Source organism: Euleptes europaea, chromosome 9 (assembly GCF_029931775.1).
Source record: "Euleptes europaea isolate rEulEur1 chromosome 9, rEulEur1.hap1, whole genome shotgun sequence".
NCBI lineage: Eukaryota > Metazoa > Chordata > Lepidosauria > Squamata > Sphaerodactylidae > Euleptes > Euleptes europaea.
The window spans coordinates 45,518,474-45,745,481 of record NC_079320.1 but is presented as its reverse complement, the minus strand read 5'-3'; the positions used below and the strand labels follow the sequence as shown (position 1 = coordinate 45,745,481).

Below are 227,008 nucleotides of genomic sequence, written 5' to 3'. Positions count from 1 at the left end.
CAAAGCTCAAGGTGGCTGATCAACGGCATGAACCTAAAACAGGCACAGACCAAAAATCAACAACAGCCTAAATTCTGACTGCCTTCCTGTCAAGAGTTCATGGCAGAATCATGAGCCTCCTTCAAAGGCCTGAGAAGACTGCTTTGCTGTGTTTCCTTAAAAACAGCCAAGATATTCTCCTTACCTCCTCTGAAAGGCTATTCTTCAAGGAGGGTGCCACCACCAAGAAGCCCATGATTTAGCAGTAGCTGATCTAACAATCTTGGGTGAGGGAACAACCAAAAGAGATTGAAATTAGCATACAGAGCCATACCAGGAGAGAGGGTCCTAATTGGGTCTCAGGAAATGAACAATTTAAAAGGTAAAACGCAGCACTGTAAAACTGAGCTCAGAAACATACATATAACTGATGAAATTGCTTATAATAGACGTGATATGATTCTGTCGATGAACCCCAACGAGTAAAAAAGCTGCTGTATTTCTACCAATTGAAGTTTCTGTGTTGTCTTTAAGGGCAGCTGCGTGGAAAGCACGTCACACTAGTCTAACTTTGAAGAAGTTACAGATGTGTTGCAAGATCAGCTGAGCCCAATGTGGGGAAGACAACTTCTGTACTTAATGCAGCGTGGAAAGCACAGTCTGTTCCAGAACATCAGCCTTACCAGCCACCATCGCTTCTGTCTTGTCTGCATCATGTTTTGCTTGTTCTCCTTCAGCCACTTGACTATGGCTTCCAGGCACTGCTCAAAAACAGAGATTGCCACTTCTGGCGATATAGTCAACCAAACCTAGAACTGAGTGGCAGAGACATAGCCAAGACACTTCGTGTGTGTAAACCGCCATCAAGTTGCAGCTGACTTATGGCAACCCAGTAATGTTTCCCTCCCTCCCTCCATGTTGGCCAATCTCATGGATTTTTATCCAGCCAAGTTAAGAGGGCCATAGTCATATATAAAAAGCCCACATGATTGGGTCTTCCTATATAGTTGCTTCATACACAGACTCTTGGAGCAGCACAGGATCAACCAGCTTCCACACAGCATGTCAAATTCTTACTTCCACAAGTTATAAAGTTGCTTGTCAAAAGTTCTAGTTCTTCTGGGGATGATATCTTTTAGCTTCATACCCCAAGGTAGGGCCTGTCCAATGAGATGTAATGTGAATAGAAATGAAGGTAAATTAGAAAGAAGAGAGGTTACAGCCTTTTCTCTTTGCAAAGGCAAGTTTTTAAGTACATCACAACTTCTCTCAAAGGATAGCAAAAACAATCGACAAAATCTACAATAAAACCTGTTGTGTGGGAGATTACATGGTCACAGTGAGTGATTAAACACTGTCACAATCACCAAATACCCTTCTCAACTCTTCTGCTGGTCCCCAAATCTGGGCCACTAACTGTGATCAGCAGTTAGCATGACCTAGTGATTGTAGCGATATTTGTCATGTTTCTGATCCCCCCAAATGAAGACAAAAGCATCCCCCCTCAATTTGTCCATGTGTGGATTCTGCCCCAGAAACTAGCTAAGATGGTAAAACAGCCTTTCTAGCCTATCATATGAGAAAGAACTGTCCTATTCCCCCATAACAGAAGCATCACTGGCCAGCACTACTGAAACAGAAGAATCAAATTGTACTGAAATGAAGGCATTAAAGAAAGCTTGCTTGGCTGGCTGACATGGCTCCTGGTGAGCCGCTGACCAAACCTAGGCCTGCCCTTGTGTTAGCAATGCATACAGTGGCTTTATCTTGAGGGAGAGCCCATCAGTGAGCCGTACATAGCAGGTCAACAGAGGTAAAAATAAATGCAATTATGTAACATCCACGGGGGTGCGTACATCTACGATCGTTCAACAGGGAATCTTTCCCAGCAGGCAATCACATTACCCAAATATTTAACCTAAGGTTGAGGAGAAAGAAACCTTTTGCCTATTCACCTCTGGCCCTGCACATTGTAGCCTCAGGAAAACTCCAAATTCTAGAAATGATAAATCCTTGGTGGTTCCTTCTAAGTAGCATATAACACCTGGCAGCCTTTACAGCAAGAGAACAATGGCGAGAATGCTGGCTATATCGGTATCTCAATTTATTTACTTCATTAATTTATTCACTTCCTGGATTTATGTGGATACCTGGTGGGGACCCAAAACAGTTTACACCACTTGTGTCTCCTCCATTTCCCAACTAACAAAGGGTTGGATCCAACCAGATTTGCCACTGGTGAAAAACAGAGGAGTGAAGTCTCCATGGGAAAAAGCCATGTGGGACAGGGACTGTACTAAGGAGGGGAATTGGCTGAGACTGGGGGAAAGGCTGGCTGGATCCAACCCAAATTTTATTTGAGCATAAGCTTTCGTGAGTCAGAGTTTACTTTTTCAGATGCACAAAGTGTACATAATAAAAGGGTCTAACTCACCAGGTACTACCAGATTCTTTAGCAAGATACACTTGGCCGCATAAGCAACGTGTTGCTTCTATGACAACTAAGAATTTATGCATTACCGGTAGCTTATTTTTCATAGAAGCTGATCATGCTTCTACAGTGTGTAAATTAGTAGGCTAGAAAAGTACCTGAAGGTAAGGCTGAGGCTAACATGCCAGTCAGTCAAGCCAAGTAGCCTTTCCATCCTGAAGGAAAGAACACCGGCCACTGTACAGACTCTAATGCATCTCCTTGTTCATCAAAACTATTGCAACAAAACAAGAATGCTTCAGATGGTCACATATTCCTGATTATAATCATATATATGCATGCCAATCGAAGTATTCTCATGTAGTTTCATAACCTGTGTAAGGTGCTGGTCAGGTATAATGCCTAAAGTTCGGGACCGCCTCTTAACCAGACAGTTCATTGGTGTAGCTGAAGAAATAGTAAATTTATTGTCCTTTAATGAAGAACGGTTCCTGTTTTTAGCCTTATATAACCTTGCTTTGAGAGTTTAATGAGAGTTATCAAGATGGATCCTAGTTCACCTGGTACTACTCATTGTTTTATTTAGAGGACAATTATGTGTTAGAGAGATTTATTGCTTTTCCTAACTTCACCTTCTCTATAAAAAGTGCCATGGAAGGGTCTAATCAGATTTTGTACTGGTGGATGTCGGTCAAGAAGACCTCATGTTAAGTAAGCATATTGTCTGTGCTGGGCTTCCCATTTTACATTCTGGGCTTCCCATTTTACATCTCTTTCAGCCCAATCCTGGGATGCAAAAAAAAAAAAAAAAGAAAAAGAAACCTTTTTAAAATGTTTAAAATTTAAACACAGGAAAATGCCCCATAGCGAGCAGTGAGGCTGCACCATTGAAAAAGGTGGCGCAGCCCCACTGCTGCTCAAGCAGGCATTCCCAGGACGAAAGGGCTGTGGAAGCTGCCTAAAGGCAGCTCCACTCCTGGGAATGCCCCCCACATTACCAATATGGTTGCGCTGGTGGCACGGGCTGGTGGCACCCAGGGGCCGGCGAGTTTGCCTCCGCGCCAGCGTAGGTACCACTTTCTTCCATAATAAGGCAGTATTTTTGCTGAGAATCCTTCCACTGGCCCAGCCATTGAGAGAAGTAACATTTATGTTTGGTTTGCTCAGTACATCTCTTTCTGTTTTGAAATCCTAGCATGGATAAAAGGGCAGATGCTTCTGCCAACTCTTGCCCAACTTTTTGCAGTACCTACTGGGAACAGACACAAAGGCAAATTATAGATAATGTAGCAATTAATATATTGGATTTGCATCATTGGCAAATAATTTGCACTGGATGAAAATAGACGAGTGGTTTATGGTGACTTAATGTGAATTATCTTTGAATATTATATTCACCCAGGGTGGCCTTGAGCAAACCAATATAATGGAAAGGTTGAGCAAGAGAACAAATGGGTGAACATTGCAGGGGACTGATTTGTTGTGAAGGTAACTAAAAACTGCAAAACATTTTGTACAATCAAATACGTAATGATAGTTAAAAGCAGGTAATGTTATAAAACAAGTCCTTGTACTGAGCAGTAGTAGTATTCAAAACAGCCCATGAGGGTTGTTATCCTTGGTTCAAATTAAACTCTGATAATCATCACTGTTAAATTTGCATAGAATTAGTTACACAAAAACATTTAAAACTTTAGAGCAGCTCTTTATGTGTTATCACTTTTATGTTTATCCCAGTAGTTAATCAAGCGCATACTGGAACCTCTTACTGGAAATTACTTAAAAATAATTGAGCATATTTTTAATTCATTTGGTAATAGAAGAAGCTACTTCTACAAACATTACAGACATTGTTCAGCATAGACAGTCCTCTATTTAAGCATGACAGATACTCAGCTACAGCGTGATTTTCAGTCTTCTGTGTAAATAACAGCATCCCAAGCTTTTGAGGCTTCATTTATTGCTTGTTTGAGCGTCGTCTGTGATCAAAGACGCATTGGAAACTAACGGAAAGTTGAAATGGTCCGAAACAATGATGCTTGATGCCTTAAAGTAATGATATCACCATATTTTTAGAGAGATTAAGTAAAACCATCACACGTACCTGATATTTAGATATGTAGTACGTACAGACGAAACAGCTATCAAGAATTGACGTGTAACAATGGATCAAGTTTTGGCCTCGGTTGCTTAACTGTTCCATTTTTCCCGAAAAGTTATGCAAATACAACTTTGCATTGTATTCTCTTTCCAAGCTCACCTTAATGATAAATTCCAGAAGGGCAGCTGTGTTATTCTGTTGTGACAGGTCCTGTGGCAGTTTTAAAGGTACAGTGTGCTTTATCAGATGCATAGAACAGCCTTGAAACATGCTAAGTTTCACTGGTGGAACATTCTCCTCCACTGCAAATAAAACTTAACAAGATTCTAGGCCACTTTGTGCCCCTGGTGAAGTAGTCTCCAAAGACTTGTATTACAATAATGTAGCCAGCCTAACCTGGCCTACTCAGTAAAAAGGTAAAGGTCCCCGGTGCAAGCTCCAAGTCTTTACTGACCCATGGGGTGACGTCACATCCTGACGTTTCCTAGGCAGACTTTGTTTATGGGGTGGTTTGCCAGTGCCTTCCCCAGCCATCTTCCCTTTACCCCCAGCAAGCTGGGTACTCATTTTACCGACCTCGGAAGGATGGAAGGCTGAGTCAACCTTGAGCCGGCTACCTGAAACCAACTTCCATCGGGATCGAACTCAGGTCGTGAGCAGAGCTTGGACTGCAGTACTGCGGCTTACCACACTGCGCCACGGGGCTCCTTGCCTACTAAGTAGTCCTATTTTATTCAATAGGGCTTACTCCCAGGAAAATGTTCTTAGGGCTGCACCCTACATTTGTTAAAATCCATCATCCTTGACAGCCAGCAAGGAAAAAGACAGCTCTTAGCTGGAAATGTTGGTGACGTTTTGCTGCAGCTGATCTCACCCTGTCACGGTCTCTGACATAATTATGGTATTTTGTGTACATGTGCAGAATTCCATGTAGAGCTTGAACACAACATATAAAACTGAACCACAAACTGTAGAGGTTTGTGTAATGAAAAGCCTGGCAACAGCTTGCAAAATGCAAATGTCCTTAGAACAGGCTGACTGAATTCTCTCAAGGTCTGAATTCTTTCAAGAGCTAACTAAATTACCCTGGTCCTGTCCTTGAAGGGAGAAGAACAGAGTCATCCCTCACTATCTGCCAGAAAGGTGTATCTAAAATTACCCTTTCTGAGTCAGCTGCCAGCTGTCAGCTGCTCATATATCAAGAGTAGAAAAGCCCTGCTATTCTTGAGAAGGTCTACTAAAAAACCTCAAGGCTATAAGTGCAGTAAGATTCTTGCTTTCTATAATCTTGCTGAGGGCTATGTTTCCTATTGACCAGGTGGTTAAATGTTACAATGTAAGCAATAATTGTGTTTTATGATTTATATAGTTATATATTATATTGTAGATTTCTAAATAGTCTCATTTAATGCTTATTGTACTGACGATGAGAATGGTATGAAAATTGAGTATATGGCGTGATCATGGAGCTCAGAAATGAATGTTTATACTTTAAGCAAAATAGATGGCGTGATCATGGAGCTCAGAAATGATTGTTTATACTTTAAGCAAAATAGACTGAAAGGAAAGGAAGCCCATATTTGGTCATGGGGAGAAGCTAATAACTTGAACAGCTGCAACTAAGACATTATTGCACTGCTCATGTTATCTGAAAGTAGGGAGAAAGATATCCCTCCTGATGGTAAAATGAACACTCTTAATGAGCCTGAAACAGTATAAATACAGCTACAGTAAGCCCAGAGAATCAGAACCTTCCAAAGGCTCTCAAGAAAAGGCTGACTGGTATGTATGGCTTAAATACATTACTCTAGACTTTATGAATTAGATACTTTTAACTGAATCAGAATAATTTAACTGTTATATTGTAGAAGTTGGATTTTGAAACTGAATAGTATGTAAGACTTGCTTGCTTTTACTTCATGCATTGTAAATACATACATTATACTTTGACAAGAGTTTTTATAGAAGTGTTAAAGACTTGATAATCTGCATTTACACATATTTTACTAGAAGTATATCAATAAAAAGACTTGCTTTTTAAAAGTAGGTAAAGTTGTTGAGTCCTGCTTACTCGATGACTGGCTGAATAAGATAACTTCACTTCTTAGTAAGTGATACAGGCTAAGAGCCTGTCATCTGAACAGCATGATCCGCTTCAACCCCTTCAACTTTTAATTGCAAAGCAACTTCCCCATTTAGGTAGCAATGCGCTGCAGTAAAAGAGACTTCAGTACATTTTCTAGCAAAGGATTCTGGGTTGTCATCACATATTTTGCACGAGTCTCCACACTACATCTAATACCTGACTTTTGCAGCCTTTTAGTTAGAAACATCCTGCTCTATCCAGTGACGGCCTATTCCACATCAGTGCACACAGGACTGCAGCACTAGCCCAATTGTCACTGTACTCAACATTTTTAAAAGTGTCTCTATTTTGGTGCATTCCCCTTTCATTTCAACTTTCTTGAGCTTACAGACACATCAGCGCACTCCCAGGCGCTCCTGGGACTGTTTGTTTGTACATCAGCATTTTTATTTCTGCAATTCAAAGTGAGCAGCCTGGACAGAAACTGACAATTTTTAAAAAAACTGGAGCTTTATGGACATTTTGTGAGCAGTCCTCAGGAGTTTAATTCAGAGTCAATATATAAACACATCACATTAAACTAATGTGCTAATCTGACCAATGAATGGGTCAAGAAATCATCCAAGCCTTTTAAATCCCATAATTAATCTTTTAGTAATTAAAAAAAAACCCAATCAAAACAACCAATCAAAACCAATCAAAACTGTTTATAACACACAAGAGAAAACAAATAACCACATACCATATTTGGAAAAGATTGGTCATTCCATTGTAAAAGGCTAAAAGACTCATTTTCTGTTTTTCAGAGGCATAGCTGTATTAGTCCATTGAAGAAAAACTAATAGCGTTTGTGATTTTTCAAAGACTAAACAATACCATGAGTTTATAAAATACGTAAACAATCATGCTAGATCACTACAAAATACGTAGATATGAATATAAATGGCAATAATGCCCCCTATATCCTTAGTAATGTTAACCACAATATGGAACATACAGGAATTCGTTCCTCAGTTCTTCAGATCAGATAAACATGATGTGTTGCCAAAACCTTCACAGTGAGGCAAGAAACTCAATATAAACTATCATCTATCATATCAAAGTCTTTTCCATGTCAGTTCTTGGACACACTACCCAGATGAAAATCTCATGGGACTGAAAATCTTAAATTGTTACTTACAGTCATAAACATCCTGGCCCTTGAGGAAAGATGCTTCTCAGCTAGGAGCTTCACAGCTAAAAGTTAAAAGATCACTCTGCTGAGCTGGAAACAGAATTACTATTTGGTTGGAATGGAATAATTGTGTTCCAGCAAAAGTAAATTCCCGTTGGTGGACACTGGAGCTGATCTCTCTTCATGATGACAGCATTTCAACAACAGGTCTTTTCCATCAATCTTTAAAAAAAAAACATACAAAAGCATCTAAAAGAGTTTGTAGACTCTGTACAATAATATTTTCATAGATGTAAATAATTAATTCAATAATGTATATTATTGGGCTTTGTGTGTGTGTATTATAGAGGAGTTTTTAAAAAGTTTTTTTTTTCATTTGTTACAGCTTGTTGGAAAATACAGTGTTGAAACATTGGCATTAAGGAGAGCCAGATACACTGTCCATGATTAATATGAATATGTAGCAATCCCTGATTACGTATATTTCTACCCTGCCTGTCCTCTGCTGTGCAAGTCTAGGCCATTGCACTATGACCATAGAATGACCATGATATTATTTTTGATATCACTGCTAGACTCTCATTCTAATTAGCAGTCAGTTGCTTAGTAATCAGAAAACCTTTGCTCACAAACTACCATGTGTAATGAATATAGCTGAAATGACTCAGGCCTGCTATGTATAGGCTATAACAAAGGCCCATCTCTCCAACTCAACTCCCAATTAAAGATTAAACTCTTTATTTCATTTAAAACATTTCTATGCTGACTTTCTAGCCAAATAGGGTCTGCAAGGCCCTATAAAACCTTGCGGGGCCTGATAGGCCAGAGATCAAGGGGTGGGCTGCAGCCCCCGGCATTACACTCTAAAACCTACCTTTGAGGTACCACTAGACCCGCAGTAGAGCAGTGCCACCCAGTCCAGCCCCAAGAGGCAGTCTGGAAGCTTACCATGGTTGAAAGCTGCCAAGAGGTCCAGGAGAATTAACAGGGTCTCACTCCCCCTGACCATCTCCTGGCTTATGTCATCCACCAGGGTGATGGAGGCCCCAGACTGGCATGGATCCAAACATTCTACTTCATTCAGGAATCCCTGAAGTTGCCCAGCAACCCCTTGTTCAATCAACTTGCTCAAGAATGGTACATTTGAGACTAGATGGTAGTTATTCAACTCTTCTGGGTCCAGAACAGGTTCCTTTAGAAGTGGACACACCCCTGCCCGCTTTAGAAGTGACCACCCCTCAGGCCCAATCCATTAGCCCCCCCCCCCCCGACAGCCAGGAGGGGCAAGGGTCATAAAAGTAGGTGGTAGGTCTCCAACTTCCAAGAATCCTGTTCATATCCTCAGACTGGACAAGCTGAAAGGTACCCTACCCAACTGGACAAATCAGTACCCTGGAACCATTCAATCCTGTCACTGCTAATGTAGAGTCCAAGTCAAAATGGATGCCAGAAATTTTGCCCACAAAGTGCTTAGCAAAATTATCACAGCAGGCTGCAGAGCAGTCTACCTCCTCCTGGAAGCTAGGACCATGACCACCTGTAAGAATTCCGCAGGGCTACACTGTGCAGATACAATGGTGGAGGGGAAATATTGTTTCTTCACCGCCATCACCCCCACAGAGTAAGCTTTAAAATGAGCTCTTGCTCATTGTCGGATTCATCCTGAGTCTTTTCCCACTATCGTTCTAGCCATAGCCCTTGTCTCTTCATCGTCCAAAGCCCCTCAGTAAACCAAGGGGCTGCCTGGGCTCTTAGACCTGAGAAAGGGAACTTTTAAAGTGGCCAAATTTGGGTGGCAAGCAATGAGGACCAGGCGTGCATGGGTTGAACTTAATGGTTGAGCGATTTTATATTTATATTTATACTAATTTTAAACATGTAATATTTTTAATTAAGCGCTTAACGGCTTTTATGAGTGAGAGATTGTAAGATGGTATAGGGGTTCACACTTGATGCACTTTTATATGTGTTATGTTATGTATGTATATCTGGTATGTTTTTATGCTGGTCTTGGACCGTATTAAACTCTCTTTGTACTTTGAGAAAGGGAACCTAGGTGCAATTGTGTCAATTGCCCAGGTCATTTCCGCATTACTGAGGTCAACCAGGGAATAAACTGAAACAATGACCATATCAGCGGAAAAATCCACTACTATTGTCTGAAAACCAGTGAGATACATCAGGCTATGAGGGCGGATCACCCTAATTGACCCCCCCCCACAGGAGGCTTGGTATCACTATAAGTCTAAACCTCAGCAAGCAATGATCTGTCCATGACAAGGGAACCATCTTCAATCATCCATAAATATGTAAAATAACTATAAATATTATAATAAATATGATAGGTATCCTCGGCATGGTATCCTCAGCCATTTCATAAATACTGAACCATCTTGCTAAACACACCCAGTTCAACCCTTAGTTAGCCTTGGCCTTAAACACACCCACTTAATTCCATAAGAACTGTATCCCATTTTACCCCACAAGAGAAACAAAAACTAAACAATCACTGAAACCTCATGGAACCAAAGAGCCTAACTAAATAAAATCAGATTTTTCTAGCAATATTTTGTCCAAACGTATAGGTTGGTCAGAGCCAGTTTTTCTGCTGGTGAAAAGGGGAGGGTAGGGGGGGTCACCTTTCACCATCAAAAAGGCTACTCTGTAGATCACGGGACTTGCATGGACAAAAGCCCTGCAGGATGGGGTAAGCAAAGGAATTGGTTTAGAGTGGCACGAATTTTGCAATGTTGGATTATAATAGCACATATATATTTGTTTTGTTGGTCTTGGTATTGTACGTGGCAGTTTTTATTATTTTATTAATACTATTTGAGCTGATCTTGTATTGAAAGAAACAAACTGGATGAGTGGGAAAGGGTTGAGTGAGACTGAGATCGAGTGGGGAAAACTGCACCTATGATTTCCCAAAATCATAATATTATACTCCCTACTCAATTTCACATCTAAAACTATCTTGGTCAGAAGCATAACCATGTGCACATTTTCACCCGGTGTTGTCATAAATTCTAGTCCATGAAAGCTTATACCACACTAAATTGTTTTAGTCTTTAATGCACCACGAGATTCTCTCTGGCTTTTATTTTCCATTATGTACATGAAACAGCAATAAATACTGAACATCTACATACTATGTATTTTGCATATGCATATGTGACGAAATTACTCATTAGACGAAATGCAGCTCTCCTCTTTTTAGTATAAACTGTAGTATAAACAAATAAGCACACACTCACATAACATCCTAACTTGTTTGGAATACAGAGTTGCACTTAAAAATCATTCGCTCCTCTTTTTGGTTTGCTAGAGCAAGGGAATTGGTTTTCACTGCATCCCAGTGGGATATCAGATTACATGTGGTGTCATACCTTGCTTATACACTTACCCACTGGTTTGTCAAAATGCATATTTTCCACTTAATTTTCACATCAGCAAATGCTTTTGAATGTTATTTTTTTCTCTTTTAAGACACAATTAACAAGAAATTACTTTGCTCCCATGCATGTATGTTAATATGGTTCAGTTTAATTGCAGCTATAGCTGTTATTGGTTGCATACACAGCAATTCATTCTTAATTATATGCATATATGACTTCACCCAGAGGCTAGAAGTTCTTATGAATGGATTGTTAAAGGCAGTAGGAAAGTTTTAGAGAAAACATAATACAGCTGCAAGCATTCCCCTGCTGCTGATCCGAGACATATGTTCTCAAGCTGCAAACAGACTCAAAATTCCTACTAACAAAGTTCAGTGCCTGCTCAAGTCATTGTGCACTGAGCAAACGGAACATTTGGGAGGAATTTAGAGCCCACAAATACCCATTCTCCATTGTGCTTCCAGTGGCCATCAGCGGGAGAACGAAACACAACAAACTCCTCTTAATCATTCTTGGACCCAGTTCCAGTTGAGATCTTTTTTCCAGCTTCCAACTGCCAGCTCCCCATATGAGCTCATCCATCACTTAAGGTCCAGCCATGGCCAACACTACAATGAGACAATGGGAAACAGTGGTCCTGGCCTGCAGAGGGTGGCCGCTTGTATACATGAAGCTACCTTATACTGAATCAGACCCTTGGTCCATCAAAGCCAGTATTGGTTCTTGTAGGTTATTCGGGCTGTGTAACCGTGGTCTTGGAATTTTCTTTCCTGACGTTTCGCCAGCAACTGTGGCAGGCATCTTCAGAGTAGTAACACTGAAGGACAGTGTCTCTCAGTGTCAAGGGTGTAGAAAGAGTAATATATAGTCAGAAAGGGGTTGGGTTTGAGCTGAGTATTGTCCTGCAAAAGTATTGTCCTGTAAGTATCAAGATAATGTGCTAATGAGGGTATGGTATGTTAATATGGAACCATTGTATCCTGAAGTGATCTGTTAATGTGTGTAATCCAAAACTAATCTGTATGGCTATTGTTGAATGTTGTCTTTGTCTGGAGGTGTTTCAGGGCAGGAAGCCAAGCCTTATTCATTCTTAAACTCTCCTCTTTTCTGTTAAAGTTGTGCTGATGTTTGTGAATTTCAATGGCTTCTCTGTGCAATCTGACAAAATAGTTGGTAGAATTGTCCAGTCTTTCAGTGTCTTGGAATAAGACCCTGTGTCCTGTTTGTGTCAGTCCATGTTCAGCCACTGCTGATTTCTCAGGTTGGCCAAGTCTGCAGTATCTTTCATGTTCTTTTATCCTTGTTTGTATGCTGCGTTTTGTGGTCCCGATGTAAACTTCTCCACAGCTGCAAGGTATACGATATACTCCTGCAGAGGTGAGGGGGTCTCTTTTGTCTTTTGCTGATCGTAGCATTTGTTGTATTTTCTTGGTGGGTTTAAACACTGTTTGTAGGTTTAAACCCACCAAGAAAATACAACAAATGCTACGATCAGCAAAAGACAAAAGAGACCCCCTCACCTCTGCAGGAGTATATCGTATACCTTGCAGCTGTGGAGAAGTTTACATCGGGACCACAAAACGCAGCATACAAACAAGGATAAAAGAACATGAAAGATACTGCAGACTTGGCCAACCTGAGAAATCAGCAGTGGCTGAACATGGACTGACACAAACAGGACACAGGGTCTTATTCCAAGACACTGAAAGACTGGACAATTCTACCAACTATTTTGTCAGATTGCACAGAGAAGCCATTGAAATTCACAAACATCAGCACAACTTTAACAGAAAAGAGGAGAGTTTAAGAATGAATAAGGCTTGGCTTCCTGCCCTGAAACACCTCCAGACAAAGACAACATTCAACAATAGCCATACAGATTAGTTTTGGATTACACACATTAACAGATCACTTCAGGATACAATGGTTCCATATTAACATACCATACCCTCATTAGCACATTATCTTGATACTTACAGGACAATACTTTTGCAGGACAATACTCAGCTCAAACCCAACCCCTTTCTGACTATATATTACTCTTTCTACACCCTTGACACTGAGAGACACTGTCCTTCAGTGTTACTACTCTGAAGATGCCTGCCACAGTTGCTGGCGAAACGTCAGGAAAGAAAATTCCAAGACCACGGTTACACAGCCCGAATAACCTACAAGAACCAATGAACTCTGACCGTGAAAGCCTTCGACAAAGCCAGTATTGTCTACTCAGACCGGCAACAGCTCTCCAGGGTCTCAGGTAGAGGTCTTTCACGTCACTTACTTGCCTAGTCCCTTTAACTGGAGATGCCGGGGACTGAACCTGGGACCTTCTGCATGCCAAGCAGATGCTCTACCACTGAACCACGGCCCCTCTCCAAGAAATAATGGAATGCTGGAACAAAGCGAGGTAGAAGAAAAAAAGAGAAGAGACCCCCCCAGCTGGTACCCCACTTGCTCCTCCACCACCAATTTGCAGACATCTCCATCATTTTCATGGTCTGTGCCACTACTGCATCGTCCCTACACTAAGAGGACTTCATCTCCTTCTATAATCTACGGCCGTTGCCAAGCAAAGATACCACTGCCATTCCTGACCCTCAGACCATAGTCCTTCTGGAGTCCTTTGCAACACCAGGAGTAAAGCTAGGATGTACCCTGACAACAAATCAGAACATAACAGACTATCACTCTCCTTTTCTGAACTAAATCAAAATAGAAAGGTGTTCATTTCTAATTTGATCTGATCTGAAGAATCCAGTTTGCAGATGTCCTGCCAGAAATTAAATTATGTAGAAAAAAATTATGTGCAAATCCAGTATTTATTAAATAACAATGTTGCATAGTCTCCATTGTAGGGGAATATATATTTCTAGAGAGCAAACAAGATTTGCAAGGTATAAGCTTTTGAGAATTATAGCTCCCTTCATCAGTATCTGACAAAAGGAGCTTCGACTCTCAAAAATTTACACTGGACTCAGACCCAGCTCTTACACTTGCAGACCAACACGGCTACCCTCTGAAACTATATATAATACAGAGCACATATAACTATATATACACATACCAAAGTAGCAGGGGAAACTACTTTTGTTAGACAGCTGTAGAAATGTTATGACTGAGTTATTGAAGTTGCCATGATATTGGTAACCTACTTTGGGTAAGGTCAGACTACACTTCAAGGAAGGTCTCGCGCAAGATGGGGCATGTTACATCCAGTCAACAAAGGCCACCAGGACTAGTCTTGTTTTAAACACCTTAAATAGGCCACACCCCAAATACCTACTTTAACATGTCTGTACATGCTGGAAGTACGAAGCTGCGTTTGCATATTGCAGTCTAAGGGGGAAGGCTAACAAAAGTTGCAAGGAGGTGTTTTTTTTGGGGGGGGGGGTGTTACTTCTCCTCTTCAGAGGAATTTGAAACCTATCAATAACATTAGGAGAACAGGAGAAAAGGTGTTTAGGGATAGGATGGATGAAGGCTGTTCTCCTTGCACTGATTGGGAACTACTCAGATTCTGGATTTTTTAGCCAAGGACACAAGTCTTCAGAAGATAGTTGAGAAGAACACTATACTAGCCCAAAGGAAAATAACGAAAGGGACTGGGGAAAAACATACATGATCTAAAGAGGTACTTTATGCATGGCAAAGATTTTTAAATATATTTATATATTGAATACATTGCAACCTACTTCTTCCAAGTTCTCTCAGTTTCAGCATGAGAGGGTGGATTGGGAAGCAACATTTCCTGCCCTCCAAGGAGGATCCTGTGCTCTTGGAGAAGGAACCACTAGCCTGAACAGCTCATGCTGGTCAGCTTTGGTGGCTTGGTGCCATGCTGTACCATTTCCATTGGCAGATAGATGAACGCTGATTGGCTGGGGCAGGAAGGAATAGAGCAAACAGGAGAGTTCTTTGCAGTCCGCTACACGGATAAAAATAAGGTCTGATACAGAAGTTTACTAAGCATGTTTTGCCTTTCTAGTTCAGATTAGGGATGGAAGTCGAACACTTTTGGCTATGACCTCCAAGAAGTAGCAGCTGTGTGTTTGGGCAAGAGAGGGAAGATCAGCTAATACTTCCTAAACAGAGACCAGGTTTCGACCACTGTGCATAAGCCTTTGAAGCTGGGCAACACTTCCCAATGTGGTATTCCCATTATGCTTAGATGCATTTTTCAGGGCACAGAGAACTGATTATTTTGCAGGAGTTAGTCTCCTGAGCAGACTCCCATCCTATGCCAATAAGTGATTATGGAGTGTAGGAAGGATGAAAGTCACAGGCCAGTCACACATAAACTGAAGGCCAGCGTGCGGAGCGCTGGAAGTGACAAGGTGAAAGTCAGCACAGCCCTGCTAGCTGGCCCAGACAAGATATGCACCTTAAAACAACCGTTGAGAAAGGGCAGAACAGTCAACTATTCTTTACCGTCTGGTGAGTTTTCATTTAACAAATAATAGCCTTTATTCACCCAGCACCACCAATGTTAAACAAGAAGCAGAAAAGCTAAACATCTGACATGGCAGCAAAAAGCCACAGAATACCACATCTGGCATTCATTCATATTAATTTCTCTCACTGAGAAATAGAAAACATGGATTTTATAAGTTCCTCTTAATGCCCATGTGTTTTTTTTTGCTAGCAAACTGTGGTAGTAAGGCACTCCATTCACAGGATATGGAATTAATATGGAGAGATATTTATGCTGGCAAAAAATTGGCGAGCATTTGCCATAACAACACTAATGGAACATTAGACAACAATGAGATCCCATGAAACCATTGGTGGATCATAATATATTAATCATATGGGTGTATTACTTTTTATACATTTGCTGAAAGGTTGCACTTGTCTATGGCCCTCTGGGGCATGGATACAACGTCAACATACAGCAAAAAGTATATATGATGTATATATAATCACATGTGGGGTTCACAGTTCTACCTTGATATCACTGCTGTGTAACAATTTTAACTGGTAAAATTGGAAGACATAATTCCAGTTGTTTAGTTCAGAGACTTCATGTAGTTTGTATGGGGACTGAAGAGCATCTTTTGTTATTTATAGGTAAAGGTCCCCTGTGCAAGCACCGGGTAATTCCTGACCCATGGGGTGATGCCACATCCTGACGTTTACTAGGTAGACTTTGTTTACGGGGTGGTTTGCCAGTGGCTTCCCCAGTCATCTTCCTTTTACCCCCAGCAAGCTGGGTACTCATTTTACCGACATCGGAAAGATGGAAGGCTGAGTTAACCTTGAGCTGGCTACCTGAAACCAACTTCCATTGGGATTGAACTCAGGTCGTGAGCAGAGCTTGGACTGCAGTACTGCAGCTTACCACCCTGCACCACAGGACTCTTCCTTTTGTTATTTACATACAGAATATTAAAGGGATCCAAGTTAAAGCTCTCACAATCAGCACTGAAAACAAACCAAGCCCCTTCCTGCGCTCTCAGAATCAGAAGACCTGACTTTTTGAGACATCATACTCAGTAAAACTATGTGTCAGTTGACTTATAAAATGCCAGTCTTGCTTATCTGGGACTGATATCCTTATCGTTATTTACATGTCAAGGTGTGTTAAGTACTGTTACAGATACTTGTAAAACTGATTACTTTCTTGCAGTCAGCTCTGGGAGCCATTTGACTTTTGTGAAACTTGTCCTGAAAACTTAAAATCTCTATCAGAAATGTGCAAATAATTCACAGTGCAGGGGAAAAAATGGAGTACGTGTGATGATCATCACATATAACAATCCAAAAGAATCCCCTAGTTTGTCAAAAGAAAGAATCAAGTGAGGAATACGACTTAGAAGGCGCAAGAATCAAGTTCTAGTTTCACAAATAATTCAAAAAGCTTGAATGGGAAATAGGGTTTAAAAATTGACAGGTTTAACTCTGCATTTAATTAACAAACCAGTTGCAATTCAGGTGAGTTAATATGTGACTTTTTTTTTTTTTGCATGGAGATTGTCAAACATGTACTCTATAGACTCTATAAGCAGCCCATCCTTCCTCTCTAGACATTTAAGTAGTCTAAGACCTTGTTTAAACATGCATTTGCCACCCGCAAAGCACTTTCTCATTTGTCCGCTCCTTGGTGCCGTAATCATGTTTAAAACACATTAACCTCATAATGCCAGTCCAAATGCATAAAACATCTGCACAGCAGCACTAATTGCTGGTATGCCAACATTGCAGACATACAGACTGCCAATCAGTATGTTTTAAATGAGCCACTCACCTTATGGCAAGAAGGTTATGACAGTCACTAGACTAGATTAAAAACGAGACTTGAGGGGAAAAATACGATTCAGGTCCATAAACTTGATTTAAGGCGTACAAATCCTTTCTACTACAAAAGGTACATTCAACTGATTAATGCTACTAAAACATTTCTTCACATGTAGGAAAGACACTATCTTTTTTTTCTTTTTTTGGCTTGGGAAATATCTGCATAGATACAGATCATAGTAACTCAAAAGCAAAATAAATTCAATACTATTGTTTTAATTCAGCTGTAGATAGCAAGATAACAGTCTATTCCACTTGCTTATTCGGTATTTCTGACAGCACTTTATAAGTCGATGGCAGCATTTCACTTAATGTGTCTTTTTTCAAAGGACACTATCAGTAATTTGGGATTGTACAAAGAGATTTTAAATTAGACCTTACAGGGGTTTTTTACAACTACATTTTTAGTTGAGCCATACAGGAAACACATGTGAACAGGATGTGACAATAGTACAACCAGGCCACAAGAAGTAAAAAAACACAACATTTTCTTCATTAGCCTTGTTACCAATCTATTGTGCAGTACTTTTTGTGACTAGTAGCCTGGTAGTGAACAGACATTCACGTCACTGTATTCTATGGAACTCATTTCCAACTAAGAGTGAAACCAGATGATGTCCATGAATAGATCTCCAGCGTGCTTCTTCAGCAGCTTCACAGTTCCAGGGAACTATCCGAGGCTAGAGAAAGTATATGGGAAGGACTAGATATCCCCTTTTCTGTGCTGATGCCCTGATCTGACACCCCGCCTCCAATTTTCCATTTAGCCATTAAACACACACTGGAGATCTATTCATTACCCTCGGTCTCTTAAATCATTTTGTTGGGCTTTGTAGAAGACATTGTTATCAACCAATTCTGGGAATTAATACATTTCTTTTTAACTTTCACGATCCAAAATGGATATAAAGTAATTTGTTGCCTTAAAGTTGAATTAAGAAAATATGGAAACTATAGTTGCTAACAAATCCCTATTCCGTTTAGCCATTAAACACACACTGGAGATCTATTCATTACCCTTGGTCTCTTAAATCATTTTGTTGGGCTTTGTAGAAGACATTGTTATCAACCAATTTTAGGAATTAATACATTTCTTTTTAACTTTCAGGATCCAAAATAGATATCAAGTAATTTGTTGCCTTAAAGTTGAATTAAGAAAATATGGAAACTATAGTTGCTAACAAACCCCTATAAGTAGAACAGGGAAAGAAGAGAAAAAATAAACAGCTTTCAAGAAAAACAGACTATTTTTGAAGTATAAGAATAGACAGATTTTTTAATATTGTTTACTTAGCATACTTTCTTTCATCACTTTAAGTGTTAATTTTTTAAAAAGCTACTTTAACTTATTCATAGATTACTTTATTAGTCTGCAGAGTGCTTTATAATCTTGTGTTCACCTTCATAACAAGCTTGTCATGCACAGGTATTGATGCTGAACACTAGTGTCTGCTCCAGAGTCATTCAGTGAAGCTGCTTCCTCATGGGGATTTTTTTTTCCTGCATAGAACATATGGAGCTCCTGAATTAAACGAGCATGTCCGAATAACATCATATTTACTATAAGCACAACTCATGGGCTGTCCTTTAAGCCTCCTTTGGTTCCCACTGCAGGGAGGCTATGTTCTCCACCCTCCCACCTTTGCTTTTAAATTACTTTTTTCTTTTCCCAGCTGAGCCATGATGCATCTTTATGACCCAGCTTATTTGACCCAGAGAACTTTCCCCCAGTCACTAAAACAGATGGTCATTTGTCCACTACTTAAGATATCTCTGTTAGAGAAAAAATCACATGGACAATAATCGCCCGGTCTCTGATTTGCCTTTCCTTGGCAAGACAATACAGCGAATGGTAGCAGAATATCTCTAAGTCTTCCTGGATGACTCCTTTGCTTTAGACCCCTGACTAGGCCAGGCTATGGGACAGAGATGGCATTGGTGGCTTTAGTCAGTTATCTTCATTTGAATGTGGACAAGGGCCATGCCTCTTTGTTGCTCAAAAGGTTGTTGTTAGAGACCAACTGTCACATGTGTGGGACTTGTCTTGTGTGGTTCCTCAGGGCTTAGTCTTATCCTCCATGCTATTCAATCTGTGTGAAGCCTTTAAGAGAAATCATTAATTTTGGAGTAGGCTGTCATCAAAATACTGATGACCCATTCTGGACCAGTCCTTCTGCTAAGGTTACATGGCTAAAGGTGAATAAGCTGAAATTGAACCCTGACACGATGGAGATAAGGATGTGGTTTTGGAGGATATTGTGCTCCCTGCCTTTGATGAGGCACAGCTGACATTCACCAATGCTATTAAGAGCCCAGGGGTTATACTGGATCCAGCACTACTACTGGAGTTAATGCAGCTGCAAAATAAAAAGGTCGGGAAGGCTCCCATACTCCTGTCATTCCACAAATGGGTAAAACAGTAACATTCAGTGTTTTAAAAGAGCAGGGCTCTGTTATAATGGAATAGGATGATAGTCTACGGCAATGATTATGGTAGGTATCACCCTGCCTTTACTGCACTGTCTCTTACCTTGTGATCCACTTTCTGTATTGTATATAGTATACTTTGCCTGATAATTTGTTGTTCACAGTGTTCTCTAATTCTGTAATCCTAGTCCTACCGTATATACTCGCGTAAAATGGGCTGAAAAAGCCGGCCTCGGCTTATACGCGGGTCAATACGGGGGGAAGGAGGGAGGAGGGAGGGGGGAAACTTACAATTTTTCCCGGGCGGGAGGGGCCTTGGGCAGCCTCCTGCAGCCGCAGGATGGCTGCCCAAGGCCCCCCGGCCCCCGCCGCCATTTTTTTCGGGCGGGAGGGGCCTTGGGCAGCCTCCTGCAGCCGCAGGATGGCTGCCCAAGGCCCCCCGGCCCCCGCCGCCATTTTTTTCGGGCGGGAGGGGCCTTGGGCAGCCATCCTGCAGCTGCAGGAGGCTGCCCAAGGCCCCCCCCGCCCCCGCCGCCATTTTTTTCGGGCGGGAGGGGCCTTGGGCAGCCTCTTGCAGCCGCAGGATGGCTGCCCAAGGCCCCCCCGCCGCCATTTTTCCTGGGCGGGAGGGGCCTTGGGCAGCCATCCTGCGGCTGCAGGAGGCTGCCCAAGGGCCCCCCCGCCCCCGCCGCCATTTTTTTCGGGCGGGAGGGGCCTTGGGCAGCCTCCTGCAGCCGCAGGATGGCTGCCCCGGCCCTTCCCGCCCCCCGCCATTTTTCCCGGGCGGGAGGGGCCTGGGGCAGCCTCCTGCAGCCGCAGGAAGGCTGCTCCGGGTCCCCCTGGGCCTCGCCGCCGCTTCCTCCTGCTGGGAGCGGCCTGGGGCAGCCTCCTGCAGTCGCAGGAAGGCTGCCCAGGCCCCCCCGGGCGGCGCCGCCGCCGGACCCTCGCCGCTGGAGAGCCCTGTCAGGTAAGCCTGCGGGGGGGGAGGGGTTATAAGCCGACCCTCGGCTTATACGCGGGTGCCTAATTTTTCCCCATTTTGGGGGAGAAATTAGGCACCTCGGCTTATATGCGGGTCGGCTTATACATGGGTATATACGGTAGTGCACTGTTCATTGGTTGTCTTAAACTGGTTATCTGATTGCACTGCTTCCTCCTGTAATCCATCTTCGGTCTCAGCGAGAATGGTGGACTAACATAGCCCTTTCCATGTCATCTGTACTTTTGTGCCTACATTGGAGTAAAAGGAAGAGAGGCAAGGTGGCTGTAGCTGCTGCATCACAGGAATGGAGAATGCGCACATAATTCCTGCCCATTCCCATGCTGTTTGTTGCTGCTACTACTGTGGCAGGGATGTTTTTGCACCCTGAATGTGGAAACAGTCTAGACTCATGGCAGAGACAAGACACTGTTTTTGAGATCAGTCTCAGTTTCTCAAAGACTGGAGGTTTTTAAGCAGAGGCTAGATGGCCATCTGTCAGCAATGCTGATTCTATGACCTTGGACAGATCATGAGAGGGAGGGCATCTTGGCCATCTTCTGGGCATGGAGTAGGAGTCACTGGAGGTGTGAAAGGGGGCGGTAGTTGTGAATTTCCTGCATTGTGCAGGGGGTTGGATTAGCTGCCCCTAGTGGTTCCTGCCAACTCTATGATATTGCATTTCAAAACTTGCTGAAGGTCTATCTATACCAACAACTCCCCCACACCCTATTTTAATATTTTACAAAACAGGCGTTAAAATGAATTGCACTTTAAAGTGCCATGTTCGTATCCAGCAGAGAATCTTTTCAGGCTTGCTGTATTCAAGGAGAGGCAGGAACTGCAGCAAAGAAATGAAAGCAGCTTATCTAAACTTGCTTGTGGCACAGCTATGCATATATGATGAGAGGAAGGCCACCCACCAGCAACCCACACCCATTTCTCACCCATCGCTGACCTCCACCTTCCTTCATTGCTGCTGTTGCATACCAAATCCAGAGGGTTTGGTATCTCTGGTCTGCAAGGCCTAGTTTTGGCAGATATGTGTTAATACTAGCAACCCACCACCCAGGCAGATTCTTAAGATATCTGTGCATGCACACCTGCATGCCTCTGTAAGGTGGGGTATTGGAGAACACACACAAGTTCCAACTAGATCCCTCACCCTACTCCTGCTCTTCACACATTTACAACTACAAAGCAAGCAAAGCAGCAACTACTGTGATGAAGGAGATGCAGGAAAAGAACTAGTATGAATGGATTCAGATGCTTTCCTCCCAGTTGAATCCTGTTCTTTTCCTGAGGGTTCTTGACACTCAGTACCAGATCTTTTTGAAAGGGAGGGTAAGGGGAAAACACAGAATGCTGTAGGAGGGATAGAGGAACTCCTTCCATTCACAGACCCAGCCTTTTGCTTCTACTGTACAGAGGTTTTATAGACAGACCCTTATACAGGGAAATAGTATTTTAAATCCATCATTGGGGAAAAGAAGCCCTTTCCACTGTATAATATTTGAACCAGTACAACACTGGTAACTTTTCATACAGAATCATAGCGTTAGAATCCAGAATCATAGCTTGAAAAATGTTATGTGAGCGTGTTATGTGAGCAATCAATCCAGTGATTTTGTGAAACAGTATTAGATAAAATAAGCCTAAGTGTCATTTATAGCCCAAACGTCTTCTGACGTTATGGCTCATCAGACATAATTTCTTCAAATATATTTGGGCAGAGTAAATATATATTGGGCAGAGTAAAGGCACCCCTTTTTTGTCTTGACCCCTCCCTTTTGTTATGTAGCCAGCAAAATGAACATCAAGGATCCCAGCATACCTTACAAGCTATGCTACACAAAAATTCCCTGTTACTAGTTATCAGTATGATAGTGATTGGGATGAAGGAAAGGAAAAGCCACACGGAAAACATACTTCCAGATTTTATTTACCAAAGTACAAACAACAGCCAAGTTTTTACAAAAGGGAAAAGAAATTGCACAATGAAAATAAAGCCACTTGAACAGTATTATTACAGCCTTTACTAACCACTTTTAGTCAATGTAGTCGAAGTCTTCTGGAATACCAAATGTTTTGTTAATTTTGCTCTCTTCAAATCCAAACTTCCTTTTGGCCCAAGATTTTACTGAAAAGATGTTATCTGTGGGCAAAGTGAAGCAACACATTAAAAGAAAAAGAGGATTCTGCTTTCAAGAAATAAGCATCCGGAAAGTATTAAGTGTTTTATTTCATTACTTAAACTATTAGAATTCGAAAACATTAAGAATATGGTATTAAGAGCTAGTTTACACATGACATCCACTTCTCAGTCTCTTTCCAGCTCTCCATGGTAAAATTCTGGTTACCACCCAACCCTCTTTGTTATGTGAAGAGCTTCCTCAATAATGCCAAATCCCTAATAGGAAGGCTGGAACTTGGACACTCTCCAAACAATGGGAAGGAGTCACAAGTTAACTTGTACCACACCTTACAGCAGTGATGCAAAAATCATAAGGCAAAGGTAAGGGCACAGATAAGACAGTGTGTAGACTAGCCTGTAATTCATTGTTAAACACACATTCCATTCTTGAAATGACATAACATGGAACCACTTAATGAGAAAGAATAGCTGCTCTACAAAGCTTAGTAAACATTACACCTATTTTCCATTCTTTCAGATTTTACTTGTACTTAAAATCAGGGCAAATTGTAGCTGATTCATACTTGAAAACAGCATGGCTCAAGGCAAGCACTCACATGAAGCAGTTGTGACGGTTAGCATGCCACACAAATTAACTAAACCTGGATGGCTGGTAGCACATGTGCCAGCTTAAAAATGCACGAGGTAGCTGCCTCATATGAACAGTTTGCCATGAGCTGGGAAATGGGAACTGCTGTACAATTTAAGGTTTTTAAAAGTTAGCCATCACATCCTCAAAGTTTGCTGGCTTAAATTCAAATGGTTTGCTAGTTCGTTCTTGACTTACAGACTGGAATTTAATATATGTAGCAGCTTATAGCAGGATAAAATAATTATCCTTCTGGTAATGGCTAAGGTTACTGCTTAGAGCAGATGGAATAAGTTTATAGTAATGAATCCATGTAAAATAAAATTTTATTTTATCTAATCTAGACGTTTGTTTTTGCCAATGGCATGTTTCATGAAGGACTAGGGTAGGCTACCTATTAATTACCAAACAACTTGCACTTTAGGCAAAAGTATAAAAATTTAAAAGGATTAGGAGTTGTTGCTTCTTCCTTTGAATTTATTTATGCTCAAGGAAGGGGCAAGAATGCTCTTCAGGAATGTAAACAGAGACACACCAGTCCATCTGTTGGCTGCTTCCTTAGCTACTTTATTTGCTTGTTCTGGAAAAAAAAAGAAAAGAAAAAAAGAAAATCAAAACAAGCAATAACTGGATCTTAATGCCAAAGGGGTTAGTAAAGAAACACGTTAGTTTAAAACTTCATTTTTTTGTGAACATACAGAGAATGATTCTTATTTTTCTATCAGCTTGGAGATGTTTACTACTTTCCAGCTAATGTTCAACCAATCCTCATATTTATTTTTATTTACTGTATTTACAATCTGCCTTTCTTGATGAGACTCAAAGCAGATTACAATGTAAATCGATAACAGTCCATTCAAAGAAACATCTAATAAGCACAATATAGGTCAATATAATCAATACAAGGAGATTGCGTATGAGCAAGGAACTAGGACTACCTAACTCTGCGTCAGCATAGCATATTAGGCATGATACAGTGTGGATATAACGGAGAAAAATGCTACTATGTGAGGAGAAAATAATGAAACAATAGGGTAATGCCTGCAGCAACTGTTCTATACACAGTTTTATATATAAGCAGCATTTTAAAGATGCATGCTAAAAAGAAAAAAGAAAAAGCGTTGCAATTGCAGACTCTTATGATATGCCGCAAACCTATCTCCAGTCTCCAGCCACAGCAAACAAAAAATGAGAATGAACAGAGATGGGCTTTCTGCAGCATTCATGCCCTAGCATAGTTCGATCGTGTCCCCCCGCCCCTCACCCCACTGCCATAGTACAGAAGACATACTTTGGGAGTTCATCATATACCCTGTAGAAGGGAAACATCATCATAAAGATCTGAATTAGCTTTGTGGTATATCCACAAAACAGTGCTATAAGAAAGGAATTCATACAGTTCTCAGCACATAATGACACATTTCTAAGAAAATGACAAGGTGAAAAAAGTTAAGAGCACTTTATACCTTGCATTAAAACATCCTGTACAAAAAATTGAGAGAACTCACTCATGGGGCACTTGACATTAGGTATACTAGAACTCCTGGGAGTTCGGATCTTTTCATAATCGCTACCTGCAAATATGTCACTGATTTATTGTTGATCAGATAAACTTATCAGTGAGCCATTAGCAGGAGTTTGTGGGGGGGGGAGGCACTATTCAACAGCACTTACAAACACTTCAATTTAAGGCACACATGTTGCCTGTTACAGCACACTGCACAGACAATTTTCTCTGCAACCATGTTTAAATCTATCTTCCAAAATGAATTAATTTTAAAGTAGAGTCTACCTTTTGTTGTTCTCATGAATTCTCTTAATGAATTCTGAATATAGCCAGCCAGCATGGTTTTACTGCTTACAACTTAGCTGGTTTGCAAAGGAGCTCACAGAGGTTACAGTTACTCATAAAACCAGGAAAGAGTTTAAAGCAAGGGACTGGGTTTAATATGGTGTCTGCAAATATTATGAGGCTGAGTCTTTCACCTGAGTAGGCCTGCTTAAAGGTGGACCTGGGAGGCCAAAACACCTTAGAGAGATCCCACCCCGCCACAATCTCATCTTCCTTGGTTGAAAGTAGGGAAGAAGACACCAACTCCAACCACTAGGCTTTGCCACCCTGTTAGCCAAATTTATTAATATTATGTGTCAAAAACTGAAAGAAGGCTAACAAAAGCTGCACACTGCAAATCTATGCATGCTTACTTGAGAACAATTCCTAAGAAAAACATGGGAATGAGTCAAATATGGTATCTGCAAGCAGAATGAGGATGCAATCCTTCTTCCTGGGAGTAAGTCTATTGAATAAAAGGGAAGTTGCAGCTTTGTAGACCTGCTTAGAAGTGGTCTGAAAGGCCAAAACAGCCCTGGAACAGGGATCATTCCAATTCCAGGAACTGTCGTTCTACTCGCAGGCTACAATCCCAGACTTTAGGGACTGAGAGAGGAGTCCTAGACTGTTTTACTCAGAAATAAGTCCCATTTTATTATATGAGGCTAACTCCTAAGGAAAGAGGAATGAAGCTCATTCTATTTTTAGGCACTGTGTTTGACCCATTCCCTTAGTTTCTTGTTCTGTTCCTTGTTTTATTTGCACTCTGCAACTGAGGGAGCAGGTCAATTGTTTTCAGCTGGCAGAAAATTCACAAGATTGGGCAGCTTGCCCCAACAATAAACTAATCCCAAGATCAGGTCACCTTCAGTTATGGTAAATTTGGCTAGCAAATTCATCTGTGATGAAGATCACGGCATCCCTAGTTATTTTCAATCCCTGTCAGTGACCTATCCAACTGACCAGTAACGTGTGAATCATTTCCATACTAATGTTAGCAACTCTACCTTCCAAGACACAAAGTTGCAAAACCTATTATAACTTGTGTTTTGTGAGTTCTAAGAGGAAACACCAAGCATAAGGGAAAGTTTTTTTTGAAGACGTATTTTTGTTTTGTCCAATACAAGCCAAAGATATTCCTTAACACATGGCTCTAACCCAGCCCTACAAATAGGGTGAAAAATGATGAACATTTTATGAAGCAAACAAATGTTTTTCAGCTCTCCTTTACTCCGCTGGAGCACATACAGAGTAAGAGATTCCCATGCTGAAACCCTGTCATATTTCTCACACACCCCTTTGTCTTGCCAGTGCTTGCCTAGCTTTATCCTTTGGCAGTGGTCAATGTACAGCGTAAAGTTGTCTATAGGGATGCTAAGAAGTTAAGGCAACATAAAATGTTTATTGTAATATCAGGTTTGTACTGTAGAGAAAGCTTACTTAACTTACCACATTAATTGCTGTCATACACTCACAAGGAGAATTAGTGTAAATTGCTCTTTACCAAATACTTTAGTGAGCAACATGAACAATGAAAATATGTAAAGTTATACTCCTGAGCAAAGTGCATTTTGTTTTGTTTATTGTAAAGACCTCAACAGAAGGGAAATGGGCTTTTGCACTGTTAAGTTCTATAGAATAAAAAGAAGAACTGTAGAAAATCTTTCTACAGATAAAAAAAAGCACCGCCAACACTTTGTAAGTTTCCAAGTGGGCATAAAATAAACTCACATTTTTAGCAGACCATGACACTGTCCCTTGAGTGCATCAATCTTTATCATATTGACTTGTATTTAGGATTATGAATTGGAGAAGATACTGTGTGGGTGGGCAAGCGACTCACAGTAAAATGTAATTGCCCATATGCATTCTGTGTATGCAAAGAGAACTGAAGCCATTTTACTGAAAAGTACCTGGGAAGATTCTGCACCCAAAATATCTGGGTAGAAAACCAATTTTTAAGCAAAGGTTTCAGAAGAAACTGTAGCAGAAGATCGTGCCTTATGAGAAGAGGCCACGGGTCCTGAACTGACATTTCCACTAACATGGGGAACCAGGGTCGTCTTGGCCAATGAAGAGCAATTAGGATGACTGAGGCCTTGAGAAGTCTGATTCTTCTGAGGACTCTTGGGAGAAGGGGGGGGAATGCGTAAAGCAGAAAGGGAGGCCACGGGGCTAGCAAGGCGTCCATCTGCTCCACACCGTGGTGGAAATATCATGTGAAGAACCGTGATGGTTGGTAGTTGGACGGAGATGCAAACAGGTCCACTTGTGGAGTGCCCATCTGGAGAGTGATGAGGTGAAAGACTTCTGGATGAAGTGCCCATTCGGACTCCAGGGATTGCCGGCTTAACCAGTCCGCCTTGGTGTTGAGGGAACTTTTAATGTGTTCTGCTGGGATGGATGCCAGATTTTTCTCCGCCCAAGTCAGGATGACCTTGGCTTCCCTGTGGAGGGTCGAGGACCGGGAGCCGCCCTGTTTGTTGAGATGGGCCTTCGCTGAAACATTGTCGGTCCTGATGAGGAGGTGAAGCCCTCAGAGTTGGTCCTGGAAATGAAGCAGGGCCCGATGGATGGCCCTGAGTTCCAGGACGTTGATGTTCATGTTCTTTTCTGCAGGAGTCCAAAGGCCCTGGGCCGGTTGGTCTAGAAAGGCCGCTCCCCAGCACTCTAGGCAGGCATGGTGAACATCTGGACAGGAGGTTGGTGAAATACTGCAGGCCTTTGGACAGATTGTTGGTTAAGGACCACCAACTCAGGCTGGAATGAGCAGCTTTGGATAGGATGAAGAATCTGTCTGTCTTCCTGGCGATGTCCGTCTGGAAGGGCCGGAGGAACCATTGCAAGGGTCTCGCATGGAGGCGACCCCACGGAACAGCCGGGATGGTTGAGACCATTAGACCCTGCAGCTTGGCGAGTGACATGAGGCATGTAGAAGAAGCCTGCCTGATGGTCGAGGCTATTGACGAGATCTTGCTCACCTGGCCTTCAGGAAGTATTAGGGAACTTGTGGACGTATCTATTATCACCCCCAGGAGGAGGAGGAGCTGGGATGGGACTAGTCGGCTCTTCTCTAGATTGATTAGAAAACCGTGACTCTTGAGGATGTTCAGGACTCTGTGGGTGTGATTGAGGCACAAATCTTTGGACTGGGCACATATTAAAATGTCGTCCAGGTAGGGATGACGTCTGATACCCTGCTGCCTGGCAAGGGCCACCAACGTCACCAGGACTTTCATGAAAACTCGAGGAGCGGAGGTTAATCCGAAGGGAAGGCCCCGAAACTGATAGTGCCAATGGATGCGTTCTCCATTGGCACTATCAGTTTCGGGGCCTTCCCTTCTTAGGCTTTTTTCCCTGAGGGAGGAGAGTGGAGACGGAGTCTGGCGATCTGGAGGTATTTTGTCAAATTCTATAAGGTAGCCTTGTGATAAGATCTGGTACACCCAGTGGTCTGTGTGGGAGGCCGACCACTAGTTGAGGAACTGAGCGAGCCTGCCCCCCACTGGCGGGGCTCTGGTGTCACTGCTTTGTCTGTCTGGAGGTCTTGTCCCCTTTGTCTGCTTGGAAGCTGGAGAAGCGAGAGGACTTAGAGAAGCTTCCCCCCCTCCGGAAGGAGGGGCAGTAGGAAGACCACTGGTTATGCCTGTTGTTAAAACGTGGTTGGGAACGAAAGGAATAGTTAGCTGAGGAACATTTATGGTCCTTGCGGATACTTTTGGGCAGGGCCTTCTTTTTGTTTCTGGTTTCTACTAGTATATTGTCTAGTTTCTCACCAAAAAGCTTTTTTCCCTGAAAGGGGAAACCCATTAGGACCAATTTAGACCTATGATCTGCCTGCCAGGGTCGCACCCAACGAACCCGTTTGGCTGAAACCTGAGTGGCCATGGCTCTGGCTGCAAATGACATGGTGTCTAGAGTGGAATCAGCTAAATATGAAACTGCTTTGAGGATCCAAGAAACCCCTTCCACAGCGTTCTTATTGTCCTCTGGAATTAGCTGTCCCAACTTTCTAGTCCAGACAATGGCTGCTCTAGAGACCAGAGAAGAAATGGAGGCATTTATTGCCCAGGCCGTGGCCTCGTGGGACTTTTTGCATGCAAGGCCGGCTTTCCTGTCGACAGGATCCTTTATCATGCCTGAGCCTTCCTCAGTAACTAAGTCTGAAGAATGGAGGTCCATCACAGGGGACTCCACAAGGGGAGTTTTAAGCAGATCTGCTGCATTGTTAGCTAAGCTATAAAACTTCCTAGCAATAGCAGGGAATTGTCTGGAAGTCATGGGTTTTTCCCATTCTGCTTTTATTAGGGTCAGGAAATACTCAGGGACTGGTACGGCCCTAGAGGGAGTATTGTGCTTATGGAAAAATTCCTTTGACTCGAATTGCTTTTCTTTAGATTGGGCATCTGGAGTCTAAGTAAGATCTAGAGCGGCTAAAGTTTTGTTAAATAATGCCTGAAAGTCTTCTGAATTAAAGAGCCTGAGTTGCTGCTCTTCAGGGACCACATCCTCTCCATCACTGGAGAATTCCCATTCTTCCCGTTCATCTGCTGAGGACGGGGGTGCGGGGACTGCACTGGGAGCCTCCTTGTGGAGGAGCCTTGCATGCAGCCTTACTGGGCCATGAGCCTGTACCTCCTGGATTGGTTGGCATAGCGCTAGTATCTTCCCCTGGGTCACTAATGGAAGGTTCAGAGAGGGAGCTGCGCGTGGAAACAGCGGGAACCGCCATCAAGCCCTCCACCAAAACATCCTTAAACATAGCTGCGAGTTCCGCTCTAGAGGAAAAACCTCCGAGATCCTGGGGCATGGGGGGGGGGTTGTACTACGGTTGCCGCTGGGGCCACTGGTACATTACCCTCCGTGGCGGCCCCTTGGCCGGTGGAATGGGACGGCCCCTCCTTCCGAGTAGAAGCCGCGGGCGCCTGAAGAGGCTCCAAGCTGCTGCTCTGCGGAGCGGTCGGCGGCTGCGCGGTGGTAGCAAGTTTGCAGGGAGTGGTAAGCGCACAATGCTTTTTGGCGCCTCTTCCGAGAGTAGAGCCAATTCTCTTCCTCTTAGAGGAACCGACTCCCGCCTTCTTGCTCTTCCCCTTAGAGCCAGCAGCGTGGCTGCCAGGGGGCTTTCCCTGGGCATGTGGCATAGCCACAAGGAGACCCAGGTCTAAATCCTGTGGGGCAATAAAGGCGTCCTGCTGTCCATCCGCCATTTTGTTTCGGCAGGAATCTGAGTCCCTAGATTGGATCTAAGACAAAAGATGAAAAGGTGGGGTAGAGACAGCAGGGATAAGATGGGAGAAGGATAAGGTAGGATTGAGAAAAGGGATAGAAGGAAAAGTCCTTTCCTAAAGTAGCAGAGAGCTGTAAATCACTGCCCTTCCGTTGCAAGGCAGGAAAAGAATGGAGAAAGAAGGGGCGTTGCCTCGGAAGACAGGAAGGGAAAGTGAAAATCTGTTCCTGACTCCCAGGCAAGAGGAGGTAAACACCCACAATGAAGATGTCTTCCACATCCCAGAGAGAGAATACCAGTATTGCTTTCACATGCAAATTCCAAAATAGTATTGTTAAAAATGATTTCGCAGAACAAAAAAAAATAGTCTAGTTTACAAAAACAGAGTTGAAAGGACATTATGTGAAGAACAGAAAGTAAAACACTAAAAAGCAGTCATTTTAAAACAAGGTGATTAAGAATATAAGAACATAAGAAATGCCACGCTGGATCAGACCAAGGCCCATCAAGTCCAGCAGTCTGTTCATACAGTGGCCAACCAGGTGCCTCTAGGAAGCCCACAGACTACTGCAGCAGCGCCATCCTGCCTGTGTTCCACAGCATCTTAATACATATATTTGATATAGCTACAAAGTACCTTTTAAAATTAATGACACTTAATTTTTACTGCCTATGAGATGTTTAGAGTGTACTTCACTTCCCTACTGAAAGGTGGCTTCTGACATGCAGAAAAATTTGTACCAATTTCTAGTACTACCAGTGCAACATCATTGGGAAACGTCTTACCTTTTGGAATCAATAAAACATTTACCAAACGAGAGAGTTTAACAGAATTATAAATATTATGTTTCAAACCTATGGGTTGGGAAAATAGGAATATAGTCTAGATTTTTAGAATCTGTCCACTGTCATAACTGCAAAAGAAGCAAGCTGGTATCTATAAGGGACCCCTCCTCTATTAGCAGTGCTAGTATCTCCAACTGCATTCTACAAACTTTGTAGGCTATTGTAATGTCTAATTTCTATAAAGCATCCAAAACAATAGTAAAAAAATATGAAATCGTAAGTATTACTCCAAGGCTTGCAGGCTGGGCAAGAAGTTTCAACTTGAACCAAAGAAGGACATACATGGTTTCTGACGCTGGTAGAAAGTCTGCCTCTAAGTTTTAAAAATTGTTTACTAGAACTATGATGGAGGCCAACATGGTCCCTATGCTTTTTTCAAGTCACAGGCATGGTCAGTCTGGTGTAGTTGCTTGTGGGAAGAGAAAATTGAAGGGGCCTTTGTAAAGTTCAGAAGGAGGAACTTCTGGTTTTAGGCAGTGCAGTAGCCATAAGAAATACTATAACAACATTTCACAGTACCGTATATACCCATGTATAAGCCGACCCGCGTATAAGCCGAGGTGCCTAATTTCTCCCCAAAAATGGGGAAAAATTAGGCACCCGCGTATAAGCCGAGGGTCGGCTTATAACCCCTCCCCCCCCCCGCAGGCTTACCTGACAGGGTTCTCCAGCGGCGAGGGTCCGGCGGCGGCGCGGCCCGGGGGGGCCTGGGCAGCCTTCCTGCGACTGCAGGAGGCTGCCCCAGGCCGCTCCCGGCGGGAGGAAGCGGCGGCGAGGCCCAGGGGGACCCGGAGCAGCCTTCCTGCGGCTGCAGGAGGCTGCCCAAGGCCCCTCCCGGCAGGGGAAAAATGGCGGCGGGGGCCGGGGGGGCCGGGGCAGACTTCCTGCGGCTGCAGGAGGCTTCCCATGGCCCCTCCCGGCCAGGAAAAATGGCGGCGGGGGCCGGGAAGGGCTGGGGCAGCCTTCCTGCGGCTGCAGGAGGCTTCCCATGGCCCCTCCCGGCCAGGAAAAATGGCAGCGGGGGCCTGGAAGGGCTGGGGCAGCCTTCCTGCGGCTGCAGGAGGCTTCCCATGGCCCCTCCCGGCCGGGAAAAATGGCGGCGGGGGGCGGGGAAGGCTTCCTGCGGCTGCAGGAGGCTGCCCAAGGCCCCTCCCGCCCGGGAAAAATGGCAGCGGGGGCCGGGAAGGGCCGGGGCAGCCTTCCTGCGGCTGCAGGAGGCTGCCCAAGGCCCCTCCCGCCCGGGAAAAATGGCGGCGGGGACCGGGGGGCCGGGGCAGCCTTCCCGCGGCTGCAGGAGGCTGCCCAAGGCCCCTCCCGCCCGGGAAAAATGGCGGCGGGGGCCGGGAAGGGCTGGGGCAGCCTTCCTGCGGCTGCAGGAGGCTTCCCATGGCCCCTCCCGGCCGGGAAAAATGGCGGCGGGGGCCGGGGAAGGCTTCCTGCGGCTGCAGGAGGCTGCCCAAGGCCCCTCCCGCCCGGGAAAAATGGCAGCGGGGGCCGGGAAGGGCCGGGGCAGCCTTCCTGCGGCTGCAGGAGGCTGCCCAAGGCCCCTCCCGCCCGGGAAAAATGGCGGCGGGGACCGGGGGGGCCGGGGCAGCCTTCCTGCGGCTGCAGGAGGCTTCCCATGGCCCCTCCCGGCCAGGAAAAATGGCAGCGGGGGCCGGGAAGGGCTGGGGCAGCCTTCCTGCGGCTGCAGGAGGCTTCCCATGGCCCCTCCCGGCCGGGAAAAATGGCGGCGGGGGCCGGGGAAGGCTTCCTGCGGCTGCAGGAGGCTGCCGAAGGCCCCTCCCGCCCGGGAAAAATGGCGGCGGGGACCGGGGGGGGCGGGGCATCCTTCCTGCGGCTGCAGGAGGCTGCCCAAGGCCCCTCCCGCCCGGGAAAAATGGCGGCGGGGGCCGGGGGGGCGGGGCAGCCTTCCTGCGGCTGCAGGAGGCTGCCCCAGGCCGCTCCCGGCGGCAGGAAGCGGCACGGGCCCGGCGGCGGCGGTAAGTTTCCCCCCTCCCTCCTCCCTCCCTCCGTATTGACCCGCGTATAAGCCGAGGCCGGCTTTTTCAGCCCATTTTTGGGGCTGAAAAACTCGGCTTATACGCGAGTATATACGGTAAGTTTTTTAAAAACATGTTATGAAGCAGAACTATTTCAATCCATTTGCTGGGCTGGTGCACACAAAAAATGGTTATGAAGAGAAAAGCTGAATAATATCATTGGTAACAAGAAAAGGCAGCATTTCCAACCCTAAGTAACTTCACTGTCCTGCACTGAAGATGTTACAGACAAGATTTTTGCATGCTCCCATTTGAATTTCCAGCATGAAACATTTGAACACTTCGGGCTGAATTCAGACTGAATTAGCACTGCAACACCAGTTGCCCTCCCCACTGCAGACCCTCCTCATGTTGTTCCTCAGGGTCTCCTATCTCCCGGGAGCAACACTTTGTGGAGGTCAGCGGGCTGCACTGGGAGTGGGGATGCAAGCAAAGGTTTGTTGGGCTGATGGAAAACAGTACCTGGATCCTACTCATTATCTTTAGCATTTTAATCTTTTAAGACGAGCTGTAATGAAATGATTACCGTATAAAATGAAGACTTCTGGAAAAAAACAGGAACCTTAAAACTCTTGACCTTGAGAAAAGCATCCAATATGCTAACCCAGAAAGAGCAGCTAAATTTACAAAACAAGAAGTAGCTTAGACCCATATGAACCATCAGGCTGCAGGCATCTAGCATACAGTTTGATGGAATTAGTTCAACTAATATTAGCAAGATGGCCCAGATGGGTACCTTTAAAACATTACATGGTAAATTCATTTTACCAACAAAAAACATGCCCCGTTATTGTGACTTTCCTCTAACCCTCCTTCCTATTCTCCTTAGTCAGGAAAACTTTCCACAGCAAAAGCTGGCCTCTAGATACCTTAATGCTTGTAAGCCACCCCACAGGAAAAGGATAACCAGTATTCCCCCCCACACACACACACACCATCCATTCTTATACCCTACATGAGTATGAGTTTACAGCGAAGCCTCTGTTTCATATAACAAATATATAGAATAGAATATATTATATTCTGATGTATTACAGCTACTACAGTACAGAATCTCCCAATCTACGGTACAAGCGCCTCCAGAGTATTTTCGTTATTTTGTTAAGGGTGTGTACACACACACACACACATGCAACAGTGAGAAGTGAGAGTACAGGTGGTGTGCACATACCATTGTGCCAAACACACATTATACATATATGCTAAACTCAGGCATAACAACAGACTTTGTATATTTGATCACCAAAAACCTTCATCCACTGACTACTGGAACTCCTAATCTGGGCTTCAAGGATTTTACCAACTTCTTTCTATTGTAACTTAATTGCTGCTGCTGTAGTGAACAACAATCTTTAAACATAAACAGCAATGAAAGAAGTCTGATAATCTTTGGATATTAAATCCTTTAACAATACCAAATGATGCACTTGTGGAATCTGGAGAGGCAGCACAGAATTAACCTAAATAAATAAGCTGTGCAGTGGATCGCAGAAAATACAATGCCTATATCAGCGCCCATTCAACTGTTGAGTTGCTCTAAATGGGATCAAGAAAGAAAGGTCACCCCCACACACACCAATCAGTTTTCTGATGTTCAGGAAGCAAAGCCAGCTGTGCTGTTTGCTTTGCTAATATGAGATCCTCAAGAGAAGCTGCTCTGCCCACGTTGTTCTATTGTCCATACAACAAATCTGAGAGGGGGATACACTGAAATGATTGGGAGCTGCTGTAAGAAAAGAAAATGTTTTTTTGGGGGGGAGAAACAAGCTACAAATTTACAATACATCTTCAACTGCTGACTGTGGAGCTGAGCAATAAGCAAAAGCTCTTTTATTAAACAAAAAAATCCAAAGAGGTCAATAGTGTGTGGGCACCGACGGGCAGGACAACTAAGCCGGGTGCACTGTTGTAGACAATGTATTTGTGTGGAGTTGACAGAAGTCTTTTGTTACTTTGTCCTGACAAACCCTATCAGACACTTTTAGGAGAGACAGTACTTATGTACTGATGAGATCTGACAGTCTGACCTTTCCATAAGGGACAGGGAAGCCTGTACTGATGGGACTTGACAGACTTTTCTAAAAAAAAATAAAGGCTCACAAAGACCTAATGTTTTAACAATGCTGCTCTATAGAGGAGGCATAGCTCTACAGTAGTCTTTTTTTAAAAAAGCTGCATCATTCTTGAGTGTAAAGGCATCTGAAGCATTGTTAATACATTTCCTTCATTTTGCGGAAAGCCTCCCAGTGGGGTCAAAGCAAAGCTTATGTAATTAATGCATACAACTAAATTGTTGCAAGGATTTAACAAGACAAAATAGTAACAGATGGTTACCAAAATCTCTCTTCTGTAAAGGCTTTTTGCACCCCCAAAAGGCAACACTTAGGAAGCAGCTCTCACGCAAAAGTATAGGCACACTCTCGATCAAGCCACACAATGCATTTTAAAACAGGTGCCACAGATACTTTGTGGATCTCCAGAGGTTAACAGCACAGGTACTCAGTGTACACTACACCATCCTGCTGACAATGGTGAGTGACGTGGCTATCATAAATACATAACTTCTGTGCGTGGAAATGTATTATTTTAGTAAGTGGCATTGGTGTATCTGCAACTTTGAGCAAGAGAGACAGGCCTATACTATGAAGGAAAAAAATGGACAGGGCATACAACAACACAGTGACACAAGGCTGCTACCACAATGAGGCTCTTAGAAGCATGCTGGAGAGCAAACTCACTCAGACTGACAGTGTAATTGGATGAACAACTAATTATAATGAATCTGTAGCATTCCTATTAAGTTGCGCAATTATGATTATTAGCCGTCAACAATAATCCATCCTTCTTCCCAGAAGCTAAATTTCACCTTCTCAACAACCCTTTGAAGGAGGCTAGCCTGAAAGATAATGAATGCCCAGGACAACCCAGTGACTTCCACAGATTGGGAGGGAGGGGGAAAGAGAGAAAGAACGAGAGAGAGAGAATGAGAATGAACAGATCTATATCTAAATCCAGAACTCTAACCACTTCATCATTCTGGCTCAAGAACATTTAGTATTTTAATGCACTTTTCCAAAGGCTCTTCAAAAATTAATGATAATCATTACACCGACAAAGTGGTTGGTCATTCTTCCATACATCAGACATTCTGCTATCCTTCACAAATAATTAAGCTGAAAAAAAACAGCGGCCTTAACTGTGCAATACCTTCCCTACAGCTCATTTTCAGTAGTTATGCATGGACCAAAGAATGCTCTGTAAACATGCAACACGTTAAAACAATTTTGGACAAACTTACTGATTTCTTCAACAACATCTGGATCACATTCTTTGTATTTTTCTATTTCTGACTTTAGTTGGTCTTTCTTCTGTCGAAGGGCAGCAAGTTCCTTTGTTAGCACAGCACGTTCTGCCTAGGATCATATTTTGAAGAATCCCCCCCAAATTAAACATTATTTAAATGGCAGCAAGTGCAATGCTATGTGACACAGTTGCAATATCCTTCTAAAAGAGCAGCACTACACCTGTAGTTAAAGATACTGATACCAGGCGACACAATGCACAGCAATCATAAATGGGGTCCTTGGGAGATGGTAAGCTCTCCTTCCCTGGAGGTTTTTAAGCAGAGGCTAGATGGCCATCTGTCAGCAATGCTGATTCTATGACCTTAAGCAGATCATGAGAGGGAGGACATCTTGGCCATCTTCTTGGCATGGAATTTTGGGTCACTGGTGTGTGTGGGAGAGGTAGTTGTGAATTTCCTGCATCGTGCAGGGGGTTGGGCTAGATGACCCTGGTGGTCCCTTCCAGCTCTATGATTCTATGGTCATAAGGCAGGGTACACAAGTAATTTGTTCCAGTATGATACTGATCCGAAATATTTGTACTGCACATTTACTAGAGACAGCAGATTATTATCTCTGCACGATTGGTGGCAATGTAGTGCTACAAAGTTAGTTCCCTCCCCCCACAACTTGATTTCAAGTGCAAAACAACAACAAAAACCCAAACTAGTTTCAACAGGCGTGGCTTCCCCCACCCTCCAGAATATGCCAATGCCAGCGAACGCCGTCTTATAAGGAATGGATTGCAGAACATATCACCTTGCCCATGCATCTTCAACCATTAAACACCCAGAAGTTTTCAGATTATGGCTCTTTGTGGAAATTATTAAGTACTTACAGTATCTTGGCGCCCAATTTTTGATTTCTCAATGTTTTCCTGTAAACTTTCCTTCTTCCGGTTATATTCTGCTAACTGAAGGAAGAGAAGAATACTTTGCCATCGCACTTGACTTCAACCTTATAACTCTAACCAAGATGTGATTGTTCCATAAACTTTCTCTATTCACAGCATTTTTTAAGTACAGAGGACTTCACAATCTCTGTAACTCCTTTGTACAAGCACCCTGAGTGAAATATCACTAACACAGAGTGGGTTAACTTGTTGTGCACATAACACAACAATCACAAATAGAAAAACTAAAAGGCTGCTTCACAGAAAGATGCATTTCTGCGAGCATAATTCATATTTTTCCATAATATTTAAATGGGAGAAACACACCCACCGGCCTCAGACACTTATCCATCAATTTTAATATGCAGATTGCCTCTTCAGATGTGGTCAATATACTATGGAAATATAGGCTTTGTTCTCACAGGCAGCCAAAAATCGGGCAAGCCTGTTTCTGGGCTGATTGCAGGTGCAAGGCTCATGTGAGCCCTGCAGAATCAGAGTAACAGTCCATCTCAGTCTACACACACGAACACACATGAAGCTGCCTTCTACTGATTCAGACCATTGGTCCATCAAGGGCCTACTCAGACCAACAACAGCTCCGCAGGGTCTCTGGCAGAGGTCTTTCACATCTCCTATCACCTGATTCTTCCAGCTAGAGAAGCTGAGGATTGAATCTGGGAGTGTCTGCATGCCAAACAGATGATCTACCGCTGAGCCATAGCCCCTCCCCTCTAGCATCCTGTTTCCCAACTGGATGCCCCAGAAGGCCCACAGCAAGATACAGAGGCCAAAACGAGGCCCTTGGGGAACAACTCTATCCATTGTACGTGTACTCTCCCCGTTACAGAGGCCCGTTAATTCATGAACACAGATGCCAGCCATACTAGCTGGAAAATCCCACAAAGACATTTAAAGGCATTTGGGTCCCAATTTTCTCCAGTAGTGGACCATTCTAGTTGATCCCCCAACCCTGCATATATTCCATGTGACCAATAGACTAAACTCTACCAGATAACAATCTCTCCATGGAGAAGTCACATTCAACTCTTCTACTTCCAGATCACCAATCTTATACCCTGCAGAAAAACTCAGGTCAATATTATGTCTAGCTATATGTTCAGGGTTCAGGGTTCCATGTTGTCATGGCAGCCATAACTTCCTAAGCTGCTCCAGACAGCGCAACCACAGCCTGGATGTTGAAGTCCCCAAGACTACCAGCCTGGGGACCTACAACACCAATGTTGATGCCAGCCCAGTCAGTTCAGGCAAGGCACTGTGGCGGCAGGACAGGCACCACAACCAAGAGCATCTTTGTCTCATGAGCCCGACTAATAAATAAGTGGCTGATGAACAGGATGACTGGTCAGGGAGATAGAATCTTTACGGCAAGATCATCTTTCACATCCATTGGTGATCATACGTGACTGCAGTAAAAGCATAACTTATTTGGATTTATATTACGAATTGATATGATTGCAATACTACAAATACTTAGCATTTGCGCTAAGAGAAATCGCCAAGCAGGTCAAGTAAAGAGTTTTCCCATTACCCTTGAAAACATCCCTGGATTATCTATTCTTATGATGCCACCTATTCTTAAACTTTAGGAAGACAATCAAATGTTTGTTTTGGCAGCCTTGCTTCTTGCCCCCCAATATATTCTCTTTAGTCTTCTTTCCCAATTCCCCAATTACTCTTAAAATATTTAGCTCTAAAATACACTTACTAATAAGGTGTAACAGTGCAACTTATGCATGTTTACTTAGAAGTCAGACCCCCCCTGGACAAAAACAACTCACTAAGAAAAAACAGGTTTGGTTGAACACACCTTATGTGTTCTTAAGTTGCCCACCTGAGTTACTAGCATCATACTATGCCTGTACAGCATAATCTATTGGGAGGGTAGTTGCACTGTATTTCTAAGGCCTTTGAAAAGTCTGCTTGCACAGTATTTTTCATATTCAGACTTCCAGTTCAAGAGTGAAAACAGTTCACAACATATCACTCAAGCTACACTGCTAAGGTTCTGTTGACTCACTGGAACGTACTTGCAACTCCCTTTCAAGCCACATGGCCTTTTATGGTAAAGCCACTCAAAAAGACAGGAATATCTTTTACAGAACTGCTTTCCTATCTTTCAGTCAAACAAAGAAGGTCTCTTTCTTAGATCCTAGCCTTAAAGATCCTAATATGCTTAAGTGTTTTAACCAAAAATAATACCTAACCTTATACAGCTTGAGCAACATAATAGAAAGGGTTACAGAACACACTGTAACGCTAAAAATTCATGCTTGGAACTACGCTCTAATGAAATTATTACTCTTGCTTTCAAGTAAGTGTGTTTATTATTGTGATGTTGGTTATGCAAAAGCAAACTTTTATCTAAGCACTGGCTAGAAAGCTACCCTAAAGCAGGGGTGGGGAACCTTTTTCCTGCCAAGGGCCATTTGCTCATTTATAACATCATTCGGGGGCAATAACCAGGTGTAGATCTCCTGGAGCGCACGCTGGGGGGGGGGAGGCTAGGATTGCCAGGTCTCCAGCCACCACCTGGAGGTTGGCAACCACAGGGGAGGCCATGCAGAGAAGGCCTGGAAGGCACCCCCGCTCCCCCCTCCCAGGCGGGAGGGTAGCCAGTGGTGGGCCCCCGAGCAAACGAGGCGCTGGGGGGAGGCAGCCCGCAGCCGATCCTCAGGGAAGGAAGGGAGGAAGGAAGGAAAACAGAAATGGAGGGGGAGAAAAGGACGGAAGGAGACAAAGAAAGAGACGAGGGAGAGAGGGGGAGAAAGGAGAAAGAGTGATAGAAAAAGAGGAAGAGAGAAAAGCCTCCCCCCCACACACACACCCGCCGGCCCCACGCAACCGGGCCCCAGGCTCCCCGTCTCCCCCAACACACACACGGCAACACACGCAGCAACACGCGACCAGGCCCCAGCCTCCACGCCCTACCACCCCGAGTCCACAAAAGGCCCTCCAAGCCCAATCAGCTCCCGCACACATGTTCCGCTGTCAGGAGCCACCGGCCTCTCCCCCCCCTCGCCGCTTGACAGGCGGCGAGAGGGGCTTACAGTGTGCTGCGGCGTTTCTGCATGCCGCGACTGTAGGGGGCAGCCTTGGGGGAAGCATCCCTCTCCCTCCCCCCTCCTCTTGCCGACCAACAGTCAATGAGAGGAGGTCCAAAGGGCGCCACCCCCAGGAACACCCTCGGGGTGCCGTGCTGTGCCTCTGCGGCTGGGCCCTGGAGCTCCCGAGGGCCACTGAAAATGTCCTCGGGGGCCACATACGGCCCCCGGGCCGGACGTTCCCCATCCCTGCCCTAAAGGAAGTAACTGAAAGCCTTTCCAATTATAACTCTCCTAGCATATTCAAAATATGGCATAGAGACATACAAAAATTCACATTAAACACATCATTAAATAGTACAGGCAAGCCCTATCAGGCAAATGCTACCTTTTTTTGACACTCACAGATTTGCCAAATTAACCCATGAGGGTAACGTGATTGAGAAATCCCTTTATGGATACATTTTATACACCGGTTATCAAGAAAGCCCTAAAAGGTAAACACACACAAAAAGCTTGTTCTAAAAAGTGGAAGGCTTCCTAATCAAGGGGAAAAGAAAGGGCCACAGGTTCTGGTAAAAAAATGTAAATTGCTAATAAAACAAGAAAACAGAGAAGAGTGGCCAAAAACATTGAGACAAACAATAAGCATTTCTTCAAATTATATCTATCAGGAGCAGCAAATCAGCTAGGGGGATGACTGAAATAAATAAATAAAAGGATTGCTTAAGGAAGATGGGAGACGGTAAAGAAATTCAATGAATTCACTGCATCTGTTTGCAGTGTGGAAAATGTTGGGCACATACCCATGCAGGAGCCACTGTTTTGGGGAAGGGTGTCTGAAGAGCTGAGTCAAATAGAGGTGATGAGAGATGAAGTTCTAGGGCTGCTAGGCACACTGAAAACTAATAAATCTGCAGGTCCAGATAGCATACACCTGATGGTTCTTAAAGAACTCAAATGTGAAACTGGTGATCTACTAACAAGGAAATTACAAGCCGGTTAGCCTAACATCTGTTCTGGGTAAATTAGTAGAAACGTAGTAAATGAGAATTAGTAAGCACATCGAGATGCACAATCTGCGGAGAGAAAAATGGGGGTGAGCGGTGAAGCAGCGAAGTTTGCAGACAATACCAAATTATTCAGGATTGTGAAAACCAAGGTGGATTGAAAAGAGCAATAGGAGGATCTCTAAATTGGATGAGTGGACAACGTGGCAAATGACATACATTGTTGGTAAGTATACGATGATGCATATTGTAACAAAACTAACTTTGAATATATGCTGATGGGGTCTGAACTGGTTGACACTGGCCATTTATGCTTGGTAATTAGCAGTGTGCTCCAGGCTAAAGTGCCCCGCATTTTTTTTTTTTAGTTTTTCACGCTGAACCATCATTCAGGAAGTGACTGCGAAGCCAGCGCATACCTGCTTCGCATTTCTTAAGAGCCCCTTTAACGTGACCTTTTGTATTTGCTCCGCCCCTGCATCGAAGCATTTACTGAAGGAATCATGAAAAATCACAAACACAGCTCAGCTATGCAAATGACCATTGCCGATGGCTATGCAAACGAAGGAACAGGCGAGTGGGGGGTGGAATTTCTCCTTTTGCGTCGGGACCGTGAACAGGCATTTTAAAGGTCGCATTTAAAAAAAAAGCTTTGAGCGAACATCAAAATTGACCCTGCATAAATGGCCACTGAGATCTTGAGATTGTAGTGGAAAGCTCAATGGAAATGTTGACACTGCAGCAACAGTGAAAAAGACAACTTCAAGCTAGTAACTTTTAAGACACTGATTGAAAATAGAACTGTCAATGTAACGCCCTTGCTTGGAATACTGTGTGCAGTTCTGGTCACCATATCTCAAAAAGGCTATTGCAGAGCTGGAAAAAGTGCAAAGGAAGGCAACTGAGATGATTATGGGGTTGGAGCAAGTTTCTTATGAGGAAAGACTGAACAGTGTGGAACTTTTCAGACTAGAAAAAAAAACCAGCTAAAGGGAGACATGTTTCTCTCTTAAGATGTAGCCTTCTTTATGGAAAAAGAGGCACAGGAAGTTTGTTGCACTCCTCCTAAAGGAGCAGGTTTGTGGCTGGGGGGGGGGGTGTTGGACCTGAGTCTCCTGCTGGGTACTCATGTGGCAGTGATGGCCTGGGGTGCCTTTCAGCTGGTGAGACTGCTGCAGCCACTTCTGGACAGAAAAGATTTTACCACTGCAGTGTAAGTCCTGGTAACGTCTAGATTAAATTACTGCAATGTGCTCTGCGTGGGGCTGCACTGGAAGACTGCTCAGAAGCTAGTGTTAGTATGGAATGCTATGGCTAGAGTGGGTCATAGGGACCATATCACTCCAGTGTTGTTCTATCTACACTGGCTTCCAATTTGCTTCCAGGCTCTGTTCAAGGAGCTGATATTGACCTTTAAAGCCCTGTATGGCCTGGGACCAACATACCTTAAGGATCATTTTCTCCCATATGAACGTACCATTCACTCTGGTCATCCTCTGAGGCCCTTCTTTGGTTGCCCCCACCATTTAAGGCTAAAGGGGTGGCATCCTGAGAAGGGATCTTCCCTGTTGTGGCACCAAAACTTTGGAACTCCCTCCCCAGACAGATTTGTCTATCACCCTCTATCAGTGGCTTTCGCCTGCAGGCAAAGACTTTTTTGTTTTGTCTGGCATACCCCCAAATAATGGTTATTGGCTCTTCTTCTAGTGTTGTTTGCGTATGTGCTTTTAATTGAATGTTATATTTTTAACTGTATTTCAATTGTTTAAATGCTTTAATATTTTTATGTTCCAGTATGATCGGGTAGAAAGGCGGCATAAAATATTTTTTTAAAAGGACGTTTGCAATAAAAGAAGCTAACAAAAGAGCCACCCAGCATATCTAGATGAAAGCATAAGAAGGGGAACATTACCACCCATTACTACTCTGTGTCTAATAACTGCATAATGTAACGATAGATAATAGGGTTACCTTGGAAATGGAATTGCTGGAACCACTAAAAAGAGTAATTTCAGAAAGAGGACCAAAATCAGCATACCCTTTACCAGAGGAGTACAGCTATAAGAAAAGACAATAGAGTAACAGAAACAGACATTTTACACCCACACTTTTAATTAAGGGGTTTTATCTCTTTTTAGCTGTTTATGGTCTCGAATCTGTTTTATGAATACTTTCTAAGGGTGCTCAATGGTTGTTTCGTGCATTTTTATGCCCCTGGCTTGCTTTTAAAAGTTTGTTTTTATAGTTATCCCATATAATGCCTGTATTATTTTATAGAATTACTTTTACTTGTGGGACACCTTGATGGGGGGGGGGGAATATGAATCCCCTAAATAAAATAACTTGCAAGAATGGGCTCATATTCTGTATGCTGCATCACAAACCAAGTGGTATATACGCTTTCAAGAACCTCCCATCAAATTTGTTTATTCACCACATTCTCAGTAACAAATCACACCTCAGAGAAGCTACAGGACACATTCATGGAGCCATCTTGTGTTGTTTTTCACAACCTTGTGAAACAAGTTGAACGTAGAAATAATTGCTCAAAGTCATCCCCATGAGCTTGGTGACTGAAGAAGTATCCGCATTCAGGTTTCCATGGCCCAAGCTCTGGCGTTCCATCAGTTACCCCACGCAACTTAACAGTACTTATTGAGGGGAAAATGAACACCCAGCCAAACCAAACATATCCAAGTCCACTCACTGGTTATCACATTATGATCTCCAATTCATGAAAGAGTTATGTGGCCATCACAATAGATAACTACCGTTAGAGCCCTCATGTGACTTGGGATGAGGTCTGATAGAATCTTGAGTATGACCAAAACCTAACCCATTGCCATATTTAGGTATGCAAAGGAATTTCTTTTCTCTGAGTCATGTTGACTTCCTGTTTAGGAAGGGGTTGCTTTCCTTCTTGGGCACGGGGCTTGGCTCGGCTGTGTAAGTTACATCGTGCTATTTCTTAAAGTGCACTTCGCAGAGTGTACGTAGAACCTCCAGTTGTGGCCCATTATAATCTGAATTTGAAAGTTAATCTGTGGGAATATGCTGGGTGTGGATCCCTTTCAACTCTGTGTTTTATAGGCAGGCAGTTAGAGAAGTTTGTCTAATCAAAACAAGGCGTGAAGTCACCACATTTATTTATGCTGCCCTACTTTGGCCTGTGGCCATCTACATCGCTTGAGAGGTCTGCTGTTGGGGGGGAAAAGTAATTAATCCCTGGATATGCCTGTGCTGGGAAGAACTGGGTTCAGAAACCTGATCTGCCATGGATTCAGTGGGAGATGATGAGCCAAGTCACTAGTATTCAGCCTCGGTTTTCCCAGCTATAATTGAAAGTATAAGACATTTTCTAGGCTGAAACAAAGAGGAAAAAAAGTCCTATGTTAATGTATACGTTTTTCAGTGAAAGGCTCAAAAAATAAACTCGGGTATCTTTTACTATCATATTCCACATCTCTGCTTGCATCTCCAGATCGACAGGATGGCATTTTTCTTGCTAGTTGGCACGTATGCAGCTTTAGTCACACTCTGCCACACCACAGAGGCTTGTTTTCTTGGTTGGGTGCAGATGAGTCAGACGCCACTGCTGGTCCAAAGCGTTCTGGGTGTTGCTCAGCAATTCCTCGAAGTGTAAGGTCTGAACAGTAGTTGCTCAACTAATGTATTTGAATACGAGACAGAGGTGTTTGAGCAAAAAGAATCCCTTGCCTACATAAGTGCAAATTTGACTGCACACAGGCAAATCTTATGCATTTTCTAATGACTACACTGAAATCTGTAAACATGCTAGCAGAATATGAAAAGTGCAAAAATAATTATTTCACTTTTAGAAGTAAATAGCTAATGTATTGCTTACAAGTGAGGGGAGGGGATTCACAGGTCTAACAGCTATCTTTATGTAAAGACACCATTTGTGGAAAGCCAGAACATCAGGAAGAAGGCTAGATGATAACCCTTCCTTACAGGCTAAGTTTCTATCTGCACGGAGGTATTCATTTATATGGGGAGCATTTAATTATGCCCATATCGGATGCCTGAAGGGCTTATTATGTGCTGTATCTGAACACGCGAATGAGCTCTAAGACTTTCCCCCCAGAACTAAGGGCTACAGCCCATAGGTTTCAATGAGTGACCTCAAACCATTCTTAGCCTAACCCTACCTCAGAGCTGTTTTCAAGATAAAATGGAGGAGAACAATGTATGCTGCCCTAACATCATTGCAGGAAAGGCAAGATAAAAATGCAATAAATAGATAATAAACAAACCAGGGTTTCAAATCAGGATTAAAGTACTAATTGTTTGCTTGTTCAGATGTTAATAGCAGGCGGCCAGGAAGAAACTGATCACTCACCTAAACAAGATATGCTCATAATCGTAGGTGACTGGAATGCAAAAGTAGAAAACAAAGCAGAATCAAATACTGTTGGAAGATTTGGGCTAGGAGCATGAACTGAAGCAGGAGAACAACTCATAGATATTCTGTGACGACAATTTGATTACTGCAAACACGTTTCAGGCATGCGAACAGACTACTGTATATGTGAATTTCACCGGATGGCCAATATGGAAATCAAATTGGAAGCAGAAGATGTAGAATCTCTACTCTTTCTGCTAAAACAAGACCAGGAGCTGACATTAGCAATCTGAGATATGCAGATGACACCGCACTACTGACAGAAGATAGTGAAGACGTGAAACAACTAGTGATGAAGGTTAAAGCAGAAAGTGCCAACAGAGGATTACATCTGAACATCAAGACGACAAAAGTAATTACTGCTGGGGAATTACACAACTTTAAGGATTACAATGAAGTGACTGAAATTGTTAAAGACTTTCTATTCCTTGGTTCAATTTTCAAACAAAAGGGAGACTGCAACCAAGAAATCAGAAGGAGATTGAAACTGGCAAGAGCAGCCATGAAGGGGCTAGAAAAAGCTAAGTGTATTAATGTGTCACTGGCAACCAAGATAATTCATTCGATAGCATTCCCCATTACTATGCATGGGTGTGAAAATAGGACAATGAAGAAAGCTGACAGGAATAAAGTTGATTCATTTGAAATGTGATGTTGGAGTAGTTTTACAGATACCGATTGAAATGTGATGTTGGAGTAGTTTTACAGATACCGATTGACAAAAAGATAAATCAGTGGGTTCTTGATCAAATCAAGCCTGAATTCTTCCTAGAAGTCAAAATGGCTAAACTGAGGCTATTGTACCTTGTTCACATTATGAAAAGACAGGAGTCACTGGAAAAGACAATAATGCTAGGAAACACTGAAGGCAACATTATCATTTGCTGAGAAATTAGAAGTAGCTAATTTTCCTAAAATATGCAAGGGGAGGAAAGGAAAGACCTCAAAAATGAGACTGAAGCTCTTTTATCTGTGTCCTGTGCAATACTTAGCACACCTAACGAAAGGATTAAATAGCAACAAAAACTGAACCTTCTATGTACTGTGAACTCAAACCACTGTGCTATCAGTTAAGACTTAAAGCAATTATTCAAATGGAAAAGGATACAATCACCTGACATCTCATCAGACCATTTTATTACCATGTAAAGCATGCTCTATTGAAAAGTACAATTAAATAACCTTCCTGAAGAATTAAACTGCGAGCCTACGGGCAGGGCATGTCCTCTTAACATTTTTTAGCATCATGCAGTTATAGGTGCTGTATGTACATTATTGTATCAACCCAAAGGGCAACTAGTATGTATATATGCACTTTATACCAAATAATGTCTTCTTATAAGAAGGATCACGATGGGTAGTGATCCTAGCAGTAGGTCATTAATTCATAGGGTCACCACAAGTCAGAAGCAACATTATCACTAGCAGTAGAAAAGAGTAGTTCAGTAGCACCTTAAATACTTCTTCAGATACAGCTAGAATATGAGTCCATCTATCCTTAAGCAGAGACGAGTTAATTAGACACACAATGGCAACATAAATGTAAAAAGCAAGTAAATGACATTAGCAGGGGTAACTGGGTTAGGTGTGATATACAGAGGGGTAGTAGGGGTGGAGAAATCAGTATTGGTAATGAGACAGGAATCCCAGATCTCTATTAAATCCCGGAGAATGCATAGTCTTGAGCTTCATTATTAGTTGTAATTCAGCAGTCTTTTTTTCTAATCTCCCTTTGAAATCCCTTTGTTAGAGAACTGCTACTCTTAAATCAGCAACTGAATGTCCTGGAAGGGTAAAATGTTTCCCCACTGGTTTCTGAATGTTGTGGTTTCTGATGTCAGACTTATGTCCATTCAATCTTTGTCCCAGGGACTGGCCTGTTTGTCCAATGTAGAGGGCGGAAGGGCATTATTGGCATAAATCATGTCAGAAGATGAACACAATACATTCAGCTGTTTTCCCCACAGCCACATGGTGACTTGCCTACCCAAGCATCACTATGCTACTGGGGGAGGAAGGGCCCTAGTTTCCTGAGCTGCAACAGCTCCAGAGGGAGCATTATTTGCCCCACTGAAGGGCTGCTTGTGCAGTGAATAGTGCCCCTCAGGACAATTTGGGCTCAGGAAAATAGCATGGGGGAATAAGCATAAGGCTGGAGATCCTCCTCCCCCAGCACTGTGGTCCTGATCCAATTCAGGCCCACGGGAACTTGTGTCAGTCCCTGGTAACTGCTGTGTGGCTGAGGGGAAAGGGGTCTGGGTCAGGGTTTCCCTAACCTTACTCATGGCCAAATGTATCATGTAGTTTGGCCCCTAGGATTCTGTTTTTGAAAGAAACCCAAGAAACTCTTTATACTTCCCTCTAAGCGGCCACTTTGTAAAAAATTAACTACCAAGCAAGTTAGCTTAAGGCTGCCAATGGTGTTCTTCTGTCTGACTGGCTGGAACAGTAGTTCTGACAGGAAAAATAAAGGTTTTACATCACTTCCTAGAGACAGAAATATTTTGCTTTTGAGAACTATTTCAGTGAATAATTGTGTTATAGGGCCAGCAGAGATGTAATGGGTTTTGCTTCTTAACCACTGTTGAAAAATCAGGAATGGGCCATAAGTGGAGGCTCTCCCATCTCACCACCACCTCTTCCAGGCAAAAACAGTTTACTGAATGGACAATGCTCAGAACTTTATTCTATTCCTACTGCTCTTAACCATAGTTAAGGAAAACAAGGATGAGTTCATAACCTAGAGTGTATACCCAATTCCATATTCAAGATTAGTACACCCTGTTCGAATACTTTAGAAAGGTAAAGGTCACCTGTGCAATCACTGGGTCATTCCTGACCCATGGGGTGACGTCACATCCCAACGTTTACTAGGCAGACTTTTGTTTTGCGGGGTGGTTTGCCAGTGCCTTCCCCAGTCATCTTCCCTTTACCCCCAGCAAACTGGGTACTCATTTCACCTACCTCGGAAGGATGGAAGGCTGAGACAACCTTGAACCGGCTACCTGAAACCGACTTCTGTCGGGATCGAACTCAGGTCGTGAGCAGAGCTTTTGACTGCAGTACTGCAGCTTAACTCTCTGCGCCACGGGGCTCCTTCGAATACTTTAAATACTATTAAATGAACAACTAGAAACTGATGTCTAGGACTGAAGCATTAAAACACACACATAAAGGACAGAGTCTGTCAAGTCACAGCTGACTTATGACAACCCCATAGGAGTTTCAAGGCAAGAGATGTTCGAGGTGGTTTGCCATTGCCTACCTCTGCGTCATGAGCCTGGTATTCGCTGGATGTCTCCCATCCAAATACATGCCAGGGCCGATCCTACTTGGGCACACAACAACTATAACTCTATTTAATTACATCTTTATCATTCAATGAAAGAACTGAGTTGGAAAGAAATGTCATTTGGGAGCTGGCTTTGCCTTTAAGTGGTTAAGAGCAGCGGACTCTAATCTGGAGAATAGGGTTTGATTTCCCCCCTCCTTCACACGAAGCCTGCTAGGCGACCTCGGGCCAGTCACAGTGCTCTCAGAACTCTCTCAGCCCGTGCAGAGGCAGGCAATGGCAAACCACTTCTGAACGTCTCTTGCCTTGGAAACCCTATGGGATCACCATAAGTCAGCTGTGACTTGACGGTGCATACACACACAGAGTATCAACTTTTGAATTACCTGTTTCTCCAGTTCTTCCAATTTATGCTTTCTTGCATGAAGAGCTTTGCTTGGAAAAGCCCAAAAGTAATTTGAAGTCCCAATCCTATCAGTGTCCACCATACCATCATCGACTAAACTCTGTAAGACATCCTTCACTGACATTGAAGCTGTCAAAGTCAGAAACATCACATTTTATTTACATGCCACCTCTTCAAATCCTGCTTGAGACAGCTTACAATTAACTGAAGAGAAAACAACAAATACTGTAGCATTCCAGTATAGATCTAGGGAACAATCACTTAGAATACTGCATACAGTTCTGGTTGCTACATATCAAATAAGGTATTGCAGAACTGGGAAAAGTACAGAAACTGGCAACCAAAATGATTTGGGGAATGCAGTACATTTCCTGTGGGAAAAGACTGAAGAGATTGGGGCTTTTCAGTTTAGAAAGTTGACTATGGGGCAACATGATAAAGCTTTATAGAACTATGCATGGGGAGGAGAAAATGGATGGACAGGACCCAAGAAAACCCAATGAAGTTGACGAGCTACAGATTCAAGACAGACAAAAAGATGTACTTCTTCATTCAATAGGAATTAAACTACAAAATGAACCATTAGTGGATGTTGTGATGGCCATGGGCACAGAAGCCTTTAAGAGGTAGTAAGACAGATTCGTGAAGGACCGGTCCATTAGTCATAGTGACTTAAGGGAACCTCCATATGCAGTAATCCTCTGAATATCCATGCTAGGAAGCAACACCAGAAGATCTTGGACTCTATGCCCCAGTTTGTTGGCCCTCCAGGGAACTGGCTTGCCACTGAGTGAAACAGGATGCTGGACTAGATGGACCAGTGGTCTGATCCAGCAAGGCTGTTCATAAGGGAATTGGCAAAAATAATTCACTCTTCTATCAGAAATGTGCAGTGGGATTCAACCCCTTATTTTTACATTATACCTATTTCATATGCATCCAGAATAGTAGAGTGACACAGTTAAGATGCATTTACCAGAATATCTGACTCCTGCCATTTTTACAGCTCACTGCTGAGGATAATTTTTTTTAAACCAAACATGAAGCACACAGATACTTCACAAAATGAGAATTTATCTCTGTTTATCAACCTGGCAAATACCACATTATATTATACAGCTAAAAGCTGGTCAAGATTTAGAACTCTGCAGAGGATAATAAATTCCAACATGGTGGGGCAATCCCTGAAGATGTGTTCTTCTGTTGTTCTCCTCCAAGACCGCCTGTCACATAGATAATGTAATAAAGGTAAGTAATAAAGACAAGTATATTAATCTACTGTAAAGGGACATTAGTGTCCAGATGATCTCTTTGGTACATAGTACCTAAATTATTATATGCAACAAACTTAACATTCTGAAGGTATGATATGGATTTTAGCTTCGTAAGCAGATATCTAATACAGAGGTGAACATATTGTCCAATTTTTTTCACTTGACTAGATGAAAAGGAAAACAGTTTTCCACTTCTTTAAAATGTTCAGAAACAAAAATCATATGTATTGCTACTGGCAATGTGGGCTTTGATTTGATAAAGCTTATGCCACAATAACATTTGTTGGTGTTTGAGGAGCCACATGACTTTGGGCGGGGGGAAACAAGTACTCACTTATTCCTTTTTCTTTGGGAGCAATTTTCTCAAGATCCTTTAACTGGAACACATCTTTCTGGCAAAAAAAAAAAAGAGAGAGAGAGAGAGAGACTTCATTATAAACATACAGTGACTTGAAAGGTAGAGAAATTAGCACAGCCTAGGATTCCTTCCTCTGCAAAGGGGACTTGTAGATTCAGGATGACAGCCATGAATCAAACAACACTTGGAATTCGCATGAGAAACCTCATCAGATCACCTTTCTGGTTTTCACAGGCACTGGCAAAATGACTTGCCTTTTGACCCATTTCACATCTGCACCTTTCTAGTTCCAACAGTTCTCCAGACCTGCTTCAGTAACTTGTGTCATCATGTAGCCAAGTTTTAAATTCTTCTTAGGCAAAAATCGATTGGAGGTCCTTAACTGCATGGACCTTTTAAAGGTATCCCCCCAAAACCCCTCTGTTTTGATTTTTCCTCTTCTTGTTTTCCTCTTCTTGTGAATGGTCCTGTCTTTCTAATATTTCTAGCCTGTTGGATTGGTAGCAAGCAGCCGAGTATTCGGTTTTGGTCTGCTTCAGAACTTTCTGCATCCACTTCAACTCCAGTGATTCACAGAGCACCCGTCATTCTTCTCCCCAGTTCAGCTTAACTAAAACACATCTAAATCTGGTTGCTCCTGTTTCAGAAATGATAAATTAAAAAATGAGGTTCTCCAAAACTCAGGGTGGAAGGTTCCATTTCTAAATACAAGCAGACCTCATTTTATTGTGCTTCGCTGTATTGAGACTGAAGCCTTGGCTACTTACCATAAGGGCTCATTCTCTTCTGAGGCAAAGGGCATCCTGAGCAATGGGTTGTTTTCCTCTCCATCCGGGTAGGCAGGACCTAAACTTAAAACTTTCTGTCTCCCTTGGCGGGAAAACAGCCTATAGGAAGCCAGTTGCCGGCTAGCCTAGCTATGTTGACAGGAACAAAGTACAAATTCGCAGAAAACTACGTAATGCTTACAGAAGAATCTAACGGCTTCTGCTCCTAACGAGAGCATAGTAATCGCATGAACGATCTAAAGCTATAAAACCTAATAACCAGGCGATTAAGCCTGCAGTAACAATTAATACCTTCACAGTTAAATAATGTTGTCATTTCTAAAAGAGCCTGGGTGGGCAGGATGCCCTTCGCCTCAGAGAATGAGCCCTTACGGTAAGTAGCCAAGGCTTCATTCTCCACTGAGGCAAGGGCTTCCTGAGCAATGGGACCTTACCGAGCTCCCCCTTGGGTGGGTATCGCTCTAATCGACAACGTTTTGCAATACCCTACGGCCGAAGGCCGCCTGGGCTGAAGAACAGGAGTTAATCCTGTAGTGCTTAACGAATGTTGAGATCGATGATCAGGTGGCGGCCCGACAAATTTCGTCAACAGGTGCCTGTTTGTCGAATGCAGCCGTGGTGGCCGCACTTCGAAGGGAGTGAGCCGTAATGCCGCCTGGCACCGCAATACCGCTCTTCTGGTATGCCTCTTTAATGCATTGCCTCAAAGTGTAGCCAATAGCTGCTGCTGACATTCTTTTCCCTCTGTTAGGGTTGGAAATCCCTATAAACATAAAGTCTGATTGTCTAATCTCGGCTGTCCTATCTATGAAAATGCGGATAGCCCTCCTTAATGCCACTGGGTTTCCCTAGGTCTTGATGGCTTAGGGCAGAAGGATGGAAGGTTAATCTCCTGTGTCCAGTGGAATCTAGAATTGACCTTAGGCAGGAACGTGGGATTGGGTGTTAGCACGACCTTATCTTTGTGAAACACACAAAGGCCTTTCCTAATAGATAGGGCTCTTAATTCTGAAACTCTCCTAGCGGAAGTGATTGCCGTTAAGAAGAGAACCTTCATGCGAAGGTATCTCATCGGCACTGATCTGAGTGGCTCGAAGGGAGGGGCGGTCAGGGCTTTGAGGACCAGATTTAGATTCCAAGAAGGGAACCTATGAATCACCGGTGGTTGAATCTGGGATACACCCTTTAGAAAGGCAGAGATATGTCTATGCTGAGCTATAGTGCAACCGTCGTAGAGTGGGAGAACGGTTGATAGCGCCGACGCCTGGCGTCTTAGCATAGATGCTGAAAGTCCTAGGCGTACAACCTCTTGTAGGAATTCTAAAATTTTTGGTAAGCCTGGCTGGAGCGGTTTAATCTTTTTTCTCCTAGCCCACCTGACGAAGGCCTTCCAGGGCGTGTTATGCATTCTTCGTGTGGAAGGTCTCCTAGCCTCTAGGATGGTACTAACCACATCTGAGGGCTGTCCGCTCAAGCGCCAGGCGGTCAAACAGAACCAATGCGGATCTGGGTGCACCAGAGGACCCTGGCGTAGCATGTTCCACACTAGTGGGATCTGCCAAGGTTCCTGACATGATAGACGTCTGAGGGTCATGAACCATGGTCTGCGAGGCCAGAACGGGGCTATCAGTATGACGTTGGCTCCCTGCTGATGTATTTTGCAGAGTACCTTTGGGAGAATTGGAATGGGGGGAAAGGCGTATAGCAGACCCCCTGGCCATGGGCTCGTGAGCGCGTCTGTTCTTTCCGCCCTTGGGTGGTAGTACCTTGAATAAAATCTTGGCACCTTGTGGTTGGAGTCTGAGGCGAACAAGTCTACGGAGGGGGTGCCAAATTTGTTGGTAATTAGATGAAATATTTCCTGATCTAATGCCCACTCTCCCTCGTCTACACCTTGGCGACTTAGCCAGTCTGCCTGCACATTGAGACATCCTTTGATGTGCTCCGCACGGATCGATGGCATGTTTGCTTGAGCCCATGTAAATATGGCTGACGCTTCCCTGTGAAGGGCCCTGGATCTGGAGCCCCCGTTTGTTTATATAAGCCTTTGTTGTTATGTTGTCTGTCCTTATTAGGACGTGGTGGTTCCTGAGTTGGTTGGCAAAACTCAGTAGGGCTAGCTTTATCGCTCTCCGCTCCAGTAGGTTGATGTGTAATGTGGATTCCTGGGACGACCAGCGTTGGCTGTCGCCCAGGGTGGCTGTTCGCCCAGGGTGGCTCCCCAGCCTGATAGGCTGGCGTCTGTAAATACCTGCAGAGGTACTTAGTGTATGTACTGGGTCTCCCTGCGCAAGGTCGATGTGTTGGACCACCAGTGCAGGCTGTGCCTGACTGCTGGAGAAATGGGAATCATTTTTACTTTCTTTTTGGTGATGTCGAGTTGGAATGATAGAAGTAACCTCTGTAGAGGTCGAGAGTGCAACTGCGCCCATGCGACAACAGCAATGCAAGACACCATTAGTCCCATGAGCTTTGCCAGAGACATGAGTCTGGTTGTCTTTTGTTTGGCTATGGTTGAAGCTAATAGGACTATTTTGCGAATCCTTTCTCTGGGCAGCGATATAGTATTGTGTTTTGAATTGATCTGGACTCCTAAGTGAGTCATGGTCTGTGAAGGCGTTAAGGAGCTCTTTTTGAAGTTTATCAGGAACCCGTGTTCCTGGAGTACCTGAATTACAAGACTCGTGTGTGATCGGGACTGGTCCAAATTTGGGGCACAGATCAGGTCGTCCAGGTACAGGTGCACCTGGATTCCCTGTTGCCTGAGGACTGCTATGATCGTGATCATGGTCTTTGTGAATACCCTCGGGGCGGATGTCAGCCCAAATGCGAGGGCCCTGAATTGATAATGGTGTTTTCCGTATGCGAATCTCAGGTATTGTCTGTGGGAGGAGTGGATGGGGATGTGTAGGTATGCTTCCGTTAAATCCACCGCCGTCATAAAGGTGCCAGGGAGGAGTGATTCCACTATTGACTTTACGGTTTCCATCTGGAAATGACGGCGCGCCATCCTCCTGTTGATGTATTTTAAGTTGAGGATGGCCCTCCAGTCTCCATTCTTTTTGGGGACAGTAAAGAAGATGGAATAAACTCCCTGGCATCTTTGTTGGACAGGGACCGGCTCGATGGCCCCTGATCTGTGAAAGGTGTTGAATAGCAGTGAGGGTTCTGAGGTGTTTTTATTTCCTGCATGAAATTGGAGACCGTAGGAAGCGGTCTGTAGGTTGGGACGTAAATTCCAGGTAACCCTGGTGTATTATTTTGGATACCCACTTGTCCGGGTTGGACAGAGTCCACCGCGAAGCGAACTGCTGCAACCTCCCGCCTACCTGGATCTGGTTGGCGTCACTGTGGGTTATTCTTGGAGAATCTGTCCACTCTGTCTGTTCTAGGTTGATTACCTGTACCCTATGGTCTCCGGAATCTCCCTCCTCTATGAAAGGACCGATGGTTGGTCCATGATCCCCAGGAACCTCTACGGTTATCTGACCTGAACCTGGGTGATATTTTTGAGGATCGAAAGGACTGGTATGAAGATGTCCAGTGATCCTTTTTAAGCTGCGTGGGCAAAACCTGCTTTTTATCTTTGGTTTCTACTAATATACTATCCAGTTTTTCGCCGAACAGCCTGCCCTCCTTAATGGGGTAGGCCATGAGAGTAGTTTTGGCTTTGAAGTCCGCAGGCCAAGCTCTCAGCCATAATGCTCTCCTAATGGAGGTGACCGATGACATGGATCGCGATACAAATGCCATAGTGTCCAGTGACGCGTCCGCCATAATCGTGGTAGCATTTAGTACCCTCTCCAGTCCCCCGATGACTCTGAGGTGATCCTCTGGAACTAGTTGCATAATCTTTTTAATCCAAAGGTATGATGCCCTAACGAATATTGAGGTTGTGGCGCTAGCTTGGATGGCCATTGCTGAGGCCTCGTGGGCCTTTCTAGCCAAATAGTCGGATTTTCTGTCCAGTTGATCCCGCAGGGATCCTACTCCGTCCTCTGGGACTAATCCCGGTGACTGGAGGTCCAGTACTGGGGCGTCCACTAGGGGGACCTTTAGCATGGCCATTGCGTGTGGTGCTAAGGAGTACAACTTCCTTATATTGGGTGGTACCTGTCGGTTGGCTGATGGGTTATCCCATTCCTCCCGGACTGCCCTGATGAAGAACTCAAGGAATGGTACCAGATTGGGTTGTGTCCAGGGTCTGGGAAAGCATTCCTTGACTCCCTGTTTCATCTTAGACTTAGGTTCCTCAGAGGAAGTACTGTCCTCATTTAAATCCAGAGCCAAAATGGCTTTAGCCAGTAGCCCCTGATAATCTTCGCCTGAAAATAGTCTAGTGTGATGATCAGCCGTTTGGGGGATTTCCTCTTCCTCAGAATCGAATTCCCCCTCCTCTTTCTCCTCCCCCTCGTATTCAGAAGAGGGCGATTGGGATTTCGAGGTTTCTGTGAGCACTTCCCTTTGATCCACCAGAGGCGCTTTCATGGCCGCCTTTGTGGGCTATGCAGCGTTCCTAACAATCCCAGATGTACCGGGTTCGACTACCTCCTCTACGGGGTTAGTCAGGTGGTGTGTTGGGGTTGAGAATGCCCCACCTAATCCCGGCCAGTTGGGGGGGCAAGCGGGTTTGAAACGCCTGGAAGGCTTGCCACTGCAGAGCACAATTAATTAGCTCATCGGCACTTTCCCACGACAGAAAATGGCCTCCCGTCGCTGTCTGAGGGGAAAATGGAGGGTTGCCAACTCCCGCCGGGGGAAATGGAGGGTTCCCAACTCCAGCCAGGAGAAACCCAGTCGTCGTCACATCACATTACCAGTTCCCGGGGGGAAAGGGATCGCCGCCGCTGCCGCCGAGGAACCCGTCTGGGTGCTGGCGGCTATAAACGGGGCGCTGGGAGAAGAGTCGGGCGTACTCTGCCCGGCTTTCTGTCTGGCGTTCGATCTGCCGCCTCTTCTTTTCCTTTTGCCGCCTTGGTGCGGCTGCGCGGTTTTGCGCACCTTTTTGGACTTCGGCTGCGCTGGGGCCGGATTGCTAATTGCAGCCTCCTCCGTTTGCGGCAGGATCCCTAATGGTCCGCACTCGCAGCCGTTGGGAGAGCCGGAAGGTTTCGGGGTGGATTGGACTAACCCTCTATGGTAGTCCTTCTCAGAGAGGAGATTGTCCTCTCGAGTAACAATGGCGTCGGCCATTTTGGATCCCCTGCCTGATCCTCTAAGGAGACGGGGAAGACGGGGGAAACACACACTAGGGAGGGGAGGTTCAGAAAGGTCTTGGCTTAGAACCGGTGGGGAAACGGACAAACTCACGCTTAAGGACTGACGAACAGACAAACAATATCTCTCCTATCTACTCCTATGTCTAGGAAAAGGCACGGAGCTGCGCGATGGTGCCTGCTCTACCCAGATAGGCAGGACGAAAACTGGCTTCCTGTAGGCTGATTTCCCGCCAAGGGAGACAGGATGTTTTAAGTTTAGGTCCTGCCTACTCGGATGGAGAGGAAAACAACCCATTGCTCAGGATGCCCTTGCCTCAGTGGAGAATCAGATACTGCGTTTTTAAGCAAGTCTATCAGCACCATTTTTCAAACAGCACGTGCTCACTTCATGTCTCTGTGTCACATTTTGGTAATTCTCACAATATTTCAAACCATTTTCATTATTATTACAGTACATTGATTTTTTTAAAGACGTAATGCTATTGCACACTTAATAGACTACAGTAAACTTAACTTTTATATGCACCGGGAAACCAAAAAAATTCACGTGCCTCGCCTTATTGCGATATTCACTTTATTGTGGTGGTCTGGAACCAAACCTGCAATATCTCCAAGGTATGCTTGTACAGGTTTGAACAGCCTGTATTACAAAATATCTAAAAAGTACCTGGTATGTCCAAACATCAGTAGGTATTTCTGAAAATGGGAAACCAGCTGTAATACTTTCTCATTTTAACTGTATTATTTACACTTAGACTTGAAGTACAGTGTTGCATTAAGGTAAAGCCTTTTTGACGGGTGCTTAGTAATCAAGAGAGGTGTTTACCAAAGTTGGGTGGAAAGCATAGCCAGGCTCAAACTATTCAATGCTATTTTACCACACCCTTTGCCAGTCAGCAAAGAAAACTTGCAACAGAACACATGGCTCTCACGTACAATTTTTTTAAAAGCTAAAACAGTTTGAAGTTCTTTGCTGGAAAATTGTTTTACAGTACCCTCTTGTTATACCAGAAAATTCAGAAGTATTTACACACTGGCTTCTGAAAACATGTTACTAAAATAAAAGACTAGTTTATAAGACCCTTGTATTCACAACAGTAGGGCTGGGCTGGCTCAGCCCGACAGACAGTCAAGTTCAAGAAGCATCAATCATACTAGCAGCAACATGCAAGTTGAGGGCACTTGTGCTGTTTCCTGGCATTGCCTTCTCCCTACCCAATCCCACAGCACATTCCAGGATATTCTCTGGCATCACAGGAGCTTGTGGGACACACATTCAGTTTCCAGCAAACCTGCTCTGAACCATGCCTATACAAGGAACTCACTTTATTTATTAAAATGTTTACATTATACTTTCCCCTTTGTGCCCCAAGAGGACCCAGTTAAAACAAGGATCCAAATAAACCCCATGCTTAAAACCCAACAAAATGCTGGTAGCTCCAATACCATTGAATACCCTTGCAAATGAAACAATCTTGCAACATTTCCTAAAAACCTGTGATGCCCCCCTCACCTCTTTAGGGCCTATTCTATAAAGAGATAGCTACTAGTAAAAAGGAATGGATTCTACAAGAGGGCAGCCTTATGTGGTGGGGAGAACAATCAAAGGAGGCAACCAAAGGAACATAACTGATACATAACTAATCAGAAGGCCCCAGGCTACAAACAATTTTTAGGTTGAATTGTTCAACCTAAAAAAAAATAATTCAAGCATGTTGAATTGTTTTCAGAAACAAATTGGAAGCCAGTGTAGTTGCTTTAAAATAGGTGAAGTATGTTCCTGTCGGCTAGCCATAACTATGTTATGGGCTGCAACATTCTGAACGAACTGAATTTCAGGGCTGTCTTCAAGGGCAGCCCCACATACACCATGTTACAGTACTCCAACCGCAAGGTTACAAAAGTGCAGATCAGCATGGCCAAGTCTAAAAAAGAAGAGATGGCAAACCAAATGCAGCAAATAGAAGGCACTCTCAGCCACCCCAGCAGCCTGCTTTCTAAACAGCAAGGCTGGCCCGACAAACACTCCTAAACTCTTAAACACTCCTAAACTCTTAACCTGATCTGTGAAAATTAACTACAATTTGACCAACACAAGCAGGTTCATTCCCTTAAAAATTCCAGCCCTCTCAAACAGTGTCATCTCTTTTTTGACTGGACTAAGGCAGAACAAATTTAAAATAGATCCCTTGACTATGACCTCGAGGAACTGATTCACAACTGCAATGGCTGTATTTATTTATTGACTTCTTTTATACTCGACCTTTCTTCTCAAAGGAGACTCAAAGAGACTTACATTATTCTCTCCTTCACTTTATCTTCAACAACCCTGTTATGTAGTTTACATTGAGAGTATATGAGTGGCCCAAGGTCAACCAGCAAGCTTCCATGGCTGAGTGGAGATTTGAACCTGTCTTGCAGATCCTAGTCCAACACTTCAAATTACTACACCACACCAAATCTCCATGCACAGGGAGGCTTAGATAAAGAGCTCAGCATTCTGGAGACATCCAATTGCTATAGCTTCAGACAAGCACAGGGGACATAACTGGCCTTTGAGGCAATCCAAAAGTCACGTCTCAGTTCACCGCCACTCTGGAGGAAACCGTATGTCCAATCAAACTGAAGAGAATGAAACCCTGAAAGGGCTACTCCTTTACTCTAAGAATGGCGTGATCTACTGTATCAAATGCTGCTGACAACTGTCCAGTTTAACTTGAAACAAAGGTCATTCAACATTTCAGCTGAAGCTAATTCCAAAGCCAGGCTTCAAAAAGTAGACTGAAATGGGTTAAAGGCAGATGCATCAACCCTGGATTTGCTTTATTATCATAGTTTATTGCCTTTCCCAGAAAAGACGAATTGGAAATAGGCCTGTAAGTGGCCACATCACCCTTGGCAATCAAAGAGCTTATTAAGCATTAAAAAATCTCATGGAAAACATGTTAATGGTGAAACTACTTATGGCAATTTGCAATAGCCAATGCTACTTACTGATTCAAAAAATATTTCCATCATCCGAGCTCTCTTCTCTTCAACACTCAGCCCCCTTTTCTTTGACTAAACAGAAAAAAGCAACAATCTTAATACTGTCACACTTTTTTTCCTTAAAAAAACAGAAAAAAGAAAAACTTACTAAAAAGATATACATGAAGACAAAAATGTAACAGTGGTGGCAGATCTACGTATTAATTAGTATAAACGGTTTCCAAATATCTAAAAATAAAGCCATGCACAATTGTCATCTATATGCCATGCATGCAAATTTTTATAGAGTTCTAAGGTCCTCAATCGATTGATTTACCCGAGATGGGCTTTTATCTTTCCAACGTTGTACTATGAGTCTTTTAGCTGTAATAACAGCAGGGAGTGTCCATTTTCATTGATCATACTGCTGTCAAACTCAACATATGGCTTTGTTACTTCTAGAGAGAGGCCCCTCATGGGACTTTCCACATAATCCATCCTTAGTGTTTAAATAAGCAAACAAACAAACACAAGTGCAGTAAGCAATGATCTCTATCCCATCCCTATAAAAGTGTCTATTAAACATGCTTTGGGATCTTTTGCTCACTCTTAGGCTACATCCAGATATTTTAAGTGAGGGTGCTTATTCTCTCTGTTAAGAAGAATGACAGGAGTTGATCAGCTGTGTCAGAAAGCATGGAAGAAGGCGGACTTAACACACCTGCAATGGGTGTAGTCCCAGGTTTTGCTAAGATAGGCTTGATGTAAATGATATACTTACTACATTCTTCTGTGGTGTGGTGTGATGTCTAGCAAGAGTACTTTCCATGAGCACTCATCACTGCAAATGTTAATCTGTATTGCATGGTGTAAAGAATTTTTTAAAACAAACTTTCCCAGAAGTTTCAGAGGACACAGGACAAAAGGATCACAGGAAACAATCATGGAATTGTTGCGGTAGATTTCTGAGATGGCAAACTACCAACTCAACACACCTATTGCATATTGTCTTCTACATAAATAATTCTATCAGGTGAAAATATGTCCCATGATGCCTACATCATCTAGACTAAACACAGTAAACATTTATAGTGGGGCAAAAATCCCAAAACTCAGTTCAACCTGGCTGCGGGACAGGAAAAAGAGGGTTATTTTGTTACTATAAATGGTCACTATCTTAGCAAAGCCTGGAATTCTGTACTCATTGCTGGTGTAAACCAGCTTAGCACAACTAGTTAATGGACTGTGTTTCTCCTGATTAATCTGAGCTGTGTATAACAACATTTAATCTTACACTGCTTGCATTTCAGAGACTCTTGGTTCTATTTTTTCCTACCTTCTACATAAAATGACAGCATAGCGTGAATTCCTAGCATTTGAAGAAATGGCTCCAATTTATGAAAGTTTATGATGAAATGTGTGTGTGTGTGTTTAAAGTTCCTCTACACTCCTGTTTATTTTTGCTGCAACAGATAAACATGGCTTCTCTTCTGGAATTATTACCTACATTACATGAAGAATATATTGCTATGACAGCCTTGGGGAATGTCTTATAAAGTACTTATTACCTATTCATCTGGAAGAGTCTCAAACCACAGTGAATGAAATATTGACTTATAGTCACTGCTTATATCCTCACATCAAACTTAGCAAAAAGGCACAGGGCAGTGTACAGGAGCTTTAAATAAACCCTAGCTTGCCCATCTCCCATAATGTGCTCCTGCATGGGGGCTGTGAAGCCACTTCCTCCCCTCTGCAGGCCACCCACAAACCCTGCCCCCTCCCCTCAGTCAAGGGGGTGGTTGGAACAGCATTTCCACACATCAGTCTCTTAAGCAAGAAAAATACATAAACATGCCATAACATCATTTAGACATAAACATGCCATAACATGAGTTTTTAACCTAGAGTTGTAAGGACACAATATTTTCTACCATATTTAGTGCTATTAAACTTTCCTGGCAATATTGACACACATATACCTTTTATGGTTTTACTTGTGGTTATCAGAATACCATAGGAAGTAAGAGGTGCAAAGCTTCAAAGAACTAAGCTGCATAGCAACTAGCTGAGCTGCTGAAGGACTGAGGAGTTTGTTGACCTCTTCAAACAGTGGTTTCCAACTACTCTATATACCTGTGGATTTTATGCAGTCTTTATCTGCAAATATACAAGACTGGGGAAGCAAATGGATGTCAGCAGTAGATAGACCAACCACTACACTCACACCAGAGCCCCTAAACTGCAGCTGTAGTCCAACTCTAATGAAACTGTCAGCTGTCTGTCCAAATTCAAAACTGCCTCCTTTTATACCATGCATACCTAGAAGAAGGGTTGGTTTTTATATGCCAACTTTCTGTACCACTTAAGGAAGAATCAAACCAGCTTACAATCACCTTTCCCTTCCCCTCCCTACAACAGACACCCTGTGAGGTAGGTGGGGCTGAGAGAATGTGTCTAGCCCAAGGTCACCCAGCTGGCTTCATGTGGAGGAGTGGGGAATCAAACCCGGTTCTCCAGATCAGACTCCACCGCTCCTAACCACTACACCACGCTGGTTATAGGTTATAAATGTGGTCTAAATTAATTTTGACGAGTTGGCAGATACACAGAATACAAGTCTAACAAGAGCTACTCACCAATCACCAGACGTCAGCACAAACATTAAGAGCTGACCATTTCCACCAGACACCCTTTGCAGGCCATGTAGCTGGCCACTGTTAAGATGCAGAGTTCTAGATTAAATGCACCTTCATCGGATTTAACAATGCAATTCTTTTGTCTTAGTTTAAGGGTCTATTTATTTATTTATTGAATTTATAACCCACCCTCTCCGGCCGAGGCCAGGCTCAGGGCAGGTAACATCAATCACAATATAACAATAAAATACAATTAAAACCATAAAAATCATTCCTAAAAGTAATTAACTAAAAGCACCATATAATATGGTGCCCACTATAGCAAGTGTGCCAACACTAAGGCAAAGTTCATCAAGCTAAGTTGGCAGACCCCCCCCCCCATAGTGTCAGTTGTCAAGGGGGGAGGTTAACAGTTATTCCAGCCTGAACCAATGAATGTTTAACTGAGAACTAAGCTCCACCATGCGCAAAGAGGTGGATTTTATATATCCAATGCAGATCATGAGGAAAGGCCAAAGAAAAGTGCAAAATCCTGTTTTTACCCTGTCCAGCCAGATGTCTCCAGAAAATCCACCACTATTATAATAATAGCACTCTCACACTGTTGACTCTCACAAACTGGTATACAGTTACACAATCTCAAAACATGGACGTTTTATTTAACCATCATGGATGCTGAATTAGAGGGTCTGATGTAGTATAGGTCCCCTGGACCAAAGAAGACATTGCCTTGCTGGGTCAGATGAAGTTCCATCCAGCAGTGACCAACTACAAGCAAAGAGATAAGTCATAGCGGCAACCTATCTCCTGTTTCTTGACTCCCGACTGTCGCGTAAGTCTGAGGTTATCTAGGGGATCCATAATATTGACACAGATATGAGCTACGCCTACTTAAGTTTCTTAACACTTTATTCAATAGCCTGGAACTACAGGTCAAGATATGTTACAGGACCTAAGCACCCAATAAGGGGTTTAAGGAAGAGACATGGTGGTAAGGCAAGCCAGTTCTGGGGTGGCCAGGGTGGTCTCTCCCTAGGGTGGTGGAGGATTTTATCAAGTGGCTCACGCCCAGGTATGTCCCGTTACTGCCATCCCCAGCTATTCCAGCGGGACTGCTGGAGTAGGAGCAACATCAGTCCACATTGGGGGTCGGCAGATGTTTGGGATCCTGCCCCAGATGCTGCGCCAATCCTTACAGCTGTTTATAGAGCGAAGTAAATAAGTTGTGGCCGGTTAACACCACAACCCTTCTTCTTCTTTCAAATAAATTGTACTGTTTTAATTGTGGTTATTTAATAGTAGCCAACCTTCACAGATAGCCCTACACCAGCAAGAACTTCCTGCAAATAGAGAGCATGAAGAACCCCTCTCCTGCTGCACTAGATTTTTTTTCTTACATGGTGCTCTTTTATGCACATCCAAAGCTGGCATCTATCCTCTTGAATCCTATGCCCATCCTGCTACATCATGCTTCTGTAGGGAAGTTAAAGGGCAGCTGAACCTCCATGCCCACAGGCCAGGTTTGTAGGGTTAATAATAGCTAGCGTTGGTCCCTGAGGAAGGCTGTGATAAGCCGAAACAGAAAGGATACCGGTCTTCTGTAGAAGTGAAAAGACAACTAACTTTACCTCTTGGACACAGGAGACAATCCTGATTCAGGACTTTACGGTGCACTTCAATTGAGTGCATACGGATTGTAATATATATGTTGACTACTTGCAGTTAAACTACAATACTACGTTGGCTAGAAGCTTTGTATAGTATGTCATTTTTCATGTATATAAATTGAGTTGAACGCAGTTCAATGGCCGTTTTATGTTTGCTAACCTCCAGGTGGTGGCTGGAGATCTCCCGCTATTACCACTGACCTCCAGCCCATAGAGATCAGTTCACCTGGAGGGAAACGGCCGCTCTGGCAACTGGACTCGATGGCAATGGAGTCCCTCCCCAAACCCCGCCCTCCTCAGGCTCCGCCCTCCAAACCTCCCGCCGGTGGCGAAGAGGGAGCTGGCAGCCCTACAGGCTTGCCAACCGTCCGGGAGAAAAGCCGCCCTGTCCCTTTCATTCGGGCTCGACGCACTTTTCATGGCGGTAAGCTGCCGTTCAAGGGACGCGGCCATTCCTCTCCAGGTGGCTGGCAGCCCTTCCCCCCAGGTGGCCTCTCCTCCTTGCCAGACCCTGCCTGAGCAGAAACGCCGCGCGGGAGGAAGGCCCCTCTCAGGCACCCCCCGCTTGCTTTCCCCGCCATCCTCTTTAACGAGGCGGGAACTGAGGGAAGAGGGCGGCAGGCGGGCGGGAGGGGGAGAGAGAAGCTCTAGAGACCCACACGAACGCTGCCCGCTTACCATCTCAACCGCCAACTGCCTCCAGGCGGGAATTTGAGCGGGAAACGCCGCGCGCGCAAAATCAAACTCGGCTCCGCTTCCCCTGCCAGCAGCGCCCCCTGGCCCCTTCGGAGGGAACCGCACGGCGACGCGCTTGGCCGAGCTCGTTGACTCCGCCCTTCTCCCTCTCTCTCTCCCTCCCACGCCCCGCCCCGCTACCATGGAGACAGGATTGTGCTAGACCGAACTTCTGGCGACCCCTTTTGGGGTTTTCATGGCAAGAGACTAACGGAGGTGGTTTGCCAGTGCCTTCCTCTGCACAGCAACCCTGGACTTCCTTGGTGGTCTCCCATCCCAATACTAACCAGGGCTGACCCTGCTTGGCTTCTGAGATCTGGCTAGCCTCCTAAGGTTTGGTAAACGTTGCCGCTCTGTGTGTTAAGTGCCGTCAAGTCGCTTCCGACTCATGGCGACCCTATGAATGAAAGTCCTCCAAAATGTCCTATCTTTGACAGCCTTGCTCAGATCTTGCAAATTGAAGGCTGTGGCTTCCTTTATTGAGTCAATCCATCTCTTGTTGGGTCTTCCTCTTTTCCTGCCGCTCTAGGGCTTGGCGTTTCCGTGGTGGGAATGGACACGGGGGTTTTTGCCTTGCATGGGCCGCTCCCTGCGTGCACATTCCCCCCCCCCCCGTCTAAATTCTTAGAACAGTGCACACGGGGGCTTGTTTTTGAGTTTGAGAGCATTCGGATGGGGAAAATGTGCATCTAGAGAGCGGCCAATCAGGCCAGTTGAGACCGGAAGTGCAATTGAGAACTACGACCGTGCGGTCGTAGTTCTCAATTGCACTTCCGGTCTCAACTGGCTTTTCTCGCTCGGCCCCTTTACGCACGGGAGGTTTTGCCTTGGCCGCTCTCTAGATGCACATTTTCGTCTGGCTTTGCACGTAACTTCCGCTTCTTTAAACATGCTCCGCAACCCGATTTTCCTGCAAAATCTACGAAGTTGTTTCCCCCTTCCCCCCCCCCATTCAACGTAATCTTTCCCCCGTGGCCCTAAATTCACGTTGAGTAAGCAGTGGTGGTGTTGAGTAAGAGTCGTATTCTAGCAATTAAATTGCTTGTCGGGATGTCACTTTTTCAGCATGACCGATTCTAGGAGAATAACCATGTTAGACTACTCATAATAACGATTCCTAACAACTGCAGGTGCTGTGAACGGTCACTCTGCTTACCTGGTACGCTTATGAGTTTTGCATGCAAATGTCTCAGATGGCACGTAATGGACACAAATCCTGCGAGCTCTTGCCTGAGCATATACGTTTTTGGGGACTGAAGTTTTACTTCGTGCTTCCAGTGAAGTGGATTCTAGCTCTGAAAGCTTGTGCTAGAATACATCTATTAAAAAGTTTTGTGACATAACTTAAAAACAACAACAGTGTGCACAGCGTATGAGCAAATGAAGTTTGGCTCAAACAGAAGAATCTAGGCAGTGTTCAAACTGCAGCCATGCGTAAGGGAAAAGACTGCAAGTCAATGCAAAGTTGCCAGCAAATTATAACATTAAACAGGATCCGTTGGCTAAAATTCACAGTCTGCCTTAAAAGGGGGGAGCTCTGGGTTTGGAAATACCTGGATATTTTGGGGGTGGAGTCTGAGGAGGGGGGTTGGAGAGGGGTGGGGGGCTGCCTCAGCTGATTTGCAGGCTGAATAAGAACTCTCAAGGGGCTGAATCCGGCCCTTGGGCCATATGTTTGACACCCCTGACATATACTCTTAAAACAGAGTTTGTTTAAATAGCAATGGACATACACTTTTATTAAATGAGGATGAGCAAAGATTGGGTCACAGGAACAGTATTCTTTGTCGTTCAGGCCCAAGCAAAGTGTTTCCCCCAAAAAAATATTCTCCTGCAGCTGTATCTTCTCATTTTTATTTTAAAGATATTTTACTTTTGTTTTCTGATTGAGAAATTATAATTGGTGCTCTAAATTCTGGCAAACTTGATTTGTATTGACTGGTTAGATTATGCAAATGTTATGCTAATTTGACTTTTTGGAAGGGCTTATGATTAATAGCAATAAAACTATTGGCTAGTTTGCTATTGGCTAGTGTAGACTTTTATGTTAAAACAGGCCCTTGACATTGAGTACTTTACACAAGCACTCTAACTGTGGGGTAGTATCCAAGTCCAGTGTCATTTGAGTAGAGAGCCAGCATGGTGTAGTGGTTAAGAGCGGTGGTCTCTGATCTGGAGAACCGGGTTTGTGTCCCAAATCCTACACATGAAGCCAGCTGGGTGACCTTGGGCTAGACACATTCTCTCAGCCCCACCTACCTCACAGGGTGTCTGTTGTAGGGAGGGGAAGGGGAAGGTGATTGTAAGCCGGTTTGATTCTTCCTTAAGTGGTACAGAAAGTTGGCATATAAAAACCAACTCTTCTTCTAGGTATGCATGGTATAAAAGGAGGCAGTTTTGAATTTGGACAGACAGCTGACAGTTTCATTAGAGTTGGACTACAGCTGCAGTTTAGGGGCTCTGGTGTGAGTGTAGTGGTTGGTCTATCTACTGCTGACATCCATTTGCTTCCCCAATCTTGTATATTTGCAGATAAAGACTGCATAAAATCCACATAGAAGCAGAATTTCCCAACTGAGAATTTCTCACACAATCTCTTTATTATTTAGTCATGTTTGCAGATGAAAATGCATTGCCAAAATGCTGAAAGGTAACTAGTCAGCAATTAGTGATTTAATATGCACCCCTACATGTCAGCGTGGTGTAGAGGTTAAGAGTGTTGCACTAGTATTTGAGAGACCTGGATTCGAATCTCCGCTTGTGCCATGGAAGCTCACTGGGTGACTTTGGGCCAGTCACATTCTCTCAGACTAACCTGCCTCACAGGGTTGTTGTACGGATAAAACGGAGGAGAACAATTGGGGGAGGGGCTGTGGCTCAGTGGTGGAGCATTTGCTTGGCATGCAGAAGGTCCCGGGTTCAATCCCTGGCATCTCCAGTTAAAGGGACTAGGCAAGTAGGTGATATGAAAGACCTCTGTCTGAGACCCTGGAGATCCATTGTCAGTCTGAGTAGACAATACTGACTTTGATGGACCAAAGGTCTGATCCAGTATAAGGCAGCTTCATGTGTTCAATGTAAGCTGCTTTGGGTCCCCATTAGGGAGAAAGATGGGGTGCAAATGAATTAATTAAATAAATAAATTTCTAAACTAAATCTGAGAAATTGATGATTTCTTAAAATGTTACTTCTACAGATTCTTTGCCTCACTAAGGTAAACAAAGGTACAAACTTTACAGCCTTCCACTACAGTAAATTCCAGAGGTTTCTGTACATAACATGTCAAGAAATAATGACCATGAGCTGGATCCAGCAATCTGCTTCCACAAGGAATGTGGATTTTAGTGTACAGACTGTGGATCTTCTCTACTTTCCCCAACCCCAAGTAGGTCAGTAGGCTACAGCGTGTGTGTGTGTGGGGGGGGGTTAAATTACTCCCTCCTTCCTCTTTTGTCTGATATTTGGGTTGAGAGGCAGCCTGAAGTTATGTAGAATGTTCTCTTTACCAAAATGTTACCATTCATTGTCTTGGATGGCAATGGAAGAAATGAAAGAAAACGTGACTTTTCATTCTGGAAGAATAGTCTAAGCCAGGTACAGGAGGAATCTGTAGTTATTGAACGACAGGAATAATACATTTTCTTCTCCATCAGTGAAGGGACTTGGAATGACTTTTAAAAAACTTTAAAAACTTTCTGTGCATGTTTGTTGAAAATTGTGAGTTGGATCCAGTCATATTTGTTGCTTACACCAGCGTGGTGTAGTGGTTAAGAGCGGTGGTTTGGAGCGGTGAAGTCTGATCTGGAGAACCAGCTTTGTTTCCCCACTCCTACACATGAAGGCAGCTGGGTGACCTTGGGCAAGTCACATTCTCTCAGCTTCACCTACCTCACAGGGTGTCTGTGGTGGGGAGGAGAAGGGAAGGTGATTGTCAGCCGGTTTGAGTCTCCCTTAAGTGGTAGAGAAAGTCAGCATCTCTTAATCTCACCCAGTTGCCTTCCTTATTACAGCCTCTGTTCCATGTAGATTTTGTCCATGCAGGACCTAGCATAGCCTTTCTAGTGGCAACGTATGACTTGCAGTATAATACTTTCTGGTTTCTGCCCCTGCTTTCTCCTCTGACCTCTGAATAACAAAGGAATATTTATGCAGACAATGTGACAAGCCAAAAATAAAATCTTCAATTCTGAAAATTAAGAGGAAACAACTTTTATTTTTTAATATTTCTGTGTTCTGTGCATGGTAAAAGATAACACATTTTATTTTGGAGTTTCCTGTCTTTCCAGCACAAAGTAAGTTTTAAGGCTTCCTTTGTCTGATAAAGCGTTAAAACTACCATGGCACACATGAAGCTAACCCTACACACAAACAATCTTCAATGAACAGCTTTCACCCTCAGCCTTAACTAGACAGAATTTATATTTCTTCTAATTGGAGATGTGTATGATGATGACGGGGAAAAAATAAATGACTAAGATACTTCAGTATCATTTTTAGAGAGTGCAAGACTTTATAGCATTCTTTACACAAAACATATGAAACTGGCATACAAAGATGGAATGTACAAAACAAAACAAAAATCATTCACTCCAAGAACTGGAAAGGTACAACATACTATTTCGATTTCTAGCACAGGGACTTTACAATACACGATGCACATTATGGAACATTCCCATGTCATAAAGCAAAGAAGCAAACCATCAGGGTTAAGGCCGTGTTGCTCACAAACATCCACTTAAATGTTGTACATTCATCAGAAACTATCACCATTTGGGATTCATTCTATACTACAGTACAAACGTTTTCCATACATACTTCAAGCACAGACCTTTTAAATCATTGCTCACGGTTCATCTTCATCAGCATTTTTGGTGAACATTATGACTTTCTACCTTGCTGCCATCCTTAAAACAAACATCATTTCCTCATATAACAAGCATAACTTAATGGGCACTTGTTTTCATTATGGCAACACTAGATCCTTAATTATCAAAGAAAAAAGTAACAGTAAAGTTGAAAGCTCTGCACTGTTTGCAAAGGTCAACAACATTAGACAATATTTTTTCTTTGTTACTTTGCTGAAACTTTACTCAGTGTAAAAACTTCACTAGTATTTAACAGTTTTCTTTACAGTTAAAAAAACCTTCAATATACAGTTTATAATTTATCCAAAAATGAACCAAGGAATGCCTGACAGTATTTTTGAGCTTATTTTTAGCAAGCGTTTCCTTTGAACAAATACATGCACACCTGCACTCACTTTGATGTGCTACTGTTCATTATTCATTGCCACAAGGAAAATGTCTCTACTGTAAACATAAATTAAAATTGCTTTAATCATGGTGAGCTACCTGTGACTGTTAATCCAAATTAAAATTGCAGTGCAGTTGTGTCCTAGGTTGCATCTGTGGGTTTGGCCATGCAGCAAGTTTGGATGTAACCTGCATGTACACAACCTTAGATATTGATTCAGTAAGGAAAAAAATATAATTGTGGTAATTACAGGTCTGAACTTTTATGCAATGGCTATAGTTTTTGGAAATTTGTAACTCAATTGTTTGTTAGATTTCAAATGCTCCTTGTTAAAAGCAAACTAACTTGATGAAAATCACCATCTTTGTCAGTATATGAAATGCAAACTGCTGCCTCGTTCTGCCTCAGTTTGCCTCAGAATCACGCATAGAAGAAAGAGGTTTAATTCTTTCACTCAGATTTAATAATTGAAACCAGTGCTGCTGTTAGCAGGGAATCTAGTTTTGATGATAGAAAATCCTTGCAAATTCAGGCTTAAACCCTCTGTTCGTTCTCTGCACGGCCCCAAGGCAAATGGAGGCTATATGAGTCTGCCAGTTGTATTTTATAAATGAATGCAGATATGTGATCTCCATGTTTTTGCCTGGCTACTGAGCTTTTACAGGTGTCTTCCAAATATCTGCCATTCATCAGGGCTCCAAACTAGCACCAGTTTACAGTAGCATACATCACTGTTATCAGTTTTACAAATCCTTAAAGATTCAATAAGGAAGAACCAGGATCTAAAGGTATTGGAGGGAAGGCCACATCACCCTTAATACGTTATCATTGTTGTAAAGGAAAGAAGCAATAATTCAAATCTGAGTCAAGGTAGTAAATGCAGCATTACTGTTACCTATTATTCAAGTTAAGGAACTGTTACTTTAAAAAAAATAAAGAATGCATGGACACGATTGCATGCATGAAATGGTTTCCAGATGTCAGTTCATAACAATTTAGGTTTTTATGTTTCCTTTACATAAATCTCTGGAAACTGCTCTTACACGTGTTCCACCGAACTGTGCCGGAGTGCATGAAAGCATAAATCTTTTCTCGTGGGCACTGCTCCTAATCCCTCCTTAGGTCACTCTCAATGCAATCCCAAACAAAGTTATACCCTCCAATTGAAGTCAGTAGGCTTGCAAAGGTATAGTTCAGTTTAGGATTGCACAGTGCATGAGATAGTTCAGTACCTATTTTTAATTCCTGCAAATATTTTCTTTGTCATAACTTTTTTTTTATTTTTTACAAAAGTTTAAAAGCATTACAAGCATAAACTGGATTGGTTAACAATGTGCACTGAATTCAGTCTGTAGTAATAATACACTTCACAGGGTGTGAGTTCCTTTACGTTATACAATTACTAGACATCTTGAAGTTTTTGCTGTTGTTTACTTCATTAATAAATACATCTAAAATCATAAATCGGTTATCCATTTTCTCAAAACATTTAAATATCTTTAAAGGTGGTTCGGTGGCCAAGATTAATGGTGCCTAGTGACTATTGCCTTGGCAGATACTTTTTTATTTATCTAAGAACCATAACATTAGATTCATTTTAAGAAGGTAACTTTACAGTATGGCTATTCTGTTAGACTATCAGAGAAACAATTAAAGCATGAAAAAATTAACTTTGCTGCCTTAATTAAATACAGTGTACCAATTTTGCAGCTAATGTGTTACGGGCCAGCTAGGCAATTATCTTAGTTTTTCCAGCATCATCTTATTGGAGTCATTAAAGAAGGTTTGAAGCAAAATATTGAGCTCTGCCCAAACTTAAGGTAGGGATGAAATGTTACAAAAACAAATTACCTTCCATTCTGCAGGATGGTAGATATTAAGATGCCAACCTGACTGAGCAAAGCGAAAACAAAGAAGAAATGCAAGGTTATTTTAGCTACAGGAACTATGATGACCAGTTGTCCTCTTGTACAAGGTTGGGGGCAGTACATGATCCCACTTTGCTAGCATGTGTATTTTTTCACTTTATGTTATGTGTATAAAATGTATGTATGCTTCTTAGTATTATTAGACATAACTTATAGGGGGGAAAGAACCTCTTGTCAGAATGTATATGGCTCCCAGAGTTTTAAATTACATGATTTGCTTTTCACCTATGTGTTTGGAGAACAGGGGGGGAGAGAGAATACAGAATATTTTCTTCCAGAAAGGATGGTGCTCAAATAATCTACATGCACTTCTTATTCTTGATGGAAGAAAATTATGAACTGTTTTGAACCATCATTTAATCCTATCTGACACTCACTAAGTGTTAAAGATTTGTCCCACAATTGATTTATTTTTTATACTTGACCTTATTTCCATTTTATTATTTCCATTATTTTAAAAAATGACCAACACCCTGCTTTGGTAACTCTTGGTTATCAACCCCCCCCCCCAAAAAAAACCCCTTTGTCTTCCTCCAAGTATCCTTTGGTTGTTCAAGATAGGTCCTCCAGTGGGGAACCTGCGTGGCTTGTTATCCTGTTTGGAAATGGGACTGCTTTTAAAAACCATGGTAAGGACATTCTACATTCTGCAATAACATATTACAGTGTCTTTCCATAGAAGCTCCAGGATTCTGGAAAATACAACACATTGAGCAGTAGGGAAGTTGATACACATGTACATTAATCCCACATTGGACAGGAAGGTTGCATTGATTCTTGTAGTGCTAAAAGTTAAACTGTGTTAGGTTGGATAGCTAGAACAGGAAGGTTTCCGAATGACTTGACCATATATCTTTATTACTAAAAGAAACTACTTACTACAGTTGCTATGATGTTACAAGTGTAATACCTACTATAACAACATGGTCTAAAAGACTCCCAGACTTCCTGCTGGGATAAATAATGCTTAACAGTAACAATTTTCAAATTTGGAAGCTTTAAACAAATGCTTCCCATTCACATGTTAAATAAACCCCTTTAAATCATTTCACTGTTCCCCCTCCCTTGCAGAAAAATTAGTCTGTTACATAAATGCCTGATCTACAAGCCACAGTTCACATGTTTATTATTCCACTGTCTTCATGAATTCAGGAAAAAAGAGAGGGTCTTATTTATTTATTAATCCTTAGGATGAGTTCAGTGCGGAACATATGAGGTGCAAGTCCTATGTAAACAAGGTAGGTTTGGAAATAAAACAGAAAAGTGAAAACTTCTGTATTAAAATTGAAATATTTAAAGAAGTAGACATCCTACACAAAAAGATCTACATTGGCCCTCAGAGACTAGTAACTTCTTAAGCATGATCCAACTGCTACTGTAAGTATCGATAGACTTTGAAGCAGTGATTGCCAGAGTCAGCAACTACAACATGCCCATCGGACGTTAGGGCCAAGCCTTGGGGACCATAAAGCGGATCAGCAGATGTATTTATATAGGATAAAAAGGATCCACTTCCATCAAACACCTGTGAAAATGTAAAGAGAGAATGAGTTCAGTTCAATGAAAGAAAAAAAGAGTTGGTTTTTATATCCCGATTTTCTCTGCCTTTAAGGAGTCTCAAACTGGCTTACAATCGCCTTCCCTTCCTCTCCCTACAACAGACACCTTGTGAAGTAGGTGGGGCTGAGAGTTCAGAGAGAACTGTGATTAGCCCAAGGCCACCCAACAGGCTTCATGTGTAAGAGTGGGGAAACAAACCCGCTTCTCCAGATTAGAGTCCGCCGCTCTTAACCACTCTACCATGTTGGCTCACATAACATGTACATGTACAATGTAGCCACAGCAAAGTGATTGGTGAAAGTGCATACCATCGTTGATTTGGCATGTGCCTATGAAGACTCAGAGAATGTGTGTATGTGTGCTAAGTGCCCTCAAGTCGCTTCCGACTCATGGCGACCCTATGAAAGTCCTCCAAAATGTTCTATCTTTGACAGCCTTGCTCAGATCTTGCAAATTGAGGGCTGTGGCTTCCTTTATTGAGTCAGTCCATCTCTTGTTGGGTCTTCCTCTTTTCCTGCTGCCCTCAACTTTTCCTAGCATGACTGTCTTTTCCAGTGACTCTTGTCGTCTCGTGATGTGACCAAAATACAATAGCCTCAGTTTAGTCATTTTAGCTTCTAGGGTCAGTTCAGGCTTGATTTGATCTAGAACCCACTGATTTGGTTTTTTTGGCCGTCCATGGTATCCGTAACACTCTCCTCCAACACCACATCTCAAAGGAGTCTACTTTCTTCCTGTCAGCTTTCTTCATTGTCCAGCTTTCACACCCATACATAGTAATAGGGAATATAATGGCATGAATTAACCTAATCTTGGTGGCCAGTGACACATCCTTACACTTCAGAATCTTTTCTAGCTCCTTCATGGCTGCCCTTCCCAGTCTCAACCGCCTTCTGATTTCTTGGCTGCAGTCTCCCTTTTGGTTGACGATGGAGCCAAGGAATAGAAATGGCACACCCCTTTCCTTTAAAACCAGCCATAGCTTTTCGTGATCCACACAGTCAAAAGCTTTGCTGTAATCTATGAAACACAAGCTGATTTTCTTTTGAAATTCTCTCGTATGCTCCATTAACCAGCGTATATTTGCAATATGATCTCTAGTGCCTCTTCCTTTTCTAAAACCAGCTTGAACATTAGGCATTTCTCATTCCATATATGGTAACAGCCTTTGCTGTAAGATTCTGAGCATCACTTTACTTGCGTGAGAAATTAACGTGATGGTCTGATAGTTGCTGCAATCTTTGATGTCTCCTTTCTTGGGAATTGGAATGTAAATAGATTGTTTCCATTCTGTGGGCCATTGTTTTGTTTTCCATATCTGTTGGCATATTCTTGTCAAGATTTTGATGGACTCCGTTTCTGTGGCTTGGAATAGCTCTATTGATATCCCATCTGCTCCTGGTGATTTGTTTCTCCCGATTGCTCTCAGTGCAGCTTTCACTTCACTTTCTAAAACTGTAGGTTCTTCTTCAAAAGATTCTTCTTGGAAAGAATCTGTTATCCTTTCATCTCTTCTGTATAGTTCTTCAGTGTATTGTTCCCACATTTTCTTTATTTTGTCCTGTTCAGTTAATGTATTTCCATGCTGATCATTCAGCATGCCTAACCGTGCTTTAAATTTCCCTTTGATTTCTTGGATCTTGTGGAACAGATTTCAGAGAATGTGCACATACTGAAATGGTAGGCAGGCTATCTTACATGATGCCCAGTGATAGGTTAACTTACCAGATCACACAGCTTTGTTATCACTCACAGATCACATGGAGACATTTTAGAGATGGTGTGAGAGTTAGCCCTGAAAACACGGCCCATGCAACACACATCACATTAAGCCAACTGGCTGGGGGGGAAAAGTTTTGTCTACCTGTATTCGACTGTTTCCCCAATCGGCTACAATTATATTTCCATTTGAATCTACAGCTACTCCTGTTGGTGCATTAAATTGCCCATTTCCTTCTCCATTAGATCCAAACTTCAACATGAATTCGCCTTCCTGGTTAAATACCTGTAGGAATTGTTTTTTAAAAAAATCAAGTCATATATTTTACTACATAGTGCTTGCATAATGTTACCAGCCTGAAAAAAGAAGCGCAATTACTCTCCTCACATTAATGAACACAATCATACATATAAAATTGCATATACTGTGTAAGATCATTGGTCTCTCAGTTTTGTCTACGGGGAACAGGGGCTGGAACTGGGCTAAGTGACCATGCATTTTAGCCCACAGGCAGCTAACTCCCATGTGGCTCAAAAAACCCAAAAAATGTAAGTTAAAGATTTCTGCAGATCTGGGAGAACCCCAAGGTTTGCAGAAAAATAGAAAGTAGTAGTAGTAGTGAAGTGCCTGGTTGTCTTATAGAGTCTAATAAAGACAACTAGGAGGAGGTTAAAAGCAAAACCGTCCTTTATTTAGCTAAACACAGACCTGGGGTGAACTAACCCACAAATAAGATGCAGAGTTACCAGAGAAACAAAGGAAGCTCAGAATTATTTATGCATTTGCATGGGACAGGCCCATGGCTGCTGACAAGCAAATTGATACACAAAAGCACCAATGCACATTAGGTGTCTACTCCACTCTAATTAGCATAGCCTATAGATATTGCCCGAAGGTGTCTCTAGGTCTTGTGATCTTGGAAGTAGAAAACACATTCCTAAGGATGAAGGTAATTTAGAGCTCTCTACTGGTGAAAGGCCGTACCAGGCACAGAAAGCATGATTTTTTGGTTCATGGCTCCCGGATGCCAACTTCCCAAAGCTTCCATGTGTGTGCATGTGAATACATAGTGTTCTAAACCAGCCCTTATATCTGGGCATTACGGTAGTAACCCTCCCCCAAAGTTCCTAACAGTAATGGAACTCTGAGCCTTATTGTTAATCTTGACCTGCCACTGACATCTATGTGCCCCTCCGCTAGGGTAGACTGAAATGGTATCTTTGGTAGTCACAAATCTGAAAATGTCTGAATTGCCTGACTCTGAATGTGGAGGTCTTCTCACATGGGCATGTTTCACGCCTAGGAAATACAACTGGCATAAATCTCCTGCCACAGAGGGCTACAAGCTCATTGGAAAACTCATAGAAGCAAGGGGCTTCCCACATGTAACATAAAGTATAAGGCGCGTGACTGTTAGACATGCCAGTTGTACGTGCTGTGTAAGAAATTTAGAGTGTTAATCAGGCCAACAAGTACTTTGTTATCACTACAACCATCAGATACAAGTTTCTCCAAGCATTAAATGCAAGCCTTGATAACTATAATCTCAAAATGGAACTGTAAAATGGCACAAAGGAATGTGTTATACACAACACAGTACTTTTTGAACCAACCAACTCAAGGAGTACAGCCCTAATTAAACAGAAAAATAAAATGACCCATCCAGTTATTTCCCTGCCTCCCAACTGAGTAATGTCTAATGCTGAAAATATAGTCAATTCTTTTATGAGAACATACAAACAACTTCTATCCATTTTAACAGGAATTTACTATGTCATACCTTGACAGAGTGATTGTGGAAATCTGTAATAATAATTTCATTATTGTGGTTGACAGCTGCAAAATGAGGGCCTGCAACAAACAAGAATTAATTAGTAACAAGCTGTCTAAGGGCAAAAAATGAATTAGATCATCACAATGATATGCTCGGTTCTAAAATACAAGAACCACTGGTTCTAAATTTGGAACAATTTAAAGTTGTTCAGGGGATCGTTCTTACAAAATAAATGAAGTTGTAGTTAATGCCTGCGGAATTTAAGGCAGTCTTCATTGTGCATATTATGCTAGGGTTTGTTCTGTAATTTGTTCCCTAATTTTATATTTCCAGATCTTACTTTGTTTTGTGGATATAATATAAAGGGTTAAATCCAACCACCTTTTCCACTGTTGAAAAAAGGAGGAGGGCCTTTGACCACTAAAAAGGCTATGCAGGGAATCATGGGGCCCAGTGGACAAAAGCCATGTGGGACAGGAGCTGTAGTAAGGAAGAGAATTAGGTGAGACTGGATGAAAAGGATCCAAAGTAAATAAATAAATCTTCACAATGTTTAATGATTCCTGCTGCACATTCAGTTGATCTCAATGCCTTTTGGTGTGTCTCTGTGTGTGTGATGGAGGATCTTTTGGTTAATTTACAAACTGGTGTTTTTCTGGATACCTGGGAAATGCAGTGGCGTAGCGTGGGGGGTGCAGGGGGGGCCGGCCGCACCGGGCGCAACATCTGGGGGGGCGCACTCGCAGCTCTCTGCCCCTGCCTGGCTCACTCACTCACTCTCTCTCACTGCAGTGAAGACGTCTTCCAACCATTCATAAGCCGCGGTATCCAAAAAACCCTTTCAAAGCGGTGTTTTTTGTATAACATTTTCAAACTCTCAGCAGGCCTCCAGGGGGCGGGAAAGCCGCGGCCCCGCTCCCCAACTCACGGCAGGGCCGCCTCAGGCATTAATCTCCCTCCCCCTCGCCGCTGAGGCAGGGCCGCACGGCGGAGCCCACAGCGTCGGCCTCACCCGGCCCAGCCCACCTTGGGGGTGGGACTCAGCAGCTCCTCCCTGCCGGGCCAGCGGAAGGGGGGGGGAGTTTCAGAGGAGGCTGGAGGGCGGCGGCCGTCTTGTTTGTGGCGAGCAGAGGCGGCGGGGAAGGAGGGGTGGGGGGCGAAGGCGAGACAAAGCTGAAGGGCGCGGGGCGGCGCTGGGCCCTGAGAGAGGCGCCGGTCCCGCGAGGGCCGTCCCACCGGCCCGGGAGCGCCGCCTGCAACAGGTTCCTGGGCACGCGAGGCCGCCGCACTCCTCCAGGCCTCGGCCGTTGGTCTCCGCCTCGGTCCCGGGTGGTGGGAGCCGGCGCCACCCGCCTCAATGCGGTTCGGGGCGAAGATGATGCCGGTAAGTGGCCTCTGGGTTGCCATAAGTCGGCTGCGACTTGACGGCACTTTACACACACACACACACATTGTTAGAGAAACCACTTGTGGATTAGAATTTGATGCTTAGTGAGAATTGCCTCCTGGACTTTTCTTTTTCAAACTCATCTTCCACTTATTACTAATTGGTGAATTTGAATTGTATACAGTTAATTTAGTTTTGCAGCATGGGCCAATTTACTATACATCTTTGCCTCCTGTGGCCAGGATGTGCACAGAGGTGTATAGCAAGCATCATATCAGTAAACAGTAAATATATGTTTTGGGCATATGAAAATGAATGGGGGGGGGGGTACATGAAGTCCCAAAAGGAAGCCAGTGGCTGCTTTCCACCTAAACAACACAGGAGGAGTATGGCCCAAAGACAAGCAGGCATAAGGTTTGTATTGCATCTTCCAAACACCTCTTAAACACAAATTATTAAGTACAGAGGTATTTGCAAGTCCCACAGCTGCTTGGTATACCGAAGGCCCCAGGTTCAGTCATTTTACTTTAATTACATCAGCACAAACAATACATGTGCTTAGGGGGTAAGGGTTTCTTTAACTAATCTAGTGGAAGAGACTCGAGTGCTAAAATCCACGGGTTAGGGGGCGCAAATTACTTGCCTTGCCCCGGGTGCTGACAACCCACGCTACGCCACTGGGGAAATGTCCTAATTATGTAGAGACCCCAGCCTTTTCTTTGGGTGGCCCGTTTTTGCTGCTTCTTAACAGGGACCAACCACTTTACTATTAGATATAACTACTAAGTAAAGGTGAAGTTCATCTCAAGGGTTTATATTCCATTTGGATCATTCCATTAACAGTAAATCAGGAAGGGCACCAAGTTCACAGGGGAAAGCTGCAGCGTATAAGCTTGCCAACTTACAAAGAGATATTAAATAACTCTAAAAGAATATAATCAGCAACAAACACAAAAGCAGCAAAATGAGTTTGGGCAACAGTACATTTAATCTAGAGAGCAATAAATTCAAAACTTGCTACTTGACTAGATTTAAACTAGTTAGACTGGCTCTTCTTGCTTAGATCTTCATTTTTAGTGCAACCACTGTAAAGTAATAAACCATTTAAAACTCATCTGACATGTAAATTAACAGCCTGTTCTTTCCCCACCTAATGGGATTTTGCAACTCTAATGACGAAAGGATTTATCCTTCTTATACTATCAACAAGGTCTTAAGAAATTACGGCTGCAATCCTAAGAAAACTTTCCTAGGAGTAAGGGCAATTGAATAAAATGCAGCCTATTTCTGAGTACACCTGCTTAAGGTTGCTCCCTATGGCACAGAGCAGGAGTGTATCTATAGCCACATTCATACAACATAATGAATCACAATTAAACTTCAGTTTGTCTTGTTCACTGTGCTCGTTTGCTCCCCTTGCCCTCCCCCTTCTCATACAAACCCCCAAAACAAACTCCAATTACCCATAATGCCTGGGTGAAGGCGCCTAGGTGAATGGGAATTTGTTTTCCCTCTCATAAGCCAGAAGTCTAATTGAATCCTGACTTTGGCAAAACTAGAGATTGTATCTATAATATCTGTCAGATACTCTCCGGCAAGAGGGTTGGGAGGGTGGAGGACTGAGCTATTACAGTCTCTGCCAAGAGGCAGGTCAGGATTCTCTGATCTATTTTACAGTTAGATGTGACATCAGGGAACTAAAGCTCCCAAGTGCTCTGAGGCCTGAGGACAGCATGGAAGGGAGCATCAGCCTTCCCCCTGTGCCATTTTCCTGAGCTGAAACATCCACGAGGCACTCAGTTTGCTGTAGCGTGTGGAGCCCCACAGCAGGGTAAATTGGACTCCCTTGGCTTGCCAAAAATGGCATGGATGGGGGAGGCCTGAAGCTCCTCCTCCTCCTCCAGCACTGCACTCCCAAGCCAAATTTGGTCCCAGCATGTTTCAGAACTTTAGTTCCCTGACCTCACATCTGTCTGTAAAACAGGGCAGGGAACCCTGACATGACTCATGGCAAATGTAACATCTAGTTTGGCTAGGGATGCCATTCGTGAGATTGTTCAAGCCGGTTTTGTGGCTTTTGGCCTTGGACTGTGTGTACCTATGATCACTATCAGTACATTGTGGGACCATTTTGACTATCTTGACCATTTTGGCTAATTTGGCCACGTTGTCTTTTGTATATATTGTACATAGTTGCTGTTCAGTACCTCCTGTGTGTTTAGTCATACCTTTGCATGTTATCATATAGGTGAGTGAGTCATGTTCTATAGTATGATTCATTTTCTATAAACTGTGCATGTTTAAATATTGAGAGTGCTGTGATTTGTTTTGTTTTGAACCTCCAGGTAGTAGCTGGAGATCTCCTGCTATTACAACTGACCTCCAGCTGATAGAGATCAGTTCACCTGGAGAAAATGGCCGCTTTGGCAACTGGACTCTTATGGCATTGAAGTCCCTCCCCTCCCCAAACCCCGCCCTCCTCAGACTCCGCCCCAAAAACGTCCCGCCGCTAGCAAAGAGGGACCTGGCAACCCTAAGTTTGGCCCTTTAGAATCTTTGTATCTGAGGAGCAAATAAGGTCCAATTTACTCAGGTGTTTGTATTCAATTGTAGCAGGCAACTGAAGTTTGTTTTGGGATTCCACACAGAAAAGGGAGAAGGAAAGAGGGAAATGTGTTGGCAGGATAAACAAGCAGGGTTGGCAACTGGCCAGAAGAAAAATGTTTTTCATAATTATTGTATGGAAACAGGCAGTTGAAGCTGTTCATGGCATGGAAGTAAATAACATCGCCTAGTCTTTGCTGGAGAGCAAACAGATAGTGACTGTTTCCATGTGTGCACTGGGTTCAGTTTTGCTGGGAAGTACTCCCCACCCACCCCCGCCGCCACTATCCTACAGCATCACAGTGCATTCCTGCACCTCCTAGGTTTTCCCTCTGATCTTTCCCAAACCTGCTTTGCTGTGAAGTTTATTCATAGTATTCACATTTGTTCATACAGGTATGTGGAGTGTTATGATTTTTTCTCCTTTGAATTTTTTAAAAAAAAGCTCAAATCAGGCTGTGAGTCAGGCTAGGAAAGGATGCTTACAGAGGAACAGTTTAGCTTTTTTCAAGGTCCCCAAAAGTGTTTTGTTTGTTTTTCACCTACATTGGAAAAAACAGAAGGGCTTAGTACTTTCCCACCTTTGGGTAAAGAACCAGCTCGAAACAATGTTTCTGAGCTGAAAAAATTACCAGAAGTAAAACGGTTAAGTAACCCTTGCAGCCAGCACAGGCTGAGTTTAGCTTTTAAAACACAGAGGCCATTTTTGCATGGTCAGTTTTGATGCTCACTCACAGCTGTTTTAAAATGCGACTTTAAAAATGCCTATTCACGGTCCCGACGCAAAAGGAGAAATTCCACCCCCCACTTGTCTGCTCCTTCGTTTCTGTTTGCATAGTCATTAGCATGTGCATAGCTAACGCGCCACTATTGTTTTGCATGGTTCCTTGAGGGGGATTCTTCGGCAAACACCAAAGGTCGCGTTAAATGGGCTCTTCAGTAATGCGAAGCAGGTATGCGCCAGCTTCACAGTCACTTCCGGAATGACGGTTCGGCGTGAATTTTTTAAAAAAATATGCAGGGCAATTCAGCCTGGAGCGCGCTGCTAATTGCCATGCAAAAATGGCCAGAGAGAGACAAAGGAAGACATGAACCTACATGTAGCAAACAGTGTGAGTGTGTAGAACAGACAGTGATGTCAATCAAAATGAATTCAACCAACTAGCTATTTTCAACTGAATTTCACTTGTGCAACCGTATGCCTGATTCTGCAGAGCAATTCCATTAAACTGTCTGCAGACATCTCACATGCAAATGGAAGCCTGCTCACATATCTAAAAAGCTGACTTAGCACTGATGAGTACCTCTACCTAATAAGCCTGGAGAATTCATGGGAAATTATGAAAACCTAGTCAGACATAGTTTCTTTTGGGTCATTGGCCTGAGCCCTTTCCAGGCACTGGAAGGTGCCTCAGCAAGACCGATACACTCTCTGGCACAGAACAAATGTTCTTATTGACTGGACTGGTTAAAGAGTAACTGCAGCCTTAGCAACAGCACCATGGTGTTCAGCAAGATATTTTTAAAAAGAGAAGGAAGTATTATTTTGGAACACTATCTTAGATTCACTGATAGTGTGAAGAATAGGTTATGAAACGTGACATTCATTCTCTGCAGAACAATGTACAAGAATTAAAGACAATGTTTATGTCTTGACCATTTGTAACTGAGAACCAGTGATTCTTTTTACTACCATATGGCTACTGTGCGGGGGAGGCACAGCACAAAAATTTGAGCAGTCAATCTATATTACAGCCCATAAGCCATACAGAAGTAGAACAAACATTAATTAATTACCAAAAAACTTATATCTCTACATATATCATTCATATAAAGGTAAAGGTCCCCTGTGCAAGCACTGGGTCATTCCAGACCCATGGGGTGACGTGACATCCCGACGTTTATGAGGCAGACTTTGCTTATGGGGTGGTTTGCCAGTGCATCTTCCCCAGTCATCTTCCCTTTACCCCCAGCAAGCTGGGTACTCATTTTACCGACCTCGGAAGGATGGAAGGCTGAGTCAACCTTGAGCCGTCTACCTGAAACCAACTACCTGACACGGGGCTCATTCATATATCTTCCCTAAAATTGGGACCTATCAAGGATACCTGCAAACTGCTTGTCTCCATTGCCTCGGCTTCCAAACTTGGTTACTATTTTCCCATTGGGCTGGAAGATGAACACACAACATGCTTTGTTGTCCACAACAATGATGTGTCCATTGCGATCCACGGAAACGCCTTTTGGTCCCATAAGTTTTCCCGATCCAATTTTTGTCTACAGGAAAAAAAAAAGATTAGATTTCCTTTTAAACCCACAAACAACGCAAATTCAGAACCCATATTTAACAAATGGATGTTTTAAATACTCTCTCTCAGGGAACAAAACTTGGTATGTGCCTCAAAACAGTGTCTACATACTAGAGACAAATCAAAGTTATGCACATGATGGGATATATTGTACATATATTTCGGGGCATCAGTAAGATATTACACATCGTGAAATCAAATCTAAATCAGTTATCCCAGCAAAAATCCAAACGAGGGATTTTAATACACAAATTGATAACCTTAGAATAACTAGGCTGGCTGGGGCCTGAAACTCCATTAACAATTTATGAGGGATTCCATACTTTCAATAAATATTTGTTTAAAATTCTAACTGCTGAAAGAGATGAGCTAGTCATGAAATATTGACTATGCATGCAATTACTGTGAAAAAAGCAGAAGACAACTAGGTCAAGGGGAAAACCAGCTGAGTCAACGAGGAGAGCCTGAATTAAGCCTCCTGGCTGCAATAAGGTCTCTTGTAAGCATGCATCATGATGTCTTCCCATTTATTTGCCAAAAACAATGGCTCCTTTTGAGGGCTGCCAACCTCCAGGTGGTAGCTGGAGATCTCCTGAAATTACAACAGATCTCCAGCTGACAGAGATCAGTCAGCGATCAGATCTGTAGAAAATGGCCACTTTGGAAGGTGTGCTCTATGGCATTATACCCCCACAGAAGTCCCTCCCTTCCCAAACCTCACCCTGAGAGCCAGCGTGATGTAGTGGTTAAGAGTGGTGGTTTGGAGCAGTGGATTCTAATCTGGAGAACCGGGTTTGATTCCCCACTCCACCACATGAGTGGCGGAGGCTAATCTAGTGAACTGGATTTGTTTCCCCACTCCTACACACAAAGCCAGCTGGGTGACCTTGGGCAAGTTACAGCTCTCTCACCCCCACCTAACTCACAGGGTGTCTGCTGTGGGGAGAGGAAGGGAAGGTGATTGTAAACCGGTTTGAGTCTCCCTTAAGTGGTAGAGAAAGTCGGCGAATAAAAACCAACTCCTCCTCTTCCTCCTCCCCAGCATCCTCTCCCAAAATCTCCAAGAGTTTCCCAATCCAGAGCTGGCTACCCTACTCCTTTTTAAACTCAGAGAGGTTAAAAACATAGCATTAGGACTTCAAGTTTACCTTAAATTTTCCATCAGAGGAGAAGATGCTAACCCATTTGTTATCATAATCAGCAATAATAATGTCACCACAAGGATGCACAGCCACTCCTGTGGGCCGCTGCAACTGGCCAGGAGATCTTCCCCGGATACCAAAGCGACTCTTGAATTGACCATCAGTGGCAAATAGCTAGAATTAAAAAAACAAAACAAAAAACTTTAACATAAAATGTAGTCTCCAGGACTCTGCCGCAGTCATTGCTGCTGAGCCTGGAGCAGCTTCAAGCCTCCATGGTCACGCTGCCAGCCAGGGAGCAGCTCCTGTTCTCTGCTGCAGCCACTGCCATGCCCAGAGCAGCTCCTGACTCCGACAGATGACCCAGGAGGCAGGGTCATTATCTGCATTTGTGCAGATAACGCTTTTTTATTGGGGGGGGATTTAATCCCCTCCAATGTATTTTTTAAGTTTTCAGATTTTTCTGCCAACCTGGGGGGTCCCCCAAGTTTTGTGTTGGTGCGGCCCTGATATGTAGATTTAGATATCCATAGATAACACCACACTTGACTATTAGAATGTGTTTAAACTGTCCCTCAAAGTTAACACAGAAGTAATTATGAGTAGCATTATCTGCTATGAATCATAACAGTTGTTATGTTTCAAGAAAAACAATCCTGGTGTTTCAGGAGTATGTGTGCTTCATTCATCATCCTATGAAATCCTGTGATCCCTCCTATAAAGATATGCCAGTTTAAAAGGGAAAAAAGACACCTTACCTGTACACACTGGTTATTGCTGTCGGCAATTAATATTTTTCCATTTGTAGATGCAGCTACTCCCTGAAGATTTGTAAATTCTCCTTTGTTTCTGCCTTTGGTGCCTAGAAAGGGATTGACACATGAACCACATTAGGCAATCTAAACCAGCCAAGTATGTGACGGCAAAATATCCCATCCCAACCCTTTAAGGCAACTGGTTCTAACGGTATTTTTGTGTGATCATAACAGACTAACAATGCCATCTTAATAGGGTTGCCAAGTGCCAGATGGTGGCAGGCAAACCCCCACCAATCTACCTGGCTGCCCACCGACCAGCTGAGGGTCGGCGGACAATGCATGCATATGCACCTGCCCACAGTGCCACATCACTTCCGGTTCATACCTGGAAGCGCAAGGAGCCTGGAAGCATCGCAAGGGGCCTTTTACCACTGAAACTGGGAGTTTGAGTGGTAAACAGCCCCTTGCGTTGCGTTTTACACCCAGAAGCGCCGCATCACAACGGGCCTTTTACCACTCAAACTCCCAGTTTCAGTGGTGAAAGGCCCCTTGCGATACGGCACTTCTAGGTGTAAACCCGAAGTGACGTGCTTGCGTCGGCGCGGCAGCATGCAATCTCCCCTCCCCTCCACCCCAAAAACCTCCAGCCGGAGGAGAGGGGGGACCTGGTAAGCCTACATCCTAAACAAAGTTACAACATTCCAAATCCATTGAAGTCAATGAGATTAAAAGGTTGTGCCTCATACAGAGTGTATATTATACATGTCACATGCCACACATGTTTATTTTATTCTTGTTCTACATACACTAACTTCCAAATGGACATTATACAGGTCTTTCCTGCTGTAATACCTATCTTTTCTTTCCACTGAATTTCTGGGCACAGTTTAGGATTATAATGCTTGTCTGTTGCCCAATATACCACCAAATACCCAATTAAACTGGTAAAAGATGCACATATTTAAAGTAATGGAAATTAATAGTGAGTTAGTGTGAAATACAATATTACTCTGCAAAACTATTCCACCACATTGAAAATAATGGATTTTTGATTTGCAATTTTGTTAAGTTCCAAAATGTTTTGATTTTGAAGTTCAAAATTAGACCCCACAATCATAGTTTATGTTGTGCTCAATGATGTGTTTTGCCATGATGCTGTAGCACCTGTTTTTTCAGACACTTCAATGGTCTTTTCCATCTATATCACTTCACACAGCTTGTTTACTATATTGGGCTAGTTCTTCAAAGAGCCCCAGCTGGATTCTGCCCCATGTCAATTTATTTTTGTGCTGAACAGCAAGGCCAAAACAACAGCTTGTACATTTGACAAGTTTGGAATATTTCAAACAACTGGCAAAACCAATAAAGAAGATACCTCATGCTCAGAATTTATGCTGCCCAAATTAGCCTTTGTATCTTCTTGACTACGGGTTGGCTCCAAAGAGCTGTGTTAAGGTGTGGCTAGTGGTTTCGGCCCATGAGATTTTAGAGGGCTTTCCCTCCCCTCTTAAACAGCAAATTCTCCCACTCACTTGTTTGACTATCCACACTGGATTAATTCCTGTTCATTCTGCCCAAGTGACATTTTGGGGCATAAATGAAACCTGACTACATATGTTTATGATTAATCATTATTATGCCTTTCAGCTGAATGGCAAGGAGGTAGTTGAAGGTTTGGAAGCCCGTTGCCTCTTCCTTCCATCCAGGGAAAGGAGCTGGATGTTTTTCGGAAACAGCATTAGACAATGCAGCATTGTAAACAGAAATCCTCAGGACTATGACTCCTGAGGGGGAGGAGGAATTACACATAAGGGAAGGTATTTATGTTTACCAGAAAGTGTGTGGAAGTTGCCTTAGACATGTTTGTACCCAAGGGGAAGTAAAAAATCACATACATTTACAGTGCATTCCTCAAATGGCGGCATGCGGAGTCGGTGGGGAAGAGGCACAGCAGCGCCTCTTCCTAAGCCGATTCACGCACACCGCGGGAACGAAAAAAGCCTTTTTGAGGCTTTTTGTTTTTAAATAGCCTAAATAGCAGGCGAAGCACCGCCATTCCCGCTGCCGGCATAACCAGCCGAACCGGGATAGGGAGCTGCCTAAGCCTCCCCCCAGAATGCCCCCCTGTGCCAGCGTGGCCTCTCTACGCCGTGGCCGGCGCCAGAGAGAGGCCGCGCCGGCAGAGGGGGGAGGCACGGTCCTGCGGCACTCGGCCGCTGGTGGGACTGCCTCGCCGCCAGCATAAGTGCGTGTAATCACGCACTTACACACACTTACGCTGGCGGTGGGGTCACGCTGCCTCCTAAAGACTTTCAGTCCCATTCTCAGGAATGGGCTGATAGGGTTGCCAGCCTAAAACTGGCAATCAGCAGGAAACTTGGGGGGGGGGGCAGGGAGTGATGGTGCAGTGACAATGACGTAGGGTTGCCATCCTCCAGGTACTGGATGAAAATAAGGCACCACTGTATCAAGTAGATTAGAAAATCAGTACAGGAGCGAGAAGTGTTAACAAAGTGCAAAATGTTTATCTATAAGCTACTACTATTTACACAACAAAACAACCCACAGTAAAACAAACACTGGTGAAAAGATGTACAATGGTATCAAAAATCAAGAGAAAAGTCTCAAAAAAGTCTCAGTAGTGGAGTACATTCGCCATAATGGTGTAAAGTTAATGCCATGTAGTTTTTTTAGAAGAAGCCCAGGTCACGGTGAGGATACGGCCGTTTCAAATTCTTAATTATAAATTCTTCATCAGCCCTTCAACCGGTAATCTTCTTATAATTCTACATATTCACCATCAAAAAATTGCAGGTTACAAATCCCACGAAGGGTAAAGAATGTGCTTACACACACTTACGCGCTTACACACACTTACGCTGGCGGTGGGGTCACGCTGCCTCCTAAAGACTTTCAGCCCCATTCTCAGGAATGGGCTGATAGGGTTGCCAGCCTAAAACTGGCAATCAGCAGGAAACTTGGGGGGGGGGGCAGGGAGTGATGGTGCAGTGACAATGACGTAGGGTTGCCATCCTCCAGGTACTAGCTGGAGATCTGCTAACTCAACTGATCTCCAGCCGATAGAGATCAGTTCTCCTGGAAAAAATGGCCGCTTTAGCAATTGGACTCTATAGCACTGAAGTCCCTCCCTTCCCCAAACCCCGCTCTCCTCAGGCTTAGCCCCAAAAATCTTCCGCCAGTGGCAAAGAGGGACCTGGCAACCCTACAATGACGTCAGTTCTAGTTTGCACCCAGAAGCAATGTCATGATGCTCTAAGAATTTGCTCATCTCTATGGTATTTACCAGAAGGGATGTCACTTCCTACCCCTGCCCCTTGCTTTCACTGGAGCGAAGAGGACTGGCAGAGCCTGGGGGTGGGAAGCCTGCTCACCATCCCCAGGAGAATGGCAGCTCTCCACACATACTATTTACACAGTGACATACAAAGACAGAAGTTGGAAGCAACCAAAATGGCATCCCTCTCTGGAATCTGCTAGTTGAAGGAACAGTTTCATAGGTGTTTTCCATATGGCTTTCAGTTTAAATAAGTAATTCTCTAGCTCCTTTCATTGGTAAGATATGCCTTTCACCTTATATCTCTGCAATGAAAGAGGCTGGAAACTTACTTTTTAAAAAACCGAAAGTGGGGAATTCAGAGAACCCAATATATAGATTGTTATATCATTATATCTAATTCTCAACATTGCCCCATCTGCAGATACTTAAATCTGTAGAATGGTGCCATAGGGCTAGAAAACAGATTTTCCTGCATAGTTGGAGGACTCCTCAAGTTTGCAGAAAAATCTGAAAGCTTCAAAAAGTAAAATAAAGGAGATAGGTTAAATTTCTCCAAAGGCAAGAGTGTTATCTGTGCAAGCACAGAAAATGCACCAATGCTTCTTTGTCGGCCTGTGACACTACAGGTGTGGGGAAGGAAAGAGCAGGAACCTCTAACATTCCCAGCATAGTGGTGGAGAGGGGGCAAGTGTACAAGACACAGTGCCCTATGGCTGCCACTGCCCACCCACCCTGCCACTGAGGCTGCAAAACTGTAGGCAAGCAGGGAAGGAAAAGGAGTTGCCTCACCACTGGGTACACAGGGTGGGGAGAGAAGCAGGAGCAGAATGCCACATCAACCAAGAATCCCCCCATAAGTTCCTCACAGGTCTACACTTACAAAAATAAAATATTCGATTGCTGACTTTTTAAAAAAGCCCTCTTGGGAGGTGGGGGGTGGACAGCCACTACAGGGACAGGAAAAATGGCTATGTTGGCAGGAACAGGAAAATCCAAAAGTTGCCATCCACATGGCAGCCATCTAAGCTTAGCTGCAATCTTTCCAAAACTTCTCAGCAAAGCAGGTTTGGGAGAGATCAAGGGAAACCCCAAGAACATGGTTGCACCATGATACTCTGGGGAAGCAGGAAAACAACCCCACTTCCTGACAGCATTGAAACTGGGTCAAATAACCCATGTGGAAATGGCCATGGCAAGACCAGCTCCAAATGTATAGACAAGGAAGTTCTTCTCTTTCTGTTCCCTTTTCCTGCTTTCCTTCTCCTCTTCCCCAAGATCTTTGACAGAAACAAAGGTTTAGAAAGCTCAGTAATATCATTATGGTTTCCTAGGAGCTCCCAAAATGGCCACTGAGATCTCAGAATGTAGTCTTGTGAGATATCAGTGGTCGTTCATCTCTTAAACCTACACATACTGCTTCTATCCTGTGGAATTTTTTGATCCACACTCCAGGGCCTAGTTCAGAGTTAGATATAATGATTAAGCAAACTGACCTACCTCACACTAGCAAAACACACCACTGGGAAGGGCTCGCTTCAGAAGTTGTATTATGTCTAGTTTGCATTTCTACCACCTTTTAAAAGGTATATCAGGACTGATCTGATCTTCAGATTTGAAATGTAGAATGATTTTTGTGACAATGCATATCAAATTTCATTCTGAGCTCTCAAGCAACAAAGAGAGGCAAGCTGGAATTTGAAAATGAAACATAAAAAGCTGTCCAGAACATGTACACCAACTTGCATTTCAGCATCTCATTCTTCAGTTATTTAAAAATATTTACTAATTTATTTTGAAAATGTATATGCTGCCTTTCCACAGACCTAATTGAGGTGGTTTATAACTACAGTAATAAAACAAAACTAGTAAAACACAACCATTTAAAACAATGGCATTAAAAGCCACTGAAAAACAAGCTGACACCACTCAAACAAGCCACTAGAAAACAAGCCGATGGCATTAAAACAACCACTAAAAAAAAAGCTGATGCCATTACAAGAAGTCCTATAAGTATGTATTTTGTATGTACATAGAAGGGAGCAGGACATCCCTCCCTGCTTTTTCTCTGACATTGCGTATTAAGCCAAATGGCAGCAAAGAGTAAAAAGTAGGGTCCTAATTATCTCTCCACAGAGGGTTCTCTGTAGACTTTGGGAGGCAGGATCATCATGTGTAATCCCACCTCTCTCTACCTACAGTGCACTTTTAGATATTTGAACAGCCAGTGTCAATTTTGTGTTCCTCCCCAGTGCAGGGTCAAGCTGAAATTTTAACTTGAAAAACACAATTGTGTTCTGACCATATATAAAAATGGTATATACCAAATGTGCAAGTTAAACTAAAGGCCTCCGTTTACTCAATGTCTGAGTAAAAAAATATCTCATACTTTTTGCAGAATGATTCTTCCCTTTCATTCTAGACATCCACTGATTCTCCAAGTAGATTCATCCCATATTCAGTTTACTCTTGCACAACAACCACTACAATCTGGACTAGTGAACAAGTGCATTTTGCACAGAGACAATTTCAATTTTATATAAGCCTCCAGAACATTTTGATTAATACATTCAAACAATGATTATTTTGAGAAACCAATGAACTACATCTCTTACAAGGTTAATGATGCATAATTTACTATTGATTGATGCTATCTTCACCATTTGCTGAGTTATTCCCCTTCAGCTTTCATGACTTACTAAAATCAATGAAGTTTTGAACTGTGGGTTTTCACACTGGAGCTAAAATCTCAGGACCTTGAACTGCAACTACACATGACATCCTCAACTGCTGCCATGTAAAACAATGATTGCAGAGCAACAGTAAATTCAGAACACTAGTTTGAAACCTCTTGCATGTATCATTAACTTCCCAGCACAGATGAATTGTAATAAACCTATAGAGAACATCACACACATTGATTTAATTCTGCTTGAACGTTAACATTCTAAAATGTTAACTCTAAAATAAGTTGACTGTAATTGAACACCACAATATTCTGAATGTATAAGACAGGCACATTCCTTACCTACTCGGAAGATTAGGTCATCTTCAATGGGGTTCTCTTTCCTTTTGCCTGTGCTGTACATACTGGCTGGCCTTTTTACTGCCTTTTGTTTCACATGGCCACTGCCCGGAGACTTCACGCGCCTCTTAACACCTTCAGTTGTAGGGGATACGTCTGCTGACCTGATCACCTTGAGTTTGAAGGGGCTGCCCCTAATATGCTGCTCATACAGTCTCAACGAGAGGGTAAAGTCCCCCTCTTTTTGGACAGTGTACAAAAATTCATAAGTGCCATTTTTATTGTCAAGTATTTCCCCATCTGCTACACTTCCATCAGGGGTGCTCAGCTCAGCAGTGAGGTAAGCATTTCCACTTTTACAGAGTTCACCATCCTTGTCCTTGGTTGTGATGGTGACTGACATAGGCTGCCCAATGACAGTCTGCTTCAGCCCTTCACCTGTGGCCACTGTTTCTGAGGCAACAGCATTCGTGGTTAAAATAGTACCGAGGTTATGAATGGACTTCTTCAACCCTTCCGTTTCCACTATGAAGTCCAACTGATCATTTTCACGGGGCTGCAGTGGGAAGTCCCGTACAGACAGGTCATTCAGCTTGTCACTCATTTGCTTCTTAACCAGTAAGACTTCCGTTTCTGTTCCATGATTGAGTGCCTGGGCAGTGAAGTTACTGCAACTCTTAATATTCTCCTGTCCTTCCAGCAGAGTATCAAGCTGAGTTTGCAGAACCTGGACAGAGGGTAAAACACAATGACTGTGGGGCATATGAACATATAAAGCTATGCTACATTGAGTCAGACCACTGGTCCAGCTAGGCCAGTATAGTCTACTTGGACTGGCAGCAGCTCTCCAGGATCTCAGACAGTAGCATTTCCTAGTTCTACTCATTCCTAGTTCTACCTATTCACAAGAAAACATATATAGGACTGCAACCAAAGCTGTCTGACCTTTATTGTCTTAAAATTACTGATGTCCACCATAAATGCAAACGTCAGAAAAGAAATCCAAGGATGTTCAACAATGGCAGGAATGCACAATGGCCTTGATTAACATTTATTTATCTACACTTCACTGTAATCTTTCCCAAAACTTCATAGCAAAGCAGGCTTGAGAAAGACTGGGGAAAAGACAGGATGTTGAGATAGTCCATTGCTTCTGAATGCCTCTGCACTTATAGTGGCAATGAAAGCTACACAGAGAATTGTTGCTGCATTGACACATCCATACCCACTTAAGGTTCATTCCTCAACTCTAACACAGGCCTACCTAACAACACTTCATTTTGGGTTTTATGGAGGAGTATCCAGATTCCCAAATAGCTGTTTCCCCCAACACACACATTTTAGTTTTCAACCAAGCTTCTATAAATCTTTGGATCACCATATAGAAGGGCAGGGGGAGAACTCTTAAATTAACAGTGGACAATGAGACAAAATAACATTTTTTAAACGCCAAAGACACAATTAAAGCTTCTTTGATCACAATTTAGTTTGATCACATTTTGTAAGGAGAGTTGCAGGTTGGACCTTCTGATAAAATTCACTGAAGGAACCATTGTTTCTTGTTTTGTCATTCTTCAAGGACATGGCTGTATTGAATAAATAATTCAACAAGAATTCCCAAAGTGATCACAACCCCATTTATGGGTTAAATGAACTAAATTCAAGTGGCTGGAAAAATTAACTAAAAAGAAAGGATGGTTTTAAACTGTGGGATAGACTTTTTTATATGATTTTATCTTTCATTACACAGAAGGGAAAACTGTTTTACTATACTTATAATATGACTATTTACATGCAGTTGGATTTTAGCACACATTTAAGAATACAAACGACATGCTTAAAAATGTAATAGCTGTCTGACTTTTATACGCCCACAGCTGGCTATATTATCACCAACTTTGTCTAATACAGCATAAACATATTAAACAGCCATATTTGCTTTTTATTGTAGGCATTATGGCTAATGAAACCAGATCAAAAATTCATCATAAACTGTGACAATACTTTAATTCCCAGTTTTCAAAACTGTCAGTTATGTGGATATATTAACACACTCCCTGGGAATCCAACCGGGACTGGCTGTTCATTTAAAAACTGCTTCCAATTACTCTTTCTTTCAAACAAATTTTATGGCAACGTTACTAAAGCTGTTTGTTTGCAAAAGTCACTCATTTCCACATAATCAAAATGGAAAATGTCCAATTAAATTAAATGTTTATTGCACATAAGCTATTTTTTTCATATTTCTCAGCTAGAAGATGAGAGTTGAGATATCATTTCCTTCTAGGGGCACCTACAGTTCAAAGAGAGACAGCACTTTGCTAACAAAAGCCAGGGTCTTACTTTATGTTTAAGGCCATAATTCACTTCCAGTTCCATAAGCAGCACACTCTTGCGGACATTTAATGTCTTCTGGAGTTCGTCAAAAGTGGAATGAATTTCATCTACAATGCTCGTCTTTTGATTGGTCAACTGATGTATAATTTCTGATATGAAATGGAGCGCAGAGTCTATCTCTGGAAGCCTGAGGGAGATAAACAATAGCGAAAGTTGGTTTCAAAGGCATTGCCACGAAATTCTTTTTGAATTCATATGACAAAACTATTTTTTAATCTTCAGTACTAGAATTTTAATGCTAGAGAATGTTTATTCACTGGCTAAATCGTGGTAAGGTAAAAATTATGTTCAGGTTCCTAATCTCATTTGAGGAAATTCTATTGAACTGGATTCAGCCACATTCAGGCACCACACAACAATACCGTTTGTCCCCAGCACTAATACAGCTTATTGTCTTCCTTGCACATTCCTTCTCACTCCCCTATTTTCCACTCCTTTCTATAACAAGCATGACAGAAAAGCTTCCTGGAACTCTAATTTGCCTAGGGGTCTGCATTCAGACTTCATGGTGAATTGGAGCTTAACTCAAGGCTTCCCAGACCATGAACTATGAACTGCTCTCAACACACAAGGGTAGGAAAGAGGGAAATGCACAAGCCAGACAACGTTTGTCAAAAATATGGCCATAGGCTGCATTCAGATGTCATGATAATATGTAGAAGCAAAGGGAACAGGAAGCATGAGGCATGGGCTCTTCCTGTCCCACCACCAATGTTCAATAACTCCTCAAACACCTCTTTTGAGGGACCGTGAAAACAAGCTTGCTTAAATTAGAAACTAGCTTTGCTTTCGTTGTCAGACTGCTGTAAATCCTGTAGTGAGTATTACAGAGAAAGTTTCATACCTTTTGTTGACAGCATCTAGCTGAGACTGAAGCGAAGCCTTATGTTGTTCTACTACATCTTTGAGGGGTACTGTGGGATGTTCCGCATGCTCTCCTTCTGTACATTCCCTGCACATGGCTGTCTCACAAGACTGGCAATAAAATTCCATCAGCTGGTTACAAAGAGGAAGAGAAATCCAAAAATAAGAACAAAAACCACACAATAGCTTTTATTAGGACTAACCAATATGACAGAAAAAAAGTGTGCAAGCTTTGGAGTTCTTCATCAGGCTGGATATTACAAACAAACACACAAACCAATAGGGGAAGGGGATCATATGTCTTAGGTCATGATCTTGTCAGCATCTTGTGTAAAATGCTGAGCAGGCATGCAGATGTAATATGGAGTTGGTGTCAGATCGAACTCCTGGCATTCTGGGAGCAAGAAGGGAAAGAGTTTCTGTCTTTCCAATACCAGTTTCTCATTTACACTTGCAGTATCTCTCTATTCCAAGGCATATTGTTTTGAATACAGTATCCCAATCCTGAACTCAAAGCATCAGCACCACAATTTATGGAATTAGAGGAAGGGACTGTCTACTCTGGTTTTGGCCAAGAAGAACCACAATAGTTTTCTTTGTTACTTCTAACAAGCAAATGCAAATGTTTTGGACACATTAAATCCCACTTTTAAGGCAGGAATGAACTGAATAGTGGTTTGTCCATTCATCTTTCAATTCTATTAGTCCTAGGTCTTTGAAAGTGAATCCAACTTCAGTAGGTTTACATACTGCACCCCCCTTTGGAGTGCTACTTGAACTGTGATCCATATTTGCAGTTTAGAGCCAGTGCGATTCAGTCATTAAAGTGTCAGATTATGATTGGGAAGGCCCAGGTTCAAATCCTTTCTGCCATTAATCTCAGTGGGTGACTTTGAGCCAGAAAGCATGACCTATATCACAGTTCTTGAGAATAAAATACAGACACAGAGGACCATGTATGCTGCCCTATAATTGACAGATTGTATTATTTTTAGGAACAAAGACATTGAAAAACACACTATTGTTATAAGCATAAACAAATACAATTTATACTACATTAAATTAAACAGACACATTTCCAGCCGTAATTTTACACTTTTCAGTTTGAAATAATTCTGACACTCTTGTACTTTAAGACTCTTATTACTTCTCAAAATGCCTAAAGCATTACAGACTCCCCCTTGAATACGGAACAAGGGAACATCAAGTTTGATATAATGAGAGCCATATTTTTGGCAAAGTTTTAACAGGGAGTAATCTGTACTGCTTAATGTTTACCAGAGGCAGGAAAGAACAGGGTTGTTGTTTTTTTTCCAAATCAGGCAGAAGCATATTAAAGGAAATTATACAACAGGACCCAGCAACGCCAAGCGGTTCTTTCAAATCAAGAGGAAGAAAGAAAAGCAAACTTTTAATCTAACAAAGTTTTCCAGTAATAAGCATCTTACTCTCATTTTGCATCCTTTCATTTTACAAAAATGGCATGTAACTGAAGAGATTTAAGTCTTCTATATACAAAGAGAGAGACAGAGAAAGGATCCTTGGTTACTTACCGAGAAGATCCTTTCTGCTCTGAAGTAGAAGGGCATTTTGAAGCTTGGGTGATTCACATCCATTGCTTGGGGAGGCAGGAACTAAATTCTACTTCCTGTCTCCTGGGCGTGGACAGCCCTGAACTTCCAGTTTGTTACAACGAGCTAAGAGAAGCATATATAGTAACCACAACATATATATAACACAGGTGTACAAACTAAGTGGTGACACAACAACATTAACTTGGAAACAGGAAGGAACAGTTGTTAGGTACTTTGATACCAAGAGAAGGAACAGCCTTGGTGTCGACTACAAAATGTGCTCTTGGTCCTGCAAGGAACATGGCTCCCATAGTGAGTGTTGGCTGAATGAAGCTCTGCCACCCTTGATGACGACTGCCAATCTTTGGGTGGGCAAGATGCCCTTCTACTTCAGAGCAGAAAGGACCTTCTCAGTAAGTAATCAAGGATCTTTTCCCGCTCTGAAGGAAGGGCATCTTGAAGCTTGGGATGTCCAAGAGCCAGTGAGTTCAGATGGGTTTAGTCTTCATCTTCGTCCACCATGTGTTGCAGGATGTGTCTGCCGAAGGCTGAGTCTGCGGATGCATGAGCGTCAATGCGATAATGCCTGATGAAGGTAGATCCTGATGCCCAAGTGGCGGCTTTGCAGATGTCCTTGACTGTAGCTTGCCTGTCGAATGCAGCCGAGGTGGCGGCACTGCGCAGGGAATGGGCGGTGATGCCCTTCAGAATAGGAAGTCCGCTAGCCTTGTATGCTTCCATGATGCATAACCTGATGGTGTTACTGATTGCTGCCCTGGACATCTTCTTGCCCTTGTTGGGCAAGGATATGGAGATAAACAGGAAGCCTGACTTCCGGATGTTAGCGGCTCTCCTCATGTAAATTCTGAGAGCTCTACGTAAGTCCAGAGAGTGCCATCCTTTCTCTTTAGAATTGGTAGGGTTAGGGCAGAATGACGGAAGGTGCAGTTCCTGCTGCCTGTGGAAGTGTGAATTGATTTTGGGGATAAAGGTGGGGTCAGTCCTAAGGACCACTTTGTCCCGGTGGAAGATGCATACGCCTTGCGGATGGATAGAGCGCCTAGCTTGGAAACCCGTCTTGCCGAGGTGATAGCGGCCAGGAACAGTGTTTTCATCCTGAGGAAACTTAGAGACACCTCTCTGAGGCGTTCGAACTGTGGTTTGGTGAGTGCCACCAAGACAGTGTTAAGGTTCCAGGTAGGGAATCGGTGAATGATGGGTGGAGATGACTGGGCCACTCCCTTTATGAATGCCTTGACTTTGGGGTGGGAGGATAGGGCAACACCTTCTAGGGTCGGACAGACAGTAGCAATGGCCACTATCTATTTGCGCAGAGTGGATGCCCTGAGCCCTTGTCGGACACGGTCCTGAAGGAAGGCAAGCAACTGTGGAAGTGATGGAGAGGTGGGACATACTGCCTTTCGCTTGCACCACAGCATGTAGGTCTTCCAGGTATAGCCATAGATCCTCCTAGTGGATAGACGCTTGGCCTCAAAGACTATCTCCGTAGAGAGGCCACGATCTATGAGCCGGTTCCTTTCAATCTCCAGGCGGTCAACTTGAACCAGTCCAGATCCGGATGTAGGACTGGTCCTTGGTATAGGAGATTGTGGGATGTTGGTAGACGCCATGGCCGGGATTACGACATTTCTGGGAGAACAGGATACCCCAGGCAACATGGCCAATCAGGTGCTATCAGGATGACATCGGCCTTCTCGTTCCTGATCTTTCTGATCACTTTGGGCAGAATGGGAATTGGAGGAAAGGCGTAGAGTAACCCTGGTGGCCAGGGGGAAAGGAGAGCATCCACTCTCTCCGCCCTCGTGTGGAAATAGCGGGAGAAGAATCGAGGGAGCTGGGAGTTTTGGTGGGATGCAAATAATCCACTGCTGGCAGGCCCAGATGGTTGACTATGTGTTGGAAGGCTGCCTGAATGAGCGCCCCTTCCCCCTCCTCGATGGTGCACCGGCTGAGCCACTCTGCCTGGGTGTTCAGCACTCCTTGAATGTGCTGTGCCCTGATGGAAGGTAGATGGCATTCTGCCCACTTCAAGATCTTCTCCATTTCCCTGTGTAGGGTCGGGGACCTAGATCCACCCTGTTTTTCATGTGGGCTTTGGTAGCCACACTGTCGGTGCGGATCAGCACATGCTTGTTCTGTAATATGGGTTGAAATTTCAGTAGGGCCAGCCAGACCACTCTCAATTCTAGCAGGTTGATGTGAAGCTGCTTCTCTTTGGGGTTCCAGTGTCGCTGTGCCAGGTCAGGCATGCATCGGTGAACAGTTGTACAGGCTCTTCCTGAATATATTGAGTGCCCCTGGATAGATTAGACAATTTGGCTAACCAGGTGAGGTGTCTCCTGGTCTCTCTTGAGGGCGATGGATGACTGGTGCGGCCGAAGAAAATGCTGGAGAGGCCTGGCATGGAGGCGAGCCCATGGGAGTGGGGGGGGGGGAGGTTTGAATAGGGGCTGCAATGCAGGAGTGATGTTGGGACACCAGGGCCTGAAGTGCCTGGAAATGCTTTCTAAAGGTGCTGCTAATTAGTTCAGTCACCCTCTCCTCCGTCAGCGGCATGGGGCGTGTGCCCTCCTGAGGGGGGGGTACTTTACCCATTGACAGCTTCTCCGGTGATGGGGGAAGTTGGCTGCCTGTGGTATGGCTGCAGCAGGCAATCAGAAGGTCTGGGTAGCCATCAGAGCCTGCAGGGGCCACAATGGTGTTAACGCGGCTTGCTTTGTTTGAAGCAGCGGCGGCTGTTTTGGTGCCGAGTTTCCTTTTCTCGCCCTTTCGCTTCTTTGACTCGAGTGGTTTAGCCGTGCCGGCCTTAATCTTCTCCCCCTTTGGCTTCCCGGACGCCTTCTCCGTGAGACCACCTGAGCGACTGACGGATGGAGCCGGGTTGCCCGATCTTTTAAGGGTCGTGTCCAGGTTGGTATTGGAGAGGAGGTCTTCTTTCTCTCCGCGGGAAAGGCTGGTGGCCATCTTGTGGTCCGTGGCTTTTTCAGGTGCGGTAGCCATGTTAGCCCTCGGGAGGGAGCCTCTGGAGGGAACTGGCTGAACGAACGAGGAGACAGTGGGGTAGGAGACGTGGGAGGCAGACAAGAGGATAAGGTTAACAGACAAAGGAAGGAAAGAAATTCTGAATCTGCTAACTAGCCTAGCACTGAGCAGGTCGGCTATGACGATGCTCTCCCCAGCAAGGCAGGAACTGGAAGTTCAGGGCGATTCACGCACAGGAGACAGGAAGTAGAATTTAGTTCCTGCCTCCCCAAGCAATTGATATGAATCACCCAAGCTTCAAGATGCCCTTCCTTCAGAGCGGGAAATGGTTGGATCCAAAGGTGACCTTACCCATGTGGAAGGCATCTTCCAATCAAGAAAGAACAATTTTACATACCAGAATGTTGCATGAGAAATGTGAAACTAAATCCAAAAAGTTCTCCTGATTGTGCAAAAGCTCACACGAACTATTGCACAGGCAGAAATGTTTATCTATCTATACTCCACTTTTCTTCCCAATAGGGACTCAAAGCAGCTGATAACATTCTCTCCTCAATTTTATCCCCATAACTACCTTGAGAGGTAAGTTAGGCTGAGAGAGATTGATGTAGTCACCCAGTGAGTTTCCATGGTAGAGTAGGGGTTTGAGACTGTCTCTCCAAATCCTAGTCTGGTCTCCCTCTCTGGCAGGAGACCCCACACCCAGCAGTCTCCATTCTCCACCACTGTTCAATTCCACAGTGTCACTTCTGGTGTGAACCAGGAAGTGACAGCATTGTGTCAGGCAACACTCTAGCATTCCACCAAAACTCCATGGTAAAATCATAGATGTCTCAATGTTGGAGTGATGGTAATTTACAAGTCTCCATCCCACTAAAGCTTCCACTGGTTGCCAGCGCTGGGATGGTGATCCTATATTCCAACATCTTACCTAGTATATCATGCTGAAATAACAGCTCTTGAAGGGTTTGTGCCTATGTCCAGATATCATGAGAAAATCAGAGTTAATATGTGATAATCGCAAGCCTGATTTACTTTGGTAACTGCCCAACTGCCTTGTGTTTAAGGCAAGATAGAATTTTTTTTTAAAGATTAAGTAAGATAAATTTCGAAGGGCAGGAGCTCATAGAGCCACCACAACCAGATCCCTGCAGGGCCCTAGCCCCCTCCCCCAAATGCACAGAGTGGTTGCTGGGGTCCAATAGCTGAAGATCAACAACTCTAATTGGCTGTGGCACCAAGCAGATACAGTCCTGATATAGTCACAGCACTTACTTCATGTATAAACCCAAATAATTCTATTTTCCAAAGCAAAGGATTTCAGTACACAGCCTGAGAAATTGCACTAGGAACCCACAGACAAAACTAGCCAAACACTGTTCTCAGCTGAATACCAGAAGGTCATGCTTTAAGTGATGCTGGTCTTTTTCTGTTTCTGTGAGCAGCTGAGCAAGTGGAACAGTGAAAGGAATAACAGGAAACGTTTTGAGGAGATAGCCATCTACCAGCTTTTGCAGTTCTGAAATTCTCCTCTTTGCCAAATGGCTCACAAGCTACATTACCCCCTAGACATGCTTAAGGATTTTAGCTTGCCATTTGCCAAGCACTGGATTGTGTTTCTACTTGAATAAAAAAACTTCCTAATCATTAGAGGCAACAATCGCCAATGTGGTTCACATTACACTGCCACATTCTAAAGGCAGCAGGGCACTCACTCATGCGCCCGCAGTGGTGCCAACCAACCAATTCAAGTGGAATGATGAAATAATTCATGCCATAAGCTCCATTTATTCCTGAGGTCCCTTGTTAGAACATGTGGTTTCTGCAGACTCTTTCTCTGCTGGTTCCAATAACTGTTATAACTAGTGAGGTAACACTGGGTAGTATAAAGTCTAATCTTAACTTCATCGTACCTAGGTAAACATCATGCACGGTGTAAGAAAGGAATGCTTTCCTAAGCAGTATTCACAAATTATTGGATATTGCGCTATTATTGGGCTATAACAATAATTCATAACTGTATTATCTTATGCAGGCAAGCCAATCCATTGCAAATAACCACTACACTGTAATGAGAGTGCAATATCCAGCTATGTGGGGATGTAAGCTTTAGTCAGATGAAGTAACAAATGGGCGTCAGGGTTGGGTGGTAAACCTGATCCCCCCCCCCACCCTCTCTACAGCACACAGTTTAGTTTCTTAGCCTGACTGATCTGCAGGTATTCGCTCTGCAGGCACTGTCTGCAATCCACCTACTTGGCATTTGTAATATATTATGGTTTGAATTACATAAAATGAAAGCAGGAGATATGGCAATGGTGGAAGAGGGAATGGACTTTAGGTAGAAGCATCTCAACAATTGTATAAATGGATAATGGGAAGAAGCAGGAAGCCATTCCCCTTCCAAGTCACACTGAGATGTTTTCTCTTCCAGTAAAGCAGATGTGAAATATGTAGCTTACTGTATTGTGAAGCTTTTACTTCTGAGCTAGCTAGCAAGAAAGCCTCCTGCTTAATAACATAACACTTCAGCACCATGCAGTATCATACATGGGATATTTATTCTTTCTTTTTAACCGGAAAGAAGAAAGCACAAACAAGGGCCCTCTTCTATCCAACCATTAGCAAAACAAAGAAGATGGTGCAACCACTCACCAAAACTATAGGTATTATAGGGCAGCAGTGCACTTACATTTCCTTCATGATTGGGGCAGGTGAGAGGTTTCCCAGCAGCAACAGCTGTGACTGTCTCCAAGATGGAAGACTCCTCAATGCTATTGTCTGGCGATCGCTGCAGGACATCCATTAGGTTGGTGATGAAGAAGTTATTCTGAAGTGCAGAAACCCCTTTCTCTGGCAGGATGGAGGTCTGGCGGCACACTGGGCAAGAAAGGGTTAAGCTGTGGGCAGGAATGTAATTCTGTAGACACCTAACAAAGAAGGTTAAAAAGAGAGAGAGACAAAGAGGCTGAGATGAAGATCGGATTATTATTTTTTAAATCTGCCATCTGATTTATTAATAGGAGAAAGGTAGAATAAATTGCCAGTGTTGTTTGAATGTTTCAGGGATTGCAACTCCTGTCAGATGGGAATGCTGTGAACTTAATCCATTTAAAAAGTACACTCTCCAGCAAGCACACACTAGCTACACAGAGTGGCAACAACACAGGGAGATAGGTGGAGACTGTCTAAACAATAGTTCTTCATAGCTCTGATGTTAATACGATTTTTAAAAAACTTATTTTCCTGTAGCGTATGCACTAATTTCCATTTTCCTGCAGTCAGCTCCAGTCAACATTTTTTGTGTGTGTGTAAAGTCTCTATGCCAATAAAGGTTATATGTATGTGTGTAAAGTGCTGTCAAGTCGCAGCTGACTTCTGGCCACCCCTTTTGGGGTTTTCATGGCAAGAGAGGTGGTTTGCCACAGAGGTGGTTTGCCAGTGCCTTCCTCTGCACAGCAACCCTGCTATTCCTTGGTGGTCTCCCATCCCAATACTAATCAGGGCTGACCCTGCTTAGCTTCTGAGATCAGACGAGATCAGGCTAGCCTGGCCCATCCAGGTCAGGACCAACATTGTTTTAAGTACTATTTAAATCTATGAAACCTGATGATAGAGATAATAATGTACACATAAGGGAGAACGATGCTATCTACATACATAAATCTACCAAATGCTTTCAAAATGTGGATAGTCTCTCCTTCAGCACCCTAGAGCCTGAAATTATTATCATTCATATTTTTGCTCTGCTTTCCAGACAATCACGTCCTTCAAAGCAGCCGAGTTCTCTTTAGCACATCAGCCTGTAATGACTATCAAAAATAGCCCAGCCTGTGTCAATTTCCAGCAGCTTCAGCCTGTGGTGAGGCAATTGTGTGCGTCTGTCACCACAGGCTGTGTCCGGCCCAGTTTTGGCTTTTGGCCCATAACTGCAAATGCTGGCGGTTTCTAACGGCATGCCAAAAAACTGAATCCAGACTAAATTCAGCCTATGAAGGAATCTATGTAGGACCGCATTTCAGGCAGAATTTCTGACTAATATGCCTCCAAATAGGGTATTTTTAAAATGTCTAGGAAGACACAGCCATTAGCGCTACTGGATTCAAATCTGCCCACGAAGCACTGTAGTCACGGTAGTTCTACAAAATGAAAGGAAACTTGCAGGACAAAAGGTTAGTACAAAAATGGTTGCAGGAGATTTCACTTTTAGACTAGGTTGCACTACTGGCCCAGAAATGCAGTCCCAGTGAAAATATTACCCAACACAGCTTTCCATCCTGAAGTTCTTAAAGATACAAGAGCCCTGCCCCAAAAGTATTGATGTACTTCCATGGAAACAATGGTCCTCATTGTCAACGAAATCTTCTTTTTAGCCACGAAATGTTATGTCTAGACATCTAAAACCTGGTTTCTGAACATATTCGCTTCAATTTCCGTTCTCCGTTGATCTGTTTCCTGGTTAAAGTGCTCAAAATTGGTTCAATGGGTAAACAGCACATTATTGCATTTTCATCCTGCCCTTCCTCCGACTCCAGATTAGGAAACTCCTGGAGATTTCAGGGTGGTGCCTGGGGAGAGCAGAGTATGGGATGGGAGCTCAGCAGAGATGCGATGCCACAGCTCAGGGGTCCCCAACCTATTTGAGCCTGGATCTCTAGCCATTATACCACACAGGCTCTCAGTGACTGAAATCTCTAGTTCTATGTTACTTCGTGCAAATGTGTACTTCGTGTACACAAAGGAAGTGTTTTCTTAAAACAAAATACACACACTATAACTGATTTCTCTGCACCTACTACCCTCTGCATATCACACCTATGGGAGAGCCAGCGTGGTGTAGTGGTTAGGAGAGGTGGTTTGGAGTGGTGGACTCTTATCTGGAGAACCGGGTTTGATTCCCCACTCCTCCACATGAGCGGCGGAGGCTAATCTGGTGAACTGGGTTTGTTTCCCCGCTCCTACACATGAAGCCAGCTGGATGACCTTGGGCTAGTCACACTCTCTCAGCCCCACCTACCTCACAGGGTGTCTGTTGTGGGGAGGGGAAGGGAAGGAGATATGTAAGCCAATTTGATTCTCCCTTAAGTGGTAGAGAAAGTCGCCAAAAGAAACAATCTTCTTCTTCTTCTAATCCAATCACGCCTGCTAATGCCATTTACTTGCTGTTGACATTTACACTGCTGTCATGTGTCTAATTCACTCGTCTCTACTTAAGGATAGATGGAATCACATTCTAGCTGTATCTGAAGAAGTGAGCTGTGGCTCACAAAAGCTCATACCCTGCCAGAAATTTTGTTAGTCTTTAAGGTGCTACTGGACTCTTGCACTTTTACACTGTAACTATTGCAACTGGTTACCAAAATATCATAGTGAGACTCCAGATTAATTTTGCCACCTCCTTCTTAAGGATCAGCTCTTCCTCCAAGGTCAAGGGCAGTTTAGCCTCTTGTTCCTTAAATGTAGTTTTAGGTTTCAGGAGAACTTTCCAACTGGAATGCAAGGTTCATTGTAACCCAAGCGTAACTCTACTTCTGGGAAGCGATCCCTGCAACCATCCAAAGAGACCGACCAATTGTAAACATTTTGGTTGGGGTACAGAATTAAAGCTTACCTCTCACAGAAAGTATGCAGACAGGGGAGTACTTTGGGGTTCTTGTAACGGTCCAGGCATATGCTGCAGATCAGAAACTGTTTGTCAATCTGACGCACGACAGGACTTGGGATGTTGGAGCCTTCACTGGCCATCCTAGACCACTGACATGTGGGTCCCGTTCTTTTTTACCTGGCACACTGCTGCAAATTGTTTAACAAACAGAAATTTAGAATAAAAAAAAACCTTATCGCTTAGTCCGAATTTAAGGGCTATTAGAATGAGAATGCAGAAAAAATGCTTTTTAAAATGGCAGCCTTAATGTGGGGTGTGTGGAAATGCTACACTACTAGCTCAAAACATATGTGCAAATGATGTTTACAATTGTCATAGTGTATTTTAAAACTGATTAATTACTTTGCTCGCAGAGCATTTTACAGTCTCCCATCTAGACACTGATCAGGCTTATAACTATTTTACTGTAACTTGCTGAAATCATCACATGCCTTCAGAGCAACTGTTGCCCATCTCCACATGCTTATTTATTTAACACATTTGCAGATTATACTCTCTACATATCTTCTCTGAGAACGATCCCAATGAGAACACAACATACAGCTGAAAGCAATGACTACGCAATCTTCCCTGCATATTAAATGACCAGAACACCCCTGGCAGTATAACTAGACAACTTAATTATTGTGCAGTTATGAGCAGTTACCATGTCCTACTTTGAAAATGTATTATTTAACAGGACTATTCCATTTATTCATTTAAAACAATTCTATGCCTCCTTTCCACCCAATTCAGGGTCCTCAATGTGTAGGGTTGCCAGGTCCCTGTTTGCCACTGGCAGGAGGTTTCTGGGGCGGAGCCTGAGGAGAGCAGGATTTGGGGAGGGACTTCAATGCCATGGAGTCCAATTGCTAAAGCGGGGATTTTCTCCAGACTAACTGATCTCTATCGGCTGGAGACCAGCTGTAAAAGCAGAAGACCTCCAGCTAGTACCTGGAGGTTGGCAACCCTACCAGTGTGGCAGACATTAAAACACTAAAATATTTCATACTTGAAGCATTTAAAATGAACCCGCCCAACCACTACAGTAATCTTTGGAGGCCCTGCATTGGGTTTAGGCAGGCAACCCAGGAGACGGCCTTCTCAGTCATGGCACCAAACCTCTGGAACTCTCTTCCCAGGGAGCGCCCTATTCTGCCATTGTGTGAAGACATTTTTGTTTTGCTTGGCACAACATCATCATTCCCACAATGATCTCTCCTTCCTTGTGTGTGTTACGTGCCGTCAAGTTGCTTCCGACTCATGGCGACCCTATGAATCAATGTCCTCCAAAATTTCCTATCTTTGACAGCCTTGCTCAGATCTTGCAAATTGAGGGCTGTGGCTTTCTTTATTGAGTCAATCCATCTCTTGTTGGGTTTTCCTCTTTTCCTGCTGCCCTCAACTTTTCCTAGCATGACTGTCTTTTCTAGTGACTCTTGTCTTCTCATAATGTGACCAAAATATGATCGCCTCAGTTTAGTTCTTTTAGCTTCTAAGGTCAGTTCAGGCTTGATTTGATCTATAACCCACTGATTTGTTTTTTTTTGCAGTCCATGGTATCCATAACACTCTCCTCCAACACCACATTTTAAAGGAATCAACTTTCTTCCTATCAGCTTTCTTCAATTTCCAGCTTTCCCACCCATACATAGTAATAGGGAATACAATGGCATGAATTAACTTAATCTTGGTGGCCAGTGACACATCCTTACACTTCAGAATCTTTTCTAGCTCCTTCATGGCTGCCCTTCCCAGTCTCAATCTCCTTCTAGTTTCCTGGCTGCAGTCTCCCTATTGGTTGATGATGGAGCCAAGGAATAGAAAGTCTTCAACAATTTCTATTTCCTTCTTCCTTACCAAAGTTTTAATTGCTGTCTTTATATTTTGCATGTATTTTAACTCCATTTTTAATTGTTTTAATGTTGTGTTTGGGTGTGTGTGTGTGGATTTCAGTGGTTTTAAAATGTGGTTTTATCATGTATGTTTTAAATTGTTAGCCACCTTGATGGCCCTTGTAAAGTGGGATGCAAGTTTTGCAAATAAAATAAATAAATGCATTAAAAATTCAAATATGTATAAAATATTCAAAACCGTTAAAAACAACATAGTACACATAAAATATAAAAACACATAAAAACACACTAACAGAAAGGATGGCCAATAAGAGTTAATGAGGAAACGCCAAACAAAGCAAAACATCTTAACTCACTGGTGGGAAACAGTGATAAAGGGGCCAGATGAATCAGTCTGGAGAGGAAGTTCCCAAGTTTTGGTGCCATAACTAAGAAGGCCTTTTCTCGGATTGACACTTATCTAGCGTCAGATGCCAGGGGCACCTAAAGCAAGGTCTCGAAAGATGACCAAAGTGGACATGTACGTTCATATGAGAGTAGGTAGTTTTTAAAGTATGCTGGCCCCAAGCTGCATAGCGCTTTAAAGGCCAATACCAGTACCTTGAATTGGGTCGGGAAGTAAATTGGAAGCAAGTGCAGCTGGAACAAGGCTGGATTGATAAGCACTCCATGAAACTTTCTAGCCCCAGAATTCTGTGCCAACTGTAGCTTCTGGACAGTCTTCAAGGACAGCCCCGCATAAAACATATTGCAGCAACCTGATCTAGATGTTACCACAGTGCCAAAGTCTTTCCTACCCAGGAACGGCCACAGCTGGCTCACTAGGGTTGCCAGGTCCCTCTTCACTACTGGCGGGAGGCTTTTGGGGTGGAGCCTGAAGAGGGTGGGGTTTGGGGAGGAGAGGGACTTCAGTGCCATAGAGTCCAATTGCCAAAGTTTCCCTAGGTGAACTGATCTCTATCAGCTGGAGGTCAGTTGTAATAGCAGATCTCCAGCTACTACCTGGAGATTGGCAACCTTATGGTTCACCAACCAAAGCACGTGAAAGAAACCCCTGGCCAACGCTGCCACCTGTCTATACAACAGGAGGCCCGGTATTCCAGCAGCACTCACAAGCCATGAACCTTCTCCTTTAGAGAGAGTGCAGCCCCATCCAGAACAAAAGATATCCCAGTTGCTGGTTCAGACTTTCTCCCCACCCATAGAAAATCCTTCTTTTTGGGACTAATTATAAATTAAAATAATTATGGAAACCCACATCATACTAACATTCCATTATTAATGCTATGCCAATGCCTCAAATAAGCAGAAATAGGTTTAAAATCGTTTGCTAATATAATGGCTTTTACATTAGTGAAAGTGAATCATAAGATGCACACTGGTATAAACAGCATAACAACAACAAACTAGAGGCAGCATTAAATCAACAGGCTAGCAGCAAAATAAAGAAATATATGTGTCCAAAATCTGTGTCACATATCTGTGTCCAAAATATCATTTTTATCCAGATAATTCAGGGCAAAATGCATTGGCTTTATCAAATGGATAATAACAGCAAAATAGCTTGCAGGATGGCATGAATTAAACAACAACCTTCATATCCAAAAAATGTCTGTTACCACTATTAATCATCTATGTATGTATGTATGAAATTTACAAAACCTTTAAATAAATGCTTGTGAATTTTTTTTTTACAAACAGTGGGCAAAAACACATGGTTGCTTTAGCCTCTTTAGTCCGTTTCAGCCAGGATCGAATGCATGTGTTTTCACAGAACGTGCGTTCGATCCTGACTGAATCCTGGCTGAAACAAGGAATAAAGCAACCATGCATTTTTGACCAGTGTTGTCTTTGAAACCATTCTGTGACTATATCACTGTTCCCATTTCATTGACAAAACTGAGGTAAATTGTACGGGTTTGGTCAGTCCATCAGCTGCGTTCTTATACACACTTCTCATTGAACTCCATGAGACTTTTCCCCCACTTTGCAGCCCGATCCCACAACACTGTGCTCAACTGAATTAATGGGTTCCCAAGGAAATGTGCACAGGATCACAGCCTGTGAATTGCTAAAGCCACAAATGAGTCCACGGAATAGCTAAAACTGAAACCTCTTCATCTAAGCCCTCTTACTCTCTGTATCACACTGGTGCCTATCATCAATAGAGCATATCTTACATGCATAATGTTTCAAAACTCTTTCTTTATTTTTTTGGGATAAAACACAATTTCCTAGTTACCCGAATACAATATAAATAATCAAGGCACAATTGACTTGGACTGATAAGGCTGTGAGAAAATGAAGGGTTAAAGCAACAGTGTTATCATTCATTGCAAAGGAACCAGTTTTGAACATTTTAAGATACCAGTATTATCAGGAGAGCAAACCTAAATAAAACCTGACTCATTTTAACAAAAGTCCCCTTTCTAAAAGGATCAGGTTGGCTAAACCCAATCCCATGTAGGAGCGACCATACTGTCTTTTGATAAGCAGTCAAAGCTTGTATTGAGAACCCTTCCATAATGACATCATCCTCATTTCTTCTTGCAAGTTTTCTGATTGTAATATATAGATACACACACACACACACACACACACACATATAGCAATTCTCAATTTCTAATCAAGGGGTTGTTAGTTCATAGGAGAAGGACATGTGTGTGTTGTACATAGAATGAATGAACCCTAAGTCTTGAGGGCATACGAATGCAGAAAAATCAGTGTGTGCGGCCACACCCATCTGGAGCAGAGCTCCTAAAAAAACGAAACCATTAGGGCTCTACAAAGCCTTTTATATGATCTTGATAAACACCTTTATCTCCATCAAAAATATGATGGGCCAAAACGTAAAAATCATGAATAGTAGCCTATTCAAAATGTATAGGATTTTAAAATAAAGGCAGTACTCCACCCACCCAGAGCTGTGATTAGACTCTGAAAGAACAGAATAAATTGTCAACCAACTAACAACAATATGCAGAATCCAGAGGTCTAATCCAAAAATTATGAATTAATCCAGAGGGTCTCATACATACATTTCCAGTGGCAATATTTGCAATAGAACTCTATCACTGTACAGATATTGCTTTAAAGGGAAGATCCAATATGCATAAAGCATGGCACTTTACATTCTGGGGAGAAGTAGCCTTTAAAAAAAATCAGTTTACTCCCACAAGCAAAATAAATTGATATCTAAAAACATACATTTAAGGGGAAAAAACAGTAAAAAGTCATACACTTTTGTATTGATACAAAAGGGTTTTTTTCTTTCACACCTGTCTTCCCTCTGATTTTGAACCCGTTTGGTTTACTATTGTTTAAGGCACAGAGCTAACCCTAAAAGAATGCATTACCCTCCCCCTGAATAGCCATAACATACTTATTTATCATATTTAAAAATAAGGGGCCACAACATGGAGGGAGAAAAGCTATAACCCACTAGCTACCAGGTACAATAAAGAACAAACACTTGAGACATACCCATCTTTGCAGAAAAAGAGCTTAATCAATGCAATGCCAAACATACAATCCTCTCCAGGATGGAGCCTGGTCCAGCAGTAGTCCAAACGAGCCAACCATAATGGTAGTAATAGATTTTTAAGTTTGAAAGCCTCACGTGTGACCCTGCTACTTAAGAATCCCTGCGACTGCACAGTCTGCCGTTACTGGGGATTCAGCACATTTCTTGCTTTAGGTGAACAATGCTCCATTCCATGCAGAGGATAATGGAGGGAATACGGAAGCCCAGTCAAGCAGTCATTCATTTCCCCCAACCCCAGGTCACTGACAAGTGGAGACCCCCCCAAAGGATTGCAGCCAATCAATCTTTATTTAGTACATCTTTCTCACTCTACCCGTGCTGAAAGACTGCAGCAAAGCATGCAAGGGATTGTGGGATAGGGATGCAGTACAGAGCTGCAATGAGATTCGCTGGGTGGATTCCCCCCCCTTCTGTTCCTAGTCAGCGATCAGCTGTTTCAAGACTCAGTACTAGCCCATTGAATTTGGTCACTGGAATGTCGTTACGGGATTAGCAGGCAGGAACGGTGGCCGTGGTAGAGATGGCACGGCGGTGCAGCAGCAAAAGGCACACACAAGTGCGTGCTCACAATGTGCCTCCTTGATTTTTAATACAACTTGCTCAGTGAGAATGAGAGTGAAGGAAAGTCACGCTCTCATTTTATAAACATCCTCTCCCCTTCATATTTAGTGCAGCAATCAATAGATAGCCACTTAAAGTACAATTGCTGAAGGAGATGAATTCACCAATCCCTCCAGAATTGCACTAAATCTCTCCTCCCTGCCTTCCCTCAAAAGCACAAAAGCTGCAACTTGACGGCAGTTTACAGACACATAATTCTAACATAAAATGTACACATTTGGGATCTGAACTGGTTATAAATAACTAGTATCCTGGTATCATGGTGAATAGCTCAATGAAGAAATCAACTCATTGTACGGCAGCGATGAAGAAGCAAATCACCAGAAATCACCAGTTATCATTATAATCCTAACATCGAGAGGGAAGGCAGAATGGTATAGCCCTATCTCCTCAGATCTCAGAAGCTAAGCAGGGTTGGTACTTGGAAGGGAGACCACCAAGGAAGACTCTAAAGAGGAGAGCAATGGCAAAAGAGCTCTGCTTCTCACTTGCCTTGCAAGCCCCTTCCTGGGGTCGCCATTAAGTTGGCAGCAACTTGACAGCAGTTTACAGACACATAATTCTAACATAAAATGTACACATTTGGGATCTGAACTGATTATAAATAACAAGCATCCTGGTATCATGGTGAATAGCTCAAGGAAGAAATCAACTCATTGTATGGCAGCGATGAAGAAGCAAATTCCATTGGACTTAAGAGAGGGAATGAAAGTATGACCTCCAGTAGCGTCATGCCTTTATATAATTTGGCCACATTTGGATCATGGTGTTCAGGTCTAGAGCAGGTATAAAAAGGGGAAGCCAAGAGACTCGGGGAATAAATGCTGAGGAGGACCTGATGGGGATCTACAAAATTATGTGTGATATTGTGTGAGATAATTTTCTCCTTCTTTAACACTAAAACTTGGTGGCTCCCAATGAAAGTGAAAGTGTGCGGCTGCTGTAAAAAAGCCAACTTCCATGCTGGCCATAATTAGACGAGGAATAGAGAATAACAAAGCTGATATCATACTGCCCTTGTACAAATCTATGGTGAGACCACACTTGGAATACTGTGTACAGTTCTGGTCACCACACCTAAAAAAGGATATTACAGAGCTTGAGAAGGTGCAGAAAAGAGCAACCAAAATGATTAGGGGACTAGAGCAACTGTCCTATGGGGAGCGGTTAAGACGTTTAGGGCAGTTTAGCTTGGAAAGAAGGCAGCTGAGGGGAGACATGATAGAGGTCTATAAAATTATGCATGGTTTGGAGAGAGTGGACAGGGAAAGGTTTTTCTCCCTCTCCCATAATACTAGAACACGGGGTCATCTGCTAAAGCTGGAGGGTGAGAGATTCAAAACAGATAAAAGGAAGTATTTTTTCACACAACGCATAGTTAAATTGTGGAACTCCCTGCCCCAGGATGTGGTGATGGCTGCCAGCTTGGAAGGCTTTAAGAGGGGAGTGGACATATTCATGGAGGAGAGGGGTATTCATGGTTGTTAAGTTAGAATGGATACTAGTCATGCTGCATACCTATTCTCTCTAGTATCAGAGGAGAATGCCTATTATTTGGGGTGCGGTGGAACACAGGCAGGATGGTGCTGCTGCACTCGTCTTGTTAGTGGCTTCCTAGAGGCACCTGGTTGGCCACTGTGTGAACAGACTGCTGGACTTGATGGGCCTTGGTCTGATCCAGCAGGGCCTTTCTTATGTTTCTTAAAGCTAGTAGTCCTGAATGGGATCAACCATCCCCCAGGAAGCCTTCCTCCAGCTTAAGGAGCCTTCCTCCAACTTAATTCCTCTAACAGAAGAGCCACTTATATTACAGGAAGGCTCCAATGGTTGCTCAAAGGAACAGTACAATACCCCGGAATTTCCACCGTTTGAGAGGACCACAATTTTCAGCACTGATTTATTTTTAGATCTCATTTTTACACGGTCGTCTTCCCTAGGACCACAGCAGATAACAGAAATTGCAGAACACAAAAGGAAATCTACATTAAAACTCAACTCACAGCCCATTCCTGAGAGCTGCAGCAGCCGGGGACGGCAAGGCCGTGGTGGGGCTGCGGCACCTCCAAAGTGGTTTCGCCACTGCAGCGGGGGGTAAAAAAGGGCTTTTGAAAATTAAAAAAGGGGAAAAGCGGGGGAAGCCCCTTTGAAAACAGTGATGCTGTGCCAACAAAAAGCTTGCACAGCACCGCCGTTGAAGAGGGGGTGTTCCTGGGCTGAAAGGGGTTTGGAGGTTGCCTAATGGCAGCTCCACCCCCCACCCCAGAACGCCCTGTGAACGCCTCCCGGGACACTGGTGCAGGGACTTTCACCGGCAGGATGCCGGCAGGAGGCCAAGCCAGCGTCCAAGGGCCACGCTACCACAGCAGTCTGGGGGGGGGGTGTAAGTGCCCCAATGCCAGCGTCTGTGCCAGTTTAGATGGCCCCCAAGCTCAGGAATCAGCTGTAAAATTAAAAAACAAGTTTAAAAACACCCAGAACTATTTAAAATTCCTGTCACTAAAAATGATACAATGGTGATGGTCAATAATTTACGAAGGGCTATTAAATATAAATTAAGTAGTGCTTGTACAAATTCAGTCATGAAGTTTCTGCTCTAAGACATCTTTTGTGTGACTCAAATGAGAATACCAATATTAGAAGGGGGCAGTGGTTAATCAGCAACTCCCTGCCAAAACGACAGGACTCGTCTTCTCACCAGTATGCAACAGGTCAATCTCCATAATCCACACTGCATGTCTTACAAGTGTAGTGCCCAAAGAACAAATTGGCCCAGATAATTCAAGCTCTGATGCTAGACGAATGTGGAATGATTCCAGCAGACATCAAGGTATAATCCAGCTACCGTATATACTTGCGTATAAGCCGAGTTTTTCAGCCCCAAAAAAGGGCTGAAAAAGTCGGCCTCGGCATATACGCGGGTCAATACGGTAGGGTAGGGGAGGAGGGAGGGGGAGGAGGAGGAGGGAGGGGGAAACTTACCTCCGCCGCCATCGCCGCCAGGCCAGCGCGGCTTCCCCCGGCCAGGAGCGCCCTGGGAGGGCCTCCTGCAGGGCCGGGCGCAATCGCAGCCGGGCGCGCCCGGCTCCTCCAGGCCGGCACCGGCCTCTGAGGGCCTCCTGCAGGGCCGGGCGTGATCGCAGCCGGGCGTGCCCGGCTCCTCCTGGCCGGCACCGGCCTGGGGGGGCCTTTGCAGGGCCGGGCGCGATCGCTGCCGGGCGCGCCCGGCTCCTCCAGGCCGGCACCGGCCTCGGAGGGCCTCCTGCAGGGCCGGGTGCGATCGCAGCCGGGCGCGCCCGGCTCCTCCAGGCCGGCACCGGCCTTGGAGAACCTCCTGCAGGGCTGGGCGCGATCGCAGCCGGGCGTGCCCGGCTCCTCCTGGCCGGCACCGGCCTGGGAGGGCCTTTGCAGGGCCGGGCGCGATCGCTACCGGGCGCGCCCGGCTCCTCCAGGCCGGCACCGGCCTCGGAGGGCCTCCTGCAGGGCCGGGCGCGATCGCAGCCGGGCGCGCCCGGCTCCTCCAGGCCGGCACCGGCCTCGGAGGGCCTCCTGCAGCCGCTGCAGGGGCGTTCCGCCGCTCCCGCCAGGCGTGCGCGGCTCCCCCCGGCCAGGACCGGCCTGGGAAGGCCTCCTGGGCCGCGGGGGGGGGGGGGGGCACAGCCTTCGCCAGGCCTGGAGCGGCCTAGGAGCGGCCTGCGGGGCCTCCCGGGCCACTGGGGGCCCCCTGCCGCCACCTCCTGCCTCTGGATAAGGTAAGCCAGCTGGGGGGGGAGGGGTTATAAGCCGACCCTCGGCTTATACGCGGGTGCCTAATTTTTCCCCATTTTTGGGGAGAAATTAGGCACCTCGGCTTATACGCGGGTCGGCTTATACACGGGTATATACGGTATGTTCTACAGCCTGCTCTCAATGAGAATACTCAGGCTCTTGAACAGGCAAAGTAATAAGAAAGACATTTCCCCTCGCATATGGTCCTACACAAATGGAATTAGAAAAATACACATATAAACTTTAATTAATTGATGAGTTTAAGTGATGCATTTATGCAGAACACAGGATTATGGAGTGTTAAGGAATTCTGAGAAAAGTAATATTTGAACCAGGCTTTGTAAAAGAAAAATAGTTACAAGCCAGTGATTCTAACACAGATTTTCAAATGAGTCAAGTTCCCACCAACTCTTCCCATTCTGGCAGACTGGGAGGGAAAAACAGTCCTGGGAAAAGGGCCTTTCCCCATCCCAACCCAGCCTTGCTGCCACCCCCCACCCCAAGAATGGAAGGAGAGAAGGAGAAAGTCTGCCTGTCCTTGTCCCACCTCAGATCCACAAAGGGGGAAGGTAGGGATGAAGGAAGAGGAAGCCTGCCTGTTCAGCTAGCTAGGCACTGTGTCGCATGGGGCTTGGGTGCCACCTCACACAGGGTTTGGGTCATGCTCAGCATCTCTGCCACTGGGCTGGCCCAGCCTGGCGCAGGGAGACTGCCAGTGTCCCTAATGACCAATCTGTTCCTGCCTCAATCCTTCTCAAAACAAATGTATGAAATATGAGAGGATATAATAAAGGAAATGGAGGGAAGGCAGCATGGAATAGCCCCATCTCGTCAGATTTCAGAAGCTAAGCAGGGTCAACCCTGGTTAGTATTTGGATGGGAGACCACCAAGGAATACCAGGGTTGCTGTGCAAAGGAAGGCACTGGCAAACCACCTCTTGTTATTCCCTTGCCTTGAAAACCCTGTAAGAGGTCACCATAAGTCAGCTGCAACTTGACGGCGCTTTACATACACACACATCATAAAGGAAATTGCTCCGCTAAGTAAGCACAGAGTGCAATTCCTCTCCACTATGTTAATACTTTTGAGGACTTTCTTTTAAAGGACATTACCAACCTAGAGGGAAACACCACCTGAGGATCAACGCTGTATCCAGAAAACCTCTTGCCAGCACAGTATTAAAAAACACATAACAACCTTGTACTGATGTATTTGCCTTTCCTGAATAACCATTTAGTTACTAAATAACTAAACAACTGTAATGGAAAAACAAACATATCTGCATGATTTCGCATTTCAACCTCGAGGTCTCCTTCACTCATCACAGTTTAAAAGAAATAAACTAAAAAACACAAAAAACCATGGATAGATTTTGCCTCTCCTATTCCCCAAACGTACAGTTCAATGTGCTGAGCGCAGCCTATTCTCCAACCAGGAATCCATGCTTCTAAGTTTCATAAGAGCATAAGTTATCATAGAAATCAAAAAACCCTCATCCTTTGGGATCTCTGTTGGTACCAAATCAAATCATGTTTATTTACAGTCAAAGACCAGTCTGTTGGTACCAGTTAAAGTAGCAATAGCAGAATGCATCTACATCCAGGATAATGCTGGCTTCAGAGGGGGTGTTGGCTGTGACAATTTAACTATATTTACCTTTGATGAAATCTGGGGGCTTTTGTGGGGGCTACCTTCTGCCAAAAGAACATGTGTATTGTTTTGACCGATAAGGATGGAGTATATGACAGGTCATTCAGGCTGTTTTTGACAGCTGCTGTGGCCTATTATCCTTAGCCCACATTGGAAATGCAGAGACCATTATACTAGGAGGTTTTATTACTAGTCCAAAATGTCTTCAGCACAGTGGAAATGACAGGAAAGGAGTGGATTGGGGGGGGGGAATGGTAAGTAACCAAAATATCACTTCAAACTATCATAAGAACATAAGAAAAGCCCAGCTGGATCAGACCAAGGCCCATCAAGTCCAGCAGTCTGCTCACACAGTGGCCAACCAGGTGCCTCTAGGAAGCCCACAAACAAGACAACTGCAGCACCACCATCCTGCCTGTGTTCCACAGCACCCAAGATAATAGGCATACTCCTCTGATCCTGGAGAGAATAGGTATGCATCATGACTACTATCCATTTTAACTAGTAGCCATGAATACCTCTTTCCTCCATGAACATGTCCAGTCCCCTCTTAAAGCCTTCCAAGTTGGCAGACATCACCACATTTTGGGGCAGGGAGTTCCACAATTTAACTATGCGTTGTGTGAAAAAATACTTCCTTTTATCTGCTTTGATACTTCCTTTTATCCAGCTTCAGCAGATGACCCCGCGTTCTAGTATTATGGGAGAGGGAGAAAAACTCCCTGTCCACTCTCTCCAAACCATGCATAATTTTATAGACCTCTATCATGTCTTCCCTCATTCGCCTTCTTTCCAAACTAAACTGCCCTAAGTGTTTTAACCGCTCCTCATAGGGCAGTTGCTCTAGTCCCCTAATCATTTTGGTTGCTCTTTTCTGCACCTTCTCAAGCTCATTACATGCCCAAACAGCTTTTATGTATAAAGTGCTTTTTTATTACATAGAGGCCAGTTCTGCATACTTCTAAATCTCGGATCAAATTTAGGAATGCCAAAAGACCTGTAGATATGGGCCAGTCACTTTTAAAGATGAAACCCTAAACAAACATATTACAAGGTGTCCATTAAATGCAGTGGGCCTTGCTTGTGATTAAACATGATTAGGATTGTGCTGTTCATTTCACTGATTTCAGAGGGAGCATTAAGAATGTCCTAATACTCCTTTCCATTTCTCCTCTTTTTTACTGAAACCAGTGAGCCTTAAATAAGATTAACTTTGGGTGGATCATACCCAGTATTTAACATTCACAGTCATAGTTCTTTATATTATGCTAGTGGACATAGTTGTGGAAAGTGATGTCAGGTTACAGGTAACTTATGGTGACCCCTCATGGGGTTTTCAAGGGAAGAGATGAACAGAAGGTGGTTTGCCATTGCCTGCCTCTGCGTAGCAATCCTAGACTCCCTTGGTGGGCCTTCCATACAAGTACTAACAAGGACAGACCTTTCTGAAATATGACAAGACTGGGCCAGCCTGAGCCATCCAAGTTCAGGGCAAAAATACTACAGACTTTAAAAATGGATGACTTCCATACACACCCATTACACACAGTGACTGGGGATGCTTTCTAAGTCTGCAGAGCAGAAACACAACACAAAAAGATCTGCCATCCTATGGGAGAACTCCCTTGGACATATAGTGTTTCACATACAAAATCTTTGGGAGGGAGACTCTAGAACCGTGTTGACGAACCCTCTCTGTGGGCACGCGTGGACCCGTCGCGTCTGCCTAGGGCTGTGCCATGTTGCCGTGGTGAGGGCGCTGAAAGCGGTGCTCCTTCTCCCCAAGCCCATGCTCCCCAAGCCTGCGCTGGCGCCCTCCCTCTCCTTGCACCCGGGGCAAGCCCCTCCCTCTCTCTCAGCTGAGCTGGGGGGCAGCTCAGCTGTTTGTCGGGGGCCCCGCCCGACCGGGAGGCTGTGGCCGAGCACCTTGCCGCCCCCCTCTCTCAGCTGAGCTGCGGGGCAGCTCAGCTGTTTGTTGGGGCCCCCGCCCGTCTTCAGTTTGTCTGGGGCCCCGCCCGACTAAAAAAGCATTTAGAAAATTCTACATTTGCAGACAATACTTCAAGCCATCAGGAAATCTACAAGGAATTTTCTAGCATTGTAGCAGCTGCAAAGGTGAATTTGAGTAACAGATTTTTACAATTCCGTAAGATGGAGACAACCCTGTGTTTTCTTACTTCTCCAGATAAAGCCAAATTTGAAGGCGGGGTGGGGTGGGGGAGTGAAGAAACCGCCGCCGCCGCGCAGAAGGCGCGATCGCGCAAAAGGCGCAGCGGTTGCGCAAAAGGCGCGATCGGGTGGGGTGGGAAGAAGCCACCGCCGCGCAGAAGGCGCGATCGGGTGGGGTGGGGGGGAGAAGGCGAGACAGCCCACCCATCAGCTGGCCGGCGGGAGCGCGCTGGGAGAGAGCCCGGCAGGCGAATTACCGTATTGACCTGAGTATAAGCCAAGGTGAGTTTTTAAAGCCAAAAATCATGGCTAAAAATCTCGGCTTATACTCGAGTATATATGGTATATCAAATCTGACACCAGAAACAGGCTAACAGATGACCTGAGTGCTGCATGTGTTGCTCTCAAACTTACAAAGAGCCAAGGGCAGACAAATTATCAGCATGCACACAACAGCAAAAATCACATTAATTGTTCAAAAAAATTGACGATATCCTCAAAGATGTCACAAAAATGGTGAATTACATCATGGCTCGTACTCTGAATTGTTGACAGTTTCAAGCAATTCTTGAGGAGGTTCAGGCACAGTATAATTGTTTACTTATGTACAGTAATGTCCAGTGGCTGAGCAGAGGACGAGTCCTGGAGAGATGCATGCCAAATGCAAACTTTTACCTTTCAATAAAAAGTTGTTTGTATCATTGAAAGCTCTGTTATTGTGTTTTTCTATTAACGCAAAATACGTGATTATATGAGTTGTTTTTTCTAAACTAAGAACTCAGTATTCAGGTTAAATTGCCGTATTGGCACTTGGCGATAAATAAGTGGGTTTTGGGTTGCAGTTTGGGCACTCGGTCTCTAAAAGGTTCGCCATCGCTGATCTAGAAATATATGGTTGGTGTGGGCTAATTCTATTAAGGGTTATGTTACACTTCCACTGATGAGCAAGGGATAAGGACAGAATGTTGCTGCATCCAGATGAGAGTGTTTCTATGAAAAGAAGCCATTGTATGTACAAAAATCACATTATTCCTTTAGGTTGCATGGGCAATTTATCAAACCTCCTCTCCCTCCAGCAAGATGAACTGTTATTTCTAGTTCTGTGACATGCCTAGCAACCAGCAGAAAATTCTGCCTGGTAAGAAACAGTATATGAACACATGAAGATTCCTCATATCAAGTCAGACCAATACCCTGTTAAAATCAGTATTGTCTACTCTGCTACTTACCTACTAACTGATTATTTTAACTGAAGATGCCAGGAATTGAATCTGGGACCCTTGGCATGCAAAACAGGTACTTTACCACCGAACCACAGCCTCTCCATGTTTAGAGAATCCAAAGCATGAACAGTTCCCCCCCAGAACAAAATCATAAAGTTGTAGCGGAGCCATGCAGTTTTTAAAAAATTGCTAGAAAGCAATTTGAGCTCTCCAACCAATGTGGCCAAAATGTCCAGATGGAGTCTTCTGACAGGGCTGAAAATCAATTTTACGAGCATGCCACAGTCTTAATTTGGACTTGTGTATAGGCTTAGGAACTCTTGTCACATGGCATATTCATGCTCTGGGTTCTTTGAGGAACAGTCATGACAACCCAATCAACGTACGTTCTACACTGATCAGTGGGCATTTTAATAAAGAATTCCTCAACCTTGGCATGACAGCTGATACTGTTTATTAAGAAGCTTCCTGCTCTGTCTTACTTCAGGTTTCATGTCATGCTCTTTCATTGTGGCACATGATAGTATGGCATGCGCTCAATTTGTAAGCAGTGCTCAGAATAGATTTTTTTTTGTGGTACATGATGGGTTGCAATGCAGCACCACCACTTTTTTGGTTTCTGTTTTTAAAATAAAGGAAGAAAAACAAATTAAAAGTGGTTCCCACTTTGTAGGATGGAATTAAACCAGTGGGTTGAATCCAACCAGATTTTCCATGGAGAAAAAGGAATATGCAAGTGCCCTATGACCTCCCGACAGGCTATGGTGGGAATCATGGGATATGCATGGACAAAAGCCATGTGGGATGGGACTGTAGTAATGTGATTTAATTTAAGAAGCTAGCTAGACTCAACCCACAGTTTGAAAATGTTGAATATTGCTGAGCATTCAGGTGATTTCTAACTCAACCATTTTCCAATTTGTTTTTCTGTAATGACCAGCACATAAAACTTCTCTATCATCTTCTGTCTTCAATTATCAAAGTATCAGGAATCCTTGTTTGTAAACTCAACTCAACTATAGATGGCTAGATCAGGAAGTTCCAGTATGCATGCCACATATTCCAAATGCCTGAGATTAGCCCATTTCTTAATTTAGCTATGCTTGATTTAACTCTGCTTCAGATGACCACCATTGATGACAGATACAGAAGTCTAGTACTCACTCGATTGATGTAACCTTGTGTTTCAAAGTCCATTTGGCTTTACAGGCCTTAGAAAAAGAAAAAGAAATCTGAAGATTCAGAGGAGCTAGCAGATTGTCGCAATAGATCGATCTAATGTTGCTGTGGTGTAGTGATCTAGCAATTGCTGATTTTAAAAAAGACTGGAAAATTCTTTGGTGGTGTGGGAGAATGGCAGCCACAAAGGGGGAGGGCTGAAGCAAAGAAAATAGCACTGGTGTGGGTGGGGCTTTCAAAACACGCTCCTTCCTATTGACATGATTTGCAAAGCCATATTTCCGAAAGGTCTGTACCATACTTAGCTTCTATGTTTATTGTGGCCGTCACCTCATCACTTGCGACTGTTCACAAATAGGCCCGCGAAACCATTTGGTCTGGCCCTTCGTGGGTCCTGGCAGATCTCTAGCTCAGAAGGATCTAAGGCTGGTGATCCACCCCCTCCTGCGGACAGGAATAGCCTCTATTCAAGGCAGATGTGAGTTTGTTTTGCCGCAAAAAGGAACCTTTTTTCTCCTTTGCAGAAGAGTTGTTAGCTATGGAGCTGCCCCAGAAACTGTGTTAACCCTTTCCCACCCGGGCCATGGAGAAACGTATTCCCTCTGTATGCACATTTTCCCCATCCAGATTCTCAAAACTCAACAATAAGCCCCCCTGCAAAGTTTTGAGAATGCAGATAGGGAAAATGTACACCTAGAGAGAGGCAAATCCAAGTCAAAACCTCCCATGCATCTTTATGCGTGCTTACAACTCTTCTACAAGCAATTATGCGTACCATTTGAGAAGATGAAAAGATGACAATTAACATGACAATCAAGTAGCTAGTGAATAAATGGAGGGAAATGATGCTGTCCAAGACTCCAAGTATCATTAATAAATCCAACCAATTCTCTAAGAATGTTTAACCATCATGGAATCATTTCTGGACACAAGGAAAAATTGTTTTAACATCAAGGTCTTGGCTTACCTTCTTCTGAGGATGTCTTCTAGTAAAAAAACAAAAAACAAAATCCTTTGGTTGTTTACAAAATAGAAAAGAGGTAACTATAAACAGTTCTTTTTAAAAACGTGACAAGCTTTGGTGAGAAAAGAGTATTGCCTTTCTGTTATAAAGATACTTTTTTCAAATGTAATGTGCCCAATATCTGGCACTGGCTCCGAATTCTAAAAAACAAAAACCAGCCGGAAATATTAGTTTTTCTTTGCCCGTGTGTTTCCTGCTTATGCCGCATCCCACATTCTCTTTGGGCACACTAACTTTTCCAGCCATCTCCCGACTAACCAAAAGCTGAGCACAATCCATTTTCTTTCTGCAGTCTTCTAGTTGACATTCTGAACGCTGAAGAAAGAATAAGTGCTTTAAATGTTCTCAGCTGAAGTGGCTGAATTCTAAAACAGGACAATTAAATCATCTGGTGTGGACAGCTTTCAGAGTGCCAGCTTTTGACCTCCCACAGGGCCTCCTCCGCCTCCTCCCAAAACAGATTTGGGGAAGGGCTGTTTTCCACCTCTCTCTCTCTCTCTCTCTCTCTCTCTCTCTCCTTTCATACTCTAACACTAGCACAGCAGAAAGCCTGTTAAAAATCTCAGCAAAAGTGTTTTCTTCCCACTTTCATAGAACACTTCTTAGTGAAAATTAATGCAAGGAGTTACAGTACACTTTCAGTATAGAAAGACTGTGGTGGAAAAAAAAATTAGTTGCTAGTTTTGAAGTTGAAAGCACCAGAAAAGAAAAGCATCCGATTTTCTTACATATAACTTTGCTCCACAATTCTACAGTGTGGCTGAAGTATGATATGGTAAGGCATTATCCCCTTGATATTTCCAAATTAAATCACTGTCACCATTTTGACGCAAGCCAGAGGGGAAGGGGAGTATCAACACAGCTTGAGGCGGATTCTTCTTAATCCTGAATTTTCTGTCCGACCTTCAGCAAATTCCATTTTGATTTACCTTACAGACCACACACACATCTGTTCCTCATAAACTGAACACAGGAGCTTATAGTCACACTATGTCCAGTTGTCATAGAATCCCACAAGCTAAGTAACATAAAGCACAGAGAGACTGAAAATACCAAATAGCTAGCTAAATTGCTTAATATTGTTTTTTTTTACAAACCTGCCTGATTGTAACAGAAGTCACCAGAGCAAAGTTAAGTATTCCTGCAGAGAGTTTTAAAACAGATCCACCACTTGTTTTCTAAGGCGTTGGTCCTCTTCCAATGTTGCATCCATGTATAAGTCCCTACAACTAGCAAGTCACACTGGGAACAGAATAGAGCTTGTCTACCACACCTTTCCACCATATTTGTGATTCAGGGAATTAGAAGATATCCAATCTGATCAATACCCAGCAGGGCTGCCTACAATATATACACTTTTTAAAAAAAAAAAGACTGGTCAAATTTCTAGGACGACTGTAGTTTAGCGATAAAGACAAACCCTACACACCCTCCAATCTAACCCCAGCTGCCCTGATTGACAGTCTGATGTAATCACAAGAAAGAATGAAATATGCAAACGCCACATTCCCTGAAAAGATCACACTAATTCGACGCACTGATTTCAGCAGACCCAGGTTGGGCATTAGGACTGCCAGAGGGGAACACTGTCACAATATTATTTCTTCCAGCTGGCCTGGTGCACACAGACCACATGCAAATTTTGACACAGTTCAGAAAGTCCCAGTTGCTAGGGTATTTGCACACAGGGGTGTCCCAGCAACCAAACAAGGCTTAGCTTCTAGCCACATGAGGACTGTGCTGGTCCCCGTGCTGCTGGATAATAGTTCAAATGGCAGAAAGGAGACTGGCAAGGTAAGCACAGGGAGAAAAGTTCAAATCAGCAACTGCTGTTGCTGCTTCTAGTTTAACGGCACCAAATCTGTGTTATATCTGAAGGCGAATATAGAAAGTCCACGTGTTGTCCACATGATGTATCTTTTTACATGTAGGTGGGGTTGCCAGGTCCTTCTTCACCACTGGCAGGAGGTTTTTGGGGTGAAGCCTGAGGAGGGCGGGGTTTTGGGAGGGAAGGGAGTTCAATGCCATAGAATCCAATTGCCAAAGCAGCCATTTTCTCCAGGTGAACTGATCTCTATTGGCTGGAGATCAGTTTTAATAGCAGGAGATCACCAGCCACCACCTGGAAGTTGGCAACCCTATCCCCCAGAGTTTTCCTAGCCTGGGGAAAACTGTTGGGGAAAACTGCACATAGTAATCGGTACACATAAGTTTCCTGCTGTTCTAGGTCAGGAAAATGGAGGAGAGGAGAAGGCTTAACCCCTGTCTCTGTGTGCACCATCAATCCAATCTGAATTAGCCCTTACATGGCTGTGAATTAAGGAGCATGACACACCAGGAACATATGTGATACACAGGCACAATGGCCACATGCAAGACATTAAGGCTTTATAATATGTGAACTGGCTCTGAATCTGCCTTCGGAAACAGTTTTTCCTTCGAATACACCTTTGTTACTCCACTGAATTTTTCTTTCCAAACCCTCTCACACACTTGGGATAACCTTAGGAATGCATAGAAATTCTAAGAATCTGCCTAATAATATTCTGAACTGAGAAAAGAAGAGCTGTATTTCCACTGTGGTATCATATTTGATTAATTTTTTTAAAAGACTGCCTCACATATGTTACTATCACATGATTTGGGTTGCATTCAGATCTCACATCAAGATGAGATTAATCTTGCATCTGCACCTCCCACCTTGTGCAGATCATTGTGGGTAGGGTTGCCAGCCAGCAACTAGTAACTGGCGGGGGTCTGAGGGAATGGGAACATGGAGGGGGCACCATCACCACAAAGGGTGATGGGGAAAACCTGGAAGTGATGTCATGCCGCTCTAGGAATCACCAGAAACTCTGTGGTTTAGCTTAAAGGTTACATTGATTTCTAGGGCAGAGTTACATCACTTCCTGCGCATCCCTGGAGGTGATGTAATGCTGTCATACCAATGGCAATTTTTAAATGTATTTTTCTCTCGCTAACCCACAGAGTGGTGGCAGGCAGCCAGGGCTGCTGGCGGGAGATCTCACCATAGCAAAAGGCCTGCCAACCCTAACACTGATTCTAAACCAATGTTTAAAACTGCTCAGTATCCCTGTTTTGAGGGAGGGGGTTAGCTTTGGTTGAACCATGCCTGCGTTCATATGTCACAAGTAAACAAAATTAGTTTTAAACCAAGATTCCTTCAACAAGCTCCACATGAGGGGAGAGCAGCATGGATCACAAGCCTGGCCACAACCCAGTTTCTTCATCGTCAGGCTTAATGCTGGGTCAGCTTGATGTCTGAATGAAGCTAAATGACTTAGTGACTCCCAGCCAAAAGTGTGAATTGCCTTAATATTGTCTCTGAGATGATGTGAGGTGATAATTTTTTGTAGCCTTCCATTCGTGAATTGGACTTGAACATGCAAGCCAGTGCAGGGTAATGGTTAGAGTGCTGGGCTAGGATCTGGTATGCTCCAGTTCAAATCCCCACTCTGCTAAAAGAACAAAATGGGTGACCTTGGACCAGTCATACTTTCTCAGCCTAATGTACCTCACAGGGTTATTGTAAAGGTAACATAGAGGAGAGCGGTGTGTATTGTCTGAGCTGCTTGGGAGAAAACTCAGTTTGAAAAGAAGGAAAGAAAGTCATCATCAAAGATGAATAATAAACCTGCATGTACAAACTCTGTTTATAAATTATTTTGCAAAGCTGATCTATAACTATACTATTTATTAAGTCTCGATTATCCCAAACACACCGGCATCTGGATATGTTTATCTACAGCTGTTGGAGTTCATCTGAAAACAGATTCCTCTACATATCCTGAATACCACAAGGAGCAGAGAACAGGTCAAGATAAGAGGGAAGGCAGAGGAATTCCTTCCTAGCTGCTGACTCATCCCTGACAAAGAAAAGAAAGAGAAACTGGGGCAGAAATTTTCTTGCCTTCTGAGAAGACTGTCAGTTTTTGTATCTTCCTGAATTTTGTCCTGGATATCTGGAAATTGTCAAACAGCAGATGCCAGGTAAAAATCCAAAAAGTCCCTCACAGTCCGAACTAAATATAAACATCCCAAACGGGAAAAATATCTCTTATGGTTTAGTGATAAGAAGACTAAAAGCAGCACTTTATGCACAGTGGAGCCCAACCACAACAGCAACGTTTTCAAGGAAAGGGTGTGCAGTGGATAGGTGAGGTGGTTGCCCTATTGAACCCTATCTTGGCAACAGCTAGCTTCACTGAATGGATGGGAATAATTTCCCTCCTACCAAGTTATCTAGTAGACCTTAATTGAAGCCTCTGATGCTGCTATGGAAACAAAAGGGCCTGGCTGAAAGCTTGGCTTTCCTCCTTCTTACCACCATCTTGGCATGAAAACTATAGTTTCAGATAGGGCTCACTAGTGGAACCCAGGAGTGGGGCTTCAACCCTTAGCCCCACCAATTTCTTTGGTCATGCTGCCACGCAACTAAGACAGCCAGCCAGTTACAAAATGTATTTCTCCCAATTAAAATGGAAAGGACATCCTGCATCGATTGCACCCTATAACCGTGTTGGCGAACCTATGGCACGCGTGCCACTTCCGGCACGCGTAGCCCTCTCTGCCGGCACGCGCGGTTCCTCCAAGCCGCTGGCCTTTCCGGCTCTGCCCCGCCCCGGGTGATCTCCAACCAATAGAGATCAGTTCCCCTGGAAAAAATTGCCACTTTGGCAATTGGACTCTATGGCACTGAAGTCCTTTCCCAAACCCCGCCCTCCTCAGGCACCACCCCAAAAACCTCCCACTCATGGCGAAGAGGAACTTGGCAACCCTAGCCTCTCCCTCTGGGCTCCCTCTGGGGGTGGTATTCAGGTTAAATTGCCGCATTGGCACTCGGCGATAAATATGTGGGTTTTCGGTTGCAGTTTGGGCACCTCGTCTCTAAAAGGTTCGCCATCACTGCCCTATAAGATGCACAGCTTCATAGGCTACTACTGTTCAATAGAGGCCAGCCTCTGTAAAACAGAGAAGAAGTGACTGCTTCCGCCAGAAGGGCCATAATCGATTTAAAACAAGAGTGAAAGCTAAAGGCAAGCATTAAGGCTAAGTCCCCACAGCTGCTGCCTTTATTCAAGACGAACACAGCCAGAAGCACAAGAAGAAAGAGACAACCCTTTTGCTCTAGTATCCCTTGAATACATGAGTAGGGTTTCCAACTTCTAAAATGTACCTTTAATATCAAACAATTACCAGATGACATTATTTCTCTTCATGTCATGAAATGCTGCTCAACTTTTTATTTCCATTCATTAAACCTTAATTAAACGGACATTTGTTTCCTGCTCAGTAGACACTAGGGTTGTCAGCTAGGAGCATTTGGGGGAAGAGATTGGAGAAATAGCATGGTGTGGTGCTATTCCCCCTACTTGCCCTTGTTTTGCTGCTACATCCTTAGCCATGAGGCCTTCATTGTGTCAAGGAGATGATCTGCAGAAATCCATAAGGCCAAACTACATGTGATGATTAGGGTTGCCAACCTCCAGGTGCTAGCTGGAGATCTCCTGCTATTACAACTGATCTCCAGGGGATAGAGATCAATTCACCTGGAGAAAACTTCCGCTTTGGCAATTGGACTCTATGGCATTGAAGCTCCTCCCCTCCCCAAATCCCACACTCCTCAAGCTTTGCCCCCCAAACCTCCCGCTGATGGCAAAGAGGGACCTGGCAACCCTACTGATGATAGAGTTCCATAACTGGAACTCCCAACATGGGATTTGTCCCTAAGTGTCCAGGGGGAGGGGCAGGATCTTGATTAGAGCAACAGACCTAGGAGAGTGTATTTCCCTCTGCACCACTTCCCCAATTAGCTCCCTCCCATGGGGGAAAAAGGGAGGCACCCTGTTGTACCTGTCTTCTCCCACCATCAGCACTTAGAGCAGCCTGAAGAGGCCATTTCTAATCAGAGAAATGGCCCAGGGGGCGGGGGAAAGGTTTACACCCCTCCTGATCTAGGTCAGGCCACCAGGCTAATTTTTAGGGCCAAATTATGTGTTCTGATCAAAGAATTTCAGTGTTATATGTCATTTGGCCCAGGGTGGTTCTGTCTACCAAACACTTGCTAAAGCAAGGGGCTTTCTGGATTTTGCCACAATACATGCCAAGGAGAGGGATGCTGCTTTAGCAGTTTTTACAAGTGATGCTTATGCTACTTTTTTTTTTTCATTTTCCATGTGTGAAAGTAGAATGTTAGGAGAGGATCCCATGAAACATTCCCACTTGGGCTGCCACCTGCCTGGAGAAAAAAAAATGTCCTGCTCCTTTAATGGGACATTATTTACCATGCCATGAAAAGTTTCAGCTGCCCATTTTTACATATTAAGCCAGCCTGATCTCGTCAGATCTCAGAAGCTAAGCAGGGTCAGCCCTGGTTAGTATTTGGATGGGAGACCACCAAGGAAGTCCAGGGTTGCTGTGCAGAGGAAGGCACTGGCAAACCACCTCTGTTAGTCTCTTGCCATGAAAACCCCAAAAAGGGGTCGCCATAAGTCGGCTGCGACTTGAAGGCGCTTCACACACACACAAAGGGACAGGACTCTTTTTTTTTTATCCAAGCCAGTTGGCAACCCTTAACTTCTGCCTGCAGAGCTTGGCTCTCTTGCCTCCTTCTCTTGATTAACAAGCTGGAACGTGTCCAGAGAAGGGCAACAAAGATGGTGAGGGGTCAGGAGACCAAGTCCTATGAGGAAAGGTTGAAGGAGCTGGGTATGTTTAGCCTGAAGAGGAGAAGACTGAGAGGGAATATGATAACCATGTTCAAGTACTTGAAAGGCTGTCATATAGAGGAGGGTGCCGAGTTGTTTTCTGTTGCTCAAGAAAGTCGGACCAGAACCAACGGGTTGAAATTATATCAAAAGAGTTTCCGTCTAGACATTAGGAAGAATTTTCTAACGGTTAGAGCAGTTCCTCAGTGGAACAGGCTTCCTCGGGAGGTGGTAAACTCTCCTTCCCTGGAGGTTTTTAAGAAGAGGTTAGATGGCCATCTGTCAGCAATGCTGATTCTGTGACCTTAGGCAGATGATGAGAGGGAGGGCATCTTGGCCATCTTCTGGTGACTAGGGGTGTGGAGGGGGAGGTAGTTGTGAATTTCCTGCATTATGCAGGGGTTGGACTTGATGGCCCTGGTGGTCCCTTCCAGCTCTATGATTCTTGCTGCTGCAGCCCAAAATGCCCCATGAAATGCTGTATTTGGGGGAGGGGGGCATTATGCACTGCAGCAGAAGGAGGGAGGGTGAGAAAGTCATGCTTTGCAGACATCCTTTCAGCCATGGAAGGGCTCCATGGGATCCAGCCCCAAGCTGATATTGCTGCAAATGCAGATCACATTTCAAGTGAAAATAACACACTAATAACATTCCCACTCCAGACATTTAAAAATAGAATTCTATTCAGTTTTGTAAATAAAGCTAACCAGCTGTTGTCACTAGTTAGTTCTGAAGCAACCCTTATCAGATTCTTTTTTCCAGTTCAGTCTCTATTCTCATCAATATAAATATTTAAATACTACTCCTAGTAGTAGCAGTAACAGAAGTTTTAAATGCCCAAGGGAATGATCCAGTTCTGCTGTAGCTCAACAGTATTTCCTTGTAAAATCCCTTGGATGAGAGACCACCTGAGAACAACTACTTACAAACTCCACTGAGATATTTAGAGCATGAACAGGGAATAAATGAATGAAATGTCTGTTCCTTTCACATACATTGAAATCAGTTGCCCTTTGTAGATGAGCAATGGCTAAGGATTTTCCTCTAGTAAAAGTAGCAACTACAGTAACAAAAATAAGTGTTTTTACCCAGAAGATCCTTGTTCTTTCTTCCATAATTATCTATCCTTCCAACTTCTTACATGATTATATAACATAGGTGTCATTCATAAATGCGTATCAGAAAGGGGGAACTCTTCATTCTCTCCGTTAGGTTACCACTTTTTTAAAAAAATGGTGGAGCTCCAGTTTCCTGTGTGTCTGTGAAAATTCAACAGATGACATCCTGCTATAGAAAGATAGAGCTAGTTGCCAAGTTGCAAAACTGCTGTGAAAAGCAGAGAAGCCCTTACAGACCAAAAGATGGCAACCCTTTTTGCAAGAGTCTGCTTTGTTCATGGCTTGCCCTTATGATATCTTGCAGATTTTGGAGTACACTGTTTGGAAGTATTTTGCAATAAAATTACAGAAAAGGCAAGATAATGAAGTTGTCAGTGTTGTTTGTCACATACCTTGCAACATGGGGAAAGCAATTTAACACCTGAATCATATCTTTGGTCACTTCCACATGGGGATCCCCCCTCCCCCACACGGAAAACAGAAAACCCTCAGATTAAAGGGCACCATCCACATGGTGTCATGCTCATTCCAAGCACAATTTTTGGCATTCTCAGGGCTTTCCCCTTTGATATGGAGGAAAAACAAAAACTGCTAAAGAGAAGCATAAATATCCACATTAAATTCAGGGCTGTGGGCACTCCCACCATGATTATCACGGTGCCTGAGCATTTGTGCAGGCTCAACAGGGGAGGAAGGGCATTTGGGGGGGGGGCAGTGGCAGGATCAAATGGAGAAGGATGGGGGGATGTGGATGCTGTTCCCGCCTACTCTTGCTCTGCTTGCTGCTGGGCCAGGGCTGTATTTTTCACCTGAGTCCAAAAGCAATCTTCCTCTGTTTGCAAGATGGAAATTTGGAGCCATGGAAAACAATTAGAAGTTAGGGTCTAAGAGTTTGATATCAACATGTTGGACTAGGACTGGGGAGAACCAGGCTTAAATGCCTGCTCATGGTGAAGCTTTCTGTGAAACCTACCGGCTCATTATGGGGCATCTGAAGAAGTGACCTCTGACTCACAAAAGTTCATGCTGGAATAAATATTGTTAGTCTTTCAGATCCCACAAAAGCTACCCTTCTGGGACAGTCACTGTCTCTTAACCTAACCGACCTCACAAGGTTTTTTTTTTTTTTTTTGGTCAGGATAAAATGAGAGGAGGGAAGATTGCAACAACTCCCCCAAAATATTTTTTTAAAAGACCCTAAATCTGTTTTCAAATCATTGATAGATAGAAAGTGCCATCAAGTTGCAGTTGACTTATGGCAGCCCCCTAAGGTTGGTTTTCAAGTAAAGAGCTGTTCAGAGGTGGGTTCCCATTGCCTGCCTCTGCGTAGCGACCCTGGACTTCCTTGGTGGTCTCCCAGCCAAATACTGATCAGGGCCAACCCTGCTTAGTTCTGAGAGCTGATGAGATTGTGCTAGCCTGGACCATCCAGGTCAGGGCTGTCAAATCATTAGTGTCTATAAAATATTTTTCTATGTCAATTAACTATGCATTGTGTCTAAAAGCCAGAATTTGCATAGCAAAATGACAGGAATTTTCAAAAATCTCTTAGGGCTCCAAAAAGCTATGAAATTTTAAACCTGTTCCAACAATCCAACAATCCATGAAGCTGCAGATGCTTTGTAATCATAGGCAAAGGGGGTTCTCTCATTCAGCGAACAATGGGACACTTTATTACTAGATATAAATTTGGTACCCCAGAGCAACTTCAACATTTTTCAGAGCGCTGATTTTTACAACACGCCGCCTCTGAGAGGTCTACAGTTTTCTACAGGATCGTTTATGTCCTACAACGCATCTACCTCCATCCCTCTTGTACACCCTTTGATGTATTGCATAGCATTCATACATTTCAAATCTCTTAAAGCACTTGATGCCAATTAACACATAACCCTTCTTTTAAAGTTTAGACCTTTCCAATTGTTTTTGGTGCTTTCAGTCTTATCCTGCTGGTTTCTCTCCATCTCTGCGTCTATTATCCTCCAGGATGATCTCACTCATTTGAGGTATGAATAGAGAAATCTTCAGGAGTGTGTCTCTGCATACAAAGTAGCTGTTCTTTCAGAGATTAAAGACTTCCTTCCAAGGGGGAGGGTATGGTTAGCCTCCATCCAAACTTTTCTTACTCATAAACTTCTCACCAGCTCTGCTAAACTAGGGTGTTTTTAAAAAAATAATAATCCCAGAACAAATTTTAAAACAAACTTCCCCCTGATGGCACAGTTAGAAGCTTACTTACAGGTGCTCCATCGTTCCCTTCCAGGGACTGAAACCCAGCGTCTCGGAGGAGAGGCTGCCTCCCTGTAGCATTCAGACAATTGGTTCCATTATAACCATCAGGAGGCTGAGTTAAAGGGTGGCCTTGCAAAAACATAAACAGCTTGTCAGCACAACCGAAGAGGCGGGACTGCCGTATCAGGGGACAGCGGCAGCCAATGATCAGCCTCCTTAGCGGCTGTTTGGTTAAGATATTGTGTTTCATTCTTAAGAAGAGGAGAGCGGGGGAGTGAGAAGAGGCTGTAGTTTCACAGAGGAAGAGGGAAAAAAGAATGCTTGGAACAGAGGGATGTGAAAATCAATAAGACACTGCAGGAAAAGCACCTTTTTTTTTTTTTGCTATGTGTATGAAATGAAAACCCACAGGAGAAATGTAATACTCAACCTGGACTTGTTTTTGTGTTAAAATAAAAAGCACGCGTTTGCAGTCATGCTATCTTTTCCGGAGGATCAGTTGCTGTCTTGACATTTTAAAAAAGCCTTCCCATGCCCAAAGATGTAATTTTTTCCCTTGTGGGGTCAAAATATTTTCCCTGAAGGAAGAAGGATGCAACTTTATTGCTAATAGGGCTTGTACACTTTTAAAAAGCCAGCAAGGTGTAGTGGTTAGAATGTCAGACTAAGATCTGGAAGCTCCAAGTTCGAATCCCTACCCTGCCACAGAAGCTTGCTGGGTGACTTTGGGCCAGTCACACACTCTCAGCCTCACCTACCTCAAAGGGTTGTTGTGAGTATAAAATGGAGGCGAATCGTGACATAAGCCGCTTTGGGCTGCCATTGGGGAGAAAGCCGGGGTATAAATGAAAGCAAATAATAATAAAAGCTATATGGCCAAAAAATTCAGAAGGTACAGATTGCCACAGCATACAGATGCTGTATTTTTGCCGTGTTGATTCTGAAAACAACACTGATGTTCACATGGGGGGAGGGAACCGTATTTCCATTTTTATGTCTAGAAGACACACATTAGACATTTACGCATGGGAGGTTTTGGCTTGGATTTGCCACTCTCCTGATGCACACTTTCCCCATCCAAATTCCCAAAACTCAACAATAAGCCCCCAAGCAGAGTTTTGAGAACTCAGATTGGGAAAATGTGCATCTAGAGAGAGGCAAATCCAAGCCAAAACCTTCTGTGCATAAATGGCCCAAGTCCTATGAAGGTATGTAATCAGTGAAATGTGTCAGTTCCACTAAAAAGGCGAAGATGCTTTCAGGACCACCTTGCCCATGTTTCTGACATGCTTTCCTCCAGTCACATGGGAGAATCTTCAGCTAGGCTGTGCATCTTTAATCTTAGCCAGCTACAGAAGGGCTATCAGGATAAGGGAGTCTTGTCAGGATGGAGTGGATCTCTGGACAGTTGCCCAGCAGCTAGCACCAAGCCTGCTTTGATGTTAACATATATCCATGACTTAACTTGAATCTTTCGGGAACGTAAACCGGTAATCTATTGCCTTTGACTTATATGGTATTAAGGGGATTATGGCATTAGTCTAAGTGAAAGTATAATTTTGTGGCTGGAGCATGGATGGGAGAAATCATTTGATTAAAAGTCTATACAGTCATGCTACATTCTGTTGATTTGCTATATACTTCAGGAAGCACATTTACATGAGAGCAATGGCACCTACTTCTAAGTAAATAAGCAGTTTGCCTACATATAACAGTACTGGGGTACTCGCTGTGTAGCTGCATCATAATGCCCTCAAGATGTGCTGTGGAAGTGCAAGACAAGGCAATTAGTAGGAACATAAATGACAAGGTAGTCTTCCAGACCTTGCTGTCAAGGTCCTTTGACACTGTTTGCTTTCAGGTTCATTTTTTTCATGACCAATGAAAGATCTGATGGAGAATCTGGAAGGATTCCAGGTTTAGAGAACTGGAAACATATGGTTCTTTATCTGTAGCTTAATCAAAACAAGGCTTTAAAAGAAAGCTTCTATCTATGCTAACTGCTGCATAAGGATGTTTCTCCTTAATCTAAGCATGCATACCATAAAGTTTAAATCACCAGGCAAAGCAGAAATTCAGAGTCAGCCCAAAGCCACCGATGATTTAGGATGTGATCTTACATATGCTTAGTTTAGAAGCAGCATGTTCCTTTGAAAAGTTTCGTATTAAAGCACTGGCAGCTAGCATGTATTCGGAGGAAAAAGAGAAGGGGTGCTTAGGTTTCCCTTGGGCTATTATATTGTTGTTTATTTGGCCCAATTAGTGTGCAAAATGCGGACTGCAAGCTTTAGATTTACACAAGAGGAATGATTAAGGAAAAAAAGCTTTAACTTAAAAAAATATTCTCTCGTTTGTACTAGGGTCAGATTGGATATTAAAATGGCCCAGAAATAAGATGCCTGCAATGGTCTCTGTGCTGCTGGCTGCCCAACTTGGACCTGAACACATGAAGCTGCCTTATATTGAATCAGACCCTTGGTCCATCAAAGTCAGTATTGTCTACTCAGACCAGCAGCAGCTCTCCAGTGCCCCTCAAGGCAAGAGGGCCACCAACCAAAAACTCTCTCTGTGATCTGAGGCGAGACTACCCTACCTGTTCTGTGGAAAGCATATCCCCACTTCTGTTTGGTTTCAAATATGAGCTGGGCATATGAGTGTGTGTGTGTGTGTGTGTGTATACAATGCATGTTTCTTTGTACACATTGTGTGCATGTTAAGTGCCGTCAAGTTGCTTCTGACTCATGGCAAGCCTATGAATCAATGTCCTCCAAAAATCCTATCGTTAACAGCCTTGCTCAGGTCTTGCAAACTGAGGGCCGCGGCTTCCTTTATAGAGGCAATCCATCTCATGTTGGGTCTTCCTCTTTTCCTGCTGCCTTCAACTCATTAGTGATGTGTTATGTGCCATGGCATATATGTAACAGGCTATAAATGCGGATTGCATTCTGTCTGTGAGGGGGTGTTCCACTTGATAATGGTTACAACTTTGATGGAAAGCATGCAGTGGCTACGGAAAAACAGTGTGCATGCTGAGTGGGGAAAAAGAGACTCCACTGTCTACTTCTTTGTGAAACAGTAAGTGCTTGGCTTGGCTAGTGACCAACAATTGTTAACCACTACAATCAAATCTTTCAGCGCGTATTTTGCAAAATGTCATCTGGAGTTTCTGGTACCATTCACATGCCCTTTGTGTTTGTTATCAATTCCTCCTCAGTTGAAATGCATGACTGCAGTGTTTGTTACACGGAAATCAAAATCACCCGAAAATACTTGCCTGTATATTTTCCACATACAGAAAGCAAAAACAGTGCCAGTCTGCCAATACACCCCAACCTCCAATCCAGCACAACCTTCTCCTTCTCACCATCTTCTCTTTCCCAAAATAATGGGTTTGGACCACAGAATTCTAAAAGCTCTATGAGATACACTGCATAGAAAACAGTGTTACTACGACCTCCCCTCTCATCCCTTCCCTCACCTATATGCATGGGGAGGGGCTGTGGCTCAGTGGTAGAGCATCTGCTTGGCATCCAGTTAAAGGGACTAGGCAAGTAGGTGATGTGAAAGACCTCTGCCTGAGACCCTGGAGAGCTGCTGCCGGTCTGAGTAGACAATATTGACTTTGATGGACCGAGGGTCTGATTTAGGATAAGGCAGCTTCATGTCTTCATGTGTGTACTCTAGAAATTAAACTTGTGAGATTAAAGGAAAGTCCATACTAGAACAGAACCCATTTTCCCACTGACACCCAGCATGAGGAACATGCAATCCGCATATCCTGCAGATGTTCCTGCCCTGCAGCCATCTAATCTATTCTCTACCGAAGTTCTGTACTGTAGAGCAGGATGTTGGAAGGCGGGGACGGGATGCAACCTCTTCACCTTTGAAATCTTCTTCAATAGCAAAACTAGCAATTGCTTAACAGGAAGCCCATTGCTAGGGTTGCCAGCTCCAGGTTGGGAAATACCTGATGATTTTTGGGGCAGAGCCTGAGGAGGGCAGGGTTTGGGGAGGGGAGGGACTTCTGTGCCATAGACACCAATTGCCAAAGCGCCCATTTTTTCCCAGGGAAGTGATCTCTATCAGCTGGAGATCAGTTGTAATAGTGGGAGATTTTCAGCTATTACCTGGAGGTTGGCAACCCTACCCATTGCATTCATTCACTCAGTTAAGGCTTGTTATTCCCTTAAGAGCCAGTGTGGTGTAGCGGTTAAAATGTTTGACCACCTCTGAACAATTCTTGCCTTGAACAACAAGTCAGCTGTGCCTTGACAGCAAAAAAAAAACCCCAAATTCCCTTAAAGAGATCTTAGTTAATTATTCACATGAGTTTAGAAAATTCTGCATATGTTTATACATGAAAAAAGAAAACAAGCAGGCTTTTGTTAGAGGATGCACAGCAATTTAATTTATTAATCTGACTAAATACTGCAACCCTAATCAAATCAATTCTTCCTTCTCAAACATCCAAGGATTACACCTGGGTGAGCCAACACACTTTTTTTTACCAGCCTGATCGCAACTTTTAACACACCAGATGACAGTTGACTACTCAATGAATGGTATTTTCCGTCATTGTCCTATGTATTTAGTCTCAAGGAAACAGGTATACATTATAACATAAATAGGAGACAAACTGGTATGAAGGAGAGGTGACTATGCCTGGTCTAATCCAACAGGACCTTCCAACTGCACAGTCCATGCTTCTAAATAACACTATCCAAGAAGCCTGGAAGGGGGTTAAACTCGTGTGTGCTTTAGCTCACTGCTTCTGGAAAAACCAGTGTTTTTAAATAGACAAAGGTATTGGTTCTTGTGGGTTATCCGGGCTGTGTAACCGTGGTTACACCACAGTTACACAGCCCGGATAACCCACAAGAACCAATGAACTCTGACCGTGAAAGCCTTCGACAAGACAAAGGTATATTTAGGAGAAAAAAAGAAAATGTAAAATAATGTTCTATCTATGGAAAAATGTATGCTCAGTGAAATAGCTCAGCTATACAAAAACCAAACCATTAATAATCCATAATAAATCAGCATATGCCTCTAAAATTACATAGCAGTTGCATACACAAACATAGTTTCATTCATTGAAATCGACCCTGCCACAGACACTTATTTTAGCCTTGGGCGGGGGGGGGGGGGAGAGACAGGCAACCATTTTTTCCTTCTAACAAGAGAACCAGAGGTTTGGATTAATTGTGATTGGCAAAACCATTTAGGGGTGTGAAAATGAAATTCTTCTCTCCCCTATATGGTCCTGTGCTAACTCAGGCCCTGACAAATCTGTTGTTTCTGTGTTTTTTTTAAATTCTGAGGATCACGGACCTCTCCATCTTTATTCTAGTTAAGCCATAAATATCAAGGGCCTGAGTAGAAACAAGTTATTAAAATGTGGATCTCACTGTCAGAGAATGTAGCAATGGCCACAGGCATAGACCGCTTTAAAAGGGGATTAGATAAATTCATGGAGAATGGTCTCAGTGGCTTCTAGCCCTGGTGGCTAAAGGGAACCTCCACATCCAGAGGCAGTCAGCCTCTAAATCCCATTGCCAGGAGGCAACATCAGGGAAGGCCTCAGCCTCTGTGCCCTGTTGTTGCACCTCCACAGGAACTGGTTGGCCACAGGATGCTGGATTAGATGGACCACTAGATGGACTAGATGGTCGTATCCAGCAGGGCTCTTCTTATGTTCTTAAATGTTTCCAGGGCTCTGTTAAAGGCAATGATTAGTTCCTAGATCTTATGGAACTCAGTGAGCAACAGGCTCCAAAACTTTGATGCCCCTACCAAGACTGCATGCTTAGAACCAGGCCTCGGTCTGAGAATGAAGCATGAGAATGTTTTAACTCTGTATGAGGTAAGAGACCATTTATTCTCAAATACACAACTATATGAGAATCCAGCATTGCTCAGGGGCAAATGGATGTGATGGTGGCTTGACACCAACAGAGGAGATGCTGAGTCCCTATAAGGCCAAGCAAGCAAGGATTTAAAGTACAGCAATGGCAAATGGGAGAGGCGCAGAACCTGTCCCCTGGTTGTGCTTCAAAACCATGTTCCCCAGGTATTTTTCCTCCCAGTAGAGGTGACTTCCAGTTCTGGGGCTCCATTGGACAAAAACGGGCAGGGAAATGCAATTTTAGTAGCAGAGTGGGGAAGGGTTTCAGTACTTCCTCTGCTCCTACTGCTTGGGTGCTTTAAGGTCCAGGTCAAATATGGTGATGACAAGACAAAGACCTTCTTTGTGTGGTAGCATATGTGAAGTACCTTCACGTGCTTAGTTAGAATGCATGCACACTTTATCTGCAAGCTCTCTGACCTGCACACTAAGCATATGTAGCTGCTTAGTATACAACACAGTTTCAATTAAATGCCAAGCCCACACACAAAGAGAAGCTATTTGCATGATTAAAAACTCTCATGAAAGACATAAGCGGATGAAAGTTCTGGAGGGCATTTTCTCCTCCAGTTGCTGCTACCCCAACCAGGACACAGGAGAGTTCTGAGATTCCTAAAGGGAGTTCTGGCCTTCTCACAGTAGGAACACCTACAGCAGTAGAGTGTGGGAGACAGAGATTCCTTCTCAGTTTGTTGACATGGATTGAGATGCTCAAAAAGTCATAATGTGAAATTCACTGTCGCAGCATGTAACATTAGTTACTAACCTGAGACAGCTTTTAAAGTAAACTCCTGGAGGCTAGCTCCATTAACGACTATCTGCTATGATGACTAAATGGAACCTCCATGTTCAGAGCATGAATACCAGGGCTGGTGAGAGGCAACAAAAGGACCACTATCCCCTGCCAGGCCATCTGGGTCAGCTCTACTGCTTTTATGATTGCAAACAGTTCTTCTGGGGGATTGGGATGGAATGCAGGAGAACAGGCTGTGTTTTTCCCTCCAAAAATCAGACAGAACCCCCTTTAAATGTGGGTTACTGCTTCCTGAGAGAAGCAGAAGGGGGCAAGGAGCAAACTAAGGCTGGTGTTTTTCTGCAGTTCCATACAAAATTGCTGAATAAAACCCAAGAATATTAAGATTCTCAAACAAGGAATCCAAATCGACAATCTGGCAACACTGACACTAATTTACTAGGGATGTGTAGTAGTAGTAGTACGTTTATTGCGGCATTGTGCCAATAAAGATTAAGAACATAACAGCAATGTTACCACGGGTACATTGATATTATTTAAAAGTTATGTCATATTAAATTGAAAGAGTATATATAATTAAAATAAATTACAGTTAGGTAAAAAATACATTTTGACACTTTTTTAAAAAAAAGGCTATTTTTTTCTCTCTCTCTCTTCTTTGTTTTCCGTAATTTCTTTGGATTTTATCGTAAAAGACTTTGGCGAAGTTTATAAATTGCTGCACAGAATTTGGCGACCTCACTAATTTGGTGGGGATTTTCCTCCAAGAGGAGCTTCCTAACCTGAAATTTATCAGAATATCCTGAAATTTTCTCAGACATGGATCGAGTCAGCTTAGAATGGGCAACCTTGTAGAATGGGCATCTAAGAAACATGTGATCCAGTGTTTCAACTTCCCCAGAATTGCATGGACAAAATCTCTCTGAGCTTGGGATCTTATTATACCTTCCCTGTAAGACCGCAGAAGGTAGGGCTGAACACCTGGCTAGAGTGAATGCCCTTCTATGGGTGTGAATTTCCAAAATGGAAAGGTAGGCAACTGGGGCCGGAATGTATCTGGTCATAGGGGCGGACATAAATCCGGGTGCCCTCAGCAAGTCAGACTGCCTTTCAATATCATTAACTCTCTGGGTTATAATTTTCTTTGCTTGATCTCTACCCATCTTCAGCAAAGCCTGGGGGGAGAGACCCAGACTCTCCAACTCGCTTTTCACAGCCTTTTGCCATTTGGATTTAGGGATGTGTATCCAAGAGATCTTCCTATTTAACAGAGGGCATGAATGGCTGCCAAATTTGTACAAAACAGAAAACGGATCCAAAAGATATCCAGGTTTGATTCTACAAAAATGGCCGTGCAAAAATTAGCTATTCAAAAACAACATGCTAGAAGTTTCTTTAGCTCAATTTCTTATGTATTCACAGGTTTGGAGAAGAGCCAGTGAATATGATGAACACAGACAATTATTTATTTTCTGTGCCCAAAGTACCAAGGTCAGCATAAACTGAATTGCCACCAGCATCTCAGTAATTACATTGTAAATAATTGCTTCTTTTTTCATCAATAATTATTGATTCCTAAGTACTGTATTTCATGGCTGATGAGGCGCAGGCAGTAGTGATCACAATTAGCCTTACACGCAGAAGCCACGTCACATGCCTCATTCCGCTGCCTTATAATTGCCTTTTAATCCATTTTAATTTTATTAATGGACTGAAAAAAATATGTTTCTACACATCATCAAACTGCAACAAAATTTGTAGCTTATGGAAACGTTGGTGGAGTGGTTTATTGGCTATTTCGTTGTGCAAGGAAACAGAAGGTAGTTGGGAATTTAAGATGACAAAACTGCTTCAGATCAAGTGACAATCTGTACACATTGAAGAATTTTGCTTGCAATCCAAGCTAATTGTATCGAATTGCATTAATGTGATGGCAAAAGGGGCAGATGAGTCTCCCTGGGGAGAGAGTTCCAGAGTTTTGGTGCCACATCTAGAGGGCCTCTCCCAAGTTACCACTCACTTGATCTCAGAAGGTGAGGGCACCCAAAGCAAGGCCTCAGAAGATGACTGCAGTGGTCAGTTAGGTTCATAAGGAAGTAGGAAAATATTGCATTGGAAAATATGATGAAAAGTTGTTCAGTTTTATGCTTGAAGGAATAATGACAGCATTACCTCCTTGGCAATACTTAGCCAAGTTGAATTCCTAGGATGGAGCTATTTGACACCTTAACTTTGGCAACTCTGGCTACTTTGGCAACTGTTCCCATCATAGATCAGCCAAGATTGACACAAAGAGTCATCAGCACATCTACATATAATAACATTTCAAAGGCACATAATAGGCTGATTTTAATAGTTCAGACAAAACTAATAAAAAGACTTAACTAGCTACTTCCTTCAACATGCCAAAGCGCAAAATTCAGCCACCTTAAAGGTTGTCTCATTAGAACAATCTGAGAGGAGGAAGGAAATATAAAATTTATCAGGTCTGCCTGGAAAATTTGATAAGATTGGAGTTAGAGTATAGAGACCAAATACAATACAATAACACATGGACAACTGTTTTGACTATATCCATTTGGCTGGGGTGAACATGTTGACAGTAAGGGATACGTGCATATCTCCCTTCTAAAAGAGCTGATGGTAAAGCATTAAAGCAGGCCAAGGCAAAGGCTTGAGAGAACTCCACATTAGCTAGAAGAGGGGTTCAACCTATGCCCTTACAAAGGTTCATCAAGTGATCAAGATGGAAGGAGGAAGACCAAATAAATCTGTAATGATTAACTGTGTTTCTGTAGCAGTTTGAGGTGGGATGAAAGAAGAATTCTCTCTTGGGACTTCATAATTGACAAGACTAAGTAGTATGGGTAAATAGGAATGGATAGACCAGGAGCTCTCTGGAACTGAGGTGGCAACAGCCGAGTAGAATTCAATTTTTTTTAAAAAAAAGGATTAAGGGGTAGGCATTTGGCAGTTTGAGCAATATTGACTGCTTTATTGATGGAACAGAGCTATAAAACTATCAAAAGTATATTTAGACTTTTAGCTTGCTATCAGTCTTCTTACCTCATGACTAAGAACCTTGTGTGTGTGTGTGTGTGTGTGTGTGTGTGTTAAGTGCCGTCAAGTCACTTCCGACTCATGGCGACCCTATGAATCAGTGTCCTCCAAAATGTCCTCTCTTTGACAGCCTTGCTCAGATCTTGCAAATTGAGAGCTGTGGCTTCCTTTATTGAATCAATCCATCTCTTGTTGGGCCCTCCTCTTTTCCTGCTGTCCTCAACTTTTCCTAGCATAACTGTTTTTTCTAGTGACTCTTGTCTTCACCAAGAACCTTGGGCAATAAAACAGCAGAGATTATTACTGGAGCAGCAGAGATGATGACTAGTGGTGAAAAACACCAGATTAGTTTGACTAGATATGGACTAGAGCCCATTTTAGAGCCTAATTCATGGCATTGTTTGAAGCAAAGAAATTACTCTTCTCTACCAACACTGAATCCACACAGAGCTGACCTGCTGAGCTTTTCGGTGTGGTTCAAGGCCTAACTGCCAGAACCTCAACAGGAGCTGGGTGATCCTACAGTAGCCAGCTGTGATCAACTTGCAAGTCATTGTGGATAATATCTATCACATTCATTGCAATCTGGAACCGACCTGATTACTAGGCTTGCCAATTGCCTGGTATTGGCGGGCAAATGCTGGGCAACAGACGGAAGAGGGCCACTTCTGGTAAACCTAGAACAGACACAGACGTTCTAGCACTCTTCCCTAAAACTCTATGGTTTCTTGAGGAGGAGATTGCAAGAGCATCCCTATCACTTCCTGGTGATAGGGAAACAATAGAGTTTTCAGAGGCGATTGCCAGAGCATCCGTGCCACTTCTGGGTTGCATCGCCCCAGCTCCAGAAAGCTCCCACTGGTTGCCAGGGGGAACCTAGCAACCCTATCAGATTACAGATAGAAGTTTGATGTTTGCTGGAGCTTCCACTCCTTCAGTTGAATTGAATAGCCTTCAGCTTGTACAACCTGAGGATATCAGGATTGCTTAGGGTTGCCAACCTCCAGGTGGTGGCTGGCAACATCCTGGGATTACAACTGGGTATTTCCCAACTCAGAGATGGCAACCGTAGGATTGCTGCTTATTTAATGTATCCCTATCTAGCTGGTTAGAGATACCAAGGCAGGGTATCACAGACTTCCCATTTTGGGGAGACATGGAAGTTCAGGACCAAGGGCTTCCAGTTGCCAGTTACCTAAACAAACCAGTCTTTATCTGCCTAAAATAGGGGAGAATTCTGATGTGAATTAACTCTCCAACAGAAATAAAAATGGGACAAAAGCAAAAGGATAGCAGGGTAAAAAACAAGCACGGATAAAGCAAAGCAGTCTCTTTGGCACCATTTTCAGCCTCTCCACCCGTCACAATCCAGACCATCCTTTTTGTGAGCAAAAGTCAATGAGTGTTCTCAAAACATCCTATCAATGTTTAGATTTGCTGTGCAGGCAAGCTTTTGTGTAAACAGTTTCACCAGAACAAGGTTGTCTCTTGAGTGGGCATCTCAACAGCAAGAAAATATGCAGATATCATTTCTCAAAAATGCAAGTAGAGTTCAAGCTGAATCAGGCTGTCCCAGTTCAAAATGAAAATTTCTTAAGGCCTAGAAAGGCTAGGAAAGCATAGGGTTGCCAACTCAGGGTTGAGAAATTCCTGGAGATTTTGGGGTAGAACATGGAGAGGGCAGGGTTTGGGGACCTCAGAGGGGTATAATGCCATAGAATCCACCCTCTAAAGCAGCTATTTTCTCCAGGGGAACTGATCTCTGTAGTCTGGAGATTACTTGTAAGTCTAGGAGATCTCCAGGTTGTAGCAGTCTCTGACATGATCATGGTATCTTGTGAACATGTGCAGAATTAATTCCATATAGAGCTTAAACACATCATACACATACAGAGGTTTGTGTAATGTATAATGAAAGTCTGTGTCATGCTGACAGGCTAGCTCAAGGTTAGCTCTAATCAAAGCTAACTACTAAAGTTACTCTGGCTTGCCCTTGAAGGGGCAGCGTAAAAGTCATCTTTCTGACTTAGCTGCCAGATGTCAGGATCTTAAATGGCCTTTTCAAGGTCTTAGGATATCTTAATGTACTAAGAGTGCATTAATAGTTGGAAGTATGCTTAAAATATAGCCTAAAGGCATTATAGTTCTCTCAAAGATAAGAGTAATATGCTTCCTTGTTCTACTGTAATCTTGCCAGATGCAAACCTGCTAACTAATGTAAACAAAACACTTTGCAAAGTGACAATGTCAGCTAAAATTATGTTTCATGAGTTATATAGTTAAACGTTGTGCTACAGATTTCTAAGTAGTCTCATTTAATGCGTATAGTCCTAACGAAGAGGATGGTATAGAAATTAAATATGTAATGTGATCATGTAACTCAGAAATGAGTATTTATACTTTAGGCACAGAGGACTGAAAGGGAAGGATGTCCATATTTGGACAACAAGATATCAGAGGACAGGAGCAGAATCCACTAAGCTCCTGGTATCGGATAAGAAAGGGGAATAAAGGTACCCTTTTGAGGACTAAGGAAGAGGGGAAAAGGAACATTCTTCACTCTTAATGGGTCTAGAAATTGTATAAATACCAGCCACAGTCCAGCTTGCATTTTAGAGTTCTATGGCTGGCAGACTGCAGCTGTCTGGCGTAGTACCTCCATCTCAAAAGGCTTGAGATGTAAAACATTGAAACTCTGTTCTTGCGTGGACAGAAGTTTTCAGAGATATCTTGAAATATCAAGATCTGGATATTTCAACATATCTTACTTACAGTCTTCTTGTGAGACTGCTCTATTCCTAGAAGAGGATAGAGACCCTTAGAATTCCTATTCTTTGAATAGGAATCTAAGTGCAGTGATCTTTCCATGTATTGGAACACTGAGAGTCCATTAGATTTATGGATTCTTACAGACTAAGCCTATTTGGCTTACCAATGCTAAGAAGCATCCTGAACATAGGGCTAATAGCTAGACCTCTGGGATTGTGTCAGAACGTCCTCTACTTAACAGAGGGACTTCTGAACCTCCTCAGAGCAAGAGACCAGAGAAGTTCCTGAAGGTAAAGGAGATTCTCTGTACTCTGTGAGATATGCACAATGCACATACACAGATTGGCACAGTCAAAGAGACTGTAAACAGCTTTAAGCTAACACATAGTATTTATATATTCAGCATTGCTGTCTAAAACTAGAAAGAGCATGCATAGCATGTACATAGACAATGCCTGATCTTAATGATGATCAGTTAGGAATATTAATAGAAGACTCTTAAAGGACTCCAGGTGACACAGATGACACAGCAAGGTATAGTGTGTCTTCTGTACAGAAATGTTATGATGTTTTGAATGATTTAAGTTAGGATGCTTCTAACTAAATCTTTCTCCAAAGAATTAACCATATTTTGACAGGATTTATGTAACCTTATATTCTGAATGAAGGTGCATTGCACTAAGGATACTTTATGAGTATATTCTGACTAAAATACTCCTTTATGGAGGCATAGAGAATGTGAATGATTACTTGCTACATAAACATGTTTAAGACTAATGATGTCTATCCTTATATGATATTTTAAGGCTTTGCAACCAAAAAGCATATATTGTATAATGTAAATAAATGTGTTTTTTATATATACTTCTACTCTTGTCCATTATTATAAATTTATTGGCGTGTTCAAGAGATGTCCTAGAAGCAATAACAAGTTTCTAGGAACCGTTGATTCCGGTCTAGTGGTGTCTCGCTGAATAGATAACTCCATTTCTCAGTAAATGGTACATTCTAAGAGTGTAGGCACTTAACGGCCCGAACCGCGACAAGGTCCCACCTGGAGGCTGGCAACCCTGCATGGCTGCCACAAGGGGATTATTCTAAATTTTTCTCTAAGGAAACCAGGGCCCTTTGTCACCTAAAGGAGAAATCAGTGATAAGGTATTAACAAACTCAAAGAATGTGACAGAAAGTGAAGCACCCTTCTGGAGATGCAACATCATCATTTCATGCATATGTTGCACACATATTTAGGCTTCAGAATCTCACTGCTCAGGTTTTGCTACACATTTATGTCTCACACCAAACTTTATTTAGGCTTTGTCAGCATCAGTCGATCCATTGGGCCTCTATAGAATTTCCCAATAAGTTTGCAGCCAGAGCTCTGTGATTAAAGCTTATTTGAATACCAAAGGACAGACCTGGAAGAAATCAACTAGTAACAGATTTTTCTCCCTCTCCCATTATACTAGAACACGGGGTCATCTGCTGAAGCTGGAGGGTGAGAGATTCAAAACAGATAAAAGGAAGTATTTTTTCACACAACGCATAGTTAAATTGTGGAACTCCCTGCCCCAGGATGTGGTGATGGCTGCCAGCTTGGAGGGCTTTAAGAGGGGAGTGGACATATTCATGGAGGAGAGGGGTATTCATGGCTGTTAGTTAGAATGGATACTAGTCATGCTGCATACCTATTCTCTCTAGTATCAGAGGAGCATGCCTATTATTTTGGGTGCGGTGGAACACAGGCAGGATGGTGGTGCTGCACTCGTCTTGTTTGTGGCTTCCTAGAGGCACCTGGTTGGCCACTGTGTGAACAGACTGCTGGACTTGATGGGCCTTGGTCTGATCCAGCAGGGCCTTTCTTATGTTCTTAGATCACAATAGGTAGCCGTCTGTAGCAAAAGAGCAATAGTCCAACAACACCTTAAAGACTAACAAAATTTCTGGGAGGGTATGAGCTTTCATGAGTCACAGACCCGTGAAAGCTCATACCCTGCCAGAAATGTTCTTATTCTTTAAGGTGCTGTTGGACTCTTGCTCTTTTCTACAACAGTAACAGATTGTATCTGCATATGCATACTGTTGAGTAACCACACCCAATCCATGTTCATTTAAAATTATAGGCCAAGTTGCCAGGTTGAGAAGAGGTTGCCTGAAAAGCAACACCCTATTTTTTTTAAATTAATTACTGGCTAATAGATCACGATGGGTATCTGTGTTAGTTTGTCAATAGCAGTAGCAAGAGTCCAGTAGCACCTTAAAGACTAACAAAATTTCTGGCAAGGTATGACCTTTCATGAGTTTATACTGTGCCAGAAATTTTGTTAGTCTTTAAGGTGCTACTGGACCCTTGCTCTTTTCTACTGGCTAACAGATTACAGATATAATATAATATAAATAGTAAATACAATGTAACGCATGACTGAAGGCAAAGCATCTGTTAATGCATCCATCAATTTGAAATCTGTAATTCAGGATCCAAGAAAGGACGATCCTGTATGGAGTTCTGAAATGTCTCAATTTTAAGCCATCTTTCAAAAATTTGATGCAGGAACAATCAAAAGTATATTTAATACAATTACAGAACATCCCTCCTGAATTACCCCCCCACACACACACACACACACAATATTTGAGTATTTAATCTTGCTTAATTCTGGATTAGACTTCTAAACTTCCTCCTCTACTACACTTAGTGCCCAAGGGCATCATCATTTTATCAATTTTGGGATGTCCTTGTCTCACCAGTTAAGACTGTTGCCAAATCATTGTGGGGAAACCAAATCCTCATCAAGTGTCACCAAATAGAACCATTTTCATAGAAGGTGAAATAGGGTGTGGCTGCATCATGGGAGAAGAGGCAGCCCAGAATCCCTGCCCAAACACACATTAATGCAGAATCTGCAGCTTTTCTTTACAGCAAAACCAAGAATATATTCATCGTTTTGCTTTCGGTAGCAGAACACAGGCTCAGTTCTGACTTGCTGCAGATATGTGCTGTTTTCTTACACACAATTCCCACCTCCATTCTCAGACAGGGATAGCCATTATTTGCTATTTGATGTATGAAAAAACAGCAATGAAAACATGATCTGAAAGTTAGCAATAACCATCCATGCCCACTTCACACATCACAGTAGAAGATGATTACTGCAGTCTGGAAAAGGAGAAAACAATCTGCACATGAATCGAGGGAGAAGGTACCGCAGCACACGCCCTTGGCACATGTCTGATAATCCCAACAGTGGTTTAGAAAACCATCTGAAGTGAAGGCCTCTTCACTTCAAGCTCCCCTTCTTTTAAAATGCATGGGAAAGAACTGCAGTGATAAAATTACTACACAGCTCCTAGATCAGATGCAGTGTCTGAGACCACAGTAAATAACACATCCTGTAAAACAAACAAATTGGACATGACAACTCAAACAAAACTGAAAATGGCAGACACTTCTCATGCAATTATCAGATATGGGAATGGACAGGACCAGTTGCACCAATTGCCTCCCAAAAGCAAGTTTTATTTCATATGTAATTAGATTTTGCAAGCTGCCCATTGAAATCTCACCCCACTATTGTAGCCTTATACAGAAGACTGCAAATACCAAACTACACACTTGATAACTGGAATTGGGGTGGGGAATAATCTTTGTAGCTAAGCAGTACCCAGAGAAACTTGCAACTCCACTGTTTCCCGAGGACAATTATCCCTCATTTGCTCTCTTCCCAGGCAGAGGTTTAAACACACAGGGAAAGGCTTGATGAAAAACAGATTGCTCACCATTCTATGGTCATGGTTTTCCCCACCCCTTCTGATCAGGGTTTACAGCATCTCTTAAAATGACTGCTTGCTTCAGGTTTTTCCAACCAGATGCTGCAGAATTTCCCAGTCACAATTCTGGCACTATATTTTAAGCCAGACCAACAGAAAAAAATTATCTTAAGCAATAAGTAGTTTTTCTCTAGTTGTAACCATTTAAAAACAACCCCTCTCTAAATGGCTGGAGGCTTATTTCTTCTCATGAACCAGCAACCTTTAATCACTTCAAACACAGCTACATGTTCCATCAGGTGACCAAAACCTGTTTCTTTTAATTGCTCACACTGAAAGTCAGTTCAATATTGCAAATTAACAGTCCTCCTCCAGTGGGTCTTTGGCTTTCATCTCATTCCTCTTTCAGCAAGAAACACTACAGTAAAAACGCACACACACACACAGCCTTAATTGGTAAACTGAAAGTAGCAAACAAGCCACGAATACTTACATCTGCAATTGTTCGTGATATTTGCGCACTGATCCAGCAATTAGTGATTACAAAGGAGAGAAAGAGCCTTTTGAACCGCCTTTCAAGCCTGGAAGCAGCGAAAAGGAGGCTGTGCGCTGAAAGCGACTCAGGATTTTCTATATATGCTCCCAGCTCCGCTTGTTTCCCATGTGCATGCCCAGCTGCCAGATTTAATAACCACGTCAGGCTCCCCCCCACCATAAAGAGGAAATGGGGTGACAGGAGAAGATGAAACAGCCAGCATGTTAATCTGCAGTTCTGCCAGCACTAAGCCTTCAATGGACGTCACAGAATATCCCCCCTTGAACTGGAAAATAAACCAGTGCTGTTTTGTTTCAAGGAAAGGGTTATGCTAATATAATCTTGCAAGCATTGTTTTACTCGCTGGATGCAGGGCCAAAATCACACACAGACACAGGCATGCCTATCTGAGGAGGTGAGCTTTGACTCATAGACGCTTATAGCATGGAACATTTTGTTGGTCTGGCGTCAAATTTTGTTCTACTACGGCAGACCAATAGGGCTAACCAACTGAAACCTACCGGTACGTTGGCTTTGTATTTCATAATAAATAAATCTAAAGGATTTATGGACCCATTTTTTTTAAAGTCCTGATTTATTTAAAGTCCCTCCATTTACATATACCCTCCATTTCAATATTCCCCCTTTGCTGGATGTTTGGCTAAAGGAAGTAGTAGAAGTGTTCTTATTTACCAGTCCAATGCTCCCATGCAAAGCGATTCTTAAAATGCTGCGCCTTTGTAGTGGAAGGGGGCAGCCTCAGCTTTCTCTGGATGAGTGGCATTTCCAAACCGCAAGTAACAAAACCACCTCCATAGATCCAAGAGCCCAAGAGTTTTAGGATACAGGCAACCCAATTGTCTTGCAATTTAAAAGGAACAGATATGAAGGGAGACAATATACAGTCACATTTGCAGCAACCAATGTGTGCTGCAGAGATCTTGTGATTCCTTTTATTGCTTTTCACTTCCCTTTCCTCCAAGGCACCTGTCTCAGCAGGGAGCAGTTTCTGTGGAAACTGCAGAGAGCTAGTTTTCCCGTCAGAGCGACTGTTACCATGGAGACCTTACATAATGTATATGGCCCAGATTATGAGTCCTCTCTGAAACTGATGTGAGATTTACATTCTAATGGTGTGTCTCCCCCCCCCTTTCAAACTAGGCATGTTGTTCTGGCAGGCAGAATGAAGAAAAGCAATTCTCGCATTTAAACACTGGCTGAAAGCCATTGTATTAACTGAACTAATAACAGGTTTAATCTAATGGACATCATCATAGAATTTCCAAGCACTCTATTCTGAATAAGACTGCCAAACAGTTTGGACACACACACCAGACCACTTAATTTTTGTAAAGTTATGTTTCTATATTCCCTGTGTTTCTTTAAAGGGAATAAAATGAAGAAACCTCATTTAGTTAAATATGCCCCTGTAAAACTAGTCTTTGCCCTGACCTGGATGGCCCAGGCTAGCCTGATCTCGTCAGATCTCAGAAGCTAAGCAGGGTCAGCCCTGGTTAGTATTTGGATGGGAGACCACCAAGGAATAGCAGGGTTGCTGTGCAGAGGAAGGCACTGGCAAACCACCTCTGTTAGTCTCTTGCCATGAAAACCCCAAAAAGGGGTCGCCATAAGTCGGCTGCGACTTGACGGCACTTTACACCCACACAACTAGTCTTTAAATGCTGACACCTTAAAAATGAAGTGATGCACCTCTGAGGACAGAACAGACAATAAAGACTGTGGGGAAGCTCTAAGGCTAGTTCATAATAGGTGGTGATTCTCTTTTTCCCCATTGGAGCTTGATGACAAGTAAGGACTAATCTTCAACTGATCTCCAAGTGATAGAGATCAGTTCCCATGGAGAAAATGGCCACTTTGGCCATTGGACTCTATGACATTGAAGTCCCTCCCCTCTCCAAATCCTCCCCTTCTCAGGCTCCACCCCCAAAATCTCCTGGTAATTCCCAACCCAGAGCTGGCAACCCTAATCATAGCTGTCACTTCACTTGAGAAGTGAAATGGGTTTTCCTGGTAGCAGGGTCTTGTCTGTGATGAACGTTTGACTGTTTGAACTTGCCACTATCATAAATCATAACAGATATTCAGGCAAGGCTTGAAGCTATTGTCTGCAGGCTTTTTGTTCTGTTGACTGGAATGCCATTGCACATCATCATTTTTTAATGTTTTAGATCATGCTTATTATTTTGACTCACGTTGTAAATAACTTTAAGGGTCCGTCAAAATGGGATATTTTTTTAAGTGAATAAAACAATGCTATTTATGTCTCTATTAAAAGCATTCCTAACTTCAAAGTCAATGGCAAATGTTTCCTCTCTTCTACAGTATGAGCTGGAAAGTTCGAAATATATTGCATAAGCAAGCAAGCCACACAGAGCACTGGAGCATAAACACAATAGTTTCCCTCACTGCCATCCTCTCAATAAATATAAGAAACATTTATCCTGTCTTAGAGCGAAGGAGATAAGTTTTTTTAAAGATCAATTAGATTAGGTATCGGTATCAGTCATATGGAAATATTTTTTAAGATAGACAACAATTTGGGTCACAGGCCGGGATCATTTACTTTTGAAGTAAACACAAGTACGTAGGTCAAATTCTAGCCCAACATGGTCGAGACAGAGAGTGTAACTATCTGACAGTATTCAATGACCTATGTGGTAATGCCTTGATGTTCTCTCTCTTTCTCTTTCTGTTCAGGAATGTATCGGGTGAAAAATATCACCATAACTTGTGTCCTTAGAGGTTGGATAAGTATAAGATAGAAAGAGGTAGATAATATTTTCAGTCATACAAATGATACCCACACTAGATATACATTTGGCAGAGATGTAGGAATGTCCAGCAAATTATGATGCAGTAGCTGTGTTATAATATTATTACAGTTTTGTTACAATAGAACTAATTGATATATACCACCCTTTACTGCTCTGCAGATAAAAACTCATTGAAAGGCTTGCGGAGGTACTTTTTTGTAATTCTTTGTAATTCAATAATATATTTTAGACAATATTGAGAATATGCCATTCGACTAGGGTTGCCAAATGCCTGGTTATGGTGGGCAATTGCCCACCAATTGATGGGGCTGCCTGCCACCCCTCAGCTGGCCAGCGGGTGGAAGCAAACCAGCTAAAGGGGGTGATCCATGCATGCATGGTGCGTGCAGTGCAATGACATTACTTCCAGGTATAATCCTGAAGAGCCAGCATTGCGATTGGGATGCTCTAGCACCCCCCCCCCAAAAAAAACTCTATGGTTTCATTAGAGTTTTTAGAGGAATGTGCTAGAGCGTCCCGCGCAATGCCGGCGCTTCCAGGGTAAAGCCGGAAGTGATGTCATCGCACTGCACACACCATGCATGCACAGATCGCCCCCACCGGTGGCAAGTGGGGGACCTGGCAATCCTACATTAGGCACATCCTGCTACTTTTCCTTGCAGGTGTTGTAATTTTTACCAACTTTTCCTTAATGTAACCACCAACCTGCATCAAATTAACCTATATAATTGTCACTGGTTTTTGGTCCTAGAAACCTAGATATTTTCAAAGAGGAAAAGGTAAGAGATTCCTTGAGAGGGTTAGAAATAGTTGAGCTGCCACTCAGACGCTGAAGCTCTGACACATTTGTTGTGTAACGCCTTGAACTTCAAAAGCACAAGACTCAAAGGCAGAAATGGGAACAAATTGAACAAACATGAAAATGGTATAAGGCACATTCAGAAAAGACAGGCATGTTATAATCTAGCACAAAATATTTCAAAAGGTTCAAACAGACACCACACCTTATTCAAAGTTCTTAGCATGTGCTTGAACAGGTAGTGTACCGTGCATTGTGGAAGAACACTCCTGCCCTTCGTGGTTAAGATAAAATTTAATTGATGGGCCATAGATCATAATTTTCCTAATATCCATACATTGCCTAACGGAGAGTCAAGTGTGAGACAGTGATTAGAGATAGTGACACAATGATTTGGACTAGAAGCAAGGAGACCCAGGGTCAAAGCCCCATTCTGGTCCAGTAACACTCGCTCTTTCTCACCCTAACCAGCTCACAAGGTTGTTATCAGGATAAAATGGACGAACAGGGAGATCCATGAATGCTGCCCTGAACTCCGGGAGGAAGAACAGGACAAAGATGTACTGTAGTCAATATATAAAAAGATTATATCATAAAGCATCCGGTTGATCACGAAGAGGAGGTGGTGTGGTTCAAGTGTGTGAATTAGTGCTGGGGTCCCTGTTCCCATTCCTGCTCAGTGGAGCAATGGAAGCAAAATGGGTAGGGGCAGGGGCATCATGTGATACTCTAGGAATTTCCCAAATCTCTATGGTAAAAACTAAGCTTGTGTGTAGAGAGGTTCTCTAAACTTTCTTGTGCTAAAAAAGGATCCTCTCTCCCCATTGCTGAGTGACATCACTTTGCCATTCTATTTTCTAATTTACTTATATCCTACCTAGAGCAGCTTACATTTTTCTCCTCCATTTTATCTTCACAACCAGCCTGTTACATAGGTTAGGCTGAGAGTATGTCCCTTGCCCAGCTTTCATGGCAAGAGTGGGGATCTGAACATGGGTCTCCCAGATCTTCCTAGTTTAACACTCTAACCACTGCACCACACTGGCTCTATTACTCCGGGAGGCATGGCATCCTTATTTTCCACACCATCAAAAAATAGTTCCCAAAATGACATCACTACAGAGACCACTGTACAAAAAAAAAAAAAAAAAAGTACAGCTATTTGCTGAAGTAGTAAGTTATTGACATAGTGGCTTATGAGATTGTCTGCTTAATAATTTACTAAGTAATGTAGTATAAAGGCTGCATATGCCTAGCAGTTTGGAGAAAGAAAAGCCTCAAAGATTATCTTGTACAGCAGGAGAGAACAGAAGGGAAGTAGTGTCTCCTTCCCACTCTCAATTTTCACCATGTATCAAGAAGCAGCCTTCAAAACGTTGAACAGTTTCCACATGGGGACAGGCTTGTGTCATTTCTTCATTGCTGCTTGTGGTGTTAAAGACAACTCTGTTCCTTTAATCTGGGCCAGTATTTTAGACTGCCTTGGTTCACTCCAGGACTTGGTGTGGGCAGGATCAGGGAGAAAGGAAGTTGTTCTCACTGCAGCTCCAAACTAGGACTGTGCACCTTGTTTCCAGTATTTTTCGGGTTCTGGTTTAATAAACCTGGAATTTTTCAAAGAACAGCCAAATATAAGCGATTTGGCTTTTTGAAATAATTGAACACTTTTGGGTTTAGTAAACCTGAAACCCGAAAAATATGCAGTGCAGAGCTGAACACTGGGCACCACAGAGGCCAGCGTCCAGTTCTGCACCATCTGTCCCTGAAGAGGCCCACGTGGACTTTGGAGAGGGCCCAGCATTCAAATCCCTGCCACCTACAGCCTCCAAAGTCTCCATAGACTTTGGAAGCTGCAGGTGGTGGGGGTCTGACTCAGATCGCCTCCTGCAGCCTCCGAAATGCCTGGGGTTCAGAGATGGCAGGCGGCAATCTGACTAAGCCAGCAGGTAAGTAAGGGGGGAAGGAATGGCGGAGGGGTCAAAGCAGCCCTGAATAATGCCGAAAAAAATCAGGATCTGCTTTTTCGGCTCCCTTTTATTGCCGACATTTTTTTAACCAGTAACCCCCCACCCCCACCCGATGCAAATATATACCTTTCCTCTTATATTTCTGCAACAGGAGGGGCTCAAGATTTGATTTTTTAAAAATGTGAAGCTGGAAATTCTGAGAACACTGTTACACATATTGTTATAATAGTATATTGATATTCAATGCAGATTAAAAAAACAACAACCCAGAAAATCCACCTGGTGGTAGGGTTGACGAAATGGCTGCTTCAAGGGAAAATGGCTGCTACATGGGCAGGGGAAAACTCTCGACTTTTCCACCCACAAAGCAGCCATGCATGCTTTGCTGGGACCTTTCCCAAAACTTTGCAGCAGTGCTGGTTTGAGAAAGATCAGAAAAACGCCAAAAGGTACATACGTGAACATACCATGATGCTACGGGGAAGCAGGAAAAAGCCTTATTTCCAAACGTATTGCACCCGGGGCACAAAACCAATGTGGAAATGGTCTTGGACAGTTGGAGGCTTGTCACTGTCCACATTTTGAGTGTAAAATGCAGTCAAGCCCTGTTGCATACACCAACCCCCAGGCTATGAATGTTGTCTGTGTCTATGCACTTCCCATCTCACAGTCACAGAAATAAGATCTTGTAATATTTCCTGTGGGCCAAATAAACAGACATTACACACAAAGGTAATGAAAAACAGCCTTGGTAGCCTGCAATCAAGTGCAGAAGGGAAAAAACTTTTCCCCGTAGGCTGTTTTTCCATTCAAAACTGCCCTGCTTAATTTTCCTCCTGCAGCAGAAAGCAGCTTGCAATAGGGTACCAACCTCCAAGTACTAGCTGGAGATCTCCTGCTATTACAACTGATCTCCAGCTAATAGAGATCAGTTCACCTGGAGAAAATGGCCGCTTTGGCAACTGGACTCGATGGCATTGAAGTCCTTCCCTTCCCCAAACCCTGCCCTCCTCAAGCTCCACCCCAAAAACCTCCCACCGATGATGAAGAGGGACCTGGAAACCCTAGCTTGCAAGGGGGTCTTAAGCAAAAAGCAGACATGAAAAGAAAAGGTCCAGCAAGGACTGCCAATGGCAACTCAGGGACGCTCTGGGATTTGGGCAAAAACCCTATGGGTGAAGCCGGTTTTTACCATAGAGATTTTGCTCAAATACCAGAGCATCCCTGTGTTGCCAGTGATATGATGACACATGCCAGAAGTGACAATGCGGGTGTTAAGATGCTGGGCAGGGCCTCCCTCACTGCTGGTAAGTCCTCCCCTGCCCCCTTCCAGTTGCCAGATGGTACCTGGCTACCCTATGTCTAGCAGCTCCAATCAAACTCTTCTACCCCTACCTGCCATCTGCTTTTAACTGAAATAAACATTAAGAACATCTTGCACATATTGGGGTGTAATGTTTACACATGGCCTTGAGTTCAAAAGCCCCGTGACGCAGAGTGGTAACCTGCAGTGCTGCAGTCAAAGCTCTGCCCATGACCTGAATTCGATCCCGACGGAAGTCCGATTCAGGTAGCTGGCACAAGGTTTTCTCAGCCTTCCATCCTTCCAAGGAAATGAGTACCCAGCTTGCTGGGGGTAAAGTGTAGACAACTGGGGAAGGCAATGGCAAACCACCCCATAAACATAGTCTGCCTAGTAAACGTCGGGATGTGACGTCACCCCATGGTTCAGTAATGACCTGGTGCTTGCACAGTGGACTACCTTTACCTTCTTTTACCGAGTTAAATGCTGTTGGGAGGTGGGGAGGGGATTTCCTGCTTCCTCACAGCATTGTGGTGTAATTGTGAGCCTCCCAGGGTTTCTCCACCTTCTCTCAGATCTTTCTCAAACTCACTTGCTCTGAAGTTTTGAAAAAGATCACAACAAAGCCTGCGTGGTTGCCACGTGGGTGAAAAAGTTCGGATTTTCCTGGTCACACAGCAGTCATTTCCTCTCCCTATTGCAGAAGGTTTTTCTTTTCTTTTTTAGTTGGCAATTTAACAGCATTATATTGATAGACCTTTGTACTAAGATATATCTCAGGTTCTCTGAATTCCTAGCTTTCTTTTCTTTCTTTTTTAAGAAGTTTTAAGAAGTTGTCTCCAGCCCCCTATCTCTTCTTTCCCTTCTTGTAACAACTCCTATACCCTCACCTTTCCCCTCTTCTGCTCTTCTTCCCACCAACCAACCTACCTTTTTTCTACCAGCCATCTTCGGCTATATTTAATAGTTACGTCCTTTATATCCCACCATTCTGCCCAATGGGGACCCACAGCAGCTTACATCATTCTCCTCCATTTTCCCTCACAACAACCCTGTCAGGTAGATTAGTCTGAGAGTATGTGCCTGGCCCAAAGTCACCCTGTGAGCTTTCAGGGCAGACTGGGCATTTGATCCTAGTCTGAAACTAATCATTTGCGAGGTGGCCGCTATTGAACAGGAGCAAGCAGCCAGGCTAGATGAATCATGCAAATTCAGTGGTAGCTAGTCACCTGCTGGTTGCTGCTGGGCACAGGTCCTAATAAATCCTTCCTCAACGGCCAAAACAGCCCTAGAAAGGGCTCTGTCCCCTGGCCCGGTTTTTTACTTTCATAAATCAATACTTGAACACTGGCAATACTGGTGTGGGTGCCTAGCAATTACCACAGAGGGCATTTGTTTCTTAAAGCTACAGGTGCTGCTTCCCCAGTGTATTTTTTTTTTTTTTGTAGATTCCTGCATTCCTTTCAAGAGCAACTTCTATTGGTGCGCTGCTCTGTTAAAGCCGTTTTTGAGACTAGACTTGAGGATACAACCTTGCAAAGCACAAAGTTTTCGAAAACCTGACAAGGAAAACAAATGTAGCTCTTCATGGGATACATAGTCACAAGTCCTGATAAGATTTGTTTTTTAACAAAACTCATTATTTTTTGCTAGTGTTACAATTTTCCAAGCACAAAAAAGTTAGTAGCAGCATTGAGCCACAGCAAAATCCCAAAACAAAACCACACAATACCTTTGATTAAGACCAACTAAAACAACACAATGTAGCATGCAAGCTTTTGAGTTCTCCAGAAATCTTCATCAGGATGGGTTTTAGAAACAAATGGAAGGGGAGAGAGAAAAAGTATATTTCAGGCTGTGATCTTAAGGCTTGTTAAGGATGATGGTGGTAGCAGCGAAGGATGCATCTGCCAAGAGAGCAAAGCATCCTGCCATTGTTCCCTTCACTGGGTGCCTCCTCCTCCACTGTTGCCTTTCTCCCATCATCCTCTTCCCAAGCGACACAAACGCCATCTATCTTTACTTCCCTGCTTGTTCCCCCCTTCCCCCACTCCAGCCCCTTCCCTCCAAGAAAAAGTTTCCCTGCTTTTTTCAAAGCAGGACAATCACACTCCATTTTCCTCTCTCCTCAAGGTAGACGTTTTCTTTCCATTCTATACTGAGGAGCAAGTACCTCTATACAAGCAGCCACAACTAGATGGACAGTGGGACACAGTACTTCCAAGTTACCTGCAGCTGTTCATACAAAAAGGACTGATTGGCCACTGTGTGAACAGACTGCTGGACTTGATGGGTAGGGTTGCCATCCTCCAGGTACTAGCTGGAGATCTCCTGCTATTACAACTGATCTCCAGCCAATAGAGATCAGTTCACCTGGAGAAAATGGCTGCTTTCGCAATTGGACTCTATGGCATTGAAGTCCCTCCCCTCCCCAAACCCCGCCCTCCTCAGGCTCTGCTCCAAAAACCTCCTGCTGATGGTGAAGAGGGACCTATTGATGGGCCTTGGTTTGATACAGTATGGCTTTCCTTATGTCCTTATGATAAGGTCTGGTTCAGCCTGCTGCTCCTTTAAGGGCTGCCATGACTCACTCATTCAGACCAAGGAATATTCATGGATCTAGTTCCTGCTGGTCTCTACTATCAGGCTGAAGGAATTTCCTCTTCCTGCAGACTCTGGCACTTAGTTTATTAAAGCTTAGCAGAAGAAAATTGGACAGGAGACAAGTTGTTCTATCAAGGATAGCCTGGTTGCTCTCTCAACTGACATGAAGCAATTTGATACAGAAGCAAATGTTCTCACTCTGAATTGGCTTCATTTTCCTTCAAAGATTCTTTCAGAATGCAAGTGTGATTGCCTGTTTGATTCTGCACATTTCCAACATGACCCCTGAACGGCTGGGATTACACTAAGAAGCAGAAACAGTCCTGTGGGAATTTGTTTGAAACGTGCTACTGAATAACTGCTGGAAGAAGCAGCAAACAAACAGCTGTGAAAAAAATAAATCTTTAGAAGATCTTTAAGAGAGCTGTTGGGGCTCTCCAAATGTCCCTTTGTCACAGCGAAAATGTTCACCTATGAACAGTTCTAATTCCAACCAGACCTAGTTTAAAATAGCCAGTTAGTCTATGACCAAGGAAGGTATAAATACAAATGCCAGGATAATTCAAAGGCGTTGGAAGATAAGTGATAGACATTATTTCAGCTTATTGCTGTAAGATGATTTGAAGGTTTGTGAGCAACTCACCAAGACCCACAGTCTGTTGTTATTTCCATAACCTTTGCATGCACTTGGGTTATGAGCAATTCCATTTAAAACACAGTGCCATCCCCCCCCCATTTCATGGTTTAAAATTATTCTAATTAAATAACCAGAGAGTCGTCATCACCAGCTGCAAAAACAGTGGGGCATATTTCAAATCACCAAAGATCTCTGAGATATATTCAGCAGTAAGAAGAAAATAAAATTGAATTTCTCACCTGCATATTTATTTTATTTATGTGGTTTATAATTCTCCTTGCTCACTGAGACTCAAGGCAGATTGCACAGTGTAAATCAATGCAGGCTATAGCACAGGGCATCTAACAAGAATCTATGATCTTTTAAAAGTATGACTAATTCTATCATGAGATGCTCCAAGCAGAGGCGCTGTTTCCAGATACAGACAGCTAAAGAAGGGGAAACAAGAAGCCTCACTAATTTATACTTCACCCAGGTCCTTAACATGCCCTTGAGTGTAACCAAAGGTCCGATCTTTTCCAGGTCTCTTAAATTACATCCTGTTATCTCTGGCCTTTTATGCATGGGTAGTTCACATTGCGATAACTGCCGGATTACTTCAGAGCTTTGTTGGAATTATGCATGATTTTGGGGACCTTCAGTAGTCACTTTGCTCTCCCTCTGTGTTTCCCCTACATTTTCAGGGTGCTGTTTTCCCACAAATGTAAAGTCTGTATCGATCCCAATTTGAAAGCCAGCCCTGTGCATAGTTTTGCATCAGGTTTGTCTCCCCATGCCCATTCTCTGATTTCCCACCCTCCCTTCCTACACCTCCTCTTGATCAGTTTCACAGGGAGTGTTTTCAGACCTTGGGGATTGAATTGAGCCGGGCTGATTTCCCACCCTCCCCTTATACATGCCCTCTTATAGGCATGAAAGCCTTTTTTTTGTGAGTGCAAGATTACCAATGGAATGATGAAATGGAAGTGACTGTATGAGCGTTTTTATATTCTTATGACCCCTGCATTGAGATAGCCAGAAACAAATTGGTTGGTGGGAGATGTGTTTGTCCGGACCCTTCTCTGCTTTGGCTGTAAAGTGGCCACCCCAGTTCATTTAAAATGTAAGAAACCCGCTGCAGGGCTGGGGACGTGTTTCAAAAAAAAAATACACTACAGCCAATTACAAAGCAGCGTTGTCAGGGAGGAGGAACTCAGAAGCTCCACATATTCACTGAGGATGCATAATTAATCACAAGGTACTCTTGGCATTTCATTTTGGGGGGAAAAGCCCCTGTGCATAGTGTTTTGAGAATTCGACTGCAAATACTGTGCAGTTAGAAAGCAGCAGATCCAGCAGAAACAGACAGTGCATAAAAGGCCTCTGTCAGGGTGCTAAGAAGGTTTAAAGTCTCTAAGCCATCATTTAAGAATCTAACAATAGATGACCAAGGCCATTCAAACAAATAAAATATTTAGCCCCCCCCCCCAAAAAAAAAACCCCAAAAACAACTAATGGACACAATATAGAAATATTATATAATATCAATTTCAACTGCATATTGGGATTATTAATTAATTTCCTTCATCCCTTTGTTGGATTGAAATTACTAGCAAAGCCTGTATTTTTCTATTAATTTAATATTTTGGTTTTGGAACATGAGCAGCAGCAAGGTACAGCTCACATTTGCTCTGAGACATCATAGGAGGTAAATCAGCCCACCCATAACAAATACATGCCGGATAACATTGAGGTGGATGCCCCCTCCATATACATAGCAGTCAGAAGGAAATAAAAATACTTGTGTATGGATACTGCCAAAAACAAGAATCCATAATATGAAAAGCATGGCTAATCCTACCATGAGACAAGGTGAATGGAATCTATATCCCCCAATGGCAGATTATACTGTAATTTAACAAATATCAATTTTTAACATTACACACAGTAAGTAGATGCTTACAAGTAAACATGGACCCATGGGGGCATAACATCCACCACTCCATGGTCACCAGAGGAGTACGCTAGTACACCCCTGAACAGGGTGGCAGATACCTACATCTGCTCGGTTCTGGATTCTTTCTCCAAAGCTCTAGTTCTATATTCATCTACTCCTAACGTTGCATTAGTTTCATATTTAGAAAGATCACAAAACGAAAATGTTTCTCAACTGATCAGTAGGCTTCCTACTACTTTTATACTTCTGCTGCTGCAGCTGTTGACATAGTTTTTGACCAACAATCGGCAGCTTGTAACAAGAGGTGACAGTATTTCAGATGGAATACTTTACCTTGCTCTCATTTCCTTTGCAATTTTCAGCTGTGCAACATTGCCATGTTGTTATCAGCCATGCAGCAGAAAATCAACTGATAATACATTGTGACAGCATCTTGGCTTGCCCGCCTGCTTAGCAATGATTTATATCTGTAGACTTTCTGTTTTCTATATACAGAGAAGCAAAGAAACAAAAGCCACTGCAGAAAGCCAGACAGTGGATGAAAAGCACACTCTGTTCTCCAAACATATAGAATAGAGCCTTGTTTCTTCACTGACTTGGGTGTAGGACACGAAGGTGTTAAGACTAAGTGAGGCAAAGAGATCTTGTCTTTTGATCGGATTTAGAAGTAATCCTAGGCAGAAGCAGTAAAAACCAATGACAGGTTATTGGAGGTGGGGAGAAAGTAGTTCATCAACCATAAAACGTTTTAAACATGCATGGGTTATTTATGGATATACTGTAAGTAAATAATAAACCAAGCTGGGGGGAAAATAGGACAAGTGCTTTTTCTCTGAGGTCTCCGTTATATAGGGAATCACAAAACATGGCTCTAAGGCTGCTTCCTATCAGTCAATAATGATACCCTCAATGTCCAAATTATGGAAAGAACATTAGGGGTCCCTTTATGAAATCTAACCAATCCTTAATGGTGAATAGAATAAAGGAAGCCAAACCTTGTACATCCATGGGGTTGGGGGCATGGCTCTTTGGTAGAACACATGCTTGGCATGTAGAAGGTCCCAGGTCCAATCCTGGGCACCTTCAATTAAAAGGATCAAGCAGTAGGTGATATGCAAGATCTCTACCTAAGTTCCTGGAAAGCCACTTCCAGTAGTGACCTTGGTAGACCAATGGTCTGGTTAAGCGTGACAGCTTCATAAATGTTTTTCTAAAAGAAGCAGCCAAGATTTGGTCTTTATAACACTTTGTGGGGTGCATTCATGAGGACATGTAATACTGAACAATTCTAGGAAACATTAGCTGGCAGTAAAATTTCCCCATAAAAACTGATTTTACCCAACCACCCTGAGAAAAAATCCATAGCCAATGGTCACCATTCAAGGACATTTTGATTTGTAACATTGCTCCAGGAGTTGTTGGTTTGTAATTATAATCTACTTTTTAAAAAATAGACATTATCATTAATGCTACTGATATAAACACAGTCTTTTGTCTAATTTAATGCAATATCATATTAATGAAAAAACTGGTGTGTGACCAGTTCTGGCTCACTGAAGCCTGCATACTATTTGAATTAAAAAGCTTTTGCCAACGAATCTGACATGCACTATTGACAGAAAAGCTGATCGTTTGAATACTGGGCTGCTGCTGAAAGCAAGCCAACAAGCTGCTGTCACTGATGTTCTAAATAAGGATCATACTCTTACTGTAGGCTTAATCCTGGGAAATCACTTCTGAATTGCAAGCCAAGCCTTGGTTTACACTGGGAATGCATTCAATTAGAGGAAGAAGAGGCCTTTGGGCTACAAACGCAAAAGCAGATTCTTACCACTAAACCAAAATGAAATCCCTACAATGACCAGAAGGTGCTTGAGAAATGCAGTTTATGCTTTCTAGCAACCACAACTCTTCTTTTCCACCTTGACAAAGTAAAGTGACTAGGAAACAATGCTGGGGAGGATGGAAGGAGTTTAAAAAACAGAAACAGGGGCCACAGAAAGTGGACCTTGAAACTAGCTGCACAAGAAATACTTAAGTGATTTCACAGCTGTGGTCAAATGTCTTAAAAGTGTTATCTAGCCATCACAGAGTCTTGAAAATATCGCTTCTTTTTGATTTCTGTATTTACTTGCTTTTGCAAAGTTAGAAAAGGCTTCTGCTTAGAATGGACCACCTGTCACCAAGCAGTAATACTATACCCCCATCTGTGTTAGTATGAACAAAGCTGTTCTGCCTGAAGGGTTCCAAGTACATGTCGATATTGGTGGTGGGGGGGCAGTTCTGCACATTTATCATGGCATGCATGGGGCCTCCATGCAAATTAATTATGAAGCAGGAGAAGGAAAACCTAATGGCAAAATGGAGAGGCAACGTTGGATTTGCAGCAGGTCACTGGACTGGCCAGGCTTCCATTAGGTGGATACAGACATGTTCACGAAGTTTTCTACATTCGTCTGTCGCTAGTTTCATTGACTATTTGCCCTGAAGAGCCTGTAATTCAGAATCACTGGTAACTTTGTGACGACCTTTGATAGTTTTGCCATTGAAAATCTATTAAAAAAAACCTTAGAACCCTATAAGAAACTTTAAAAGATTAAGTATGACATGTGTTGAGAAGAAACCTGCCTTAGAAGGTTGAGAAGAAACTTGCCTTAGAAGAATACAGAATTGTATTCCACAGTACTCTGGGAACATTGCCAGAGGAATAGATAAAACAACACCTGCTCCAGAAGGGGAAAGTAGTATTGTAGTATTGGAAAACCTTTTCTAATTGTAATGCCTGAAATCATTATATGCTATGGGAAATGTATTCTTTGATTTGAATTATATTCTTTGTACTCAATAAAGTATATCTGCACTTATAAATAAGCCACACTCAGTATATGAGTTGGCATCCATTACTGTAGTCATACCAAGCACTTGCGTATGTTGCATGCCTTAAGTATAAGAGGCTAAGTTTTGCTCCTTAGTTAGAAGCTAATTAAAGAATCCATAGATGGTCTTAGTATGCTTTCATAAGCTGGTTTTCCAGAGATAAAGGACCAGCTAGGAACCTCCTTAGTTAGCTTTGGCAGGAACCAAGGTCCAAGATAAGGATGGCAGTAACTTAGCATCAAACGAAGAAACACCTGACAATGGTGGGTCTTCTTTGCTCATTAGTGAGCATTAGATCACCACTTTCTATGCAACGCCTCCGATTCTCTAATAGGGTATGCTAATCCGGGGGTCCCTAGTATTGGGTATTTGGGTCTCTACGTTACGTATTGCGTCTTTGTACCACCCATTACCAAAGACTATATTTGTGCTTGCAATCCTTTGATGTGTGGTGTGAATTGTCTGGCGCTTTGGGCAATTTTCACCAGGGGTTTGCGTATTGGTCCAATAAACAAACTGCTTCGAATCTTCAACCTCCTGCTGTTTTATTGTCATTGGGTATTGATACCATATTACAGGCATTTCATAATAGAGATAAGAGGCAAGCATCACATATGGTGGCGACTCACACCTCAATGTGGAATACAATTTCCCCCAAAAATATGCTGACTCAGAGGGTGAGGGGAGCACAGCACACCTTAGAAATGATGATGCATGAAGAATAATCAGATTATCTACATTATCAGATGTAGAAGGGGCAACAACACATACTGCAGATGTGTTGATAACATAGATCTGAAATGTATATAAGGCGGAGCAAGATAGCCAGTACTAGAGAGTGTTATTGCTGGGCAGACTACAGCTGCACAGACATAGCATCTCTCCATCTCAGAGGCCTGAGAGGTAAAACATTGAGACTCTGATCCTTGCGTGGGCAGAAGTTCTCTGAGGTATCTTGAAGTATCGAGATCTGGATATTTCAACATATCTTATAATATTCACAGTCTTCTTGTGAGACTGCTGTATTCCTAGAAGAGGATGGAGACCCTTAGAATTCTTATCCTTTGAATAGGAATCTAAGTGCAGTGATCTTTCCAACTATTGGAACACTGAGAGTCCATTGGATTAATGGATTCTTACAAATTAAACCTATTTGGCTTACCAATGCTAAAGAACATCCTGAACACAGGACTAATAGATAGACCTCTGAGATAGTGTCAGAAAGTCCTCTACCTAACAGAGGGACTTCTGAAACCCCTCAGAGTAGAGACCAGAGATATTCCTGACAGAAAAGGAGACTCTCTGTACTCTGTGAGACATGCACAATGCTGATACATTGTACAGGGCATACACAGATTTGAACCATAAGTTCAAATACAAAACTCTCTACGATTGACACAGCCAGAGAGACTTTAAACAGCTTTAAGCTAACACGTAGTATTTATATATTCAGCATTGCTGTCTAATACTAAAGGAACATGCATAGTATGTACATAGACAATGCCTGATCTTAATGATGATCAGAGGTCTTCTTTATAGCTAAGAATACTGATAGAAGTCTTTAAGGATTCAAGACTTAGAAAATACAGATACTTTGGGATGAATTCATATGTTCTTATAGAACTTAGCTACTTAGAGGTTTGCAGATGACATAGCAAGATATATTGTCTTCTGTATGATGTTTTGAATGATTTAAGTTAGGATGCTTCTAACCTAATCTTTTCCCAAAGAATTAACCATATTTTGACAGGATTTCTGTAACTTTATATCCTAAATGAAGGTGCATTGCACTACTAATACTTTATGAGGTATATTCTGACTTAGATACTCCTTTATGGAGGCATAGATTGTGAATGATTACTTGCTACTTCTTGTTACATAAACATGTTTAAGACTAATGATGTCTAGCCTTATATAATATTTTAAGACTTTGCAACCAAAAGCATATATTATGTAAATAAATGTGTTTTTATTAATCTTATACTCTTGTCCAGTATTATAAATTTATTGCCATGTTCAAGAGATGTCCTAGGAACCATAACAAGTTTCTAGGAACCATTGATTCCGGTCTAGTGGTGTCTCGCTGAACATATTCCTTCTCAGGAAGGGGTCCTTTCTAAGAGTGTAGGCACTTAACGGCCCGGACCGCGACAACTTCAGAATGCTGTCCGTTACTTTGATGTCACTCATTGGGGGTTGTGTTATGAATCAGTAGTCCAATGCACATTGTGAAGCTATCTGGGATTCATATCCTGCCTTTCCAAAGATCAAGGGAGCTTCTTCTTCAGAATAAGCCAAGTGCCACCATGAAGGACTATCATTATTTCGCATGTGCTGTTTGTCTTGTAATGCTCATGAACGGACCAGCTGCATTTGCAAAGAGCAACCAGAACCTCCATAAGTTTAATCTTTCCCATTTCTCTTTTTTTTTTGTGCAAATATCCCCAGGCTGTTTAAAAAAAATAAAAACTGGTTTTCTCCAGTTAGGCTCTGAGACAAGAAGCAGCCTGGCTGCAAATAGAAAGGGTCTCAAGATAGCTTTTGCAGGAGAGAACTGGCAGCTACAGGATGGGCTAAAATCAGAGGTGGGTAACCTCTGCATGCCTAATGAGTTCAGACCAGATGGTTTTCTTTGGCACAGCAATACTCTTGCTCCACACCTATAGCAGGGAGATAGTTGAGCTTGCCTTGGCACATGTCACGGCTGGCATGGGTAAGGGTATGCTGGAAGCCAGCAGAATCCTGAACAGAGGCCATCTCCTGTACAGGGAAAAATGTTTCAGATTCTAATGTGAAGCGTGGTAGTTCTGTTTGGGAATGTTTTGAGTATCAGCTTTCCCTATGGTGCCATTGTGCCCTGCTAGGGCCCTGCTCATGAAGTTATCGTTCTATGTGTTCGAATATGTGCAAACAGATGTATTGGGATACTTAAAACAACAGACGATGGGAGAATCAGAAGAAATGGAACTGAAGACTAAGTGGAACCCATACGTTAATTGGGTGAAAAGAGGAGAAGCCAACGAAGAGACTTTAGTAAAACTAAAAAGGCTATGCTCATGGCTGAAAATATGATATTATGGATTGGTCCGTGGGGGAAGGGAAAGGGGGGGGAAAGGGGGAAATTTGTATTGGAAGAAGGAAAGTGTAAAGTGTAATTATAAAGGTATGGAGATGTAAAATGACCTCCAATGCAATAAAAAATATATTAAAAAAAAAACCGAAGTTATCGTTCGGGAACAGAAATCACTCAGCTATTATTTTCATCCAGTTATATTCCTAAATGTGAGCAACCACAAGCAAAGCCACTGTTCTTTCCTACTGACATTTCTAAAGCAGCCTTATTTTAGACTCTTACTCCCATAGCAAAGAAAATATTACATCGACATACAGTGTCTGCTGTTTGTCTGCCCATGTACAACCCTCCCCATCTTTCTTGTTTGCCAGCACACCAATATCTTCACTGGTATCATGGGGATAAGTAAACTGTGTCCCATCTGCCAATTCTCTTCTCTTTGCAAATGCCCCTTGTCTACTCCTGCATTCACATTACCATGCCGCTGGGAGTTTCCCATATATCCAGAGTTTCCCATATATCCATATATCCATTTGTTATTCGTACTAAAGCACAAGATAGGAGATACCACAGTAGCTATTATTTTTACCGCTACCCTTTACTGGCTTGCAGTGGCTTACTGTCATCCCTGCCTATAAAGTGTAATTTGATCCTTTCCTTTCCACTGGGACATTTGTCTCCTCTATTTAGAGAGCATGAGAGAAGTAGCAGCTCATGTGATATCTCCAGTACTAAACTGTGAAAAGTGAGGAAAAAAGAAGAAGCAGAGTTGGTTTTTATATGCCAACTTTCTCTACCTTTTAGGGAGAATCAAACAGGCTTACAATCTCCTTCCCTTCCTCTACCCACAAAAGACACCTTGTGAGGTAGCTGAGGCTGAGAGAGCTCAGAGAGAACTGTGACTGGCCCAAGGTCACCCAGCAGGCTTCATGGGTAGGAGTGGGGAAACCAACCTGGTTCACCAGATTAGAGTCCACCATTCTTAACCACTACACCACTCTGGCCAATATACATAAACCAATGTATATTAATGCCAGAGGAATAGCCAAGTTTTCTCTGGCATCCAAAACATCAAAGAAGTCTAGCAGTGTCTTTAAAAGACTAACTTAGCTTTTGTGGCATAAACTTTTGTGGACTCTGGTTCCTGAAAGTTTTTGCTGCAATAAGGTGCCACGGGACTCTTTGGTGCTCAGTGTTAATAAACATTATAAAGGTAAAGGTCCCCTGTGCAAGCACCGGGTCATTCCTGGCCCATGGGGTGACGTCACATCCTGACGTTTACTAGGCAGACTTTGTTTGCGGGGTGTTTTGCCAGTGCCTTCCCCAGTCATCTTCCCTTTACCCCCAGCAAGCTGGGTACTCATTTTACCGACCTTGGAAGGATGGAAGGCTGAGTCAACCTTGAGCCGGCTACCTGAAACCAACCTCCATTGGGATCGAACTCAGGTCGTGCGCAGAGCTTGGACTGCAGTACTGCAGTTTACCACTCTGTGCCACGGGGCTCTTATAAACATTATAGCTACGTTCAAACTGCTTTTGAGGATAAACAGAAAAGTATGTAGTCGTGACATGGAGGCAGGCAATGGCAAAACCCCTCTGAACGTCTCTTGTCTTGAAACCCTACGGGGTTGCCATAAGACAGCTGTGACTTGATGGCCAAAAAAAATGTTGTTGAGAGAGTGATGAGATCCATGAACCAGCCAGTTTTTTTGACATGTAGGAGTTGCCCTAATTCAGAAGTCTCTTGTGCCACCTAGTGGAAATTACAGTATGTCTGCTCTCCATTTTAGAAACCTGATTACTCCCCCCCCCCACAAACTTAACGGAAATACCTCTCCCTGTTTGTGACCCTGTATAGATCCTGCAGATTCTCCCATCCCCCAAAAAACACATACTTCAGTTTTTCTTCTGACAGTTTGCAATAATGACATTACAGAAACCAAAGAGCATGGGTAGACTTTTGTTGCTTCACAAAAAGAGTATCCATGATCTAGCAGCAGCAGCCCATATGGACCACCAATCTGTTTCTATCCATGTTTCCCACAGGCTGAATAATACACTTTCAATCCACTTTAGCAATTGTTTGCAAGTGGATTTTCCTTTTATCCCTTAGAAGCTCCTTGATCAATTGATGTTGAGCAGCATATATCTAGTGTTGGAGGGATATAAGGACTGAAACAAATCTTGCCACTGACAATGTAGCCTTGGGGTCCCTATCGCTTAGTAAAAAAAGGCATTATGTCAGTCACAGAGGCATTGGATTTGTATATTAAAAGGGGGGAAATATAGCGCTATTGAAGTTCCTCGTAAAAGCGGCATTCCAAAAGGGCATGGGCTAATGAGTCAATAGAGCCAGAAGAGCAAGGGCAGATCCTGTCTGAGTATGGTATATTCAGAATTCTGCCCTGTATTACCATAGAAGGGTTAGCATTCAATCTAGCCAAGCAAAAAGCTCTACAGAGACGAGGAGTTGTCAGATAATATGTATAGGCAGGCAGACCTCATGGAGGGGGTATTCCGAAGAACTGGGATGAAGCAAGTGGAGTGAGGGCGATCTGGCTGCGACATCTATCACCCCATTGATCGCCAGGGTTGATTTGGCAAGTGGATTTTGCCATTTCACACAGTAAAATCCGGTTGCAAAGTTCATTGAAAGTAGGTTGCAACTGCATTATTGAATGCGTGTGAAAGCGTTATGTCATCATTTATGGCAGAAGCTGAGAAAACACAGGCAAAAGCTTTGCCACACTCTGCTCAACAGCAAACTCCGGAGAGCAGGACCAACCTCAGCTCCCTGGAGTGTCTATATAATATATACATCAGCATACATAGGACAATGCAGGTAATGTCAGACTCAAAGGTTACCTCTGAAAGCAGATCCAGGGTTTCTACAACCACGCTGATCCTGATAGGAAAATGTGGTTTAAATAAAAAAGTTCCTACATTAGCCAAGCTTGGATCCTGAGCAGAGGTGGATTACTATTCAAGGAGGAGTGCATATTTTGAGTTTCGTTTGGCTTCCCACTCATTTTGTACATCTTCTCTAGCCCAGCCACAACTCAAGTAGGCAGAAGAACAGTTTTAAATCTGCATCTAAAATCTCTCCTCCTCTTCCACAAGAGACATAGTAACACAGTGTGATAGAGACAATCAGGTAGTGGAATTCCAAACACCCCGAAGTTCAAACCTGACTTGATTCTACAGATAAGCATTGGTTCGATGGTTAGAAAGTACTGAGAAAGTTCATTTCAAAAATGTTCCTTGTGATAGTATTTAAACTGAATAGCATTTTCTTTAAATGAGTCTATTGCATTTCTAACATCATAAAATTTCTGCATCATCTTTGTGCAGCCTTCTTGTGTGAATAAAAGGAGACAGAAGGCAGAGCTTTTTCATCCTGTCTCTGTGTCTGTCTGTCTCCCTTTATTCCAAGGCCAAGCGCCATTATCTTAATAGTCCCCTCTGGCACCAGAAGACAGATGAAATGCTGGATGCAGCCTGGTACTCTTCGGGTTTGACTTCAGCCAACACCTGACGGTGAGAATATGTGGCCTCCTGTGCCCATCTCTGAATATAAACTGTGTTGACTCAGAGCATCTCGGAGTTTAAAAAAGGTAATAACTTTATACCCTCAAGGTCCAAAGCTTTCTACTTATTTTGGAACGAGGAAAAATAAAAACACCTTCTTTGTTCAAGGTGAAGCTACACACAGCAAAATTTAATTTTAATCACAAAGCTCAGGTAATGTGCTAACTTTACCCTATTTCAGTTCCAAACACTTGCAAGGAGGATGAGATCGCAAGATACTTCTCTTTTAAATCCAGCTATAGGTGTGGGGAGTGTGGAGGCCTCCCCTGACATGCCTAAAAGCCACCCCTTCGAAAACTTCATCCCTACTCCCCAAGAGAAACAGCCTTGATGAGATAAATTGTTGGCCAGACTAAGAAAGGATTATTATAAGAATACCCTCAGTTATCAACTGGAAGATGTAAGAAATGAAATGTGAGGCTCTCCATCTAAGCCTTATTTATTTTAATATTTATATCCTGCCTTTCCTTTTGTGGTACAAGGCAGCTAAAGATTTTGCTGCTTCATTCACCTGCAGTGTAGTCAACACTAACCATATACACAAACCTAAGAGACTGATTAGAATCAGGGCCTGGCTAAAACACTGGCAAACAAGTTCCAGTACCTTACTCTTCTTCTATTGCAAGACTGGCAGACTTATAGGGCACCATCTTGGCTGCAGACCCAACCCAGTCAGTTGACCACAAAGGCAAATCCTTGCTGACCAGGCCCTACACATTCCTCAAGTGCAGAGGTTGCTCCTCAGTCTGAACAACTGATCTCTTGGCCGAAGTCATTAATCCTTTAGAGCCAGCGTGGTGTAGTGGTTAAGAGCAGTGGTTTGGAGCGGTGGACTCTAATCTGGAGAGCCGGGTTTGATTCCCAACTCCTCCACATGTGCAGCGGATGCTAATCTGGTGAACCAGGTTGGTTTCCCCCCTGCTACACATGAAGCCTACTGGGTGACCATGGGCTAGTCACAGCTCTCTTAGAGCTCTCTCTGCCCCACCTACCCCACAGGGTGTCTGTTGTGGGGAGGGGAAGGGAAGGTGATTGTAAGCTGGTTTGATTCTTCCTTAAGTGGTAGAGAAAGTCGGCATATAAAAACCAACTCTCCTTCTCCTCCTCTTCTACATATGACCCCTCTGGATGTTGACTGAATGGAGAGGGCGAGCATGTACGAGTGGTCTGGCCCCACACACCACCACCACACAGTTTTTGGGTTATGTGTGGTGTGAACATGTGTCTGCATTTATACTCCCTCCCCATAATCAAGGCTACTGCTTTCCTTAGGTTTATTTATTTAAACATTGATCAGCTGCCTTTCTTCCTTATGGAGCTCAAGGCGACTTACGACATACATAAAACACATAAAAACCAAAATTTAAAATTGAGGACTGCTAGTAAACTTAACCAAATGCAGTCCTAACTTAAATCATCTTCAACTGTCCCCTAAAGATCAAGAGTGAGAGGGCCAGGCGCACCTCAAGGGGGTCCTCATGTAGAGCGCATTGCAGTAGTCCAGTCTAGCTATAACTAAGGCATGGGTCACTGTAGGTAGATCTGACTGAACCAGGAACGGACACAGCTGATGCAGCAGCCAAAGCTGGGCAAAAGCACTCCAAACCACAGCAGCCACCTAGTCCTCTAAGGTGACTGCTGTGACAACTAGCGCTCCCAAGCTGCAAGCCTGGCATTTCAAGGCAAGTATGACCTAGGTTGAGAAATTCTGGGTTGAGAAATTCCTGGTGTGACGGATAAGGGGTTAACCAGCAGCAAGAGCTGACAGGTGAAGAGTGGGCGCAGCCAGAGAGCTGACACTCTGAGCTCTGAGGGACAGAAAGGATTTGAAGTTTGGGACCCAGCCTGACAGGAGGGCTGTGATAGGATTCGAAGTGTGGAACCAGCCTGAGAGGAGGCTGTGTTAGATTCAGAGCTGGGTGAAGAGACGAAGAATAAACCAGACTATACTCTGAGAACCGGAGGGTTCAGTGAAAGCCAGAGCTATTGTCACACACAACCAGTGGGAGTGACAGGAGTGAGAACTGGGTTAGAGGGGGCCCATTCTCAAGTCACAAGGGGAATTAGTCTCTGAGGTAGAGCTATTCCAGTAGCAGGAAGGTGTGGAGGATTACAGCCACTTAGGTGGGGTAGTCAGAGAGAGCTAGGCTGGGGACAGAGTCAGAGTCTGAAGCTGAATGACAGACTGAGTGTCTGCACGTCTGAATAGTAGTTCTGAAGGGATAGAACTAAATGTGTGTAATAGTTCTGGAGAGATAGAACTAAGCTTGAGAACTGAAGATACTTGTGTGAAGGAAACATCTAAGCTATTTCTCTAAAGCAATCTTGCTTGTATCAACCTAACTCTGAGTTTTCCCTCTGCCTTTTCCTGAAAACCAATCTCTGTAAGTTCTCTTTAATAAACTTCCCTGTTTTCTCTAAGTTGAAAAGCCACTTGTCTCCTATTTCTCACTGAGGTAAATAAGGGAGGAGAAAGAAATAATCTGGAGGAGAAAGAAATAATTTCCTCATAAATATACTCAGGCCAACTCTTTCCCCCTCAGCATATACGGCCGGGCTGAGTGAGTGGGATATTGAAGTGGTTGGAAGGGGGGTTCGTCATACCTGGGGACTTTGGGGGTGGAGTCCGGGGAGGGCAAGGTGGGGTGTAATGCCATAGAGTTCACTTTCCAGTGCAGCCATTTCTTCTAGGGAAACTGATCTCTGTCGCCTGGAGATCAGTTCTAATCCCAGGAGATCTTCAGCTGCCACTTGGAGGCTGGCAATGATAGCATGACCCCATCCAAGACAGGAGAGATCTGAAATCCCTGGTCTACCTTTCTCCTAGCCCAGAGAACCTCTGTCTTGTCAGGATTAAGTTTCAGCTTGTTCACCCTCATCCAGCCTATTACGGACTCCAAGCACCGGTTCAGAACATTTGCACCACCCTCAGAATGTTGCTAATCATGGGGACAGAGAGTATGTACAGATGCTTCTTCCATGCATAGGCACCATTGCTTATGAGCTGCAGATCATGCAGCTGTGGTGGGTGGGTCCAGTGCATTCATGCCCACTCTCCCTCTCCATACATTAGGGTTGCCAGGTCCCTCTTTGCCACCGGCGGGAGGTTTTTTGGGTGGAGCCTGAGGAGGGTGGGGTTTGGGGAGGGGAAGGACTTCAATGCCGTAGACTCCAATTGCCAAAGTGGCCATTTTCTCCAGGGGAACTGATCTCTATCGCCTGGAGATCAGTTGTAATAGCAGGAGATCTCCAGCTAGTACCTGGAGGTTGGCAACCCTACCCTACATCCAGGGGTCATGTAGAGAGGGCTACTGCCTTGCTAAGCTCCTGTTCTCTTGAGCGTGACCCTTATTTGACTATGATCAAATTATTTCTGTCCCCACGTTACCTGGTTTTGAACTCTGCATAGGTTCAACTACCCTTCTGGCTTCTTTTGATCATGATGACTTAATCTAGTTTTAATTACACCTCGGTTTAAAGTTTTACTACCCAGTAACTAAACCCTTGCCTACTTTCCCCTACCTGCACCCAGACCTAAAGGACTGCCTGAAACCTGACCAAGTTAGAGGGCCTTATCCAGATGCTTCTTAAAAAGATCTGAAGGGAGATTGCAAGTCTGGCCCTATAGCCACCTACTGTCTCCCAGGGGCCATACACAGCCTTTGTTTTGATCTAAGTAGTTCTTAGCATTCTGCTCTAGGAACAGTAGATAGGAGGGCAACTACTACCTGGGCAAGCCACAATTCTTACTTCAGATAATGAAACACTAATATTGATGCACCCTTACCTGGATAGCCCAGGCTAAACATATCTCATCAGATCTTGGAAGCTAAGCAGGGTTGGCCCAGGTTAGTATTTGGACAGGAGACCACCAAGAAGAAGAGTTGGTTTTTATTTGCCAACTTTCTCTACCACTTAAGGGAGACTTAAACCGGCTTACAATCACCTTCCCTTCCTCACAACAGACACCCTGTGAGATGGGTGGGGCTGAGAGAGAGTGTGACTGGCCCAAGGTCACTCAGCTGGCTTCCTGTGCAGGAGTGGGGAAACAAATCCAGTTCACCAGATTAGCCTCCATGAGGAAGCTAACGTGCTCATGTGGAGGAGTGGGGGAATCAAACCTGGTGCTCCAGATCAGAATCCACAGCTCTAAACCACCGCTCTTAACCATTGTTAACCACACCGCTCTTAACCACTACACCATGCAAGGAATACCAGTGATGCTATGCAGAGGCAGGCAATGGCAAACCACCTCTGAAGTCTCTTGCTTTTAAAGCCCTATAGGGTCACCATCAATTGGACTGCAAAAAAAATTATGCACAAGGCCTTGTAATTGAAGAAATGAAACCCAGGGTGTAAACTTCTTAAAACAAGATTATATTTTGCTGAAAGAGAGGCTGCATTACAATTTGCACTTCCTATTCAGTTTATCTGACTCTTGAAACTGTGCCCTGCTGTCACTGAACAGGAAGAGGGGTGGGAAGATAAAAGATAAGAAAACCAGTAATTTCAGGAGAGGTTTTAAGAAGTTTGTTCTCCAGTGGGGATGCAATTATCTAGTAGGGTTGCCAGGTCCCCCCTGGCCACTAGTGAGGGATGGGGGGTGTAAGGGTTGCCAGATCCAGGTTGAGAAACTCCTGGAGATTTGGAGATGTATCCTGGGGAGGACAGGGACATCAGTGGGATACAAGGCCATAGAGCAGGGGTGTCAGAGAGGCGGCCCGCGGGCCAGATCCAGCCCCTGGAGGGCTGTTCTCTGGCCCGAGCCGAAGCCCGTGCCCTCCGCCCTGCCGCCCTTTGACAGGCGTGGTCAGGCCCCTGTGGGGGCCAGGCACCTATGGGTAAACCTGGCCTCCACGGGGGGGGGGGGGGGGGAAATAAATGTCACCATCAGGAGGCCAGGTCTACTGCCATGCAAGCCAACAGGTAGACCTGGTCTCTGTGGGGGGAAAGTGTCTCCGTCTGGAGGCCAGGTCTACCCATTCTCTTTATCCCTGTTTCTCTTTCCCTCTTTCTCTCTCCCTTTCTCTCTTATCTGTTTCACTCTTTCTGTCTCTCTCTCTTTCTCTTGCTCTCTCTGTCTCCGTGCCTTTCTGACACCACCACCCCATCCAGATCTTGGCTAGCTAGTCCACTGCAAGCTCGCCAGCCAAGGCAGCTGCCCCCACCCCACCACAGTTTTAAAATGAATGCGAGGGACTAGAAATATTAACTTTATAGAGGACACAGGCAAAGGCAATTAATTACATTATTTTTTACTTAATTTTTTACCTAAAATACAAACATTCTTAAAACAATAACAATAAGAGTATTACCGTATATACTCGAGTATAAGCCGAGTTTTTTAGTCATGATTTTTGGCTTAAAAAACTCACCTCGGCTTATACTCAGGTCAATACGGTAATTCGCCTGCCGGGACCTCTCCCAGTGTGCTCCCGCTGGCCAGCTGATGGGCAGGCTGTCCCGCCTTCTCCCCCCCCCCCCCCCGATCGTGCCTTTCTATAAAGTTTGTATCTCCAGTATCTGGCATTAAATTTTATTTATTTGTTACGCATCTTCGGCCCGACCAAGAGACATTTATGTTATATCCGGCCCTCCTTACAAATGAGTTCGACACCCCTGCCATAGAGTCCACCCTCCAAAGCAGCCATTTTCTCCAGGGGAACTAATCTCTGTAGTCTGGAGATGAGCTGTAATTCCAGAGGATCCCAGGGTCCCACCTGGAAGCTGGCATCCCTATTAGCTAGGGACAAAATGGGTTGTATAAGAGAGTTTGTTAAGGATCATAATAATTTCTTAGGCCATGTTTCCACATTACGTTATGTAATAAGTAGATTGTATTCTACAATTTAAAGAAACACAAATAATTGCTTTACAAAGGCACCTTGTAATATGGGAACAAGGCTCTAGGAGGGCTTATCTGCATGCTCCTATAAAGTGTATCCAATAACAGTTTTTCTTTGCTGAATACTCCCACTCAAGGGGTTCAGATATGTTCTGTGGGATCCCCCAGGACACATGGAGACCTGGCATGCTGAAAAGCGGACAGATAGGGAGGGAGGCAGAATAATTATGTTGGTGTGAGGCTAGAGGAATGCAGTGCCGGATTTACTTATAAGCTAAACAATCTATAGCTTAGGGCCCCACTTTCTTGCCCCCCCCCAAAAAAAAATTAAAGGAAAAATAAAACTGGATGTACATTTCCAAAATATAAGATAAAAAACCAATAAAATAAATATTGTCGAAGGCTTTCACGGTCAGAGTTCATTGGTTCTTGTAGATTATCTGGGCTGTGTAACCGTGGTCTTGGAATTTTCTTTCCTGACATTTCGCCAGCAACTGTGGCAGGCATCTTCAGAGTAGTAACACTGAAGGACAGTGTCTCTCAGTGTCAAGGGTGTAGGAAGAGTAATATATAGTCAGAAAGGGGTTGGGTTTGAGCTGAGTATTGTCCTGCAAAAGTAATGTGCACATATATTCAACACAAAAAACAGCGACAATTTGTGGTTGACAAAGGACAGCTGGACATATAAAGGGCCCCATTACCTTCAATAGCTTAGGGCCTCATCAAACCTAAATCCGGTCCTGGAGGAATGGGAAATGTGGAGCCTCTCTTTCCATTTTTGGTCCTAATAACCTAGTCAGAATGCTGTGACCAAGAGCTTTGTCTCTTTTGCACTCTGTTACCAAAACCAGGAGAGAGACATTAATGAGGCTGTTTCATGAGTTAAAGAGAAATTAACATCATTCACTTAGTGCTGTGAGAAGGAAAAAGACAGCATAGGATAATTTTGAAAAAGAATCACAACCTAGGAAAGGTCTACAAAATGGAGAGGCATTGTTTTGGAGCAGTGGGGAGGAGGCAAGATAGTCTTACATAAAGTGATAGTCTTAAATAAATCAAGATGGGGCGTGTCAGTTCTCACAATGGCGGGATGTGAGGCAGTGGGGTGCCTCAGGGATCTGTGTTGGGACCGGTGCTTTTCAACCAGTTCATCAATGACCTGGAGTTGTGGTTAAACAGTGAAGTAGCCAAGTTTGCAGATGACACCAAATTATTTAGGGTGGTTAAAACAAAATTGGACTGTGAAGAGCTCCAGAAGGATCTCTGCATACTGGAAGAATAGGCATTAAAATGGCAAATGAGATTCAAAGTGAGCAAGTTTAAAGTGATGCATATTGGGGCAAAAAATCCCAACTTCACATATACACTGATGGGATCTGTGCTGGCAGCGACAGACCAAGAAAGGGATCTTGGGGTGGTAGTGGATATCTCGATGAAGATGTCAACCCAGTGTGTGGCTGCTTTAAAAAAGGCAAATTCCATGCTGGCCATAATTAGACGAGGAATAGAGAATAAAACTGCTGATATCATACAGCCCTTGTACAAATCTATGGTGAGACCACACTTGGAATACTGTGTACAGTTCTGGTCACCACACCTAAAAAAGGATATTACAGAGCTTGAGAAGGTGCTGAAAAGAGCAACCAAAATGATTAAGGGACTAGAGCAACTGTCCTAAGGGGAGCGGTTAGGACGCTTAGGGCTGTTTAGCTTGGAAAGAAGGCGGGTAAGGGGAGACATGATAGAGGTCTATAAAATTATGCATGGTTTGGAGAGAGTGGACAGGGAGAAGTTTTTCTCCCTCTCCCATAATACTAGAACACAGGGTCATCTGCTAAAGCTGGAGAGCGAGAGATTCAAAACAGATAAAAGGAAATATTTTTTCACACAAAGCATAGTTAAATTGTGGAACTCCCTGCCCCAGGATGTGGTGATGGCTGCCAGCTTGGAGGGCTTTAAGAGGGGAGTGGACATATTCATGGAGGAGAGGGGTATTCATGGTTATTAGTTAGAATGGATACTGGTCATGATGCATACCTATTCTCTCTAGTATCAGAGGAGCATGCCTATTATTTTGGGTGCAGTGGAACACAGGCAGGATGGTGCTGCTGCACTCATCTTGTTTGTGGCTTCCTAAAGGCACCTGGTTGGCCACTGTGTGAACAGACTGCTGGACTTGATGGGCCTTGGTCTGATCCAGCAGGGCTTTTCTTATGATCTTATGTTCTTATGTGTCCGCACTGGCAGTAAAGAAACGCAGACCCACCAAAAAATTCTTTTCCAGTTCTAAAATAACGTGGGTGTAGAGTGGAGGGGTTGTGATGTAGCTAGATCAGGCACTGTGGAGTAGGGATGCAACACAATCTCATGCCACACAGGATTTGACATTACTTAGTGCAATACTGGGAAAAAGAATTTTCTCCACTGGCAATATACCGGCAAAATGCAGAGCCTATACAACAGTAGTTATGCCTTGAGGGAAGACATCTGGATTCTTTGCAATAAAACAAGAACACAACTGTACATTTATTGTGCAAAAAAAAAAAAAAAAAGATGTGTGGGGAAAAGCCAACTGAGACAAATGGAAGAACCCCTTCATGGCAGGAACTCATCCCTACTCTCCCCCACCCCCCAGCTGTAAAACTGAATAACACAGCATCGAGCTGATCTGAACCAAGATTTGAAAAACAAAATGTAGACATATAATTGCATGTTGCCTGTGAAATGTAGCTGTCAAAAAAAATACAGGTGATTTTCCCCATTGCACGGGAAGCCATAAAATACGCAGGTCATTTGATTAAGCTACAGGCAGTTCCTGTGTTTCATAGAACCATGTAAATAAGGGGCAGACAGTGCTACATACACCATGAAACACAATATTTGTTTCCTTTGAAATGCCTGCTTAATTCCCCTTTAGGAAGATTGATTGCATGTTATTTTTACCCTCCCAACCATCTGCTGCTGGGGGCAAGGTGTTCATGAACTGAATTTCCACTGATTTATTTTCTGCACAAATTAAGAGAGATAGTGAAAATTAATTTGCTACATATATTTGCAGTAATGGGGCATAATCTTCCCCTTTCCTGCAGTAACAGGCTCCCTTCCCTTGCCTCCAGCAGAAGGGTCTAGACCTGAAACTGTGCCAGTAGTTGTATTCCTAGAGTGCCTGCCAAAGCTGAATATGGGACCACACCAGAAGAGGGTGTAGCCCCAACCCGTAGCATTTTCTCTTACCACACTACAGGCATGCTGCATGTGTTAGTGAACGGCAAGTAGCTCTGAGCTAATCAAAAGCCTGCTCTGCACAAGAGACCGATATACTCCCTTAACCAGTGGTTACAAACGAAAGAGACAATAAATCTTTATTATTAATATTGTGATTTTTTTTTTACATCCTCCTGAAACAACCTGCTCTTGGCACCAAACACTTGCAGCTGGTCCAACCATGTGTGTTAAGCAAGATCCACCCGGAAGTTATTTTTCAGAAGCACCAGCAATTCACAAGATCTGCACCAGCGTCTCAGAGTAGGGATCTTGCACAGGCCCCACGCACTTCAGTGGGGGCTGCTGCTCAGGGTGTCTTCACATGAGAACATAGGAAGTTAGTCTTTCACCCATGGGTGTTTAGCTCTAAGAGGGCATGAGCTAATGAATCAATAGAGCCAGAAGAGCAAGGACAGGTCCTGCCTGGTTACTGTATATTCAAAATCCTGCCCTGCATAACCATAGAGGGGTTAGCATTCAGTCTAGCTAAACAGAAGGCTCTAGAAAGACAAGGAGTTGTCAAATAGTAAGTATAAGCAGGCAAAGAAAAATCAAGTGTACATTGTACACAGATTGAACGTTCATTTACTGTAACTTGTGAACAAAGCTCCTGTGCTGATCTGATTAATGACTGGCTGCTGGTTTTATTGCTTGTTGTTTTGTTGTTTTGATTGGTTGCTGTTTAATGAATTCCTCTGTGAATTGTTTCCTTAATTTTTTGCTTCTGGTGTTTCACTGCTGCCGCAAGTAGTACATCTGGCTGATCTACTTGGGATCTGCAATTAGTTGCCGTGTATGTTATTTGAACAACAGAAAGGGCAGGACAGAAACCCTAAGTTGGTGGTAGGTGATTTGTTTTATGCATTTCTTACCCCATCCTTCCCGAAAGGAGCTTAGGGCAGCATACTGGGTTCTCTCCTCCTCCATTTTATCCTCAAAACAACCCATGTGAAATAGGTTACACTAAGGGCCAAACTAGGCATGACTGTTTCCTCATGTCCGACATGGGGACCTTGCTGCCATTTTAAAGCCTAAACATGCTGTGAGGGGGTGGCCATTTAGGCGCTTGAAAAGGTGTATGGGGGCAGGGGGGAAAGAGCTCCTGATCCTGCAGTGACCCAGTTTCATAGCAAGCCTGGATTAGAACCCAGGGTCCTAGTCCAACATTCTAACCACTATACCATTCAGACTAATGGTAAATCTCTTTCAGCATCCTGTTTCCAACAGTGGCCAATCAGATGTTCCCAAAGGCTTACAAGCAGAGCATAAAGGCCAAAGCATCTCCCCTGTTATTTTTGTTGGAGATTCAATGCGAGTTCCATTTTTGTCAGGGCAGTTAAAGAGTTAACTTGTTTACATCAACAGTTTACATAGTCTCAAGGTGATGATGAAATGACAGATGTCAGTATTCTATTGGCTAGCAAATCGCCATTGCAAACGTGCAGAAAGGCATGGAGTCAGAATTGTTTATTACCCTGTTCCTTTGTTAAAGGTGTGAAAGTTTAGGACAGGATACCCAGTTGCTTTTTGAATCTCACAGATGCAAGATGCCTGTTCTTAGCTCTCCTGAGCTGAGACACAGACAAAAAGGATTTAAGCCTTAGTACCTGCTAGCATTTCTAGCAAGATTTATAGGGAACTAGATAGAAAGAATGTTATTTGTTTTTACCCATGTAACCCTCCCTATTTAGGAAAGTAAAGGATTTTTGTTTGATTAAGAGAAAAGTCTTTGACTCTGTTTTATTGTGTGCTCTGACCTGACTCTTTCTAACCACAATCACGATCCATGACCTCATCAATAACTCAACAATTTGTCCCCCAGAAAATTGCACTTAAAAGTATACCGTCTCTGAAGATGAAGATCCCATTTTGCCACTTATCAGTCTATCCTTCATGCATTTGTCTACTCTGCCTTTAATGTTCTAAATGTTCTAAAAATAGTTTTTCTTTTTTAAAAAGTTGGGTTTTTTTGGGGGGGGGGAGAATCTGTAGTCAAGAAGGCAAGCACACGCTACGCAACTACCACATCTAAAAACATCATTATTATAAGTCAAGCACCTAGATTTTAATCACTTAATTTTAGAAGTTTAAAAACATTTATGCCTTGAATTTGTGTTCTCTTGTGGACACTGGGGTTCTAAATGGCCTAGGATCAGGATATATTAAGGACACCTTGCTCCCCTATAAACCTTCCTATCAGGTGAGATCTTTATCCAAGACTCTTCTCAGTACACCTTACCTTCCGGAGGGGCAGCCCATTCTTGAGGAAGGGAGTTATTTCTGTGGTGGCCAGGAGCACCACACCCTCGCCTCCTCCTCAGAGGCTTCCTGGCTGCTTCAGGGGTAAAACAAGGGAATTAAAATTTAAAAAAAAAAACAGAAAAAAGGAAAAGATGCCCCATTGAGAACAGTGAGGCTACGACACCAAAAAAGGTGTCATAGCTACTCCGCTGTGCGAGGGGGCATTCCCAGGGTGAACGGCGTTAGGGAGCAGCCCAAAGGCAGCTCCGGCCCTGAGAACGCCCCCTTCAGGAATTGTCTCTTAGACTAGTGGTCACCAGAGGTGGCCCAGTTGTGACATGCCCTCTTGGCTAATGTGGCACCTGTATTTAAGTTCCCCATTAAGTCCATCCTGTTTATCTACTATTTAGCCATATAGTGTTTTTAACAGCATATTTAGGGTTGCCAGTCTCCAGGTGGTACAAAAGAAGAAAAGCAGCATGGTGGCCAATAATATTACTGTACCAAAATACTGTAATAGTACATGTGTGCACAACATACAGCAATTATATGTACAATGTACATATGCCAGAAATATAACAATAAGGTAACTTATTCCCAGAGGGGATTCCAGTGTCTCCTCACTGTGCAACAAAAAGGATTAAATCCTGGTCCTAAGTAAACAAATACAATCAACCTCAGCACTAGAAAGTGAAAAGGGGGTCCGGTACAAAAAGTCCCTTTTCATCAGTCACGTCCGTGCTTGAGTGAAATTGACCAGCGTCGGGGCGCAGTAATCCTTTGCTGAGATCCAGAGAGATTCCTCCTCCAAAACGTAATGTTACAATCTGAGCATATCATAAGAAATAGACTGTAATGTGCAACACTACATACGTAATACATGAAAGCAATTCCTAAGTTGTGCAAAAAGTTACAAATAAGAGCCCAAAACAAAAATATATAAAGATATAAACACATACAATTCAAGCGGAGAAGCATTCTAGCTACCTTCTATATTGCGACAATGGCTGAGTCCTGGCTGGCTATCCAAGCCACGGAGAACTATATCCAGTCTAATGAACCCCAGGTGCGAGCTATGATGTCAAACCTCTTAAAGCTATACTAAAGATATACAACTTAAATCCAAAGAGGAATTTAATCCATGCGGTGACATGGCTTTAAACAAGAAAATGAACTTCACTTCTTGCTGAAGCAAGATTCTATCAGCATTTTGTCTGACATAAGGCTTAGGGTGGAATTGCCAAACAGCAAAAAATTGAATGTCCATACCAGTGTGTTTCTTGTCCCTGTAGTGTTGCACCAAGGGTTCTTCTAGAACACCTGTTCTTATTCTTGATCGGTGCTCGCCAATGCGACATTTCAAGGGCTGGACAATTTTCCTCACATAGAGTAGATTGCAGGGACATCTAATTATATCGATCACATTCTGGGAATTGCAGTTAGTCAATGAATTTAATTTGAAAGTAAAACCAGTATTCAGGCATTTAAACTCCTTTACTGGCAGAGCAAAGGGGCATGCTAGAAAGCCATGACATTTATAATGTCCTATACCTGGTAAAGGAAGTTTTGTAATTACTGATTACTGGTTTTACTTTCAAATTAAATTCATTGACTAACTGCAATTCCTGGAATGTGATCTATATAATTAGAGGCAGAAATTCGCAGCAAATTTTTAGGCCCTATTTTGACAAAAAAGTCAAATTCTCCTGATTTTCTTAATTCTCTCTCTCTCTTTTTTTTTTACTGAATAAGCACTCTCCTGTTACATTGAAGAAAGTGGCACAATTTCTGAGATCTGCTGTGAATGTTCACCAGCAAGTTCATTAAAGGGCTTTTGCTAATTTTAGCCTTCTTTTATCTATTTATGTTCTAACCTTGTCAGAATTGTTGCAGTTGAGCATTTCTATGTCACTATGTAGACACCCCGTGTTTCAATTTTATGCCAATAAAGGAGATTGTATTGTTTGTTTGAACATGCCACGTATTTAGGGATGTCAGTCTCCAGGTGGGATCTGGGGATCCCTAAGAATTACAATAGGGGTGCTGTATCCTCACTCTTCCTACGCCTTCCCTTCTGCAGTCTATGGTTTCATCTACTGCTTAGATACTGGAAGGAGGTTGAAATGAGAAGATTGCAGCAATGGAATGGGAAAGTTCAACAACCCTTTTCTGTACAGCTCTTCGGCAATTAATATAAGGCAACTCTCATTATATGTGAATGAGACACACATACAAAAAGAAACATGGCTGCCATGGTCATTTCCAGTTTGTCTTGAAGCAGAGTCTTGTTGACTTTGAGAGCCATCCTGAAGGGGGTAACTGGAGGGTGCCTGGGGATGGTGAAGCTGTGCCACCTCCTGAACGGCTTTCAGGGTTGAAAATCCAAGTAAAAAATGTAATTGCTTAAAAGGCTATGTCTACCTTTTTTGCTGGTGCAAGTCTGTGCCAGCTAAAGATGGCGTTTCTGGGGCAAAAGGGATTTGGGAGTTGACTAAAGTCAGCCCTGCCCCGGGAATGCCCCAGGAACACCCCCTTTGAGGCTGGTGTGAGCACTTGTGTTAGAAAAACACTGCCAGTGAGGCTGCGCCGGCATCTGTTGCTTGCACTGCCACGTGGCTCTCTAGCAGCAGCATATTTGCCGTTGTGGTGGCATAGGTGCCCATCTGGACAGCACAAGTGCTACTTACACCACTGCAGGGGTCACACTGTCTTCTAAGGCACTTCATCCCCCCCCCCCATGCAGGGTTGCACTGTTCATCTTGTTCTTGCTTCCTATCCTTTATTAATGTGCACTGGGTGTTACAAACAGAAATCCACTGTGGCCTTTAAAAAAAACAACAGATATGAATTTAGATCATGATGGGTAGCCATGTTAGTCTGTCAATAGCACTAGAAAAGAGCAAGAGTCCAGTAACACTTTAAAGACTAACAAAATTTCTGACAGGCTATGAGCTTTCATGAGCTACAGCTCATACCCTGCAGAAATTTTGTTTGTCTTTAAGGTGCTACTGGACTCTTGCGGTTTTCTACGTATATGAATTTATAGTGCAAGGAACATGCTAGATCATGGCCAAAGACTTTGGATTATGCTTCTAGAAAGCACGAAGAGTCTCTGTTGTTGAATGCAGAGCCAGCATGGTGTAGAGGTTAAGAGCGGTGGTTTGGAGTGGTGGACTCTGATCTGGAGAACTGGGTTTGATTCCCCACTCCTCCACATGAAGCCAGCTGGGTGATCTTGGGCAAGTTACAGCTCTCTTAGAGCTCTCTCAGCCACACCTATCTCACAGGGTGGGGAGGGGAAGGGAAGGTGATTGTAAGCCGGTTTGAGTCTCCCTTAAGTGGTAGAGAAAAGTCGGCATATAAAAACCAACTTTTCTTCTTCTACTAACCGATATACTGTAATTTGTTTCAGCAACCAATTACAACACATTCTTGTTCATGAATTACATGAATTACACCAGTTAATTAAATCATTATTTAAATCAATGCATCCTTCTGTCAGGATGAAGGCAAGCCTCCAATCACAAATTAACTCCACATATTTGGCTTCTATCTGCCTCAAACTCAACCTTTTCTTCCTATCCTGAATGGCACAGCACATTAAGGAATAAATGAAATAGTGATGTTGTAAAAGCTAGAAACAATGTGCTAGAAACTTGGCTTATGTCAAGTGTCATTTCATGTCTCCACATAAAATGGTAGTTCTCAAATGATACACTTATCACTTGAAATGCCTTTCATCAGCTGGCTTGTGTTGCAACAGAACAAAAATAAAAAAAATAATCTGAACATGAGGAAAAGAGGATACATTTTTCTGATATGTGGCACAATCCAATGCATGTTGACTCTGGAATAAATCACAAGACTATGGTACTTATGGTCAAAGATACATCATCACTACCCGTAGGAATAGCCTAACAGCCTCTTCTCCATTGTGATGCCCCACAAATAAAATCAATGTTCAGGACTTATGTTACAAGCATTGGTCTGGAAACCCTGCCAGGGGAAAGCAAAGTGGGGTGGGGGGCATAATTTGAAGAAAAGCTGGCAGAAATAGTGGTAAAGCACTCTGGCCCTCAACCGTTTGCTGTGCTTCACCAAGGGCATGTTAAAAGTTTGTTTGTAATGTAGTTCAGCCCTGAACAATGATTAACTTGGGCTGCGTTGTGCCCTAAGTCTCCAAGTCACTTTCCTTAAGCCACACCAAAGGGCAAAATCACAACCGTGACTTTTGCACGTTTTAATAAATGCTACCACAGAGATATCACTCAGCAGAGCCTTTAGAAGCTGGGTATACACAAAGGACACGTGGCCCAACCGTGTGTGTTGGCTCCCTTGCCAAATGCTGAGCAGCTGCCATTAATCTAAACCTTGACGACGAGCCAAAGGGAACAGTTATATAACTAACTCAGAAAGTTAAAACTGAACAGAAGAAAAACAAACAAGTAAGAGCCACTTTTACTTGAAAGAACACTTATGGTGACTGACTTACCCACCTCGACTGTTTATTATCACACTATTGGGTAATCTAGGCCTTCATATAACAGCTTTATATATATATATATATATATATATATATATATATATATATAAAGACGATAGAGGAATAGTACTAATTAAAAAGTACAGGTGAGATGTTGAAAGGCAATAAATTGTTTATATAACCACTGTAACAAAAATGCTTACACAGATGTTGGCTTCTTTGCTACACCTGGGCTTTCAGATCCCCACCTCGCTTCCTCTTGTCAAAACATGGAGGGACAGAGTACTAGTCAGAAACACAATCAAGATAAGATAGCCAACCAGCTTCTACTACCACAGCTGTTCCATGCGAGCCATTCCTCTTCCAAAGAAGTATCTTTTAGGTATAAAGCTATTCCCTCAGTCCACTATTGCCTTTGCAACTTCTACCTACTTATGTCTCTCAATGTGTCCTGTTTATTTGCTTCACTTTTCTAATTATTTCATCATCATTCACAATTGAGCTAGGATGTTTTCTAGGCCTTCCTCAAAATGAAGACTGGCTAAGAAATATATCCAGTCAATAATTTGCATTCTCCTTTTCCCTGAGTAGTGTGACATTTCAAAGGCAACACTGTGTCCTGTTTCCTCCATATGGAACAGCAAGAGAGATGGGCAGAGCAATGCTGAAGAGGGTCCCTGAATCGGCTTAGGAGCCGGTGTGACCCCAGTACCAGCGTTAGTGCTACTTGTGGTGGGAAAATGGGCACTAATGCCAGAACAGGGCAATTTATGCTGGTGTTGGGGAGCCATGCAGCAGTGCAAGGCAGGGCCCCGGTGGAGCCTCACTGGCAGCATGCCTCTGGTGCAAGGGCTCACACTGGCTCCAAAAGGGCCATTTCCAGGGGTGGGGCTGACTTTATTCAGCTCCCTGAGCCCTCTCACCCTGGGAACACCCCCTTTTGCTGGCACAAACTTGAGCCAGCAAAAAGAATAGCCTCATGAAACTGCATGGAGCAGTTTCACGGGTTTTTTAGGAAACTGTATTTTTGCCTTCCTTTTTCAGTCCAGCAAGCCACTCAGGAGGCGGTGCAGTTGTGCCGTCTCTGAGCCCACCCCAACTACCCCCACTTCAGGATTGCACTGTCATTGTTCTTTTGTAATGTTTGATTTATTTACAAATATCCAAGCAGAACATATGTGGGTGCAAAGAGGCATTCCTACATGGGAGCACATCTGCATCAGATTTCCAGAGAGAAGCCCTACACCCCAAGGTTGTTTCACCTTCAGCCAATTCCTAGCTTTCTCTTTGTCTTGGTATTTTCAAAACTACCACATCTTCTTTCTTCCCACCTATCCCCGAAGCTGGAAGGGTGTCACTCTCATTTTTTAAAAAAGCAGAGAGATCTCCATTAGGCTTTCTACCTGCTCCTTATTTTAGTATTAAAATATAGTGTTCCTTTACAAATTCTAAGTTAAAGCAACTTTAATAAAGATGGTATATTCTAATGAAGTACTGTTAATGACCTGAAAATATGTCATTTTCTTGAAGTCTGATAATGAGGTTGCCAACTGCTTGGAGACAAAATGTTCTGTCCCTTTAATAAAGGCTTAATGAGTTGTAATTTACCAGATGGTACTAGCTACTTCATGCCATGAAAAGCTTCAGCTGCCTATTTCCATACATTAAGCCTTTATTAAAAAGACAGGGCATTTTTCTCTAGACCTATTCCTTATTTTAAGTTCCTTCATGGTGGCACCCCTAATTCCCATGTCTCAAGAGACCACCTCCCAACCATTAACTTCCACTGATGAAACATCAGCTGACCATCCTAGAAATGAACCAGCAGTCCATCTACCAAGAGAATGGCCAATTAGCAGCCAAAAACATTGTTTAAAGTTCTGGGGAAAGTACAATATATAACATCTTGAAGTGCAATCTATTAGAACTTTTAAAGAGATTATTTTCACCTTGTAGTTCCTTAACAAGTGAATAGAGGGTGAGCACAACATCCCTTTCCCAAGATCTCTAATGCTGCATTCAGAAAGCACAAATGAATAGAGGATGGTTTGTGATGGGCATGAACCTGGCTTCTTGTTGTTCTTGGCCACTCCCTTCCTTTCTCCATCATGCACTGAGTGTGGTTGAAGATTTCCTGGTTAGGGAAGTCTACAGACTAACTGAAGTGGTGTCTGAATGGATGTGTCTGGACAAGTTAGAGTTTGTTTCATCCTTACAAAAACTCCCAGTTGTCAAGGAACTTGCATTTGGACATCATGTCAAACTGGAGTTAGACTGAAGATTTCTGAAACCAGGATGCGTGTGATGGAAGGAGATGCACCTGATAACAACTACTACAGGCCAAGGTCTCTAGTTCTGACATACATTACCAAGTACATGCCCCTTTTTATTCTGATGAAATGAATTGGTCACAAAGTTGGTTAATGAATTATTTCCTCATCAACTGAACCTTACAAAAAGCATCAAGTTGTGCTATATGTGGCCTAAACACATGAGAAAAATTACAAGGGGGGGATCAATCAGTGTGTTAAAACAATTTACTGAAAAATTGATTTGTAACTGCCAGCATTGGAGATTTTTCTGCATGAGTTAGATAACATTGACTAAAACCGCCAATGCCTGGTTAAGCCAAGAAGTTATTCCCACTTGATAAACAAAGATGGCAGATGCTTCCCATATCTGCTACCCAAGATCTTTTAACAGGTGATGTTAAAGACTGAACAGAGGCCTTTGGCATGCAAAGCTTGTGCTCTGCCCTGCCACTGAATCATGAGTTGCAGTCCTTTGCAGAAGTCACATTCTCAACATAAGGAAGCACTATAACAATGATCCAATTGGGCAATTTGCAAGCATAATATTCATAACCGCATCATCTGTCACTGTGCATACAGCACCCTCTGAATAATCAATGTAACCTTTGGTAATATACACTTTCTTCAGCATTCCCAAGAGAGGTCACTGTATACAAGCTACCCTACTAATATGTTGCCCGCTACACAGAGAAAACCCAGAACAATCACTTGGCTGCTGAGTATGGCTGCCTCTCTCTTTCCATTGTCAGTGTGGCTCCTTCTACCAGTGCTGGATAAATCTAATGGGGTACCACCTTGCAGTCTGAGACTGAAAACAAGATATCAGTAACCCAACTCAAAGCTGCAGATTACCTCTCTGACGTGAAATTGTTTCATTTCTGAAGCTAGCTTCATTTTGCATGCAAAATATATGAAACAAGTGGGGGGTTACTTCTCCTCCTGACAGCCCCCATATCCTCGTTTCCCCTGCTTCCTTCTCTCTTTCCCACACACCAACTAACCTTTTTTTTATCTGCCCTCCCCATCTTCAGCTTTATTTATTTATTTCATTGTACCCCACCTTTATCTCCATTGAGGACCCAAAGCAGCTTACATCAATAAAGTAACTTAGGTAAATTAGGCTGAGAGTGTTTGCCCAAGGTCATCCAGCAAGTTTCCATGGGGAATTGAACCTGGGTCTCCCATAACCTTGTCTGACACCCTAACCACTGCAACATACTGGCTCTCACCTTTCCCTCCTTCCCTCACTCTGGTAGCCTCTACCTGGGAAAAGTCTGATAAAGTTGCAACATCAGGCAGTAGCAAGTTTCTCAGGTGAGTTGCGTAGTGATCACTTTCAGGCCTGGCCAAGTCACACAAGTTGTGCAGATGTGGCCATAGGGGGCAGGCAAGTTGTGTGGCATTACATTGTCCAGTAGCCACTGCTGCACCTGGATAACTCATGCAAATTGCATGGTAGAAAGTTGCTTAATGGATGCTCCTGGGCCTGATGATTCCTCCTTCCAGGACAGGAGGACAGTTGGACTGGGAGGACAAAATAGCCCTAGAAAGGGCCTCTGCCTTTTACTGACAGAAACCAAATTTTGAAGGCTGGCAATATTATTGAGGTTGCCCCCACAAGGGCTGCTGAGATCTCAGAGGGTATTCATTTCTCAAAGGTGCACAACTGGGGACAGTGACAACAGCACTGTTCCTGAATACTGAGGTGGTTGCAACCATGGAAATTTCTCCTGACTATATCCACTATTATATAATACACTTTATTTGCCAGAATCCCAAAACCTGTGGAAGCAGTTCCCTGTACCCAAGGAACTCTACATCCTCCAGCTTTATTCCTGTGCACATAATAAATTGCTTTGGAAACTCAGAGGGGGTTCAAAAACCATTTGTGAAATGACATGGGATTGAGTCTAGTGTTCCAGGCACACACAAAAATGCACTCAGCCTACTGTGCCTTTGGGTGTGCCGAAGTTGTTAATTGGATCCCAGCCACTGTGTTTATCTCTTTGAGCTTGTATCTGAGGACAGTCTTGACTGCTCACATGGACTAAAAATGTACCGCACAAACTGTCTGCCAGTCCCATTGGCAACAGGACAACAAGTGCTTGTGCATTTATAGGATGGGACTAACCTACCTAGTAATTAGCATGACAGCATAATCTCATTTGTCCACATAACCAGAAGGAAAGCCAAAATGCCTGAATGATCATGGAGCTGGATGAACTCAAGTTCTATTTATAGAGTTTCATTGGAGGGGTTGGGTCACAAACAGAGAATTTGGTAACCCCCAATAAGATTCAGGAGAGAAAAATGCTCGTATCTTGAACATTCTGCATTTTATTTGCTTCAGGTGATTTGTCACCCTATGATCCTTAATAGTGAATAATTAAATAATGGTATTAGTTGAAGGTACTGACTTCAGTGGCCCAGGCTAGCTTGATCTCATCAGATCTTTGGAGGCTGAGCAGGGTCAGCTCTGATTAGTACTTGGATAGGAGACCACCAAGAAAGTTCCAGATTGCTATGAAGGGACAGGCAATGGCAAACCACCTCTGTTCACCTCTTGCCTTGAAAACCCTGCTGGGCCACCATAAGTCAGCTGCAGCTTGACGGCACTTTCTACCACCATTAGTTATACAGAAGATTCTGTCTCAAATTCTGGACAAATTTAAATACAATCTATAACTATAACTCTGTGATTTTTGAATTTAGAAACATGAGAGGACATTAAATGCTAATTTAGGAGTAGAACTAGATGTTGTTAGGGACTCATGTCTGCCCAGTGGCCCCTTCTTCACATTTCCCATCAGTGTCTCATAATCCAGAAGCCACGATGTGACATAATCATAGTCCAAGTCCCCCCCACAAGTTGCAGCCAACAAAGTTGAGCAGCTGCAGGGAAACTCAGATCACCACGATGTCACATTACATATTTTGGAGTACCAGATGTTGCAGGAGGGAGACAAGGGACAGCTGGTTTTGGTGACAGCCACATGACTCTTGTAACTCCTCATTATAAATAAGTCACATTCACGGCTGGAGGTAGGGCAGGAACTGTTGTGGGCACAACCCCTACTCACAACACCCACAAAACATTCTCTTTCAGGGCAGCCTCTCTCAGAGACGATTGTATTAGTGAATGAAATAAGTAATCATCACACCAACATAACTGGGCAGGGACCTTTTTGAACAAATGCTGCAGAACAACCGTGACAAATTGAATCCCCGTAGATAACCATGATGCATTACTTTCCCACTGTTCAAGTTATATGGGAAACGTGTCTGAATCCATCCTGAGATACACGTGCCCTTGCCATGCTTCCAACTCCTCAGTCTTCACAAGTTTAATTATAAGTGTGAAAGCAAACATTACTTCATGTTAGTGTTTTGTTTCCTAATATATTATTTGTAACCAAGGCATTAATCCAATTTACACATTCTTCACTCCTACAATATGGATAGTAAGTGACCATTTCAGATAAACTTCTGATATTTCAGGTCAAATAGATTTAAAGCTCCAATTTAACAACTCTTTATGGAAAACAATTCCGGTGCATTACTTATTCCTTTTAAGCCATATTGCTGGAAAAGATGCCCATAAAATGCATTCAACTACAAGACCTTTTTAATTTTCCAATTAAAAAAATCTTCAGTTGTTATGGGAGTGACAAATATTACCAGCTGCCAGGGGCAAGTTCTTCATGCCAGTTAATAGTACGTAACATGTATATAGTCCTATGTATCTCAAACACATTGTTCTAACAATGAACTACTGAGAAAACGAAAACTGATCTTAAATAAATTCACTCCTGACCTCACAGAAACTGCCTTATGGATGCCCCCCCCCCTTACTCAAGATCTGCAGCAGTTATTTGAGGTCCTTCCCTGAGCTATTGTCCTCAAGATCTTTTTACAACAGAAGATGGAACTTTCTGCACACCAAACAGGATACTGGTATCAACCCTATCCAAGCTTTCTGTGAGTGTGTCGTCAGAGATGATTTATGACGACCCTGTAAGGTTTTCAAGCAAGAGACGCTCAGAGGCGGTTTGCCATTGCCTGCTTCCGCTTCATGCCCCTGGTATTCCTTGGGAGACCTCCAAGGAACTTTCTGCACTCCAAGCAGGATACTAGTATCAACCCTATCCAAGCTTTTTCTGTGTGTGAGTTGTCAAGTCAGAGATAATTTATGACGACCCCATAGGGTTCTCAAGCAAGAGACATTCAGAGGTGGTTTGCCACTGCCTACTTCCACTTCATGCCCCTGGTATTCCTTGGAGGCCTCCCGTCCGAATATTTGCCAGGGTCAAGGCTGAGAGTGTGCGACTGGTCCAAGATCACCCAGCAAGCTTCCATCACAGAGTAGGGATTCAATCCTGGGTTTCCCAGATCCTAGTCCGACACCATAACCACTACACCTCGCTGGCTCTTCCTCAAAGCTATAAATACTATAAATTAACTTCATTTACACAGCAACTCTGTAAAATGGCACAAAAGGCCCATTATTACAAAAAAGGGTGTGAGGAAACTCTGCCTACTACCTCCTCTGAATTTCCAGCATTCATTGCTTGAAAAGTAAGCTTCCAGTCCTCTTTGTTGCAGAGGTGTAAGGGGCACACCTTTCTCCTTATTTTTTACAGAAAGACACGGGCTGGATGCTCACTTTAAAAATAATCAAAGCTGGAAATTCAGAGGAGCCAATAGGTCATGATAATAGATCAATATAACAGTATTGTGCTATAACAATCTAGTAATTGCTAACTTGAGCAATTTGAGAGCCAGTGTGGTATAGTGGTTAAAAGCAGCAGATTCTAATCTAGAGAACTGAGTTTGATTTCTCCCTCCTTCACATGAAGCCTGCTGAGTGTCCTTGAGCCAGTTACAGTTCCCTCAGAACTCGCTCAGCCCCACCTATTTTACAAGGTACCTGTTGTGGGGAGAGGAAGGGATTGCAGTGATTGTAAGCTGCTTTGAGACTCCTTAAAATAGAGAAAAGCAGGGTATAAAAACCTACTCTTCTTCTCTTTCTTTTTTTAAAAAAGCCCCCAAAGCCTCCTGATGGTGTGTGGGGTGGTGGCAGACATGAGGGAAGCTGAGGCAAGGAAAGTGTGGGGAAAATTGCCTAGTAGAAGCTGTCTTTGTCACTGTGCACACCCCGCCTTTGAAGTAGCAACAAGAGCTACACAGAGAATCGTTACCCTGTGGAAGCAGCCTGAGAATGAGAAGACATGGCTTACCCAACAACCAAAGCTCAAGACAGGGGGCAGGACTTGAATCCAGACCTCTCGACCCCATATTGAACCCTCTATCCATAGGACCAGTGTAAAAACATACAGCATCCTGCTGTTCTCCATCAGCAGGGAAGCCCCTCAGTATCTGTTACCTGACTTTAAGAATAGAAGACTCTGGGTTTATATACAATGGGGAATGCATACTTGCTGAAAACTCTTGTCAGATTATCAAGCAGAAGAGGAGCAGATGGCGCTCAGCAGGCAGGTGCAGCGACGAGAAGGACCTTCACCTACTTGACTTCCTCATGTCTTATAGCTCTAGAAGGCTAAAAGTGGGGGTAAAAGTGAGCCTGGAAAGTGACCCCCTCTCCTGTTCCAAGCTCCCCAAGAAAGACGGTATCAGTAAGACATTTAACTTACTTTCACCTCTGGGTGTAGGAGTCATTCCAGAAAAAAAGGTGGTCTGTTTCTGTTAATGCTACAGTTTCTTCTCACTGGTAGGAAAACCCAAGTCCAAGAGTCACACTTTGTTCCTGCTGCCTCTGTAATTAAGGTCCTTAAATTTCTGCAATCTGTCTCCAGGTTCTGTTTCTTCTACTTTATTCATAATCCTAAAATTGCTTCTAGTAGTGTGCAAAAATAATTTGTTTAGAACTTGGACTTATGTGCTGCCTTATGTGTGATTTTTTTTTAACCAGCTGCTATAACCATTTGCCTTGGTCTGCAGGCATAGACAGGTGATGGTGTTTACCACGCTGAGAAATGCTTAACATGCTGATTTACATCCATCAGGTTGTTGTTAAAGGCTCAAGAGCGGGGGGGGGGGGTTCTGCTTATTTGACAATCTTATGATATATTCCAAAACATCAGGGACAACTGTCATGTACCTCATTCATGCTTTTGATTTTCCTCTTGCCAAGGTACTGGGAACTTGAAGATCTCATGTACAGGAAGATCTGTGATCTCTGGAGACCTGCAAACCTCTTCTTCAAATGTGATGTCAGGATAACTGAATCAGAAGCCAAATCACTCATGCTTCTGGAAGACCAGGGTCTGATCTGTACTGTTCAAATTGATCCTTTGAGAGCAAAGGACATGGATTGTCTTTTAAAAGCTGCAACCTTTAAGGTACCGTTGTAATTTAGGCACTAATGTAATTAAGGGTTTGGTACAGAGGCGTAAGAGGCATCCACCACAACTTATGTAATGTTTGTCAAGGACTTTAGCAAGGAACTGAGCATTCTTTACTGTGTTACTATTAAGGATATCTCAAAAATAGAAGGTGCTCAGAACATGCTGTGCCCTAACAAATCACAGCCTATGAAGTGGCTTCTTCAGCAGAGTATTTCATTCCGATAAAGAACAGGATTTTGAAATAACGTTAAAAGCAACTACACCCTGTCTGACAAGTTTCCTAGCAGAATGAAAAAGTATCCTTCAAATAAACATTTTGGTCTTGAAACTCCTGCCCTGACATGGATGGCCCAGAATAACCCAGTCTCTTCAAACTTTGGAAGCTAAGCAGGGTTGGCCATGGTTAGTATTTTGATGGGAGACCACCAAGGAAGTCCAGGGTCACTATGCAGAAGCAGGAAATGGCAAACCACCTCTGAATGTCTCTTTCCTTGAAAGCCCTAGGGGGTACCATAAGTCAGCTGAAACTTCATGGAACTTTCTACAACCACCTTGAAACTCCTGGGAATTTTTCATTGCCAAAGTCATTTTTTTTTCCATTGGCAAAGTCATCAGAATGGGATGGAGGAAGAGCACATGACGTCTCAAGTATATTATTGAACGGCCCCAAGAAAGTGAAGTTTGAAATAACCCACAAAGTTGAGCCTGTTAGAACTGGCAGTGTCTAGCATACAAAGGAATGAGAAGACAACCCTGCAGGGGGTGGGTATGTGGGCAGCTAGATAGGACAGTAAGGTTAAGGACCTTTTCATCCTCAGACAAGACATCTATGTAATTCTATCCACTGGGTAAAAGTTTTTGCTGTCTTAAATCATTCACTTCTATAAACTCCCCATGGGCTGCAATAAAGTTCTTCTGCCTTCACTTAGGCTAGTAATAATTCATAGAATTCATGGGTTCCCCGATGGGATACCAACTGGAGAAAATAGGGTGTCAGAAGAGGAACTGAAGAACAACAAGAAATGGGGCAAAAAGGTATGGTTGCTTTATCCTCCTTTAATCCCTGTTTCAGCCATGATTCAGCCCGGATCGAACGCATGCGTTTCGCCTAATGCGCGTTCGATCCTGGCTAAAACAGGGATTAAAGGAGGATAACTACAAGATACCCTGACCTGGATGGCCCAGGCTAGCCTGATCTCATCAGATCTCAGAAGCTAAGCAGGGTCAGCCCTGGTTAGTATTTGGATGGGAGACCACCAAGGAATGCCAGGGTTGCTGTGCAGAGGAAGGCACTGGCAAACCACCTGTTAGTCTCTTGCCATGAAAACCCCAAAAGGGGTCACCATAAGTGGGCTGCGACTTGACGGCACTTTACACACACAACTACAAGATACACAGAAGTGTCTATTTTTTGCTAAATACCTGGAAGTTGAAAACCCTACTACTGGTTGGAGACCAGTTGTTATAGCAGGAGATCTCCAGCTACTACCTGGAGGTTGGCTACCCTAAGAAGAGAAGGTGGCTCAGAAGATGGAACTGCAGCTGCATCTCTATTGCTGCCTTGTGGCATGGAAAGGTCTAGTAGGCACAGTCTGTGGGTTGCACCCTGGCAACCTGACTTGATCTGTAAAGCTCTCTCAAACTTACTCAAGTGACCCACGTGTCAGAGGCCCCTCTCCCAACTCCGTAGGATGGAATTCCACAGGCTTTATGCCTTATAACTAAACTGTCCTGATCCCCTTGTGCTAAATTGCTCCTGTAATTAGAGGGTAGGGCCACTTGGTGGAGCTGAGAACCAGTTTTCCTAAAACATGTCTGAACTTGCAACTGGAACAATTTAAAAAAAAATGCTTTAACATGTATACCTCTGGTCAACGAAGTTTGAAGCCTTCTTCCAGCCTGAAAAGGCTTCCTCTAACTTAAGTCGCTCTTCCTCTACTCTTACTTAAACAACCAGTATTGTATAAAACTATTGCGGTTTGCATTTGGAATGCTGTCTACAGTTCTGGTTGTGGTTATCTTGAAAAAGATAATGCAAACGAAAAGGTACAGGAAAGGGCAACCAAAATGATCATGGAGTGCTTTCTCTACAAGAAAAGCCTAAGATCAAAAAGATTACTGTGGGTGGGGTATATGATAGTGGTTTGCAGAATTATGAGAGTAATGAAGCTGATGAGCAGCACTTCAGGATAACTACATTATGGAATTCACTACAAAACACCCATATTCATTCCAAGAAGATTGTGTGTTGGTACAAGGACATGAATCAGAAGAGTGGCTAATTGCTGCCAAGTACCCCCATCCCGCTGATAGCTCTCTCCAGCACCCAGTACTTCAAGATTGGTTATGCAAGAATGGAGGTGACAGAGACTTGGAGATGCCAAAACCTAGATTGTGTTTCTTCCTGAAAAGGACAACAAAAGAAGAATGGTTCCACAAGGGACAGAGCAGTTAAATTCCCTGAACACAAGGGGGAGGGTCCTTTTTAAGAAGTCCATTCTGGAGATAACTTGGAGGAAGGAGCTCTCACACCTGGCTCCACCTTGATGCCCACTGTTACCACGTGAAGCTAACAAAGGACAGGCACTCCGAACAAACATTCAAGGTTAGGGATGAGAGATAGAACACTGTAACTTTATGAGTAAAGAGCTTACTATAGAATAACAGTCAGGGTGTGTTTAGTGAGAAGGAACAAATGATTGTGGGTATGCACCTTTACTTCATAACCTTGCTCAATCCATTGCTGGGCAGAGTATGTGTATGGACATTTTCCTTTTAATAAATGTCCTATTATATTTAATGCTGTAGGTTTGTTCTCTGTAACTACAGTAAGACCTACTCAAACATGTTGCTAAAAGGATGTCAGGAGAAGGGGGGCAGTTCATCAGTAGATTTCTAGATCCCTGGGAGTGTGCAAGTGGTGAACCATCCTTGCGAACGCTAGTCAGAGTAAAAGCAGGGAACTTGGATGGATACTGTAAATGGCCATGCAAATGGAGTGCTGACCCTCTTCATAGGAAATAGTCTAATTGACCAACTAGTGGCAGTGTAAATACCCAAGAAAGAAGCAAGGAACACCTCTGGGAATCAGGTATAAAATTGGGAGAGCGTTGTGCCACCAGGCAGAGACCCAGGACAGTCGCTGAGTGTTGCAACCCATTAGAGGGCCCAAAGTGGAATGGCCAACAGGCTGTTCTATGACACAAATATAACCATGGCATTTGGAGAGAAAACTCAAAGTAAAAGCTATTTGTTACACCAAAGTATTCAAGGGTGATCCTGTCAACTATCTCTGTACCGCAAAAACAAACAGTAGTAAGCACCTTAAAGACTTTACTTTAGTACAAGCTGTAATAGCTGTTTCCACGTGGGTTTTCCCCGTGTAGACAGCATGAAGCCCCTGCTGTTTTTAGGAGCATCCACACAATCCACAGCCCAGTCCAAGCATGACTCATATGGCTTCAGTATTTTTTTCTTCAATGAGCAGGATTTAAAAAAACGAAACTCTATTATCCAGCTTATCTGGGAAACTATGCGGTGACGGTGGGTGGAGCATTTGCAAGGATTTTACACTGCAATGTAACTTCACATTGTGACTCATCTGGGAAGGAGAATGGGAGAGAGAGGGGGGTCAGTGAGCTGTGGGAGGCCAGTATGATGGTTGCATTTGATGAATGCACGTGTATTTGTTGAAGTGGACTTTCATCCATGAACCCCGATTCTGAAATAAAAACTTTAACCAGCCACTTGATTCCCGTTCCTTGTGGTAGCAACAAATTAATACAACGATCTCAAATTCTCTCTGTATTATCACGTAAGGTACATGTGAACATTATGAAGGAACAGTGTTGTGCTTCCTGTAAACACATATATTGCTTCTAGTACATTTCAATGTTAATTTAGTCAATAAGGGAAATCACATGGCATAGAGATTAGAGTGTTGGACTATAACCTGGAAGACGTGGGTTCCAATCCACGCTGTGCCATAAACTTCACAGGGTCACCTTTGTCAGTCCACTGCTTGCCAGCATAACTTACCTCAAAGGGTTATGGTGAGGATGACATGAAAGATAGCAGAACAATGTATGATTCACTAAGCACCTGGGAGAAAGGGCAGGCTAAAAATGTGATAAAAAGAGTGGCCAAGAGTGGCCATTCTATTCAGGCGCCTGCAACAGAGTCTGCTCTTTCTTCTATAACCACTGCTTTTTCAATAATAAATTTATGGATAGGATTGCCTTGTATTCTGATTTAAAAGAGCTTGAAATATTAGACTGGAGTTATCTTTTATCAAATGCCAAATGAATTTGCTCTCGATTGTATCTGGGTTTTGCTCCTTCAAGATGGTTCGTTGGCAATAAGTACCGTATTTTTCGCTCCATAAGACGCACTTTTTTCCTCCTCAAAAGTGAGGGGAAATGTCCGTACGTCTTATGGAGCGAATGCTGGCTGGGCGCGTGCGCATCGGGACAGCGCGAGCCAGCGTTCCCCGCCCCGACGGCCAGCTGGGAGGCAGCCGGGGCCGCACAGAGCGAGCCGGCGCACGCGCCCAGCCAGCTCTGTGTGCCCCGCCCGCCTCCCAGCTGGCCGTCGGGGCGGGGAATGCCGGCTCGTGCTGTCCGCACGCACCCAGCCGGCTCTGTGCGCCCCGCCAGCTGGGAGGCGGGTGGGGCGCACAGAGCCGGCTGGGCATGTGTGTGTCAGGACGGCGTGAGCCGGCGTTCCCCGCCCCGATGGCCAGCTGGGAGGCGGGCGGGGCTGCACAGAGCCAGCTGGGAACATGCGCCAGCTCGCTCTGTGCGGCCCTGCCCGCCTCCCAGCTGGCCATCGGGGCGGGGAACGCTGGCTCGCGCCGTCCCGATGCACACGCGCCCAGCCGGCATTCGCTCCATAAGACAAGTTTTTAGAGTAGGAAAACAAGATTTTTTCTTGTTTTCCTGCTCTAAAAACTAGGTGCGTCTTATGGAAAGGTGCGCCCTATGGAGCGAAAAATACGGTATTCTCTTATGGTTCCTTCTTATCACTTATCCCTGGCCTGTTTCAATGCCTTACCTACTGCTGATCTTTTTGGAAGATCTTATTTTTAATGTTTGCTTTTAAAACTTTATTTATTCAAAAAACAGAAAATATTTATTACAAAAAGAAAATCATAAAATTAACATCATATTTCAATAAATGGAATATTTCAAAAAATGGCAAGAGGTAGAAAAATATGAGCACTTCTCCACTAACTGGTGCCAGAGATAAATCCAAACTGAATTCTCAGGTTGACTTGCAAATATAGTCAGATCGTTTTCCAAAATGATCTCGGCCTAGGGTTGCCAACCTCCAGGTACTAGCTGGAGATCTTCTGCCATTACAACTGATCTCCAGCTGATAGAGATCAATTCACCTGGAGAAAATGGCCGCTTTGGCAATTGGACTCTATGGCATTGAAGTCCCTCCCCAAACCCCTCTTTCCTCAGTCTCCGCCCCAAAAACCTCCCGCTGGTGGTGAAGAGGGACCTGGCAACCCTTTCTCAGCCACATTTCTTCCAGTTAGGAGAAGCAGGAAGTTAAGCCATGTAGGTTGGATTCCCTGCAAAGTTCCAGAGCCTCACAATATAGATCTAAAACATCAAATACAAATCCAAGTTGCCAGAGAGTTCTGAGGATTTTTTTAAATGCAGGAGAGTCCTGCCTTTGGCTGGATTAAAACAGCTCTTTCCCCAAATAAAGGGCTATTTTAAATAACCTCTGAGATGTGGAATATAAAAACAATTTTAGAACCCAGCAAGATCTTCTAAATAAAGCATCAGTGAATGGCTTGGCCACCCATTTGAAGGAGACAGATTATTGACAATTTGAATTTAAGATTTTCTAGGAAACTACTGGAAACTCTCGAACATATATACTACTGACATCATTTAAAGTAGGCAAAATTTCTTGTTTGTAGCTGAGATTGTCAATCATAAGGAAATTGCATATTCCGTATACCAGGTCTGTTGACAAACACAGGGAGTGAGGCATTTTAGGCCTAGCCTCAGTATAGAACTGGGAATGACCCCACCAAATGTAGACTGGTAGTTAAAGAAAGCAATACAAAATCGATATTTCGGTAGCTAAAGCTCACTGTTTATGATAGCTGGCACTCAGTAACTGGAATATTTTCCTCATTCTGTGCTTGTCTGGCAACTGAACTGAGATAATCTTTTTATGTACCATTAATTCCAATGCATCTCATCTATATGATTCCCAATGATCCTAATCATTATCTATTTCCTCATGGGGAGACCTTCCAAGATGTGAGTGAGGGACTATTTCGATAATAGATCCTGCTATGGAAAGTAATCTTTGGTGATTTAAATGGATGATCAGATGGAAACACGATACTCAGGAGGAAAAACACCACTTTCATATACAGAACACGGGGAGCCAAGAATAAAAGATCTCCATTCATAAATGTTATCTTTAGGGCCAGCATTTAACAAGAGTTTCAGAGTTCATTTTGTTGGTAACCTCTGGAAATACGATTTGACAGTTTCTGCAGTTCCTTTGTGATCCTATACTCAAGCTTTTCTGCTAGCAGAGGATATCTCTTCTTTTTTCTATTCAGGCCCTCTTCATCATCAGTTTCTTCCATATGATTCAACTCCTCATGTGAAATCGCAAGTTGTTTGTTAAGATGTATTTGGTTCGGTTGAGACTTACTTTCACACTCTTTTAATTTTGAGAATCAGGAAGTGGCGTGCTAATTCCAGAGTTTCCATCAGATGTAAAATGTCTCTTTGAAATTCCAGGGAAATTGTCATAACAATCTGGCTCACGTCGGGTTATTCTCCTTGGGAGATGACAGGTCACTCAATGGTTCCATTGAAATAAAAGTGGCTTTATAAGATTTCTTAAGCGTAGTGAGCCTTTGGGTGATACCCTCACAATTTTTTTTATCAAGGAGTAAATGGGAGCAATCATCCAGCTGGCCATCTACTGAAAATCTTTTTGGAAGATCTTCTAATATGCCATATGGTCAAACGGATATGAGGAGGGAATTTTAAAATTGGAATTTGGTGAGAGGAAGTCACCTCACAGGAAGGGGACAAGTTAGAGGACCTCACTTTGACTTGGACATGATACTGCAGCATTTAGCATCATAGGATTAGGACATCACATGCATGCTAAGCTTCCTCCACCTCCCCAAACTGCATCCTCCATAGGCACCATCCCCAAATCGCCAGGAATTTCCCAATCCAAAATTGATAATCCTACTCCTAACTTCCCTTCTACTTGTGAGAGCTTTTGCTTAAGTTGTACATTACCTCATAGCTTCTGAATATATTCTCAGGAATGTACTTCCATTGAAGTTTCGCTAACACACACATTTATTTAAATCAATTAATTAAAATCCAGAAGATTGTCAGCTAAAATCTTGAATTAATTGATAGCCCTAGGAAAAATGTAGCATTTCGTCCTCAATATGAGCTATTTTATGGAGAATAGAGGATGGGTCCTGTGAACTTTCAGAACTCTAACAAGAGAGAGAGCATTTGAATTTTAATCTTTTGGGTTAACTAGATTTGCTCTGGCCACATTAAGAGAGTGCTCACTTCCCAGTGCAGCTGTTTGCCTTCTAGGACAAAGAAGTTGCCTTTAGATGCAAAGTCTGCTGGACACAGTTTGTGAGGAGAGGTGTGGGGCCTGGCAGATGATCAATACTGTTGTTTGACTGCCAAAAAAAGTTGTTCACGATCACAAATCTATTTATTTTCCAGAGAACTCCGCTCCAGGCTTAGCCTTCAAGGCACACCCTGCTCTTCTAGTTAGCTTCCAGTTACAAAGGTGAAATGCATACACCCATTTAAACGAGCATGAAAGCTGACTTCAGCACTGAGAAAAGCCCCTACAGCCATTGAAATAATATCTTTTTCGAACCATTTAATTCTTCAATATTGTCAAGGACATACAGAGCAGATGCCAGAATCTTCCTCCTGTAGCCTCATTTTCCATCTTTTTTTTTTTAAAGGTTTGGGGTAACAAAATGAAGGCACAGGGATATAGGAAAAAAGGAGTGGCCTCACGCAGAAGTATATGGCTGAGACCATACCCTTCTAAGCAGCATGAAGCTGGGATATGCAAAGTGTTGGCTTCATCTGCACCTCCCCTGTCCAATCCTTACGCTTCCCTTCTTGCACAGAGAACAGGGTTGCCAGGTCCCTCTTCGCCATTAACAGGTGGTTTTTGGGGCAGAGCATGAGGAGGGCGGAGTTTGGGGAGGGGAGGGACTTCAATGCAATAGAGTCCAATGGCCAAAGCAGCCATTTTCGTCAGGTGAACTGATCTCTATCAGCTGGAGATCAGTTGTAATAGCAGGTGATCTCCAGCTAGTACCTGGAAGTTGGCAACCTTAACAGAAAATCCTTGTTAGAAACTAACTGGAGTTACAAGAGGCATAAAAATGCAGCCATGGCCATTTCTAAATGGGATTCTCAGTACAAAAAAAGGAGGTCGGAGGAGAAAGGAGCTAGGCGACATTTCAGTTTAATGTCAATTAACAGTGATTTCTGAATGCAGCCTGGGTCCCTATCACTCTTCAATAACTCCCATAGAAAGTCCTTTAAAAGCTTGCCCCTCGGGAATCCAGTTTGGGTCAAGGGTCTGGATGGATACCCATGTTAGTCTGTGGCAGTAAAATTAAAAAAAATTAAGCAGGAGTCCAGTGGCACCTTAAAGGCTAACAAAATGTATTCCAGCATAAGCTTTTGCAAGTCAGAGCTCACATACATCAGAAGCACAGGAGGCCCAGTTTCTATACAAAGGAGAAAGTTGTGGTGTTTGGGGGGAGGGGGAGTGTTACAAAGAGGCCATTTCAAAATATGATCCATTCCAAAGAGTAATCACTCCACCTGGGTGTGAGACAAACCATTGTTAGATAGTCAAAATGTAAAATCTGGTCAGGAAGAAGTGAGATAAGCATACACAATAGGAAGTTGCAGAGATATAGCTGCAGTAATTAACACCTGTAAGGGTTGAGAAATGCAAGATATTAGTACTAACAGTGAATAAGAAAGGACAGGTCCCTGTTTAGACCTGGTGAACAGTGATAAACTTCCTGAAGAATGTTAATTCAGTATGAGAGAGAGAGATTATTATCTAGGATAGGCTGAAGATAGTTAACGATGTGTTGGACTAGTTTGAACTGCAGATAACAAGTGGTATTCTGCTATCTCCTTTGGGTCTGCCTTGTAACAGCCTGTTGTGTACCATTTTGGCTTTGTCCATCTGTTTCCTTACTTCATTGGGTGGTTATTGTAATTCCAAGAATGCCTTTTGTAAATCCTTCAGGTGACAGTCCCCTTCAAAGGGGTCTGGAACAAACGCAGCTGTAACACAGTTACTGTAGATACTGGATTGTTTGGTATGCTTGGGTGATCTAACATAGCATCCCTTACAACTGTGGCAGGGCATGCTTTTTTGAGGGCAATAAAATTGTGGTCCTCTCTACTTTGGTCAACAACAATCACACTCCAACCCATATTGGTGTGTGGGGGTAGGTATGAGGGAAGGAGCACATTGGATGTGGGCACTGCTTGGTCTTTCCATCAAAAGTAGGGTTCCCAACTCTGGCTTGGGGAGGGAGCTCAGTTTGGGGAGGGAGCTCAGCAGGGATGTTGATGCCATGGAGTCCACCGTTCAAAGCAGTCGTTTTCTCCAGGGGAATTGATCCCTGTAGGCTGTTACTGCACTAGGTATTCCCAGCGATGTATCAAGAGTTTGGAAATGTTATAAAAAACATCGCTTTAAAAGGGTTTTTGGATACTACGGCTAAAAATGGTTGGAAGACGTCTTCACAGCTAAAGGGGCCAAACAAAGTGCGAACAGTATTTTTTATAACAGTTTCAAACTCTTAATACATCGGTGGGAATACACAGAAAGTGCAAACAGTATTTTTTATAACATTTCCAAACTTAATACATCGCTGGGAATACCTAGGGGGTTACCGCACTTTGTATTCCCAGCAATGTATCAAGAGTTTGGAAATGTTATAAAAAACATCACTTTAAAAGGGTTTTTGGATACCACGGCTAAAAAATGGTTGGAAGATGTCTTCACAGCTAAAGGGGCCAAACAAAGTGCGAACAGTATTTTTTATAACAGTTTCAAACTCTTAATACATCGGTGGGAATACACTGAAAGTGCGAACAGAATTTTTTATAACATTTCCAAACTCTTGATACATCGCTGGGAATACCTAGTGTGGTAACAGCCCTAGTGCGGTAACAGCTCTGGTCTGGGAATCAATTGTAATTCCAGGAGAACTCCAAGTTCCACCTAGAGGACAGTAACTATAAAGTAGCCACGTATACAGTAATTCAGAAACTGTTCTCATATACACCACAGCACCCTGATTCTGCACATCCCAATCGAAGACAATAAAGCCTGTGCTAAACCAGCTTTGTGACTTCATCTTTTGTCTACATGTTATAATCTTGTCATCTTTTATCAGAGGACCTCTGCAAATCCTACTGGAGAAAAGAGCAATTAAGAAGTGATTTCAAGCTCTTTGAGTAGTTAAGCTTTTGGGCTAGCTAAGTAGGGTATTTCAGCCTGGTTGCTGGCAGCTTTCCTCCTGCTACTGATGGAAATCACAGATCTGAGTTCTGTGATCAAGCAAGGTTACAATGGGGAATTACAAAAAGGGCCCCTAAGGCCTCCTGCTGCTGGGTTTTAATTGAGCCAATAAAGTGACAGGGCTTGTTAAACTGAACATCCTTGTCTCAGCACAAGGCTTGAAAGCAAAGAGAAGGGAGGGAAAGGCTAATAGTAATATGATCGCATTAGATAGTACAGATAGCTCTAAGAACAATCTGATGGTTTTAAGTGACACACAAACTTCCTCTGCCCTACCCAACCTCTGACCTTTTCCCTTTACAGATAAGAATCGATTAATCCTAATCAGCCCACCCAGCCACCTTTCCTTTCTCTCTTTTGTACAGCTAAGTATGGGGAGGTGTTCAGTAAGTAGTATCTTCTTCCCTACCACCCCAAAATGAACCAGACGTACATAATCCTACAGCTGATTGTACCGAAATGTCACAGGTGCAATCATGTTATATCAATACTGCAATTAACCAAAACTTCCAGATAGTATTGAGGTATGAAAGTGGAGTTCCTATTTTGTGGTCAGACACAATTCTTGAGCCAGTTGCATTTCAACTTAGCATGTTATTGCCCCCATTCTATCACAACCATGTTTCCCCCACCATGATAACACTGATTTGGTACTTGCCATGTTCTGATTTTTCTAGATACAAGGAGCTGAGGATGGTGTTCATCATATAAACACAGTGCATGAATATAGCAGCGCTGTCATAATATACAATCATTACATATAAAGTTGTACATTTGTACAATGGCCCCAGAATATGGATCAAAAGATCTGCACAATGGAGCCACGTACAGATACTGAATATTTTTCTACAAACCTGCAAGATTTCTACAAAATCTCAAAATGAAAGAGTGACTTTTTAAAAGCTCCCAAACCTCAGCTTATTGGGGGAAACTGAGAGGTCATAACACTACATTGTGAAATCTTGGTTGCCATTTTGAGGAAAGAGAAGAAGCAGAGAGAGGTGCTGCCATCACTGGGAAAGTGGGCAAGCCAGACAGACGGGCAGGGGGGTGCAACAGTGTGGGGCAGGGTAGGAAAGGGAAAGGGAGGCAGAGAGAGGCTCTGCTGCTAAGTGGGAGAGAGTACAAGTGGGGCAGCAGAAGGCAACAGAGAGGCTGAGAGACATGCTCCTGCCAGTAGGTCAGAGGTCCCCAAACCTTTTGAGCATACGGGCACCCTTATAATTCTGACACAGCATGATGGATGCATCACAAAATGGCTGCCACAAAAGATTAGCCTCAGGAGGCAGAGCCAGCCATAAAATGGCTGCCGAAACTTACCTTTGGTCACAGTGAAGATCGTTGTATTGTGGTAACAGCTGCTGCCAAAGAACCGTTTATAAAAATCCGCAGTCAAGCAGATCTCCCTCCAGTGGTGAATCAGAAGCCTTGCTGGGCAAAAGCCCCACCAACTTTCTAGCAACACTTGGCGGATGCCAGGAAAGGGGTTGGTGGGTGCCATGGGGCCCACAGGCACCACATTGGAGACCCCTGCACACATGTTTCCTTAGGAGGGGAAAAAGTGGCTCCCTGGCAACATTTCAGATCAGGAAAAAATCATGAAAGGAAGGTCTACATTCCCTCGCTGAATTGGGCCCATGTGCTTCTAGGACGCAAGGAACTCCACAGCCTGACTCTGAAGCTGAACTAGGGATGTCCAGTTTTGAACTAGGGATGTCCAGGGATGTCTCTGCTTCTGATCTTTCCTCAAAATGGCAACCAAATATGATACCGGTGAGGAAAAGTAACTATTTGTGTAACTTCATGCAGACCCAGTGATGTCATTTAAACTGGGATGCTATCTGTACAAAGAAGCTATATGTGCAGGTTTTTATAAAGTGACTTCCATCTCATCTCTTTGAGCCCTAAGTCTATATTTGAACCCAGGCCTCGCCAGTGCAAGTCCAGCACTCTTGCCTCCACATCTCCCTGGCTCTGTTTCACTCAGAAATTTTTCATATTGGCAGGCCAGTTATTACTTCCTCTTATCAGAGCACATTTTATGTTTTTCAGCTTGTCATTTGAATTTTAATTACTTTTGAACCTGGTACACACCTCTGGAAGGGCTGATGCCCCAGGCAGTTCACACCATAGAAGGAGATCAGCCCAGTATCAGCACCAGCAATCATCAAAACTATTTGTTGTTGCTGGTCTTTCACTACCATCGTTGCTATTTGTATTTAATCTGTGTTGGAAACCACCTTAGGAGCTGTATAACTGAGCGTGCAAACCTATAGTTCTTTGATATCAAAACACGGAGAAGGGACTCTACTTCTTGAAACATAGCTCTCTCTTTTTGTCTAATAATGCATCCTTAATTTCTGTCTCTATATTTTGGTCACTGAATTGGTCACAAAATGGCTGCCACCAAAGATTAGCCTCAGAAGGCAGAGCCAGCCATAAAATGGCTGCCGAAACTTACCTTCAGTCACACAGTGAAGATCCTTGTATTGTGGTAGCAGCTGCTGCCAGTTTATAACAATCCTCCCAGTCAATCAGATCTCCAATGGTCAATCAGAAGCCTTGTTGGGCAAAAGCCCTACCTGCCCGCCCCCACCTTCTGATAGTCTGCTTTCGTTCCAGGGCAATGGCCAAGGAAGGTTGTTATTCAAAATAACATTAAACAGAGTGGCTCAGTTCAGACATTACCTGAACCAGCGTTTAATTAACTTATATGGTCACTGTGATTGTGTGAATGCAGGCCACTCCACCATTATGGTATATTTGTAATTTTTATTTAATTTAGGTTAGAAAAAGAGTTGGTTTTTATATGCTGGCTTTCTCTACCCCTTAAGGAAGAATCAAACCGGCTTACAATCACCTTCCCCTCCCCTCCCCACAACAGACACCCTGTGAGGTTGATGTGACTGAGAGAGCTCTAAGAGAACTGTGACTAGCCCAAGGTCACCCAGATGGCTTCATGTGTAGGAGTGGGGAAACCAACCCAGTTCACCAGATTAGAGTCCGCCGCTCATGTGGAGGAGTGGGGAATCAAACCCGGTTCTCCAGATTAGAGTCCACCGCTGCAAACCACCGCTCTTAACCATTACACCATGGTGGCTCTCAGGGTTTCCTAAAGTATCAAGAAATGGAGGGCCATGCCAAGCACAGAGGAACAAACAATAGACAATTGGTGCAGTACGAGAACTAATTTTAAGTTAACACTGAGATGGCTATGAATTTTGCATTTGCTTCATCAGGGGATCTGTAAAATATCATAGTCTGAACAGTCCCCACAGCAAACTCTGGCTCAAAGCCTGTTGCTGTGGAACTGTCCAGACTATGATAGTTTACAGACCCTTTGATGAAGCATATGCAAAACATGTAGAGGTCTCAGAGATGAATTAAAATTAATTCTCCTACCATGCTAGAGATCGCTTGTTTGTTTTTTTGCTAGGGTTCCCTCAAACTATGATCAGAAGTGGTCTTGACTATGGTTTCATGTGACATATGATAACAGACATCTTAGCTTCATCCTGACTAGGTCTCCAGTGATGTCATCATGCCAGCCTACAGAGGCAGTGAAACCACCATTTGCAAAGCAAACTAGCATTTGAGTGAGCTGAGTGCTGGTTTCACACACTAAAGGTAAAAGGTAAAGGTGGTCCCCTGTGCAAGCATCAAGTCATTCCTGACCCATGGGGTGATGTCACATCCCAACGTTTCTTATGCAGACTTTGTTTGCAGGGTGGTTTGCCAGTGCCTTCCCCAGTCATCTTCCCTTTACCCCCAGCAATCTGGGTACTCATTTTACTGACCTCAGAAGGATGGAAGGCTGAGTCAAACTTGAGCCAGCTACCTGAAACCGACTTCCGTCATGATCGAACTCAGGTCGTGAGCAGAGCTTATTAAAATAAACCCTGGTTTTGTGCACTGTCTGAACTCAGGGTTTTTGTTTGTGTGTGTGTGTGTGTGTGTGTGTACATTAAACAGCTAATATGAATGTAATGCATTTCTGCGGCAATGGAATCTTAAATCAAAAACTGATGGTTAAAAACAGATAGTAGCAGCTGTGCATTTTAATGCCTGAAGGATTTCACAGTGACCCAGGCTCCAAGATCCTTAGCTGGTAGATTGTAAAGTGCCAATTCGGGCAGAACAGGGGCCTGGTTATACATATCTGCAGCTCCTATCAAAGCGCTTGGGTGTTGCTTGTACAGAAAGGCAGGTAAGGCAAGCCCAGGGGTGAGTAGGAAATAAGAGAAGAAATGGGGGGGGGGGAGAGCCTATAGGGAGGTGTGGGAAGCAGGAACGGAAAGCCAAAAAGAGGGGGAGATAGAATTGGCTGGGGAAAAGTTGATCAATGACAGCAGGAAAAGTGTAGATAAAAAGAGAGAGAAAGAAGAGAGAATAAAACAGACTATTGTGTTGGGGAAATGAGAAGCATGAATTATAGGGAACAAAACATTTGTGTTTCCCACAGAAAACTTGTCAAGCAGCTTACTGCTGTTTGTTTTCACATAAAAAGGGGATGATGGGAAAGGCTCGCTCAGTCTTGTCTAAAACCCTCTGACAGGGCTCTCAGAAAGGGTGGATTCCCACAGACTTTTATAGAACAAGCTTAATTTTGTCACTCCGCTTCCATCAGATATGCATGTCTATCGGGCTCTGGTTCTGCAACCACGCTGGCAGACATTTCGAGCCATCACAGGCGGCATTTGCCTGTCTGACTGAAGCTGACTAAAAAATGGTGATTTGAATCCACACTTAACTCTTTAACATCGCATCCTTAGAAACAAGCTCCTTTAAGGTACCCCTTCTATTTTACACCAAGTTTGAATAAGCCAATGCCTGGGAAATTCAAATGCACAGGAGGAACTCCATGCAAACAAATGTTCTCTCATTTGCTTCAGTGTCATGTGGACCATTCCCTGCCATGTGCTGACAAAAGCCCTGCTTGTGCAATGCAGCTTTGAAATAAGGCTGAATTAGGGATTTACACCTGAGCAAATGGCATCAAATTTCAGCAGAGCTGCTGGTGTTTGCTCAGCATGGCATTGCGGTTAAGAGCGGAGGACTCTAATCTGGAGAACTGGGTTTGATTCCCAACTTTTCCACATGAAGCCTGCTGGGTGACCTTGGTCTAGTCACAGTTCTCTCCAAACTCTCTCATACCCACCTACCCCACATGGTGTCTGTTGTGGGGAGGGGAAGGGAAAGAGATTGTAAGCAGGTTTGAGACTCCTTAAGGTAGAGAAAATTGAGGTATAAAAACTTCTTCTTCCTCTTCCTCCTCCAAGTTTCAAGTGAATTGGATCAAGAGGTCTAATTCTATGGGCCCCTGAACAAGGTGCCTCCAGCCATCCTCCATTGTTTCCTATGGAGGAAAAATATTCCATTCTTTCTCCAAGGCAAAGGATAGCTAAAGACACAAGAGCAAGCAAATCAACCACTGGCCAAAAGCCTCTCAAAGAAAACAGAACCAACAAACCCAGGGAATCCCAGCAGAAGCATGAGACAATGTGGCATGCCTAACAAAACAAATGTACAACCTCATATCCAAGCCAATGCCAAACCAGATAATTGTCCAAGCCAAACTACATAGGAAAGCTGTTATAAACCCAACAAATGTAAAATCAGAGAATCCAAGCCAATACACAATCCAATAATCCACAGCAATGTCAAACCCAATAATCCACTACAAACCACAAACCTGACACAAACAAACTAGTTTAAAGGATACAATGTTGCAAGACCAACAAAACCAATTTCAAAGGACAAGATCAAACCAAACCAACATAGCAAGCTGACACAGAGAAGACACAGAAACACTGTAAAATTAACAACAACAACAACAAACCAGTCATGGGCACCTTGAAATGCTAGCTCCCGATATTTCCAGTTACTCTCAAATATTTTTGGGAGTCATTTTCTGGTACCCTGGAAAATCCCAGGTATCATCCAAACACCCAAATGTATCCAGAAAATACTGATAAGGTATTTTTGGATATATATTCCAACTGGTTATATCTGAATGCACATCCCTAGGCTGAATGTTTTAAACACCAGACACATCAAGCTGATTCAGACTATGAGAGCAACCAGGCTGGGTCTTGGATCCCCATCCTATGTCAGACTAACAGCTATGAGTTGCAAGTTCTCACTTCTAATGTGTGTGCCTGATAAGATCAGGACTATGGTATGCATGGAGAACCTTCCCCTCTCCTTTTATATACTGCAGATTGTACTATGCCAGTAAAGGTATTTGAAATTCGAAATTTGAAACCTTCCCCTCTGGAATATGTGGGTTTCCCCAATATGCTTCCATGACTATTTCAGGTGGCAGAGTGACAAATAGTCATGGAAGCATATTTGGGGAAACCCACATATTCCTTGGGATATCACATGGGTTTCCCCAATAGACCAAAGAGCAACCTTCCAAGTTTTGCAAAACAGTCTCGCCTGTTGCCATTCTGTGGCTCAGAATCAGCATCTGAAGAGAACCCCCAAAACAATCAGATGCAAGTGGTAGAAGCCAAACCATTAATGGCTCCATTCTCTTTAGATCAATCACAATGGCATGCCTGAACTGAACAGACACTGAACACACACACACACAAGACCCTGCAGTATCTCAGATACAGTATCCTCACTCAACATAGCTTTAGCCACAGAGTTGGTCCTGCAACCACATCAGATTAGATTTTTGGCCTGATGCCATGCTATTTCTTCAGGTTTTGTAGGTTACTTTAGAGCAGTCCATCAAGTTCTGGTTGCTGCTTTCGCATTAATCATCCCCTTCAAATCAGCATCACCATCCTTACAAGTCTTGTCACTGTACATGACTGTGGATCACGTAATAGAAAGTACAGCTCCAGCCCCCCATTCCCAACCTGGCAGGCTAATGCCTGATAATCTCTGTTAAGGATTCTTGATAAAGCAAATGTCTGTTTCTCTCAGGTTTTGAGATTGCACACATTCCCATGATGTTTTCTAAGTTAAAGACTGAGGAACCAGAAAACATGTTTTTTTTTTTATTACCATGTTAGAAATGCCATGTTTTTTACTTCTGTGGTGCTTATACAAGATTTTTAATATTAGCAATTATTTCTTGCTAGCTCAGGAGTTCATAGCTGGACTTCATTGCCAGGCTCATTGAGGACATTTTGGGATTATTTAAAATGGCTTCAGATTTATATCCAGTGCAGGGTTTTGTTTTGCTACACTGGAGAATGGATTATTTATTTACATTTCATATGCTCACTGTTCAGTATAACCCTAAACGTTTTCCCACTCAGAAATACTAGCAAGTTGGTTATGATGATGTTGTACCAGCTCACCCTAAGGCCAGAGGCCTCCATGAAGTTAGACTTATCACAGCACAGGTAATAATCTCCCCATGCCTGGAGCAGAGCTGTGACCTCACCACTTGTCTCTTCTAGGATCTTCTAGGATCTCACCACTTGTCTCCTCAATTTCTATCAGGGTTCTTGTGCCAAGGTATTCTTTTATCTGTACCCTGACCTGGATGGCTCAGGCTAGCCTGATCTCGTCAGATCTCAGAAGCTAAGCAGGGTCAGCCCTGGTTAGTATTTGGATGGGAGACCACCAAGGAAGTCCAGGGTTGCTGTACAGAGTAAGGCACTGGCAAACCACCTCTGTTAGTCTCTTGCCTTGAAAACTTGATAAGGGGTCGCCATAAGTCGGCTGCGACTTGACGGCACTTTACACACACATTCTTTTATCTAGGGGGATGCAGTCCACATTCGCTGTATATATTTTTTATGGCAACACACTGAAAGAAAACATGCACGTTGTTGATAATTGGACATCACAAGCCCAAACGTCATCAGGTATGAAGCACAAGATACCCACAGGCAAAGTACTCCACAGCAAATGTCATCCGAATTGTCTGAGTTACTACCCTTAGAATGTATAATCTTCCTACTCACGAAAGCACTGCGAATACTCCTTTTATGAAGGACCTATTCCTGATTACATAATATGTAGTTATTTTAGGCGCCTTCCAGTGGGCTGGTAACAATTCTCTTTCAAGTGTAGATAGGAAGATTAAATAAGATGGCGTTCAGGTGATCCATGCAAAAGAAATATCTCTTGACATTTGAACTAGGGATGTGTGGTTACATGACTAATTTGTTGGCCTCCAAAAGGAACTTATCTAACCACACCAATAACTGTTTTAAAGGCTTTTTGGCACTCAGCATATTGCAGCATTGGCTGTATACATAGCTGCTGAACTGTCTGTACAACAAATGAACATGTATTTGCTATCCTTAATGGTCATCAGCTGTATGATGGTGCTGCAGAGACCCAGTGAGTGGCAGGTACCTTGCGTATAGCATATAGCCAGTGCTGCCAAAGGCCATCGAGTCCAATCTCAGGTTGTTGATTGTTTTGCTTTACCAAGACTGGCTGTGTGTCACTAAATGCAGCTAACCCACCCTCGTTTTGTTCCCATGCATTGGCAAGTGAGTTTGTGAAGTGACAAGGCTGGGGCAAAGCAACCTGGAAAAGCAGTCAGGTCACTGGTGGGGAGGCATAGGAAAGAGGAATAATGCTGAAATCAAGAATTGAAGTTTGTCTGCAGGCTGTTTCCTAGTTTCACAAACTAACTATAACTAAAAGTAAACTATGGTTTCACATTACATCTGAACAGACACACTCTAATGATCTAACAGCAACTCTAATAATTTGAGATAAGAAATTGCATTGGACTCTGTGGTCACCTGACATGTAAATTGAGTTGGATCCAACCAGCTTTTCTGCTAGTGAAAAAAAGAGTAAGGGACTCCTCTGACCACTCCCCAAAAAAGGCTATTCTGGGGACCTGCCAAGTTTGTGGGGGGAGTATAGTAAGAAGGAGCATTCAGCAAGATCGAGTGAACTAGCTGACTAGATCCTTTAAGTAATGGATGTGTACTAAAGTGTGTACCAAAGAGTTATATTTCGTTAATAAGGTATTAATGTTTGGAAGAGATGCCACCTGGGGGAGACTGGGAAGAAAAACCAAGATTAGGTATTGTAAGATGGGTGCTGAAGTGGTTGCAATTAGGGCATCTTTGCATGTTGTGTAACATGTAAATGAACACATTGAGTAGTTCCTTCATAAGACACTAGATTCAAGTCCAGTAGAAACCAACAAGATTTGGGGAGTATAAGCTATTGAGAGTCAAAGTTCCCTTCATCAGTTAAGTTTGGACTCTCAAAGCTTATGCCCCCAAATCCTGTTGGTTTCTAAGGTGTCACTGGATTCAAATCTAGCTGTTCTACTGCAGACCAACACAGCTACCCCCTAAAACTATCTTCAAAGGAAGCTGGGATCAGTTCTTTGGAGGACATGGTGAATTCTTTTAAGTTTTAATTGTGGCATGGAGGAATAGCCATACTGCACAAAAATTGGTTGTTTCTCTTTAGTGTAGATCTCCATCCATGCAAAGGTGCACCCTCTAGAGTCCTCTTAAAAACAACAACACATGACAACTGAGCCAGTTTAATAATTTACTGTAATTTCATTACAATCACATAAAAGGTGTCAAATCGATGCCCATATTTTAATGAATCATGGTGTGAATTTAAGAAATATAGACAATACATACTCATCATATTCATTAAATAACAGGATGACAACTCTCCTTCTCAGCTAATGTTCAGGAGGATTACTGTTTAATTAACCTAGTGATTAAAAAAAACAGAAAAGCCGAAGGATAAAATTCATATAGGTTTGTGGCACAGAGGTAACCCTTGTTTCCCATGAAGTTAAATGAGAACAACACTATTGTTGCCTTTAGTTCAAACAAGCGCTTTTTTAAACGTACAGACTAGAATCAATAATAACCACGACAAATATTTCCGATGCCTGGTGCCTGCAGCACTTGTATGCTAGATTACATTGGCAGCAAGGTAAAGTATTAATGAAACAATTGCATGGATCTGGTTGTGATAAGTTGTCAGGAAGAATATGATCTCAGGCTAGACAAATATGCAAAGCCAACTCTGGATAGGAACAGCTCCCACTGTACAAACAAGGCCAGCGGGTGCAGAGAGGCGTGTCAAATGGGAAATCCATCTGAGTCACTCACGAGCCCTTGTTGTGCCCTGCCATCAGCAGATACTGGGCCAACGAATATTGCACGAGAAAAAAATCCATCCTGTCATGCAACTCTACTGGAAATGTGACATTCAAGCATTGCAGCCTATGTCTAGATTACTCCTTTGGTACGAGGCTGAGCACGAACTAAGTAAAAAACTGAAAAGCCTATGCTAACCAGCTCACAACAAACAAACCTGACATTTCCTCGGTCGGGAAAGGGCAGGATAAAAATCTAATAAAATAAATAAATAAACAGTGTAGTAATCTACTGGAATCTTACCAAGACAAAGTATCATATTATGGTTTTGGATAGGGGAGCATTCAGTAGGGTGAATTCATGCACACCCTCAGGAAGGCTGTACAGTTAAAAATGATTCCTCCCCATTTTATGGGCCTAACAGCAGTAATGTGAAGAGCAGAACTTTGATTTGGGGGCTGGGAAGTATCAAGAGCACACACCCAGAGATGTTGTACAGGAAAGGTAACACATGCTTATTTTAGGGAGAACATGTGTAAGGAAAAATTCCAAGGACATACCCAGACGTTTCACTTCTTCTCCAACAGTGATGTCCTAAGCAAAGTTATACTCTTCTAAGCCCATTGGACTTCAGTGGGTTTAGAAGGGTGTAACTGTGCCTAGGATTGAACTGTGTCACCCTCTCCACATCAGAGGTCATAAATGTGCATATCCCATGCATGAAAAAATCTTGTCAAAAGTAGTTCTAGAAGCTAACAACAGACAAGGGAAGCTGCAGAAATAACACATAACAGTATTTTTAGGCTATCTCAAAGTTTACCGCTGGCCTATTATAACATTTTGAACTCCTGCATTGTTTTGTTCTGGGACAACAATGGAAGAAAATAGAACAGCTTAATTCCTAGGGATTTTCTCAGAACAAAATTTAAATAAACCTTAAAAGACAAATACACTTCAATACCAAGTTAATAAAATTTCAAAGAAAGGCACAAAGCAGGGTGCAGATGAGCGGAAATTGCAATGCTCCTACGCAATGGAATGGGAGGGGGTGAATAAATGGGAAGTCACCCCCACCTCCTTTGCTAGTGAAGTAGATACTACATGTGTTGTTTCCCCACTTGAAGCAACAATGTATTCTTTCATGAGATGCAGGTGTTTGAAGCCTTACAGAAAAGGGACATTGTGAATAGCCAAGACAGTGGTGGCTGAATGGTTAAGGAGCCCTCCAGCCCTACTTTCAATGACAAGTTGCTGAGAATATTGCTGCTTGCTTGAATTATCACTGAAAGCTGTTTCTTTGTGGGAATGAATATAGGCATTTTAAAGGAAGAGTCAGTGAAATGGTAGGCACTCTGCTAAACTGCAGTGTATATACCACAGATTGCGTAAGAAACCAATACAAGGATTACCAGAATACATATTTTAGGATGGGGTTCTCATACATTGCCCCAACAGTCCAAAGCAAAAACAAAAAAAACAAAACCCCCATAGTTTATTAAAAGTCTCTGAGATGTAATGCACAACCCAAGATAGCTGGTTGGGTAGAAGCATTCATTCTAGATTTAGGTAGGGTAAACCCATATTTTCTCAGGCTAAATGCAGACATTATGATAAACACCACACTAGTTAGTTACTAGGCATATGTAATAAATCCTGGTTTTTCTGTAATCCTGGTTTGTCCGCTTGTTTTCTCATCTCCACCTTCCAGTGGGAAGATTGCCTTCCCTGTACTGTCATCTCTGTGGTCAGGTGGCCACAAGGGGTGGTACTACTGAACAGCGTATGTTTTGTGGATTCAAAAGTCATATTAACTTCAATTAGTATAAACTGTGGTTTACAAACCAGCTGCCAAACCTAGTTTGAATCCCTGGTTTGGTTTCAACCAGGATTTGTTGAATAATCTGCATTCTGATGTCACAGCTAACTGGTGAACAGACCACAATTTATCAGGATGTCTTGAATGCAGACTCAATGGAATAACATCCCCCCCCCCGAAAGCCCTGACCTGGATGGCCCAGGCTAGCCTGATCTCGCCCGATCTCAGAAGCTAAGCAGGGTCAGCCCTGGTTAGTATTTGGATGGGAGACCACCAAGGAATACCAGGGTTGCTGTGCAGAGGAAGGCACTGGCAAACCACCTCTGTTATTCTCTTGCCATGAAAACCCCCAAAAAGGGGTCACCATAAGTCGGCTGCGACTTGACGGCACTTTACACACACACACCCCAGAAAATCCTAACTACATAGTAATGCCCAAAACACCATAGGGTTGCCCCTAAAATTGTCCACTGAACATCCTCCACCTAAACCAAAGAAGAAACACACAGGAAGGGCAGAGAAAATTTGGGATTTGCCACAGCCCTTACACATCTGCCTTAGGGCTTCCTTTCCTGTCTGCCTTCTCAAGCTACTTCCTATTTGTCCTCCTTAGATCTCCTCTTGGATGCCTTTTGGATCTTAATTCACTCTTGGATTTTTGACCCTTTGAATAACTGCTATATAGGAAGTCTTGGCCTATCCTGGCTGAGGCAGAAGCCAGGCAGATGGACAGGTATTCTTTGAGTTAGCATCTACAGCCTGGCTGCCTAAGATTCCAACCACTAGAACCCTTCAGCAAATCAGGCCGATTATCTTAATTACACATGCAGCAGTCAAAATTTAATCTGTAGTAAGGAGGGGGAAGGTAAGGGATGACAGAAGACCAGCACCAAAGAAAACAGTCCAACAGAGCTCAGGCCTCCTAATTATGGTTGTCAAGAAAATGTTTAGGACTGTTGTCTAACGTTTCCATTCCAGACAAAGCCCTAGGGATGCCAACTCTGGCCAAAGAAATTGTTGGAGATTTGAGGGTGGAATCTGGGGAGAGCAGAGCTTGAGGAGGGGAAAGATGTCATATAGTCTACCCTCCAAAGCTGCCATTTTCTCCATGGGAATTGATCTCTGGTCTGGAAAGCAGTCATAATTCTGGGTGAATTGCAGTCCCCACCTGGAGGCTGGCAACTCAACTAAGTCCAGATTAGTGTTTTGTCAAATGGCACAAAGAGCATACTAAAAATTAACATTGCAGGTAAGGTTGCTAACCTCCAGGTGGGGCATGGAGATCTTCCAGAATCACAAATGCTCTCCAGGCTACAGAGATCAATTTCTTGGATAAAATGGCTGCATGGGAGAGTTGACTGTATGGCATTATACCATGTTGAGGTCCCCCCTCCCCAAACCCCACTTTCTACAGGCTCCACCCCAAAATTAACCCAGAGTTAGCAACCCTAATTGCAGGCTAGCTACCTGGCTAACAACACCCTTAGTTTCCGCACTAGAAGAGCTTCATTCTAATATTGCGGTTAAATTGTGTTTTCTTGGCACCGTTAGCCTATTCCATAGCAGTTCCTTCACTGCACCCGTTAATCCAGTGTAGAGCCTGGATTTTGTGAGCTGGACCATTTGCTGTCTGTGAGTGGGACTCTTATTCTCTCTTTTGTTTTAGGCTTGCCTCTGCTGCAGTCCGAGCTCAAAGCAGCATTTCCAGAGGTGTAAAAGCCGCTGCCAAAGATGTAAAGCCAAGACAGGTTTTTTATTAAATTTCTAACATCGGTGAAGCTCCTTATTAGATTACGTTGGCAGTAGGATTGAACAGCATGTGCTCTGGAGGCCATCGAATTCATTACCAAAGCTAGCTGAGGCAGCAAAAAGCACGAACGCAAGGCAAGAAAGGCTGTGTTGTAACCTGCACCTGCAGGAACAAGGGAAGAAGGAGCAACAGAAAGCAGTTGATGCCAGCCTACCTGGGCAAAGGGAAGTATTTGCTGCCTTTGGGTTCAGCTCATCTAGCTTTGCCCCAGCAACCTATAATAAGTGAAATATGTGCCATGCAGAAGAAAGCATAATCAGCTGTATTGAAATGAAGGAAGTGATTTTTAAGTGATTAGGACAGAATGATGTATGTCAACAGGATAAGACCACAGACTTCAAGGGCTGTTTTCTTTGGCGGAGGGGGTTGGTCAGGTCATTCCAGGGAAAGGGACTATTCTTAATGCTTATTCTAATTAGTAATACCAATTAAGCCTACTCCAAACCTATTGTAGATTAGGTAGTGCAGCCTTTCCCCCCTTACAGGACCCCTTTTAACATGAAGAGGTGGGGAAATCAAAAGGTGAATATTTCTCCCTGCTGAGGAAAAGATTCAGCTGTTGAATCTCTGCCTATCGTGTTGCTCTAAAGACATATGAGCTTTGCTATGAAAAAGAGACGGCCTCTCTGCTGTAGCCAGCTCAGTCAACTCTTCTAACAAGTCTCAACCCAAGGCAGGTCTACACATGCAGCAGAATGAGGTGGAAGACTGCCCTGTACCATCTCAGAAAGCAGGGGAGGAATTACATTTTTAAAAGTCTCTTAATTACTAATTTCTGGAGAGTGAAAAATTGCACTGCCTTTCCACCTAGTGTGTTGATTTTAAATTTGTAGGGAGGTTTTTTGTTTTTATTTTACATGGGGGGATTAAACATATACTCCCTGCCCTGTACACACAATTTGAATGGGTACATTCCAGTTTGCCTCTTTAGGATTCCACAACCTCACTCTGATGCATGTGTGTCTCTCCATCAAAGATTACAGATCTTCGTCTATGTTTCCCCCTCCTAGAAGTCCATCCCAACTCCAGGAAAGTTGATTCTTCAGATCAGAAGGACTGGTGTGGGGGAAGGGGTAGTGGGAAAAATCCACAACTTACAGAACCTTTGACTGGTAGGTTACTGGATCCTTCCCTAGGCCCCAGGACTGAACACATGAACACATGAAGCTGCCTTATATTAAATCAGACCATCAAGGTCCATCAAAGTCAGTATTGTCTACTCAGACCAGCAGCGGCTCTCCAGGGTCTCAGGCGGAGGTCTTTCACATCACCTACTTGCCTAGTTCCTTTAACTGGAGATGCCGGGGATTGAACCTGGGACCTTCTGCATGCCAAACAGATGCTCTACCACAAAGCCATGGCCCCTCCCCATTGACAGCCCGGCAGCCGCCTCAGTCTTACATCCACCGTCGGACGGGTGGGGGCGGGCGAGGGACTGCAGGCTCCAGGCCAGTCTTTCCCACCCTGGCTGACCTCACGGGACTGTTGTGAGCTCTGCAACAAGGGAGGCGCTTCTTGCGCTGGAGAAAGGACGCAGCAGGGGGGCTGGGAGAGCTCCTCGGGAGGAGACTCTGTGGGGGGTTTACATGTGATTTAAATGTGATGCTGTGTTTCCCTGTACAAATGTGTGCAGGCTTGATGTCTCATTTAAACAGTGTGGCAACCCATGCAAAGTAACAATATGTGTTTAGTTAGCACACCACTACAACTTCCACATGGGCTATGTATCCTTGATATGCAGCTAAACCCACCCTGCAGTTTCATTAAAGCAAGTCACTGTCCCGGTGGCACCATCTATAAATATCCATCTTAATGTCATACCACCCAAAGAATGTTACGAGGATGAACCTAAAGTTTGAAAGGGTGGGAACTTGTTTTTTGTTTTACTCTGTGAAGTGCCATCTAGACAGATGACAGCAACAGTAGTAATATTTGCAAATTTAAACATTGTATATGTGTAAAGCACTAGCTAGTTTTTAAAATATCAAGCTATTCCATGTATGGTATAATTATGTTGAAGAATGATGTATTTTATGAGGTCTGATATCCTTATATGACTCAGGTTCAGGATGCTCGGACTCTTGAAAAGCCGTAGACACAATGGAGTCTCAGATGACACAACCAAGTCTCTTTAATCATGTATTCTGTTTGTAGCTCATTTCACAAATTTGATGTATGATCTGCATTTATGATTCACCCCTGTCATATCACATGACACATTCTCATGGTAGGATCTGTAAATCTGTATTTAATTCATGCAGCTAAAAACTATACATCTCCACTGAGTAAACCAGTACTAAGTAGTGTTACAGTAGTTCTTGCCCACTTTACAGGTGAAAATGAATGGCTGTACTATTTGTTTCAGCTATTAAGTAAATAGCCTGTGACAGGCTCCCCAGATGGTCACCTGGGTTGCCCTCCCCTAAATCCGGCCCCACTTAAGCTTGATTATTTAAACCTAAAGTACTTATAGTTTGGAAAGCCAATGTTTTGTTGCAGACAAGTAATACGAGAAAGGATTGCTTAGATCCAGGCAAAAAGCTCTGTTGACTCTTGATTAATGATGATCAAGACAGGGCCCGAAAGTCCAGATAAATTAGGGTTTTGCATACATGGGCAACATATGCACTCACTCTGCTGTAAGAATTTCTATCATACTTTGCAGCTGCAACTATTATCACTTCATGGGTGTGCATGCTAATTAGACAAATATGATAAGATCCCTGCCCTGGGGTTCCTCCAGTCTAGTAGAGACATGCAGCTCAAGTGTAAACATTAAACCACAAACAGGGAGTGGGGACTGGTTAGGGGAGAACATGGAGAAATTATCTTTGGCTCATCAAAGAGCTGGAAGAGATCCATCAACGGAACCTTTGGAGCTATTATGCATTTTAAAGAGCTAGATGAAATCATGAATGATGAGTTCCTGCACAGGCACTGCTAAAACAGGAGCAGCCAGTGATAACAGGAGCAACCCCCATCACGGTGCATATTAAGAAACCAAGATCTCTCTGGTCTCCTAAAGCAGCTTATGGGCACTCCTGCACTAGATCCAGGCATTGTCCGGAAGGCAGATGTGGTCATTGGAATATAGCATAGGTGTAATGAATAGTAATCTGGATTTGACTGTACATGGCACATCCCTTCATCATATGGATCGTATGGAACGCCTCTTCGATCCCTTAAGGCTACTGTCCTGACTGCATCCAACCTAGTACCCCAAAGAATATACAAGATCTCCCCATTAGGCAGTCATACAGAATAGGGATATACACTTAGCCCATAACTAATCAAAATGTGATCTGAACATGCCCTAGCCTATTCATTATCAGAAAAGTACCTCCTGAATTAAGTTACCTCTGACTTTTCATAAGCAGTTGAATAGGTTACACTGGAATGTTATTTTTGATGCTGCAGTGTCTAAAGCTGCACTTTGCCTTCAGTTTCGATTTTCCCTTCCTACCTTTAACGTTCTATTTTGATGAAGTAGTGAGGGCAGCAGAGGGAGACAGGGCTTGTCCCTGCCAACAGAACATCATCCAACCCAGATATTTAGCCCATGTTCTTGCCAGACAGAATCATCCTAATTGGCATTCCTGTGCACAGCAAACACTTCCCCACAGTCATTGCACCAACCAAGGGGGGTTTGAAGGAAGGACTCTTGACATGAGGTGCTCACTTGGCCTACATTTTATCTGGTGCTGCGCCTGTGTTATGCAGGTGGAGCAAAGCTTGATTGAGGATAAAGGCAGAAACACAGGCTCTGCATCCTATCCAACAATAAACAGCCCCCTTGCCCTGCAGGCAGGAGGGATGGAGCTGTAACGCTTCTGCCCTTCTGGTAAAGAGTAAGCAAATACTCTTACTTACTGGAGAGATCAACAGATGATTTAAAAAACAAACCCCTTCTAAGCGAGAGAGAACAACTGATTCAGGATCTGAGAACTGCTATTAAGCAAACAGCTGTGGGGCACCTCATAAGCATGAATTTATGTTCCAAGCAGATTTGTTTTTTAAAGCATAATATACAGGCAAGGGAAGGTAAACCCTAGTCCCACTTATTTTGCTGCTCTCCATGTTTGGTTGGTTGAAGCATTGTTTGTGTCATAGTCCAGCTTGCAAATAAGAATGTTCACTGCCTCTCAAATTAGGGCGATTTCTCCTGTTGGCCTGAAAGTTGGGAAGAAGGGTTCATTTGCTCAAGGATTGTATCTCTGATAGCTGGGTAGTCAGTCACAAGTAGAAATGTGTTGCATGCATTGAAACCAGTGTAAATGTCATCCAAATACTACCTTGGCACCAAACATTTGTTGTAATAATATTAAAAAATTTGAACAAACTTTTATAACGAACCGAAGGAGCCAATCCAAATAAGAATAAAGTTTCTGTGCACACTTGTATTATGGATTTGCTTGCCCCCTGTCAAAGGACTGAGATTAACAGTAGTCTTTGATTCTGAGAATGCATTTCCACCCCAATGGGACTTAGGCTAATTGTTTAAGTGCATTTTGTTTCCATAGGACACACCTTACTATGCACAGTGTTTTGGGAATCCTCACTCCCATCTTTTCTGGACTCCCTTTAGTGGTTGAGGCATAGCTCTTCCTCACTAAAGCAGGTTTATGACCGAGGGGCCTATGCTTGAATACCCTTAACTACAACATCATTGCAATAGTAAATCCTGCAAGGCGGCTTCTGAATTTTCCATTTGAGCTACTGGATAAACCAGAGTTTTGGTCTGAGCTAGTAACTCCTAGGAGCTAGAAGCACTTTTTGGATCTGCCCTTCCTCCTTAGGGAAGAAAGGCAAGATAAATATGTGACAGATATTGCACAAATCATAGCTTTTCATTGCAACTCTGTCATTATCCTTGATATCCACATTCAGTTTTTCTTTATGGGTTTATCTATGCCTGCATGTCCCACCATACAATTCAGTCACATTGGTTTTGTAGGTCACTCCGTATCCTGGAAAAGTTGATAAGGTTTCCCAGAAGTATGTCTACCACTGCTGCAGGATACATATCTAATGAAACTATCACAAGCACTTATTCAATATGACCTAAACCTACAGACCTTTTCAGCCATTGTCATGAGCTCTGGCTTGGATCCCACCTAGAATCTCCATGAAGACAAAGGGGCGGGATGATTTTAACTGATTTCCCCCCCTACACACACACACACACACACACACACACACACACACACAGGATACCCCTGATTACCTCTTTAAGCTATTCCTGGGGGTCTCCTACATCCCAGAAGCAGCATTTCAGGGCATTATGGCTGCCACATGAGAGCAAATAAGTGAAAAACCACCCCCTGTGCACCTGTGGAAATTCTGGGCAGGATCCAAGTTACTGGTTTTAAAGCTGATCATTTTCCAATAAATTGATGGATGTTTATATATCCATATAAGCAGTCAGGTGGCCCTTTAAAGAAGGGTCTGATTCCCTTAAGAGTGAAAATGAGTGAGCAAAGTTACTTTGCAATATGCTCTAGCCAGTTTCAACATTCCATTAACATGCATGGGATCTCTGGCAAGCAGAGGTAATGAGGACTTCGGAAAAATGGGCTTTTTGTTGTTGCAAACAAGATTCCCCTCTCTTTCCCTTTTCATTACATTCATACAGTGATCAATCAATCATTGTTGCATCACAATTAGTGCCACAGTTGCTGCAAGGCATGATCCCCATTGCTCCAGCAAAATAATGGTTTATACTAGTGTTGCCAACCTCCAGGTACTAGCTGGAGATCCTCTGTTATTACAACTGATCTCCGGCTGACAGAGATCAGTTCACCTAGAGAAAATGGCCGCTTTGGCAATTGGACCCCTTCCTCTCCCCAAACGCCATCCTCCTCAGGCTCTGCCCCAAAAACCTCCTGCCGGTGGCGAAGAGGGACCTGGCAACCCTAGTTTATACCCAGCCTCAGATAAAAATTCTCTATTGTCAAACTAGAGTTTCCCCATTATTTCTCCTTCAGTCCAAGGACACCACTTTTGAATGAAGCTAAACAGCATGAAATAATATTGTGTGTAATATGACATGAAAGCAGTGGAACCATATCAGGAAGCTCCACAATGCTGGGCGATCTAGGTTAAACAAAGGCAGGGATTGTGCGTCATGGGCTCTTTGTTAGGTTCCCTGATTAAACACTGGCTCATGGCACTTTATGAGGATGAAGTGCTGAAGTAGATGGACCCATGGTTCACTTCCTTTCCCTCTTAATATGTATTTGGAGGCTGTGCTGTTGAACACACTGGCATTAACTGCTTCCTAAAAATCAGCTCTTGTTTCTGTGACAAAATGTCCTCCTCAAACAGCTGCTGCCGCCCATCCTACAGACCTGTAGCTCCACCCCTTTCTTGACACATACGCTCTGCTACAGTGCCAGGAAAAACAGTTTGCCTTTCCCCATCACCAGCTGCAGGTGAGATGGGCTTCACCAAGCACTGCTGCCAATTAAACTGTGCAGGTTGCAAAACCATACCATTCACGTGAAACAATACAAACACATTATAAAGAATGCGTAAGGCAGAGCTCACAGAGAGGAAAGTGCCTGCAGGACTAAAAAAGGGAGGGCAAGATCACCTGGACCACAGTACCTTTCAGTTTCAGCAGAGCGGCAAGGCAATGAATAGCAGCAACTCAGAACACAGGACAACCCCTCCCCCTTGACTTGAATCACCCACTAACCAAACTTTTCCTTCTGATTGACTGCTGACAGGTATGCACCAAACAGCCCTGCTGCTTTCAGTAAGCAATGAACTAAACCCTTTAGCCCCTTCCTGATCCAGCAGCCCAC

At 43.3% G+C, this 227,008-nt stretch overlaps 2 protein-coding genes across 5 annotated transcripts; both read right to left on the bottom strand.

Moving 5' to 3' along the window:
- Positions 1–22,902: 22,902 nt before the first annotated feature.
- MND1 (meiotic nuclear divisions 1) lies at positions 22,903–65,821 on the bottom strand. Its single transcript, XM_056855046.1, has 8 exons — positions 65,621–65,821; positions 60,664–60,729; positions 51,639–51,696; positions 50,011–50,159; positions 37,781–37,855; positions 36,897–37,011; positions 24,188–24,232; positions 22,903–23,024 (listed from the first exon to the last, which is right to left on the bottom strand). The coding sequence occupies exons 1-8, from the start codon at positions 65,819–65,821 to the stop codon at positions 22,918–22,920; spliced, it is 816 nt and encodes a 271-aa protein (XP_056711024.1). The 3' UTR covers positions 22,903–22,917.
- A 7,731-nt stretch (positions 65,822–73,552) lies between these two features.
- TRIM2 (tripartite motif containing 2) lies at positions 73,553–162,208 on the bottom strand. Of its 4 annotated transcripts, none has more exons than XM_056855713.1 (12): positions 162,190–162,208; positions 105,882–106,063; positions 102,963–103,200; positions 95,674–95,825; positions 94,776–94,956; positions 92,436–93,159; positions 86,113–86,216; positions 85,361–85,528; positions 84,012–84,180; positions 77,919–77,989; positions 76,283–76,423; positions 73,553–74,383 (listed from the first exon to the last, which is right to left on the bottom strand). In XM_056855713.1, exons 2-12 carry the CDS (start codon positions 106,013–106,015, stop codon positions 74,231–74,233), a joined length of 2,235 nt encoding a protein of 744 aa, XP_056711691.1. In that variant the 5' UTR covers positions 106,016–106,063; positions 162,190–162,208; the 3' UTR covers positions 73,553–74,230. The 4 variants fall into 4 exon arrangements, with proteins under 4 accessions (XP_056711691.1, XP_056711690.1, XP_056711689.1 ...); XM_056855712.1 differs by lacking the exon at positions 162,190–162,208 and adding an exon at positions 149,290–149,308; XM_056855711.1 differs by lacking the exon at positions 162,190–162,208 and adding an exon at positions 149,774–150,051 and having other exon boundaries at positions 73,554–74,383.
- Between the last annotated feature and the right edge of the window lie 64,800 nt (positions 162,209–227,008).

Coding starts and splice junctions, on each gene's coding strand:
- MND1 (XM_056855046.1), bottom strand. CDS start 65,821: ATGGTAGCGGGGCGGGGCGTGGGAGGGAGAGAGAGAGGGAGAAGGGCG. Junction 60,730..65,620: donor GGCAGTTGGCGGTTGAGATG/GTAAGCGGGCAG, acceptor TTTTCTGTTTAG/TCAAAGAAAAGGGGGCTGAG. Junction 23,025..24,187: donor AGCAGCCAACAGATGGACTG/GTGTGTCTCTGT, acceptor CTTTGCCCACAG/ATAACATCTTTTCAGTAAAA.
- TRIM2 (XM_056855713.1), bottom strand. CDS start 106,015: ATGGCCAGTGAAGGCTCCAACATCCCAAGTCCTGTCGTGCGTCAGATT. Junction 95,826..102,962: donor GCCCCAATCATGAAGGAAAT/GTAAGTGCACTG, acceptor CTTTGTAACCAG/CTGATGGAATTTTATTGCCA. Junction 77,990..84,011: donor TGGAGACAAGCAGTTTGCAG/GTATCCTTGATA, acceptor TGTTTGTTGCAG/GCCCTCATTTTGCAGCTGTC.